The following is a 288358-nucleotide window of genomic DNA, read 5'->3' on the forward strand; positions in this document are numbered from 1 at the left end:
TGATTCCAAAATATACCATAGAAAAGAATTCTAAATGTCAAGTATGTGTGTCTGCTAAACAGATAAGGAAACCTTTTCATAACGTTGTTAGGGATTCAGACTTGTTAGATTTAGTACACACTGATATTTGTGAATTTGGTGGTGTGTTGACCAAGGACCAGTTTAGATACTTCATTACTTTTATAGATGATAGTAGTAGATACTGTTATGTTTATTTACTTAGACATAAGGATGAAGCACTTAGTAAATTCATTATATATAAAACTGAAGTAGAAAAACAAACTAGTAAGTTACTTAAAAGATTGAGATCTGATAGAGGTGGTGAGTATACGAGTAATGCTTTTAATGAATTTTGTGCAAACAATGGTATAGTTCATGAAGTTACTCCACCATACACACCTGAGTCTAATGGGGTTGCTGAGCGAAAGAACAGAACATTTAAAGATATGATTAATAGTATGCTTATTAACTCTGGGTTGCCTAAATACATGTGGGGAGAGGCTCTAAATACGGCTTGCCATATTTTGAATAGAGTCCCTCTGAAACACATGGATAAAACACCCTTGGAGTTATGGAAAGGCAGGATGACTAGTCTTAAGTATCTTCGTGTGTGGGGGTGCCTTGCTAAGGTGCTTGTTCCTGAACACAAGAGAAAGAAACTAGGTCCAAAGACTGTTGACTGTATCTTTCTGGGCTATCTTGAAACCACTACAGCTATGAGATTTTTAGTGTTAAAATCTGACATAGATGGTATAGTGGCAAACACGATAGTTGAATTTCGAGATGCGACATTCTTTGAGGATGTCTACCCTATGAAGACTGGAATACCTGAAACGACTTCTGAGGAAGATCCTACTCACACATCAAGTTCTATTCCTGATCATGTGGAAAAGATGACAAATGTGGGGGCGGAACCTAGTAGTAGCTCTATTCCTAAGGAATTAGAGGAACCAAGGAGAAGTAAGCGTGCAAAAATAGTCAAGGATTTTGGAGGTGATTTCATCACTTACAATATCGAGGACGAACCTTTAACTTTCCGGCAAGCTATGGATTCTTCTGAGTCAAGGCACTGGAAGGGCGCTGTCAAGAGTGAAATTGACTCTATTGTTTCCAATGGAACATGGGAGTTGGTTGATCTCCCTCCTGGGTGTTCTACTATTGGGTGCAAATGGGTCTTTAAAAGGAAGTTGAACCCTGACGGCTCAATAGATAAGTACAAAGCTAGACTGGTAGCTAAGGGTTTTAAGCAAAAGGAAGGAATTGATTATTTTGATACATACTCTCCGGTTGCAAGAATGGTAACAATCCGAATGCTTATAGCATTGGCTTCAGTCCATGGTCTTATCATTCATCAGATGGATGTAAAGACGGCTTTTCTTCATGGTGAACTTGAGGAAGAGATTTATATGGATCAGCCTGATGGATTTGTTGCATCAGGCAATGAAAGGAAAGTATGTAAGTTGATCAAGTCCATCTATGGCTTGAAAAAAGCTCCCAGAGATTGGCATAAAAAGTTTGATGAAACTATATTGCCTTTCAGTTATAAGATTAATGAAAGTGATAAGTGTGTCTACACTAAAGTTAAAGGTAATGAGTGTGTTATCTTGTGCATATATGTGGATGATATTTTATTGTTTGGAACCAATATTGAGATTATTAACGAGACTAAAGAATTCTTGAAAAGGCATTTTGAAATGAAGGATATGGGTGAGGCAAGTGTGATTCTTGGAATCAAATTGATTCAGTCCACTGAAGGAATAACCTTGACTCAATCTCATTATATAGAGAAATCTATACTTGAGAAATATGGTTATTCACAGTGTAGAATCGCTAGTACACCTTATGATTCGGAAGTTGCCCTTGTCAAGAATACTTCAGGAGTGCCTGTGTCTCAGTTAAGGTATTCTCAGATTATTGGGAGCTTGCAGTATCTTGCTAACTGTACTAGACCAGATATTTCATATTCTATGTCTAAATTGGCGAGATATACAAGCTGTCCAAACAGAACTCATTGGGATGCTCTTGATAGAGTACTTAGATATCTAAAAGGCACAATGTACCTTAGTTTACACTACAGGAGATTTCCTGGTGTGCTTGAAGGGTACAGTGATGCAAGTTGGATAGCTAAGAAGTCTGGTTCCAATGGAGTGATTGGATACGTGTTCACCTTGGATGGTGGAGCAATATCCTGGAAGTCAAGCAGACAGACTATTGTTACTCGGTCTACTTTTGAGGCTGAGTTGTGTGCACTTGATGCCACAGGGACGGAGGCTGAATGGTTACACGGACTTATGTCTGCAATACCTGTAGTAAGCAGACCGCTCCCTGCTATTGCTATTCACTGTGATAGTCGAACAACTATCGACAAGATTAGCAGTAAAAAGCATAATGCTAAAACTAAGAGACACATCCAAGTTAGACTCAAGTCTATAAGGGGTTTAGTGACTGATAGGATCATAGCTATAGAGTTCATAGGAACTCAGAATAATATAGCTGATCCTCTTACTAAAGGACTGGAACCTGCAGTGGTCCTTAAGTCAAGGTTGGGGATGGGATTGTCAACCCATCATAATTCATCAACAGTGGGAACCCAATACACATGAGAGGAGATCCCTCGAAGTGTATTCAATGGGTAATAACAAGCTGTAAGGATGAGTTGGTAGTACCTTTGCTACATAGATGATACTATAGTATCTGAGTCTATCCCCTGTAAACCTAGAAGGTACTGACACTGCCAGAAAAGCAAGAGTGTTAAAACTCTGAATGGGATCAAGTCATTTGACGAGATAGAGGCAGTATATCTCTGGAGATGCCCAGCTAAGCGAATGTAATTGTGTGGTCGCAATTAGAGGATAGGGTTAATCCTTGAAGCATTCGACGAACAGGATCGAGACATGACCATTAATGTCTCAAAGCCGTAGATTGGCACCATAACCTTTGACTTGTCGTCGTCTATGGAATATGGTTATACTAAACGGATTAAGATTCAAGGTGAAACATTCCATCAGAGTCCGATAGCCATTGAAGTAGAGGAATTAGGAGGGTTCAAACCCGGAAGGGTACCGACTCTGAAAAACAAGTCATGATGGGAAATTGATCACATTTCTGTATGGATTTGTGGGGGATTGTTAGAAAATTAGGATTTTAGAGCTTAATTTAATTATGTTCTTGATGTTAATCCTAAAATCTAATGATTGGAAATTGTTCAATGATATTTGAACTTAAATTTTCATGTATGGTTTTAAGAATTTTCTTAATGAAATCCATATGAAATGAGAGTTGAAAGTAGCTTGGAAAAGCTTGGAAAATTTGAGAATGTTTGTCCCACATTGAAATAAATAAAGGGGGTTGTGTGCTTTATATGGTATTACCCACATGAGTAGTATACAACTACTAAGGTGTGTGATGGTCCATTGTGTTGTTGTGTGCTTCACGCGCGCGCACACACACACACACGCGCCCGCCCCGCCACGCACCGCACCGGACCGGGTCGGGTCGAAGGGCGAATGTCTCGGCGTCTCGCGTACGCGAGGCGACCTGGGCGAGGATTTTATTTATTTGAGAATTATTTTAATTCGAATTTATTTATCGGTGATTGGATTATTGGGCTGGGTTCTGAAGTAGTCTAAATATATTGAACCTGCAAATAATCTGATCTGTAACAAGTTCTGATATTAGAATCAGAACTTAAGAACTGATGAATAAAATCTGAACTTAACAAGTTCTGATATCAGAATCAGAACTTAAGTACTGATGAGTCGAATCAGAACTTAAGTACTGATGAGTTAAATCAGAACTTAACTTAAGTTCTGATAATAATGTGGGTGTTAATGTGAAAAGCTGTTACAAATAATTTAAATTCAAAAGCTGATCAGTTTTGATTTTTTCATTAATGAATTCAAAATCTGATCAGTTTTTTATTTTTTATTAATGAAGCAGTTTAATTCAGACATTAAGTGTGTTGACAGTTTCATTTTTCCTCTCCTATAAATAGAGGCTAAACTGAATGAATAAAAAAGAAACAACACACTACATTCTCATCTCTTCTCTTCAACCTCTCTGCATTTCTCTCCCACAAGAACTGAAGTGCTGATATTTTCCGGCGACTGAGGTGCTGGTCGAAGTGGAGGTTTTGTTGCTGCTGTTAACATAAACTCCGAGCTGTTTTATCCTGGTGGAGATATTGCGCACATCCCAAACGCAGTAGGTAGGGGGCAATAATCTCTTCAAGAGCAGCCAGGACTTCGAGCAAGGCCTGGTGACTCAGCTGTAATCATTTTCTTGGCGTTTTGTATCTGTAAACCTTTATTTCAGTCACCGTTGAAAGCTATGTTTTCGGGTACAACTTTCTTTCTCTCTACGTTATTTCAGTTACTGATTTTGTTTACCTGCATATTTTGTTTTGTTAACTGTGGTCTTGGCCTAAACTTGTTAAATTCTTTATACACTTGCCTCTATGTTGCTATACTTGTTAGTGAGTTTCTCAACAAAAGGTTCTTGTAGTTAAATTTATTTATTATTCTTATGTAAAGTATGTCGATTGGGTAGTCTGCTTCAAGCAAAGAAACTACACGTGTTGGTATATTATTTGTTAAATTGTTTATTGTTGGTTTGAGATTGTATTTGTGTCCTTACAAGTATAATTGCAAACAGTTTGTCGTTTTTTGTTTTACGATTTAAAATCATTTGATCTGTTATCATTAATGCTATTTTTTCATAAATATATGCTTGTGAAGCACACAAAATTTAACTAATTTCCAAAACTACAACATTATTCATTTCAAAAGTCATTTGACATTGTTTGCATTGAAGAGGTATTGACTATTGATATATAACATGATGGACATACATAGTCAGTATGTCATATTTTTCTCTTAGTAGCTTAAGGTTTTGTAATAGTTGGACTGTTTTTTCCTTTTCCTTGACTGAGAAAGGTTGTGGTACAGTTGGATTGTGTTCTGCTGATTGTGTCATATCCATTGTCTTCCTCAAAATGCTTAATTGAAATCAAGCTTCTACATTTTTATACTGGTAACATGATCATCCAAAATATACCTTTGTACTTGGATATATGATATTATTAGTTGCAGTGAACAGCAAAGCTAAGATCAGTAATTATATAAGACCTCATTTCTTGTTTTGAACCATGTTTATTACGCTCAATTGTGTGTCTCCCTCTTCCCTTTTTAATTGTGTTGCCTAGCCTGAAGTGTTTGATCTATTTATTTGACTTGGTGATTTAGGTGAATCTGACTTCTGGAGTTGTAGTTAGGCCATTGGTCTAAACCTGTGTAGTCTTTGTTCTTTATACAACTTATTTTCCCCTTTGTAGAGAAAGAACCAACCAAATCTGGAGGAACAATAATGGACTCAAACCAGAGGGCTGGCATGAAACAAGCCACCGACATGATTGCCCGTAGCAATTTATACAAGCACCGACTTTTTGAAGACAAGGAAAAGCCTTTACATGCTGCTGCCATTTTTTCAGAAAAAGAGCTAACGAGACGCCAATCTTCGGAAGAAGCAGGAGCATCAAAATGGAGAGACTACATAGGTAAAGAAGACGGTGATAACCATTTTGCAGCTAAAGCACCATCAAAACTTGGGCAAAAGGCGGGTGCAAGTTCTAAATGGACCGACTACATTACAGAAGAAGATGACGATAATGCTGACTTGATGGTCCTATCTCAGAAGATTCATCCAGGTCAATGGAGTGATGTTGCATTTTGCACCACCTTGCATGATCGGACAGCTGAAGATGATATCCATCCGGATTTTAATTGAATTTTGGCACCAATGGATGTAAGATTTTTTTTAGTAAAAAACCAAACTTAGAAAGAAAATAAGAGGAGAAGCTTTTGCAATATCGAATTGTCCTTTTAATGGGGTTGCTATGTACATCTGGGGCTGAAATTGGAATGCGTAATCATTTTACCTTGCGTTTTCTATTCGTGTTATCAGATCTGGCAGAGGCAAAATGCCATATGGAAAAAAATTAGGCTCTGTCCAATTATAGCATAATATTAGTTATTCACTACTGTTTTTTCTTTTCTCAAATTTTTTTAACTCAGAACTTATGTTTAACATGAAGAAAAGTTATAAATTAAGGGATATGATAATTTTTATTGGTACTTTATTTATGAGTCCAGAGACTTCTGAACTTATATTTGTATGATATATTTGTATGATATATTAGGTAATAATCAAATTATTTAAAGCTTTTGATATGTCATAAAATGCTGAGGAAATGTTCCACCCAATTGTAGTTTTACATTTATGTCAGGTTACAATGCTTGAATTTGACTGTTTAGGTTCTTATTTTAAAAAACATGTTATGATCAAATTGGTAAGGTTTATTGATTGATTGAAGTATTCTAAAAAACAAATGAAGACACAGTGATCTAATTTACTTGATTCGTTTATTAATAGTGGGTTAATTCAATTGCGCGTGTACTACATAAAAACGGATTGCGTTTCAATATATCATCAATAACTCTAGAGTAATGCTGGAGGCACAAAAAATTATTACAAAATAACGTGTCATGGCTGATGTGGCCGTATAGAATGATTTTATTGGTGTTTTTGATGTAAATACAGGGGGTCCATTTTCATATAGCCAATAAAACCCTTACACGTGGCATTTTGTAACTTTTTTGGGAACTAATTTGGTAAGTATATACTAATATTGCAAAGAAGCCAGCTAAGGAAGATTAGTGCGAAAAAGCCAAACACCAGAACCTCTGGAGTATGGACTGACCCGATAAACGAGCCCCACGAAAATGGCCTTTGCCATCCTAGTAAAGCAATTAACAACTGAAAAGTTTACAACCAACTCACTAGATTAACCAAAGGAAGCACTACTACTATGGATATAATTTTAGTCAAAAAAAGGTTATACCTGTACCTGTTCTTCCTGTTGAGAGAAAGAATGCATATGAATTGCATATGGAACTGCCACTGCTTCTCCACATGCTCTTTTGCACACACAGCAATCCTTCACTCTCCTTAGAGTAGGTCATTCCAATCTCCCAATGCATAGACTTAAACATGCAAGTTCACTGATGGTCTCAACATTATCCCGCACAATAAGGTGACCTTCTGGCCTTAGAATCTGATCAACCTCTGCAACAAATGCCTCATGGTTACATCTGCAATACCCATGACAGGATTAGTATGGTTATGAGCTTGAAGGACTACTGGTGAAAGCTTTTGAACAAGTATCATCTTTTTTGCAAAAAGATGCTCACTTCTTCTCCTTTTATAGTGGAGAAGATATGATCTGCATGGAGAAGATCGTATGTTCTTGGGTAAGTGCTAAATGATTCACACCAGTCATGGTATATTCCAAATAGCCCTCGTTCACATATAATTGGTAGTGTATCAGCAGTGTCAATGTTAACTACATTCATGACCCAGACATTCATGTCTTTCAGGGCAGCAGCACAATCACATTTATCCACATTAGGTAACATGAATTTTAATGAAACAAATCTTTTCAAATTCAGACATGGAAACATGGTGAACAAAATCAACCAACAATGTAAAATCATGTCCGGTGTCGCATTACATATTAAACATACTGACAATACTTTGATACGGCAACACAGGGAAGAAAAAATTGCAATTAGGATTCCTTGAGATCTCATGCATATCATCGTATAACAGATAGGAATTCAGATTGGACTCAAACCAATGATTTGCATAATAAATTAATAATACAAAGTTCTTATTCCTTAACTTGTTATGAGGGGTCTTGATCACAAAAATCCCGCAACTACAAATTCATGCTGCTTTGTGCATATTCTGCATAAAATAATTATATACTTTTAAAGGAAGAACATGGGAGCATGAAAGCATTTTGCTCACCCTCCGTATATGGCTCTCATATCCATGACATTTCTTACAGTAGACCGGTTTATCCCCATCCCACCTACATATATGATTTTGTTACTACGTGTTTCCAGTGTTCATAGTTTGCAGTAAAATCCTCAGGTGCAGTTTTTCCATAAACTCCAACCTGTGAACTTAATAACCAGTACGGTGGCTTCTCTGCCCTTGCAGGCCACTGTTCTGGCCATTGTGACCCTCTCTCTGATGCCCCAATAGGTATTTTATGTATGCATGCTTGCAACGGCACATTCCTGGAAAAATAGATGTATTTGAAAAACCCCGACAAAGTTTTGATGTTCAGGATTGTAATTAGGTAGAGAGATAATACCAGGCTGCATTGGGATCATCGGATTCTTTGCATTGTTGTGGCTCCATCTCTGATCTCTTCTCACAACACTCATTAGAACTAGGCTTTTGATAGATAGCAACACCTACCTTATTTACTCTATCCTTAATGACAGACAGACAGACAGACATAAGGTCCCAGCACAATGCCTTTGTAAGTTTCTTCATTTCTGCCAAAAATTGGGACAAGAAGCGCAAAATATGAAGAGTTATAGCATACATATGGAAATAATGGATTAGATGAGAAGCCTCTTACCTTGAGTGTGCCATGGAACCCTACAACGTGCACAATGAACAATATAAAAAACTCTCCCAGGGAAAGGAAGCCTCTTCGTGGCCATCACAGCAGATAAAGCAGGAATTCCTGTCTCAAGTGCAAACTGAACCTGGGCTTCATGTTCATCTTTTGGGGCAAATGACATGGTCAGCACATCTCTATCAAAAAGAAAACCTCCAAAACTAGCAACCCCACATCCAACATCCAATACTACAAGTGATACATCATATATCCATGTGAAAAACAATTTATTGTGATTAGATGGCAAACAATTCCTCTTTATGAAAGCTAGTAGCTCGTCACTCAGAAAAACCAAAACACTCCGATCTTTTAAAAGCACTAGCTATATAGAGTTGTAGCTAATGATGTTAAACCTTTCTTACTTCACTGATATTTGTACATGTCTTTATATACACAGAGCCAAGGGTATGTTCCTTGAAGCACTCCACTGAGGATCTTGTATCAAACAGAATATTACATAATTATAAAGAATATATGTACAAGTCCTAATGCAATTACAATCCATGATTATGGGGATTGGACTGATCTCGGCTGATTTGCATATGCTAGCTGTTACGCCCCCGCAAGATGGAGGATCCGTCGGAGACTCCAATCTTGTGCCGTAGGAACAAAAATCGTTGCGAAGAGAGAGGTTTAGTCATGGCATCAGCGAGCTGGTCTTTTGTGGATATGTAGCAGACCTTGAGTTTGCCGGCTTGTACCTGTTGCCGAACAAAATGATAATCCAAGGCAAGGTGTTTCATCCTCGAATGGAAAACGGGATTAGCACTAAGGTAAGTGGCACCAATATTGTCACAGTGGATAGTAGGAGGCTGTGGAAAAGAGACGCCAAGTTCGTGAAGTAAATTTTGAATCCACTGAATTTCAGCAGAAGCATGAGCAAGAGCACGATACTCAGCCTCCGTAGATGAGCGAGCAACTGTACGTTGTTTAGATGATTTCCAAGAGACAAGGTTGGAACCCAAATAAATCACATAAGCAGTAGTTGAAGATAAATCATCTTTATTACCACCCCAATCTGCATCGCTAAATCCGGTCAATGTTAAAGGCACATTTCTATTGAGTAGTAATCCATGGAATAGAGTGCCTTTAAGATAACGAACCACCCTTTTTAAAGCTTGCCAATGTAACTGTGATGGTTTATGCATGAACTGAGACAACTTATTGACAGCAAAGGCGACATCCGGCCTCGTGATTGATAAGTATTGAAGAGCACCTACCAACTGACGGAAAAGTGTAGGATCGGAATCTGCACTACCATCATTCAATTGTAGTGATGAAGACGGGAATATGGGAGTAGCAACTTCTTTGGCGCCATCGAGTTTGAATCGTTGTAGAAGATCCCGGATATATTTTTGTTGGGACAAAAAACAGCCATGTGACAAATGAATTACTTCCACCCCTAGAAAATAATTTAGAGATCCAAGGTCCTTGAGAGAGAAACGAGCAGAGAACCTACGAAATAAATCTGCTAAAAAGTTGTTATTATTGCCCGTAATCACAATATCATCAACATATACGAGAATATATGTAGTAACATTGTCTCGATTGTAGATGAATAATGAGGCATCGGAGATGGAGTTAGTGAACTTATTTGCCAACAAGAACGAACTTAATTCCTTGTACCAATCTCGAGGAGCTTGTCTCAGGCCATATATTGGCTTCTTAAGCTTGCAGATGTGATTTGGAAAAGATTTATGAATGAATCTTGGGGGTTGTATCATATAGACTTCATCATTGAGGGTCCCTTGTAAGAAAGCATTGTTCACATCTAATTGTTGAAATGACCAACCTTTGGAAAGAGCAAGAGAAAGCACAATTCTGATTGTTGTTGGTTTCACAACTGGACTGAATGTTTCTGTGAAATCAATTCCTGGCCGTTGATGAAAACCTTTGGCCACGAGTCGAGCTTTATACCTCTCAATGGTGCCATTTGGTTTTCGTTTAATTCGGAACACCCATTTACATCCGACCAAATTTTTGCTGCCATCATTCAGAATGAGATCCCATGTTCCATTTTGTAATAGTGCATTAAATTCTGTGTTCATAGCATCTCTCCAGTTACTATCTTGCATTGCTTGACTAACACAGGTGGGTTCCAAAGAGGTTGGTGTAGGATGTTTTGATGGGATAAATGATTGGCCATGTTTGATAACCGTGTTGTTGACAAAATTTGGATTAAAGTACTTGGGATTATTCTTTCGCACACGAGTGACACGGTTGTCAAGTTCATTAGTGGAATTAGGTGTTGATGTGTAAGTAGGTGAGTTTTCAGAAGATGAAGACTGTGACGATGAGGATGGAGGTGAACTTGTCGTTGATGATGGTTCATTATGGGTAACTGTGTCTGGGGTTGGTTGGTCATTTTGGGTGGCATATGGTGGTGTAATAGTCTGGGCAGGTTCTTGTATATGTAAGGTGGGGTGAAGTGGAAGGTTAGGTGTTTGAGTGTGATGTGCGTTGTGTTTGTTCCTGAAAGAAAAATCGGTTAGAATCAACTCTGTAGCTGGGAGAGAACCATTCGATGTACCTGCCAAAGGAAGAATATGTTCAACAAACTTGACATGCCTAGAATGAAACAATCGGTTAGAAGATGCATCAAGACATTTATAGGCAGATTTCGATGATGAATAACCTAGAAAAATACAGGGTCTAGATTTGGGTTGAATTTTTGATTGATTGTATGGTTTCAACCAAGGATAGCACAAGCAACCAAATATTTTTAACCTGTGAAATGATGGCATGTTATGAAATAGTAGTTCATATGATGTCTTGAAGTTTAATATTTTGGAAGGCATTCGGTTAATCAGATAAACTGCAGTTTGAAATGCATGAGACCAAAAAGTCAATGGCATTGAAGCATGATGAAGTAGAGTAAGACCCGTTTCAACAACATGACGATGTCTTCGTTCAGCCTGACCATTATGTTCTGGTGTATGCGGTGGTGTGGTAAAGTGAGAGATGCCAAATGAGCTTAAGATGGGAGTAAGTGCCTGATACTCACCACCATTATCACTGTATAAGGAAATAATCGGTAATTGAAAGAATTTTTCCACTATCAACTTAAATTGTTGAAATATGGACTTGACATCAGATTTCTATTTAATGGGATATAACCATATATATTTGGTATAATGATCAACAAAGATGATATAATATTTGAAACCATCAACAGAAGATATAGTTGGTCCCCAAACATCTGTGTAGATTAATTGCAAAGGCTGAGTACTTGTAAGAGAAGAAGTTCCAAATGGAAGTTTATGACTTTTATTACAAGCGCATGCATTACAATGTAATTTGTAATCAACAGGAACACTAGACATGAGTTTATTGTCAAGCAAAAAGGAACGAAGAATTGAAAATGAGGGATGGCCTAAACGATGATGCCACTCCTCAATCTGAGACTTTAAGGTGATATTTAAAGTTGGTGAACTTGTAGATGTGGCATAATAAACATCATTTTGGTTCTCCCCTCGCATAAGAGTCGCCCCCGTGCTGAGATCCTTTACCAAGAACTGTAGGGGAAGAAATTCAACAGAAACCTTATTAGTGGCACAAAACAGAGATCAAGTTCTTATTGATGGTTGGAACACAGAGAACATTTTTTAGATCAAAAGAACAGGTGCCAGAATTTAATATAGATGTGCCAGTATGAGTTATCGGCAAACCTGAACCATTACCAACATGAACTTCATCTGGTCCACCATAGTCAGAATATTGATGGAGATTACCCATATCAGGAGTCACGTGGTGTGACGCTCCTGTATCAAAAAGCCATTGTTGTGATGCTTGTGGTGTGACACGAGTGGCATGTGCAACCGGATTAATCACTGCGATATCATTTTCCTTGAGGAAGCGAGATAGCTTTCTGCATTCTTTAGTGCCGTGTGTATACAAATCACAAAAAGAGCAGTAGGTTGATGATTTTGGACCTGATTGTGGCCGAGATGTCCAGTTTGTGCGTGCATTAGAGTTATTTTGAAAACGAGCATTACCTTGAAAATTATTGCGTTGACCATAATTGTTGGGCTTGTAAAATTGCCGACCTTTTGCATTATGGCTGTATGATGATCGACCATTTTCATTGCGTTGCACATAGTTAGCTATAACGATCGTAGGTTCTGTTGTAGTTTTCTTCAAGCTTCTTTCATGATCAATAATTTTTTCATGGATTTCCGCGAAAGACATAGGCGACTCTCGTACCTTAATTGCAGCAGCAAGTTCCTTATAGTCATCTCCCAGACCTGCTAGTGTGTGAAGGACAAGGTCATCATCGGATATTGACTGACCAACAAGGGATAATTCATCAACAGTGGTCTTAATATCTTGGAGGTATTCTTCAACTGGGCGGGATCCACACGTGTTGTGTATAAGATGACTTTTGAGTGATATAATTCTGGACCGAGAATTATTGGCATAAAGTGTAACCAATCATTCCCACATCTCATCAGCAGTTGCAGCAGTGGATATGAGAGGTTGAATTGTTTCATGACAGCTTCCTAGCATAGCGTTGAGGATAATCTGATCTTGACGGTTCCATGTGGTGTAAAGAGGATTTGGCTTACCATCTAGAAATTGGGCTGGAATTTTGATTGATTTCTCGATATACTCAATAATTCCTAGACCTATGAGGGCTGACCTGACTTGTGTACGCCATACATTAAAATTGGTGGTGGTTAACTTTGTGGGCATGTGAGTGGGAGCATTGACCTGAATCACAGTTGTTGCAGGAGTGATTTCAATAGAACGAGTCATGTTTGGAATGACAATTGGGTTGACAGATTGTGGTTCGAGGAGAAAAAAGAAAGAAAGGATCAATAGATGCGTTTAAGCGTATGGCTCTGATACCATAATGATGTTAAACCTTTCTTACTTCACTGATATTTGTACATGTCTTTATATACACAGAGCCAAGGGTATGTTCCTTGAAGCACTCCACTGATTGTGGATCTTGTATCAAACAGAATATTACATAATTATAAAGAATATATGTACAAGTTCTAATGCAATTACAATCCATGATTATGGGGATTGGACTGATCTCGGCTGATTTGCATATGCTAGCTGTTAGTAGCCTCCAATACTATCTTCATAACTCTAAATAACCTTAAACATTTGCTTGGAACTATCAAGTGCAATATCTGAAAATGTTTTTTCAAGACAAACTTATATTTTGGTGCATCCATCCTTGAATAAAGTAAATCCACATACTTAATGAAAGTTAATATTCACTTAATAATCATTCATCAAATTATGGTCACAAAATAATAATAATAATAATAATAATAAAATTTTCCTGGACAAAGTTTCTACTGATTTCAGTCCCTATAATAAAAATTCAATAGTCTATAATTTCAAACAGGGTTCCATGACCCAAAGAAGTGAGCACTTTAAATATTTTTTTCAAAGCTTATTCCAATTTGTGCACATGCCGTTTCTTTAACTTAGGCTACCAGTTATGATAATTGGGTAGCATAGAGTAGAGCTATATATAGTGTTTGTACAATGGTATGTTCTGAAAAAACTGTGTTTTTAAATTATTTCAGAGTTATTCATTGAATACTTGTAGAAAAATGTACGAGAGCTGTTCATTAAAAATACTTGTAGACAAGAATACTGTTGCAGTCATTTAATAGCCACAGTACACCCTATCCTATTCCTATGATGAAATTGAAACAATTAAAACTTTGGACAATGAAACTGAATGACAAACTCCAAGTCTGACCAATATAGAAAAGTCAACATCAAGTCATCAAGCATGGCATCAGTTATTCAAAACCAAGTGCAACCTCAGGAATCTACAAATGTACAAACTTGTGATTTTTTACGGCTCTTAAGATAAAAAGAATTCCTGTTTTAATAAAGGAAAGTTGATTAGCTTGGAGAGAAACAACAAGGGTTGCACAATCTTATGATTGTTACAAGTAGAAGATCTATTAAGTGGCTTCTTTAACACCTTAAGTTTTTGGTAGAGTTGCACTTTCACATGGTGTTATCAAAGTGCAGTTTAAATAGAGGTCTCAAGTTTGAACTCTCCCTACCCCTTCTGTTTGTATGTTATATTTTGGGTAAGGTTATGAATCTAACGAATTGTTATAGAGGTCTACTCTTGCGAGTAAGGGGAAGTATAAAAAGCATAACATCCCTTATCCTTGAGGAAGAGAGACAAGGCAGGCTGGACGGGTCATCCGGACAAAACCTGTCCCTGTGTTGATAGTGCTTAGTAGATTTAAGCCGCCTGAGAGCATTTAAATTATCAAGGCACCGCACGGGGATGTAATCTATCTGGCCCAGCAGACACATTGCAAAGTTGGCAGCTGTAGCCAGTATTCTGGTCAGGGTTCTGAAGATGTAAGCTCTGATTGAGCCCCCCAAGGAAGAATCTCCTTTTTTGATTCCTCTGATTTATCTTCCCTTAAACCGTCATCTAAGTCCTGTTTCCCACCCTGAATTCTCAGTTGTTTCAGATTGAGTATCAACTACAGCATTATCCCTTTTGGTGGGCTTCCTCCTGTAAATCCTCCGGGATTATCCTTAAACTTTTTCAATTCATTTTCATTCTCAATGCTCGTGTCTTCCTTGTTTCTCTCACTAAACAAATGATATAGGAGAAGAAGTTATACTTGATCAATTTAGTCTAGTGTTAAAACACAGTCAATGAATAGTCAAAATAATCAAACAAATAGTTAAACTTTGGCATTTTGGCGCCAAAATTAATTACATTCTCATTTGATGGGTTTATATATCAGTAGAGAATCTAACATGTAAAATTCATTCTGTTATGAAATGAATCATCTCTGAGTTTCTATTTTCAATTCTTGTTGGTGCTCTTTCCTTCTTGTCCGTAAATTCAATTTAATATCATTCAATGTGCTGTTATCTTGTATCAATTTAGTGCATCCTTATTAAATAAATAGGAAAGCTGTTTCAATGGTATCAGAGCTCTATGATCCTCAACTTCTGTGATCTTGTTATAAAATTTCATACACAGTAGGTTAATCTGGCGCCACAAACCAGAAAATCATAGGCAGTAGCTTTAACCATGGATGATCAAGTCAAAGAACAGTTCCGAGCAATTGATAAATGCTTTGACGAAAAATCAAAACGATATGAAGGCAAATTTGATGAGATTATTCTGATGATGCGTGAAATGAAAGAATTGACTGAAAACTGTTCGACAGAAGTTCCGAGAGATCAACTAATGGCACTCAGACTAATGGAGGAGGTAATCTTGTTCCTAAACCCTTCAATTTCACTCCTAAACTTGAGTTTCCTAAGTTTGATGGATCTGGTGCTAGAACTTGGGTTAAGAAATGTGTTAAGTATTTTACCTTGTGTTAAATTCCTAATAATCAGAAAGTAGATCTTGTTTCCCTGTATATGAGTGATAAAGCTGAAGTTTGGGTATCAAACTACTTGTCTTTGAGAAGGAATGTTGATTGGAGTGAATTTGTGATTGACTTGAGTGCTAGGTTTAAGGATGACAATTTAATAGACTGTATCAACTAGGAACTATTGAAGACTATATTGATGATTTTGATGATCTGAGATCATTAATGAAACATCATAATAATATATTACCAGATGCATATTTTCTTGAAAATTTTATTGGAGGATTAAAACCTGCGGGGAAACCTTTTGCCTTTAAACCAGTATATGTTACTGGTTTGCAAGATTAAAAGAAGAATCCATTCAAGAATAACAAATTTGGTAGTGTTCCTTATACATCAAAGTATTCACCATCGGTTTTTAATCCAAAATACCAATAAACCTCCTTTGTTGCTTACACCTTCATCAAAACCTAGTCAAACTACTCAATCAGGAGGTGTGAGACCTGTTAACAAACCATTTCAGTTCATTCCAACTGAGGTTAGGGCTGAGAAATTGGCAAAAGGTCTATGTTATTACTATGACCAGAAATATGGAAGAGGTCATAAGTATCATTTTAAGAAATCACAATTATTCACAGTTGAGATTTCTAGTTGTGATGGAAGGGAACACTTTGATGATGATAATGGGGATGATGGAGAAGAAAATACAATTAATTTGCAAGATCACTGTATATCAGTTAATGCATTAAGTGGTAATCAATCTTTTACTACTATGAGGGTGAAATGATGGTTATAGAATAGGCCTCTACATATTCTGATTGATTATGGGACTACACATAACTTCGTAGATATTAGTGTAGCTAAAACTTTAAATTGTTAAATGGTAGATATTCCAGGTCAAGAAGTTACTGTGGCTGATGGAAATCATCTAGTGTGTAAGAATATAGTCAAAGATTTAGTATGGAAAGTGGGAGGAAATACTTTTACCACTGATGTCATGCTGATTGATTTAGGTAGTTGTGACATGGTATTGGAAATTGAATGGTTGAGTACACTAGGGACAATGAAATGGATTTTAAACAATTGTTGATGGAATTTGAAGTAAAGAATCAGAAGGTGAAACTCAAGGCTATAGCTCCTCAGAAGATGAAAGTGCTGAAAGGTGCATAAGAAGCTTTTACTCAGTTGAAGGCTGCTTTGGTGTCTACTCCAGTTCTGGCATTGCAAGATTTTAACAAATTATTCATTGTAGAGGCTTGTTAAGTGGCATTTATGACAGTTATTTATACTCTAATAAGTTTTGAGTTGATGTATTTGTACTCAAGTTATTTGTGTTTTAACATGTTTTCAAGTGTTTTTGCATTTCAGGCATTACTTTGAGAATCAGGTGAATTAGCATTGTTTCGATGCTAATATGGTGTTTAGGATGTGTTGGAATAAAAGCTTGAAAGATTGGCTCGAAGCTGCAAGGAATAAAGAAGAAAAAAATAAAGTTTTTTGGCAGAAGGTCGGCGCGCCCGCGCTGATATTGTGCGCGGCCGCGCCAGGGAACAGAAAGTCAGTGCGCCCGCGCTAATGAAGCTCGCGGCCGCGCTGGGTCGGGATAGAAGAAATCCTGATTCTTGTGCAATTTGAATTTTGGACTCCTGGGGTGCATGGACTGCCATATAAACATAACTTAGGTCATTTATTAAGATATAATTCATAATTCAGAGTTTTGAAGACATCATGGAGGGAGAAGACAGCAAGAGATCTTTTTGGCATAATTCAACAAAGGCGAAGACGATCTAGTTTATTCTTGTGAATCTTTGTTTTGAGTTGTAATTTGGATGCTTGTTTCTTGTTTGTTTGAACCTATATTCTTGTGTGTATTTTGGTTTTATTTGTTCGTATAAAGACTACATTTTCTATATCATGTTTTCATTGGAACCCACGTTGGCGATGAGTTCTGTTATGGGCTAATCGTGATCGTGGGGTTCTAGCGGATTTATTTATGGATTTCTTTAGTTAATTTATTTGATGCCTTAGTGTGTGGTGATTGTATGATATCCTAGTTATGGTTGTGCTTATTCGTCTTATGAGCGTCGCGAACTTATAAGATAGTGTGTTAATTCTTAATGAAGCGAAAATGAATTTAAGGATTCAGAACTTGCCATGCTAGCATAGGTTCATGTATTGTTATGCATGATTCGTAGGTAATTTTAACCATCTTACTTGCCCTATGTAATCAAGATAGATAACTTGTGCTTAAACCGTTATGTTGTCAAATTCTATAGACATATAGGGTCTCAATATAATTGGTGCCTATTCAGCTTTTATCTCTTTTGTGGATGTCTGGTAGAATGGTACTCGTGCAACGAAAGTTGGCGTTTATCAGTTTCGTGTTGTCTGATTAGTGTCATCACAATTGCATGCTAAGGTTGAGAATAATAAGGCTATTGAATGAAGTACTTAATGAAATTAGAATCCCATGTTTGTCATATATATTAATTCAGTCTATTTTATTCTCGTAGTTATAATAGTTAGCGTAATTCATAGTTATAATTAACCTCACTTTGTTATCGTCTTAACATTGAATAATAACCATACATTGTTGCTTAGGTGCGTAATTTAGATAGTTAACCAATACAGTCTATGTGGGATCGAATCTGATTTATATCTTATACTACTTGCGAACTCATATACTTGCGTGTAATATTAGCGCGTGTTTAGCAACTAACAAGTTTTTGGCGCCACTGCCAGGGACTGCAGTGTTAATTACTAGTTTATGTGCTTTCCATTAGTGGTCGTTAATGTTCATTGACTCGGACATCGTTACTTATTTGTTTCCTTGTTTTATTTCAGGTGATCTAGCGAGGGTGTATGCATACGCGTTCGCGTACTCGTAAGAGAACACTGGATAAAGCCGAGGAAGAACTTGTGGTAATTCGTAGGGAAGTTTTTGAGGAAGAAAAGAAGGTAGAAGAAGAAGAGAAAGTTGAAGAGCCAATTGTAGTAGCTGTAACACCCCCAGATCCGGGGTCGGGGATCCGGGTTGTCACGAGTTCCATTTCCCTTAGTAACACCCAACCTTAATAATTAATCAACTACTCTGTACTGTGACCCCACAATAAACACACACACTACACGTTATAGTCTCAGAGATGAACATCCAAAAGTAATCACAAGTCATTTTATTCCACAATTATCTGCCCATACACCTTAAAAGGTTTTCTGAATAAATTTACAGTTCTTTGCCATTATTACAATTCATAAATATACATAAATCTGGTACATCAAAAGTTGAAAGCCTAGCCTATTGGTAGTTCCTACCTCAGCTACAGCGACATCAACGCCTATAGGAAACTGCGGAATGTTTCCTATCCGCTCGCGAATTGGGAGCTTGGTCCTGTTCATCTTGTCTATCTGATGTTGTGTGATGAAAGAAGAAAGCAAGGGTGAGCAGCAAGCCCACCAAAATAATATGTATAATGATTAATAGTATATGAGCCTTCTCTTAGTACTCATGAAAGTCTTGGTCAAAAGAAATGAACCAAGTTGATATCTTAATGCGATGAAGTCGCAAAATATTCAGTATATATATATATACATATATACTTTTCAAAATATTGGAAGTCCTCTTCCATGCATAATATACACAAAGTCCCAGTGTATAACTGTATAAAAAAAATATCGTTGCAAGGTGATCTCATATATCTAACCTTGTCTCAACGTTTTTCTGAAAATCTTTGTCATACATAAGACAATTATTAATTAGATATAAGCTTAAAAGATGAAGTTACCAAATACTACAATATACTTATATCTTTTCCAAATACTACTTGAACTACCACCGTTCAAGTTATAATTAATTTCAAAAGTTCATCACATAGATGAGACTATAAGACAAGATTTGAATAGATTAAATCTTTAAAATATTATCAAAATAAAATGAAGTTACGAGATACTTCATTTGATGTAAACATCATTTTGAAAACTTGACCCTGCCAACACCCAACAATCGCCCAACCGTAGCCTTTCTATCGAAGTGCTCTGGGTAGTGTTGCAGAAATTATCCAATTGGATGATGAACTCATTACGGGAGTTTGCCGCGCCAGGAAGACCACTTACGATGATCAGTCGTAGTAGTACAACCCCACCATTTTCTACATGTAGAGGAGAACCTGTCGGATTTACTTGTCAACCGAACACTGAACTCCTAAGGAATGGACCGCCTTAGCGGAACTTCCAGGCCATTTGGGCCAATATAATAAGGCTGGGCCGGCGCTACTCGGCCACTTACGCCACTCCTAGTTCAGATGAAATCCATGACTCTGAAACGTAAAGCTCGTCCCCACTTTCCCCAAGTAGAAACTTGTTGATACGGCTCCACCAAGAAGTCGTATCCATTTGGAAAGGAGAACTCACCGATATTTCCCAGGCGATGCCTGTTAATGGATTAACTTGTTCCAAGAATTTTACTTCCCGAGTGTTGGGTAAGTAATCAATTCATTTATCAAAACAGCAACCTTGTTGCGAATATAAAACACACCACAGAGCCGGATCCCTCAGGTTTTGAGCGAGTATTTAAATCCCCTTAAAAAGGAAGATCTTAAATATAAAAATGAGTTTTGGGATCCGCTCTAACTTTTAAAAATCATTTTGAAGACTCGAAAACACTTTATAGAATAATCTTTATAAAAATAATTGAAGTAGAAGTATTAAAACTTATACTTGAAATGGATATCAAATAACCAAAGATATACTTATATGAAAGTACTATCTTTATTTAAATAATCGAAAATAAGTTTGATTATTGACACCTTATTCTTTAATAAAATAAAGAATATATCTCAGCAAATAATCGGAGTCATAGATCCTCAAATGAATATTCAAATAATATTCATTAAATAATATAAACTGAGTCATAAGCCCTCGAATGAATATTCAAATAATATTCAGATAATAAAATAAAAGGAGTCATAAGTCCTCGAATGAATATTCAAAATAATATTTATTTAATATAAAGGAGTCATACGCCTTCGAATAATATTCGAAATAATATTCAATAATAAAATAAAGCTAAAGTTATCGAATAAACCTTATTCGATTAATAGTTTTGAAAACTATGACCATATATATATATAAGTATATATATATATTTATATCCATATATACAAAACCTACTCGGGATCCTCGACTCCCGGTTTTAGAAAATATTTTCACCTTTGGGTCCCTATACTAAGGGTATATGCAAATTACCGCTATCCTCTAGCATAGGTATTATCAACTGAATCAATTGAATCAACAGATATATATCAAGATTACGAAACAGACATGCATATATACCATATCAGCATGCTCCAATATATCGCAAAATTTGCTAATAACAATCATGCACTTATCACAAGATAATGCATATACATATATTTACATCACAACAACAGTATAACGGGTAGAAAACTTTCCTGAGCGACTGGGGGTTATGAATGGCTCGGGACGAGTCTGGTAACCTATAAACAACAAGTAAGTTGGAATTAAACCAAAGTCACTTGTAAATCTATACTTTAACTAACTTAGACTCTAACGCTTGTTTTGCGCTTACTGATTCTCTTAAGTCACTCGAGTACCCTCGGCTCCACCATTTTTAATAATTTAACCTTTACGAGTTTTAAGGCGATTCCTTCGCGAGTGTCTTACCAACTGCCTAACACACTTATCATAAATGTTTCATACATTAATTAACCCTTTTTGGTCTTTAACCTATGTTTCAAAGTAAGGCGAGGGGAAAAGTTTCGTTCGCGAAACGCCGTTACTTGAAACGGTCGTTTCTCCTAAACCGTGCATCGGAATCGAACGAACTACATATCAAAATGAAGCTCGTAACATGAGCTATCTAGACATGGCAATGGTCATAATCTAGCAGGGGGTTCTCGGGTCCTAATGCTATGCACAAAAACAGTCTAAAGAAAATCGGACGTTACGACGGCTATGTTTACGCGATTACCCAATTTTAAACAACTCCAAATCATCTCACAATCAACCCACAATCACAACCCAATTCAACCTCAAATCCAACATACAACCAACATCCATCCTTATCACATCATAACAACCCCAACCAATTCAATTTTAACATTCATACTTATGCCTAAGCTTAACTTTAACCATTCTTAAGTTCTTTTAATCAAAACAACAACATTTACCATTCCAATTCAATACCATTTCAAATCCCAAACTCTAAATCACAACATCAAGCTACAATATCACCCTACTAATCAAAATCATCTTATAATACATAGGAATCTAGGGTTTGGAAATAATATACCTTCCTTGAAGTGGTGGGAGGAGCTAGGAAGCCTTAAGAAGCTTTGAGAAGTCTTAGGAATGCTTGGATCTTCAAGGAAAACAAGAAAATTTTCAAGTTAAAAACTTGAAAACACTATTCATAGTCTTCTTCTTTGATTAAATGAAGAAGATGGAGAAGGAATTGATGGCTTAAACTCATGATATAGCCCTAACTAAGCATGAAGATGATTAGGGAATTAACTCACCAATTTAGGAAGCTTGGATCTTTGATTTTTGAATTTCCTTGCCTTTTGAATAGTAAAAAGCCGAGAGCAAAGATGAACCATGCCTTGGTTGCTTTTTGATTTTGATGAAAAATGATTTTGCTTGGCTTGGTTGGCTTGTTTTTGTGTTTGATTTAGTTAATTACCTTGTTGCCCTTGAATTTGTGTGGTTCTCATTCAACCACACCTCCTTCCTTCCCATGTCATGCCTATGTCATGTTGTGATGTCATCTTTCCCTCTTTGTCCTCCTCTCATTGGTTGGGTGACATCACTCCCTCTAATCCCTTTGTTTAACTTCCTAATCGTCTGCCTAATGACCGCTGATCTGTTATACGGTTCGCTTAACTTTCGTTTTTGTTTATCGTTTGAGGGATCATACCCGGGATCTTATTACTTAGGTTCCCTTAACCTTTCTCAATACATTATATTCCTTTTTATGATCCTCTATTATAATCCTTTAATTTAAATACTTTTATCCTGTTACCTTATACTCAATTCTTTCCGTATCTATTGGATTTCCGGGAAAATCAAAGTGTTCGGATTTGGATTCTGACGATCTTTACATACACTTATATCCCATATAAAGTACTAATAAAATCTCAGAATATCCATATCAGAACCCCTACATAGTGTGGCATGAAAAGTTTTCTCATTCAGCAAAAACACTATTCATAAGGGTTTCAAAATTTCCCAAAAATTGGGGTTACTACAGTAGCTATGGGTGATCAATCAGAGAATCTGAAGGCTTTGATGGACTATTCTAAGTGTTGAGAATATGTTGTGAACTTGATGATTACATTAACAAAATACCTTGGTAGATTCAACTTAGTGAAAAATGTAGCACTCGATGGATGATCAAATATAGTCCCGACGGATGACTTAATATAGTCCCGACGGATGATGATTTGACATACATCGAGTGAGTAGCTTATGTAACAATAAGTCATGTAGCACATTTCTGCAGACACCTTTGTATAGATTCTGTAGTAGCATATAAGTCATGTTGACTTTAACTAGATATGCAAAATAGGTTGATTAATTGTAAATATAAGATGTCTTGTAATTCTGCATAAATGAAATGAAGTCAAGTGTCAAATAGCTACCCGACGGATGATCAACAAAGCTACCCGACGGATGATCAACAAGGCAACCCGACTGATGATAATCATGTACCCGACGGATGATTAATTCAAACACCTGGTGACAGTGACAACATAGTCACATGCATCGAGTGTTTTCCTGGGTTTTTGAGAACAAAGAAGCATTACCATTTCCATGCTATTATGAAGATATTCAAAGATGCTGGAATAGAGTAGTGAAGCAGCATGGTATTAGACTTGATAGGTTTTGTTTTATTATCTTGTCTTATTACTATGTAATCTTGGTGATATATAAAACAAGAGTAGCAAGTAGAACAACAACAAGACTTAGCAAATACATTCTCAGAGAAACAATTGTAAGCTATATCCTGTAGCATTTCTCTGTAAGTTTAGTTATTCATATTTGTAAGCAGTTGTGAGCTATTCAAGCTTCACAGGGTTCTCTTGATATATATATATATATATATCTGGTGGATACATTCAAATCCACCAGAAATTTTTTAAAGACTTGTGTTTTATTGCTTGTGTTTTGATTTATCTAACTCTTCATTCCGCACTTTGCAAATCAAACACTTATATATTATTAAGTTGGAACCATTTGTCATTAATATCAAAAAGTAGCTAGAATTACATTCAACCCCCCCCCCCTTCTGTAATTCTTGTTGTATTATTAGGGACTAACAATTGGTATCAGAGCGAGCTCTTGAAGCACAAAGAGTTTAAAGATCGCAACAAACAGCAAGATGAACAAGAAGGATGTTGGAGTCAAGATTCCTTTTCTGGACAAAGATAATTACCATCACTGGAAGGTAAAGATGCATCTTCCTTTACTTTCTCAAGATGAGGCCTATGTGGATTGCATAGAGAGAGGTCCTCATGTACCAATGAGAGCTGCAACTGGAAATGAGCCATCAGTTCCCAAGCCAAGGCATGAATGGTCAGATCCTGATATTGAGCAAGTCAGGAAAGACAAGAAGGCCATGAATATTTTATTCAATGGAGTTGATGGTGACATGTTTGACAACATCATCAATTAAAAGACAACCAAGGAGGTTTGGGACACCATTCAAATAATTTGTGATGGCACTGAACAAGTTAGAGAAAATAAGATGCAGCTACTAATTCAGCAATATGAGCATTTTCACTGTGAAGAAGGTGAAACTCTCACTGATATCTTTAGTAGATTTCAAAATCTATTAAATGCTCTGAAGCTGCATGGAAGAGTCTACCAAACCAAAGATTCTAACCTCTAATTCCTGAGATCCCTTACAAAAGAATGGAAACCAATGACAGTCTCTTTGAGAAATTCACAATAATACAAGGAGTTTACCCTAGAGAGACTGTATGGCATTCTAAAGACTTATGAGCTTGAAATAGAGCAAGATGAAAGAATGGAGAAAGGGAGAAAGAAAGGAGGGTCCATTGCATTGGTTGCTGAGTTAGAAAAAGAGAAGGAGATGAAGATAGAAGCTGTTGAGTCTACTTCAAAGGTCTGTGAAAACAAGGGCAAAAGACTGGTAGCAGAAAATGAAGATTTTTTGAGCCAAGATGATATGGATGATATTGATGAACATCTTACATTTCTTTCCAGAAAATTTGCCAAGCTCAAGTTCAAGAAGAACTTTGGAGCAGCTAAGCCAAATAGAAACATGGTGGATAAATCAAAATTCAAGTGTTTCAAATGTGGCTTGGCAGGGCACTTTGCCAGTGAGTGTAGAAAGTCAGATTCCGGCGAGAAGAAGTTTGAGCCTGTGGATTATAAACAGAAGTATTTTAAGTTGCTCAAACAAAAGGAAAGAGCTTTTATTACACAAGAAAATGACTGGGCAGCCAATGGTTTGGATAAGGATGCAGATGTCAGCTATGTCAATCTACCCTAATGGCCAAGTCTGATGAAACAAAGACAAGTTCTTCAAGTATTCAGGTAATCACCACTAACCTTGCACATTTATCTAAAGCCGAGTGTAATGATGCAATAAATGACATGTCTACAGAATTATATCACTTGCGTGTTACACTTAAGTCCCTCACTAAGGAAAATGCTAAAATCAAAGAAAACAATTTGTTTAAGTAAGAGGAATAATGTGCTAGAGTCTCAGTTTATTGAATTTGAAAAATTGAGAATAGAATTTAAGATTGCTAAGGAGGAATTAACTGAGTCCTTGAAGAAAGAAGAAATTTTGAAGAAGCAGCTTGATCGTGAACAAGAGGTGATTAAGGCATGGAAATCATCTAGAGATGTCCATGCTCAAATCACCAAAGTTCAAGGTATTGAGTCCTTCTGTGATGCAGCCTAGAAAAATAGTAAAGAGAAGCTGAAATCCAATTTGGTTGAAGGATTTCTAACAGATGTAGACTCGACGGATGATGAGAGTCATCCATCGGATAATCAAAAAGGTTATCCGTCGAGTGACATAAATCCTCATCCGTCGGCTGTGAGTAAACCTGTGAGTAAAACCAAACTTTTCAAGTTAAATGAAAAATATGGATTAGTTTCCAAAAAATTTATTTCAGGAGAATCTAGTCAAGTGAAGAAGGAGAAGAAAGTGAATGTTGATCATCTGTCCATCAAGCAATTGAATGACATACTAGAAAAGATTGAGGTTAAAACATAGACTAAAAATAAAAACAATAGAAATGGGAAAGTAGGGATTAACAAAGATAACAACTACACACCTGATAAGTATGCTCCCAGAAAAATCTGTGTTAAGTGTGGTAGTGTTAATCATCTGTCTGTTAATTGCAAACTTGCCATGCATACTTCCATGACTGTACCACCTTATTTTCCCAACATGAGTGCTATGCCTTCTATGCCTTTGAATGCTATGTCTACACATAATGTGAATGCACAATTTGCTAATATGCCATTTGCAACTAATCCTTATTATGCTGCATTTAGTATGCCTCAAATGCCATTTAGCATGTCCTACTGGAATAACATGTTTGCAAATAGCATGCCATTTCCTGTTAATCAAAATGTGCATGATAATTCTGTTTTAATGAATGGTTTCAAAGGTCCAACTCAGATGACTAAGGATGAATCTGATATCCCCAAGTCAAATGAGATCAAAGCTAAGAAACATAAGAAGAAAGTTAACAAGGATGGACCCAAGGAAACTTGGGTACCAAAATCAACTTGATTTGGTTTTAATGTGTGCAGGGAAACAGAAAGAATCTGTGGTACTTGGATAGTGGTTGTTCAAGACACATGACTGGAGATTCTATCCTGCTCACAGAATTCAAGGAGAGAGTTGGCCCAAATATTACTTTTGGAGATGACAGCAAGGGTTATACTGTGGGATATGGCTTGATTTTAAAAGACAATGTCATTATTGAGGAGGTTGCCTTATTGGATGGTCTCAAGCACAATTTGTTGAGTATCAGCCAGCTTTGTGATAAAGGCAATTCAGTAACCTTCAATACAAAAGCCTGTGTTGTGACAAACAAGAGGAGTAACAAAGTGGTTCTTAATAGAGTGAAAAAAGGAAATGTGTACTTAGCTGACTTCAACTCATCAAATACAGAATCTGTTACTTGTCTTCTCAGTAAAGCAAGTCAAGATGAAAGTTGGCTATGGCACAAGAAGCTATCCCATCTGAACTTCAAGACTATGAATGAGCTTGTAAAGAAAGAACCGGTTAGAGGTATTTCTCATGTGGAGTTTTCTAAGGATGGACTGTGTGATGCTTGCCAAAAGGGTAAACAAATCAAAGCATCATTCAGAAAGAAGCTTGATTCAACAATTGAAGAACCTTTACAATTGCTACACATGGATTTGTTTGGACCAGTCAATGTGTTGTCCATCTCAAGGAAAAGATTTTTCCTAGTAATTGTAGATGATTTCTCAAAGTTCTCTTGGACATATTTCCTTAAGTCTAAAGATGAGGCTAGTAAAATAATCATCAATCACATAAGGCAAGTCAATAATCATCCTGATTTCAAAGTTAGAAGAATCAGGAGTGACAATGGAACTGAGTTCAAGAATTCTGTTATGAGAGTATTCTGTGAAGAGAATGGGATTATGCATGAGTTTTCAGCAGCAAGAACTCCACAACAAAATGGAGTAGTAGAAAGAAAGAACATATCACTTATTGAAGCTGCAAGGACAATGCTTGAAGAATCAAAGTTGCCAACATACTTCTGGGCTTAAGCTATAAATACTGCATGCTACACTCAGAATATTTCTCTGGTTAATCAAGCACAATACATGACTCCCTACCAATTGTTCAAGAACAAGAAACCAATTCTAAATTTTCTTCATGTCTTTGGCTGCAAATGTTATATCTTGAGAAATCAAACTGATCAAAATGGGAAGTTTGATGCTAAAGCAGATGAAGGAATTTTTGTTGGATATGCTGTTGGTAAAGCATACAGAGTCTAAAATCTGAGAACCAACATTGTTATGGAATTAATACATGTTGTGTTTGAAGATAAAAAGATTGAAGGACTGCAAGATGGAGATTACCATGAGAGCCTCAAATTTAAAAATATGGAGATGGTTAGTGATGACAGTGATGATGAAAGTGATCAAGAAATTACTAATAAGGATAGTGCAGAAAAATCTATAATCAATGAAGCTAATAACTCAACATCCATCAAGTTACAGAATGCTTCATCCGTCGACAGACAATCTGCATCATTCATCAGGAGACAATCAACTTCATCCGTCGGAACTCAAAATACACCATCCGTCGGGTCATCAAAAGAAGCTGAAAGTCAGAATAGATCACTTACAGAAAATTCCCCTTTCTCAAAACATAGATTCACAAACTTAGGGGGAGTTTTTAATAATCAAAACTCAATCTCACATCAAGACAACAATGAGGCCTCTTCATCTAGAGCTAATCTACCTCAACAAAGAAAATGGACAAAGGATCACCCCTTTGAGCTCATCATTGGTGATGTATCTTCTAGAGTTCAAACAAGGAGAGCAACTCAAGAAGAATGTATATAGCAGTTTCCTATCTAAGGAAGAACCAAAGAAGGTAGAAGAAATTTTGTTGGAACTCTATTGGATTTTAGCTATGCCGGAGGAGCTAAATTAATTTGAAAGGAACAATGTTTGGAAGCTGGTACCCAAGCTTAAAGGAAAGAATCCAATAGACACCAAATGGGTATTCAGAAATAAGATGGATGAAAATGGCATAATAGTAAGGAACAAAGCTAGATTGGTTGCTAAGGGCTATTGTCAACAAGAAGGAATAGATTTTGATGAAACCTTTGCTCCTGTTGCAAGACTTGAAGCCATCAGAATCTTCTTAGCCTATGCAGCCCATGCCAATTTCAAGGTCTATTAAATGGATGTCAAGGGTGCCTTTCTAAATGGAAATTTGGAGGAGGAAGTCTATGTCAGTCAACCTCCTGGTTTTGAAGATCCAAATCTACCTTATCATGTATACTATCTTTTGAAAGCACTCTATGGATTGAAGCAAGCACCTAGAGCCTGGTATAACACTTTGTCAAAGTTTCTTTTAAAGAATCACTTCACTAAAGGCACTGTAGAAAAAACTTTATTCTTTAGAAATGTTAATGGCTCTAGCATACTTGTTCAAATTTATGTTGATGACATTATTTTTGGTTCTACAGAAGAAAAACTTTGCAAAACGTTTGCCAAATTGATGCAAAGTAAGTATGAAATGAGCATGATGGGATAACTAACTTACTTTCTTAGTTTGCAAGTTAAGCAAGTTAGTGATGGAATGTTCATTAGTCAAACTAAATACATTTATGATCTTTTAAAGAAGTTTGAACTAATGGATTGCACATCTGCAAAGACTCCCATGGCCACTGCAACTAAACTTGAATTAAACACTACTGAAAATTCTGTGGATATTTTAGGTTATAGAGGCATGGTTGGCTCACTTCTATACTTAACAGCTAGTAGGCCAGATATAATGTTTGCTACATGTCTTTGTGCTAGATTTCAGGCTGATCCTAGAGAATCTCATTTAATTACTATTAAGAGAATTTTCAGATATCTCAAAGGTACACCAAAACTTGGCATTTGGTACCCTAGAGATTCTGGTTTTGATATAACTGATTATTCAGATGCAGATTATGCAGGTTGTGGAATTGATAGAAAAAGTACAACAAGAACCTGTCAATTTCTAGGAAACAAGCTTGTGTCTTGGTTCAGTAAAAAGCAAAATCCAGTTTCTACTTCTACAGCTGAAGCTGAATATATTGCTGCTGGCAGTTGCTGTGCACAAATTTTGTGGATGAAAAACCATTTGCTAGACTATGGTCTGCAAGTGGAAAGAATTCCTATTTTTTGTGATAACACAAGTGCAATTGCCATCACTGAGAATCCAGTACAGCATTCAAGACCAAAGCACATAGACATCAAGTACCACTTCATAAGGGAACATGTAATGAATGGTACTGTGGAACTACATTTTGTTTCAAGTGAAAAATAGCTTGCAGATATATTTACCAAGCCACTGGATGAATCTACCTTTTTAAAGTTGGTAATTGAGTTAGGTATGCTTAATTACTCTTGAATCTTTTCAGATATTTTGCAAGTTGTAATGCAACCATAAATTTAATTGATTTTTCAGTGTTGGATGAAATTTTGGCTAAGTCAAAATTTACATCCCGACGGATGATCATTATCCATCGAGTTTGATCATCCGTCGGAATACAATTTGTTAATAAAATCAATTATTTTTCTGGAATTTTTATAACTCGGATAACTGATTTATCCTCATCCGTCGAATTATCTCATTCCTAGCCGTTGATTTTCTGAACATTATCCATCGAGTATACTTACAGTTTGTAAGCATAACACGACGGATAAGTGATGGAATTTTTACAGTTTACTTTTAAACGACTATTTTGGGCAATTTTTTTTGGTCACTTCATTTTACTTTATTATTTTTGACAGTTATTTTTGAGATAGTATAAAAGCAAAATTCATTTTCATTTCTTTTCTTTTATCATTCTCAATTCATCTGCTCTAACTTCTTTCTTTCTCAAAAGCAATTACCCTCTCTCTCTGCAATTTTTACTCTTTAACAATGGCACCAGTCGTCAAAATCACATCTCAAACTGGCTTTATCTATGAGAAGAACAATTTCACGGCTCTAGTGAACAATGGGATTCAGCAGTCTGGCGACTACCACAAAATGATGGATTTTGTGCAAGGCTGTAAGCTCAAATATGCCATACTGGAGTCTCCCACTATCTACTGTGAGGTTATGGAGGAAATATTGACGAATGCAGTGTACAACTCAACTGACAAGACCATCACTTTCACTATTAAAGGTAAGGAATTCTGTGTTAATAGTGATATTGTTAAAGCATGCTTTAAGATTCCTGATAATACTGTTTCTACTCCACACACAGACACTGATATTGTTAACATGTTAAACTCCATGGCTTATGCACTCTCCACCTCTAAATTAAGTAAAATTAGGAGATTGGGTATTAGGAAAGAATGGAGTTTTCTGTGTGATGTAGTTACTAAAGTATTTTCTGGAAAAATTAGCAACTTTGATTCTGTTAATATCTGCATGCTCAACATGCTTTACATGCTAGTAACTGATAAATACTTCAATTTTAGTGATCTAGTCTTGTTTGAGTTGGGGTTTAAGTTAGGGGAGCTTAATAAGAGGGGTAAGAATGTTTATTATGCTAGAATTTTCATGATGCTTGCTAACCACCTCTCTGAGGATATTGTGCTTGAGAACCTAACCAACAAGTTAGATTATTGGGTTCAAGAAAGGAGAATTATTGCAGATCTCAATAGAGCAGATCACCACAAAGAGGTACCACTCTTCTACTTTCCAATAATGGAGGCACCTCAGGTAAGTGAGGTAATTTCAACTGTCTCTACTCTTCCAACCTCAACCATTTCTTTGGCTTCTAGTGTAGCAGTGGCATCTGTGTCAATGACCAGACAGATGCCTACCCAAGCTACCAAAACCAAAGTTTCAAAACCAAAGACAAAGAAAGCCCCTCTGGTGTCTCTCAAAAGATGCCAGTTGTAAAATCCACTAAACACAAAGAGGGGAGTGTGAAGGTGGGAAAGTCAGGTGATGGATAGTGTAATAACCCCAAATTTTGAACTTTTTGTAACCCTTATGAATAGTGTTTTTGCTGAACAAGAAAACTTTTTATGCCACACTATGTAGGGGTTTTATATGGATATTCTGAGATTTTATTAGTACTCTATATTGTATATAAGTGTATGTAAAGATCGCCAGAATCCAATTCCGAACACTTTGATTTTTCCCAGAAATCCACTAGATACGGAAAGAATTGAGTATAAGGTAACAGGATAAAAAGGATTTAAATTAAAGGATTTTAAGAGAGGATCATAAAAGGATTATAATGTATTGAGAAAGGTTAAGGAAACCCAAGTAATAAGATCCCGGGTATGATCCCTCAAACGAGAAACGAGAACGAAAGTTAAGCGAACCGTATAACAGATCAGCGGTCATTAGGAAAACAATTAGAGAGTTAATCAAGGAGGTTAGGGATGATGAGGTCATCCAACCAATAAGAAGAGGGCAAGTAAGGGATGATGACATCATAAGCATGACATAAGCATGACATAAGGGGAAGGAGATGTGGTTGATTTAAAACCACACAAAGTCAAGGTTAGAAAGACAATTAACCAAAAAACAAAACAAAAACAACCAAGCTAAGCTAAACAAATCAAAAACACAAAATCATTTCATTTCTCCCACATTGCTCTCGGCTTTTTCCATTTCAAGAAGAGAAATTTTCAAAAATTCAAGTTCCAAGCTTCCTTAATTGGTAAGTTAAATATCTAGTACTCCTTATGCATAGATATGGCTATCCTATGAGTTTAAGCCTCCAATTCATTCTCAATCTTCTCCAAGAAATCAATGAAGAAGACAATGAATAGTGATTTCAAGGTTTTTAACTTGATTTTTCTTGTTTTTCCTTTAAGATCCAAGCATCTCTAAGACATCTCAAGGCTTCTTAAGGCTTCCTAGCTACTCCAACCACTTCAAGGAAGGTATAACATCTCCAAACCCTAGCTTTACTTTGTATATTAGGATGATTTTGATAGTTATGGTAAAGATTAGCTTGATGCTTGTTGGTTTAGAGTTTGGGTTGGAATGGTAGTGAATTGAATGTTGAAATCTTATGGTTTGGTTAAAGGACTTAAGTATAGTTTAAATTCAAGTTTAAGAATAAGTATAAATTGTTAATGTTGACTTGATTGGGGCTTTTATAATGTAGTGAGGATGGATTTTGGTTGTATGGATGGATTTGGATTGATTGGTGGTTGAATTGGAATGGTATAAAATTGGGAAATCGCGTAAACATAGCCGTCGTAATGTCCGATTTACTTTAGACTGCTTTTGTTCATAACATTAGGACCCGAGAACTCCCGGCTAGGTTTTGAACATTGCCATGTTTATATAGTTCATGTTACGAGCTTCGTTTTGATATGTGGTTCGTTTGATTCCGATGTACGGTTTAGGAGAAACGGCCGTTTTAAGTAACGACGTTTCGCGAACGAATCATTACCCCTCGCCTTACTTTGAAACATAGGTTAAAGACCTTAAAGGACTAATTGAAGTATGAAACATTTATGTAAGGTGTAATAGGCAGTTGGTAAGACACTTGCGAAAGAATTGCCTTAAAACTCGTAATGGTTAATTTATTAAAAATGGTGGAGCCAAGGGTACTCGAGCGACTTAAATGAATCGTTAAGCGCGAAAGCGAACATTAGGACTCTAAATGGTTAAAGTCTAGTTTCTTAAGCGACCGGGGTCTAATTCCGACTTATGTTGTTATTCATAGGTTATCGGACCAACTCTAAGCTTAAGTCTATCCGGGAGCACTCAGGCAAGTTTTCTACTCGTTATACTGTTGTTGTGATGTATATGTGTATATGCATGATCTTGTGATAAATGCATATTTGTTATTAGCAAATTCTTGCGATATATTGTAGCATGTGATATGGTATATATGCATGCCTGTTCCGTATTCTTGATTTATATATCTGTTGGTTCAAATGCTTATTAGTTGCATAATACCTATGCTAGAGATAAGCAGTAGTTGTGTACACCCTTAGTATAGGGGACCCAAAGGTGAACATTTTCTAAAACTGGGAGTCGATGTTCCCGAGTATATTATATATATCTATATATATTTAAATATATATATATATATATATATATTTCAAAACTATTAATCGAATAAGGTTTATTCGATAACTTTTATTTAATTTAATGAATATTATTACGAATATTCATTCGAGGGCTTATGACTCCTTTTATTTTATTAAAGGAATATTATTTCGAATATTCATTCGAGGGCTTATGACTCCTTTTATTTTATTAAATGAATATTATTTTGAATATTCATTCGAGGGCTTATGACTCAGTTTATATTATTTAATGGATATTATTTGAATTTTAATTTGAGGATCTATGACTCCGATTAATTGCTGAGATATATCCTTTATTTTATTAAAGAATAAGGTGTCAATAATCAAACTTATTTTTGATTATTCAAATAAAGATAGTACTTTCGTATAAGTATATCTTTGGTTATTTAATACTCATTTCAAGTATAAGTTTTACAACTTCTACCTCAATTATTTGTATAAAGATTATTCTTTATGGGAATATTATTTAAATAATAATATTCAGATATTTTCTAAATATATTGAGACTGATTTATTTTAATTAATCAGCATTACTCCAAACATTCTTAAAAATGTTTTCGAGTCTTCAAAATTATTTTTAAAAGTTAGAGCGGATCCCAAAACTCATTTTATATTTAAGATCTTCCTTTTAAAGGGGATTTAAATACTCGCTCAAAACCTGAGGGATCCGGCTCTGTGGTGTATTTTATATTCGCAACGAGGTTGCTGTTTTGGTAAATGAATTGATTACTTACCCAACATTCGGGAAGTAAGTCCATCTATCGAGTCGGCATAAGCAACATGGGCTCAGTGGGCGTCCATGATAGTGTAAGTGGCTCAGTGGGAGTCCATCAAATGCATAAGTGGCTGAGTGGCAGTCCAGCATAAGGTCCTATTGCGACCAGGGTGATGACCAGTGGGGAATTCGTCCATCTACTAGTAGAAAAGGTTACTTATTGGTATCTTTGCCTGATCAGCAAGATATCGGGTTTATGCCATAATTCTTTTTCCTTCCAAAAATATATTGGATGTTACAAACTCTGTCCATACTTTTCATGAAAGAGGTTTTCAGGAAATGTATAAAGAAGATGTATATGTGGATATATATATATATATCGGAACTTAATGAAGTATATCATAACTTCATTTCCTTCAATAATACTTCAAAGATTAATCTATTCAAATCTTGTCTTGTAGTCTCATCTATGTGATGAACTGTTGAAAGCTCATTATAACTTGAACGGTGGTAGTTCAAGTAGTATTCGGAAAAGATATAAGCATATTGGAGTATCTTGTAACTTCATCTTTTAAACTTATATCTAGTTAATGATTGCCTTATGAATGACAAAGATTTTCAGAAAAACGTTGAGACAAGGTTAGATATATGAGATCACCTTGCAATGATAGTTGTATACAGTTATAAACTGGAACTCTGTGTATATTATGCATGGAAGAGGACTTCCAAGATTTTGAAAAGTATATATGTATATATACTGAATATTTTGCGACTTCATCGCATTAAGATATTAAACTTGGTTCATTTCTTTTGACCAAGACTTTCATGAGTACTATGAGAAGGCTCATATATTGTTAATAATTATACATATTATTTTGGTGGGCTTGCTGCTCACCCTTGCTTTCTTCTTTCATCACACAACAACAGATAGAAACCCTTGCTTTCTTCTTTCATCACACAACAACAGATAGAAAAGCTGAACAGGACCAAGCTCCCGATTCGCAAGCGTTGCGCAGTTTCCTATAGGCGTTGATGTCGCTGTAGCTGAGGTAGGAACTACCAATAGGCTAGGCTTTCAACTTTTGATGTACCAGACTTATGTATCTTTATCAATTGTAATAATGGAAAAGAAATGTAAATTTATTCAGAAACCCTTTTAAGGTGTATTGGCATATAATTGTGGAATAAAACGACTTGTGATTATTTTTGGATATTCATCTCTGAGACTATAACTTGTGGTGTGTGTGTTTATTGTGGGGTCACAGTACTGAGTAGTTGATTATTTATTAAGATTGGGTGTTATTAAGGGAAATGGAACTCGTGACAACCCGGATCCCCGACCCCGAATTTGGGGGTGTTACAGAAATGGTATTAGAGCCAAGCGTTATAAACCTCAGAGATGATGTGACGTTAAGATAATAAGTTCACTAAGATAATAAGAACTCTTGCCAAGTTCATAGTTGGGCTACCTAACGTAGTACTGACAGTTAAAACCCTTACGGGAACCCTTATAAATATCGTGATAGTAACATGGTTCATTCTCGTATAGGGCAGCGGGGCACCGAACCCTGAGGTTCAGGAGCATCAGCATGAGGATGTTTTATTACAAGTTGGAGATCAAATTGTGAATCCGATAGAGTACCCTAATGAGGGACCGGATGAGATTCATATTGAGAATATTGCGGTTGAGGATGTTATTCCGGAAAGGATTGTGGCTGAGGAGGATCTCATGGAGGATCCTGATGAGAATGAAGAGAGGACCGCTGAGGAATTGATGACCGTAGTCAGGGCGACTACCAGAGCAAGAATGGCCGCGAGGGTGGCACTAGAGGATGAAGAGTTACCAAGGGCACAAAGGTTAATGAGGGCAGAAGGAGTAGGGCCTTCCACGATATCAATTATACCAGTATCAGACCCTCTTCCAGAGGTTCCTGTAGACATCCATGAGGTTCCACCAATTCCTGTTCCATCCCCGGTACAGAGCCCAACACCTACTGAGGAAATGCCACCTTTATCTCCTGCACCATTGTCACCTGATACCGTGCTTGGTTATCCGTTTGGATCTCCTGGGTCTGCGCCACCTGCAGCCCATGGACTGCTAGATGCTACCACTCAGGCTTCTCTTATCACCAATTATCATATGACGTTGGGTGGCCTGTCCGAGGCCCGTAATGTTAGAAGTGATCTATTGGATCGACTTACTGCACCAAAAATTGAGGGCGGGGTACTTCCGGCAGGATTAGCTCATAGCATGGACAGGATTGAGGATACCACCCGTGTTACAGCTAGAGGCCATCTTGAGGGTCAGATTGATCCAGCTCTACTTGCAACTATCTTAGACCTCATCACCGCTTTAATGGAGCAGGTTAGGGATGTTGTGCGTGCCCGCATTTCTTGATCCATGATAGTGTGCAGAGTCTGAGCAATCTGACAAGAATTTCATGCAGCACCGCTTTTGGAGGATTAACCTAAGTTATGGATGATTAGTTTTAATGACTAGATGATTATCTATGGTAGTACTTTTAGGATAGAAGCGATCAGATCAAATGATGTAATTCTCTTTAATGTGTTCAGTTGTTGTACCCTCGAACAAATGGTTATGTATATATTCGTTAATTTCAGTTCAGATCAGTTTGTTTGTGATAAGATCACATTTTTAATTGCTCTATTAACACTTAAGAGAGTGTCATGAAGTTTATCGAACTTGAGAATTCATAATTTGCAATCGTGTAAGGACTGAACGAGGGAAAGACTTAAGCAAAGTAAGTAAGACAAATATCCAGAGATTCTCAAAATTTTTCCAACTAATATGCCCCCACAAGGAATAAGATTAGGGGCAAACCTTGAATGTGATAATCAGGGAGGTCGCAATTAAGATATAAGGAACCCAGAATATAATAAAGTGGAAAATGAGGAGTTTAAATTAAAAGATGACCCCAATTATGGGGAGTAGGAAGAAATATTTAGACTGAGAAAATAGAAGTCGAGCGAGATAAGGAGACCCGAGACGATACTCCTATACGAAAATTCATGGACCTGTCTAAACAGAACTTATACTTTATTCCCAACCACCACCTTGAGGAAACAATGTAGTGGGAAATTCTTTCAGGACCTTTAAGTCGCTAAGCTCTCAGAGTTCCAAGGAACAAGCTGACCCAGCCGAGGCAAGAGCCCGGCTAAAGGAAATAGAGGAATCATTTGAGATTCTGAATAATTGACGAATCACAAAAGACTGTTTTTGTCACTTACCCTCCTAAGAGAGAGACCACCCGCTGGGAAAGGCCAAGAAAGGCATGGAGCCAAAGGTTATAATAAACCGATTAAAGTTCAGACAATTGTTTTCGGGAAAGTACTTCCCAAGGTTATGGAAATAGTGTAGAAGCTTTAGAGCCGAAACAAAGGCGGACGAGTATGATAAATTATGAATCTAAGATTGTAAAAGTTGTCAAGATTTGTTCTGAGGACTAGAATCCCAGAACGACGTGATGTTTGAAGTCAATGATTAGTGGATTCATGAAATGATTGTAAGAGAAAGGAAAATAAAAAGAAACTGAAGTGGAAAGGAATATAAAGGCAATAGAGTTTGAGGAATGATAAGGGAGTTGGGTATGAGGAAACCCTAAAGACTCATAGTAGTAGAAATAGAAAGATATGTAATCATCAGGAGGAGGGTGATTTACCATGGGTTAAAGTTGATGGTTGAAGGCATAAGAGATATATATATATTTTTTATCCCCTTTAAGTTGGGAGGATTCGAGGAAACCTTAAGATAGTCCGAAGGATAAACAAGGAGACACGGATAGACTGAGGAGACAAGAAAGTAAGAAATTAGGAAAATTGGATGAAGGATGTGACCTTCAAGAATGTGAAGTGTAAGACCGGTGGCTTGATACCCAGGAAGGGAGACGCCATGTATGAGAGATATCCCAACATTGAGATGACTGTTCAGATAAACAACAAAAGTAAATACGGAATTATTAAGAAGAAGTTCACGTTGAACACGACCGATATCTTCCAGAACATCCTTGTTATCGTTACCAAATTAGGCAAGAAAAGCGGATAACCATTTTTATCTTTTGGAGGCCATATTGATTGACCTCATTTTGAATACAGATGTTATTGTGAAATTAAGCATATACTATCGAGGTGGGAAGGAATGAATAAGACACCCTTATCAGGGATATATGACTTGATTTATCCATGAAAGGATGCATGTACCCTTTTTAAGGTGGAATTAAGGATAGAACATCGGTAACTTAAAATGAATCCTAGGGGAATGCATAAAGGTTGGCATTTCACCCTTAATAGGGATAGTATGAGTTTTGACAGTATGAATTGGAAAGGATTAAGGTAATAACAACCTTTAAGGATCAGTGGAGAAATTTTTCAGAAGTATATAGACAATGATTCTGGTATTAATAAATGGTATCTTGATATGCCCTGTGCCTAGGGTGTACCTGATGAAGGATTTAAGGATAACCTTAGAGGTTTTACAAGGAGAAAGGTAATATTCAAAGTTCTCAAGAATAGAAATTTTGATGAAGGAGATATGGCGTAATTATAATAATGCCAGGTGGGCACGTGTTAAACCACGAGAAAGTATGGATCGAACCAGAAAATATCGAAATTGTTCAGGGCAATTAGGGCCTAAGATAAAAGATGTTCTAAGTACGATTGAGAGTCAGTCGTGACAGTGATTAACCTCTAAAGACTGAGGCAATAACTTATGGAAAAATGGTGATAATTTTTTTTTTATTTTCACTCATCAGATTTTAAGGAAAACATCTTCACACAAGCAGTGATGGGAAATGAGGTAGAAAATTAGTGAAAGTGGTTAAGATGACATTGATTGTAAGGAAATATTACTATCAAGAAAGGCCAAAGAGGTGGCCGACACTTTAAGTATAAGAGGACAATTACAGGCGCTCGTGCCAGAGGAATACAGTGATAATGGTTGAAGCCGTAAAGGTTGCATTATGGTTTGAAAGATTGACATTCCTTCTGATGACTGTGCAATACCCAACCGTAATAGTAGTTTGGTAAAGGTTTAATTTATGTAATCGCCATGAGCGGGCTATCTATCTTAGAAGGTACTATCTTGAGAATGAGCCTGGACCATGTTTCAAAAGGAATAAATGAACCTTTGAGTTAAGTCTTCTATCGAAGGCATATGATTGAGAATGGTATTAACCTGTTATCGTTGCTTTGATTGAAACTCTTCTGCAATTTTATCTGCTTCATGTCATGTATGTATGTCAGGATCAGGAGTGTTCTTCATGAATCATGAATGGTGATTATGTTACCTCCTTAGAAGGATTTGATACAACATGTATGGACTCCGTATGGTTAGATATTAAGATTTCATGGAACATGAATGACGACAGTAGGTCGGTAGTGGACCATAGTAATGCAGCAATGATTCTGCGAGTAATGAGCTGATTACAACCGTGAGAGTTGTATTGGAATAAATGATGAGATTGAGTACCACTAATCGAGTCGTGTTGACGTATAAGTTATCTTTGATAGAAAAACTAGGTCGATTATTTACCTATTGAATATTTATTCCTTCTTATCAATAGAGAGTCGTATTACTATACGAGGAAGGTTGCGATACAAGCATAGAATTCTAGTAACGATGATGTCTAGAATGAGATCCCAGATTCGATTTTCGATATCGAGGGAGTTTCAAAGATGATTGTGTATAAGCTCGAGGAAGAGCATGGGTCCATAGAATGATGGACGGAATAGCAAAAATATTTAAGCATGCGAAATGCGATGCGATAATACTTGATGTTGATATATATACACATATGTTTTGTTCTCCTATGCCAAACCTCTATAATTCAGAGGTAGGTTCCAAGCCAGATATTTTGTGGCAGTATATTTTTTAATATATACAATTCTCTTCAATTCGTTCTTTTCTCTTCTTTTCATTTCATATAAGCTGAGAAGAACAACCCTTCCAGAAGGGGAGGTATTGTCGAATGACTATCTATCTGTGTGATAGAAGCCTAGTAGGATACCACATGTTGTTTAATTGCTTTTCAAGTACTAAAGGCTGGCCACCTTCTGTACTAACTATGCAATAGAACAAGTGTTCATGATCATAGTGATCTCTCAACAAATTCCTTTACTTCTATATGATGGATCAAGCTTTCGAAGATGGAAGTAGCTAAAGGAAGTAGTATCAGTACGGTGGTTTTCCGATTCTAACGCGTTCGTGATACTAAGGTTGACGTGGTTATTAAAAGGTTATAGAACGCTAACGAGCAAAAGTATAACCAGTATAATATTAGGAACGGAAGGTAGTAGCGATTACGAACTGGAAAAGAATGGGTATTGAGAAGCAAAAGCTCTAATGCTAAAAGCTATAATGAGAGTCTGTGCAATAGACTTGAAAGAATTTGGAATGATCACTTAACGCGGATTGAGTTTTCTCACGATAATAGATCGTATGTCAGGTATCGAGATGTCGTCTTATGAGATCTTTGAGGGAAGAAAATGTTGATCTCCCTTATGTTAGGATGAAGTTGTAGAGCGCAAGATGCTCGGACCAGCAGTGGTCCAAAGGACTAAGGATATGATAGATCTAATCAGAGGATGGATGGTAGTAGCCTAAGATGGGAACACGAAGTATGTTGATTTGACACGAAAGGACAAGGAATAGTAAGTAGGGGACCTAGTGTTGTTATAGGTATTCCCTTGGAAAGGAAGGATGAGGTTTGGAAAGAAAGGAAAGCTAAGTCCACAAATTGTTGGACCCTTGGATATATTAAGACGTATTGGGAAGTTAGCATATGAGCTAGCCCTACCCCCGAACATGTAGCAAGTTCATAACATGTTCCACGTATCAATGTTAAGGAAGTGTAATTCGGATGCCGGACAAATAGGGGCATATGAGCGCATAGACATGCAACCAGACGTAACCTACATGGAGCAACCAGGAAGGGTTATAGATCAAAAATGGACAAATGCTTAGGAGAAGAGTTATCAAACTAGTCAGAGTTTGATGGTAGAACCACAATGTGGGAAAATTACGTAAAAGTTAGAAAGTACAATGCTAAGAAAGTATCCCTACTCATTTTCTATCTGATTACGGGACGGAATCCTTTTAAGGAGGGGAGACTGTAATAACCCCAAATTTTGAACTTTTTGTAACCCTTATGAATAGTGTTTTTGCTGAACAAGAAAACTTTTCATGTCACACTATGTAGGGGTTTTTATATGGATATTCTGAGATTTTATTAGTACTTTATATGGTATATAAGTGTATGTAAAGATTGTCAGAATCCAATTCCGAACACTTTGATTTTTCCCAGAAATCCACTAGATACGGAAAGAATTGAGTATAAGGTAATAGGATAAAAAGGATTTAAATTAAAGGATTTTAAGAGAGGATCATAAAAGGATTATAATGTATTGAGAAAGGTTAAGGAAACCCAAGTAATAAGATCCCGGGTACGATCCCTCAAACGAGAAACGAGAACGAAAGTTAAGCGAACCGTATAACAGATCAGTGGTCATTAGGCAAACAATTAGGAAGTTAATCAAGGAGGTTAGGGATGATGAGGTCATCCAACCAATAAGAAGAGGGCAAGTAAGGGATGATGACATCATAAGCATGACATAAGGGGAAGGAGATGTGGTTGATTTAAAACCACACAAAGTCAAGGTTAGAAAGGTAATTAACCAAAAAACAAAACAAAAACAACCAAGCTAAGCTAAACAATTCAAAAACATAAAATCATTTCATTTCTCCCACATTGCGCTCGGCTTTTTCCATTTCAAGAAGAGAAATTTTCAAAAATTCAAGTTCCAAGCTTCCTTAATTGGTAAGTTAATTATCTAGTACTCCTTATGCATAGATATGGCTATCCTATGAGTTTAAGCCTCCAATTCATTCTCAATCTTCTCCAAGAAATCAATGAAGAAGACAATGAATAGTGAATTCAAGGTTTTTAACTTGATTTTTCTTGTTTTTCCTTTAAGATCCAAGCATCTCTAAGACATCTCAAGGCTTCTTAAGGCTTCCTAGCTACTCCAACCACTTCAAGGAAGGTATAACATCTCCAAACCCTAGATTTACTTTGTATATTAGGATGATTTTGATAGTTATGGTAAAGAGTAGCTTGATGCTTGTTGGTTTAGAGTTTGGGTTGGAATGGTAGTGAATTGAATGTTGAAATCTTATGGTTTGGTTAAAGGACTTAAGTATAGTTTAAATTCAAGTTTAAGAATAAGTATAAATTGTTAATGTTGAGTTGATTGGGGCTTTTATAATTTAGTGAGGATGGATTTTGGTTGTATGGATGGATTTGGATTGATTGGTGGTTGAATTGGAATGGTATAAAATTGGAAAATCGCGTAAACATAGCCGTCGTAATGTCCGATTTACTTTAGACTGCTTTTGTTCATAACATTAGGACCCGAGAACTCCCTGATAGGTTTTGACCATTGCCATGTTTAGATAGTTCATGTTACGAGCTTCGTTTTGATATGTGGTTCGTTTGATTCCGATGTACGGTTTAGGAGAAACGGCCGTTTTAAGTAACGACGTTTCGCGAACGAATCATTACCCCTCGCCTTACTTTGAAACATAGGTTAAAGACCTTAAAGGACTAATTGAAGTATGAAACATTTATGTAAGGTGTAATAGGCAGTTGGTAAGATACTTGCGAAAGAATCGCCTTAAAACTCGTAATGATTAATTTATTAAAAATGGTGGAGCCAAGGGTACTCGAGTGACTTAAATGAATCGTTAAGCGCGAAAGCGAACATTAGGACTCTAAATGGTTAAAGTCTAGTTTCTTAAGCGACCGGGGTCAAATTCCGACTTATGTTGTTATTCATAGGTTATCGGACCCACTCTAAGCTTAAGTCTATCCGGGAGCACTCAGGCAAGTTTTCTACCCGTTATACTGTTGTTGTGATGTATATGTGTATATGCATGATCTTGTGATAAATGCATATTTGTTATTAGAAAATTCTTGCGATATATTGTAGCATGTGATATGGTATATATGCATGCCTGTTCCGTATTCTTGATTTATATATCTGTTGGTTCAAATGCTTATTAGTTGCATAATACCTATGCTAGAGATAAGCAGTAGTTGTGTACACCCTTAGTATAGGGGACCCAAAGGTGAACATTTTCTAAAACCGGGAGTCGATGTTCCCGAGTATATTATATATATATATTTAAATATATTTATATATATTTATATATTTCAAAACTATTAATCGAATAAGGTTTATTCGATAACTTTTATTTTATTTAATGAATGTTATTACGAATATTCATTCGAGGGCTTATGACTCCTTTTATTTTATTAAATGAATATTATTTCGAATATTCATTCGAGGGCTTATGACTCCTTTTATTTTATTAAATGAATATTATTTTGAATATTCATTCGAGGGCTTATGACTCAGTTTATATTATTTAATGGATATTATTTGAATATTCATTTGAGGATCTATGACTCCGATTAATTGCTGAGATATATCCTTTATTTTATTAAAGAATAAGGTGTCGATAATTAAACTTATTTTTGATTATTCAAATAAAGATAGTACTTTCGTATAAGTATATCTTTGGTTATTTAATACTCATTTCAAGTATAAGTTTTACAACTTCTACCTCAATTATTTGTATAAAGATTATTCTTTATGGGAATATTATTTAAATAATAATATTAAGATATTTTCTAAATATATTGGGACTGATTTATTTTATTAAATCAGCATTACTCCAAACATTCTTAAAAATGTTTTCGAGTCTTCAAAATGATTTTTAAAAGTTAGAGCGGATCCCAAAACTCATTTTTATATTTAAGATCTTCCTTTTAAAGGGGATTTAAATACTCGCTCAAAACCTGAGGGATCCGGCTCTGTGGTGTATTTTATATTCGCAACGAGGTTGCTGTTTTGGTAAATGAATTGATTACTTACCCAACATTCAGGAAGTAAGTCCATCTATCGAGTCGGCATAAGCAACATGGGCTCAGTGGGCGTCCATGATAGTGTAAGTGGCTCAGTGGGAGTCCATCAAATGCATAAGTGGCTGAGTGGCAGTCCAGCATAAGGTCCTATTGTGACCAGGGTGATGATCAGTGGGGAATTCGTCCATCTACTAGTAGAAAAGGTTACTTATTGGTATCTTTGCCTGATCAGCAAGATATCGGGTTTATGCCACAATTCTTTTTTCTTCCAAAAATTTATTGGATGTTACAAACTCTGTCCATACTTTTCATGAAAGAGGTTTTCAGGAAATGTATAAAGAAGATGTATATGTGGATATATATATATATATATATCAGAACTTAATGAAGTATATCATAACTTCATTTCCTTCAATAATACTTCAAAGATTAATCTATTCAAATCTTGTCTTGTAGTCTCATCTATGTGATGAACTGTTGAAAGCTCATTATAACTTAAACGGTGGTAGTTCAAGTAGTATTCGGAAAATATATAAGCATATTGGAGTATCTTGTAACTTCATCTTTTAAACTTATATCTAGTTAATGATTGTCTTATGAATGACAAAGATTTTCAGAAAAACGTTGAGACAAGGTTAGATATATGAGATCACCTTGCAACGATAGTTGTATACAGTTATAAACTGGAACTCTGTGTATATTATGCATGGAAGAGGACTTCCAAGATTTTGAAAAGTATATATGTATATACTGAATATTTTGTGACTTCATCGCATTAAGATATTAAACTTGGTTCATTTCTTTTGACCAAGACTTTCATGAGTACTATGAGAAGGCTCATATATTGTTAATCATTATACATATTATTTTGGTGGGCTTGCTGCTCACCCTTGCTTTCTTCTTTCATCACACAACAACAGATAGAAAAGATGAATAGGACCAAGCTCCCGATTCGCAAGCGATTAGGAAACGTTGCGCAGTTTCCTATAGGCGTTGATGTCGCTGTAGCTGAGGTAGGAATTACCAATAGGCTAGGCTTTCAACTTTTGATGTACCAGACTTATGTATCTTTATCAATTGTAATAATGGCAAAGAAATATAAATTTATTCAGAAACCCTTTTAAGGTGTATTGGCATATAATTGTGGAATAAAACGACTTGTGATTATTTTTGGATATTCATCTCTGAGACTATAACTTGTGGTGTGTGTGTTTATTGTGGGGTCACAGTACAGAGTAGTTGATTATCTATTAAGATTGGGTGTTATTAAGGGAAATGGAACTCGTGACAACCCGGATCCCCGACCCCGGATTTGGGGGTGTTACAGATAGAGTGAAAATCAAAGAAGCCCTAAGGATAAGGATGGTGAGCATAGTTTACACAAACCAAGCCACACCACAGTTTCCCAACAAATTGTGGTTGTTAATAAGGATAAAAGCTCAATTCTAGTTTCATCCTCCCAAAAGGATGTAACTATTGAAACAAGCTCTCAACCAGGAGCAAAAAATAAAAGGGGTAGGGACACAAGTTCACCACAAACCTATATAAGAAAGAAGAAATCTAAAACCCTTGGGGATGCACAGGGTACACACACAGTGCAAACTGAAGCTAAAAACCCATTCACTGCACCTTCTCAAAGTCAAATTTATGTGGCTCCAACAAATATGGAGTCACAGCCAAAATCTGTACAAATTGAAACACCTCAAACACCAAATTCTCCCACACACTCTTTGGATGTTGACATGATTCAAACATCACAACCATATTCTCCATCTTTAACTCTGTTGGAGAAGCCAAAAATCCATGCAAGTGAGCATCATCTTCTAGATGATTTGTTGGCTCACTTGCCATTTCTTTCTGAGGCTGTTGAGACATCTGTGCCAAAATTTTCATCAATCTGCACAGAGTTCACAATAGTCTCCACTCCAAACTCATTCATTTCTACTCACTCGATGGACATTATTCATTCGTCGAGTAGTGATTGTATCCCGACGGATGTGCCTAACAGCAGTCATCCATCGGATAGTCAAGTTACTAAACCGATGGATATTTCTCATCCGTCGGGTGCTCTGCACAACTCCAAAGTTCAACTATAGTTACTAGTGCAGATAACTTAGTAATTGTGCAATCACGATTAGGATTGAGGGAAAGTAGTGACTTGAGTGAGAGTCTGGGTTGCTCCCAGGAAAAAGGAGAGAAAAAGAGTGATCCAATACAGTCCATTTCTCCAGGACTGGCAAAAGTGAGTGGGAGGAGTCCCACCTTAGATGGTGAAGGTGAGGGTGTGAGGGTGGGGAGCCAAGGTGAAACCTTGATACAAGAAAAGAGAGATAATGAGAGAAATGCAGGTACTGGAGATATAAGTGTGAGTGTCATTGTAAGTGAGTTAATGAATGTCCAGGATGCTAACAGGGAGGAACTATTTTAGCAAAGTCAAGATGTTGTAGATTCCACCTCCTTGGATGCTGAGGCATTTACTCACCCTGTTCCAGCATATCAACTTCTAGCTGGACAGGGCAATGATAATGCAGAAAGGATGCTAAACTTAGTGCACACCACAAAGTCCATGCAAAGAGCTAAGGATGCCATCACAACTTTGCCTTCAACAGCTGGTGATGTTAATTTTGAGACTGGTGGTTCAGAAGAATTCTTTGGAGGTGAGGGTGGAGATATTGAAAAAGAGCCATTGGACATAGGGGGAGAAGTAGGCCCTAGTTCAAGATCAGGCATGCCATCTTGGGCATTTTCAAAGCAGTGTGATGAACACTATTTCAAGACCACTCTCATCCAACTTATCAGCCAAACACAGTCTGCACTTCAATCAGCCACAAATGCTACCACCAAGAAGCTTCTTCAAGCACACCTTGCTTCTCTGTAATTACAACAAATCTTAGGCTACCAACAAAGTCAAAATGTCTCCCTCATCAAAAATAAAGTTGATCAACTCAAGAAAGACATGTCTGACAAGTTGGAAACTAGACTTCTAGAGACAACAATGATAGACATCAAGAGACAGCTGAGGAAAAACTCTGATCTTGCAACCAAGGTGGATTCCTTGGACAAAAGAATGATTGCTATGGAAGCTTCTCTTACAACAATCCATCTACACCAAGCTCAATAAATAGACTTGCTTCAGAAACTGGTGGCTGCACAGACCTCCTCCTCTACTCAGCTTGATGATAACAAAAAGGGGGAGAAAGAGAGTTCTAGGAGTGAGGGGGAGCAAAAAGTGCTCAACATTCAAGTGAGTAAAGCAATTGTGCCAACAATTGCTTTCACAAAGCCACCAGCTAAAGATAGCATTGATCTAATTAATGAAGTAGTAGCCACTTTGAGAGCAGCTGAGAAGAAGCAGTTTAGCCCAATAAACTGGGAGAAAATTGATGAGGATATTCAAAAGAAGTTTGGTCTAGCAAAGAAGCCAGGAAAATAAGCCATTCATCACTCTCAAGTCAGGAAAATTTCTGTGAATGATATGAGCATGAACTATCTGGAAAGAGGCCAGACATCCTGCATCAAATCTCCAAAGGCATATCTAATCATGAAGCCAAAGGTGAATTACCCAAAATCTTCACTAAAGAATCCTTTGGACACAGTGTATGAGATACCAAAGCCTGATGAGAAGAAGCTGTTGGCCAGGTCAATAGCATTCTACAAGGATCCTGCAGATTCAGTTCTAAAAAGGAGAATTGCCAAGATTTTCAAAAATGGTAAGGAAATTTGTGTGGTGGTTGGACACCCTCATTTTGTTGAAGCAAAAAGAGAAGAAAAGGCAAGATTGAAGCAAGAAAAGAAGCAAGTTGCTCTAGATACTAAAAAGCTCAAACAAAAGAAGGAGCAAGATGCTATCTTGGCCAAGTTGCAAGCTGTAAAACCCACACAACAAATTTCTGCATAACCATCTGTAATTGCTGAATCTCAAGATCAAGTAGTGCAAGATGAACCTCCACAGACAAAGAAGCCAAGGTACAAGCAAAGAATCAAGAGAAAATTGGATTTCAGTGATGAGGAGATGGAAGGATACTTTCCCAAAGAGTCTATTTCTACAACAACTCAAACATCAATGCCTTATGTGGCACATGAAGAATTCAAGATAGATCCATCCAAGAATTTCCATGGTGAACCTATCATTCCAAAGTATGAGCAAATAGACTGGGATAGTCTACCAATTCCTGAACTCAATCTACCTCATTTCATGAAGCCAAAGAAGACAAAGACCAGATCAGTCAAGAAAGTGAAGCCCTCAACTCTCAGATCCAAGTCCCTAACCAAAGCTCAAACCAAGGTCAACAAGGGAGATATCATGTGCATTTGTGACATCAAGGAATTCTCTGATCTAAACCTCTATCTAGATGAACTTGAAGAAGTTAGAGGGATTGATGCTTACAGGAATCTACCTGAAAGGTTAGTATTCAAGTACAAGGGAGGAAAAGAGATACCATGGCCACTTCACAGGATTCATCAAGAGAGCCAATCTGTACTGATAAAAGTTTATTCATCCTTCAAAAAGAACTTTGGATTCAATGTGACAGCTAGAAGATTAGTTCTAAAGAAGATTGAAGAACTGAGGAGTATTAGAGCCAAAGATGCAGTCCCAAAGACCTTAATTATCCCTTACAAAGGAAGTAGAGTGCATCTAAGGCCCTACTGGCTGATGGAATTCATGGATGATAAGGGAGTTAGAAGATTCTTCAGATTAGAGGACCAGTTGATCATCTCTAGCAATAAGACTCTTCTGGAAATGCAAGGAATGCTAGATCTTTCAGAATCTGATGAACTTGAATTCCACAAACAGCTCCAAAATCAGATAGAAGAAAACAACAGGAGGCTTGGGAAGAAATCCAGATAATCAAGGAAATAGATCAATCTGCTCAGACTAGAGGTGCACCTTGAAAATGATTGTGAGCAAATCTTTGTACACTTTATCTTGTAAATTTTTCAGTAAATCTTGCAACACTTCTTAGTTTTATCCAGTACTTTTTAAATCTGTATTTTTTAGAGTGTTTTGTTATCATCAAGTTTCTCTTAATTTATGGCTACAATTCTAGTAGACATAAAATGGGGGAGATTGTTGGAAATATGTTGTGAACTTGATGATTACATTAACAAAAGACCTTAGTAGATTCAACTTAGTAAAAAATGTAGCACTCGACGGATGATCAAATATAGTCCCGATGGATGACTCAATATAGTCCCGACGGATGATGATTTGACATCCATTGAGTGAGTAGCTTATGTAACAATAAGTCATATAGCACATTTCTGCAAACACCTTTGTATAGATTCCGTAATAGCATATAAATCATGTTGACTTTAATTAGATATGCAGAATAGGTTGATTAATTGTAAATATAAGATGTCTTGTAATTCTGTATAAATGAAATGAAGTCATCAACAAAGCTACCCGAAGGATGATCAACAAGGCAACCTGACGGATGATAATCATGTACCCGACGGATGATCAATTCAAACATCTGTCGACAGTGACAACACAGTCACATACGTCGAGTGTTTGCAAAAGGAATGTGGCATCCTATTTAGCTGGGTTTTTGAGAACAAAGAAGCATTACCATTTCCATGTTATTATGAAGATATTCAAAGATGCTGAAATAGAGTAGTGAAGCAGCATGGTATTAGACTTGATAGGTTTTGTTTTATTATCTTGTCTTATTACTATGTAATCTTGGTGATATATAAACCAAAAGTAGCAAGTAGAACAACAACAAGACTAAGCAAATACATTCTCAGAGAAACAATTGTAAGTTGTATCCTGTAGCATTTCTCTGTAAGTTTAGTTGTTCATATTTGTAAGCAGCTGTGAGCTATTCAAGCTTCACAGGGGTTCTCTTGATATATATATATATATATATATATATATATATATATATGGTGGATACATTCAAATCCACCAGAAATTTTTTAAAGACTTGTGTTTTTATTGCTTGTATTTTGATTTATCTAACTCTTCATTCCGCACTTTGCAAATCAAACACTTATATAATATTAAGTTAAGACCATTTGTCATTAATCTCTAAAAGTAGCCAGAATTACATTCAACCCCCCCTTCTGTAATTCTTGTTGTATTGTTAGGGACTAACACTAAGCCTAGAATTAATGACATTCAGTCTAGCATCATTAGACCAGCCATTGCGGCTAACACTTTTGAGATAAAGTCAAGCACGATCCAGATGATACAGAACTCAATTCAATTTGGGGGTTCTCCTATCGAAGACCCCAACATACATATCAGGGATTTCATCAAGATCTGCGATACTTTCAAGTTCAATGGTGTGACTGAAGATGCTATCAAGCTGTGACTCTTTCCATTCTTTTTGAGGGACAAAGCTAAGTGCTGGTTACACTCTCTACCGGCAGGGTCCATCACAACTTGGGAAGATCTTGCTCAAAAGTTTCTCACTAAATTTTTTCCCATGGCGAAGACTGTAGCAATCAGGAATGCTCTTACCCAGTTCGCGCAGCAAACTGGAGAATCTCTGTGTGAGGCTTGGGATCGATATAAGGAGATGCTAAGGAATTGTCCACACCATGGCATGCCTGATTTGATGATTATCAACTGTTTCTACAATGGATTGGGTCCTACTTCTAGGCCCATGCTTAATGTAGCATCAGGAGGAGCCTTGTGGGCTAAGAGCTACTATGAAGCTTATAAAATTATTGAGCTGATGGCTGCTAATGAGTACCAGAATCCTACCCAGAGGTTGACTCAGGAAAAAGTTGCAGGAATTTTGGAGTTGGACGCAGCAACTGCTATAGCTGCCCAACTTAAGGCTTTGACAATGAAGGTCGACACTTTGGCTAATTATGGAGTTAATCAAATCACTAGTGTCTGTGAGCTTTGTGCGGGTGCCCATGAGACTGATCAGTGCGCAATTTCGAATGAATCGGCTCAGTTCGTGAGCAACTTCCAGTGATCACAGCAACCTGTGCCAGCCACCTATCATCCAAATAACTGCAATCATCCTACTTTTAGTTGGAGCAATGCTCAGAATGCGGTTCAACAGCCCTATCAGCAGTATCCAGCTAAGCACTATAACCCCCTGGTTTTCAACAACCGCATTATGCACCAAAATAACAACTCCGGCTGCAACAAGCTAATGAAAAATCTGAATTAGAGGAGTTGAAGCTTATGTGCAAGAGCCAAGTTGTTTCTATCAAGACCTTGGAAAATTAAATTGGGCAAATTACCAATGCCTTGCTAAATCGGCAGCCTGGTACACTACCTAGTGACACTGAAGTGCCAGGGAAGAAGGAAGCTAAAGAGCAGGTAAAGGCAATCACCTTGAGGTCTTGAAGGGTTGCTAATCCCGAACAAACTCAAGAGTTGACTGAAAAAGCTAGAGCTGAGAAAGAAGTAGAGCAGCAGGATGAAGAAGTGGAACCAAGGAAGACTACTGTTGAGCACAATTTTCCTGAGGGTAATACAGGGGAGAAACAGATCTATCCTTCACCGCCTTTTCCTAAGAGGCTGCAAAAGAAAAAGCTGGACAAGCAATTCGAGAAGTTTCTGGAGGTGTTCAAGAAACTTCATATCAACATACCTTTTGCTGAGGCTCTCGAGCAGATGCCTAGTTATGCAAAGTTTATGAAAGGTATTCTCTCTCGAAAAGTGAAGCTAGATGATTTAGAGACTGTCGCTCTCACGGAGGAATGCAGTGCTGTGCTACTCAGTGTTGTGCTGCAGCAGAAGTTGCCTCCGAAGCTTAAGGATCCATGAAGCAATACAATTTCATGTACTATTGGGAAAGTGTCTTTTGACAGATGCTTATGTGACTTGGGAGCTAGCATCAATCTGATGCCTTTGTCAATCTTCAAGCAATTGGACTTACCTGATCCCAAACCCACTTACATGACCTTGCAATTGGTCGACCGTTATATTACATATCTGAGAGGTATTGTGGAGCATGTCTTGGTCAAGGTGGATAAACTCATCTTCCCTTCTGATTTCTTCATTCTTGGTTTCGAGGAAGATAAGAAGACTTGTTAGGAATATGTATATTAGTTTGATGATAAGTTAAACTAAACACTTAAGTAGAAATCTAGTGTTAGTAGCCTCAACGGATAAGCCATTTTGGCTATCCGTTGAAGGAGTAGCTTTACTTAGAAATAAGTTTAGTATAGTAGCACATTTCATTCTCTGTATTTAAGTAGTAATTCTTAGATGTTGTGGGAAACTATCAGTCATGTTGACTACTAGTGGATATGCAAATAGGAGGGCTAATTGTAAATATTTCATGCCTTGTAATTTTGTATAAGTGAAGTAGTATCAACTGATATTAAAGGCCTTCAACGGATGAGAAACAAAGCTTCAACAGATGTCTCTAAAGCTTCAACGGATAACATCCATCAACGGATGTGTGCTTCAACGGATAAAGCTTCAACTGCTAATGCATCAACGGATAAAGCTTCAACGGATAAAGTCATCAATGGATGAAAGCTTCAACAGATGCTTAGTTCAATAGCAGTTGATAGTGACAATTCATAAGCTGACAGAGGCACATGGGTTGACAGAGACAAACTGGAATGTGGCAGCCTCTAGGAGGAATCAAGAAAATGCAGCATTTCCATTCTGGTGCAAACAAGAAAGTATTCAAAGATTCACAGCTAAACCTAAATTGCATTAGATAGAGAAATGAAGAAGAAACATGTGAAGAATCTTTTAATTATATTTTACAGTTTTGTCTTCATTTGTAAACTTGGTGATATATAAACCAAGTAGCAGCTAGTAATTAGATGGTGAATTTTCCAGAGCTGTTTAGAAAAATCCAGAGAGAAAATCATCTTGTTTGTACTAGGACGCAGCTATGATTTAATTCTTTGAATCACAGATTTTCTGAAATAACACATCTCTGGTGGAACAACAAATCCACCAAAAAAGTTTTTAAGTTCTTTGTGTTCTTTACATTTGTGTTTGAATATATATCTGTCTGTATTAACTTCAAGCAATTCACACATATTTGCTCACTAAAACACTTAGCCTTAGAAACTGCTCAAAACTTGAAAAAGTTTTGAGATTTACATTCAACCGCCCTTCTGTAAATCTCATTCTTAGTCCACTGGGAATAACAATTTGTATCAGAGCAAGCTCTTAACATACAAAGAGTTTAAAGATCTATTCTGCTAACATCATGAGTAAGAAGGATATTGGTGTAAAGATTCCAATCCTGGAAAGAGATAACTATCATCACTGGAAAGTGAAGATGCATTTACATCTTCTCTCTCAAGATGAAAGCTACATAAACTGCATTGAAAATGGTCCTCACATCCCTCACAAGGTAGCCACAGCTGCTACTGCAACAGTTGCTATTGGACAGTCTATTCCCAAGCCAAAAGCAGAATGGACTGTTGAAGATATTGAAGAGGTTCACAAGGACAAGAAAGCCATGAACATTCTGTTTAATGGACTAGATCAAGATATGTTTGACAATGTCATTAACAGCCAAACTACTAAGGAAATTTGGGATACTGTGCAACTTATCTGTGAAGGTACTGAGCAAGTTAGAGAAAACAAAATGCAGCTTCTCATTCAATAGTATGAATATTTTCATTTTGAAGAAGGAGAATCATTGAATGATACCTTCAACAGATTTCAGAAATTGTTGAATGGATTGAAGCTGTATGGCAGAGTGTACCAAGTCAAGGACTCCAATTTAAAATTTCTGAGGTCTCTACCAAAGGAATGGAAGCCTATGACTGTTTCTCTAAGAAATTCTCAAGATTATAAGGACTTCACACTTGAAAGATTATATGGAATTTTGAAGACCTATGAACTTGAGATGGATCAAGATGAGCTGTTGGAAAAGGGAAAGAGAAAAGGAGGATCAGTTGCACTTGTAGCTGACAATGAGAAGATTGAAGCCAGGAATGAGGAAAAGATAATGCCAACTCTCAAAATTGGCACAAGCAAATCAGAATCAAGCAAGGGAAAGGAGCAAGTAGCTGAGGATGAAGACAATTCTAGTCAAGATGACTCTGATGATGTTGATGAACATCTGGCTTTTCTGTCCAGGAGGTTTGCAAAGATGAAATTCAGGAAAAATACAAAATTCACTAAGTCAAACAAAAACATGGTGGACAAATCTAAGTTCAAATGTTATAACTGTGGCATTAGTGGACACTTTGCAAATAAGTACAGGAAGCCAACCTCTGATAAGAAGAAATTTGAGCAAGTTGATTACAAAAAGAAGTATTTTGATTTGCTCAAACAAAAGGAAAGAGCTTTTCTCACTCAAGATGATTGGACAGCAGATGGAACCAATGAAGATGATGATATGGAATATGTCAACCTAGCCCTGATGGCTAATTCTGATGAAAATGAAACCAGTTCATCAAGCAACCAAGTAATTACTACTGACCTCTTCCAGAACTCTTATTTGGCTTTCCCAACAGACCCAGCTTTCTAAAATTGAATGTAATGAAGCCATAAATGATATGTGCAATGAATTATATCATTTGCGTGTTTCCCTTAAATCACTAGCTAAAAAAAACACAAGAATCAAAGAGAATAATGTGTTTTTAAGTGATAGGAATGTTATGTTAGAGGATCAGGTAATTGAGCTTGAAAAGATTAAAATTAAATGCTTGACTGTTGAGAGTGAACTAGAAGAAGTTGTTAAGAAAGTAGAAATTCTTTCTAAACAGTTAGAAAGTGAGCAAGAGGTAATCAAGGCCTGGAAAACATCTTGGGATGTTAGTGCTCAGATTGTCAAGGTTCAGGGAATTGAATCATTCTGTGAGAATGCCTGGAAGAAAAACAAAAAGGAGTTAGAATTAATTGATGGATTGTCAACGGATGTGGAATCAACGGATGATGAAAGTTATCCGTTGAAGGAAGAAAAAGAGCATCCGTTGAAGGCTCATCAATTAAAACAGGCAAGTGATTCTAAAAAGAAAAATCTCAATAAGAAGGTTGGTTCAACTTTCAAGAACTTTGTCAAAGAAGGAGCTATTACATCCAAAGATGCCAGTAAGGTGAATATAGGACACATGACTTTAGATCAGTTGAAAAATAAGCTTAAGTTGGTTGAGGATAAAAAGCAAACTAAAAGGAAATCTAATCGAAATGGGAAGGTAGGGGTTAACAAACACAACAATTACACACCTGATAAGTATGCTCCTAGAAAAAGCTGTGTGCATTGTAAAAGTGTTAATCATCTATCTGATAACTGCAAATCTGTTAAGAATGCTCCCATGCCTTTAACTCCCTCCATGTCTAACATGTCTATGTCACCTCTGCATGCTATGCCTGTTATGTCTCATCAGAATCCTCATGCATATTTTGCAAACATGCCATATGTTAATAATCCTTATTTTACTGCATTTAGTATGCCTCAGATGCCATACAACATGCCTATATGGAATAATATGTTTGCACAATCCATGCCTTATCAAATTCAACCAAATGTGCTAAATGATTCTGTGACTAACCCTACACTTCAACCAACTACATCTGAGACCAAGGTTGACCCAAAGTTACCTAAATCAAAAGATGCAGGAGGAATGAAGTCTAGGAAAAAGACTAACAAGGCTGGACCCAAGGAAACTTGGGTACCAAAATCAAGTTGATAGATTTTGTTGTGTGCAGGGAAAAAGAAGGAATCTATGGTACTTGGATAGTGGTTGTTCAAGACACATGACAGGAGATTTCACCCTGCTCACAGAGTTCAAGGAGAGAGCTGGCCCTAGCATAACCTTTAGAGATGACAGTAAAGGGTTCACTATGGGATATGGCTTAATTTCAAAAGAAAATGTCATCATTGATGAAGTTGCATTAGTTGATGGTCTCAAACACAATCTATTGAGCATCAGTCAACTATGTGACAGAGGGAATACTGTTTCCTTCAATTCTGAAGCCTGTGTTGTCACAAGTAAGAAGGACAACAAAGTAGTTCTAACTGGAGTTAGAAAAGGGAATGTGTACTTAGCTGACTTCAACTCTATAGATTCAGAATCAATTACTTTTCTTCTCAGCAAAGCAAGTCCAGATGAAAGTTGGCTATGGCACAAGAAGCTGTCCCATTTGAATTTCAAGACAATGAATGATCTAGTCAAAAAGGACTTAGTTAGAGGAATCCCTCTAGTGGAATTCACAAGGGATGGACTGTGTGATGCTTGTCAGAAAGGAAAGCAAATAAAACATCATTCAGTAAGAAGCTTGAATCAGCAATTGATGAACCATTACAACTGCTACACATGGATCTTTTTGGACCAGTCAATGTATTGTCAATTTCAAGGAAAAGATATTGCCTAGTGATTGTAGATGATTTCTCAAAGTTCTCATGGGCTTATTTCCTTGGATCAAAGGATGAATCTAGTGAAATCATTATCAATCATATCAAGCAAGTCAACAATCATCCAGATTTCAAAGTAAGGAATATCAGGAGTGGCAATGGAACTGAGTTCAAGAATACAACCATGAAGTTTTTCTGTGAAGAAAATGGGATCATGCATGAGTTCTCAGCTCCAAAGACTCCACAATAAAATGGTGTGGTGGAAAGGAAGAACAGATCACTAATTGAAGCTGCAAGAACAATGCTTGAAGAGTCAAAACTCCCAACATACTTTTGGGCTGAGGCTGTTAACTGTGCATGTTACACTCAGAATATTTCTCTAATTAATCAGGCAAAAGGCATGACTCCCTATCAATTGTTCAAGAGAAGAAAACCAACTTAAAACTTTCTGCATGTCTTTGGTTGCAAATGCTACATTCTAAGGAATCAACCTGATCACAAAGGGAAGTTTGATGCAAAGGATGATGAAGGAATATTTGTTGGTTATTCTGCTGGAAAATCATATAGAGTCTACAATCTAAGAACCAGCATTGTCATGGAATCTGTGCATGTTGTGTTTGATGATAAAAAGATTGATGGACTAACAAATGAGGGACATCATGAATGACTCAAATTTGACAACATTGAAATATATTGTGATGATAGTGAAGATGAGAATGATGGAGAAGGCACCTCGAAAAGAATTCAAAATCTGCCTTTGGATAATGCACAGAATGCTGCATCCGTTGAAAGTCATAATTCAGCTTCCGTTGATAGAAGCAATGCAGCATCCAGTTGAAAGACAAAGTGCATCATCCGTTGAAGTTCATAATGAAGCATCCGTTGATCACATTCTGTCAACGGATACTCATTTCACTTCATCAGTTGATAGAACTCCCAATTCCTTTCAAAGGATCAGCAACTCAGGGGGAGTTTCAACCAATCAACATTCTATCTCACATCATGACAATACCGAGGCAACCTCATCTAGAGCTAATCTACCACCTCAAAGGAAATGGACCAAGAATCACCCTTTTGAACTGATCATTGGTGATGCTACATCTAAAGTGCAAACTAGAAGGGCTACTCAAGATGAATGTCTGTATAGTAGCTTTCTATCACAGGAGGAACCTAAGAGAATGGAAGAAGCTCTATTGGATCCATATTGGATTTTAGCAATGCAAGAGGAGCTAAACCAATTTGAAAGGAATAAAGTATGGAAGCTGGTACCCAAGCCAAAGAACAAGAGTTCTATTGACACAAAATGGGTATTCAGAAACAAGTTGGATGAAAATGGCATTGTCATAAGGAATAAAGCCAGATTAGTTGCTAAAGGTTATTCTCAACAAGAGGGAATAGATTTGGATGAGACATTTGCTCCAGTTGCCAGACTTGAAGCCATCAGAATCTTTCTAGCCTATGCAGCCCATACCAATTTCAAGGTCTATCAAATGGATGTCAAGAGTGCATTTCTGAATGGGGAATTGGAGGAAGAAGTTTATGTAAGCCAACCTCCAGGATTTGAAGATCCAAATTTTCTACACTATGTGTATTATCTGTTGAAAGCACTCTATAGACTAAAGCAAGCACCTAGAGCCTGGTATGAGACTTTGTCAAAATTTCTTCTAGATAATCACTTCACAAGAGGTACTGTTGACAAAACCCTTTTCTTTAGAAATGTTAATGGCTCTACAATACTTGTTCAAATTTATGTAGATGATATTATATTTGGTTCTACAGATGATAAGCTTTGTAAAAAGTTTGCTAAATTAATGCAAAGTAAATATGAAATGAGCATGATGGGAGAGCTAACTTATTTTCTTGGTTTACAAGTTAAACAAGTTAGTGGTGGAATTTTCATTAGTCAAACTAAATATATTTATGAACTTTTAAAAAAATTTGACCTAATGGATTGTTCATCTGCAAAAACACCCATGGCCACTGCCACCAAGCTTGAATTAAACAAGGCTGAAAAGTATGAGACATTTCAAGTTATAGAGGCATGGTTGGCTCACTTTTATATTTAACTGCTAGTAGACCTGATATAATGTTTTCTACATGTCTCTGTGCTAGATTTCAAGCTGACCCTAAAGAGTCTCACTTAGTGGCTATTAAAAGGATTTTCAGATATCTCAAAGGGACTCCAAATCTAGGAATTTGGTACCCTAGAGAGTCTGATTTTGATCTAATTGGCTACTCAGATGCAGATTATGCAGGTTGCAAAATAGACAGGAAAAGCACAACTGGCACCTGTCAATTTCTAGGGAATAAGCTTGTGTCATGGTTCAGCAAGAAACAAAATTTTGTTTCAACATCAACAGCTGAAGTTGAGTACATTTTTGCTGGTAGTTGCTGTGCACAGATACTGTGGATGAGGAATCAACTATTTGACTATGGACTAACTGTTGACAAAATTCCTATATTCTGTGACAACACAAGTGCCATTGCCATTACTGAAATTCCAGTGCAGCACTCAAGAACCAAGCACATTGACATCAAGTACCACTTCATAAGGGAACATGTGATGAAAGGTACTGTGGAACTTCATTTTGTTCCAAGTGAAAATCAGATTGCAGAAATATTTACCAAGCCACTTGATGAATCAACATTCACAAGATTAGTAAGTGAGCTAGGTATGCTTAATTATTCATAAATTCATGTTTTCATTATAATCTGCTTTGAAGCCTGAAATGAATTTGTGGCAAGAACAAAGTTGGCTTTAAGTAAAGTTTATTCTATCAATGGATATTCCCTATCCGTTGAAAGCCAAAATTGTTCTATCAATGGATGTTCATTATCCTTTGAAAGATAAATACAATTCTGGTAATTCTATCCTTCAACGGATAAAAACAGTGTTAATCTTCAACGGATAACTATTTACCTCATCCGTTGAAGTGTCACATCAGTTACTTTAAGTGAGTCACAGCCGTTGATTCGTTTACTTAACCGTTGATACATATATACACAGTTGTATATATTTATATTAAAGGCAGTTTTCTAAATTTCTACAGTTTTCTTTATTCTCAAACGGTTGTAATTTACTTAAAAGTATTATTTAATCATTCTATTTATGTTTTAATTCGAGAAAGTATAAAAGCCCATTGAATTCTTATTTTCACTTTACGCTTTCTTGCAATTTTTACTCTCTTTCTCTCCCAAAACTCTCAATCTTTTCTCTGCAACCTCTACTCACAACAATGGCACCAGTAGTCAAGATTATGTCTCAGTCTGGCTTTGTTTATGAAAATAACAATTTCGTAGCTTTGGTGGAAAAGAATGAAGCCCACTCAGATTATCACAAGATGATGGACTTCATCAAGAACTGCAAACTAAGCTATGCAATGCTGGAAGCCCCAACTATCTATTGTGAGGTAATTGAGGAGATTTTGACAACTGCAAAGTTCAATTCCACATATATGACCATTGCTTTCTCTCTCAAAGGTAAGGATTACTGTATTAACTATGATGATATACAGTCTTGCTTTAAGCTACCTGAGAATAATGCCATGACACCACACACTGATAATGATGTATCTGCTATGTTAGATTCCATAGGCTATTCTTTTGATTCTGCTAGTTTAGGGAGCATTAGAAGGAAGGGCCTTAAGAAAGAATGGAGTTTTCGTGGAGATGCCTTTATCAAGGTTTTCTCTGGGAAAATTAGCAATTTTGATGCCATAACTTCATCTCTTGTTAATATGCTCTATATGCTAGTTTCTGATAAGTACTTTAATTTTAGCAACTATGTCATGCTAGAATTAGGTTCCAGGTTAGGTAACAAAGCTAATAGACCTCATAACATCTACTATGCTAGATTCTTTATGTTATTGGCTAACCATGTTGCTGAAGGTTTGGTCATAACTAATGAGAGCAATAAACTCAAATGTTGGGCACAAGAGAAAAGGGTCCTTGCAGACCTTTTGAGAATTAACCTCAACAGCCATGTGCCATTGGTATATTTACAAATAATGAATGCACCTCAGGTAAGTGAGGTAAATACTTCTGCAACTCCTATCTCTTCCAACCCCATTATTTCTTTGCCTTCTAGTGTGGCAATGGAATCTGTGTCTTTGTCCCAACAGATTCCTACCAAAGCCACCAAACCTAAAATTCCAAAACACAAGTCAAAGAAAACCACCTCTATTGTTTCTCAAAAGACAACAGTTGTAACAACTACCATAAACCCTGAAGGGAGTGAACAGGGTGTGAGTGGCGAGGGGAGGGGTGAACATCAAGAAACCCCCCAAGGTAAGGTGGGAGAGGTGAGTGGTACCCTAGCCATCCAAGCCATATTTTCTCAAAAGACTGTGGTGGTTCAAAAGGAGTCAAACACATCCCTAGTTGCATCCTCCCAAAAGGATGCAGCTATTGAAAATAGTCCCCAACCAGGGACACAGAACAAAAGAGGGAGGGACACTGAAGCCACACATTCACCTATCAAAGCCTTTTCAAGAAGAAAGAAGGCTAAAACCCTAGTTTCAACACAGGGGGCGCACACTGCACAGATACATCCACCTGTATCTTTGCCTTCTCAAATTCAGCTTGATGTGGCTCCAGCAAATGTGGAGTCACAACCCCATTCTCTCATAATAGACACACATCAATCACCTAATTCTCCATCACCATCTCTGGATGTGGATATGATATTCACATCAATTCCTGATTCTCCCTCTTTAAAACTCAGGGAGGAGCCCCACTCAAATCCTGGTGATCATCATCTTTTAGATGATTTGTTGGATCATCAGCCAATTCTTTCAAACTTAGTTGAAGAATCTGTGCCACCTCACTTAAAATCAATTCACACAGATTCAACAATTATGTCACTTTCAAAATCTACATCTTTTCCTTCTTCGACGGATATCTCTCATCCGTTGACAAGTGGTTGTTCTTCGACGGATAAGCTTAACAGCAGTTATCCGTTGATATCATCAGTTTCCACTTCAACGGATACTCCCTATCCATTGATGGTCTCTACACATATAACTGAATCAATTCCAAGTGTAGAAGACATGGTTACTGTACAATCACTTCTAGGATTGAGGGAAGGGAGTGATAATTTGAGTGAGAGGTTGGGTTGCTCCCAGGCAAAAAGAGAGGTTGAGAGTCAAAATATGCATGCTATTTCTTCCAGCATGGCAAAAGTGAGTGAGGGGAGTGCCACCTTAGTAGGTGAGGGTGAGGGTGTGAGGGTGTGTGTGAGCCAGGGGGAGCCCATGATGCAAAAATATAGAGAAAATGAGAGAAAAGCAGGTACAGAAGCTATAAGGGTGGATCCAGCCATTGCTAGTGAGTCAATGATTGTGGATGATGCTGAAAAGGGAAGACAATTTCAGCAACATTACAAAGCTGAAATTGGTAACATTTCCTTGGATGCTGACACTTTTACTCATCCTATTTTAGCCTATCAACTGTTGGCTGCTCAGGGCAATGTGGAGGCAGAGCAGACTTTGAACATATTGCACACTTCAAAATCTCTTCAAAGAGATAAAGCTGCTGTTAATAGGATGCCTTCTCAAGCTGGTGAGTTATCTGAAGAATTTGAAGTAAATTCTAATGATGATGACTCTATTTCTTTGGATGGAAGCATGAACTTAGGAGGAGATGCAGGCCCAAGTTCTGTTCCAGATTTACCTGAATGGGCATGGACAAAGAAATCTACACCAGGACAGTTTGGTGTAGCTTTGGTCAAGCAGGTTATGGCTATTCAAAAGGCCCTTCAGGACACTTCAGATGCTGGTACCAAGGCTATTCTTCAAGCTCATCTAGACTCTCTGCATCTCTTGCAGTTGCAGCACATCAGACAATCTTAGACAAGTTGCTGATCTGATGCTAACAAAAAGGATATTGCTGATCTGAAATCCTACAATTCTGAGAAGTTGGATTCAGTCATGCCTTATGGTACAATGCAAGATTTGTTGCTGAGATTGAGGAGAGAATCTGATGCTGACAAGAGGCTGGCCAAGTTGGAAAACAGAGTTCAAGTCATTGAAGACTCTGTGGTCACCATTCTTCAAAATCAACAATCTCAGACAAGTCTACTATTGCAGCTGGCAAAAGCACAAGGCTTGACTCCTATCCTTGATGATAACAAAAAGGGGGAGAATAAAGGGGAAGGGGAAGGAGAGCCATCAACAAAAGTTCAAATATCTAAAGTGCTAGTTCCTGCCATCACCACTTTTCCAACACTTCAAATCAAAGGAAAGCTTGATGGAATTGATCTAATCCAGATAGCAGCAGTTGAGATGAAAGTCAAAGAACAAAGGAGGATAATTGATGAAATGATGCAACAAATTTTTGGTTCTACAACTTCAAAATCACAATCTGTGAAGCATAGCACAAAGGTGGATCCAATCATTATGGAGCTCAAGCCAGTAAGGAGGAATAAGGTTGGAGAGATTTCTTCCAAGAATCTGAAATCTATGGTTCTCAAGCCCAACAACAGATCCAATAAGGACTCTACAAAGAACCCTCTAAGCCTTGCTCAGTTGAAAGGAGTGGATTTTCCTCTTCCAAAGCCTGATGAAGACAAGGTTTTGGGTGGTAATATCATGAAGCACAAGGAGACCAAGGATGTGGTTGAAAGAATGAACATGAATATTATCTTTAGAGAGGGAAAGAGTATCTGTGTGATACAAGGACATCCCAAATTCTCAATAGCCAAGAGGGAAGAAGCCAGAAGGTTGAAGGAAGAAGCTAAAAAGCTAAAGGCTGACAAAAGAGCATAAGCAAAGCTTGAAAAACAGCTAAAGTCAAGTCAAGCTGAAGAAAAGAAAGAAATTGAAGACAAGGGTGAAGATGTAGGTATGGGGGACATGCTTAGTGATGATGTGGAAGAAAGAAGTAAGGCAATAAAGGAATGGCAGAAAGGGAACAGAAAGAAGGCCAGTGCAAAAAGGAAGACTGTAGATAAAACTGAAGAAACCCAATCAAAATCCAAACCACTACCTTCTATTCCTGAACCCATTGTGCCTGACCCCTTCATAAACATCCATGGCAAAACAATCACTCCTAAGGAGGAACCAATTGATTGGGACACCATCAAATTGCCCACTTTCTTAACCACTTCTCCACCATCAAAGAAACAGAAAAGAAAAATCAAATCAACACCTCCTCTAACCTCAATCAAATTCACTCAGAAGCCTAAGCCTAAGCCACAAGCCTCAAAGGATGATTATGTTCACATTTGTGACATAAATGAATTTACAGATATTGAACTCTATCTGGATGAGCTGGAGGAAGTAAGGGGAATAGATGCCTACAGACAGCTTCCAGAAAGACTAGTGTTCAAATATAAAGGAAGTGTGGAAATGACTTGGCCTCTTTACAGAATTCTGAATGAAGGCTATTCTACCTTGGTTAGAGTCTACTCAGCTATAAAAAGGGATTCTGGCTTTACCAGGACTGCCAAAACTGAGATTCTCAACAAGATTGCCAGCATAAGGAAAACTTGGTGGGAGCCCAATGCCTTCCCTAGAACATTACTCATCCTAGAGAGAGGAATTACAGTTCATAAATCACCTTATTGGTTGATGAAGTTCAGAGACAATAAAGGAGTCAGAAGATTTTTCAGACTTGAAGGTCAGCTCAAGATTGCCAGTAATGAAACTCTCAAGGATATGCAATCTAAATTGGAAATCAATGAAGAAGATGAGGCTGAATTCTACAGACAACTCCAACTCCAAATAGAGGAGAATGACATGAGGCTAGGGAAGAAAACAAGGGATCAAAGGAAAAGAAATTAATCTACTCAGGCTAAAGGAGCACCCTTGGAAACAATGTAATTCTTTAATTCTATCTCAGTATGCACACTTTTGCAGCACTTTTGAATTTTTACTTTATTTCAGTTCATATGTTTGATAAGTGTTTTGTTATCATCAAGTTAAACCCAAATTTATGCCTACAGTTCTAGTAGACATAAATAGGGGGAGATTGTTAGGAATATGTGTATTAGTTTGATGATAAGTTAAACAAAACACTTAAGTAGAAATCTAGTGTTAGTAGCCTCAACGGATAAGACCATTTTGGCTATCCGTTGAAGGAGTAGCTTTACTTAGAAATAAGTTTAGTATAGTAGCACATTTCATTCTCTGTATTTAAGTTGTAATTCTTAGATGTTATAGGAAACTATCAGTCATGTTGACTACTAGTGGATATGCAAATAGGAGGGATAATTGTAAATATTTTATGCCTTGTAATTTTGTATAAGTGAAGTAGTATCAACTGATATTAAAGGCCTTCAACGGATGAGAAATAAAGCTTCAACGGATGTCTCTAAAGCTTCAATGGATAACATCCATCAACGGATGAGTGCTTCAACGGATAAAGCTTCAACTGCTAATGCATCAACGGATAAAGCTTCAACGGATAAAGTCATCAACGGATGAAAGCTTCAACGGATGCTTATTTCAATAGCAGTTGATAGTGACAATTCATAAGCTGACAGAGGCACATGGGTTGACAGAGACAAACTGGAATGTGGCAGCCTCTAGGAGGAATCAAGAAAAATGCAGCATTTCCATTCTGGTGTAAGCAAGGAAGTATTCAAAGATTCACAGCTAAACCTAAATTGCATTGGATAGAGAAATGAAGAAGAAACATGTGAAGAATCTTTTAATTGTATTTTACAGTTTTGTCTTCATTTGTAAATTTGGTGATATATAAACCAAGTAGCAACTAGTAATTAGATGGTGAATTTTCCAGAGCTGTTTAGAAAAATCCAGAGAGAAAATCATCTAGTTTGTACTAGGACACAACTGTGATTTAATTCTTTGAATCATAGATTTTCTGAAATAACACATCTCTGGTGGAACAACAAATCCACCAGAAAAGTTTTTAAGTTCTTTGTGTTCTTTACATTTGTATTTGAATATATATCTGTCTGTATTAGCTTCAAGCAATTCACAAACATTTGCTCACTAAAGCAGTTAGCCTTAGAAACTACTCAAAACTTGAAAAAGTTTTAAGATTTACATTCAACCCCCCTTCTGTAAATCTCATTGTTAGTCCACTAGGAATAACAAGACTCCCAAAATCTTGGGAAGGCCTTTCTTGGAAACTGGCTGAACCTTGATTGATGTGCAGAAGGGTGAGCTTACAATGCGTGTGTTGGATCAAGATGTGACGTTCAATGTGTTCAATCCTATGAAATTTCCTACTGATAATGAGGAGTGCTTAAAAGTCGAGTTGGTCGATTCAGTGGTCACATCAGAACTTGATCAATTGCTAAGGTCTGATGCCTTAACAAAAGTCTTATTGGGAAATTCGGATAGTGAAGATGACGAAGGTGATGAGCAATTGCAATATTTGAATGCTTCTCCATGGAAAAGGAAGATTGATATGCCTTTTGAATCTCTTAAAATGGAGGAATTGAATAAAGCTCCTAAACGCCTCAAGCCTTCTATTGAGGACGCTCCTACTCTTGAGCTTAAGCCTTTACCTGAACATTTGAGGTATGCTTTTTTTAGGTGATGCATCTACTCTGCCTGTTATTATTGCATCTGACCTTTCAGGTAGTGATGAGGAAAAGCTTTGAGAATTCTAAGAGAGTTCAAATCGGCAATTGGATGGACTATAGAAGATATTAAGGGAATCAGCCCTTCTTACTGCATGTATAAAATTCTGCTAGAAGAAGGTAGCGAACCTACAGTCGAGCAGCAAAGAAGACTTAATCCAATAATGAAGGAAGTAGTGAAGAAGGAAATTCTAAAGTGGCTAGATGCAGGGATCATCTACCCTATCTCTGACAGTTCATAGGTAAGCCCAATTCAATGTATGCCAAAGAAATGTGGTATCACTGTGGTAGCAAATCAGAAGAATGAGCTTATCCCTACACGAACAGTCACGGGGTGGAGAGTTTGTATGGACTACACGAAGCTGAACAAGGCCACTACGAAGGACCATTTTCCATTGCCCTTCATTGATCAGATGCTTGATAGGTTGGCTGGTCATGAATATTACTATCTTCTGGACGACTATTCGGGTTATAATCAGATTTGTATCACTCCAGAAGATCAGGAGAAGACTACCTTCACTTGTCCATTTGGTACTTTCGCCTTCAGACGAATTTCTTTTGGTCTGTGTGGTGCACCAGCCACTTTTCAGAGATGTATGATGGCCATCTTTTCTGAAATGATTGGCCAGAATGTGGAAGTGTTCATGGATGATTTCTCGGTCTTTGGAGATTCTTTTGATGAATGCTTGCAGAACCTTGGACACGTTGAGACCAATCTGGTTCTCAATTGGGGGAAATGTCACTTCATGGTGCGTCAGGGCATCATTCTTGGGCACAAAGTTTCTAGTAAGGGTCTTGAGGTGGATAAGCCAAAGTAGGGGTTATTGAGAATCTTCCCCCACCTATTTCTGTCAAGGGAATTCGCAGGTTTCTTGGTCACACGGGTTTCTATAGGCGTTTCATCAAAGACTTCTCGAAAATTTCAAAGCCATTGTGCAGTTTATCAGAGAAAGATGTTCCTTTTAAATTTGATGTCGAGTGCCTTGCAGCATTTGAGACATTAAAGAAGAGTCTAATCTCGGCACCAGTCATAATTTCACCTGATTGGAATGAACCTTTTGAGATGATGTGTGATGCAAGTGATTATGCAGTTGGAGCAGTTCTTGGGCAGAGGAAGAACAACATTTTTCATGTGGTCTACTATGCTAGTAAGACTCTCAATGGTGTTCAACTGAATTACACTAATACGGAGAAAGAGCTTTCAAGCTATTGTCTATGGTTTTGAGAAATTTCGATCTTATCTACTTGGGACTAAGGTGATAGTGTTCACGGATCATGCTGCAATTCGATATCTTGTCTCGTAGAAGGACTCTAAGCCTAGATTAATTCGATGGGTTCTTTTGCTCCAAGAATTTGAACTAGAGATCAAGGACAGAAAAGGAACTGAAAATCAAGTTGTTGATCATCTCTCGCGATTAGAGAATCCTAATGCTACTTCATTGGATAAGACATTGATAAATGAGTCTTTTCCCGACGAGCAGCTGTTTGGAGTGTAAGAAGAAGAGCCGTGGTTTGCAGACATTTTGAACTACCTTGTGAGTAACATCATGCCTCCCGACCTATCTTATGCTCAAAGGAAGAAGTTTCTACATGAAGTGAAGTGGTATATATGTGGGATGAGCCATTTCTTTTTAGACAAGGAGCTGACCAAATCATCAGGAGATGTATTCCTTACAACGAAATGGGGGGGGGGGATCTTGCGAGATTACAACTCAACGGCTTATGGAGGATATTATGGTGGAGAAAAGACAACAGCTCGGGTTCTTCAAGCAGGTTTCTTTTGGCCAACATTGTTTAAAGATGCTCATCAGTTCATTTTGAAATGTGATCGATGTCAACGAGTGGGTAATATGTCTAAGGAGGATGAGATGCCTCTTAATGTGCTTCTCGAGGTTGAGGTCTTCGATGTTTGGGGAATTGACTTCATGGGGCCATTTTTCTCATCTTGCAACAATCAGTATATCCTGTTGGCGGTTAATTATGTGTCAAAATGGGTTAAAGTTAAGGTGTTGCCAACGAAGATGCGAAAGTGGTGCTTAATTTTCTTCACAAGCAGATATTCACAAGGTTTGGAACTCCAAGAGTCATAATCAGTGATGAGGGGTCGCATTTTTGCAATCGCAAATTTACTGCTATGATGAAAAGGTATAATGTAAATCATCACATTACTACGGCTTATCATCCTCAGATAAATGGTCAAGCTGAGATATCTAATAGAGAAATCAAGCACATTTTAGAGAAAGTAGTGTGTCCATCAAGGAAGGATTGGTCTTTGAAGCTTGATGAAGTTGTTTGGGCGTATAGAACAACATATAAGACTCCATTGGGAATGTCGCCGTTTCAGTTGGTTTATGGTAAGGGGTGTCATTTTCCGGTGGAGCTCGAGCATAAAGCTTATTGGGCTTTGAAGAAATTGAATCTGGACTTGGATGCAGCTGGAAAGAAAAGGATGCTTCAATTGAACGAACTTGACGAATTTTGACTTCAAGCTTATGAGAACAACAAAATGTACAAGGAGAAAGTCAAAAGGTGACACGATCGGGGTCTAGTGCTAAAGAAATTTGTGCCGGGGCAACAAGTGCTTTTATTTAACTCCCGTCTCCGTCGTTTTCCTGGAAAGTTGAAGTCAAGATGGTCAGGTCCTTTTATTGTCAAAACTGTATTTCCACATGGAGCGGTGGAAATTTTTGAGAATGATCCGGGCCAAGCATTCAAGGTAAATGGTCAACGGTTGAAGCATTATTATGGTGATACGGTAAAGCGTGAGGTGGTTAGTGTCGTTTTATTATCCACTTGATCTCGAGATTTTACGTCGAGCTAGCGATGTAAAAGAAGCGCTTCTTGGGAGGCAACCCAAGTATGTTGTACATTAGTATGTAGAGAAAGCAAGAAGAAAGAAAAACATAAAAAAAAATCAGAAACAGAAAAATTTCAGGGCCAACTACAGAAGCTGGGCACGCCCGCGCTGACCAAGCGCGCAGCCGCACCGTTTTTCTAGTAGCCACGCGCGCTCGCTCTCTTCTAGCGCGCGCCCGTGCCGGTTTTCCAGAAGTTAAGCGCGGCCGCGCCGTCTCAGCGCGCGGTCGCGTCGGCCCCTGTTTGGAAAAAAATAAATACATCAGTTTTATTAGAGAAAATTGGTATTTTAATTCCAAAATCAATTTTAACCCGATTTTTACTCTGCCACATCCCATAATTCCCTCTCCCAATCAATTCCCTTATTCCCATGATTCCCATAATCAATCCCACTTCTATTCCTTATCAAATTCACACCCCTCCACCTATAAATACATACACTTACATACATATTCTCCACCAATTCAAAAACTCTCAAACACATATTCTCTCTAAATACTTAAGATTTTATTCACTTTTATTCAATCCCGATGACACTCAAAAGACAGAGAACTCAAGTTGGAAGCAGCGCCACCGATTCTTCTACTGTGAGTGGTGTGAGGTCCAGGTTTTCTAATCCTGAGGCTGAGGAGGAGTACACGAGGCTTCTCGCGAAGCCTATTGCTAAGGAGAGAGGATTTTTGCCATCCGGGATGGATGGTATGTTGTTGGAGATGACTCTCGAGATGGGCTGGGTACCTTTTTGTAAGGCTCCCGCTGCTGTGCCCATGAGTGTTATGCGGGAGTTCTACACTAACGCCAAGGAGGAGAAGAATGGTTTTACGATGGTTAGGGGGATGAAGGTGGAGTATAGTGTTGGAGCGATAAGGAGGGTAATTAATCAGCCAGCGAAAAAGGTCAGTCAAGCTATTTGGAATGATAAGACTATGGAGGATTTTGACTTGGATTTGATTGTTGCTACTCTTTGTGTGCCTAAGCCTCAGTGGAAATTTAAGCAGGGTACAACTGATTATGCCACATTCCCTGCTTCTTGTATGAACAGATTTGCCCGTGCTTGGAATGCTTTTATTTGTGCCAATATTCTGCCAACGTCTCATATGCATGAGGTTAACGTAGAGCAAGTGCATTTATTGTGGGGTATTCTGAAGGGGGATTATGTGGACATTAGTAGGATTATTCACCATGGTATTCTACGATTTTTGAGAGGGAGCCCTACAGGTTCTATACCTTACATATCCATAGTGACGAGGCTGTGTGTGGCAGCTCGTGTTCGTTAGGCCAAACATAAACAACTTCAGCTCCCTAGTGCTGCCATTGATAGTTTGATTATATTGCATATGGTGGGGTGGTATGAGGGTAAGCCCGATCCTAAGGGGTTGGGTTATTCATTTGATATGCTTCCAGGTAAGCGGCCCTATGATCAGTATTATGCTGGTGGTTCCAAGTTTTCCCGTGAATCGGGTTGGAGAGCTCAATTGGGTGAGGAGATAGAGTCGTCACAGTTGAAGGAGTCATCGAAGAAGAGCTCGACGCAATATAGGCGTCTTGCATGGAGGATGGATGCGATGCACGACATCCACAGTCAGTTTGCACGCGATCTCACCCAGACACTTGGGATTGCATTTAGAGCTACGGGAGTTGACATCCAGTGGCCAGTTTTTGGTGAGTATTCTGTGTATCCACCTCCGGACACACATGATACTCCACCCTTGAGGGTGATGATTCTGATTCTGAGTAGGTATGCCTGATTCCTTACTATTACCTTCACTGAGGACAGGAATATGGTTGTGTGAGTCTCATATAGTTTGCATGTTCATGATAGTTTAATTCATATAGTAGCATATATTTTGTCATGTAGTTTTTTTATTTTGGTAGTTTTTATGATAATTTGTTCATGTAGTTTCATGCATTTGCATTATATCATGATTCCCTTTGTTAGGTCCCGAATTATCATAGAAGGGGGGGGGGTTGAATACGATAATCACTAAATTAAAAATTCTTTCAAATCTTTAGCGGATAAAATATATAGTGCTCGGTTAGTGGTTTCGTATTCTTAAGAGGAATAGTGTTCGGAACAATAAAAACGAGGAACACAAGATATTTGGAGAAATATATATTCGTATATAAATCCTCGAGGGTGTTACTACACTCCGGTAAATAAATTAACCGGCTAGAATCTAAGAACAACAAAGTTCCTAGCTACTACGAAGATTTACAAATCAAATCCTATACAATAATCTAGTTTTTGTTTGTACTAGGATTGAATTACCGGGTAACGATTATAATGCCCCTAAGAATATACAAGAGTTAAATCGGGCATTATAACGTTACTCCGGTGAGAAGTTAAACGGATATACAAATAGCTTGAGCTTTTTTGTAAATCAATATTGCCATTTTCATTACTCTCTTGGGAGAGAAGATGAACAGAAAATTATTCAGAATGAATGGCTCTTCTCTTCTGCTGCAATTGTGTAGACTTTATCCAATAAATTGTGTGGCTGAGGTTGAGAGCTTCTGTGGCGACAACTTAATTAAAACCTCTGTGGCGACAGGAGTACAGGAGGGAGTAACTGATTTATGTGGCGACAGCTACTAGTACATGCAAAATTGATTATTAATAAACTAACTCCCCTGTGGCCACACAGGGGGTTACTAGTTGATTGACTGTGGCGACTAACTTAATTAAGTACATATATTTGTACTTAAATGAAAACAACAAAAATAAAACAACAAACTTGTACGCTTTTGTCATTTCTTTTATTTTTCTATTTTCTATTTTTTTTGTTTTCTTTTTCTATTTCTTTTTTTTTGTTTTCTTTTTCTATTTTCTTTTTCTTTTTCTCTTTTCCTTTTTTTTGTTTCTTTTTCTTTTTCCTTTTTTTCTTCTTTTCTTTTTGTTTTTCCTTTTTAAGTTAAAATTGAAACTAAAATAATTTATAAAATTAACTTAAATATAACTTAAATAAATAAACTAATTTAGATTTATAAAATAAACTTATTTAAAGTTTATAAGATAAATCATTTTAAGTTTATTAAATAAATTATATTAAAGTCCATTAAATAAATTTATTTAATTCAACAATTAAACTTTGAGCTTCACCAGTCCCCTGAGCTGTTTAGCTCTATACCCCGCGCACCTCTTGTCGTACTTTAACATATAAAGATTCAATCCAAGTACGTTCCTCAACTTAACAATCCTTCTATAAATAATACCCAGATTCCCAGATTCCTTTCACGGGCTATTGACGCCTGGTGCAACTGGTCTGGTTCACAGATGACTAACCCCGATTCATGTCTTCGTATTATAGCCTTGATTACATTGTTAAGTTTGCCTCAACTTTATTACTTCAGACATTGACTGTCAATAAACAAAATGTACTTTCACTGGAATCCTTTCTGGTACTTTAGACAACGTCTTCATTAACCTCTGTCTATACCATGTCTTCAATTCTTCAGATTCCTATGCTTCGAACACTGTCTATCTTCAATCAATGCCAATACACTGAAATCTTCCGGTAGCACTTGTATACTGAATCTTCAACATTTCTGAAACCCTGAAAGTCTTTAACCTTTGTTCTTCACTGAGGCATGATCATATTAATGAACTTCTTTCAGTGACCAGTAGACAGACTTCAGGCTTTCTTCTAATCTTTTGATTCTTTATATTTGCCTTGTCTTCATTCTTCTTGATTTCTTGTGTAGACGTAGTATTATTAACCTGTCATGTTCTAGTGTTGTTATCATGTTGAGTTATCACGTAACTGTTCATACAGCTACGCAGTCTCACCAACAATCTCCCCCTATTTGATTGTTAAACTTAACAAACAAATTAAATAGAGAGGATAACTCAACTAACAACTAGAAAAAGTAAAGTACCAGGACTTGTAAATAATACTACTGATTTTCTGGATCAAATACTGCATTTCCAGATTTCTTGATTAACTGAAATGAAAGATGCTTGTTCCTCTAGTACTGAACTAATCTTCAAGTAGTTCCATCTTCATTTCCCTGGTTCTTCAACTCTCTGCCAGATAATACTTCTCAGTCTTGAAGTAATCATCAACAGCTTCTTCTGTACAACCACATTTCCCGTTAAGAAGCGCATATCTCTCTTGCTTCTCCCCCTATGAGAATCAACTGCTTAAAGGAGATCACCTTCGTCTACCACCTCTCCCGTACAATAGGATCCGAAGATAATAACTAATGGTATTCCCCTTTTGGAAAACAGCTTCTTCCCTTATGAAGAATAGTGATGAACCAAACTACTTCTTCTGATGTTGTGTGATGTACATGTGCTTTACCTTTTTCCTCCTCCCTGCTATTTCTCCCCTTAGTTGAGGAATCCTCCAAACTATTATATAAGCTTTTATTTTCCCTTAGAGAAGGAATGTATGCCGTTGTCTGAAGGAGTTCTCATATTTTACTTGGTTGGAAAAGAAATAACAAGTTATAGTCTGATCAACCATGTCCCTTTAAATGCTGCAAGTATGACTTCACTGTTGATCATCCTTTTAACCAATCTTCCCAAATCCTTATACCTCCCAAATGTGAGATCACCAAGTGTTACCAATTGTGAGCTCCCAAAGGTCCCGAAGTATTCTAATCCAATCTGTAAATGTTAGGTTCCTAAGAGTTAAGTTCCAATCATAAACAGAATCGAAACCCGAAGTATCAAGAACCATGTTTAGGGATAGGGAATGGGATATGGTGTTTCTGTCTTTTTTCCTCACTATGAGTGTGTGATTTTGTTTCGTGTACCTCATAAGTGTTTCACTCTTCTCTCCACTCGTGTTTACACTCCTTCTCATAAGTGTATCACTCCTCTCATAGCTCCAAAATCTAGTTATACATGCAAGGAAAATCACTTTAGCCATCCTTAAGGAGGTCATAGGTGGTGCAATGAGAGTTCGCAAATCCCCATCCTTGTTAGACTCGTCAGATGAATCTGAGTCATAATCTACAAGTTGCTAGTTTCCCTTTTAGGGTTCCAGATTTGAACTCTGAAAAGGTAGACAATGATCCAAAGAATTTAGCATAAAGATCAAAGTTTCCTTCTAATATTCGTGAAGACATTTCCTTGTGACTCATCAGGTAATATCTGAATCATTGTCGAAAAGTTGCCGATCTGCACCTATGTCAGATCCACTATCCGCAGATGCATCCAGGTTTATTAGTCCTGGGGAGGTAGACATTGACCACTGACATATGGCTATTGGATTAGTATCATCTCCTAACACCTGTAAAGGCAATTGGTCCATTAAAGAACCTTGAACAATCAAATCTGACCTTAAAATGGTCAAAACTCTTATTTCCGTCAACTCATCCTTTGTGTGTGTAACCTTTCCTTGTGCATCAAGAATTGTTTATGTTTGAGGTGGTGACACTACATCGGATACCCTGGCCGACAGGAGAATTTCAATAGACGCACCCTGTTGAGAAGATGAATCTAATAACTGTTTTTGTGTCTTTTCAGCCATTACATCTTTTTGAGAAGATGTATGGGAGCTAGCAGTTGTCTTGTTTTAAATAATACTCATCTTTGTAGGAGACAAAGCTGCTGGGTTGACGTCAGAACCTTCCTTTTGTGGTGCACTAAGGCACTTTCTCCCTCATGCTCATTCATACTTCATATTAATGGTAAGAGAGTGTTGGTTGATTTTGTTTCTGTGTTTGTCTTTACAGTCTAGGATAGAAGTTGTGGGTTTTCAACCTCATGACTATCAATGAAAGAATGCCATTGGAGGCTGAACCTGTATCACAGAGCATATGGCAATATAGAGATAAAATGCACTTAAGATCTATAATGAATGAAAATTATGCATTTAATCTTTTGAGAGAAATGATGTACAATAGTGATTTCAAAAGATTTTAATGAAATAAGTAATCACCAATGTAGAAAGAAGTTTGATTTTTCTCTTAAAACTGTTTGAGTGCACAAGTCTGTTTTTATGCCTAAAAAGATAAAATGATTTGATAAGACACAGACTGATGACCTAGCAGTATTAAGAAGAGAAAAAAATATTTTTCTTTCAATATGAATGAGTTTTTGTAAAAGCATTGATCATTTAGGGTAAAGTCTAAGCAATTCTCATTCACGTCAAAAGCTCCATAATCTATCTTTATAAGATTATAATCAACAAAATTTTTTATTGATAAATAACCTTAATAAGACTGATTAAGCTGCTGATTTCAAATAGTAGTGAATCTGTTAGATGTAGCAACTCATATAAATCCACTAGAACTTAAGATCTCACAATTATCTGCAACAAAATATTAACAATATATCATTGTCTGATACTTGTCAAGTACTTTTGATACCAATAATTATGTTGCATCCTATTTCAAATATTAAAATAAGATATCAATAAATTAAATACCAATTATCTATCAAAAAGACATCAGCATTCAATTTCATATATCATACAGTTGTTAACTTCTAACAACTATAATATCTCAAACAATATTGGTTCGATAAATAAAGCAACATTAACCAACATTGACTTGTTTGCAATCTTAGAAATATTCTAAGTCCCATATACTTTGATCCATTGAGTATTGCATCTATTATCAAAGTGTTTAGGAATTTGCAAATTAGCATAAAAATTATTCTACGTGGACAACATATGGTTATTTATAATAAAGCATCAAACATTATAACCATAGTTGTACTTAAGAAAGATTTTTACACATTTTATATTAGTGTAAGTGACTGAAGATAAGCATTGATTACTTAGAGGAGTTCTAAGTAGTGTCACAAATACTAATACTTCACAATTAGTTCATAGTTAAACTCTTAACTAAATATCATTAACTGATATAAGTCAAGAAATTACACACAACTAATCATGCTACAATCATATTCTGATTTCAGTGAATTCTTGAGATATAAGCATTGTTAAATTCACTAAAACCAAAATCTCATAATTAACTTATAACACAAAAGTTACAATCAATATACTAGATATCAGTTGTTGACAGATTTAGTTATAATCAATCATGCTACTTATTTATTTTAAGTTAGTTTGAATTATGGAGCAAATAAAATTATTGAATTGCTTCAATTTCCATAATCCAAACTACCCAAAAAAATATTAAATAAATAAATACTAAATATCTATGAGTTATATACTAGCACTTAAATACTTATAATTATCCTTGAATAATCACCAAAAGGATATATGACTTATATACATGGCAATCACCCTCTGGATAATTAGTAACTTTAGAAATACTTTCTAAGCATATAAAATATTAAGAGTTTTATACACATAACTTAGAAAATACTTCAACTTTTAATATCAGTGATTTTAGAAATAAGCATTGATTACTTAGAACAAAAATTCTAAATAATATCACTAATACTAAAAGTACCACAATTATTCGTACATGATACAAATAACTATGTTGCATATTGTTTTAATATAATTCAAATTATAAGACTGATATGGAATGGAATTGTCTACAGTCATAATTTAAATCAATTAAAATAATATTCAAACTTAATGCTAAAATACTTAACTACCACAAATATATATGACATTATAATCATGATAATCAAGATAGTAGCACTAAGTACGAGGTACTGGATTACTGATAAATTCACAAGTCCTTTAAATATTGAAGATTTAATACTTGTGAACTTATATTAAGAATTCCTTATAGATGGGATTTCCAACTAATATGCAATGAATGATATCCCACACTTACAAACCAGTCTTGAAAAATTAACTTTAACAAGTGATTTAGTAAATGTTTCTGCAAATAATTATTTGACTAAAAGACATGCTCTCAAAATAAATGATACCTGGGGTGAAGGTGCCTTGTCATAGAGTGTTCACAGAGTTGTTGGATTTGAGGTTGTTTTTTATCATAACAAGAAATCAATCTTCATCCACGAAGTTGACAGCTTCCTGAGATGCTTCTTCTGTCACTTAAGTTGACAGCTTCAGAGATGCTTCTCCTGTCTTTCTTACAACCTGCATAATATGTTTCCATATAGCCAAACATGTTAAGCATAATATCTTTAGGGTACTTTACTCCAAGAGTTGGTAGTCCCTTAAGATATCTAATAATCTTGTTAATAGCTATAAGATTGGATTCTCTAGGATCCACTTGGAACCTTGCACATTGGCATCTTGAGAACATTACATGTTGTCTATGAGCATTTGAGTAAAAGAGTGAGCTTGTCATACCTCTATAGCTTGTCATTATACCTGAGTTGCACTGATCAAGCTTTAGTGGTTTATGTTGGTAAGTAGTCTTGGCATGCTCAGAATCTTCTAAATTTTACATCTTCAGAAGATCCTTATACTTACTTGTATTTCCATCATCCTTTTGGTTTACTCGTGCTCCTAAAAGAATTGTTCTTTTGGCTTGCTTGAGCTCCTAAAAGAATTATCCTAATGGCTTGCTTGAAGTAATTCCAAAAAGAATTGTAACCTTTCCAACATGCTCCTCTATACCTACTCTGCAATTACTTAGCAAATAATCTTGCACAAGTTTTTATTAGTAGACCAACATATAACATTATCATTATATCAGAGCACATATATAACATTATGTTTGTGCCTAGTGATAAGAGAGTTATTAATATGACGACTCTACTAGTTCATATTAAACTGTAACTTCAGTTAGAGTGCCATACCATGTCCTTGACGATTGTTTGAGTAGTATACTAGTTCATACCAACCTGAAGTGAGATTGTGAAGAAGAGATATACGTAGTCTAATAGATCTGCAACTGCAAAGTGCATGAACTGTTATGCATTGACTTCATCTTTTGACTCACCAACCAGGAGTGCACTTGTACATATCTACTAGAGTCCAATTCCAAGTGTAATGCGCATCATGTGCCTGATATGTCATAATATCCTCAATTCTCGTCACTGGTGCTTTCTGTTAGATAATGCTTCCTGATAATAACCTTGCATCCAGTTTGCCCTTGTTCCTCGTAACAATGCCATTGGCATCCAGTTTGACTTCTGGTTATCCTTGTACCAATTACAATATTGTCATTTGGTTTGGATACCAGCTTCCCTACAATCTGCTTGCTGACTGATTGAGCTCATTGTAATAACCCCAATTTTTGAGAAATTTTGAAACCCTTATGAATAGTGTTTTTGCTGAACGAGAAAACTTTTCATGCCACACTATGTAGGGGTCCTGATATGGATATTCTGAGATTTTATTAGTACTTTATATGGGATATAAGTGTATGTAAAGATCGTCAGAATCCAAATCCGAACACTTTGATTTTCCCGGAAATCCACTAGATACGGAAAGAATTGAGAAAAATGTAACATGATAAAAAGGATTTAAATTAAAGGATTATAAGAGAGGATCATAGAAGGAATACAATATATTGAGAAAGGTTAAGGGAACCTAAGTAATAAGATCCCGGGTATGATCCCTCAAACGATAAACGAGAACGAAAGTTAAGCGAACCGTATAACAGATCAGCGGTCATTAGGCAAACAATTAAAAGCTAATCAAAGGGATTAGTGGGGATGATGTCATCCAACCAATAGAAAGAGGACAAAGGAGGGGTGATGACATCACAAAGTGATGTAGGCATGACATGGGAAGGAAGGAGGTGTGGTTGAATGAGAACCACACAAATTCAAGGGCAACAAGGTAATTGACTAAATCAAACAACAAAAACCAACCAACCAAAAGCAAAACAAGGCAAAACACAAAAATCTCTCTTCTTCTTCTTCATGCTCTCGGCCCATTCCTTAAAAAATGAAGATCCAAGCTCCACCACTTACTATTTAGCAAGGTAATTATCTAAGCTTCCCCATGGATAGTTACATACTTCCTATAAGTTTAAGCTTCTAATGCCAAGCCAATCTTTTTCTATAAATCATGGAAGAAGATGGTGAATAGTGTTTTCAAGTTTTTAACTTGAAGTTTTTCTTGTTTTCCTTGAAGATCCAAGCATTCCTAAGACTTCTCAAAGCTTCTTAAGGCTTCCTAGCTCCTCCCACCACTTCAAGGAAGGTATACCATCTCCAAACCCTAGATTCCTATGTATTATAAGATGATTTTGATTAGTAGAATGATATTGTAGCTTGTTGTTGTGATTAGAGTTTGGGAATTGAAATGGTAGTGAAATGGAATGGTAAATGTTGTGGTTTTGATTAAAAGAACTTAAGTATGGTTAAAGTTAAGCTTAGGCATAAGTATGAATGTTAAAATTGAATTGGTTGGGGTTGTTATGATGTGATAAGGATGGATGTTGGTTGTATGTTGGATTTGAGGTTGATTTGGGATGGTTTTGAATGGTTTAAAATATTGGAAATCGCGTAAACATAGCCGTCGTAACGTCCGATTTTCTTTAGACTGTTTTTGTGCATAATATTAGGACCCGAGAACCCCCTACTAGATTATGACCATTGCCATGTCTAGATAGCTCATGTTACGAGCTTCGTTTTGATATGTAGTTCGTTCGATTCCGATGCACGGTTTAGGAGAAACGACCGTTTCAAGTAACGGCGTTTCGCGAACGAAACTTTTCCCCTCGCCTTACTTTGAAACATAGGTTAAAGACCAATAAGGGTTAATTAATGTATGAAACATTTATGGTAAGTGTGTTAGGCAGTTGGTAAGACACTCGCGAAGGAATCGCCTTAAAACTCGTAAAGGATTAAATTATTAAAAATGGTGGAGCCGAGGGTACCCGGGTGACTTAAGCAAATCAGTAAGCGCAAAACAAGCGTTAGAGTCTAAGTTAGTTAAAGTATAGATTTACAAGTGACTTTGGTTTAATTCCAACTTACTTGTTGTTTATAGGTTACCAGACTCGTCCCGAGCCTTTTATCACCCCAAGTCGCTCAGGCAAGTTTTCTACCCGTATAACTGTTGTTGTGATGTATATATGTATATGCATTATCTTGTGATAGATGCATGTTGGTTAATTAGCAAATTTTGTGATATATTGAAGCATGCTGATATGGTATATATATGCATGCCTATTTCGTATTCTTGCCATATATATCTGTTGGTTCAGTTGATAATACCTATGCTAGAGAATAGCGGTAATTTGCATATACCCTTAGTATAGGGACCCAAAGGTGAAAACATTTTCTAAAACCGGGAGTCGAGGATCCCGAGTAGATTTTATATATATATATATTTATATATATATATGGTTATAGTTTTCAAAACTATTAATCGAATAAGGTTTATTCGATAACTTTATTTTATTAATGAATATTATCTTGAATATTCATTCGAGGGCTTATGACTCCTTTTATTTTATTAATTGAATATTATTTGAATATTCATTTGAGGATGTATGACTCCTTTATTTTATTTAATGAATATTATTTATAATATTCATTCGAGGTATTATGACTCCGCTTATTACTGAAATATATTCTTTATTTTATTAAAGAATAAGGTGTTAATAATCAAACTTATTTTCGATTATTCAAATAAAGATAATACTTTCATATAAGTGTATCTTTGGTTATTTAATACTCGTTTCAAGTATAAGTTTTAAAACTTCTACTTCAATTATTTTTATAAAGATTATTCTTTATGGGAATATTATTTAAATAATAATATTCAGATATTTTCTAATATATCGGGACTGATTTATTTCATTAAATCAGCTTTACTCCAAACATTCTTAAAAATGTTTTCGAGTCTTCAAAATGATTTTAAAAGTTAGAGCGGATCCCAAAACTCGTTTTCCGATTTAAGATCTTCCTTTCGAAGGAGACTTGAATATTCGCTCAAAATCTTGGGGATCCGGCTCTGTGGTGTATTTTATATTCGCAACATGGTTGCTGTTTTGAGAAAACAATTTGATTACTTGCCCAATGTTCGGGAAGTAAGTCCATCTGATTGAGTCGGCATAAGCGACAGGCCGGGGTACGGTCTATGAATGTGTAAGTGGCTGGGTGGCAGTCCATCAACGCGTGAGTGGCCGGGTAACGGTCTAGCGCGAGGTCCTAATGCGGCCAGGGTGATGACCGGCGAGGAATTCATCCATCTACAATTGAAAAGGTTACTTATTGGTATCTTTGCCTGATCAGGAAGATATCTGGTTTATGCCAAAATTCTTTTCCTTTCCAAAATTCATTGGATATTATAACTCTGTTCATACTTTACATGACAGAGATTTTCAGGAAATGTATGAGAGATATATATATATATATGGATATATATATCAGGACTTAATGAAGTATCTCGTAACTTCATTATTTATAATGATATTTCAAAGATTGAATCTATTCAAGTCTTATCTTGTAGTCTCATCTGGGTGATGAACTTTGAAACTGATTATAACTTGAACGGTGGTAGTTCAAGTAGTATTTGGATATAAAGTATATTGGAAGTATCTTGTAACTTCATTTTTTTAAACTTATATCTAGTAAATGATTATCTTATGCATGACAAAGATTTTCAGAAAAACGTTGAGACAAGGTTAGATATATGAGATCACCTTATAACGGTATTTTTATACAGTTATACAATGGAACTCTGTGTGTATTATGCATGGAAGAGGACTTCCAAGATTTTAAAAAGAATATATGTATATATACTGAATATTTTGCGACTTCATCGTATTAAGATATCAACTTGGTTCATTTCTTTTGACCAAGACTTTCATGAGTGCTATGAGAAGGCTCATATATTGTTAATCATTATACATATTATTTTGGTGGGCTTGCTGCTCACCCTTGCTTTATTTCTTCATCACACAACAACAGTTATGAAAGATGGCCAGACTCCAGCAGACCCAGCGCAAGCGCGTGGGAAGCGTCCTGCGTCTTCCCGTTGATGTTGTAGCTGCTATAGCTGCAGAGGTAGATCTATTGTAGATCAGACCATCTACTTTTGAGAATCAATTATGTATAATTATAACTTGTGGCAGATAATGGCAATTAACTGTAAATTTATCAAGTAATCATTTTGGGTTGTAATAACTTTTAAATTGTGGATTCAAAGACTTGTACTTATTTAAATTTCATCTCTGAGACTATAACGGGTTGTGGTGTGTGTTAGTGTGGGGTCACAGCATAAGGTTATTATTATTAATTAAGTGAAGTGATATTGTGGAAAGAAAGACCGTGACGACCCGGATCCCCGACCCCGGATCTGGGGGTGTTACAGAAATGGTATCAGAGCTAAGCGTTATAAACCTCAGAGATGATGTGACGTTAAGATAATAAGTTCACTAAGATAATAAGAACTCTTGCCAAGTTCATAGTCGGGCTACCTAATGTAGTACTGACAGTTAAAACCCTTATGGGAACCCTTATAAATATCGTGATAGGAGCGTAGTTCGTTACCGTATATGGTAGCGGAACTCCGAACCCTGAGGTTGAGGAGCAACAACGCGATGATGTTTTATTAGTAATTGGAGATCGGATTGTGGATCCGATAGAGTGTCCTAATGCAGGACCGGATGATGTTGATATTGAGGATGTAGCGGTTGAGGATGTTGTCCTAGAAGGGATAGTTGCTGAGGAGGATCCCATGGAGGATCCTGACAAGAATGAATAAAAGGACCACTGATGAATTGATGACCATGGTTAGGTCGACTACCAGAGGTAGGATTGGTCGGTCACTACCGGAGGTTCGTTCAAGTTGTAAAGATAGTAGCCCTTTAACGCGGCTTACTCATAAGACTGAGAAGTTAGAATAGACAGAGAAATGCGAGAACAGCTTTCAAGAACTGAAGCAGAGGTTGGTGATGGCCCCTATGCTGGCGTTGCCGGATGGAAAAGGAGATTTTGTGAAGTGTAGTGACGCTTCACACAAGGGCTTAGGGTGCGTGCTTATGCAGCACGGTAAGGTAATCGCGTACATGTCAAGACAATTAAGGTAATATGAAATTCGATATCCCTGCTCATGAGCTTAGGCTCGTGGCAATAGTTTTACCCTAAAGATTGGAGGCACTACTTGTATGGAGAGAAGTGCGAGAATTACCTAAGCCATAAGTGCTCTAGTACATTTTCACGTAGAAAGAGCTCAATATATGCCAGAGGAGGCAGTTAGAGCTAATCAAGAATAATGATTGGGAGATTCTTTATCATTCGGGGAAAGCCAATATGGTGGCTGATGCCCTTAGTAAAAAGGAGAGACTCAAGATGATAATGTCTTTTGGAGAGTTTATAAGAGATTTTGAGAAAATGGAAATAGAAGTGAAGGTAACCGGAGCCGGTACCGAAAAGCTGTTTGAGATTGCAATACAGCCCGAATTATTGGAAAAGATCATATTGTGTCAGAAAAAGTTATGAATGAAGGAAGAGAGCCAACAATTAGATAAAAGATTAATATCGAGAAAGATGATAAGGGAATAATGAGGTATTCCTATAGAATTTGGGTTCCGAAAGTTCAAGAGCGTAAGGATGAGAACTTAGATGAGAGCCATAGTTTGAGGAATAAGATTTAGAGCAAACCCTGAACGTGATAGTCAGGGAGGTCGCCATCAAGATAGAAGGAACCCATGACATAATGGAGTGGAAAATGAGGATTTTAAATTAAAAGATGACCCCAATTATGGGGAGTAGGATGAAACATTTCATACTAAGGAAACAGAAAGTCGAGTAAGGAAAGGAGACCCGAGACGGTACTCCTATACGGCAATTCATGGACCTGTCTAAAAAGAACTTAGACTATTATCCCCAACCACCACCCTGAGGAGACAGTGCGGTGAGAAATTCTTTCAGGACCTTTAAGTCGCTAAGCTCTCAGAGTTCCATGGGACAAGCTGACCCAGCCGAGGCAAGAGCCTGGCTAAAGGAAATATAGGAATCATTTGAGATTCTAAATGATTGACGAATCTCAAAAGGACTGTTTTTGTCACTTACCCTCCTAAGAGAGAGACCACCCGCTGGTGAAAGACCAAGAAAGGCACGGAGCCAGAGGTTATGATAAACTGATTAAAGTTCAGCCAATTATTTTCGGGAAAGTAATTCCCAAGGTTATGGAGAGAGTGTAAAAGCTTTAGAGCCAGAACAAAGGCAGACGAGTATGATGAATTGTGAATTTAAGTTGTAAAAGTTGTCAAGATTCGTTCTAAGGGCACGAATCCAGAATGACGGGATGTTGAAATCAATGCTTATGTTGTGTTGGTTCATGAAATAATGATAAGAGAAAGGAAAATAAAAAAAAAGAAATTGAAGTGGAAAGGAATATAACGGCAATAGAGTTTGAGGTATGATAAGGGAGTTGGGTATGAGGAAACCCTAACGACTCGTAGCAATAGAAATAGAAAAGTATGCATTCGTCAGGATGAGGGTGATTCACCGTAAGTTAAAATTGATGGTTGAGGGCATAAGAGATACATATAGTTTATCCCCTGTAAGTTGGGAGGATTCAAGGAAACCTTGAGATAATTCGAAGGATAAATAATGAGACGCGGATAGACTAAGGGGATAAGGAAGTAAGAAATTAGGAAAAATTGGATGAAGGAAGTGACCTCCAAGAAGGTGAAATGTAAGACCGGTGGCTTGATACCTAGAAAGGGAGACGCCAGGTATGAAAGATATCCCAACATTGAGGTGACTGTTGAGATAAACAACAAAAGTAAATAAGGAATTATTAAGAAGAAGTTCACGTTGAACACGACCAATATCTTCCAGAACATCCTTGTTATCATTACCAAATTAGGCAAGACAAGCGGATAACCGTTGTTATCTTTTGGAGGCCATATGGATTGACCTCAATTTGAATAAGGATGCTATTATGAAGTTAGGTATAGACTATCGAGGTGGGAATGATGAATATGATAATCTATCAAGGATATATGACTTGATTTATTCGTGGAAGGATGCAGGTACCTTTTAAAGGTGGAATTAAGGATAGAACATCGGTAACTTAAAACGAATCCTAGGGGAATGCATAAAGGTTGTCATTTCACCCTTAATAGGGATAGTATGAGTTTTGACAGTATGAATTGGAAAGGATTAAGGTAATAATAACCTTTAAGGATCAGTGGAGAAATTTTTCAGAAGTATATAGACAATGGTTCTAGTATTAGTAAATGGTATTTTGATATGCCCTGTATATAGGGAATACAGGAGGAACGATTCAAGGATAACCTTAGAGGTTTTACAAGGAGAAAGGTAGAAAATTTATTTGGAGGTGGTTAAAATGACATTGACTATAAGGAAATTTTAATATCAGGAAAGGCCAAAGAGGTGACCGACACTTTAAAGGTAAGTGGATAATTATAGGCGCGTGTGCCAAAAGAATACAGTGATGATGGTTAAAAATGTGAAGGTTGAATTATGGTTTGGAAGATTGACATTCCTTCTGATGACTGTGCAATACCCAACCGTAATAGTAGTTGGTAAAGGTTTAATTCGTGTAATCGCCATGAACGGGCTATCTATCTTAGAAGGTCCTATCTTGAGATAAGCCAGGACCATGTTTCAAAAAGGACTAGATGAACCCTTGAGTTAATTCTTCTATTTAGGGCGTATGATTAAGAATGGTATTAACCTGCTATCGTTGCTTTGATTGAAACTCTTCTGCACTTTTATCTGCTTCATGTCATGTATGTATGTCAGGATCAGGAGTGTTCTTCATGAATCAGGAATGGTGATTATGTTACCTCCTTAGAAGGATTTGATACGAGATGTATGGACTCTGTATGGTTAGCTATTAAGACTTCAGGGAAAATGAATGACTACAGTGGGTCAGTGGTGGACCATAGTAAGGCAGCAATGATTCTGCGAGTAGTGAGCTGATTACAACCGTGAGAGTTGTATTGGAATGGGTGTTGAGATTGAGTACCACTAATCGGGTCGTGGTAGTGTATAAGTTATCATTGATAGACTAATTAAGTAGAGTATCTACCTAGTGAATAATTATTCTTTCTTATCAATAGAGAGTCGTATTATTATACGAGGAAGGTTGCGGTGCGAGCATAGAATCCTAGTAACGGTGATATATAGAATGAGATCCCAAATTCGATTTTCGATGTCGAGGGCGTTTCAAAGGTGATTGTGTATAAGCTCGAGGAAGAGCATGGGTCCATAGAATGATGGACGGGATAGCGAAAATATTTAGGCACGTGAAATGCGATGCTATAATACTTGATGTTGATATAAATACATATATGTTTTGTTCTTCTATGACAAACCTCTATAGTTCAGAGGTAGATTCCAAGCCAGATATTTTATGGCAATAAATTTTTTTATGAATATACAATTCTCTTCAGTTCGTTCTTTTCTCTTCTTTTCATTTCATGTAAGCTGAGAAGAACAACCCTTCCAGAAGGGGAGGTATTGCCGAATGACTATCTATCTGTGTGATAGAAGCTGAGTAGGATACCAGCTATTGTTTAATTGCTTGTCAAGTACTAAAGGCTGGCCACCTTCTGTACTAACTATGCGATATAACAAGTGTTCATGATCATAGTGATCTCTCAACAAATTCCTTTACTTCTATTTGATTGATCAAATTTTGGAAAATAGAAACAACTGAAAAAGGAGTAATAAAGTGGTGGTAGTATGCGGAATGGGAACACATTCGTGATACTAAGGTTGACGTGGTTATTAAAAGGTTATAGAACGCTAACGAGCAAAAGTATAACCAGTATAATATTAGGAACGGAAGGTAGTAGCGATTATGAACTGGAAAAGAATGGGTATTGAGAAGCAAAAGCTCTAATGCTAAAAGCTATAATGAGAGTCTGTGCAATAGACTTGAAAGAAATTGGAATGATCACTTAACACGGATTGAGTTTTCTTACGACAATAGATCATTTGTCATTATCGAGATGTCGCCTTATGAGATCCTTGAGGGAAGACAATATCGATCTCCCTTATGTTAGGATGAAGTTGTAGAGCGCAAGATGCTCGGACCAGCAGTGGTCTAAAGGACCAAGGATATGATAGATCTAATCAGAGGACGGCTGGTAGTAGCCCAAGATGGACATGATAAGTATGTTGATTTGACACGAAAGAATAAAGAGTACGAAATAGGGGACCTAGTAATGTTATAGGTATCCCTTGGAAAGGATTGATGAGGTTCGGAAAGAAAGGAAAGCTAAGTCTACAATTTGTTGGACCCTCGGATATATTAAGATGTTTGGGAAGTTAGCACATGAGCTAGCCTTACCCCAGAACATGTAGCAAGTCATAGCGTGTTTCACGTATCAATGTTAAGAAAGTGTAATTCGGATGCTAGACAAATAGGGGCATATGAGCGCATAGACATGCAACCAGACGTAACCTATATGGAGCAACCATGAAGGGTATAGATTAAGAAGGAACGAGTGCTTAGGAGAAGGGTTATCAAACTAGTAAGAGTTTGATGGTAGAACCACAATGTGGGAAAATTGACTTGAGAGTTAGAAAGTGCAATATTAAGAAGGTATCCCTATTCATTTCTATCTGATTCCGGGACGGAATCCTTTTAAGGAGGGGAGACTGTAATAACCCCAATTTTTGAGAAATTTTGAAACCCTTATGAATAGTGTTTTTGCTGAACGAGAAAACTTTTCATGCCACACTATGTAGGGGTCCTGATATGGATATTCTGAGATTTTATTAGTACTTTATATGGGATATAAGTGTATGTAAAGATCGTCAGAATCCAAATCCGAACACTTTGATTTTCCCGGAAATCCACTAGATACGGAAAGAATTGAGAAAAAGGTAATATGATAAAAAGGATTTAAATTAAAGGATTATAAAAGAGGATCATAGAAGGAATACAATATATTGAGAAAGGTTAAGGGAACCTAAGTAATAAGATCCCGGGTATGATCCCTCAAACGATAAACGAGAACGAAAGTTAAGCGAACCGTATAACAGATCAGCGGTCATTAGGTAAACAATTAAAAGCTAATCAAAGGGATTAGTGGGGATGATGTCATCCAACCAATAGAAAGAGGACAAAGGAGGGGTGATGACATCACAAAGTGATGTAGGCATGACATGGGAAGGAAGGAGGTGTGGTTGAATGAGAACCACACAAATTCAAGGGCAACAAGGTAATTGACTAAATCAAACAACAAAAGCCAACCAACCAAAAGCAAAACAAGGCAAAACACAAAAATCTCTCTTCTTCTTCTTCATGCTCTCGGCCCATTCCTTAAAAAATGAAGATCCAAGCTCCACCACTTACTATTTAGCAAGGTAATTATCTAAGCTTCCCCATGGATAGTTACATACTTCCTATAAGTTTAAGCTTCTAATGCCAAGCCAATCTTTTTCTATAAATCATGGAAGAAGATGGTGAATAGTGTTTTCAAGTTTTTAACTTGAAGTTTTTCTTGTTTTCCTTGAAGATCCAAGCATTCCTAAGACTTCTCAAAGCTTCTTAAGGCTTCCTAGCTCCTCCCACCACTTCAAGGAAGGTATACCATCTCCAAACCCTAGATTCCTATGTATTATAAGATGATTTTGATTAGTAGAATGATATTGTAGCTTGTTGTTGTGATTAGAGTTTGGGAATTGAAATGGTAGTGAAATGGAATGGTAAATGTTGTGGTTTTGATTAAAAGAACTTAAGTATGGTTAAAGTTAAGCTTAGGCATAAGTATGAATGTTAAAATTGAATTGGTTGGGGTTGTTATGATGTGATAAGGATGGATGTTGGTTGTATGTTGGATTTGAGGTTGATTTGGGATGGTTTTGAATGGTTTAAAATATTGGAAATCGCGTAAACATAGCCGTCGTAACGTCCGATTTTCTTTAGACTGTTTTTGTGCATAACATTAGGCCCCGAGAACCCCCTGCTAGATTATGACCATTGCCATGTCTAGATAGCTCATGTTACGAGCTTCGTTTTGATATGTAGTTCGTTCGATTCCGATGCACGGTTTAGGAGAAACGACCGTTTCAAGTAACGGCGTTTCGCGAACGAAACTTTTCCCCTCGCCTTACTTTGAAACATAGGTTAAAGACCAATAAGGGTTAATTAATGTATGAAACATTTATGGTAAGTGTGTTAGGCAGTTGGTAAGACACTCGCGAAGGAATCGCCTTAAAACTCGTAAAGGATTAAATTATTAAAAATGGTGGAGCCGAGGGTACCCGGGTGACTTAAGCAAATCAGTAAGCGCAAAACAAGCGTTAGAGTCTAAGTTAGTTAAAGTATAGATTTACAAGTGACTTTGGTTTAATTCCAACTTACTTGTTGTTTATAGGTTACCAGACTCGTCCCGAGCCTTTTATCACCCCAAGTCGCTCAGGCAAGTTTTCTACCCGTATAACTGTTGTTGTGATGTATATATGTATATGCATTATCTTGTGATAGATGCATGTTGGTTAATTAGCAAATTTTGTGATATATTGAAGCATGCTGATATGGTATATATATGCATGCCTATTTCGTATTCTTGCCATATATATCTGTTGGTTCAGTTGATAATACCTATGCTAGAGAATAGCGGTAATTTGCATATACCCTTAGTATAGGGACCCAAAGGTGAAAACATTTTCTAAAACCGGGAGTCGAGGATCCCGAGTAGATTTTATATATATATATATTTATATATATATATGGTTATAGTTTTCAAAACTATTAATCGAATAAGGTTTATTCGATAACTTTATTTTATTAATGAATATTATCTTGAATATTCATTCGAGGGCTTATGACTCCTTTTATTTTATTAATTGAATATTATTTGAATATTCATTTGAGGATGTATGACTCCTTTATTTTATTTAATGAATATTATTTATAATATTCATTCGAGGTATTATGACTCCGCTTATTACTGAAATATATTCTTTATTTTATTAAATAATAAGGTGTTAATAATCAAACTTATTTTCGATTATTCAAATAAAGATAATACTTTCATATAAGTGTATCTTTGGTTATTTAATACTCGTTTCAAGTATAAGTTTTAAAACTTCTACTTCAATTATTTTTATAAAGATTATTCTTTATGGGAATATTATTTAAATAATAATATTCAGATATTTTCTAATATATCGGGACTGATTTATTTCATTAAATCAGCTTTACTCCAAACATTCTTAAAAATGTTTTCGAGTCTTCAAAATGATTTTAAAAGTTAGAGCGGATCCCAAAACTCGTTTTCCGATTTAAGATCTTCCTTTCGAAGGAGACTTGAATATTCGCTCAAAATCTTGGGGATCCGGCTCTGTGGTGTATTTTATATTCGCAACATGGTTGCTGTTTTGAGAAAACAATTTGATTACTTGCCCAATGTTCGGGAAGTAAGTCCATCTGATTGAGTCGGCATAAGCGACAGGCCGGGGTACGGTCTATGAATGTGTAAGTGGCTGGGTGGCAGTCCATCAACGCGTGAGTGGCCGGGTAACGGTCTAGCGCGAGGTCCTAATGCGGCCAGGGTGATGACCGGCGAGGAATTCATCCATCTACAGTAGAAAAGGTTACTTATTGGTATCTTTGCCTGATCAGCAAGATATCTGGTTTATGCCAAAATTCTTTTCCTTTCCAAAATTCATTGGATATTATAACTCTGTTCATACTTTACATGATAGAGATTTTCAGGAAATGTATGAGATATATATATATAGATATAGATATATATATCAGGACTTAATGAAGTATCTCGTAACTTCATTATTTATAATGATATTTCAAAGATTGAATCTATTCACGTCTTATCTTGTAGTCTCATCTGGGTGATGAACTTTGAAACTGATTATAACTTGAACGGTGGTAGTTCAAGTAGTATTTGGATATAAAGTATATTGGAAGTATCTTGTAACTTAATTTTTTTAAACTTATATCTAGTAAATGATTATCTTATGCATGACAAAGATTTTCAGAAAAACGTTGAGACAAGGTTAGATATATGAGATCACCTTGCAACGGTATTTTTATACAGTTATACACTGGAACTCTGTGTGTATTATGCATGGAAGAGGACTTCCAAGATTTTGAAAAGTATATATGTATATATACTGAATATTTTGCGACTTCATCGCATTAAGATATCAACTTGGTTCATTTCTTTTGACCAAGACTTTCATGAGTGCTATGAGAAGGCTCATATATTGTTAATCATTATACATATTATTTTGGTGGGCTTGCTGCTCACCCTTGCTTTATTTCTTCATCACACAACAACAGTTAGGAAAGATGGCCAGACTCCAGAAGACCCAGCGCAAGCGCGTGGGAAGCGTCCCGCGTCTTCCCGTTGATGTTGTAGCTGCTATAGCTGCAGAGGTAGATCTATTGTAGATCAGACCATCTACTTTTGAGAATCAATTATGTATAATTATAACTTGTGGCAGATAATGGCAATTAACTGTAAATTTATCAAGTAATCATTTTGGGTTGTAATAACTTTTAAATTGTGGATTCAAAGACTTGTACTTATTTAAATTTCATCTCTGAGACTATAACGGGTTGTGGTGTGTGTTAGTGTGGGGTCACAGCATAAGGTTATTATTATTAATTAAGTGAAGTGATATTGTGGAAAGAAAGACCGTGACGACCCGGATCCCCGACCCCGGATCTGGGGGTGTTACACTCATCTTGTTTCGCAATCACCCAATCAATCTGGATCTATCAGAGCTTCCGTAACTTTCTTGGTTTCTTCTTCAAATAGAAAACTAGAGAAATAATCATTCACACTCAGTAGCCATGTTAATCATTACTCCACCATCTGGATCACTTAAGAACTAGACTATGAGAATAATATTGACATCAAACCCTTTGTCTCAGCATATATGTTCTTTAGTGTCCTCTAATATTCAATATGGTGTTGTGTCTGACTAGTTGATCCTTCTTTTGCTCCCCCTAAGTTGTTGCTGGGATTTCCTGAAAATCCTTGCCCTTGCTGACTGGCTTCATTGAAATAATGAGTTGTATTATACATTGACATTTCACTGCTTGGATATGAATCATCAATACCATTAATTTCTCCTGTAACGGCTTGGAGCAAAGAGTTGTTGAATTGTGCACTTAGACTGTCAATCATCTTCTGTTGATCAACCACAAATGCCCTGTCGGTTGTAGAATCCACTGAGTAGCCATGGAAAATATCCTAACTGTAGAGCATTCTCTCCAAACACTTTAAGGTTATCCAATATTTGCTTCTGCTGGCCATTAACTCATTAGTGGTCTTCATGTATACATCCAGATCAAGGCTTGATCTTACTTGTTGCAAACTGTTTTGACTGCTCTAGCCCTTTGGTATTTAGAAAGTCTTGATTAGCTTGATATTTCCCTTGTAGCTTTAATCAAGTTCTAGTTCTTCCCTTGTACCACTCCATTCTGACACGGAGTTCCTAATTCTGAATTTGTCTCAAAATGTTCTTGATGTTATAGATATTAATCAGAACTGTTTCTTGAATTCAGTCCCATTATCTGACCATAAGATCATTTCTTTTACAGTTGCTTCCAGCTTGATCTCTAGATATGATCAGTCACCATCTGTGATGTCTTGTCTTGAGAACGCACGAACAATAACTTTGTTTCATAAGAGTAGTCAACCACCATCACTAAGGTATATCTTTACTTTGATGTGATGTTGTCTTCGACTCCTCTTTCTGACATGCCTCACATTTATCATCCTTCTGAATTTCAGATGAGGCGGTCCTCTCACTAACCCTTTTTCACAGAAGAGTTCCTTGAGATGATGTTCAAGGTTGAGAGCTTCCAATGCCATAGCTAAACTTTTGTCTGATGAAGCTTTACAGTAGAAACTATTGAATTCACCTTTCCTGAGATTCCAATCTAGCCATGAGCATTCTCTTTCCCTACTCTAAGAAGAGCAAGCTTCTCAATCTTCTTGCTTCAGATGAGACACTAATCCTTCATTGAATTGACATTTTGTCCTTTAATGCAGAACTGTCTGATAAGAGGATTTGTGCCTTGATTCTCCAGCAAGGAAGTTGCTTCAAATGTTATCAGTGACTCCAATGATTAATTGTTATCAGTGATATCAATTGTTGAATCCATGATGACATCCCTTTTTCTGTATAGCTTATCCTGTAATAAAAACCTTTGTTATCATCTCCAAAGATTACTGACGAAATAGCTTTTGTCAATCACATTTGATTGTGAGGCTCTTTCTTTGATCATATACCTTGAGTATGAATTACCAAGCATACATATGAATCAATTGACCTGTTATGTCCTGCACTCATAAATGGATTAACAGTTCTTGGTACCCAACTTATCAGTTTGGGTCCAATTGGATTAGAGGTTATATTATAAACAGATATAACAACAGCTGCTACCTTATCATGCTGATTCGTATCCTTGACTGACCATTTTCTCCATTTTAATACCCTTGACATATTGTCTCTAGGCTAGGGGAAAATTGGTTCCAACCTTACATAAGGAGGACTAGCAGTCTTTGCTCTATAGTAATCCTAAACATGCTTTTTCTACAATTAATGCAAGTACTAAGAGATGCATTCATTGAATAAATATAAGCAAGCATTGTATTAAGAATACATGGCATTCATTCAGAAACATTACATATAAGAATTAAGCAAGATAGGCATGATATGGAACAAACAAAATTAACAAATAAATCTCTAATTCTATCTAGTCCAATCCTGTTGATGTATCTCATCTAGCTATCTCAATCCAATTGCAAACTAATACATCTTAACAAACAATTCAGATTAAATGCACAAATCAGATTGTAACAAGATACTGAAGATAAGCATAGACAAAGGTCTTATATGCTGGAAAAACATATACCTCACTAAAGCAATTAATCATGTTCAGCAAATATTCAAACACATATTTAAGATCATCTAAAGTAACATGCACAAGTTAAACATCAATCATAGTTTCCAGAAAGATAATCTAGTGAACTAGTTCAGCATTATCTATGTGTGATGCTATCATGCTTGTGCGAGTGTTAAACATTTAAACACTATGATCTTATCATGCATTGAATATTGAAAACAAAATATTGCAGTGGTTCAAGAATTTGAAACCTGAGATATGTGAGTTGGACCATCTTCAGAGATTGCTATGAAAGCAAGATATTCATGATTCTCGTCATCTGATACATCCCAACTCTTTCCCGTGCACTATAAGTTTTGACTGGCTGCTTCCCTAAGAAAATATTCCACCTTTGTCACAACTCTTCAACTGAATCCCTACTCAACCTTGTTTGTCAAGCTTCTTGTTCTATTGTAGCAAAACCCCTGATAGTTACTTGACACATATTGCTTGTCTAACCTGTAGCTATCAAATCTTGTATATGTCCCATTCTCAGTCTTGTAATCACCCCTTGAACTGAATCTGTAAGAATCACTGCTTCGGAATAGATAGGCTTGATCCTTGGATGTAGCTTATGTACTCCTTGTGAATCTGATGCGACTAAACTTCCCTGACAAGTGAAACACTGCCCTGACGTCCAGTCCCTCAAGTACTTCTACCTTAGCTTATTCTGATTCAGCTATCAGTAACTCTTACATTCTGTCCCGAGGTTCCAACCTTAATGCATGTAACTGAGATGTTTGTTTGTCCCCGCTATTCTCTCTGACCTCCACAGTTCCTGTCTGTATGATCTTATTAATTCCCGGATAAATATAGCATTGGTACAAACCATTGTGTGACTGTATAATCTGGAATAATAGAGTTGTCTTAAAATCTCCGAGAAATATTATACCCGTAGAAATTTCATTCAATCCCTGCGTCTGAAAACCTAGTGGTATCCTATGGAGTAAGCCTTTGAGGAAGTTCCATAATTTTCGTCTGTAGGTCTTGAAATCAATTCCATTGGAGTAAGAAAACCATTATCTATAATTTCCGTCTGAATAGCACATGGTCTTCGTTTTCTTTAAAAGATTAAAATCCACTTTAAAAGCCCGGAGGAATTCTGAGTCTACAAATACCTTGAGTACACTTAATTTAATATTTAAGAACAATTTAAATTTTCTATATTTTTAACTTTCTTAGAAAATAAATTAATCAAAAATAAATATTTACGTAAAATCTAAGTTTCAAGAATTTCAAATTTTCTTAAAAATTAAATAAAATGTAAATAATTATTTAAGAAAAAATTAAATTTAAGAAATTTAAATTATTTAATTTTCTTAGAAAATAAATTAATCAAAATAAAATATTTACATGAAATCTAATTTTCAAGAATTTCGAGTTTTCTTAAAAATTAAATAAAATGTAAATTATTATTTAAGAAATTTAAATTTATTTAATTTTCTTAGAAAATAAATTAATCAAAAATAAATATTTACATAAAATCTAATTTTCAAGAATATCGAGTTTTCTTAAAAATTAAATAAAATTTAAATTATTATTTAAGAAAAATTTAAGAAATTTAAATTTCACAGAAAAATAAATAAATAAGAAATATAAATTTATGGGAAGAAAAATAAATTAACAAGTGGTGACTCAGGAAGCTCCTATCGCGATCAGATACAGCTGAGGTTGCAATAAAATTAACTGCGCCATTTTCGGCTGTGGCGACAAAGCAGGTCGCAATGGACTTGTATTGCGACTAGAGTGTGCACTGCTAAATACATAGACATGAGGATTCGCGCGTGGCCTTTTCTCTAGCGACTGAGTATTTGTGGCGACAGAGGGTGCTGATTTTGGAAACTGTCCCTGTTCACGCATGTAGTACTCAGTTCGGGCGCGTGCAACCAAACCCGCGCATGGTTTGCACTTGCGCGTGGCTGCACTACCGCAATACAAGAAAAGCTGCCAATTCAGTGTTTTTTCTCTTTCTTTATTTCTACGCTCCAACACTTATATTAATAAAGCAAAGTAAACCTGAAGTAACCACTGAACCATAAATGGCAGTCTAAATTTTCCGAGAAAATTAATCTGGCAGCTAAATAATTCGAGAATAAATTTAAATTAATCTAAATTAAAAATTCGTATTTACTATAATTTAAATTATAAATTAATTTAAATTAAATTTATAAAATAAATTTATTTAAATTAAGTTTAAAACATAAACTTATTCAAGTTTAAATAATAAACTCATTTAAAATAAATTTATAAAATAAATTTCCTAAATTAAATTTATAAAATAAATTAATGTAAATTCAAATTAATAAAATAAATTTATTTAAGGATCCTGATTTGTGTATCAATCAGTCAGCTCTGATATCAATTGTTAGGTCCCGAATTATCGTAGAAGGGGGGGTTGAATACGATAATCACTAAATTAAAAATTCTTTCGAATCTTTAGCGGATAAAATATTTAGTGCTCGGTTAGTGGTTTCGTGTTCTTGAGAGGAATAGTGTTTGGAACGATAAAAATGAGGAACACAAGATATTCGGGGAAATATATATATTCGTATATAAATCCTCGAGGGTGTTGCTACACTCCGGTAAATAAATTAACCGGCTACAATCTAAGAACAACAAAGTTCATAGCTACTACAAAGATTAACAAATCAAATCATATACAATAATCTAGTTTTTAATTGTACTTGGATTTAATTACCGGGTAACGATTATAATGCCCATAAGAATATACAAGAGTTAAATCGGCCATTATAACGTTACTCTGGTGAGAAGTTAAACGGATATACAAATAGCTTGAGTTTCTCTGTAAATTAATACTGTCATTTTCATTACTCTCTTGGGAGAGAAGATGAACAGAAAATTATTCAGAATGAATGGCTCTTCTCTTCTGCTGCAATTGTGTAGACTTTATCCAATAAATTGTGTGGTTGAGATTGAGAGCTTCTGTGGCGACAACTCAATTAAAACCTCTGTGGCGACAGGAGTATAGGAGGGAGTAATTGATTTATGTGGCGACAGCTACTAGTACATGCAAAATTGATTATTAATAAACTAACTCCCCTGTGGCGACACAGGGGGTTACTAGTTGATGCCTGTGGCGACTAACTTAATCAAGTACATATATTTGTACTTAACTGAAAACAACAAAAACAAAACAACAAACGTGTACGCTTTTGTCATTCCTTTTATTTTTCTATTTTCTTTTTTTTTGTTTTCTTTTTCTTTTTCTTTTTCTTTTTTTTTGTTTTTGTTTTTGTTTTCTTTTTCTATTTTCTTTTTCTCTTTTCCTTTTTTTGTTTCTTTTTCCTTTTTTTTCTTTTTGTTTTCTTTTTGTTTTCTTTTTGTTTTTCCTTTTTAAGTTAATTGAAACTAAATTAAATTATAAAATTAACTTAAATATAACTTAAATAAATAAACTAATTTAGATTTATAAAATAAACTTATTTAAAGTTTATAAGATAAATCATTTTAAGTTTATTAAATAAATTATATTAAAGTCCATTAAATAAATTTATTTAATTCAACAATTAAACTTTGAGCTTCGCCAGTCCCCTGAGCTATTTAGCTCTATACCCCGCGCACCTCTTGTCGTACTTTAACATATAAAGATTCAATCCAAGTACGTTCCTCAACTTAACAATCCTTCTATAAATAATACCCATATTCCTTTCACGGGCTGTTGACGCCTGGTGCAACTGGTCTGGTTCACAGACGACTAACCCCGATTCAGGTCTTTGTATTATAGCCTTGATTACATTGTTAAGCTTGCCTCAACTTTAGTGCTTCAGACAATGACTGTCAATAAACAACTGTACTTTCACTGGAATCCTTTCTGGTACTTTAGACAACGTTTTCATTAACCTGTGTCTATACCCTATCTTCAATTCTTCAGATTCCTATGCTTCGAACACTGTCTATCTTCAATCAATGCCAATACAGTGAAATCTTCCGGTAGCACTTCTATACTGAATCTTCAATATTTCTGAAGCCCTGAAAGTCTTTAACCTTTGTTCTTCACTGAGGCATGATCATTGATGGATTTTAATCGCAGCGAAGGCATGGTAAAACACTTTCACACATATAAACAACAAATAAAAGCATATAAATCGTGATTAAAACATATGAAACGATTACTAACCTTTAATAGCGATCCAAAAGCAACGATCGGAGATCCTTAGCAGCTGCTCCTCAAACGTGAAGCACTCCACCGGTATCCACCAAGAAAACGACGTTAAGGAGGAGGAGGAGGTGGAGAGAATTAGGTTTTCTCAAAATTTTTGGGTTCGGGTTAGAATAAAAATAGGGTTTATAATAGTATATTTATAGGCAAAATTTTCAGCTGAAATTTTCCCATAAAATATTATTATTATTAACCCATTTATTATTCTTATTAATAATTAAAACACCTTTTAATTATTAATCCTTTTTCTAAACACTTTAGAAATAATTCTCTCTCTTGATTTAATTTCCAAAAATTAAATTCTTAATTAATAATATTAAGAACTTTTCTTAATTAATTTATAGTCAATTAAATCTCATTTAATCAATTATTAAATTTTCCAATTAATTATTTATTTCATAAATAAATAATTATCAGCCATTATTAATTAATTACTCCACCATTAAATCATTCTCTTTTTATGGTGTGACCCTGTAGGTTCAATATTAAGCCGGTAGTAGAAATAAATAATAATAAAACTATTTTATCATTATTTATATAAATTCTCTAATTTATTAAATATGATTAATTAATTAATCATATTTATTCTACATCGTGAGGGATACTTCTCAGCATATCGCGACTATCCGGATAATACGAATTCACTGCTTAGAATACCAAGAACCTATTCAGTGAATAGTTATCGTACAATAAACTCCTTCTATCCTACAATGTCCTGATTAAATACAAGGCATGGATCTTGTGTCAAGCCTATCTAATTTAATCATTTGCTTTCCCATTTATTATGCTCAGTTCTATGTAAATTAGAAACTCCTTTCTAATTTCATTCACTCTGGCCAGAGATTCCTGAACTAGCATAAGTGGATCAGCCTTGAACATTCTCTTCCTTCACTGGAAGGGTAGATCCTTTATTGATCATACACTATCTTCGTGTACAAATTCCTATACCCAGTAGATCCCTAATAATTGTCCCTGGAGACTAAGAACTAAACCAAAGCATAGTTCAGTGTACACAAGATGACTATGATGACCTCAAGTCTAAGGATACTTGTACAACTATCACTATGTGAACAACTGCTGACACGTGAGTGAACTCCATCAGTTGTTCAGCTGTGCGAGTCATGTTCAGTGAACTTATTCTATAATAAGCACCTACATACTAGCTATAGTGTCACCACATAAATGTCTATGAGAACAGACATCCTTCATAATGAAGCAAGCATAGTATGTACCGATCTTTGCGGATTATTAATTACCATTTAGTAATCCTATGATCAGGAACTATTTAAGTTTAGAGTTATCATCTTTTAGGTCTCACTATTATGATCTCATCATAATCCATAAAAAGCTTTACTCTAAACTATGGTATATCTTATTTAAACACTTAAATAGATAGAGCCTGTAATAAAAACAAAACAAGTCTTTGATTAATATCAATGAAATCAAAACAGATTACATAAAAGTTATTCCTAAATCCTAATACATGATTGGACTTAGGACATATTCCTTTCAATCTCCCACTTGTACTAAAGCCAATCACTCTGGTATCTAATACCCATCTTGTCTTTATGACGATCAAAGTGACTTTCAGAAAGTAGCTTTGTGAGTGGGTCTGCTATGTTGTTATGTGTGTCAACTCTATTTCAATACAACACAAGAAATGTTATCGCGCTCCCACTAACCCTTTTGTAGACACATGGTTCATCTACATTTTTCATAAAACCAAGCTCTTTGATTGTCTCATCAAAACGGATGTTCCATCTACGAGAAGCTTGCTTTAAACCACATATGGTTCGCAGCAGCTTACACACTAGGTTTTCATTTCTCTTGGAAAGAAAACCATCTGGCTATTTGCCAGATCTCATAGTCGTATTAAGCAGCAATCGCAAGCAAAATCCGAACAGATTTTAAGAGGGCTACAGGTAAAAGGTTTCATCAAAGTCAATCCATTGCCTTTGTTTGAATCCTTTTGCCAAAAGCCTGGCCTTAAAGGTCTCCACCTGGCCATCTGCTCTAATCATTCTTTTGTATCCCTTATACATAGATTTCATTCCGGATTTTATGGCACTATGCCATTTCGCTGAGTCAACACTACTCATAGCCTTATTATAGGTCACAGGGTCGTCATCATCAATGATCGACAACTCATTGTCATTCTCAATGACAAGGCCATATTACCTCTCAGGTTGGCGAGTCACTATCCCTGACCTATGAATGGGCTGTTCCACAGAAGGTTGTTCAGTCAGAACAGGTGTTTCCACTTGATCCGTAGTAGTTTGTGCTTCTTGAACTTCATCAAGTTCAATTTTGCTCCCACTGTTTCCTTCAAGGATAAACTCCTTTTCCAAGAAGGTAGCATGTCTGGAGACAAACACCCGATGATCGGTGTAAAAGTAATACCCTAAAGTCTCTTTAGGATATCCCACAAAACTACATTTTACGGATCGATATTCCAGCTTATCTGGGTCAACTTACTTGACATAAGCTGGACATCCCCAAATCTTAACGTGTTTAAGATTCGGTTTCCTTTCTTTCCATATCTCATACGGAGTTTGAGGAACAAATTTGGAAGGCACCTTATTCAGTAAATATGCTGAGGTTTCCAATGCATAACCCCATAGGAATACTGGAAGATTTGCATAGCTCATCATGGACCGAACTATGTCTAACAAAGTTCGATTTCTCCTTTCAGATACCAATCTGGAGGCGTCCACTGGGAGACTATACCATTTACTTTGAGATAATCCAGAAACTCTCCATTCAAGTATTCACCACCTCGATCTAATCGAAGAATTATAATACTATGTTTGGTTTGTTTCTCCACTTCATACTTATACTCTTTGAACTTTTCAAAGGCTTCAGACTTGTGTTTCATCAAACACATATCCGAATCTAGATCTATCATCTATGGAAGTAATGAAGTACGAAAAATCCACTTATGGCTTGCGTAGACATTGGTCCACATACATCTGTGTGTACCATTCCTAGCAAATTTGCAGCCCTCTCTCCATGTCTACTAAATGGAGACTGTAGTGCCACAATGAAGTGAGAGTTTCATCATCCCTTTTCTTTTATTAGTTTGTTCAATTTGAAGTAAATTATGTCACATTTATACAGACCATTATTTAAAGTACCACGTCCATAAAGAATATTATCTCTAAGAATAGAACATTCATTATTCTCAATAATAAATGAAAATCCAGCCAAGTCTAACATGGGAATAGAAATAATATTCCTCACAATCGAGGGAACAAAATAACAATTTTTTAAAACAATAGTCTTGCCCGTAGGCATATGTAAATGAAATGATTCTACATCTTCAGCAGCAACTCTTGCTCCATTTCCCATCTGTAGAATCACCTCCTCTTCCTCAAGAGTCCTACTTCTCCTTAGTCCCTACAACAAATTGCAGATATGGGAACCACAGGCGGTATCTAATACCCAAGTAGAAATTTGATTTAATGACATATTCACTTCTATCATGAACATACCTGAATCAGAAGCGGTAGTCTCACTACCCTTCTTCTTCTTCAATTCTGCAAGGTAAACCTTGCAGTTCCTCTTCCAGTGCCCCACCTTGTTAAAGTGAAAGCAAACAACTTTGCTCTTGGGGTCTTCAGCTTTTGGTGGAACCGGCATTTTCTCACCTACTTTCTTCTTCTTGGAAGGGTTCCTCTTCCTTTTCTTAGGATTGGAACCTTCACCAATTAGAAGAACAGAACTCTTCTTAGGGGGGAAATTCGATTCCGCAGTCTTCAACATGTTGTGGAGTTCAGGCAGGCTAACATCCAACTTATTCATGTGAAAGTTCACAACAAACTGCGAGAACGAACTCAGAAGCGATTTCAAGACCAAGTCTTGGCTCAGCTCCCCATCCATGGCAAAACCAAGTTGTCCAAGACATTCAATCAAATTGATCATCTTAAGTACATGGTCATTCACAGATGATCCCTCAGACATCCTACAACCGAACAGCTCCTTCGATATCTCATATCGAGCTGTCCTCCCCGCCACATCATACAACTCTTGTAGATGCATTAGGATAGTGTGAGCATCCATATGCTCATGTTGCTTCTGTAGCTCAATGTTCATGGAAGCTAGCATGATGTATTGAGCAACATTTGCATCATCTATCCACTTACGATACACAACATGTTCATCATTATAGTGCATCACTAGCAGGTTCAGTAGGCTTAGGTGAGTCAATCACGTATTCCAGCTTCTCAATCCTGAGAACAATTCTCAAGTTTCGAAGCCAGTCAGCATAATTAGGACCAGTCAACTTGTGGGCATCCAGTATGCTCCTGAGTGATAGTGCAGAAGATATAATGTATATTGTAAATCTGTAAATGATAAACACATAACAACACTTAGCAAATATTCGATTTCATTTTAAAACACTATATGAATCGGGTCTTTATTCATAAGTGGCTCCCACTAGTTTATCTAATTTATTCAACCCCCTACGTGAAAAATTAAGCATTCATAATGCTAGTGGGAATAGGGATCCTACATTCCATTACACAACCCCGGCTGTAGCATGAACCGCTATGTAATGTTCAATAGGCAGACAACTCTTGTCAATTACATCTTATGTTATTCCCTAATCAAACTTTAGCCTCTTGAATAATTGAGTCACGGCTGTGGCACGACAAACTCAATATTCTAAGTCAAGTCTAACCCAACATTCCGTACAATTGAATCAGTCTCCAACGGCCCACGGCTGTGGCACGTACCGACCTTTAGATTCTAATTCAATGTACACATCTCTATGTAATAGACAAGTATTTCTTATTTCGAAATCAAAGCCCTCGGCTGTAGCACGAACCGACAATGATTTAAAAATAAGAACTACTTTCTATCATGTTGGAAGGCTATGACCGACACAAGCCCGTTGTATCATTGGCCAATTACTACTTGATATTATTTAATTTTAGAGGGATTATATTATGTTACAATCATAACCATATTATAAAGAAATTCTTCCTTTTAAATTAAATATTTCAAATTAATAATCAATAATCAGATGATTCCCACATCGGGTGGAGCATTGTCAAGAGGCGTCACTTAATAACCCTTTCTTACATATAGAAATCTGTTGTTGACAGAATCATCCTTTCTCTCATATCGAAAATTCATATTCAGTTACGTGTTTCATAAACACAAGAATCTCATGATTGTATTCATAATATTATTATTAAGGTTATGAAACAATTTCACTACACTAGATTGTCTAACAAGCGCCTTATGTTCATTTAAGTTCACCTAAATCTATCATCGCATGATAAACTAAGCATATATCACATATATCAACATGAATAAACATCAAGGTAGGAATGTTACATCATCTAGCATATTGGTCTAAGCATTATACATCTCTATGTATCACATGAAGCATTTAAAAGCAATTAAAACAGTTAAAAACAACTTTAAAACACTTCATGGAATATAATCAGTTCAAAACTCATATATAAACTAAAATTTGATCACTCCATTAGATCCGTCTCGGAAAAACGAATCCAACGATATATTGCACGCCTAAAACGGAGTTACGAAACTTCCAGAAATCAAATTTAAAAATAACAGATGGGCTGTAACGCATTACAGGAACGCGTTACAAGCGTTGTAACGCATTTCGGTAATGCGTTACAACCCTTTTAAGCCATTAAAAGGTGTAACGCATTCCGTGAATGCGCCACAGGGTGTAATGCATTCCCGGAATGCGCGACAACCCCCCGCGCACGCGTGCGCCACACGCGCCTGCAGCTGCCGCCGCCTGACAGCTTCTCGAACTCCGTGCAGCCGTACCTGACTTCTGTGTCTACTCTTCACACAGCAGCACATATCATGTGCTTTTCTTTTTCAACATCAGCAAACAAACAGCAGCAGATGCATAATATATATATATACTTACAATATATATATATATATATGATTATTTAATTACGAATTTAATTGCAAGATCTTCAAAAATTCATAATAAAAAATCTATACATCAAAAAATTATGAAAAAAATACCCAGACGATCTACAACACTTGTAGAACCCAGATCAACATTCAAAATTATTCTGAGAAACGATTTCTCATCAGACATAATTAATCCATAATATAACTTGTAAAAATCATAATTAATTCATACAAGCACATAAAATTCTGAAATTTTTACCACAGATCTATATGCATACAACCTATGCTCTCATACCATTGATGGATTTTAATCGCAGCGGAGGCATGGTAAAACACTTTCACACATATAAACAACAAATAAAAGCATATAAATTGTGATTAAAACATATGAAACGATTACTAACCTTTAATAGCGATCCAAAAGCAACGATCGGAGATCCTTAGCAGCTGCTCCTCAAACGTGAAGCACTCCACCGGTATCCACCAAGAAAACGACGTTAAGGAGGAGGAGGAGGTGGAGAGAATTAGGTTTTCTCAAAATTTTTGGGTTCGGGTTAGAATAAAAATAGGGTTTATAATAGTATATTTATAAGCAAAATTTTATCTGAAATTTTCCCATAAAATATTATTATTATTAACCCATTTATTATTCTCATTAATAATTAAAATACCTTTTAATTATTAATCCTTTTTCTAAACACTTTAGAAATAATTCTCTCTCTTGATTTAATTTCCAAAAATTAAATTATTAATTAATAATATTAAGAACTTTTCTTAATTAATTTATAATCAATTAAATCTCATTTAATCAATTATTAAATTTTCCAATTAATTATTTATTTCATAAATAAATACTTATCAGCCATTATTAATTAATCCCTCCACCATTAAATCATTCTCTTTTTATGGTGTGACCCTGTAGGTTCAATATTAAGCCGGCAGTAGAAATAAATAATAATAAAACTATTTTATCATTATTTATATAAATTCTCTAATTTATTAAATATGATTAATTAATTAATCATATTTATTCTACATCGTGAGGGATACTTCTCAGCATATCGCGACTATCCGGATAATACGAATTCACTGCTTAGAATACCAAGAACCTATTCAGTGAATAGTTACCGTACAATAAACTCCTTCTACCCTACAATGTCCTGATTAAATACAAGGCATGGATCTTGTGTCAAGCCTATCTAATTTAATCATTTGCTTTCCCATTTACTATGCTCAGTTCTATGTAAATTAGAAACTCCTTTCTAATTTCATTCACTCTGGCCAGAGATTCCTGAACTAGCATAAGTGGATCAGCCTTGAACATTCTCTTCCTTCACTGGAAGGGGTAGATCCTTTATTGATCATACACTATCTTCGTGTACAAATTCCTATACCCAGTAGAGCCCTAATAATTGTCCCTGGAGACTAAGAACTAAACCAAAGCATAGTTCAGTGTACACAAGATGACTATGATGACCTCAAGTCTAAGGATACTTGTACAACTATCACTATGTGAACAACTGCTGACACGTGAGTGAACTCCATCAGTTGTTCAGCTGTGCGAGTCATGTTCAGTGAACTTAGTCTATAATAAGCACCTACATACTAGCTATAGTGTCACCACACAAATGTCTATGAGAACAGACATCCTTCATAATGAAGCAAGCATAGTATGTATCGATCTTTGCGGATTATTAATTACCAGTTAGTAATCCTATGATCAGGAACTATTTAAGTTTAGAGTTATCATCTTTTAGGTCTCACTATTATGATCTCATCATAATCCATAAAAAGCTTTACTCTAAACTATGGTATATCTTATTTAAACACTTAAATAGATAGAGCCCGTAATAAAAACAAAACAAGTCTTTTATTAATATCAATGAAATCAAAACAGATTACATAAAAGTTATTCCTAAATCCTAATACATGATTGGACTTAGGACATATTCCTTTCAATCTCCCACTTGTACTAAAGCCAATCACTCTGGTATCTAATACCCATCTTGTCTTTATGACGATCAAAGTGACTTTCAGAAAGTAGCTTTGTGAGTGGGTTTGCTATGTTATTATGTGTGTCAATTCTATTTCAATACAACACAAGAAATGTTATCGCACTCCCACTAACCATTTTGTAGACACATGGTTCATCTACATTTTTCATAAAACCAAACTCTTTGATTGTCTCATCAAAACGGATGTTCCATCTACGAGAACCTTGCTTTAAACCACATATGGTTCGCAGCAGCTTACACACTAGGTTTTCATTTCTCCTGGAAAGAAAACCATCTGGCTATTTTCCAGATCTCATAGTCGTATTAAGCAGCAATCACAAGCAAAATCCGAACTGATTTTAACAGGGCTACAGGTAAAAGGTTTCATCAAAGTCAATCAATTGCCTTTGTTTGAATCTTTTTGCCAAAAGCCTGGCCTTAAATGTAACACCCCCAAATCCGGGGTCGGGGATCCGGGTTGTCACGAGTTCCATTTCCCTTAATAACACCCAATCTTAATAATTAATCAACTATTCTGTACTGTGACCCCACAATAAACACACACACCACACGTTATAGTCTCAGAGATGAACATCCAAAAATAATCACAAGTCATTTTAATCCCCAATTATCTGCCAATACACCTTAAAAGGTCATCTGAATAAATTTACATTTTCTTTGCCATTATTACAATTCATAAATATACATAATCTGATACATCAAAAGTTGAAAGCCTAGCCTATTGGTAGTTCCCACCTCAGCTACAGCGACATCAACGCCTATAGGAAACTGCGGAACGTTTCCTATCCGCTCGCGAATTGGGAGCTTGGTCCTGTTCATCTTGCCTATCTGATGTTGTGTGATGAAAGAAGAAAGCAAGGGTGAGCAGCAAGCCCACCAAAATAATATTTATAATAACTTACAATATATGAGCATTCTCATAGTACTCAAGAAAGTCTTGGTTAAGAAGAAATGAACTAAGTTGATATCTTAATGCGATGAAGTCGCAAAATATTCAGTATATATATATATATATATACTTTTCAAAATATTGGAAGTCCTCTTCCATGCATAATACACACAGAGTTCCAGTGTATAACTGTATGAAAATACCGTTGCAAGGTGATCTCATATATCTAACCTTGTCTCAACGTTTTTCTGAAAATCTTTGTCATGCATAAGATAATCATTTACTAGATATAAGTTTAAAAGATGAAGTTACAAGATACTCCAATATACTTACATCTTTTCCAAATACTACTTGAACTACCACCGTTCAAGTTATAATTAGTTCAAAAGTTCATCACATAGATGAGACTACAAGATAATACTTGAATAGATTCAATCTTTGAAATATTATTGAATGAAATGAAGTTATGAGATACTTCATTAAGTCCCGATATATATATACACATATATATATATCTCTCATACATTTCCTGAAAACCTCTGTCATGTAAAGTATGAACAGAGTTGCAATATCCAATGAATTTGGAAAGAAAAGAAATTTTGGCATAAACCTGATATCTTGCTGATCAGGAAAAGATACCAATAAGTAACCTTTTCTACTAGTAGATGGATGAATCCCCCACCTGTCATCACCTTGGCCACATAAGGACCTTGTGCTGGACCGCCACCCGGCCTCTTACACGTTGATGGACTGCCACCCAGCCACTTACACTTTGATAGACCGTACCCCGGCCTGTCGCTTATGCCGACTCAATTAGATGGGCTTACTTCCCGAACGTTGGGTAAGTAATCAATTCATTTGTTTTCTCAAAACAGCAACCACGTTGCGAATGTAAAATACACCACAGAGTTGGATCCCCCAGGTTTTGAGCGAGTATTTAAATCCCCTTTGAAAGGAAGATCTTAAATATAAAAAAAATGAGTTTTGGGGTCCACTCTAACTTTAAAAAAAATTATTTTGAAGACTCGAAAACATTTTTTTAAGAATGTTTGGAGTACTGCTGATTTATTAAAATAAATCAGTCCCGATATATTAGAAAATATCTGAATATTATTATTTAAATAATATTCTCATAAAGATAATCCTTATAAAAATAATTGAAGTAGAAGTTTTAAAACTTATACTTGAAATGGATATTAAATAACCAAAGATATACTTATATGAAAGTACTATCTTTATTTGAATAATCGAAAATAAGTTTGATTATCGAAACATTATTCTTTAATAAAATAAAGAATATATCTCAGAAAATAATCGGAGTCATAGATCCTCAAATGAATATTCAAATAATATTCAATAAATAAAATAAGCTGAGTCATAAGCCCTCGAATGAATATTCGAAATAATATTCAATAATAAAATAAAGGAGTCATAAGTCCTCGGATGAATATTCGAAATAATATTCAATAATAAAATAAAGTTATCAAATAAACCTTATTTGATTAATAGTTTTGAAAACTATAACCATATATATATATAAATATATATATATATATATAATCTACTCGGGATCCTCGACTCCCGGTTTTAGAAAATGTTTTCACCTTTGGGTCCCTATACTAAGGGTATATGCAAATTACTGCTATCCTCTAGCATAGGTATTATCAACTGAACCAACAGATATATATCGCAAGAATACGAAACAGGCATGCATATGTACCATATCACATGCTACAATATATCGCAAGAATTTGCTAATAACAAATATGCATTTATCGCAAGATCATGCATATACACATATACATCACAACAACAGTTATAACGGGTAAAAAACTTGTCTGAGCGACTGGGGGTTACGAATGGCTCGGGACGAGTCTGGTAACCTATAAGCAACAAGTAAGTTGGAATTAAACCAAAGTCACTTGTAAATCTATACTCTAACCAACTCAGACTCTAACGCTCGTTATGCGCTTACTGATTCTCTTAAGTCACTCGAGTCCCCTCGGCTCCACCATTTTTAATAATTTAACCATTACGAGTTTTAAGGCGATTCCTTCGCGAGTGTCTTACCAACTGCCTATTACACCCTACATAAATGTTTTATACTTCAATTAGTCATTTAAGGTCTTTAACCTATGTTTCAAAGTAAGGCGAGGGGTAAGGGTTCGTTCGCGAAACGTCGTTAATTAAAACGGTCGTTTCTCCTAAACCGTTCATCGGAATCCAACGAACCACATATCAAAACGAAGCTCGTAACATGAACTATCTATTCATGGCAATGGTCAAAACCTAGCAGTGAGTTCAAGGGTTCTGATGTTAAGAACAAAAACAGTCTACGGTAAATCGGGCATTACGACGGCTATGTTTACGCGATTTCCCAAATTTAAATCATTCCAAAACAACCACCAATTAACCCCAAATCAATCATACAACCAACATCCATCCAAAACACACTCCAACAGCCCCCAACAACTCAATATTATCAACTTTATACTACCCTCAAACATGAACTAAAAGCTATACTTAAGTTCATTAACCAATAATCAAGATTTACAACTTCAAACTCATTACAAATCCAACCACACTCTAAGTATACCAGGATCATGTTCCTCATGAACTATAACAATCAAAACCATTCCTAATACTCAAAAGTAAAGCTAGGGTTTGAAGTTTTATACCTTCTTGAAGCTTTTAATCAATGAAAGATCCTTGGAATGCCCATGGAGGCCTTGATCTATGCTTAAGCTACCTTGTCCTTACAAATAAAATCAAGAATCAAAAATTTGTTCTTGAAAGTTACTATTCACCCTAAACTTTTAGGAATTGATTAACTAGGTAAACCTTGGATTCTTGGATCCAAACTTATAGCATAACTAAGTTATGAATTATGGAAGCTAAAGAAACAAACCTTATAATTTTTGAAGGTATGTAGCTTGAGTTTTTGAAAAACTCCTCCTTGTTTTTCTTTCAAAAGCCGAGAGCAAGATGAAGAAGATGAAAAAAATTTTGTGTTTTGCTTTGATTTGTTTTGGTTGGTTGTTTTTAGCTTGCTTTTGGTTAATTACCTTTTTAACCATCAACTTTGTGTGGTTCTAAATCAACCACACCTCCTTCCCCTCATGTCATGCTTATGTCACATTTGTTATGTCATCATCCCTTACTTGCCCTCTTCTCATTGGTTGGGTGACATCATCCCCTCTAATCTCTTTGATTAGCTTCCTAATTGTTTGCCTAATTACCGCTGATCTGTTATACGGTTCGCTTAACTTTTGTTCTCGTTTCTCGTTTGAGGGATCATACCCGGGATCTTATTACTTGGGTTCCCTTAACCTTTCTCAATACATTATATTCCTTTTATGATCCTCTCTTATAATCCTTGAATTTAAATCCTTTTAATCATGTTACCTTATACTCAATTCTTTCCGTATCTAGTGGATTTCCGGGAAAAATCAAAGTATTCGGAATTGGATTATGACGATCTTTACATACACTTATATACCATATAGAGTGCCAATAAAATCTCAGAGTATCCATAAAAGAACCCCTACCTAGTGTGGCATGAAAAGTTTTCTCATTCAGCAAAAACACTATTCATAAGGGTTTCAAAAATTTTCCAAAAATTGGGTTATTACATTAAAGGTCTCCACCTGGCCATCTGCTCTAATCATTCTTTTGTATCCCGTATACATAGATTTCATTCCGGATTTTATGGCACTATGCCATTTCTCTGAGTCTACACTACTCATAGCCTTATTATAGGTCACAGGGTCGTCATCATCAATGATCGACAACTTATTGTCATTCTCAATGACAAGGCCATATTACCTCTCAGGTTGGCGAGACACTCTTCCTGACCTACGAATGGGCTGTTCCACAGAAGGTTGTTCAGTCAGAACAGGTGTTTCCACTTGATCCGTAGTAGTTTGTGCTTCTTGAACTTCATCAAGTTCAATTTTGCTCCCACTGTTTCCTTTAAGGATAAACTCCTTTTCCAAGAAGGTAGCATGTCTGGAGACAAACACCCGATGATCGGTGTAAAAGTAATACCCTAAAGTCTCTTTAGGATATCCCACAAAACTACATTTTACGGATCGATATTCCAGCTTATCTGGGTCAACTTACTTGACATAAGCTGGATATCCCCAAATCTTAACGCACTCATTCAGAAATTGAGTAGTCTAGGGTTGAATAAGATGAAACGCAACGCACTCATTCAGAAATTGAGAAAAATTGAAAAAAGAAAAAAAAGAAAAAAAAAGAAGAATAAGTTATGTATAATTGATCATGAGTGTGCTCTTTAGTATTCGAGTTATTAAGTTCTTAGGGGACTTTGTGCCTAGTGACCTAAGGCTTCTATAGTCTGGGATCCGCTAAACTAACGCTCGCTACATGTGTGCTATTGTATAAGTCTTTTGTGGACCTCACTCATTGCACGTGTTAGATATATTTGAGATGTCATGTCTAATATGATTCATGTTTAGTTTTCAGATCTAAACAAACAGGACATATCAGGACTTACTGAAATCAGGACTTACTGGAAGTCAGAACTTAATATCAGAACTTAAGGTCATATCAGAACTTAAGTGCGGGAAGACTTACAGATAAGGAAGGAAGTTGATTTACAGTAGAAGATCGAGACTAAAACAAATGAAGATATGCATGGAAAGAGTTAGAAGACTAGAAGACTTGTAGAAGATATCCGATTGATATATTGTAGGAGACAAAATTGTATTCCATATCAATTAGAAGTTATCTTGTAACTGTGTACTATATAAATACAGACTTAGGGTTTTCACTATAAGTGTTATCATTATCGAGAAGATTATACATTGTAACCTAGCAGCTCTTATCATTATCGAGAAGATTATACATTGTAACCTAGCAGCTCTTAGTGATATTTGTTCATCACTGAGAGAGAACAACAGTTCTTATTATAACAGAGTTTATTCAATATACTTGATCTTTGTTACATACTTGTGTTAAATCGATTTGATTGTATTAACACTGTATTCAACCCCCTTCTACAGTGTTGTGTGACCTAACAATTGGTATCAGAGCTTTTCTGTTAACACACATACAATAAAGATCCAAACAATCATGTCTGAAGAAGCACAAACTCCAATCAAGCCCACCAAAACTGAAGAAACTCAAAAAACTCAAAACCACAGTAGATATGAGACTATTAGGGTTCCTATAATGAGACCTTTTGAGTATCCCATATGGAAAGTGAAGATGGCTATGTTTCTGGAAGCTACAGATCCAGAATACCTTGATAGAATTAATGAAGGATCATATAAGCCTACCAAGCTCTCTGTTGTAGTTGCTGATCAACCAGCAAAGACCATACCAAAGGAGAAAGGCGAGTACACAGCTGAAGACATCTCATTTATTGCCAAGGATGCAAGGGTAAGGCATTTGCTGCATAGTGCCATTGATAATGTCATGTCAAACAGGGTAATTAATTGCAAAACTGCAAAGGAGATATGGGATGCTTTGGAGACAAGATGTCAGGGAACTGATGCAATCAAGAAGAATAGGAGGACTATACTCACTCAAGAGTATGAGCACTTTGACTCAAAAGATAATGAGTCATTAACTGACTTATATGACAGGTTTGTCAAACTCTTGAATGATCTGTCACTAGTGGACAAGGAATATGATCTTGAAGATTCAAATCTAAAATTCCTTTTAGCTCTTCCTGAAAATTGGGATTTGAAGTCTACTACCATAAGAGACAACTATGACCTTACTGAAACTACTCTTGATGAAATTTATGGTATGATCAAGACTTATGAACTTAAGATGGATCAAAGGAGCAAGAGGCATGGAAGAAAGTCAAGGAAAGTTGCTCTTAAGGATGAGGAGGAATCTCCTAAAATGGCTGCCTCAAAAAGGGGTAAAGGAAAGACTCTCATCATAAAGTCTGATTCAGAGTCATCATATTCTGATGATGATGATTCAGAAACTGAAAGTTTACCTGAAATAGATGTTGAGGAAGAGATGATAAAATTGTGTGCTCTTATGGTGAAGGGTATCACAAAGATAGCCTACAGGAAATTCAGAAAAGGCAAGAAGTTTTCCAGGAAAAGTGGAAGTTCTGATAAGAAAGGGTTCATAAAGTCTGAAGGCAAGGGAGGAAAGTCCGACAGAGGAGACAACTCAAATGTCAAATGCTACAACTGTGATGAAAGAGGCCACATATCTCCTGACTACAAGAAAGGAAAAAGTGACAAAGGCAAGGCACTTGTCATAAAGAAGAAAAGCCGGACAGACACTTCAGATTCTGAACATGAGGTAAACTCTGCCCTGATGACAAATGCTGATAGTAGTCCTGAAACTGCTGAATTGAAGGTACCTCAAACAACTTATGCCTTTCATACTGATGATATTACTGAGTTGAGATTATATCTTAAAACCATGTTCATTAGTTATAGAGATCAGACTTTAACATGTAAAAGATTAACATCTGAAAATCTTGCTTATAAAAAGAGAAATGATTATTTAGAAAAGGAGTTAGTTTTTTTTCATCAAACTAAGAAAGAAAAAGATGATGCTTTATATGTTAGAGATGAAGTGTTAAAATTGAATGAATCTCTAAAAGCTGACTTAGAAAAGGAAAGAGAGATTATCATAACTTGGACTAACTCTGGAAAAATAACTCAGAATTTATTAAGTAGTGGAAACTGGAAAGAGGGCTTAGGTTATGGAGATGATAAAAGTGAGAAAGGAACTGAAAAAATTGAGCCAATTGTTGTTAAACAGACTGCTAAGCCAAAGGTAAATCCTGTTAAGTTTGTAGAAAAAACTGTAAAGTCTGATTCTGAAAAGATGAAAGAGTCTGTGACAGAAGTCAAAGATAAGTCAACTTCTGACAAATTAAAACAGGATAAACCAGCTGAAGTCAACATAGACTTAATGATAAAGAAGCAGCTTAAGCATAAGCTAAAAGAGATTAGGAATGTCAACAAGGTAAAGGAAGCTAGGAAAAATAGGAATGGAAAGGAAGGTGTGAACAAAAGCAATAATTATATGCCTGTTCCTAATGCTCCTAGAAAGAAATGTTATAATTGTGGAAACTCTAACCATCTTGCTTCTTTTTGCAGGAAAAATAAAGATATAAACATTTTACTTCCTAATTCAGGAGTTAAGAGTCGGTATGTTAGGTTTAAACCACAAAATCCTTATTTTCATTGTGGTAGTTTATGGCATTCCATTTATACTTGTAAGGAATATCATAGTCTGTACTATGATTATTATCAAATAAAACCTTCTTTAAAGAAAGTTAGTATTATTCCTTCTAGTGTAAAGTCTGATGCAAAGTCTAATATAAGTTCTGATAAACAGCATGTTAGCATAAACTCTGAAATTAAATCTGCTGCAAATGCTAACAAACTTAAAAAGGTCAAAGGATCCAAACAAGTCTGGGTCCTTAAAACTAACCAATAATGGTCTTTGTGGTTACAGGGCAACATGAAAAATATCCTAGTGCTGGACAGTGGATGTTCAGGATATATGACTGGAAATAAAGCCCTGCGATCAGACTTTGTGGAGAAAGCTGGCCCAGGTGTTTCTTATGGAGATGGCAACATGGGAAAAACTCTAGGATATGGCAATATAAATATTGGGAATGTCATCATTGAAATAGTAGCTCTTGTCTCAGGACTTAAACACAATCTGCTAAGTGTGAGTCAAATCTGTGATAGAGGTTATCATGTGGATTTCTTTAAAGAACACTGTGAAGTTGTAAGCAATTCTACAGGTAAAGTGGTTCTGAAAGGTTACAGTCATGGTAACATTTATGAAGCCAGTCTTTCAACAAGTTCTGATGGTTCTGCAATCTGTCTGTTGAGTAGAGCATCAATTGAAGAAAGCTGGAATTAGCACAAAAGACTCTCTTATTTAAAATTTTAACAACATAAATGAACTTGTAAAGAAAGATCTTGTGAGAGGACTTCCAAAATCAGTATTTGCTCCTGATGGCCTTTGTGATTCATGTCAAAAGGCAAAACAAAGAAAATCTTCTTTCAAGAGCAAAACTGAATCTTCAATTCTTGAGCCTTATCACCTATGGCATGTTGATCGATTTGGTCCAGTCAATGTCATGTCTATTACAAAGAAGAAATATGTTATGGTTATAGTGGATGAGTTCACAAGGTACACTTGGGTGTATTTCCTGCACAAGAAGAATGAAACTACATCTACTCCAACTGATCATGTCAAATAGCTGGATAAATTGGTCAAAGGTTCTGTCAAAATTATAAGAAGTGATAATGGCACTGAGTTAAAGAATTCAATCATGGAAGAATTCTGCAAAGAGCATGGAATCAAACAGGAATTTTCTGCACCTGGAACTCCACATCAAAATGGAGTTGTAGAAAGAAAGAACAGGACCCTCATTGAAGCTGCATGAACTATGCTTGATGAAGCAAAGCTACCAACCTACTTTTGGGCTGAGCTATGCAGACTGCTTGTTTTACACAGAATGCTACACTCATAAACAAGCATGGAAAAACACCATATGAGATGGTGAAGAAAAAGAAGCCAAATCTGAAATACTTTCATGTACTTGGATGTAAGTGTTTTGTTCCTAAGACTCATCCTGAACAGCTGTCAAAATTTGATCTAAAAGCTGATGAAGAAATTTTTGTTGGATATCCACTTTCCACAAAAGCCTTCAGAGTGTACAATTTAAGAACAAGGGCTGTCATGGAATCTATCAATGTATCTTTTGATGATAAGAAGATTACTCGACTTGAAGATTTCAATGATCATGATCAACTGAGATTTGAAAATGAAGATTTAAATTCTGATTCTGTTAATTCTGATGACTTAAACTTTGATCCTGTAAGTTCTGACGGGTTAAGTTCTGATGTCATTGAAACAGTAGTAACAACTCCAAAGGAAAATGCACTTGTTCAGGGGGAGCAAGCTGAAGATCCTACCACAACTCAAGACTCTCAAGAAGCATCAGAACCTGTCACTGGCTCCTCAAGTTATGATTCATCAAGTTCTGATGAGACAAATTCTGATAATTCTGGAAACTCTGATTCTTCAAATCTTGAAGGATCTAACTCAAATTCTGAAGTCTCAGAGAGCATAACTACAGGGGGAGCATCAGAAAATGTTGATGGAGATAACATGGATCATGGGGGAGGATCCAATTCTAGAAATCAACTTCCATCTACAAGGAAGTGGACCAAATCACATACACCTGACTTAATAATTGGAGATCCTGAAGCAGGTGTCAAAACTAGAACTACAACATCAAATGAATGTCTCTATCATTCTTTTCTATCTCAGATTGAACCAAAGAAAGTGGAAGAAGCTCTTCAAGATGCTGATTGGGTACAAGCAATGCAGGAAGAGTTAAATGAATTTGAAAGAAATAAAGTCTGGACCCTAGTGCCAAGACCAAAGAACAGATCAGTTGTTGGCACAAAGTCGGTGTTTAGAAACAAAACTGACAGTGATGGCATAATTACAAGGAACAAAGCAAGGCTGGTTACTAAAGGCTACTCTCAATAGGAGGGTATTGATTATGATGAAACATTTGTACCAGTTGCTAGATTGGAAGCCATAAGAATATTTTTGGCTTATGCTGCTCACAAAAAGTTTAAAGTCTTTCAAATGGATGTGAAAAGTGCTTTTCTCAATGGAGAATTGGAAGAAGAGGTTTATGTGGAACAATCTCCAGGCTTTGTAGATTCAAAATTTCCAAATCATGTCTATAGGCTTGACAAAGCACTTTATGGCCTTAAACAAGCTCCTAGAGCATGGTATGAGATTTAGCTCAATTCCTTCTAGAAAGTGGATTTCACAGAGGTACAGTTGATAAAACACTGTTCTACTTCTACCATGAAAAGGACTTACTTTTGGTACAGATATATGTTGATGATATCATATTTGGTTCTACAAATGCCAAACTCTGTGAAAGGTTTGCAAGGCTAATGCAGTGAAGATATCAAATAAGTATGATGGGAGAACTTAGTTATTTTCTGGGACTTCAAGTCAAGCAAAATGAAGAAGGTACTTTTATCTATCAATCCAAGTACACCAGAATTTTACTCAAGAAATTTGGAATGCAAGACAGTACAACTGCATCCACTCCCATGGCCACTGCAACGAAGTTAGATAAAGATACTGGTTCATCAGTAGATATTACTAACTATAGAGGTATGATTGGCTCTTTATTCTATTTAACTGCAAGTAGACCTGATATCATGTATGCTACCTGTCTTTGTGCAAGATTTCTGGTTGATCCAAGAGAACCTCATCTAATAGCTGTAAAAAGAATTTTCAAGTACCTCAAGGGTATAGCTGATCTAGGATTGTGGTACCTAGAGAATCAGATTTTAAGCTAATAGGTTACTCAGATGCAGATTTTGCAGGATACAAAATAGACAGAAAAAGCACAAGTGGAAGCTACCAATTTCTTGGAGGTGGATTGGTTTCTTGGTTTAGCAAGAAACAGAAATCAATTTCCACATCAACTATATAAGCAGAATATATTGCTGCAGGAAGCTGTTGTGCACAGATTCTTTGGATGAAGAATCAGTTACTGGATTATGGGTTAGAATTTTCTAAAATACCTATTTACTGTGATAATCAAAGTGCTATTGCTATGACAGGTAATCCAGTTCAACACTCAATGACAAAGCACATCAGCATTAGGTACCATTTCATAAGGGAACATGTGATGGAAGGTATAATGGAATTGCATTTTGTTCCAACAGATCAACAACTAGTAGTTATCTTCACAAAACCATTATGTGAAGCTACTTTTACAAGACTGGTAAATGAACTTGGAATGGTTTCAGTTTCTTTCTCTAAATCTACTTAGTTTTTGTTCTCATGCATCAGACTTTATGATCAGTGTTTACAGATTATCTTATCTTCATGTAATCTGTTCTTAAATTGAAATACATTAAATGCTGATTGTTATCTGATATGGATCTATATACTTTGATAGTGATTTAAATGTTATGTGACTATTCAATCCAATGAGGATTATTATGCTAGATGCTGACCTAGTAGTCTTTAACATACTAGAAATTCCATGTTTGAATTAGTTGTTTATGTGGAAACTCATAAACACAAGCAACTTCTGATTTTGAGCTTAGTCAAATTCACTTTGTGTATCTTATTACTATCACAAACTAGATTCTTGCTTCTTATCTATCAAATTCTGATGTCAATAAATCTTGAGGATGAACCACATGCTTGATAAGCCTCACTTATCTGAAAAAAATTGAAGTCAGGTACTCCTTTGAGATCTAGAGTAAATATGTGGAAGGGAAGACCCAAGTGCATTGCTTGTATTAAGTAATATGCATTAGAAAAGCAAATAAATTTTTCTTGGTGACTTTTCACATTCTCTGATTATTGGAGAAATACTCTGATAATAGCATAAATTCTGATAGCAGTTATGACTCACTTACACTGAGAAGCCACTGTAAAAAGGAATTTCAAAAGATGCATAACATGAGCATAAACAGTTGAGGTGGACTTTTCCATAAATTCATTCTATAGTAGACTTCATTATTAATGACAGATTTTAAGCATTTTTCTTAGTTATGCCTTATTTTTAAGATGTACTGAAGTTTATCAGACTTTAATCTTTATATGATATTTTGCTAATGCACACACTATCACTCCATATGAATGATGATGAAAATTACTGTGGTGATCAAGTTGTTTCAGATAAACAGTTAAGTGTCATATGCATAAATTCTGAGGACAAGTTCTGATGATTAAACTCTGAAGAAACAAGTCAGTATTTGTATGAAGAATCCCAGAAATAAACATTCACTTTTTGAGTACAGAAGCCATGAATAGATGACTGTTAAAATCTGATTATAGTCAAGTTTTGATATTAAATCCTGATGGAAACTCTGATGCTTACGTGGCATTATTTATTTACTTAACTTATTTGTGTCAAATACTGTAACGGTCATATTTAATCAGAATATAATTAGGTGAGATAAAAACAGCCATAATCATTTGGGTTAGTGGTAAACGTACTTGTCTTGAAAAACTGCATGTGCACAGTAATTATTACTTAGTTCCCGTGCCCACTAAGTCCTGCTTTAACTATTGACTGTTCACATATTGCCAGGTGTAAACTGCCTTCCATACTTCATGTGGGTTGTATAAATAAGAAAGTTAAAAGATTTTACAATCTTTTACTTACTTCTCTCATTCTCTTATCTCTCTTATTTTCTCTCACCCGCTAATATTCTCTGAAGCTCTTTTTCATATAGGCATTTTATCAAACACCTTGCAAACACTCTTTTTCTCACTTGATTTTTAACAGAAATGGCACCAAAAAATATTATTTTCAATGGAGCTAAGTTTGTTCATAACAATTACTTAGCTATTTTGAGCAAGGATGAAGCCCCAACAGATCTTCATTTCATACAGGATTTCCTTGCTAACAGTGAGATTGGGTATGCTTTAACCCAACCTCAATCTCTCTCAGGAACTCAAGTGCTGGAGTTTTGGAGAAGTGGTATGTATGATAATGGTGCAGAAAATGGGTCCCCTAGTCTGATTTTCACAACTGGGGATGATGAACATGTGGTGACCTTGGCCACAGTTCGACAAGCACTCCATCTTCCAGAAAACTGCACATATTCAACAGTTAAAAAGCCAGCTCTTCAATAGCTAATGGCCAATCTGGGCTATGAGAAAACTCTGGCAAAGTTGGGATAGTTGAAGAGACCCAATATAAGGAGGGAATGAATTTTCTTCTTTGACTGCATCACCAGGACTTTTACAAACAAATGCTCTAATTTTGATGCACATCCCAATTCTCAGTCAACAAGTCGGGTATGCTCTCATTAATCAAACTCATTTTGATTATGCAAGTGCTATTTTAGGCTTTATTGGGGATAGGATGACAGAAGATAGAAATATTGTTTACTTTGCTAGATTCTGTCAACTTATTTATAGTTTTTGTTGCTCTGATGTACCCCAATTAGCAAGTGAGTTAATTGAACCGTTTAAGCTTGCTAAGAGAGCCTTTACTGACTTATTATCTACTGATAATAAGAAAACTGGTTTTGAGACCCCTCCAAATTCCTACTTCTGTCAAACAGTTTTGGTAAATTCTGATCCAGTCACCTACACTGCATTACATCCTGATGTCCAACCAACCCAACATCCATCAACACTGTTAGATATATATGATAATGTCATGGCTAATATGATTTATGTTTAGTTTTTAGATCTTACTTAAACAGGATAAATCAGTACTTACTGGAAGTCAGTTGTTAAGGATATCAGTACTTATATTATCAGGAGATAATCATCAGAAGATGGATATCAGAACTTAAGTACTGAAGGACGTTCAGATAAGGACAGCAGCTGATTAAAGGAAAGAAGATCGAGACAAACATAAGAAGAGATATGCATGAAGAAGGAATTCTATGAAGAATAGAATACTTGGAAGAAAAGATATCTGATTGATATATTTTAGGAAGAAGAATTATATTCCATATCAATTAGCAATTATCTTGTAACTGTGTAGTATATAAACACAGACATAGGGTTTACATTATAAGTGTTATCATTATCGAAAATATTATTCGTAGTAACCCTAGCAGCTCTCGTGATTTTTGTTCATCACTGAGAGGTAACAGTTCCATACTGTAACAGAGTTTATTATTTCAATAAAGTTTGTTTTCTGTTACTTGAGTTATTAAAGTTCGATTTGATTGTACTTTACACTGTATTCACCCCCTCTACAGTGTGTGTGTGTGTGACCTAACAAGTGGTATCAGAGCCAATCTGTTAGCGTACAAACAGTTTAAGATCAAAACACAATCATGTCTGAAACAGAAACTCCAACTAAGCCCACCAAAACTGAAGAACCTCCAAAGACACAAATTCAAAGCCGATATGAGACCATCAGAGTTCCCATATTGAGACCATCTGAATATCCCATATGGAAGGTGAGGATGACCATGTTTCTGGAAGTGACAGATCTAGAATATCTTGATAGAATCAAGGAAGGGCCTCACAAACCAACCAAGCTCGCTGTTGCAGTTGCAGGTGAAGCAGCAAAGACTGTACCAAAGGAGAAGAGTGATTACACTGCTGAAGATATCGCATCAATTGCTAAGGATGCTAAGGTACGACACTTACTGCATAGTGCCATTGATAATGTAATTTCAAACAGGGTAATAAACTGCAAGACTGCAAAGGAGATATGGGATGCCCTGGAAATAAGGTGTCAGGGAACTGATATGATTAAGAAGAACAGGAAGACAATACTCACTCAAGAGTATGAACACTTTGACTCAAAGGCTAATGAGTCATTGACTAATTTATATGTTAGATTTGTCAAACTCTTGAATGATCTGTCACTGGTTGATAAGGAGTATGATCTTGAAGATTCAAACCTTAAATTCCTGTTAGCTCTTCCTGAATGCTGGGATTTAAAGGCAACAACAATAAGAGAAAACTACAATCTTGATGAAATAACTCTTGATGAAATCTATGGAATGCTCAAGAGTCATGAACTTGAGATGGAACAAAGAAGCAAGAGTAAAGGAGGAAAGTCAAGAACAGTTGCTCTTAAAGCTGAAGAAGAATCCCCCAAAGCACCTACCTCAAGGAAAGACAAGGGTAAAGCTCTTTTCACAAAGTCTGATACTGAGTCATCAAGTTTTGAAAGTGATGATGACTCGGAATCTGAAAGCCTGCCTGAGACGGATGCTGATGAAGAGATGATGAAGCTATGTGCTCTTATGGTGAAAGGGATCACAAAGATTGCATACAGGAAGTTCAGGAAGGGAAAGAAGTTTTCCAGGAAAGGCACAAGTTCTGATAAGAAGAATTTCAGAAGATCTGAGGGCAGAGGAGGAAAGTCTGACAGAGGAGATTATACCAATGTCAAATGCTATAACTGTGGTGAGAAAGGCCACATATCTCCTGATTGTAAGAAAGTGAAGAGTGACAAAGGCAAGGCTCTTGTCACAAAGAAGAAAAGCTGTACAGACATCTCAGATTCTGAAAGTGAGGAGAATTATGCCTTGATGGCAAATACTGATAAGGCAAGTGCTGAAAGCAGTTCTGAAGCTGCTGAATCAAAGGTACCTCAAACTACTTATGCTTTTCATACTGATGATATTAATGAGTTGAGAAGATATCTTAAAACCATGTTTGTTAGTTATAGAGATCAAACCTTAACATGTGAAAGATTAACTTATGAAAATCTTGCTTTTAAGAAAAGAAATGATTTCTTAGAAAAAGAGTTAATTATGTTCCATCAAACTCAGAAAGATAGAGATGATGCCTTTTATGTTAGGGATGAAGTGCTAAAAATGAATGAATCTCTAAAAACTGAGTTAGAAAAGGAAAGAGAGGTTATCAGGACTTGGACTAACTCTGGCAGAACAACTCAGAATTTGTTAAGTAGTGAAAACTGAAAAGAGGGCTTAGGTTATGGAGAGGATAAGAATGATAAAGGAACTATAGAAATTAAGCCTGTTATTGTTAAGCAAAAGCCAAAGTTAAAACCTGTTAAGTTTGTAGCTGTAAAGTCTGATAATGAGAAATCAGAAGTTAAAAAGGGATTAACTTCTGACAAACTAAAACAGGAAAAGACAACTGAAGTAAACATAGGCTTAATGACAAAGAAGCAGCTTAAGCATAAGCTGAAATATGTTAAGAATGCAAACAAGGTAAAATCACCTAGGAAAAATAGGAATGGAAAGGAAGGTGTGAATAAAAGCAATGATTATAAACCTGTTCCTAAAGCTCCTAGTAAAACGTGTCATAACTGTGGAAGTTCTAACCATCTGGCTTCTTTTTGCAGGAAGAATAAGAACATAAACTCCTTACCTTCAAAGTCAGGAGTTAAGAGTCAGTCTGTTAGATATAAGCCACAAAATCCTTGTTTTCATTGTGGTAGTTTATGGAATTCCATTTATACTTGTAAGGAATATCATAGTTTGTACTATGATTATTATCAAATAAAACCTTCTTTAAAGAAAGTTTCCATTGTTCCTTCTAGTGTAAATTCTGATTCAAAGTCTGATAGTGTAAATTCTAATAAGAAAAATGTTAACATAAACTCTGATGCTAAATCCGCTGCAAATGTTAACAAACTTGATAAGGCCAAAGGATCCAAGCAATTCTGGGTCCTTAAAACTAATCATTAGTGGTCTTTGTGATTGCAGGGCAACAGGAAAAACATCCTAGTTCTGGACAGTGGATGTTCAGGACATATAACTGGAAATAAAGCCCTGCTATCAGACTTTGTGGAGAAAGCTGGCCCAAGTGTTTCTTATGGAGATGGCAACATTGGAAAAACATTGGGATATGGCAATATCAATCTTGGGAATGTCATCATTAATGAAGTAGCTCTGGTCTCAGGACTTAAACACAATCTGCTGAGTATAAGTCAAATATGTGACAGAGGTTATCATGTTGATTTCTTTGAAGAACACTGTGAAGTTGTGAGTAAATCTACAGGCAAAGTTGTTCTGAAAGGATACAGGCGTGGTAACATTTATGAAGCCAAGCTTTCAACAAGTACTGATGGTTCTGCAATCTGCCTGATGAGTAGAGCATCAATTGAAGAAAGATGGAATTGGCACAAGAAACTCTCTCATTTAAATTTCAACAATATAAATGAGTTGGTCAAGAAAGATCTTGTGAGAGGACTGCCAAAGTCAGTATTTGCTCCTGATGACCTTTGTGATTCTTGTCAGAAGGCTAAACAAAGAAAATCCTCATTCAAGAGCAAGACTGAATCATCAATACTTGAGCTTTATCACCTACTACATGTTGATCTATTTGGTCCAGTGAATGTCATGTCTATTGCAAAGAAGAAATATGCCTTGGTCATAGTAGATGAGTTCACCAGATACACATGGGTGTATTTCTTGCACACAAAAAGTGAAACTGCATCTATCTTGATTGATCATGTCAGGCAACTGGATAAATTGGTCAAAGATTCTGTGAAAATTATAAGGAGTGATAATGGTACTGAGTTCAAGAATCTGATAATGGAAGAGTTCTGCAAAAACCATGGAATCAAGCAGGAATTCTCTACTCCTGGAACTCCACAGTAAAATGAAGTTGTTGAAAGGAAGAATAGAACTCTCATTGAAGCTGCACGTACAATGCTTGAAGAAGTAAAGCTTCCAACCTATTTCTGGGCTGAAGCTGTGCAGACTGCTTATTTTACTCAAAATACAACACTCATTACCAAGCAAGGAAAAACACCATATGAGATGGTGAAGAACAAGAAGCCAAATCTGAAGTATTTTCATGTATTTGGATGCAAGTGTTTTGTTCTTAAGACTCATCCTGAACAGCTATCTAAATTTGATCTAAAAGCTGATGAAGGAATCTTTGTTGGATATCCACTTTCCACAAAAGCCTTCAGAGTCTATAACTTGAGAACAAGAGTGGTCATGAAATCTATCAATGTCTCTTTTGATGATAAGAAGATTACTGGACTTGAAGATTTTATTGATCATGATCAGCTGAGATTTAAAAATGAAGACTCAAATTCTGATACTGAAAATCCTGACGATACAAATCCTGATACTGCAAACTCTGATGGATTAAACTCTGATGTTATTGAAACTGTGGTGACTACGCCAAAGGAAGATGCACCTATGCAGGGGGAGCATACACAAGATATTACCACATCTCAAGAAGCATTAGAACATACATCTGGCTCTTCAAGTTCTGATTCGTCAAGTTCTGATAAGCCAAGTTCTGATAGTACTAAAAATCTAAATTCTGAAGAATCCAACTCAGAGAGCATAGTTTCAGGAGGAGCATCAGAAAATGAAAATGAAGACAGCATGTATCATCGGGGAGCATCCAGTTCTAGAGAAAACCTTCCATCTGCAAGGAATTGGACTAAATCACATACACCTGATTTGATAATTGGAAATCCTGATGCAGGTATCAGAACTAGAACAGGTACTTCAAACGAATGTCTTTACAATTCTTTTATTTCTCAAACTGAGCCAAAGAAAGTGGAAGAAGCTCTTCAAGATGCTGATTGGGTGCAAGCAATGCATGAAGAGTTAAATGAATTTAAAAGAAACAAAGTCTGGACCCTAGTGCCAAGACCAAAGAACAGATCTGTTGTTGGTACAAAATGGGTATTCAGAAACAAAACTGATAGTGATGGCATAATTACAAGGAATAAGGCAAGGCTGGTTGCAAAAGGATATTCTCAACAGGAGGGAATTAATTATGATGAAACATTTGCACCAGTTGCTAGATTGGAAGCCATAAGGATATTTTTGTCTTATGCTGCTCACAAAAAGTTTACTGTCTTTCAAATGGATGTGAAAAGTGCTTTTCTCAATGGAGAATTGGAAGAAGAGGTTTATGTGGAATAATCTCCAGGCTTTGTAGATTCAAAATTTCCAAATCATGTCTATAGGCTTGACAAAGCACTTTATGGCCTTAAACAAGCTCCTAGAGCATGGTATGAGATTTAGCTCAATTCCTTCTAGAAAGTGGATTTCACAGAGGTACAGTTGATAAAACACTGTTCTACCTCTACCATAAAAAGGACTTACTTTTGGTACAGATATATGTTGATGATATCATATTTGGTTATGGGTTAACATATTTAAAAATCCCTATTTACTGTGATAATCAAAGTGCTATTGCTATGACAGGTAATCCAGTTCAACACTCAATGACAAAGCACATCAGTATCAGGTACCACTTCATAAGGGAACATGTGGATGAAGGTACAGTGGAATTGCACTTTGTTCCAACAGATCAACAACTAGCAGATATCTTCACAAAACCACTGTGTGAAGCTACTTTTACAAGATTGGTAAATGAACTTGGAATGATTTCAAGTTCTTTCTCTAAATCTGCTTAGTTTTGTTCTGATGCATCAGACTTTATGATCAGTATTTACAGAAATTACTCTCTTTGTGTATTCTGTGCTTAATTGAAAACTTGCTTAAGTACTGACTATTGTCTGATGTAACTTTCTAAACTCTGATAGTGATATGTCTGTTTATGTAACTATTCAATCCTATGAGTATACCTGTGCTAGATGCTGACCTAGTAGTCTTTAATAAACTAGGGATCCCATGTTAGAAGTAATTATTTCTGTGGAAATCTATTGACACAAGCAAATTCTGATATTGAGTAGTTGAGTTTACTTTGTCTATCTTATTACTAAGTCACAAACTAGAATAATGCTTCTCATCTGTTAAGTTCTGATGCTAATAAATCTGTTGAATGTCCTAAGTGCTGATAAACCTCTCTTATCAAAAGAAAAAGAAAAGAATCAAGGATTAAAATCAGGTACTCCTTTGAGATCTAGAGTAAAAATGTGGAAGGAACGACCCAAGTGCATTGCTGGTATTAAGTAAATATGCATCAGAAAAGCAAAATATTTTCTTGGTGACTTTTCACACTCTATGGTTACTGGAGAAATACTCTGATAATAGCATAAATTCTGATAAGCAGTCGTGACTCACTTACACTGAGAAGCCACTGTAAAATGGAATTTAAAAAGATGCACAAAATTAGCATAAAATAGTTGAGGTGGACTCAAGCATGAACTCATTCAATAGTAGGTTTCAGAATAATGACAGATTTTTAGTAAAGTTTTAGTTATGCCTTATTTCTAAGATGTACTGAAGTGAATCAGACTTTACTCTTTGTCTGATATTTAGCTTAATGCACACACTAAACACTCCATATGAATGATGAAAATTACTGTGGTGATCTATGTTATTTTAGATGAATAGTTTCTGTGTCACATTGCACAAATTCTGAGGACAAGTTCTGATTGCACGTTCTGATGATTAAGTTTTGAAGAATCTATATCAGAATTTGTGTGAGGACTTACTAAGATAGGCATTCATTTTTCGAGTTAAGAAATCATGTTCTGATAACTATTAAGTTCTGATATAAGTCTAAGTTCTGATATTAAAATCTAATCCTTTACTTGACTTATTTGTGGATAAAATCTAAAAACAGTCTCATTTTAAATCAGAATATGTTTGGGTAGAATATTAACAGTCCATATCATTAGGGATAGTGGTTCATATACATGTACAGTAATGTTTAGTTGTTACTTGTGTGCATTAAACCCTGACTTACACTTCCAATGACTGTTTTTCGTCTTCCCAGTCTAGGGAGACGAGGTAGAATTAACTCTACCTGTTAGCATTAAATTTCCTTGCGTCTCCTGGCATTCTTTTGCCTATATAAACAACCACTTCACATCAGCCTTCACATCAACTCTTTTATCACAAACTCACCTTCATTCTCTTTATATCAAAAACACCATGGTCAATTATAACATGTTTTTGAACTATTAAACATTCAACATGGAGCTAAGCTGTGAAGCCTGGCAGCAGGAATGGCACGTCACTGCCATTCCTGATGAGATATGGGACTCAGTTCCCCAGGAGGTACTCACCCACCTCCTGTTCTTCTACATGGATTACCATCGCCATCTGGAGCGATTGGAGGAGGAAAGGCTGGAAGCTCTCCACCAGCAAGAGCGAATCATCAGACTCGCTATTCTGTTTGTCGAGAGTAGGAAGAAGAAATGATTTATTTTCTTCTTCCTGTTTTTCTTCATCGTCAGTCTTGCCCTGCTTCTTGAGCTAGGACAAAGGCTGTTGACGTTAGGTTTAGCAGCTTAGGACAATCTTGTAAAAGTTCTGATGTAATTTAAATTTCATGACTGTATTCTCTTAATATATTAATGAAATTTCTTTTTTTTGTAAGTTCTTGTCTCTGAGATGTTCTGTAATGCATTGATAAATTCTGATAAATATTCATATTCTGATGACCATTTCATATTTTGATTTAAATTAAGTTCTGATTTTACATTATCAGTACTTGTTTACTTGATTTATTTTAGTCATTCTCACTCGAATTTTTTCAGAATATTGGTGTTGCAGTGAAAAATAATTGAATAAGTGGAAACAGTTTCAATTTTGAATTAAAACTGAGTTACCTTGATTAATGGAATTACTGGGTAAGTGGAATGGTTTTTCCTTGAAAAACTGCAAGTGGGTAAGTAATGATTATTGTTTTCCTGTGCCCATTAACTATTCATTATTACTGCATGTCTGACAGGTGTCCAACGGTTACATTTTTTTTTCAAAGTATAAGTAAGACAGAGAGAGGATTTTCTAATCTTTTATTCACTTTTATACTTTATCTCTCTATTTGCTTTTACTCTCTTTCTTCTCCTGACGTTGGTTTTTCATATAGACATTTTATCAAACACCTAACAGGCACTCTTAAATCTCGATTATTTTCATGGCACCTAAGGATTTGATCATTGAGGGAGCTAAATTTGTTCCAAATAACTATGCTGCAATTCTTGATAATGCTGAAGCTCCGTCTGAGTTGCATTTTGTGCAAGATCTTCTTGCACACAGTGAAATTGGGTATGCATTGACCCAACCTTAACCTTTTCGAGCCAACAAGTTCTGACATTTTAGAGGACTGGAAACTTTGATAATGGTGGTCCAAATGGTACTCCTAGTATTGTTTTCGAAGTGGATGATTCTACATATGGGGTAACTCCTGGTATAATTCGCAAAACCCTACATCTACCAGAAGGATGTACTTTTTCAACCCCGGAGGAATCAGCTCTTAAAGAGTTCATGGCTAGTTTGGGGTATGAGCAGAGTTTGGCAAAGCTTGGGCAGTTGAAACGGACTCATATCAGAAAGGAATGGAGCTTCTTCTTTGACTGCATCACTAAATCTTTTGGGAATAAGTGTTCAAACTTTGATGCTATCCCTATAATGAGTCAGCACATCGGGTATGCTATCATTAACCAAACTCATTTTGATTTTGCAAATGCTGTGATAGATTTTATTGGGGATAGGATCACAGAAGATAGGAATATTGTCTACTTTGCTAGATTTTGTCAGCTTATTTATAACTATTGTTGTGCTGATGAACCCCAACCTACCACTGACTTAACTCCGTCTTTCAAAATTACAAAACGAGCCTTTAATGATTTGGTAAATGCTGATGTTAAGAAAAAGGTGGTTAGACCTTTACAGATTCCTCAATCTGTAAATCAGATCTTAGTAAATGCTGATCCTGACACCTACAGGTCTGTTTATCCTGATGTCCAACCAACCACCACATCTCAAACACCACAACAACCATCAGAACATACCACTCATACTACTCAACCTACCCTCAGGTCATATCTCAAATTATATCTCTCTACTTCACAGACAGCTCAACCTTCATCCTCAACACCTACTGTGAAGCCTTCATCTTCCAAGCCTAAGAGGACAAAGACTGTTCCTCAAACACCTCAGAAGAGAAGGAGGATTGTTTTGAGAGATGAATCTGATAGTGAGGAACAAGTTCCTACTTCAGAACCTGTTGATAAAGAAGCTGAGAAAGTTCCTTCTCAGAAGGATTCTGCAATTGGGGGATCTAAGCTTCTCAAAAGGCTTAGAAGAATGATTGTTGATGAAACTCCCAAGGAATCCATACCTTCAAAGAGATACAAGAAACAGAGGGCAAAAAGGCCAGTTTCAGATGATGAGGAAGCAGCAGCTAAGGAAGGCGATCAGGAATCTCTGATCTCACAAGACCAAGAATCTGCTAAAGCCACTGCTTCTCCATTAACTCCAACTAAGGAAGCTGCTACTGAAAAGGCCAACACACCATCTGTGTCTCCTAAGAGTGTATCTCCTGTTGATTCAGGCACAAGTGCTGATATTAATATCCAGAACTTGGTTGTGCCTGAAGTACTTTACTTAGAAGCTCCAACAGCAACTAATCCATCAACAACACATGTTACTGATGCTGCTCAAACTCCAGAACTATCTACTACACCTTCTCTGTATCTAGATGATGATGATCAAACTAAAGGTGAGCATCAGGATATAGCTGTTGATCAGAACTTGGAACCAGATCAGCAATTAGAGGATGATCCTGAAGCCTCCATTGCTACTCATACTGTTGTTTTATCAGAAGATACTGATTCTGTAAGTTCTGATGCTGCAAATGCTGGAGATACTGGTGATGCTGCTCCAAATGCATATGCTGATGAAGCAGGTCCTTCAGGACATGCCTCTCAACAAACTGTTCTTAAATCTGAATTAGTTAAGAAGTTTGTTACCAGAGAAGCACCAGTGCCTTGGAGTGAAACTCCTGCAGGACAGGAGTGGACTAAGGAATGGAACTCAGTTACCTGTGCTCCAACTGCACAGCATCTAGCTGAGCACTTGACAAAAGCTGATGAAATGTTAAATACTGATGATTTCAAAACACAGCTTAGAGTCACTGCATTGAGTACTAAACATCTACAAGGTCTCCATTCAACTACTCATGCAGACTTACATCACTTATGGGAAGAATTAATGAAGCAAGAACAAGTTCAGAAGATTGACAAGAAAAAATTCTTCCAACCTACCTTTGACATAGGTGCTTATATTGAGAAGACTCAAGAGTCACAACAAGCTCAGATTGATGATATTCTGAAAAATCAAGCTTCTCAGCAATCTCAACTTAATAAAATCCAAGCCTCAGTGGAATTGCTTGTCTCTCTTCTCTTACCTGCTGATGCCAAAAAGGGGGAGAAAGTAATTAAGTCCAAATGCAAAACTGATAAGACACTGAAGGGGAAGGATGATGAAAAGGATGATCAAGGAAACCCTGGAATGGGTAGAGGTCATAGTCAAGGTAGAGGTCTCTCATCAAGAAAAGCTGAAATCACAAGTCACAGGACAAGTTCTGATACTGGAAAAAGAATTAGTTCTGCTACTGGTAAAAGGATAAGTTCTGATGAACTTTTAGATCTTGATGAAGAAATGTCAAGACAGTTATTTTTTCAGGATAATCCAGGAATGGACTTGGAGAGTTTAATGGAAGAAGAAGCCAGACTTAAATCAGAAAAAGTCAAGTCTAAATCTGAAGCTTCTGGTAAAAAGACACTTCCAAAACTCAAAGGCATTGTGATAAAAGAAAGGACAAATACTGAAGCAACAATGGCTAAATCACAACCGCAGATAGATCCAAGGGTAAAGACAAAGCTGGTGAACCTATCAAGGTTTATGTGTCTCCTGTGAATGAAGAAATTACAGATGAAAAGGATGATCTTGCTCTGACTTTAAGAAAAATTTTTAAGACAACCTCTGACATGGCTCAAGTTGTTCAGAGTCAAGAGACAGTAAGTTCTGATATTTTGAAGAAGCAAGTAACCTCTGACATAGCTCAAGTTAACTTGATATCAGAAGATAAATCAAAGAAACTCCTACCAGGATTCACTAAAGCAAAATAAACTCAACCTTTGAAGACTGCTGCAAGTGGTTTTGAAGCAAGAGTGGTTACTGGAAAGGAAGCAAGAGATAAAACTGGATTGGGAAGTGCTGATGAAAGAAGATTACAGAACACTACCAATGATCCAACTTCCTTGAGTGAACCAGGTATTGGAGCAACTCCTGAGAGATTGAATCAACTGGAATTTGTACAAATGGTTTACCATACCTACTTGAAAGAACATATCTTGTTTTACTTCATGACAGATGGTAGGGTTTATCATATAAGGCAAAATGCCATTCCATTGAAGTATTTTGAAGAACTGGAGCATGTACTATTCTTACTTCAAGTGAATGACAGATTAACAAAAAGTGCTGCAAACTATTTGAAGGATCAGATTCAGAGACAGAAAAGGCTTTATTCTGTTAAGTCTGACAGTACATATCTTCCAAAGTACAGAGATCACAAGGGTGATATAGTTGAAATGAAGCCCAACACTGCTAAGATTATAACTACCTTTCTGGGTTACAGGGCTGTGGAATTCAATCTTGAGTCTGATAAGGCATATTTGATCAGACTGGATCAGGATATAAGAAAAGCTAAGATTAATTATCTCAGGGCTGCAATCTTTCAAATTGGTGAAGATACTGCAGAACTTAAAGATGCTAAAAGGAGGATGATTATTGAACTCAGATATGCTGAGAGATTTTTGTTGAAGAACTATCTCAGAACAACTCCTGACATCAGAGAGATCAGAAGATGAAGCCAAGTCAAGATCTACAACTGCTTAAATTCTGATATTTGTACAGACTGAAGTTGTTATCAGAAGTTAAAGATTGGTAAAGCTTTAAGGACTGTAAGTTATAGTTATCTAGTCTAATTCTCATACATTTGTACTTAATGTTTTTGACATCATCAAAAATTTGTTAAACTTGTATATTATGCTAATTTACAAGTTGGGGGAGATTAGATATATTTGATAATGTCATGGCTAATATGATTTATGTTTAGTTTTCAGATCTTACTTAAACAGGATAAATCAGTACTTACTGGAAGTCAGGACTTAAGGATATCAGTACTTATATTATCAGGAGATAATCATCAGAAGATGGATATCAGAACTTAAGTACTGAAGGACGTTTAGATAAGGACAGCAGCCGATTAAAGGAAAGAAGATAAGGACAGCAGCCGATTAAAGGAAAGAAGATCGAGACAAACATAAGAAGAGATATGCATGAAGAAGAAATTCTATAAAGAATAGAATACTTGGAAGAAAAGATATCTGATTGATATATTTTAGGAAGCAGAATTATATTCCATATCAATTAGCAATTATCTTGTAACTGTGTAGTATATAAACACATACATAGGGTTTACACTATAAGTGTTATCATTATCGAAAATATTATTCGTAGTAACCCTAGCAGCTCTCGTGATTTTTGTTCATCACTGAGAGGTAACAGTTTCATACTGTAACAGAGTTTATTGTATCAATAAATTTTGTTTTCTGTTACTTGAGTTATTAAAGTTCTATTTGATTGTACTTTATACTGTATTCACCCCCTCTACAGTGTGTGTGTGACCTAACAAGCACCTACCACCACTACACAAACACCTCAAACTTCTCAACCTCAACCAACTCAACCCACCATCAGGACATATTTCAAATCAACACAATCATCTCAACCTCAACCATCAGCATATACCATCAAACATTCATCTTCCAGGCAAAAAAGGGCTCAATCTGTTCCTAAATCTCCAATAAAGAGAAGAAGGATGCTTCTAAGGGATCAGTCTGATGATGAGGAGGAAGCACAGGTTCATGCATCAGAACCTGTGACAGTTGAAACTGAAACTGTGGATTCTCAGAAAGCAATTGCAGCTGAAAGTTCTGATACCTTGAAGAGGAAAAGAACTTTAAACTCTGATGATAAAGCAACTCCTTCATTGGCAAGGAGATTGAAGAAAATGAGGGCTAAGAGGCATTTGGCTAAGCCTCCATCAGAAAATACTGAAAAAGCTGAGGAAGGAGATCAGGAATCTCTGATCTCAAAAGAGCCAATTATCATTGAATATCTGCCACCTCCAGCTAAAGACAAATACACTGTTCAAGATACAGTGGTTACACCTCCATTCTCTCCATTCAGAGAAATAACAGTTGAAGATTCAGGATTAAGTCCTGAAATTGACCTTCAAAGGCTGATTATACCAACTGTTCTTTTTCCGGAAGCTCCTACAGCAGCTCAGACATCTCCAACTAATTTTCCAATCTTAAATGCTGATGCTGAGATACCAACAACACCAATTCTGGAGATAAATTCTGATGCTCAGAATTTAGAAGAATTTGTTCCTTAATCTTTAGTTGTTTCACACACTCTAGTGTTTTCAGAACATACTGTGTCTTCTTCAAGTTCTGAAGACAGTATTTCTGTACATACACCAGCTCCTGTACTTGGAAAGGAAGCATTGGTCAAAAAGTTTGTTGAGCAAGCTGCACCTGTACCTTGGGATGAAACTCATAGAGGAGTAGAGTGGACCAAGAAGTGGAATGGTCCTGATTTTATTCCAAGCTCTAAAGTTCTGACAGAGCGTATTGCTAAAGCTGATGAGCTGGTGAGGTCTGATATCAAGACACAGCTCAAGATCACTGCTCTCTCTACCAAGCACCTTCAAGGTCTACAATCTGAAACTCAAGAAAAGGTTGATAAACTCCAAGAATCAGCTAATAAGCTAGAGATGCAGATCAAGCTTGACAAAACAAGGATTATCAGACCTACACTTGAGAAAGTAGAAGCAATTGAGAAAGCTCAAGAGAAGCAATAGGCCCAAATCTCTGAGGTCCTGGCTAATCATGCTTCTCAACAGGCTCAATTGAATGATATTCAATCTTCAGTGGAACTTCTTCTCTCACTCCTACTGTCAGATGCTGCCAAAAAGGGGAGAAGATAGTTAAGTCCAAATGCTCTAATGATCAAATACTGAAGAAGAAAGATGATGAAGCTGATGACCAGGGAAACCCTAGCAAGGGTAGAGGTCAAGTTCAAAGTAAAGGGCAGAGCAACAAGGTTTCTTCAAGGAAACTAATTACTGAAGCAAGCAAATCTTCTACTCAAAAGAAGACAAGTTCTGAAGTTGCTCAAACTCAAAATCTGATAGCAAGTACTGATACTCAAAATCTAATATCAAGTTCTGATGAGCAAAGTCTGATGACAAAACCTGATGTTCTGATACAAGGTGGAAGTCAAGATTCTCAAAAGTTCATGCAAACTCTGAAGCTCAATGGAAAGCAGACTACTATCTACTATAAGGATCCAAAGATTCAGACACTTGATGAGGAAATTGCTAGAAGATTATTTCTGAAGCATAATCCAGGAATGGATTTAGAAAATCTCAAGGAGGAAAAAGCTAGATTTAAATCTGAAAAGACAAATCTAAAGCCAAAAGCTTCTTTTGTAAAGAAACCTCCAAGGCCTAAAGTAAAAGGCATTGTGATCAAGGAGAAGTCACAAACTGAGGCATCAAAGCCCAAAATAAGATCACAATCTGAGATTGATCCCAAAGACAAAGGGAAGGGAAAAGTTGATGAACCAACCAAGACACTGGAGATGAAAATTCCTCAAATCCTGATGAAACCAGTGTGCAAAATGGTTCAAGTTACTGATAATAATCTTGTTGAAGATAAAGATGTTCAAACTCTGAAAAGAAGGAAGATTTCTGAAGAATCAAAGACAACCTCTGACAAGGCTCAAGTTGTTCAGAGTGAAGAACAACAAGCTATAACAGAAACAACAAGTTCTGATAAAGTCATCAAGACATCAACCTCTGACAGTGCTCAAGTTGATTTAGACAAGATGGAAGTAGCTGACAAAAAGAAACTTCTATGGAAAAATGTCAAACCATCAGATCCAAAGAAAAGCCAATTATTATCTGATTTCATGACTGTTGGATTGAAATCCAGAGAAGCAAGAGATAGAGCATGGCTAGGTTCTGATAAAGCTAAGATAAAAACAGGAGTTGAAGTGCTTACTAGAGATCCATTTCTATTGATTGACAGACCTCTTGAAGATGTTACACAGAAACACCTTGATAAGGTTGTTAGTTCCTTAACAATATGACAAGAATTACACAAGGGGGGATGAATGGAATTCTTGAAACTTTTTCTTGAAATAAAATGTTCTAACTCAAATATAAATATAAGTGTATTGATTAGCACAATGCGGAATAAAACTTAAGTGAATTAAAACACAAGTAATTAAAAACAAGAGTCTTTAAAAACTTTCTGGTGGATTTGAATGATTCCACCAGATATATATATATATATATATATTATATCGAGAGAACCCTGTGTGCAAAAATGCTCACAGCTGCTTACAAATATTGAACTGCTGAGAATACAGAGAAATGCTAAGAAGTCTGCTTATAAATATTTCTCTTGTTGTTTCTCAAATCCATATTTCTATTTGCTACTTCTTGGTTTATATATCACCAAGATTATAAAGTAATAAGACAAGATAATAAAACAAAAACTATCTAATATATTACAATGCTACTTCATTACTTTATTCCAACATCTTTGAATATCTTCATAATAGCATGGAAATGGTAATGCTTCTTTGTTCTCGAAAACCCAGTTGAATAGGCTACCACATTCCATTTGCATCCACTCGACGCATGTGACTGTGTTGTCACTGTCAACTGATATTTGAATTCTTTATCCGTCGGGTTCATGATCATCCGTCGAGATATTGATCATCCGTCGGGTTGTCTATTTGATCATCCGTCGACTTCATTGTAGGTTATCCGTCGGGTAGCAAACTGGCACTTGAATTTATTTCACTTATGCAGAATTACAAGACATCATCTATGTACAATTAATCAACCTATTCTGCATATCTAGTTAAAGTCAACATGACTTAAATACTACTTACAGAATCTACACAATGGTGAATACAGAAATGTGCTACAGACTCATTATTACATAAGCTACTCACTCGATGGATAAATAAGTCATCATCCATCGTGACTATATTGAGTTATCCGTCGGGACTATAATTCTTATCCTTCGAATGCTACATTATTTCACTAAGTAAAATCTACTAAGGTGTTTTGTTCATGAAATCATCAAGTACACAACATATGAACAACAATCTCCCCTAATTTATGTCTACTAGAATTGTAGCCATAAATTAAGAGATACTTGATGATAACAAAACACCCTAAACATACAACTTTAAAAGAAAGTAGATAATACTGAAAAGTGCTTCAAATAACAAAATGTACAAAGTTTTGCTCACAGTCATTTTCAAGATGCTCCTCTAGCCTGAGCAGATTTATCTAGTTTCTTGAAGGTCTAGATCTTCTTCCAAGCTTTCTGTTGTTTTTATCAATCTGATTTTGGAGCTGTCTGTGGAATTCCAGTTCATCAGATTCTAAGAGATTTAGCTTTCCTTGCATTTCCAAAAGAGTCTCATTGCTAGAAATGCTCAATTGGTCTTATAATCTGAAGAATCTTCTCACACCTTTGTCATCTATGAACTCCATCAGCCAGTAGGGCCTTAGATGCACTCTTCTCCCTGTGTATGGGATGATTAGAGTCTTTGGGAGTGCATCTTTAGCTCTAACACTCCTTAGTTTTTCAATCTTCTTCAATACTAGTCTTCTTGCAGTGACATTGAACCCAAAGTTCTTCTTGAAGGATGAATAAACTTTTATCAGTACAGCTTGGCTCTCTTGAAGAATCCTGTGAAGTGGCCACTGAATCTCCCTTCCTCCTTTGTACTTGAACACTAACCTTTCAGGTAGGTTTCTGTATGCATCAATACCTCTTACTTCATCTAGTTCATCCTGATAGAGATTTAGATCAGAAAATTCTTTGATGTCACTTAAGTACAGATAGTCTCCCCTATTGACTTTGGGCTGAACTTTGACTATAGATTTGGATTTGAGAGGTGACAGCTTCACTTTCTTGACTGCTCTTGACTTTGTCCTTTTTGGCTTGCTAAGGATTGGTAGATTGAAGTCTAGAATTGGCATGTTCTCCCATTCTATTGTCTCATCCTTGGGCACAATAGGTTCACCATGAATATTCCTATAGGGATCCACCACCCTTATGTCTTCAAATACCACAGAGGGCTTTGTTGCTTGAGTTGTAGCTGGTGTGGATTCCTTAGGAAATTGATCTTCCAATTCCTTGTCAATAATATCCAGTCTCCTTTTAGTTCTTTTAGCCAATTCTTTCTTTCTTGGAGATTTATTCTATTCTTCAACTTGCTTCTTTGATTCAGTAGCTTCAGATGGTTGAGAGGGAATTTGTTGTGATGAATTTACAGCATGTAGCTTGGCCAAGATATCAATCTGCTCTTTCTTCTGTTTAGCCTTTTTAGCATCTAGAGCAGCCTGCTTCTTTTCCTGCTTCAATATAGCTTTTTCTTCTCTCTTTGCTTGAGCAAATTGAGGGTGTCCAGCCACCACACAAATTTCTTTCCCATTTCTGAAAATCTTAGCAATCCTCCTTTTAGAAGCTGAATCAGCTGGATCTTTATAGAAGGCAATTGATCTTGATAGAAGCTTCTTCTCATCAAGCTTGGGTGTCTCATACACAGTGTTCAAGGGGTTCTTCAAAGATGATTTTGAGTAGTTTGCCCTTGGTTTAAGAATCATTTCAGCCTTTGAAGACTTGATGCAGGAAGATTGTCCTCTTTCCAGATAGTTCATGCTCATCTCATTCACACTAATTTGCTTGACTTGAGAGTGATGGATGGCTGACTTAACAGGCTCCTTGATAAGTTCAAACTTCTTCTGTATCTCCTCATCAATCTTCTCCCAGTTGACCAAACTCAACTTTTCCTTCTCAGCAACTTTCAAGTTGGTTGCTGCTGCTTGAATCAGATCTATACCATCTGTGACTGGTGGCTTTGAGATAGTAATTGAAGGCACCATTACTTTACTGATTTATATTTGAAGCTTCTCCCCCTCACTTGGTCCTTTCTCCCCCCTTTTTGTTATCATCAAGTTGAGTTGTGGAGGGGGTTTGAGCTGCCACCAGTTTTTGAAGTAGATCAGTCGGTTGGGCTTGATGGAGATGAATGGCAGTCAAAGATGCTTCCATAGCTGACACTCTTGTATCCAAGGCTTCTATCTTGGTTGCAAGATCATAATTTTTCCTTAATTACCTCTTGATGTCAATCATTGCAGTGTCTGGAAGTTTAGAGTCTATTTTATCTGAAATGGCCTTCCTCATCTCCTCAATATCACCCTTCATGGTGTTCACATCTCTAGCATGTTGGAAGCCCTGGATTTGCTGAAGTTGCAGGGAGGCTAGATTGAAAGTGTTTGTCCTAAATTCAATCATGTATGATGAGTTAGGAAGAACTTTCTTGTATTCCTATTTGATTTCATTTTGAATTAATAAAAGACTTGTTATATTTTTATGGGCTTTATCTATTTAAAGTGTATTAAATAAGATGTTCCATAGTTTAGAGTAAAGCTTCTAGAATTATAATGAGATTATAATTAATGAGATCTAGAAGATGACAACTCTGGACTTAAACAGTTCCTGATCATAGGATAACTAATCGGATGTTAGTGGATCCGCAAAGATTGGTACATACTATGCTTGCTCCCTTCAGGAGGATGTCTGTTCTCATAGGCATTTGTGTGGTGACACTATAGCTGGTATGTAGGTGCTTATTAGGGAATAAGTTTACTGAACATGACTCAATAAGTTGAACAACTAATGGAGATTACTCACGTGTCAATAGTTATTCACTGAGTGATAGTTGTACAAGTGTCCTTAGACTTGAGATCGTTAAAGGTATCTTATATATAATGAACTGTGCTTTGGTTTAGTCCTTAGTCTTAAGGACATCCATTAGGTCTATTCTGGGCATAGGGATTTGTGTATAGAGATAGTTAACGTCAATAGAGGATCTACCCCTTCCAGTATAGGAAGAGAATATCCTATATTATTCTTAGTATGCGAGTTCTGGAATCTCTGGCCAGAGTGTATGAAATTAGAAAGGAGTTTCTAATTTGCATTAATATGAACTTTGCATTATGAATAAGAAATCATATGATTAAATTTGATAGGCTTGACACAAGATCCATGCCTTGTATTTAATCGGGATATTATAAGGGTAGAAGGAATTCATTGTACGGTAACTATTCACTGACAGGTTCTTGGTATTCTAAGCAGTGAATTCATATTATCCGGATAGTCGCGATATGTTGAGAAGCATCACTCACGATGTAGAATAAATATAATTAATCAGTTAATTATATTTAGTGAATTTTAATATTCATATAAATAATTAATAAAAGTTTATTATTATTTATTTCTACTACCGGCATAATATTGAACCTACAGGGTCACACCATAAAAGAATATTTTCTTTGATGAAATAATGAGAGAGAGAATTATTTTCTAAATAGTTAAGAAAAGAAATAATGATTAAAATAGTTTTAATTATTATTAAAGCATTTTATGAAGATAAAATGTGGGGGTTAATATATATAAAGATATATTATAAAACCCTAGGAGAGCCCTATAAATAGAATGAGATGGATGGCTCATTCATCTTAACACACACACAATTTTGGTTTTGTGAAAACCCTAGCCTCCATCTTCTTCTTCTCTCTCTCTCCCAAAACTCCATTTTTATAATAGCTTAGTTTTATAAAAAGGATCATCGAAGAGGATCGTTCTTGGTAAATACCGGTAGAGTGCTTCACACACTGAGGAGCAACTGCTAGCACTCCAATTTTATAAAGCTTCGATTCACGAGGTATGGTTTCGATTCCCCAGTTTTTCCCTTTTATACATTTTTCTATATGTGCGGTATATGGTTTTTACGGAATAAATGTTATTTCACGCTTCTGCTCATCCGTAAATTCCTTCATTGGCATCAAAGCTAGGTTCTGCATATAGAGATTCATATAAAAAAATTCAGATTTTTTATGCATGTATGGATTTATTATGATTTTTGCAAGTTTATTTGGATTTAATTATGAATTAATTCGAAATAATTTTTGCATGAGATTTTGACTACTGATCTGGGTTCTACAAGTGTTGTAGATTGTCTAGGTATTTTTTTCATAATTTTGTGTTGTGTAGATTATTTGTTATGAATTTTTAAAAATTGTTTTAATTAAAATTCATGAAATAATTATGCATTTGAATAATTATGATTAAAATTTGCACAAGGACCCATGGCTGATTTGATAATTTTCTGCTACTGCCTGATTTAAGAAATCATATTATTTTGATTTTTTATTAATGTATTAATTAAATGTTAATTAATTTATTAATAATAAAATTAAAATAATAAATTAATAAAGAGTTATTAAGGAAGGGAGTAAAAGAAAAGGGGGTTACTTTTGTTTGTAACAGCAGAAAGACAAACAGGCAACGGCAGGGAAGAAACAGAAAAATAAATAAATAAATAAATAACACATGTTGCGATTGTGCCAGGCGCGTGCGCTGCACGCGGGGAAGGGGTGTGTTGCGCATTCCGTGAATGCGTTACACACTGTTGCGCATTTACGGAATGCGTTACACGCGTAAATGGCTCAACAGTGTTGTAACGCATTACGTACATGCGTTACAGCCCGTATGTCCACATTAAATTTTATTTTTTGTGAGTTTCGTAACTTCGTTTTGGGCGTGCAATATATCGTTGGATTCATTTTTCCGAGACGGATCTAATGGAGTGGTCAAATATTTTTTATATAAAAGTTTTGAACTGTTTATATTCCCGAAAGTGTTTTAAAGCATGTTTTAATTATTTTAATTGCTTTTAAATGCTATAATAAATCCATACATCATTATATCAATGTGTGACATGATATTACTTGCATGCTTACTTGTTTATTTATTTTTATATATGAGATATATGCCTGTGTTTACCATGCGATGATAGATTAAGGTGAACTTAAATCAATATAAGGCGTGATCTAGAAAATCTAGAATAGGAATCGTTTCTTGCCTTGACAATAATATTATGAATACAATCATGAGATTCTTGTGTTTATGAAACGCGTAATTAAATATGAATTTTCAATTTTGAGAGAAAGGATGATTCTGTCAACAACAGATTTCTGTCTGTAAGAAAGGGTTATTAAGTGACGCCTCTTGACAATGCTCCACCCGATCTGGGAATCATCTGATTATCGATCATTGATTTGAAATATTTAATTTAAAAGGAAGAATCTCTTTATAATATGATTATGATTGTAACGTAATATAATCCCTCTAAAATTAAATAATATCAAGTAGTAATTGGCCAATGACACAACGGGCTTGTGTCGGTCATAGCCTTCCAACATGATAGAAAGTGGTTCTTATTTTTAAATCATTGTCGCTTCGTGCTACAGCCGAGGGGTTTGATTTCGAAATAAGAAATACTTGTCTATTACATAGAGATGTGTACATTGAATTAGAATCTTAAGGTCGTTACGTGCTACAGCCGTGGGCCGTTAGAGACTGATTCAATTGTACGAAATGTTGGGTTAGACTTGACTTAGAATATTGAGTTTGTCGTGCTACAGCCGTGACTCAATTATTCAAGAGGCTAAAATTATATTAGGGAATAACATAAGATGTAATTGACAAGAGTTGTCTGCCTATTGAACATCACATGACATTTCGTGCTACAGCCGAGGTTGTGTAGTGGAATGTAGGATCCCTATTTCCACTAGCATTATGAATGCCTAATTTTCACTTAGGGGGTGTATAAATTAGATAAACTAGTGGGAGCCACTTATGAATAAAGACCCAATTCATATAGTGTTTTGAAATAAAATTGAATATTTGCTAAGTGTTGTTATGTGTTTATCATTTACAGATTTACTATATTCGTTATGTCTTCTGCACTATCACTCCGGAGTATACTAGATGCTCACAAGTTGACTGGTCCTAATTTTGCTGACTGGCTTCGAAACTTGAGAATTGTTCTCAGGGTGGAGAAGCTGGAATATGTGCTTGACTCACCTAAGCCTACTGAACCTGCTAACGATGCACATAATGATGAACATGTTGTGTATCGTAAGTGGATAGATGATGCAAATGTTGCTCAATGCATCATGCTAGCTTCCATGAACATTGAGCTACAGAAGCAGCATGAGCATATGGATGCTCACACTATCCTTATGCATCTACAAGAGTTGTATGATGTGGCAGGAAGGACAGCTCGATATGAGATATCGAAGGAGCTGTTCGGTTGTAGGATGTCTGAGGGATCATCTGTGAATAACCATGTACTTAAGATGATCAATTTGATTGAACGTCTTGGAAAACTTGGTTTTTCCATGGATGGGGAGTTGAGCCAAGACTTGGTCTTGCAATCACTTCCGGGTTCATTTTCGCAGTTTGTTGTGAACTTTCACATGAATAAGCTGGATGTCAGCCAGGCTGAACTCCACAACATGTTGAAGAATGCGGAATCGAATTTTCCCCCTAAGAAGAGCTCTGTTCTTCTAATTGGTGAAGGTTCCAATCCTAAGAAAAGGAAGAAGAACCCTTCCAAGAAGAAGAAAGTAGGTGAAAAAAAGCCTGTTCCACCAAAAGCTGAAGACCCCAAGAGCAAAGCTGTTTGCTTTCACTATAACAAGGTGGGGCACTGGAAGAGGAACTGCAAGGTTTACCTTGCAGAATTGAAGAAGAAGAAGAAGAAGAAGAAGAAGAAGGGTAGTGAGACTACCACTTCTGCTTCAGGTATGTTCATGATTGAAGTGAATATGTCATTAAATCAAATTTCTACTTGGGTATTAGATACCGCCTGTGGTTCTCATATTTGTAATTCATTGCAGGGACTAAGGAGAAGTAGGACTCTTGAGGAAGAGGATGTGATTCTACGGATGGGAAATGGAGCAAGAGTTGTTGCTGAAGCTGTAGGATCATTTCATTTACATATGCCTACGGGCAAGACTATTGTTTTAAATAATTGTTATTTTGTTCCTTCGATTGTGAGGAATATTATTTCTATTCCCATATTAGACTTGGATGGATTTTCGTTTGTTATTCAGAATAATAAATGTTCAATTCTTAGAGATAACGTTCTTTATGGAAGTGGTATTTTAAATAATGGTTTGTATGTATGTGACGTAGAGCATGATTTACTACAAATTGAACATACTAATAAAAGAAAAAGGGATGATGAAAATATCACTTTTTTGTGGCACTGCAGACTTGGTCATATTAGTGAAAATAGACTGCGGATATTGCATAAGGAAGGGTTACTTGACCCTTTTGATTTTGAATCATATCCTACATGCGAGTCTTGTCTATTGGGTAAAATGACCAAATCTCCATTTAGTGGACATGGAGAGAGGGCTGCAGATTTGCTAGGATTGGTACACACAGATGTATGTGGACCAATGTCTACGCAAGCCATGGGTGGATTTTCATACTTCATTACTTTCATAGATGATCAATCTAGATTCGGATATGTGTATTTGATTAAACACAAGTCTGAAGCCTTTGAAAAGTTCAAAGAATATAAGCATGAAGTGGAGAAATAAACCAAACATAGTATTATAACTCTTCGATCAGATCGAGGTGGTGAATACTTGAATGGTGAGTTTCTAGATTATCTCAAAGAAAATGGTATAGTCTCCCAGTGGACTCCTTCATATACTCCACAGTTAAATGGGGTATCTGAAAGGAGAAATCGAACTTTGTTAGACATGGTTCGGTCCATGATGAGCTATGCAAATCTTCCAGTATTCCTGTGGGGTTATGGATTGGAAACCTCAGCATATTTACTGAATAAGGTGCCTTCCAAATCTATCCCTAAAACTCCATATGAGATATGGAAAGAAAGGAAACCGAGTCTTAAACATGTTAAGATTTGGGGATGTCCAGCTTATGTCAAGAAAGTTGACCCAGATAAGCTGGAATCTCGATCCGTAAAATGTAGTTTTGTGGGATATCCTAAAGAGACTTTAGGGTATTACTTTTACACAGATCATAGGGTGTTTGTCTCCAGACATGCTACCTTCTTGGAAAAGCAGTTTATCCTTGAAGGAAATAATGGGAGCAAAATTGAACTTGATGAAGTTCAAGAAGCACAAACTACTATGAATCAAGTCGAAACACCTGTTCAGACTGAACAACCTTCTGTGGAACAGCCCATTCGTAGGTCAGAGAGAGTATCTCGCCAACCTGAGAGGTATTATGGCCTTGTCATTGAGAATAACAATGAGTTGTCAATCATTGATGATGACGACCCTATGACCTATAATGAGGCTATGAGTAGTGTTGACTCAGAGAAATGGCAAAGTGTAATGAAATCCGAAATGGAATCTATGTATACCAACCAAGTATGGACTTTGGTTGAAGCACCTGAGGGTGTGAAGCCTATTGAGTGCAAATGGGTATACAAAAGAAAGATTGGAGCAGATGGCCTGGTAGAGACCTATAAGGCCAGGCTCGTGGCAAAAGGATTCAGGCAAAGACAAGGGATTGATTTTTGATGAACTTTTTCGCCTGTAGCCCTGTTAAAATCAATTCGGATTTTGCTTGCGATTGCTGCTTACTACGACTATGAGATCTGGCAAATGGACGTAAAAACGGCCTTCCTCAATGGGAAACTTGAAGAGGAAGTGTATATGACACAGCCAGAGGGTTTTCTTTCTAAGGGAAATGAACACCTAGTGTGTAAGTTGCTGCGAACCATATATGGTTTAAAGCAAGCTCTCGTAGATGGAACATCCGTTTTGATGAGACAATCAAAGAGTTTGGTTTTATCAAAAACATAGATGAACCATGTGTCTACAAGAAGGTTAGTGGGAGCGCGGTAACATTTCTTGTATTGTATGTGGATGACATACTTCTTATAGGAAATGATATACCGATGCTGCAATTAGTAAAAGTGTGGCTATCGAAGAACTTCACTATGAAGGACTTGGGAGAAGCATCCTACATTCTCGGTATGAAGATCTATAGAGATAGATCTAGAAGAATGATAGGTCTTACCCAGGGTACATACATCCAGAAAGTGCTTAAAAGGTTTAGCATGGAAAACTCCAAAAGAGGTCTCATACCGATGAGCCATGGAGTGTCCCTTTCCGAAAAGATGTCTCCTAAGACACCTGAGGAAATAAAGCATATGAGTAAGATTCCTTATGCTTCAGCAATAGGATCTATCATGTACGCGATGTTATGTACTAGGCCCGATGTTGCTTATTCAATCAGTGTGACGAGCAGATATCAGTCCAATCCAGGTGAAGACCACTGGAAAGCAGTGAAGAACATCCTTAAGTACTTGCGAAGGACTAAGGATATTTTTCTTGTTTTTGGTGGCGGATCTGAGTTGAAAATAGAGGGTTATACTGACTCTAGTTTTCAATCAGAAAGTGATGATAGCAAATCCATGTCAGGGTACGTGTTTACTCTGAACGGTGGTACGATTAGTTGGAAGAGTTCCAAACAGTCTACAACGGCTGACTCCACAGCGGAAGCAGAATATATAGCTGCAAGTGAGGCTGCAAAAGAAGCCGTTTGGATGAGGAAATTTGTTTCTGAGTTGGGAGTTATTCCTAGCATTGAGGAGCCTATTATGTTGTATTGTGATAACAACGCAGCAATAGCATAAGCCAAGGAACCTAGGTCTCATAAAAATTCCAAACATGTTTTACGACGCTTTCATTTCATTAGGGAAATCATTGAAAGAGGAGATGTCAAGATTGAGAGAGTTGACACACATAACAATGTAGCAGACCCACTCACAAAGTCATTGTCTCAGATTCACTTTGATCGTCATAAAGAGAAGATGGGTATTAGATACCAGGGTGATTGGCTTTAGTTCAAGTGGGAGATTGAAAGTGTTTGTCCTAAATCCAATCATGTATGATGAGTTAGGAAGAACTTTCTTGTATTCCTATTTGATTTCATTTTGAATTAATAAAAGACTTGTTATATTTTTATGGGCTTTATCTATTTAAAGTGTATTAAATAAGATGTTCCATAGTTTAGAGTAAAGCTTCTAGAATTATAATGAGATTATAATAATGAGATCTAGAAGATGACAACTCTGGACTTAAACAGTTCCTGATCATAGGATAACTAATCAGATGTTAGTGGATCCACAAAGATTGGTACATACTATGCTTGCTCCCTTCAGGAGGATGTCTGTTCTCATAGGCATTTGTGTGGTGACACTATAGCTGGTATGTAGGTGCTTATTAGGGAATAAGTTCACTGAACATGACTCGATAAGTTGAACAACTAATGGAGATTACTCACGTGTCAATAGTTATTCACTGAGTGATAGTTGTACAAGTGTCCTAAGACTTGAGATCGTTAAAGGTATCTTATATATAATGAAATGTGCTTTGGTTTAGTCCTTAGTCTCAAGGACATCCATTAGGTTTATTCTGGGTATAGGGATTTGTGTATAGAGAAAGTTAACGTCAATAGAGGATCTACCCCTTCCAGTATAGGAAGAGAATATCCTATGTTATTCTTAGTATGCGAGTTCTGGAATCTCTGGCCAGAGTGTATGAAATTATAAAGGAGTTTCTAATTTGCATTAATATGAACTTTGCATTATGAATAAGAAATCATATGATTAAATTTGATAGGCTTGACACAAGATCCATACCTTGTATTTAATCGGGATATTATAAGGGTAGAAGGAATTCATTGTACGATAATTATTCACTGACAGGTTCTTGGTATTCTAAGCAGTGAATTCATATTATCCGGATAGTCGCGATATGTTGAGAAGCATCACTCACGATGTAGAATAAATATAATTAATCAGTTAATTATATTTATGAATTTTAATATTCATATATATAATTAATAAAAGTTTATTATTATCCATTTCTACTACCGGCATAATATTGAACCTACAGGGTCACACCATAAAAGAATATTTTCTTTGATGAAATAATGAGAGAGAGAATTATTTTCTAAATAGTTAAGAAAAGAAATAATGATTAAAATATTTTTAATTATTATTAAAGCATTTTATGAAGATAAAATGTGGGGGTTAATATATATAAAGATATATTATAAAACCCTAGGAGAGCCCTATAAATAGAATGAGATGGATGGCTCATTCATCTTAACACACACAATTTTGGTTTTGTGAAAACCCTAGCCTCCATCTTCTTCTTCTCTCTCTCTCTCCCAAAACTCCATTTTTATAAAAGCTTAGTTTTATAAAAAGGATCATCGAAGAGGATCGTTCTTGGTGGATACCGGTAGAGTGCTTCACACACTGAGGAGCAACTACTAGCACTCAAATTTTATAAAGCTTCGATTCACGAGGTATGGTTTTGATTCCTCAGTTTTTCCCTTTTATACGTTTTTCTATATGTGCGGTATATGGTTTTTACGGAATAAATGTTATTCCGCGCTCCCGCTCATCCGTAAATTCCTTCATAGATGTGCCTGAAGGAGCTTCTTGGTGCTAGAATTGGTAGTGGTTTGAAGAGCAGTGTGAGTTTGATTAATTAATTGGATCGGGGTTGTCTTGAAGTAATGCTCATCACAGTGCTTTGAGAATGCCCATGATGGCATACCTGACCTTGAGCTTGAGCCTACTTCTCCCCCTATGTCCATTGCTTCATCTTCACTATCCCCACTCCCATCTCCAAAGAAATCAGCTAAACCCCCAGTCTCATAGTCCACATCACCAGCTGTAGAAGGCAAAGCTGTGATGGCATCATTAGCCCTTTGCATAGACTGGGTGATATGCACCAGATTGAGCATCCTTTCTGCATTGTCATTACCCTGTTCAGCTAGAATTTGATAAGCTGGAACAGGGTGAGTAAATGTCGCAGCATCAAGAGAAGTAGAATCTATAACAGCTTTAGGATGCTGAGATAGTCCTTCCCTGTCTGCATCCTGGGCATTCATTGACTCACTAGCAATGACATCCATCCTTATTGCTCCAGTACCTGCATTTCTCTCATTTTCTCCCTTTTGTTGCATCAGGGTCTCACCCTGGCTCCCCACCCTCACACCCTCACCTTCACCTACTAAGGTGGGACTCCTCTCACTCCCTTTTGCCAATCCTGAAGAAATGGATTGCAGATTTTCACTCATTTCCTCTCCTTTTTCCTAGGAGCAACCCACACTCTCACTCAAAACACTCTTCTCTCTCAATCCTAAGAGTGACTGTACAACCACTAAATCTTCTGCACTTGAAAGAATTGAAGTTTGAAGCTGTGCAGAGATACTCGACGGATGAGTGATATCCATCGAGTGAGTGGTTTTTGTAATAACCCCAAAATTTTTCAACTTTTTGTAACCCTTGTGAATAGTGTTTTAGCTGAATGAGAAAACTTTTCACGCCACACTATGTAGGGGTTCTGTTATGGATATTCTGGGATATTATTAGTACTCTATGAAGTATATAAGTGTATGTAAAGATCGTCAGAATCCAATTCCGAACACTTTGGTTTTCCCGGAAATCCACAAGATACGGAGAGAATTGAGTATAAGGTAACAGGATAAAAAGGATTTAAATTAAAGGATTATAATAGAGGATCATAAAAAGGAATATAATGTATTGAGAAAGGTTAAGGGAACCTAAGTAATAAGATCCCGGGTATGATCCTTCAAACGATAAACGAGAACGAAAGTTAAGCGAACCGTATAACAGATCAGCGGTCATTAGGCAAACGATTAGGAAGTTAATCAAAGGGATTAGTGGGAAGGATGTCATCCAACCAATAGAAAGAGGACAAGGAAGGGAGGATGACATCATGAAGATGACATAAGCATGACATGGGAAGGAAGGAGGTGTGGTAGCTTTGTAACCACACAATTTCAAGGGCAAGAAAGTAATTGACTAAATCAAATACAAAACAAGTCAACCAAGCCAAGTAAAAATCATTCTCATCAAAAAAATCAAAAGCAACCAAGGCTTGTTCTTGAGAGCTCTCGGCTTTTTAACATTTTCAAAGGCAAGAATTTCAAAATCAAAGATCCAAGCTTCCTAAATTGGTAAGATAATTCCCTAATCATCTTTATGCTTAGTTAGGACTATATCATGAGTTTAAGCCATTAATTCTTTCTCAATCTTTTTCATTTAATCAAAGAAGAAGACAATGAATAGTGTTTTCAAGTTTTTTTAACTTGAACTTTTCTTGGTTTTCTTGAAGATCCAAGCATTCTTAAGACTTCTCCAAGCTTCTTAAGGCTTCCTAGCTCCACCCACCACTTCAAGGAAGGTATACCATCTCCAAACCCTAGATTCCTATATATTATAAGATGATTTTGATTAGTGGGTTGATATTGTAGCTTGTTGTTATGATTTAGAGTTTGGGATTTGGAATGGTAGTGAAATGGAATGGTAATTGTTGTGGTTTTGATTTAAAGGAACTTAAGTATGATTAAAGTTAAGTTTTAAGCATAAGTATGAATGATTAAATTGAATTGGTTGGGGTTGTTATGATGTGATAAGGATGGATGTTGGTTGTATGTTGGATTTGAGGTTGGTTTGTGGTTGGTTTTGTATGGTTTAAAATTTGGAAATCGCGTAAACATAGCCGTCGTAACGTTCGATTTTCTTTGGACTGTTTTTGTGCATAGCATTAGGACCCGAGAACCCCCTGCTAGATTATGACCACTGCCATGATTAGATAGCTCATGTTACGAGCTTCATTTTGATATGTAGTTCGTTCGATTCCGATGCACGGTTTAGGAGAAACGACCGTTTCAAGTAACGGCATTTCGCGAACGAAACTTTTTCCCTCGCCTTACTTTGAAACATAGGTTAAAGACCAAAAAGGGTTAATTAATGTATGAAACATTTATGGTAAGTGTGTTAGGCAGTTGGTAAGACATTCGCGAAGGAATCGCTTTAAAACTCGTAAAGGTTAAATTATTAAAAATGGTGGAGCCGAGGGTACCCGAGTGACTTAAGCGAATCGGTGAGCGTAAAACGAGCGTTAGAGTCTAAGTTAGTTAAAGTATAGGTTTACAAGTGATTTTGGTTTAATTCCAACTTACTTGTTGTTTATAGGTTATCAGACTCGTCCCGAGCCTTTCTCACCCCCAAGTCGCTCAGGCAAGTATTCTATCCGTTATACTGTTGTTGTGATGAATATATGTATTTGCATTATCTTGCGATAGATGCATGTTGGATAATTAGCAAATGATGCGATATATTGTAGCATGTGATATGGTATATATGCATGCCTGTTTCATATTCTTGGAATATATATCTGTTGGTTCAGTTGATAATACCTATGCTAGAGGATAGCGGTAACTTGCATATACCCTTAGTATAGGGACCCAAAGGTGAAAATATTTTCTAAAACCGGGAGTCGAGGATCCCGAGTAGATTTTGTATATATATGGATATGGATATATATATATTTATTTATATATATATATGGTTATAGTTTTTCCAAACTATTAATCGAATAAGGTTTATTCGATAACTTTAACTTTATTTTATTATTGAATATTATTTCGAATATTATTCGAAGGCGTATGACTCCTTTATATTATTTAATGAATATTATTTCGAATATTCATTCGAGGGCTTATGACTCAGCTTATTTATTTTTTGAATATTATTTGAATATTCATTTGAGGATCTATGACTCCGGTTATTTGCTGAAATATATTCTTTATTTTATTAAAGAATAAGGTGTAAATAATCAAACTTATTTTCGGTTATTCAAATAAAGATAATACTTTTATATAAGTATATCTTTGGTTATTTAATACTCGTTTCAAGTATAAATTTCAATACTTCTACTTCAATTATTTTTATAAAGATTATTCTTTATGGGAATATTATTTAATTAATAATATTCAGTCATTTTCTAAATATTCTGGGGACTGATTTACTTCATTAAATCAGCTTTACTCCAAACACTCTATAAAGTGTTTTCGAGTCTTCAAAATGATTTTTAAAAGATAGAGCGGATCCCAAAACTCATTTTTATATTTAAGATCTTCCTTTTAAAGGGTATTTAAATACTCGTTCAAAACTTGAGGGATCCGGCTCAGTGGTGTATTTTACATTCGCAACGAGGTTGCTGTTTTGAGAAAACATCTTGATTACTTGCCCATCGTTCGGGAAGTAAGTCCATCTATTGAGTCGGCATAAGCAACATGGGCTCAGTGGGCGTCCATGATAGTGTAAGTGGCTCAGTGGGAGTCCATCAAATGCATAAGTGGCTGAGTGGCAGTCCAGCATAGGTCCTAATGCGGCCAGGGTGATGACCAGTGGGGAATTCGTCCATCTACTAGTAGAAAAGGTTACTTATGGGTATCTTTGCCTGATCAGCAAGATATCTGGTTTATGCCAAAGGTTTTCTTTTCCTTCCAAATTCATTGGATATTGCAACTCTGTTCATACTTTACATAACAGAGGTTCCAGGAAATGTTTTAGAGATATATATATGTGGATATATATATCGGGACTAAATAAAGTATCTCATAACTTTTTCATTCAATAATATTTTAAAGATTGAATCTATTCAAGTCTTAACTTGTGGTCTCATCTATGGGATGTTTTTCTTAAAACTTATAATACTTTGAACGGTGGTAGTTCAAGTAGCTTTATAAATGATATAAGTGTGGTGAAGTATTGGTAACTTCATTCCTTGTTTTTACATTATATCTAGTAAGTAATTATCTTACACTCGATAAAGATTCTAGTGAGTATCCATTTAGATACTTATATTATTGTTATCACTATGTATTATCTTGCGAGCTGTAAGGCTCACTCTTGCTTTATTTCTTCATCACACAACAACAGTTAGGAGAGATGGCCAGACTCCAGCAGACCCAGCGCAAGCGCGTGGGAAGCGCCCCGCGTCTTCCCGATGATGTTGTGGCTGCTATAGCTGCAGAGGTAGATCCATTGTAGTTCAGACCATCTACTTTTGAGAATCAAATTATGTATAATTATAACTTGTGGCAGATAATGGCAATTAACTGTAAATTATCAAGTAATCACTTTGGGTTGTAATAATTTTAAATTGTGGATTCAAAGACTTGTACTTATTTCAATTTCATCTCTGAGACTATAACGGGTTGTGGTGTGTGTTAGTATGGGGTCACAGCATGAGGTTATTTATTATTAATTAAGTGAAGTGATATTGTGGAAAGAAAGACCGTGACAACCCGGATCCCCGACCCCGGATCTGGGGGTGTTACAGAAATGGTATCAGAGCTAAGCGTTATAAACCTCAGAGATGATGCGACGATATAATAACAAACTCACAAAGATAATAAGAACTCTTGCCAAGTTCATGGTCGGACTACTTAAAGTAGTGCTGACAGTTAAAACCCTTATGGGAACCCTTATAAGTATCATGATAGTAACTTAGCTCGTTTATTGCGTAGGCGCCTGAGATAGAGGACCCTGAGATGTTCGAGCGTGAGCATGATGAGGCATTGCTAGATGTTGAGGATCAGGAGGAGCCTGAGATGGAGGAGGATGAGGAGGACCCCCCAGAGGAGCCTGAGACGGAGGTCATTGCTGTTTCAGATGAGGAGGACCCCTCAGAGGAGTCAGAGACAGAGGTTATTGCTATTCCAGATGAGGAGGACCCGGATGAGGTCCCAGTAGCTGAGGAGCGTGTTGGATCTATGGTAGTGTATGCTGGTATCCCTTTACCCACACTTCCGGTGGTCAGAGCCCCTACCCCTCCACCACTATCTTGGATTCCTGATGATGACAGCTCAGAGACCCATACTTTCGAGCCTAGGCAGACCGAGGAGGCACCCTCAGCGGCTCCGGATTCACCACCTCTTGACCCTGCCCACAGGCAGTCTTCGTTAGCTCATGGATATGTTCAGGATGTATTGAGGACCCGAGTGGCTGTTGCCGAGGGCCGACTAGATGAGGCCAGGAGGGAGTTGGATGCAGAGAGGGCGGGTAGGCGTACCCGAGCTTATGAGACCAGGGCTTCTATACCCCGATCCTTGAGGAGGGAGCTTACGGGGATAGAGCTCACGTCCCGAGCGAGACTCAGATCTCTCCAGGGGGACAGGCATGGTAGGATCTCCAGGCGGCAGGCCGACTATATCTTCCGTCGTGCGATGGAAAGGGTTTGGGAGCTGACCCGCTCCGGTGTGTGATTCAGGATTGATGATGGAATAGTCTAGTTGTCTAGTTAGCCGAGGCCTTAGTAAGAGCCAATTTTCCGGGATAGTTGACTTGTATATAGCATCCCTTTTTCTGACTAGACAGATAGACTCTTGTGTATCACTTTTGGGATAGATGACTGTAGCACTGTTGTACTTTTGACCAGATCAAACTATGTATTTCTCGCATTATGTATATATTTGTTTCCTTTCGGTTCAGTTCCATAGTGACGTGATCACTGTTTTATCATTATTATTACTGCACTTCGTATTAGAACTTTCTTAAAATAATAGGATTGCGATATACGTTCTCCCCATTATAAGAGCTGTGCAAGGCACAATGTTGTATATGACTGTGACCTAGCGTTGAATTTTCCCAATAATTGTTTTTATTATTATCAGAATCATGCCGCCAAGAAAGATTGGAACTAGGACGAACCCTGGATCTGAGGACCAGGGAAGCCATAATCAGGACAATAGAAACCAAGAACACAGTGAAGAGGAAGATGAGGATTATGTGGAACAGGATGACTCCCTGTATGAAAAGGAAGAGGAAACATATGATGTTGAGGGATTTGAGATAGAGGCTGAAGAAGGGGAAACCGAGGTTGAGCAACCAGTACCAAACCCAGGCATGGATCCCATGAGCCAGTTCATGCAACTCCTAAGGCAGAATTTGGAACGTCAACCCAACCCACCCCCTCAAGGAAGTAACAATGCTGTGGCAAACTCTTTCAGGGCTTTTAAGTCCCTTAAGCCCCCTGAGTTCCACGGATCAGCCGACCCAGTTGAGGCAAGGGCATGGTTAAAGGAAATGGAGAAATCTTTTGAGATTTTGAGTACCGAGGAGGCACAGAAGACTGTATTTGCTACCTACCTTCTGAAAGGAGAAGCTAACTACTGGTGGGAGGCCAAGAAAAACATGGAGACAGATGCTATTATAACCTGGGAGAGATTTAGTCAGTTGTTTCTGGGAAAGTATTTCCCGAGGTTTATGGAAAGCCAGATGGAGCTCAAGTTCTTGGAGCTAAAGCAGAATAACTTGTCTGTAGCAGAGTACGAGGCGAAATTTACTGAGTTATCAAGGTTTGTGTCGGAGTTTGTGAGCACCGAGGAAAAGAAAGCTAGGAGGTTTCAGCAGGGACTGAAACCGTGGATTCAGAATAGGGTGGCAATCCTTGAGCTTACGGACTATGCCACTCTGGTGCAAAAGGCAACGATTGTAGAAGTTGGAAGTGAACAGATGCAGAAGGAAAGAGAGGAGAAAGGAATAAAGAGGAAAAGTATGAGCATGGGTGGGGGTTCCGCAGGAAGGAGCTTCCCAACTAGATTTAATCGAGGAGCAGTGTCCCTACCAGGAAGGAACACTGGGTTTAAGCGGCCAATGAGTGTGAGTGTGAGCCAGGGCGGCCAGAAGTCAAGAATGTCCTATTCCAACCAGTCTCGACCCCCATTGCCAGCTTGTAACATATGTGGAAGGAATCACACTGGGGAGTGTAAAGGAAGGCCAGTAACCTGTTTTAAGTGCGGTCGGGAAGGCCACTATTCAACTAAGTGCCCATCATCAATCCCTGCCGTCGTTCCAACCACCAATTGTCATCGGTGTGGACGCCCGGGTCATTGGAAGAAGGAATGCCCAATGAACAAACCAGCAGCTTCGGGAGCAAGCAGGGCTGCTTCTAATAAGCCACCTACTGCGAGGACTTTCAACATGACAGTCCAGGATGCTATGAAAGATTCAGATGTGATAGCAGGTACCCTTTCTCTAAATTCAGTCAGTGCAAATGTTTTATTTGATTCGGGAGCAACTAAATCTTTTATATCAAAGGACCTTGCGCGTAAGTTAAGACTTAAGGCTGAACCCTTGATAGAACCCTTACAAGTAGAAATAGCCAATCATGAAATTATTCCTGTTAACCAGATTCACCCCGCCTGTGAGATAGGCATAGGGGAGCAATCTTTCAGTGTTGATCTGATTCCTTTTAAATTTGGGGAGTTTGATGTGATTTTGGGAATGGACTGGCTATCTAGCAACGATGCTCAGATAGACTGTAAAGGGAAGAAAGTTAAGTTAAATATCCCCGGGAAGAAAGAAGTTATATTTAGAGGAAAGAGGCAGACGCAGAAATTTTTGACTATGGCCCAGGCCAAAAGGATGCTACGAAAAGGAAGTGAGGCTTACCTAGCCTATGTGGTGGACACGCAGAAGGAGGTGCCCAACTTACAAGATATTCCAGTAGTCAACGAATTTGAAGATGTATTCCCACAAGACCTTCCGGGATTACCACCCGATAGAGTGATTGAATTCGCTATTGAGTTGGCCCCAGGGACGGCGCCAGTTTCAAAAGCACCTTACCGGTTAGCCCCGTTAGAAATGAAGGAATTAGCTATCCAATTGCAGGAACTCTTGGATAAGGGTATGATAAGACCCGGTGTGTCTCCGTGGGGAGCACCAGTTTTATTTGTTAAGAAGAAAGATGGGAGCATGAGGTTGTGCATAGACTATCGAGAGTTGAACAAGCTAACCATAAAGAACAGGTACCCATTGCCTAGAATAGACGATCTGTTCGACCAGCTAAAGGATGTTGTTTATTTTTCCAAGATTGACCTGAGAACTGGATATCACCAACTAAAGATTAAACCCGAAGATATTTCCAAGACAGCGTTCTGTACCAGGTATGGGCATTATGAGTTCTTGGTAATGTCCTTTGGATTAACCAACGCCCCAGCGGCTTTCATGGATTTAATGAATAGAGTATTTAAGAAGTACTTGGACAAGTGTGTGATAGTTTTTATCGATGATATTTTGATCTACTCAAGGACTGAGGCAGAACATGCAGAGCATTTGAGGATAGCTCTAGGAATACTCAGAGAGGAGCAGTTATATGCCAAATTCTCGAAGTGTGAATTCTGGCGGAATGAAGTACAGTTTTTAGGACATGTGATCAATAAAGAAGGAGTATTGGTCGACCCCTCCAAGATAGAGGCGGTCTCAAATTGGGAAAGGCCAACCACACCCACAGAGGTAAGGAGTTTCATAAGATTGGCCGGCTACTATCGTAGATTTGTACAGGACTTTGCGAAGATCGCAGCCCCTTTGACACGACTTACTCGTAAGACAGAGAAGTTTGAATGGACGGAGAAATGCGAGAACAGTTTTCAGGAATTAAAGAAAAGGTTGATAACGGCTCCGGTATTGGCATTGCCGGACGGAAAAGGAGATTTTGTGATATATAGTGACGCGTCGCACCAAGGATTAGGATGTGTGCTTATGCAGCACGGTAGAGTTATTGCGTATGCGTCGAGACAATTGAAGGAATACGAGGTTAGATATCCTACTCATGACCTTGAGCTCGCGGCAATAGTATTTGCTTTAAAAATTTGGAGGCACTACTTGTATGGAGAGAAGTGCGAGATTTTCACAGACCATAAGAGCCTCAAGTACATATTTACGCAGAAAGAGCTCAACATGCGCCAGAGGAGATGGTTAGAACTAATCAAGGACTATGATTGTGAGATTCTCTATCATCCAGGGAAAGCCAATGTGGTGGCTGATGCCCTTAGTAGAAAGGAAAGACTCAGAATGATAACGACTTCGGAAGAGTTGATAAGGGATTTTGAGAGAATGGAAATAGAAGTAAAGGTAACCGGAACCGGAACTGAAAAGCTTTTTGAGATCTCAATGCAGCCAGAGTTATTGGAAAAAATCAGATTGTGCCAGGAGAAAATAATGAATGAAGGCAGAGAGTCAATGACTGGAGAGGAGATCCATACTGAAAAAGACGATAAGGGGATAATGAGGTACTCCTACCGAATTTGGGTTCCGAATGTTCAAGAACTTAAAGATGAGATTTTGGATGAAAGCCATAGTTCAAGGTATTCCATTCACCCAGGAAGTACCAAGATGTATAGGGATTTGAAGGAATATTATTGGTGGCCCAACATGAAGAGGGACGTAGCAGAATGGGTAAACAAGTGTTTGACTTGCCAAAGAGTAAAGGCAGAGCACCAGAGACCCAGTGGACTTTTGCGACCCCTGGAGATTCCCGAATGGAAATGGGAACAGATAGCAATGGATTTTGTTGTAGGCTTGCCAAGGACGAAAGCCAATCACGACGCCATTTGGGTAATTATAGACCGACTGACAAAGTCAGCTCATTTCATTCCTATCAATGAGAGATACACAGTCGATAGACTGGTGGACATTTACCTTAAGGAAATAGTGACACGACATGGAGTCCCAGCGTCCATTGTCTCAGACCGAGACCCTAGGTTCAACTCCAGATTTTGGAGGAGCTTTCAGGAGTGTGCGGGGACCAAGTTAAATATGAGTACCGCGTACCATCCCCAAACGGATGGACAGAGTGAAAGGACCATCCAGACACTAGAGGATATGTTGAGAGTCTGTGCAATAGACCTTAAAGGAAGTTGGGATGATCACTTGCCGTTGATCAAGTTTTCTTATAACAATAGCTTTCATGCTAGCATCGGAATGCCGCCTTATGAGGCCCTGTACGGAAGAAGGTGTCGATCTCCCTTATACTGGGATGAAGTAGGAGAGCGGAAGATGCTCGGACCCGAAGTGGTCCAAAGGACCAAAGATATAGTGGATCTTATCAGAGGGCGACTTGTAGCAGCCCAAGACAGACAAAAGAAATATGCAGACCTAGCCCGAAAGGACAAGGAATATGAAGTAGGGGACTTAGTACTGCTGAAAGTATCCCCTTGGAAGGGATTAATGAGGTTCGGAAAGAAGGGAAAACTAAGCCCAAGATACATTGGACCTTTTGAGATATTAAGACGGATTGGAAAGTTAGCTTACGAGCTAGCCCTACCCCCTAATTTGCAACAAGTTCATAATGTGTTCCATGTGTCAATGCTAAGGAGGTATCATCGGGATGCCAGGCACATAGTGGAGTACGAGCAGGTGGATATGCAGCCAAATCTAACTTACGTGGAGAAGCCAGTAAGGATTATGGATAAGAAGGAGCAGGTGCTTCGGAACAAAGTGATCAAGCTAGTCAGAGTACTATGGCAGAATCATAGTGTGGAAGAATCAACTTGGGAACTAGAGAGCACAATGCTAGAAAAGTACCCCCATTTGTTTTCTGTTTGATTCCGGGACGGAATCCTTTTAAGGAGGGGAGACTGTAATAACCCCAAAATTTTTCAACTTTTTGTAACCCTTGTGAATAGTGTTTTAGCTGAATGAGAAAACTTTTCACGCCACACTATGTAGGGGTTCTGTTATGGATATTCTGGGATATTATTAGTACTCTATGAAGTATATAAGTGTATGTAAAGATCGTCAGAATCCAATTCCGAACACTTTGGTTTTCCCGGAAATCCACAAGATACGGAGAGAATTGAGTATAAGGTAACAGGATAAAAAGGATTTAAATTAAAGGATTATAATAGAGGATCATAAAAAGGAATATAATGTATTGAGAAAGGTTAAGGGAACCTAAGTAATAAGATCCCGGGTATGATCCTTCAAACGATAAACGAGAACGAAAGTTAAGCGAACCGTATAACAGATCAGCGGTCATTAGGCAAACGATTAGGAAGTTAATCAAAGGGATTAGTGGGAAGGATGTCATCCAACCAATAGAAAGAGGACAAGGAAGGGAGGATGACATCATGAAGATGACATAAGCATGACATGGGAAGGAAGGAGGTGTGGTAGCTTTGTAACCACACAATTTCAAGGGCAAGAAAGTAATTGACTAAATCAAATACAAAACAAGTCAACCAAGCCAAGTAAAAATCATTCTCATCAAAAAAATCAAAAGCAACCAAGGCTTGTTCTTGAGAGCTCTCGGCTTTTTAACATTTTCAAAGGCAAGAATTTCAAAATCAAAGATCCAAGCTTCCTAAATTGGTAAGATAATTCCCTAATCATCTTTATGCTTAGTTAGGACTATATCATGAGTTTAAGCCATTAATTCTTTCTCAATCTTCTTCATTTAATCAAAGAAGAAGACAATGAATAGTGTTTTCAAGTTTTTTTAACTTGAACTTTTCTTGGTTTTCTTGAAGATCCAAGCATTCTTAAGACTTCTCCAAGCTTCTTAAGGCTTCCTAGCTCCACCCACCACTTCAAGGAAGGTATACCATCTCCAAACCCTAGATTCCTATATATTATAAGATGATTTTGATTAGTGGGTTGATATTGTAGCTTGTTGTTATGATTTAGAGTTTGGGATTTGGAATGGTAGTGAAATGGAATGGTAATTGTTGTTGTTTTGATTTAAAGGAACTTAAGTATGATTAAAGTTAAGTTTTAAGCATAAGTATGAATGATTAAATTGAATTGGTTGGGGTTGTTATGATGTGATAAGGATGGATGTTGGTTGTATGTTGGATTTGAGGTTGGTTTGTGGTTGGTTTTGTATGGTTTAAAATTTGGAAATCGCGTAAACATAGCCGTCGTAACGTCCGATTTTCTTTGGACTGTTTTTGTGCATAGCATTAGGACCCGAGAACCCCCTGCTAGATTATGACCACTGCCATGATTAGATAGCTCATGTTACGAGCTTCGTTTTGATATGTAGTTCGTTCGATTCCGATGCACGGTTTAGGAGAAACGACCGTTTCAAGTAACGGCGTTTCGCGAACGAAACTTTTTCCCTCGCCTTACTTTGAAACATAGGTTAAAGACCAAAAAGGGTTAATTAATGTATGAAACATTTATGGTAAGTGTGTTAGGCAGTTGGTAAGACATTCGCGAAGGAATCGCTTTAAAACTCGTAAAGGTTAAATTATTAAAAATGGTGGAGCCGAGGGTACCCGAGTGACTTAAGCGAATCGGTGAGCGTAAAACGAGCGTTAGAGTCTAAGTTAGTTAAAGTATAGGTTTACAAGTGATTTTGGTTTAATTCCAACTTACTTGTTGTTTATAGGTTATCAGACTCGTCCCGAGCCTTTCTCACCCCCAAGTCGCTCAGGCAAGTATTCTATCCGTTATACTGTTGTTGTGATGAATATATGTATTTGCATTATCTTGCGATAGATGCATGTTGGATAATTAGCAAATGATGCGATATATTGTAGCATGTGATATGGTATATATGCATGCCTGTTTCATATTCTTGGAATATATATCTGTTGGTTCAGTTGATAATACCTATGCTAGAGGATAGCGGTAACTTGCATATATCCTTAGTATAGGGACCCAAAGGTGAAAATATTTTCTAAAACCGGGAGTCGAGGATCCCGAGTAGATTTTGTATATATATGGATATGGATATATATATATATATATATATATTTATATATATATATGGTTATAGTTTTTCCAAACTATTAATCGAATAAGGTTTATTCGATAACTTTAACTTTATTTTATTATTGAATATTATTTCGAATATTATTCGAAGGCGTATGACTCCTTTATATTATTTAATGAATATTATTTCGAATATTCATTCGAGGGCTTATGACTCAGCTTATTTATTTTTTGAATATTATTTGAATATTCATTTGAGGATCTATGACTCCGATTATTTGCTGAAATATATTCTTTATTTTATTAAAGAATAAGGTGTAAATAATCAAACTTATTTTCGGTTATTCAAATAAAGATAATACTTTTATATAAGTATATCTTTGGTTATTTAATACTCGTTTCAAGTATAAATTTCAATACTTCTACTTCAATTATTTTTATAAAGATTATTCTTTATGGGAATATTATTTAATTAATAATATTCAGTCATTTTCTAAATATTCTGGGGACTGATTTACTTCATTAAATCAGCTTTACTCCAAACACTCTATAAAGTGTTTTCGAGTCTTCAAAATGATTTTTAAAAGATAGAGCGGATCCCAAAACTCATTTTTATATTTAAGATCTTCCTTTTAAAGGGGATTTAAATACTCATTCAAAACTTGAGGGATCCGGCTCAGTGGTGTATTTTACATTCGCAACGAGGTTGCTGTTTTGAGAAAACATCTTGATTACTTGCCCATCGTTCGGGAAGTAAGTCCATCTATTGAGTCGGCATAAGCAACATGGGCTCAGTGGGCGTCCATGATAGTGTAAGTGGCTCAGTGGGAGTCCATCAAATGCATAAGTGGCTGAGTGGCAGTCCAGCATAGGTCCTAATGCGGCCAGGGTGATGACCAGTGGGGAATTCGTCCATCTACTAGTAGAAAAGGTTACTTATGGGTATCTTTGCCTGATCAGCAAGATATCTGGTTTATGCCAAAGGTTTTCTTTTCCTTCCAAATTCATTGGATATTGCAACTCTGTTCATACTTTACATAACAGAGGTTCCAGGAAATGTTTTAGAGATATATATATGTGGATATATATATCGGGACTAAATAAAGTATCTCATAACTTTTTCATTCAATAATATTTCAAAGATTGAATCTATTCAAGTCTTAACTTGTGGTCTCATCTATGGGATGTTTTTCTTAAAACTTATAATACTTTGAACGGTGGTAGTTCAAGTAGCTTTATAAATGATATAAGTGTGGTGAAGTATTGGTAACTTCATTCCTTGTTTTTATATTATATCTAGTAAGTAATTATCTTACACTCGATAAAGATTCTAGTGAGTATCCATTTAGATACTTATATTATTGTTATCACTATGTATTATCTTGCGAGCTGTAAGGCTCACTCTTGCTTTATTTCTTCATCACACAACAACAGTTAGGAGAGATGGCCAGACTCCAGCAGACCCAGCGCAAGCGCGTGGGAAGCGCCCCGCGTCTTCCCGATGATGTTGTGGCTGCTATAGCTGCAGAGGTAGATCCATTGTAGTTCAGACCATCTACTTTTGAGAATTAAATTATGTATAATTATAACTTGTGGTAGATAATGGCAATTAACTGTAAATTATCAAGTAATCACTTTGGGTTGTAATAATTTTAAATTGTGGATTCAAAGACTTGTACTTATTTCAATTTCATCTCTGAGACTATAACGGGTTATGGTGTGTGTTAGTATGGGGTCACAGCATGAGGTTATTTATTATTAATTAAGTGAAGTGATATTGTGGAAAGAAAGACCGTGACAACCCGGATCCCCGACCCCAGATCTGGGGGTGTTACAGTTTTGCTATCCGACGGATAACTGCTGTTAGGCTTATCCGTCGGGATACAATCACTACTCGACGGATGAGCAATATCCGTCGAGAGAGTAGAAATGAATGAGCTAGGAATAGAAACTATTGTTGACTCTGTGCTGATTGAAGATATTTTAGGCACAGATGACACAACAGTTCCTGAAAGAATTGGCAAGTGAGCCGACAAATCATCTAAAAAATTATGCTCATTTGCACTAGATTTTGGCTTCCCCAACAGAGTTAAAGAAGGGGAATCAGGAATTGATGTGTTTATCATATCCACATCCAGAGAATTTGTTGGTGAGTATGGTGTTTGAGGTGCTTTTATAACTAGAGATTTTGGCTGTGACTCCACATTTATTGGAGCCACATCAAGCTGAATTTGTGAAGCTGCAGTGAATGTGTCTTTAGCACCAGTTTGCACAGTGTGTGTACCCTGTGCATCCCCAAAGGTTTTTTATTTCTTCTTTCTGGTATAAGTTTGGGGTGAGTTTGTGTCCCTAAACCTCTTGGCCTGTGCTCTTGGTTGAGAGCTTTGTTCAATAGCTACATCCTTTTGGGAGGATGCAGCTAGAAATGAGCTTTTGTCCTTTTTAAACACTGCAGTTTGTTGGGAAACTGCAGTGTGGCTAGGCTGGGATTCACTCAACTCTCCAACCTTATTCTTGGGGTTTCTTTTATGTTCACCCCTTCCCTCACCTAACTTACCCTCATTCACACTCCCCTCTTTGGATTTAATGGATTTTTCAACTGGCATCTTTTGGGAGATACCAGAGGGGGCTTTCTTTGATTTGGATTTTGAAATAATAGTAGGTTTGGCAGCTTTGGTAGGCAACTATTTGGTCATTGGCACAGTTGCCATAACTACTCTTGAACTCAAAGAAATTGTGGAGGTTGGAATAGTTGTAGGGATGGATGATTTTACCTCACTCACCTGAGGTGCTTATATTACAGGAAAGTAGAACATTGGCACATCCTTGTGATAATTGGCCCTGTTCAAATCTGCAATGAGCCTTCTCTCTTGAACCCAACAATCCGGTTTGTTGTTAGGGTTCTAAAGCACAATCTCTTCACAGAGGTGGTTAGCTAATAACATAAAAAATCTAACATAATACACATTTTTACCTCTTTTATTTAACTCCCCTAATTTAAAGCCTAACTCAAACAAGACAAGATCACTGAAATTATAAAATTTATCTGTAACTAACATGTATAGGATGTTAAGCATGGAAATATTCACTGAATCAAAATTGCTGACCTTTCCTGAGAAAACCTTTGTAACTACATCACACAAGAAACTCCACTCTTTCCTAAGACCTATTCTCCTAATATCACTCAGTTTAGAAGTAGGAAGTGCATAGTGCATGGAATTGAGCATATTGACTATATCAGTGTCAGTGTATGGTGAAGTCACATTGTTATCAGGAATTTTGAAACATGCTTTTATCACATCACTATTTATACAGAATTCTTTACCTTTAATGGTTAGAATGATGGTCTTATCTGTAGAGTTGTAGGTAGCAGTGGTCCACATCTCTTCAACAACTTCACAGAAGATTGTGGGTGATTCCAGCATGGCATAATTGAGCTTGCAATTCTTCACAAAGTCCATCATCTTGTGATAGTCATCCGATTGTTGAATACCCTTGTTCACTAATGCAGTGAAATTGTTCTTCTCATAAATGAACCCAGTTTGAGACATAATCTTTACAACAGGTGCCATTGTTAGAGAATAAGAGCTTAAAGTGAAAGAGAGTAAGTGCTTTGAGAGAGAATGAAATTAGAGCAGTTATATTGAGAATGATAAAAGAAAAGCAATTGCAATGAAATAAGCTTTTATACTATCTCAAAAATAACTGATAAAAATAATAAAGTAAAATAAAGTAACCAATAGAAATTGCCTAAAATAGCCGTTTAAAAATAAACTGTAAAAATTCCACTCATTATCCGTCGTGTTATGCTTACAAACTGTAAGTATACTCGATGAATAATGTACAGGGAATTAACGGCTGAGATTAAGACAATTCGACGGATGAGGATAAACTGTTATCCGTCGAGACATAAAATATTCCAGAAAAGTAATTGATTTTTATTAGCAAATTGTATTTCGACGGATGACCAAATTCGATGGATAAGGGTCATCCGTCGAGACGTAAATTTTGACTTAGCCAAAATTTCATCCAAGACTGAAAAATCAATTAAATTTTTGGCTGCATTTCAACTTGCAAATTAACTCAGATAGATTTAAGAATAATTAAGCATACCTAACTCACTTACCCACCTTGAAAAGGTAGATTCATCCAGTGGCTTTGTAAAGATATCTGCAAGCTGCTTCTCACTGGGAAGAAAATGTAATTCCACAGTACCATTCATTACATGTTCCCTTATGAAATGGTACTTGATATCTATGTGCTTTGTCCTTGAATGTTGTACTGGATTTTCAGTGATGGCAATTACACTTGTGTTATCACTGAAAATAGGAATCCTCTCAACTTGCAAACCATAGTCTAGCAATTGATTTCTCATCCATAAAATCTGTGCACAGCAACTGCCAGCAGCAATATATTCAGCTTCAGCTGTAGAAGTAGAAACTGAATTTTGCTTTTTACTGAACCAGGACACAAGCTTGTTTCCTAGAAATTGACAGGTTCCTGTTGTACTCTTTCTATCAATTCTACAACCTGCATAATCTGCATCTGAATAACCAGTTAGATCAAAACCAGAATCTCTAGGGTACCAAATGCCAAGGTTTGGTGATCCCTTGAGATATCTAAAAATTCTCTTGATAGCTATTAAGTGAGATTCTCTAGGATCAACCTGAAATCTAGCACATAAACATGTAGCAAACATTATATCTGGCCTACTAGCTGTTAAGTACAGAAGTGAGCCAACCATGCCTCTATAACTTGAAATATCCACAGACTTTTCAGTAGTGTTTAATTCAAGCTTAGTTGTAGTGGCCATGGGAGTTTTTGCAGATGTGCAATCCATTAGATCAAACTTCTTTAAAAGATAAAAAATATATTTAGTTTGACTAATGAATATTCCATCACTAACTTGCTTAACTTGTAAACTAAGAAAGTAAGTTAGTTCTCACATCATACTCATTTCATACTTACTTTGCATCAATTTGGAAAACTTTTTGCAAAGTTTATCATCTGTAGAGCCAAAAATAATATCATCTACATAAATTTGAACAAGTATACTAGAGCCATTAACATTTCTGAAAAATAAAGTTACATCTAAAGTACCTCTTGTGAAGTGATTTTCCAAAAGGAACTTTGATAAAGTGTCATACCAGGCTCTAGGTGATTGCTTCAGTCCATAAAGTGCTTTCAAAAGATAATAGACATGTTCTGGAAAATTTGGATCTTCAAAACCAGGAGGTTGACTGACATAAACTTCTTCCTCCAAATCTCCATTCAGAAAGGCACTTTTGACATCCATTTGATAGACTTTGAAATTGGCATGGGCTGCATAGGCTAAGAAGATTCTGATGGCTTCAAGTCTTGCAACAGGAGCAGATGTTTCATCAAAATATATTCCTTCTTGCTGACAATAGCCCTTAGCAACCAATCTAGCTTTTTTCCTGACAACTATGCCATTTTCATCCATCTTGTTTCTGAATACCCATTTGGTGTCTATTGGATTCTTTCCTTTAGGCTTGAGCACCAGCTTCCATACATTATTCCTTTCAAATTGGTTTATCTCCTCCTGCATAGCTAAAATCCAATCAGGATCCAACAAAGCTTCTTCTACCTTATTTGGTTCTTCCTTGGAAAGAAAGCTGCTGTATAGACATTCTTCCTGAGTTGCTCTTCTTGTTTGAACTCTAGAAGAAACATCACCAATAATAAGCTCAAAGGGGTGATCTTTTGTCCATTTCCTTTGTTGAGGTAGATTAGCTCTAGATGAAGAAACCTCATTGTTGTCTTGATGTGTGATTGAGTTTTGATTGTTAGAAACTCCCCCTGAGTTTGTGGATCTTCGATTTGAGAAAGGGAAACTTTCTATAGGTGATCTATCTTGACTTCCTGCTCTTTTTGATAACCACACGGATGGTGAATTTTGAGTACCGACGGATGAAGCTGGTTGTCTCCCGACGGATAACACAGATTGCCTTCCGACGGATGAAGCATTATGCAACTCGACATATGTTGAGTTTTGTGCTTCATTGGTGGTAGATTTATCTGCATTATCCATAGATACATTCTCTTGATCACTTTCATCATCACTGTCATCACTAACCATCTCCACATTGTCAAATTTGAGGCTCTCATGGTAATCTCCATCTTTCAGTCCTTCAATCTTTTTATAATCAAACACAACATGTATTGATTCCACAACAATGTTGGTTCTTAGATTGTAGACTCTATATGCTTTACCAACAACATATCCAACAAAAATTGCTTCATCTGCTTTAGCATCAAACTTCCCATTTTGATCAGTTTGATTTCTCAGAATATAGCATTTACAGCCAAAGACATGAAGAAAGTTAAGAGTTGGCTTCTTGTTCTTGAACAATTGATAGGGAGTCATGCATCTTGCTTGATTAACCAGAGAAATATTCTGAGTGTAACATGCAGTATTTACAGCTTCAGCCCAGAAATATGTTGGTAACTTTGATTCTTCAAGTATTGTCCTTGCAGCTTCAATAAGTGATCTGTTCTTCCTTTCCACTACTCCATTCTGTTGTGGAGTCCTTGCTGCTGAAAACTCATGCAGAATCCCATTTTCCTCATAAAATGCTCTCATGACAGAATTCTTGAACTCAGTTCCATTGTCACTCCTGATTCTTCTAACCTTGAAATCAGGATGATTATTGACTTGCCTTATGTGATTGATGATGATTTCACTAGCCTCATCTTTAGACTTTAGGAAATATGTCCAAGAGAACTTTGAGAAATCATCTACAATTACTCGGCAAAATATTTTTCTTGAGATTGACAATACATTGACTGGTCCAAACAAATCCATGTGAAGCAGTTGCAAAGGCTCTTCAATTGTTGAATCAAGTTTCTTCCTGAATGATGCTTTAATCTGCTTCCCCTTTTGGCAGGCATCACACAGTCCATCCTTAGAAAACTCCACTAGAAGAATGCCTCTGACCAGTTCTTTCTTTACTAGCTCATTCATGGTCTTAAAGTTTAAATGGGATAGCTTCTCGTGCCATAGCCAACTTTCATCCTGACTTGCTTTACTGAGAAGACAAGTTACAGATTCTGCATTAGATGAGTTGAAATCAGCTAGGTACACATTTCCTTTTCTCACACCAGTGAGAACCACTTTGTTGCTTCTTTTATTAGTCACAACACAGGCTTCTGAGTTGAAGGTTACTGAATTGCCTTTATCACAAAGCTGGCTGATACTCAACAGATTGTGTTTGAGACCATCCACTAAAGCAACCTCCTCAATGATGACATTATCCTTTGAAATCAAGCCATATCCCACAGTATAACCCTTCCTATCATCTCCAAAAGTAATACTTGGGCCAGCTCTCTCCTTAAACTCTGTGAGCAGGGTAGAATCACCAGTCATGTGTCTTGAAAAACCACTATCCAACCAAAGATTCTTTCTGTTTCCCTGTACACATCAAAATCAAATCAAGTTGATTTTGGTACCCAAGTTTCCTTGGGTCCTGCCTTGTTAGCTTTCTTTTTATGTTTCTTAGGCTTTATCTCATTTGGATTAGGAATTTCAGATTCATCCTTAGTCATTTGAGTTGGGCCTTTGAAACCATTCATTGCAACAGAATTATCATGCATATTATGACTAACAGGAAATGACATGCTGTGTGTAAACATGTTATTCCAGTAAGGCATGCTAAATGGCATTTGTGGCATACTATATGCAGCATAATAAGGATTAGGTGCAAATGGCATATTAGCAAACTGTGCATTCATGTTCTATGTAGACATAACATTAACAGGCATGGGAGGCATGGTATTCATGTTAGGAAATTGAGGTTGCACAAATATGGAAGTAGGCATGGCAGATTTGCAATTAACAGACAGATGATTTACACTACCATACTTGACACAGATTTTTCTAGGAGCATATTTATCAGGTGTGTAGTTATTGTGTTTGTTAATCCCTACTTTACCATTCCTATTATTTTTCCTTTTAGTCTCTATTTTTACCTCAATCTTTTCAAGTCTGTCACTTAACTGTTTGACAGTCATGTGACCGACATTAGCCTTTTTCCCATTCTTAACTTGACTCGACTCTCCTGAAACAAAGTTCTTGGAAACATACCCATACTTCTCATTCAGCTTAACTAGTTTGGCTTTACTGACGGGCTTGCTCACAGCCGACGGATGATGATTTTCATCATTCGATGGATAACACTTTTTGTTATCCGATGGATGATCCTCATCATCCATCGAGTCTACATCTGTTAGCAGTCCATCTACCAAATTAGGTTCTAGTTTCTCTTTGTTCTTTTTCCAGACTTCATCACAGAAGGACTCGATTCCTTGAACTTTGGTGATTTGAGCATGGACATCCCTTGATGTTTTCCATGCCTTAATCACCTCTTGTTCACGCTCGAGCTGCTTCTTCAAAATTTCTTCCTTTTTTAAGGACTCAGTTAATTCCTCCTTGGCAATCTTACACTCAATTTTTAATTTCTCAAAATCAATAAACTGAGACTCAAGCACATTATTCCTCTCACTCAAAAACAAATTATTTTCTTTGATTTTAGCATTTTCTTTAGTAAGAGACTTAAGTGTAACACACAAATGGTATAACTCTGTAGACATGTCATTTATGACATCATTACACTCAGCTTTAGATAAATGTGAAAGGTTTGTAGTAATTACCTAATTGCTTGAGGAACTTGTTTCTGTCTCATCAGACTTGGCCATTAGGGCTAGATTGACATAGCTGACATCTTCATCTTCATCCAGACCATCTGCTGCCCAGTTATTTTCTTGTGTAATAAAAGCCCTTTCCTTTAGATCAAAGTATTTCTGCTTATAATCCATAGACTCAAATGTTTTCTTACTGGAATCTGACTTCCTACACTCACTGGCAAAATGCCCTGCCAAGCCACATTTGAAACATTTGAATTTTGATTTATCCACCATGTTTCTATTTGGCTTGGCTGCTCCAAAGTTCTTCTTGAACTTGAGCTTGGCAAATCTCCTGGAAAGAAAAGCTAGGTGCTCATCAATGTCCTCCATATCATCTTGGCTCAATGAATCTTCACTTTCTACTGCAAGCCCATTGCCCTTGTTCTCACAGACCCTTGAAGTTGATTCAACAGCTTCCATCTTCACTTCCTTCTCCTTTTCCAACTCAGCAACTAGTGTAATGGATCCTCCTTTCTTCCTTCCTCTCTCCATCCTTTCATCCTGCTCTATTTCAAGCTCATAGGTTTTCAGGATGCCATACAGTCTCTCCAAAGTAAACTCCTTATAGTCTTGTGAGTTTCTTAATGAGACTATCATTGGTTTCCATTCCTTTGAAAGAGATCTAAGGAATTTCAGATTGGAATCTTTAGTTTGATAGACCCTTTCATGCAACTTTAGAGCATTTAGTAGTTTCTAAAACCTACTAAAGATGTCAGTGAGAGACTCACTTTCTTCATTATGGAAATGCTCATATTGCTGAATCAGGAGCTGCATCTTGTTTTCTCTAACTTGCTCAGTGCCATCACAGATGATCTGTATTGTATCCCAAACTTCCTTGGAAGTTTTGCAGTTGATAATGTTGTCAAACATATCTCCATCAACTCCATTAAACAGGATATTCATGGCCTTTTTATCCTTCTTGACTTATTCAATGTCAGGATCAGACCATTCATGCCTTGGCTTGGGGACTGATGGCTCGTTTCCTGTTGTAGCTCTCATTGGAACATGAGGGCCTCTTTCTATGCAGTCCACATAGGCCTCATCTTGAGAAAGTATATGAAGATGCATCTTTACCTTCCAATGATGGTAATTATCTTTATCCAGAAAAGAAATCTTGACTCCAACATCCTTCTTGTTCATCTTGCTATATTGTTTTGATCTTTAAACTCTTTGTAAGTTAAGAGCTTGCTCTGATACCAATTGTTAGTCCCTTAACAATATGACAAGAATTACAGAAGGGGGGTTGAATGGAATTCTTGAAACTTTTTCTTGAAATAAAATGTTTTAACTCAAATATAAATATAAGTGTATTGATTAGCACAATGCGGAATAAAACTTAAGTGAATCAAAATACAAGTAATTAAAAACAAGAGTCTTTAAAAACTTTCTGGTGGATTTGAATGATTCCACCAGAGATATATATATTATATATCGAGAGAACCCTGTGTGCAAAAATGCTCACAGCTGCTTACAAATATTGAACTGCTGAGAATACAGAGAAATGCTAAGAATTCTGCTTACAAATATTTCTCTTGTTGTTTCTCAGATCCATATTTCTATTTGCTACTTCTTGGTTTATATATCACCAAGATTACAAAGTAATAAGACAAGATAATAAAACAAAAACTATCTAATCTATTACAATGCTACTTCATTACTCTATTCCAACATATTTGCATATCTTCATAATAGCATGAAAATGGTAATGTTTCTTTGTTCTTGAAAACCCAGTTGAATAAGCTACCACATTCCATTTGCATCCACTCGACGCATGTGATTGTGTTATCACTGTCAACTTATATTTGAATTCTTTATCCATCGGGTTCATGATCATCCGTCGAGATATTGATCATCCGTCGGGTTGTCTATTTGATCATCCGTCGACTTCATTGTAGGTTATCCGTCGGGTAGCAAACTAGCACTTGACTTCATTTCACTTATGTTCATCTATGTACAATTAATCAACCTATTCTGCATATCTAGTTAAAGTCAACATGACTTGAATACTACTTATAGAATCTACACAATGGTGAATGCTGAAATGTGCTACAGACTCATTATTACATAAGCTACTCACTCGATGGATAAATAAGTCATCATTAGTCGTGACTATATTGAGTTATCCGTCGGGACTATAATTCTTATCCGTCGAGTGCTACATTATCTACTTAGGTGTTTTGTTCATGAAATCATCAAGTACACAACATATGCACAACAAAGGTTATCTCTGTTCAAGTGGTACTGGATGTTCATAACAAGCACAATGTCAAGGAAAACCTGATTCTATTTCTTGAAGATAGAAGGACATATCAGATGTCAGAATCAGATGTACTAAACAAATCACTGAAAGAACTTCAATTCTTTCATTACCTTTTAGAGGTAAAGTCTGATATTACCAGGAGATGGTCAAAGTTCATATTGAAGACTATCAGAGATAAAGCAAGAATTTCTGGTTCAAGGATTACAGAATTCATTCATAATATTGTTGAAGATGATGGAAGTTAAATTCCAATGAAGAAGGATTCTGCTAAGCTTGAAGTGTTACTAAATGAGAAATGTCTGTGCTACAATGAAGATTCTTCTTATCCTAGGGTAATAAGACATAATGATGGTTTAGAAAGAAATCATATCTCTGCTTTAAGGACTGCAATCTATCAGATTGGAAGTCAGAATGAAGAGATGAAGCAAGTCAAGACTACACTCTCTCAAGTCCTGAGAATAAAGAAGAAAAGCTAATATCACACTTTGTCAAGAATCATTTTGGATTCAGATTAACTCAGTGAGATTGGTAAAAGCTTCAAGGACTTTAAGTTGTAGTTAGTTATCTAGTTAAACTTTTATTTGCATTTGTACTTAAATGTTTTTGACATCATCAAATCTATTAACTTGTATATTTTGCATAATTTACAAGTTGGGGGAGATTGTTAGATATATTTGAGATGTCATGTCTAATATGATTCATGTTTAGTTTTCAGATCTTAACAAACAGGACATTTCAAGGCTTATTGAAATCAGGACTTACTGGAAGTCAGAACTTAATATCAGAACTTAAGGTTATATCAGAACTTAAGTGCGGGAAGACTTACAGATAAGGAAGGAAGCTGATTTACAGTAGAAGATCGAGACTAAAACAAATGAAGATATGCATGAAAAGAGTTAGAGGACTAGAAGACTTGTAGAAGATATCTGATTGATATATTTTAGGAGACAGAATTGTATTCCATATCAATTAAAAGTTATCTTGTAACTGTGTACTATATAAACACAGACTTAGGGTTTACACTATAAGTGTTATCATTATCGAGAAGATTATACATTATAACCTAGCAGCTCTTAGTGATATTTGTTCACCACTGAGAGAGAACAACAGTTCTTATTGTAATAAAGTTTATTCAATATACTTGATCTTTGTTACATACTTGTGTTAAATCGATTTGATTGTATTAACACTGTATTCAACCCCCTTCTACAGTGTTGTGTGACCTAACAACACGATCAAATAAGCATATGTGTTTTGTCTTGTTTGAATAAAGCATAAATCCATGATTAACTCCGATATAAGAATTGAAGTGTTATAAGTTATTTTGAGTCTAGCTTTTATTCTGTTTATAAACCTGCGATTGTCTTGATGAGTAGTGAGTCATGGTTGCCGATCTAGTTGCAATAGTATATCTATAAGCATTTGCACACACGCACGTCTCTGGTGTATAGATTGATTTATGAGATTTGATGGATCTTTATGCAAATAATTGCATTTGCTGAGGTGTTGCTAGTTTATTGGTTTAGTTATTCTTTGGGGATCGTTGCATTCATATTAGTTGCATTCATGCATTATTTTTTATTTCTTGTTCTTTGAGTCTGTTTATGCTTGAGGACAAGCATCGATTCAAGTTTGGGGGTGTGTTAGGTGGCATTTATGACACTTATTTATGCTCTAATAAGATTTGAGTTGGTGTATTTGTACTCAAGTTATTTGTGTTTTAACGTGTTTTCAAGTATTTTTGCATTTCAGGCATTACTTTGAGAATCAGGTGAATTAGCATTATTTCGATGCTAATATGGTGTTTATGATGTGTTGGAATAAAAGCTTGAAAGATTGGCTCGAAGCTGCAAGGAATAAAGAAAGAAAAAATAAAGATTTTTGGCAGAAGGTCGGCGCGCCCGCGCGCTGATGTTACGCACGGCCGCGCCAGGGAAGAGAAAGTCAGCGCGCCCACGCTGGTGAAGCACGCGGTCGCGCTGGGTCGGGATAGAAGAAATCCTGATTCTTGTGCAATTCGAATTTTGGACTCCTAAGGTGCATGGACTGCTATATAAACATAACTTAGGTCGTTTATTAAGATATAATTCATAATTCAGAGTTTTGAAGACATCAAGGAGGGAGAAGACGACAAGAGATTTTTTTGGCACAATTCAACAAAGGCGAAGACGATCTAGTTTATTCTTGTGAATCTTTGTTTTGAGTTGTAATTTGGATGCTTGTTTCTTGTTTGTTTGAACCTATATTCTTGTGTGTACTTTGGTTTTATATATTCGTATAAAGACTACGTTTTCTATATCATGTTTTCATTGGAACCCACGTTGGCGATGAGTTCTATTATGGGCTAATTGTTATCGTGGGGTTCTAGCGGATTTATTTATGGATTTCTTTAGTTAATTTATTTGATGCCTTAGTGTGTGGTGATTGTGTGATATCCTAGTTATGGTTGTGTTTATTCATCTTATGAGCGTCGCGAACTTATAAGATAGTGTGTTAATTCTTAATGAAGCGAAAGTGAATTTAAGGATTTAGACTTGCCATGCTAGCATAGGTTCATGTATTGTTATGCATGATTCGTAGGTAATTTTAACCATCTTACTTGCCCTATGTAATCAAGATAGATAACTTGTGCTTAAACCGTTATGTTGTCAAATTCTATAGACATATAGGGTCTCAATATAATTGGTGTATATTCAGCTTCTATCTCTTTTGTGGATGTCTGATAGAATCGTACTCGTGCAACGAAAGTTGGCGTTTATCAGTTTCGTGTTGTCTGATTAGTGTCATCACCATTGCATGCTAAGGTTGAGAATAATAAGGCTATTGAATGAAGTACTTAATGAAGTTAGAATCCCATGTTTGTCATATATATTAATTCAGTCTATTTTATTCTCATAGTTATAATAGTTAGCGTAATTCATTGTTATAATCAACCTCACTTTGTTATCGTCTTAGCATTGAATAATAACCATACATTGTTGCTTAGGTGCGTAGTTTAGATAGTTAGCCAATACACTCTCTGTGGGATCGAATCTGATTTGTATCTTATACTACTTGCGAACTCGTATACTTGCGTATAATATTAGCGCGTGTTTAGCGACTAACAAGGCTGATTCTTCTAAAGAGGATATTGTTGTTGTTTTGATGCAATACAATCATCCTTTGTCCTTCATTAGCAAAGTGTTGCGACCTAGATGGCAAATGTTGTCTGTCTATAAAAAAACTTTTAGCAATTGTCTGTGTTGCTCAAAAATAAGAAAAATACCTTGGTGGGAATCATTTTTTGATCAAAACTGATCATAAAAGTCTTAAATGGTTGCTGCAACAAAGGATATCAACTCCTTTTCAAAAGTTTTGGTTGTAAAAACTTATGGATTTAGACTAAGAAATACAATATAAGGGGGAAAGGAAAATGTAGTAGCTGATGTCTTGTCTAGAGTGAAAGGGTCTGAAATTTTATGCTTAGCCATCATTGTCGTTCAATTTGATTTAGAGAAGCAAATTAAAGAGAGCTATGCTTTGGATGATAAACTGGTTGATATTTTTAATCAGTGACAAAATAATCAGGTCCATCACAAGTATACTTTGCTGAATGGATTTCTTAAAAGAAAGGGTAAGATTTGTAAAGGGTAGCATTAAAGCTTAAATTGATTAGTTGTGTAATATCTGGGATATATCGTGTAATTATTTTTATCAATAAATAACTATTTGGTGATTATTATGTGGATTTTTGGTGAATTATCTGTTAAGTGGTATTTGTGTTTGGATATTTAAATATAAAAAAATTTGAATATTTTAATTTTATATGTCCAAAATAAAGTATAGATAATTCTGGTATTTTTCTATAAATTTTTATGTTGTTATATGATTTTATAAATGATTTATGGATTTAATAAATTATTTTTTCGAGTAATAATAAACTGTTTTGTATAATCGGGAACCAACCGACTTCAACCGTTTATACATTTTTACAACACGGAAGTCTCGGGAAAACTCATTCTTAACCTAATTGTAATATTCCAAGCATTATCTATGTTTTGACTTTTTCGATCCGGAGTACGGTTTTCCCTGTGCGGTCCCGGCGCAAAATTTTCGATATAATATTCGTTTCGGTAAATTGATAAAACTCGTACTTTTGAGAAACGGGATATTTTGATTAAACTATTATATTATCTTCTCATATTTCGTGTAACCAAAGCGCCGAGACCAAGTATGTATTTACAAAGTGCTTAGTTTTGGATAAATATCCTAAAACCAGTACCAATTTGGATCTATTTTATCAAATAAACATTATATTTTACTAGCCGAAAACCCGTGCGATGCACAGATCACACATTTTTTTTAATATTATAAATGTTTTTTTTTAAAATGAGTTAAATTCTTAAATTTGTTCATTTTAAATTTTAAATTATACGACTTCATGATAATTATATTAATACATACATATATTCATAATTTTTAAAATATTTAAACCTATAGAAAGTAATAGTTTCGATATCCAGAAAAAATGTTATTTTTATTATTTTATTCAAAATAAAAATACTATGTCTCCTAGGACCTTAAAAGAAATTATTTTAGCAAGTTATTACTTAATCGATTGACTATAAGAGCTATTTTAAAAAGACAATATTACTAATTGAACGATACAGTTTCATTAATAATTCTATGTGACTATGTGTGTTTTAAAAAATAGTAATTATATTTTAATTAAAAGTTAATCTTTAATTCAGATCTATATGATAAAAATCTATATTATTATATTATAATAGACAAAAAATTAAAAGTTTGATATTCGGTCGGTCGGTACTTGGTGAAATTACTTAATTACCCTTACTTAATTATTTCAATTCTAATTATTGGGTCTATCATTCTAATTCTAATTGATATTGAAGTCAACTTCCTCTATTGCTTTACCAATTTCATTTCTATTTTATATCAAACTCTATATCATTACAATTTATATTAAATTCAACTTCTTCTACCAATTTATATTTTAATTCATATCGAGTTCTATATTATTATAATTTGTTAATTCGAGCTAAATTAATAAGCAAATAAATATAATTATTAAGATTTAGTTGATATGTCATGTGAATCGGGCTAAGACGAAATACTAATACTATCAGTCCTCCTAAAAAAATTATACAAATGAATTTGGATAAACAAAATAATATATTTTATTTATCGAAGATAAAAAAATATATTATACAATTGATTCAGACTAACACAAAACTAAAATAAAAATACAATTCGACCAACAAAAATAAAGTAATATACAGTAATTATTCAATCTAAAACAAAATTATCTTATTGATCCATAATTAAAAAAAATTATAATTAAACTAAAAATAATTATTTTTATTTGGTCGATAAAATTAAAAATTGAATTCAATATTTTAAAAAAAATTATATATTATTAAAAAAAATATGTGTGATCCGTGCATCGCACGGGTTTTAAGCTAGTTATGCTTAGTTTGACATTAATTTGATTTATCGTGAATCAGTGATTTATATTATTTTATTTTAGCCCGAGACCCATTGTACCGACAAAATCCAACTTATTATTTTTAATTTAATTTTAATTTTAATTTTTTTAAGTCCAGATCTTTAAGATAATTTTGTTTTAGTTCGCATAATTATTATATATTATTTTATTTTTAATTAGTAAATTATATTTTAATTTTTAATTTTGTTTGTGTTTTGATCAATTGTATAACATATTTTTCCTGGAAGAATAATATATATTATTTTGTTTATCATAGTTCAATAGTATAATTTTATAGTCGGATCAGTAGTATTTATTATTTCGACTTAACCCGAGACCCATTTAATCAACCAAAGCCAATTCATTATATTTAGTTTGCTTAAATTTATTTTAGACAATATATATCAATTAGAATAATATAGAACTAAATATAATATAATTTAACTTGGTAGAAGAAATTAATTTAAATTGGTTGAAGAAGTTGACTTTAATATTAATTATAGTGATACAGAGTTCAATATAAAATAGAATTTAAATTGATGAAGGAAGTTAACTTTAATATCAATTATAATTAGAATTGATTGATCAACACCAATTAGAATTAAAATAAATAGGTAAGGGTAAAAAAGTAATTTCAGCAAGTTCCGATCGACCGACTACCAAAATTTTAATATTTCGTTTATTATAATATAGTATAGATATCTGATATGATCCCATGGGGTACCAATATTCCGTAAATATAAATAGCCTTTACCGTATTTTATTTTGTATAGAAAATCATTTGCAGTCGGTTAAATATATAATTTTCAGAGAAAATCAATATATTCATAATAGTTCTTGAGAATCAAACCTAGATTTGGAGGTGTTATCGATATCGAATTTTGGAGTTCAAGTAACCAAATCAAAGGTCTTGAAGAGTACTTTCAGAATCTGTAATCCATATACCTGCAGAATCAATAGGTATTTTTCTATAATTTTTATTAAATTCGAATTATTTTGGATTAAATTATGAATTTTTGATTTTGATGTTGTTTGTGTGATTTGATGCTTGCATGTTGTAGATAATTTGATCTGATCATTTTGGTATGTCATAATAGTCATTTGGAGTTCTATAACATGTTCAAATCTGTATTTTAATTTTGAATTATGAAATTAGGGTTTATAACTCGTATGAATATTTTCAATTGAAATTAGGGCTTTTTGATCTTAGGGTTATTAGATTGATTGTTTGGTATGGATGTGTAGAGTTTGAAAAGAGGAATCGATTGGTGGTGGTCTCGTCTACAGATGATACCGGAATCGAGTTGGCCGGAGAAAAGAGAGACTCGCCATACAACGAGTTTTCTTCGAGTTATTCCGACCAACTCAGGGGTTATTTGTTAAAAATAATTGCATGGTTGAATTCCTGGTGATTTGTAGATCAAATATGGAGGAGATGGTGGTGTGAGGATTCCGGGAACATCTTCTCATGCAAGACAGGACGTTTTCCGGCGCCCAGGTGCAAAAATTGCACTTTAGTCCACGAAGTTTTGAGAACGAAACAGTTAGGTCCCTGTAGTTTCAAAAACTTGCAAATTTTGGAATCCTGTTTTAAAAATTTATAAAAATCATATTTCTATTTATTTTAATTTCAAAAATTTGATTTAATTATTAAAACTTCCAAAAATTATTGATGGCTTTGAAAAAGGATGGATGCATCACTCTCTCTCCACCAGCCCATTAATAAAGCCCCTGAATCAACTAAAATGGGAGTGCAGTGCATATGCTCTAAACGTGTTTACCTAAAATCAGCCTTGGGCCGGATTTATGGTCCATAGAGGGATTAGATGGATTGACATAATGGATTAGACTTTCTGGACGACAAAGTAATGATTATGGACTTAAGTGGGATGGTATGATAGGGGTATTGAGATAATGGTTAGGGCCTGTTATAAGGGTTATCATTATAGGGCAGTAAAAGGTCTCTTACAGATTAGTCAATATCCTAGCCTTCTTATAATATGCCAAGACCCATGGGTAGTCATGAATCATGACAGGCCGGGATACTTCTAATATGGCGAGTGGCCTACACGGGCTTATCCTGATTATGCTGAGAAGCCTACAGAGACAGTGTTCTACTAGGACACAAATCCTGGCCAGCAAGGTATAGAGAGTTGGACTCCTAACAGGTTACTACAACTTGGAAAACGTGGATATACATGATATATGTATGGAATATACATATATCTCATGGATTATTATGGTAATTACATGGATAAATAAGGATTCTAGTGGCATACTAGGAGAAGGAATCTTGCTGGCTAGCCTAAATATAGTTGGATAAGGCTTGGAAGCTATTATGGTCTTAGTAAAAATATGACCAGCCCTATTTGGAGGAGTCCTAAGGCTATAGAACTATATATATGAACTTGACTCCTATAAATATAGGATATGTAGGCCATTTACAAAGGTTAGACACTCATTTTCTCTACCAAAAATACACGGTGGAGCTCATGTGAGATGTTTCCGGGAACCCCCATGGCTATAGGAAATACTCTGTCACCAAGCTCGGAATCCTTGCAAATTTAGTTAAAACGCAGCCACAAACACCTCCCGATTCCTGCTGTTCAGGAATATTAAACTTTTCACAAAACGTCCGATTTTCGGCCTAAATCTCTGCAATTCTTCCATTATTCCATCAATTACCTCCCCCGAATGTTGTACCAAATTCCTCTCATAATATTTTTGGTGCTAGAAGAAAGGGCTTGGTGATCTTTTGAGGGGAAAGATGATTACAAGCTCCGCCACGAACGTACGTCGAAGAACAATGAAAGAAGCCTTGATATCGAGCCCAAAGAGGCCATTAATGGAGATATTATGGATGATACCACATGAATATGCAGGATAATCGATATTCCATGAAAATAAATTCGAAAAAATGAAGAAACAATGGTTAAAAGCATGGTTTATCGGAGAATAGATGAAAGGAGAATAACCTCAACCGCATATTCTATGGCTCTGGTAGGCAAGTGTTTTGTCCTTGACTGAAAATATCCTCCACATTATGGCCGGAATATGGTCATCAGGTGTTGATTCCATTCGAAGATGGTTGGAAATGCGGCCCAACCGGTGGCCGACAGGGAAAAAAGGAAAATTGGTTTTAGCCTACTCAATTATGGATATGTGGAAGGAAGGGCAAGAGAGAGTCTTTCAGGAAATTTGCTTGATGATGTTAACCGGGAAAATGAAGAATAGAAGGTTCCTATGCAAAAAAACATACATGGTTTTTACTGCTTGAGGGGAAATTCGGAATAAATGAAAAAATTAAAGGCCATATGGAGAGGCTATAGTCAAATGGGTCTATGAGATAAATGGTGAAAACCCGGTTAGGGATTTACCCTCTATACGAGAACCTTGATCTACTGCAGTTCTCAAGTTAAATGTTGGTAAACAAAGCTTTTGGGTGGACCATGATCCAGTTTACCCCATATTTGATGGTTGGGACCCCAAAATTGGCAAGGATAAGAACCTTATCCAAGAGACAGGTATATGCCGGGATATTTTGTCCAAGTGGAAGGCCAATGGAATCATCATGATGGATCATAATGGGGAATATATAGATACCATGGACAGGGAAAACCTCGAACGGGTCTCACATATGTGGTGAAACCTCAAAATAAATATTTGTTGGAAAATGACTTTGGAAAATATCAACGAGGGGTATTTTTTATATAAGAAGCCGAATAACCTCATGAAAGGAAATTTAGAGGAAGCCTAGAATATGATAGAAATATGGGTGAAGTTGTGGCTGGTATGGATCACTATTTTTCCCTTTCCAGGGTTATAAAGGAATTCCATCTCCCCTTTCTCTAGGGTTATAAAGGAATTCCATCTCCCATTTCTCCAGGGTTATAAAGGAATCCCATCTCCCCCTTCTCGGGGGTTATAAATGAGTCGAAATTTCCCAACTTCTACAAAATAGGCGTTAACTCCAAATATGATGGTATATTGGTATTAGTGGTTTAAACAGCTTCTTATGGAGTCTATATAGTCATGGGAGTATACAGAAAATTGTGGAAAGCCTCAACCGCATATTCAATTGATCCGGTGTTATCTCCTTTTGAAGAGGGTTGATACAAGGATCCAAGATTCTAGGACTTCCCACATCAGAAGCCCTAATATATTTGACATAGCAGGTGGGAAGCGAAACACTTACCTGCTAATTGAGGTGAAAACCATTTGGTGGGGTTTTAGTTGAGGGGTTCATCAAAGGTGTATACCCCAAATATTATATTTGTGCATTTTGTAAAGAGGCTCTTATAGTGAAAAATGGGGAATCTCAATCTGAAGGTTATATCTCTTAGGGATTAAGGGCTATCAAAGTTCCCTTCACCCGAATAAGGGGTTCAACCGAATAAGGGTTTAACCACGCAGCGGTTAAGGCCTATAAAATTCCCTTTCAATTAGCCCGGGGTTTCTATGGGAATAGGCGTTTACATGGGCTAGGCGTTCAACTGGATTTGGCATTCAACTATACTAGGGGTTCAACAAGTCAAGGGTTATTGTGAAAACTGGAAAGCCCGAATTTACCCCGTACTTCAGCCTATAATGGGGATAATTATGTGAGCCTGAACAACAAAAGGGATGCGAACTCATGATTTATGAGAAGTAGAAAAATTCCAATACAAAAGAGGTTGCAAACCCTTGATTGATGGCCAGTTTTGGGATATTAATAAGCATGAAAACTTGGATTCTACGAAAAGTGGTTTACCTATACGAGGAACCCAAACAGAGGTCCCATGATGGAATGCTCCTGAAGGATAAGTTTCAGAAGTTGAAGCTTCCCATGATGGAGGGGTGCAACCAGAAAACCCCCTGGATAGAGGGTCCTGCTTCAACTGAATATGAGAAACCCCATTATGGGAGATGAAATAAAGGTCCCACACTCCTAAACCTCTTTTCCTTAAGGGGATGAACTATGGTTTTGAATATAATCAAAACCCGTGACCCAAGGGTGTAGTGAAGCTGGATTAATATGGAAATAAAGGCATATGAGGCGTATATTGAGGCTATTACATTTTCAGGTAAAGCCCAACAACTATAAAAATAGTTTCCCTTAAAGTTTATAACACCATGAGAGTTCTTATCAAAACGCTGGTCATGGAATGATTTTAAGTGTAGCCTGAGTACGCAACCCCGGTGAGCACCTTGGAAAATATAAAAGAATGGGTAACTCAAGGAATAGGTATGTGAGATAATATTTCCCAGCCAATAAAAGGATATACTCGAGGAGCCTAGTTACCAGTAACCCCAACATGGTGGAACCTCATAAAGAGATTCCATTTTTTCGGGGTAGTACCGTCGGGCATATGGATACATATGGCTGCCTCAAATGAAAAAAATTTGGAATACCTCGATAGGGGATGGAGGAAATCTGGAATACTCCGGTTGGGGATGGAAGAAATATGGAATACCCAGGTAGGGGATAGAAAAAATATGGAATACCCCGGTAGGGGATGAAGAAATCAGGAATACCCCGGTAGGGGATAGAAGAAATCCGGAATACCTCGGTGGGGGTTAGAAGAAATATATAATACCCCGGTAGAAGGCTTGTTTTAGGATATTAGGGAAAGCTGTCTACCCTGGTTAATGGACTTATTGAGGTTGCCATGAGTCATGTGATGGCTAATTTCATGGATGTTTATTCAAGCTTCTCCACCAAAAGAATGAGAAGCCTTATAAGGTTCAACTTTCGGCCATAAAAAAATTATCTCAAAGAGTCGTGGGGTAGTGGATACCACGCTACTTGGGCATAGTCCGATTTCACAAAACCCCGGTGGCAGGCCCAAAATCTTCTATTGGGAAAATTTTATGAAGGTATATTTTAATTGGTAAAACCATGGAGGCCTACATAGATGAGGACACGGGGTTCAACATAACTAGTTTTCCCCTCAGTAAGAGGCCTCCTAGATTTCTAACATTTGACCCCCAAAGGAGATACAACAATATTTATGGAATCATCAAGGAAATATTATATGGTTTTTATGGGAAGGTGTATTAGATGTAGTAGATGTTTCTCCTATGAGACCTCTTATTTCTTACAATGAGCATGCTCATGTAAGCTTAGGGGTTCGAGGTAAAAGCTAGTCGAGTCCGTTTTTGAAAAATATAAGGTTCCTCTTGCATTCAAATTGTTACAAGGAACCGAGGGTAGTGGATGGTTTGATGCCCAGGATGGTGTCTTGAAAGTGATAAATTTTCAAGTAAATTGGATGACTGGATTAGGGTAATGGGATTTTCGTAAAACCCCTAATGGGGGCTGATTGCATGGGGGTGGGAACCCCTAATGAAAGTTGAATTTCAAGGAATTTTCAGAAATCTTGGTTAGGGAATATGTACGTATTGGATTAGCTTTCATGATTTCTTGGATAGGCTATCATGAATTTCTTGGATAGGCTTTCGTGGAGTGAATTTGGTTTTCTTGAATTGGCTTACACGCCACGGATTGGATTTGGCTTTTAAGGATTGACTTTCATGCCATGGATTCAAACATATATGGTTTGTATATAAAATGAATGGATTATATTGGAATGGATTTTGAAAGCCCTAGGGATACTAGAGCTGGGGTATACATAAGGTTTGAGAAAGTCAAAAATGTGTGAAACCCGAGATGAAGTAGATTTACTTTAATCCTCCAAACCGGGAGCCCCCAAAATATTTAGTGGAAAACCTAAGAGTATATGGTTATTTCAAGACCCTAGGGAAACTAGATATATGGATAACCCATGCCGGGAATAATTGTGGATTACACTTAAAATGGATATGGAGCATGAATGGACTATACATGAGGATGTACACAAAGAATTGCGTACCTGGATATGTAATCATAATGGGATGTATGTGAGGTGTACGTGAGAGCGTACATCATTGATGGTATGGTGTACGGATAGTACGTCGAGCATGTATGGATTATACATGAATTTGGGAGGATCTCAATTATTTAACCTACGTGATTCCCTTTGGGTGGTAAGATTTAACTTATGCAAGAAAATTATATTTAATGGATGAGTACTTTATATGGATACCTAACTCCTTGTTTAGGTTCATATAGGTATGTGAACCTCATTAGATAGATTCATATGAAAATACAAATCTCTGGATAGGGTAGGAACCCTTTCCACAGGTGCATGTCGATCTCAAAGAAACTGAGCTAGTGTAGATCCTGTAAAGTCTTGCATAAATATGGTTGGAATTGGAGTGCAAGGACCTTTCACAGGGAACATAAACTTGTAAGGATGTTGTAAGTTCAGGTTCCGGTGAGAACCTTAGAATAGGAACTTGCAAGGATGTAAGTTCGGGTTCCGGTGTGAATCTTGGAGTTGAAACTGGATACATGATCAAGAAGATAGTCAACAATGTTATAAAAGACATGCTTCTACTTTAACAAGACTAAGACTTTTTGTCAACCCTAAGTAAGTTGTACTGTTATCTTAATTTGTATTTTGTACTTGTAACACTTAAAGTCTGTAAAAATGTAAAGGAGCAGACTGAAGTCTTTTTCCTGAAACGGTATCAAGCCTAAGGATTCTATCTGGAAGAAGATCAAGAAGATCATGTCTCGGAAGAATTTTGAAGAAGCTTGGAGTTGAATAAATCTGTTTGGAGAAAAATACTCTAAGTCAAGATCTCTACAAGTCACATATTTAATGTTATAGAGAAGTCATTCGAGAACTCCAGAATTGCTTATCGAGAAGTGAGGATAGCTACCAGAGAACTCAGGAAGATATCGATAAGACAAATTGAAGAACTGGAGATTGGAGATATCGACAAGTCATTCCTTCACTAGAGAACTCAGAGTTATCGACAAGTCTACATTTACTAGAGAACTCTGAGTTATCGATAAGTCAAGTTCCACTAGAGAACTCAGAGATATCGATAAGTCAAAATTCACTAGAGAACTCTGAGATAACGACAAGGTAAATTTGACTAAAGAACTCTGAGATATCGACACGTCAAGAAACCACCAGAGAACTAAGAGTAATCGATAAGTCAAAGTAAAGATGTGAAGACTAGAGATCTCGATAAGCCTAAAATCTCTTAAAGAGAACTGAAGACCTCTACAAGCCAAACTAAACATAGAATACTGGAGAGCTCGATAAGTCAATATACTTATCAAGATGTCAAGTGTTTTATAAACCTAAACTAGAGATCTCGAGGTACAATCTCAAAGTACAAAATTGTAGATCAATTGAATATCCAAGATAAACAATCAACAAACAATCCAATAACTGAATTGACAAGTCTAGAAATAGCAGCTTGAAGAATATGCAAGATCAATGGCAAAGATTAACTGACAGAAGAAGATTAAAGTGAACACGGGATGCTAAAGATATGCTAAGCCAGAAATGGAAGATCTGCTTTTTTATAAATAGAAAAGACAAGTGACAGTTTAGAAAAACTAATAGCTTGTTTTATTATCCACTGTGTAAACTAGCAGTTAACTAAGTTATAAAGTTAACACTAGTCCTTTAGTCAGTTGTAACAATTTAGATCAGATTTCTTGTAACACTTTCAAGTAGAAGCTAAGCTCTTTATCAACAAAGAGCCTAGAAATTTTGTAGCAAAACAGTCTTAATTTTAATATAAAATTAAGTGAGTTTTGAAGATTTGTGTTCTTTATTTTTCTGCAAGTTTAAATTCTGCATGAACACATTTCACTAAGATCTTGGAAGAATGAATACACAGAAAATCAGTAGCATCAAAATTCCTACCTTTGACAAAGTTAACTATACTCTTTGGAAACAGAAAATGATGCTGTTCATCAGGATGACCAATCCACTCTACATTCAGATCCTCAAGAATGGACCCTTCATTCATATGGTTAGAGTTGAGGAATCTACAGACGGAGACATGGTTATCCCAGCTTATTTTGCTCCAAAAGATCTTTCTGAGTATTCTGACCCTGAAAAGGAGAAAGTCTCCCTGGATAGTAGCTTGTAATTAATATTGATTGAGTCACTTGACAATGTGATGTACAACAACATTGTCAACTAAGACACTGCCAAGAAAATATGGGAAAAGATTGAGATACTTTGTGAAGGAACTGAAGAAGTTAGGTCAAACCAAAGAAGAATACTGATTTCACAGTATGAGGGTTTTATGACAAAGCCAAAGGAAAGTATTACTGATGTGTTTGAAAGATTTAACAAGCTGATAAATGACTTGCAGCTTCATGACAAATATTATGAAGCTGAAGAAGTGAACCTGAAGTTCTTGCTTACTCTCCCTAATCATTTGGAACAAAAAATCTCAATCAGGGAAGGGAGAAACTTGAGCAGAATAACTCTGGAAGTTCTATATGGAATTCTCAAAACATATGAACTAGAGATGATTCAAAGGCAATCATTGAGATCTGGTCAGGGACATGTTGTAGATGGTTCAAGTGCCTTAATTATAAATGAAAGCCAAACATCTAATGATGAACCAAGATCTCAAACTCCAATTGCCTCAACAAGTGAGCAAAGAACAAATCTTTCACAGGAGCAAGTCATTCTGGAATCGGAAAAGGATGAGTTCTATACTCTTGAAGAACTGGATGAGCTAGATCAGTCAATGGCCTATTTAGCTAGGAAATTCTCTAATATTAAAGTAAAGAAGCCAAGATACTTCAAGAATAAAGGACAGTCCTTTAACAAAGACATCAGCTGGAAGGAAAAAGGGAAGTACAATTCTGACAACAAGAATGGCTACAAAACTGGATCTGTTGATAGATCTAATGTAAGATGCTTCAATTGTGATGAACAAGGCCACTTTGCTACAGAATACAGGAAACCCAAGAAAGCAAAGAAAGACAATGCTTACTTTGAACTTGAAGCAAAGTATGAAGCTCTTCTAAGGAAACAACAAAGTAAAGCTTATATTACAGAGGGTAAAAGTTGGGATGACTCTGAAAATGATAAAGATAAAGAATTTGAAAATTATGCACTCATGGCCCTGGAGCAAGGAGAATCATCCTCATCTAAATCACAGACACCAACTCTTATCACTATTGATTTAAATATGAATCAATACAAGGAAACTGTTGAAAAGATGAGTACAGAAATGTTTCACATTCACACAAGCATGGTTGCTGCTAATGAAGAAGTTAGCAGATTACAAAGATAAATGAGAAGCTTGAAAGTGAGAAGCAAGAAACTGAATTATTGTTGGTGGAGCTTGAAGCTTTAAAATAAGAAAATGCTTATCTAAAGAACAAGCTCAAGTGTGCAAATGAAATTGAAGTAGTGCTCAGGGAGAAGCTGGAAAAGAATGAAGTGAAGATGAAATCTTTCAGAAATGCATCTGAACTGGTCGGAAAGTATCATGAGAAGAATAAGCCATGTGCAAACATTGTTATTGGGCTTGACTATGATGCCATGAATGACAAAAAGAAGACAGTAAGTGACAAAGGGAAAGCAAAGAAAACTGGGAATGCTCCAACCTTTTTGAAAGAGGTTAATGCACCTATATTCAAAGCATGTGAAGTCAACTTCAGTGAAGAAGAATTGATTATCAAGCAAGAAATTGCTGATGAAGATAAAGAGAAGAAAACTAAAGAATTACTTCAGTCTTCCAATACTGAAGAGAAGCTCATGAACAAACAAAGTCCCAAGACTCCTGTTAAAGAAACCAAAACTGAAGATGCAAGAAAGAAAAGGAGAAATAGAAATAAGAAAATAGGGATAAACAAAAGCAATAATTTTTCTTATGTTGCAAATGCACCCAGAAAGAAGTGTGAAAAATGTGGTTCTACAAATCATTTAACTCACCTGTGTAAAAAGGTTGTTAGCAAGCCAACTGAAAGAACTTGCAAATACAATGAAGCAAATTCAAATGATCCCTATTCATTCTGTGACAAGTTTGATTGCATTCCTTGCAACTTGAAAGTAATGAAGAGTTGCCACAAACTGAGAGTGGACCTTAAAGAAATAAGAAATGAGTCCACATCAGAAGGAAAATGTGCACAACAGTCACTGAATTCTATCTCGTCTAAAATAACTCATTCAACTTATGTTGAACAAGTTACTAAGAAGAAACAACCCAACACTGCTTGGGTTTCCAAACACACTTAAAACTCATTGTGTGCAGGGCATAGTGTAGAGAGTCATCTGGATCATAGACAGTAGATGTTGCAGGTATATGACAGGTGATAAGGCCCTGCTATCACAGTTTGAGGAGAAAGTTGGCCCTTTGGTGACCTTTGGAGACAACAGCAAAGGATTCACAATGAGATATGTCAAGATTGTTTCTGAAAATGTTGTCCTTAATGACGTAGCACTGGTAGCTGGTCTTGAAGTAGATCTTCTCAGAGTTAGCAAATTTGCAGACAAAGGCTTTAAGTCTTACTCAACAAAGAAGAATGCACTGATTATCAGCAGGAAAACTGGTGAAGTTTCTTTGAAAGGAGCAAGGAAATGAAGCTTATTTGTTGAAGATTTTGACTCAATAAATAAGAATGGTATTTGTTGCCTCTACACCAAGGTATCAGAAAAAATAAACAAGCTCTGACATAAAAATCTGTCTCACTTAATTTTCATGGAAATTAACACCTTTTCAAAAAGGAGTTGGTAAGAGACATGCCTAAGATGGAGCTTGCTTAAGTTGAAGTTTGTGAAGTCTGTCAGAATAAGAAAATGAAGAAACTACTCAACAAGAGAATCATGAAAATGGTAGCTCATGTCATACACCTGAGTTTGATTGCACAACCTCGGGGGGAGAAAGAGAATCATCAGAATACCAGTGGAAGCTGTAAATTTTTCTTATCTTGATATAACTAGAGCTCATTTTCGTACCAACAGAAAAATAATTAGCTGACATTTTTACTAAATCTTTGGATGAAGCAACCTTCACTAGACTTGTAGGTGAAATTGGAATGCTTAATTCTTCATCCTAAGGCAAGAACTCAGCTAATGTTTTGCAGCAGATTAATCTTAGTAAATCAATAGTAATTTGATTTTATTGGAAGTTAATTGAAATATGAATTATAAATATTTCAGAAATCTCTGCATATTTGTATGTCAAATTCAAATTCAACTTGGAATTTTTCAAATCCTAAGTAAACTGCTCAGTTGTTAATTTACATTCTTAATATGTAAAATTAACACAAGGCATAATTACATAAACTAAAAGTATATAGAGAACTGAGTTCTCGAAAAGTATAAATTGACTTCTCGACAAGTCATTTTAGGACCTCTTGAGTGAGTCCTCGATAAGTCAATTTACTGACTTCTCGAGTGACTTCTCAATAGGCTTAAAAATGACTTATCGATAAGTCCTTGTAGAGTTCTCGAGTAGTGTTTATTCACAGAGTTCTCTACAAGTACAATTTTTGACTTATCAATAACTTAGAACTGAGATAATTTAAATTAATAAATTATTTCGGTAAAATACTTTTGAAAATTTATTCTAATTTTATTTTGAATTTATTCAAATAAAAGTTAGAATTAATTCAGTCCACCTTTTTGGACAAATTGGGTATTTATTTGACATCTCGATAAGTCAATTTTGAGTTCTTTAACAGAGTAATTTAAAATGACTTCTCGATATGTACTTATTTTCGTAAAATGACTTCTCGATAGACAAACTCCAAACGTCTATTTTGAGTTCTCGACAAGTCATTTACTTTTACTATAAATATCCAGACTTCTCGATACATACACATACTTACAACTTCGAGATCTAAATTGACCTAGCCTTTCTAGCAAAAAACCATTTCTCTCTCGTTTTGCTCCTTTCTCAAAAATTCTTCTTACCCATTCTCTCTTACTAAACTACAATGGCTCAAAGCACTGTTAGAGCAACTATCCCAGAGAAAGGAATAAACTTCTTGGCTTTTACTGATGCTAACCAAGCCCTGACAGTTTCAAGGGGTTTGTAAAATTTCTGTCTGAATCGTACATTGCAGGAGCCTTGACTGTTAATCCAGTGTTGTACCTGGATGTGTTACATGCCTTTTGGACTATAGTTGTGGTGAGGACTGTGATGCATGATGATGTTGTATCCTTGGTAGTGACTTGATCAGTTGGAGGTCAACAAATTAAGTTTAATGAGCAGGATGTGAACCAAGCTTTGGGACTGCCTACTGCAAATCTGGTGGAAGTGCCAACTCCTAATGAGCTGATTGAGTTTTTGGACTTCATCAACTATGGTAGAAGAACCAATTTATCAAGCCTAAATAGAACTAATCAAAGGAATGAGTGGTCATTCATCTTTGACTCAGTAGTGAGAGCTTTTACATATAAGAAGACAGAATATGACAACATTTCAAGTGTGGTGCAAAAGCTGGTGTATTCAATTGCCCATAATAAACACTTGAATGTTGGTCTGCTGATCCTAGAAGAACTTGCAACAGGCTAACCATGCCCCTGTCAGCTAGAGGTAAGGAAATTTTCTTCCCTAGATTCATTATGTCCACTTTAAATAATAAAGTAGCAGACATACACCTACTGAATGGTATAGATAGTACTAAATTAGGCAATTGTAAGCAAGTGTCCAAAATAATATTTGGCTCACTTACTACAAAGAATAAGGTCAGTGTAAGTCTGAAAATCACTCCATTTATGTTGGAGAGGTTTAGGACTTATCCTTATCCTATGCTTGACATGAGATCTAATGCACAATATAGCACATCTATGATTCCTAAACCTATGGAAGTATAAACACAAGATCACCAACAGGGATCTTCCCAAGCTGCAACCATTCTTTCACAACCTTTGGAAGCTAGGGAACCAACTACCTCATCTTCTCAAAAAGGCGAGGTTAGTAAAAAGAAGGGAAATGGGATAAATCTAGTTGTGATAATTGAGAGTGGTGAGGAGATAGCTGAAAGAGAAACACCTCTGGTCAAAAGATCCAAAAGAAGTAAACAAACTGAGCTGACTACTCAACCCTCCTATACATCCTTCCAACATGATGCAGTTATAAAAACAACCAAGAGTGAGTCTGCACAGCCAGCACAAGAAGCAATTCAAGTGTATGGTAGGAGAAACAAGGAAGGCACACACTGTGAGAACACATCACTTGAAGCTCCCTCATCTATTCAGGGGGAGCTGCCAACACTCACAGCTGAGCAACAAATTCTTATAACTAAAATTTCTTCTATTCCAACTTCACTTGAATCTACTTCTCAAGTGCAACAACAATCAAGTGACTTAGCTCAGGAAGCTTTGCTCACCACCTAGACACTCCATCTAGATGGTGAGAGGCTACATGTTGGGGTAGACCTTGATGACACCATCACAAATATGGGGGATTCAACAGTATTTACTGAAGACCCCATGGATACCTCTAATGCACCTTCATGTGCAAAATAGTCTTCACAGACTGAAAGGTTTGAGGGTAGTACTCCTGAGGGGGAGCTATCTAAATCCTCTCCAATTCAATTGGAGGTTCCTCATGTAGGGACAAATCCCCTCACAACCCTAGCAGATATTGTCTTGGCAGTTGAAGCTAGGAGTACAATTGCCCATAATCCTGTCATAGGAAAGGCAAGCAGAGCACAATCAAGTGCCAGTGTGTTGCAAGACACACAAGGGTTTGAGACTGGTGTACATGATAGTAACCCAGTCAAATCCCCTCCAATTCACTTGGAGGTTCCCACTACAAGTGGAGGACAACACACTGTCAAAACCACAGAGAAATCTGTGAGTCAAACTGTGACCCCAGTCACAGGTGTTCCTGATGAACCATCCACCTCTCAACCTCAACAACCTCACATACTCTCACAGTGGCTACAAGAATCTGCTTCTCAATCGACCTCTGTAGATGATCTACTAGTAGAGCATATATCTGGACTGGCCAACATCTCACAGCATCTCCTGACTTCAAATATGAGCAACCAGGAATATCAAGCTATCATGCTTGCTTATAATGAAGAGGTTGAGGAGCAAAAGGAGAAAATTGTCAATGATGCTGAGCAAGATGGAAATGTGGATGCATGGTTGTTTGATGATTTTGTCTTGGAGATGAATCAAGTCCTGGCCAGATTCAGAGAAGAGTATGTTACTATTCTGGGAAATAATACAAAAGACTTGAGTCCAGAAGCTGTCTATGATGCCATTACAGATGTATACAAAGCTCATCTCAAAGCATTTCATCTGTTTGGTAAAGCTCTTAAAATCAAGCTTACTGGCCATGAAGACAGAATAAGAAAATTGGTGAATAAGAAGATGGACAAAAATATACCATCTCAAGAGCAGATCCCTTCTAAATTCAAGCATTTTACTGAGTAAGTCTAGGATGGATCTTGCCTCCATTGAGAAGGAAGTCAAAAACCTCAAACAATATTTTTCCAATCTCCATGAAGAGATCCAGAAACAAATTACTCACTCAAATGAGACCAAGGTCCGGCTGGATCAACTTCACCAGAGCAAATTTAAGCCTTCAGCTTTGCTAATGGAAGGGATCATAGAGGTTGTAGAAGAACACTTTGGCACATCTAGCAGCTCTTATCAGCATGTATCCACTTCAACAAATCTGTAAATTCAGTCTCAACAGGGTCAAGTCACGGCATTGCAAGACTCCAACTCTTCTCTCACTACACAAGTTCAGGCGTTGACATCTCTTGTCAAGAGTTAACAAACAGATATCCAAACCCTGGTGGACTCCCATAAGCATCTTCAAATGCATAATTCTATAGCTTTAGGAGCCATCATGGCAAACTCAACATACTACTACCTTCTCTACCTGAACAAGTCAGACTTGAAATTCCTACTCCCCTTATAATGCCTGTCAACAAGAATAAGGGGGAGATAGAGGCTAGGTTGTCACGATCTAGGTCATCTCAACAGTAAATCCAGGGGGCTGTAACAAAATCTAAAGAAGTTGATCTTGACATGGAGAGACTTATTAGGTCTGCTGAAGGACCTAGTCTGAGCAGAGAGTTTGAAGAACTACTTAAAGCCTTAAAAGCTTCTCTCAACAACAATTACTTCACATATAAAAAGGCCCTGGACAAGACAATTAATTTCATAAGAGTTATCAAGGTCAATAAGGACAATTTTCTGGAAGAGAGCATAGTGGTTAATGCAAATGACTCAGGGACAGACAGATGTATGCAGGTGTCCCTCAATTGCCTTGTCTCAAGGAGGGCATCTAAGTTAGACATCTTTATCAGCAAAGTTAGAGCTATAACTCGTGAAGATACCATGTTATAAAATACACTGAGAGATGCTCAAGTAGCTGCCTTTCCTGAAGTATATCTACAACCTAGCAAGGGTATAACATACATCTGTCCAACCACCAGACAATTCAGACATTTCAATATCCCCAAACAATGTATCATGAGCAACAAGAATCTTATCATGATCCTAGGAACTAGCTTAAAAGCTAAGAAAAAAGAGAACAATGATGATATGGAAATGATAAAGCTACTGAGGAGATATCTGGAAAATGCAGAAGCCAACTTGCCCAAAACACAGTTCAACAAGGATGACTTGGATGATGATGAGCAGAAGAAGAATAATCAAAATCCTTCTGGCTCAAATCCTAGTCAGTCCAGTAAGCCATCTAGGAGCAAGGGTGGAGAGAAGAAGAAGGAGGACGACAAGAAAGATGAAGAAAAAAAGAGAAGAGGTGAGAGGAAAAGTAGAAAGCCTCATGGTGAATCAGAAACCCAAACAACCCTAAAAATCTGAACACAACCAACTCAAACCTCATCCCAACCTACAACATCAACTATCTCAAACATTAAACCTTCCCAACCATCTAAGCCAAAATTTCTGTATAAACAAACAGCAAATTCTTTCCTAAAAAATCCAATCACCTCAAGCCAAACTAATCTCAAGAAAATGACAACCCTACCTTTAGCCAAACCTTCACTAAAATTCAAGAACAAATCTGTTAAGAGAAAGCCTAAGAAAGTCAAGCCTGCAAAGAAAGTTGAAGTCACTGAAAGGGCCATCTGGAAGTGTTTTGAAGAATCTGACTTTCTACCTCTAAATTGGTGCATCCCAGATGAAGACCATTTCCAACATCTAGCTGAGGAAATTGTTAGAGTCTAGATTGTATCCTTGAGAGAAGTTAGAGTTTATTTTAAGGATGGTACATTCACTCTTCTAGACAAAAAGCTAATGGACTCTTTGGATCCCACATAAATCAAGAGAGTGATGAGTTTGTTAAAAGGCAAGGATACTATTACAAGGGGATGGAGATCATCTCTGTAGGATTTTATCTATCACGGAAGCATGGTAAAACAATTTTACACATATAAAATCCAAATAAAAGCATATAAATCGTGATTAAAATCGAGGGATCGATTTATAACCTTTAAAAGCGATCCAAGAACCACGAGCGGAGATCCTTAGCAGCTGCTCCTCAAGTGTGAAGCACTCCACCGGTATCCACCAAGAAAACGATGTAATAAAATAGGAGGAGGTGGAGAGAATTAGGGTTTTGTAAATCTTTTTGGGTTGAGGCAAAAATAGGGTTTATAATGGTATATTTATAGGCAAAATTTTCAGCTGAAAATTTCCCATAAAATATTATTATTAACCCTTTATTATTCTCATTAATAATTAAAACACCTTTTAATTATTAATTCTTTTTCTAAACACTTTAGAAATAATTCTCTCTCTTGATTTAATTTCCAAAAATTAAATTCTTAATTAATAATATTAAGAACTTTTCTTAATTAATTTATAATCAATTAAATCTCATTTAATCAATTATTAAATTTGCCAATTAATTATTTATTTCATAAATAAATAATTATCAGCCATTATTAATTAATTCTTCCACCATTAAATCATTCTCTTTTATGGTGTGACCCTGTAGGTTCAATATTAAGCCGGTAGTAGAAATAAATAATAATAATAAAACTATTTTATCATTATTTATATAAATTCTCTAATTCATTAAATATGATTAATTAATTAATCATATTTATTCTACATCGTGAGGGATACTTCTCAGTATATCGCGACTATCCGGATAATACGAATTCACTGCTTAGAATACCAAGAACCTATTCAGTGAATAGTTACCGTACAATCAATTCCTTCTACCCTGCAATGTCACGATTAAATACAAGTCATGGAACTTGTGTCAAGCCTATCTTATTTAATCACTTGCTTTCCCATTTATTATGCTTAGTTCTATTTAATGTAAATTAGAAACTCCTTTCTAATTTCATTCACTCTGGCCAGAGATTCCTGAACTAGCATAAGTGGATCAGCATTGAACATTCTCTTCCTTCACTAGAAGGGGTAGATCCTCTATTGATCATACACTATCTTCGTGTACAAATTCTTATACCCAGTAGAGCCCTTATAATTGTTCCTGGAGACTAAGAACTAAACCAAAGCATAGTTCAGTGTACACAAGATGACTATGATGACCTCAAGTCTAAGGATACTTGTACAACTATCACTATATGAACAACTGCTGACACGTGAGTGAACTCCATCAGTTGTTCAGCTGTGTGAGTCATGTTCAGTGAACTTATTCTATAATAAGCACCTACATACTAGCTATAGTGTCACCACACAAATGTCTATGAGAACAGACATCCTTCATAATGAAGCAAGCATAGTATGTACCGATCTTTGCGGATTATTAATTACCAGTTAGTAATCCTACGTCCAGGAACTATTTAAGTTTAGAGTTATCATCTTTTAGGTCTCATTATTATGATCTCATCACAATCCATAAAAAGCTTTACTCTAAACTGTGGTATATCTTATTAAACACTTAAAATAGATAGAGCCCGCAATAAAAAACAAAACAAGTCTTTTATTAATATCAATGAAATCAAAACAGATTACATAAAAGTTATTCCTAAATCCTCATACATGATTGGACTTAGGACATATCTCTTTCAATCTTTAGCTGAATGGTTGATTGAAAGGGAGGAAACAAAGAAAAGAGATAAGGTTGAAGCTGAAGAAAGAAGAAGGAGGCATGATGAAGAGATAGACATGTACATAAAAAGATCAGAAAAGTTGAAAGCAAAAGGAAAGAGCAGAATTTTTAAAGATGGGAGATTTCTAAACATCAAAGCTGGTGGATTCTCAAGATTCTGCATAGAGGTTCTGGACGAAGGTTATTCTAAGACAGCAAGACAAAAACTTGTATAAGCTCTAAGTGGAATACCTATCATAGAAGAACTTGAAATTCTTGACAAATTGAAGGATCAACTTAGAAAAGAAGTAAATGTGAAAACTGTCTTTACTTGAGTCTTGTAATCATTGAACCTTGTAAATTTTGTGTTATATAAGTTGTAATTCTACCTAGTTCTATGTATTAATTTTACTCTCTATCATTTCAAACTTGGGGTTAGTCTTGTTAACAGGCATAGATTTGTGCTAAGCAATCTTCTCACAAATTGGGGGAGATTGTTGTAAAAGACACGTCTGTACTTTAACAAGACTAAGACATTTTGTCAACCCTAAGTAAGTTGTATTGTTATCTTAATTTATATTTTATACTTGTAACACTTAAAGTTTGTAAAAATGCAAAGGAGCAGACTGGAGTCTTTTTCCTGAAAACAATATCAAGCCTAATGATTCTATCTAGAAGAAGATCAAGAAGATCATGCCTCAGAAGAATTTTGAAGAAGCTTGGAGTTGAATAAATCTGTTTGGAGAAAAATACTCTAAGTCAAGATCTCTACAAGTCATAGATTTAATGTTATAGAGAAGTCATTCGAGAACTCAGAATGGCTTATCGAGAAGTTAGGATAGCTACTAGAGAACTCGGGAAGATATCGGCAAGCCAAATTGAAGAACTGAAGATTGGAGATATCGACAAGTCATTCCTTCACTAGAGAACTCAGAGTATCGACAAGTCTACATTCAGTAGAGAACTCTGAGTTATCGATAAGTCAAGTTCCACTAGAGAACTCAGAGATATCGATAAGTCAAAATTCACTAGAGAACTCTGAGATATCGACAAGGTGAATTTGACTAAAGAACTCTGAGATATCGACAAGTCAAGAAGCCACCAGAGAACTAAGAGTTATCGATAAGTCAAAGTGAAGATGTGAAGACTAGAGATCTTGACAAGTCTAAAATATGTTATAGAGAACTGAAGACCTCTATAATACAAACTAAACATAGAATACTGGAGAGCTCGATAAGTCAATATACTTATCGAGATGTCAAGTGTTTTATAAACCTAAACTGGAGATCTCGAGGTACAATCTCAAAGTACAAAATTGCAGATCAGTTGAATATCCAAGATAAACAATCAACAAATAATCCAACAGCTGGATTGATAAGTCTACAAAAAGCAGCTTGAAGAATATGCAATATCAATGGCAAAGATTAACTAACAGGGGAAGATTAAAGTGAACATGGGATGCTAAAGATATGCTAAGCCAGCAATGGAAGATCTGTTTTTCTATAAATAGAAATGACAAGTGACGGTTTAGAAAAGCTAATAGCATATTTTATTATCCACTGTGTAAACCAGCAGTTAACTAAGTTATAAAGTTAACACTGGTCATTTAGTTAGTTGTAACAATTTAGATCAGATTTCTTGTAACACTTTCAAGTAGAAGCTAAGCTCTTTATCAACAAAGAGTCTAGAAATTTTGTAGCAAAACAGTCTTAATTTTAATATAAAATTAAGTGAGTTTTGAAGATTTGTGCTCTTTATTTTTCTACAAGTTTAAATTTCGCATGAACACATTTCACTGCAAGAATCAATTTACTTTATTCAACCATAAACATTCAAGAAAAGCTCAAAAACAGTCAAACACATTCACCCCCTTTGTGTGTTATTCATTTCCTAATAAACGAGTATAGAGGTAACCCTATCACTTTTACATTTCACATCAGCCTTCAACTATTTCACCCTTGCAGCTACAACTTAGAGAAATAGACCTTGTTGTGCCTAAAATCAGCCTTGGACCGGATTTATGGCCCATAGAGTGATTAGATGGATTGACAAAATGGATTAGGCTTTCTGGATGACAAACTATCGATTATGGACCTAAGTGGGATGGTATGTTAGGGGTATTGAGATAATGCTTATCATAATAGGGCAATAAGAGAGGCCTCTTACATATTAGCCAATACCCTAGACTTCTTATAATATGCCAAGACCAATGGGTAGTCAGGAATCATGATAGGCCGAACTATTTCTAATATGGCGAAAGGCCTACACGGGCTTATATATCTTGAATATGGTGAGAAGCCTGCAGAAGCAGTGTTCTACAAGGACACAACTCATGTTCAACAAGGAATAGAGAGTTGGAAAACTTGGAAAACGTGAATATACATGATATATCTATGAAATATACATATTACTCATGGATTATTATGGTAATTACATGTATAAATAGGGATTCTACATATTAGGAGAAGGACTCTTGGTGGCGTATTCAGCTTTTCACAATACGCCCGATTTTCGGTCTAAACCTCTGCAATTCTTCCATTATTCCAGCAACAACCTCCCCCAATATTGTACCAAATTCCTCTCACAACAAAACACATAAATCTTCACTCTCTACCCGTTATTGTACAAATTCTGCTAACTTAAGACTACTAAAAATGTTCGTAAATGTTAGATATAAAATGCATGAATCTTGACTTGAAAAAACTCTGGTCGTTCCTATACAAATTTTGCTACCTTATCATACAACAGTGTGATTATTAAATTCTTACACCACAAGGCCATATGAGATGATACACTAAAATGCCAAAACAATTTAACTAAAATTCCGTAAAATCGAAGTTGAAAATAACAAAAAGGATACAGTCATATTTTATGGTAATAGAATAATATACATGACGAAAAAACAAATAAAATATGGAATATATATTTGAGTGTGTGCGCAAGCGTGAGAATATATATTGGAGTTGGGTGATAGTATATACACAGAGGCAGGGCTGTAGGATTAGTATATGTGTTCGGAAGGGGTGAATACACACACAATTGTAGCTGTAGCTGTAGCTGTGCGTGAATATAATTTACGTGCATGTGTGTTGTATTTGTACGAGAGAGAGTATATAATCATGTGTATTATGGAACTTATGGGGTTTGTTGATTTACGTACACACGGAGAAGACAAGTGCAGACTCACTTTCTTGAAATAAAATCATATCATCATTGCCTGTCATTCCCGAGTTTTTTAAGAGCATCTCCAATGCTCCAAGACCACTTTCCTCTTTTAATGGGCTCCATATATGCCACATCACTGAGAAATGGGTAATGGCTAAGTACATACTATGCAGGAGACCATTTAGTATATATAAAATATTAAAACTAAACAGGAAAGTACGTTAGTGGGGGAGAAAATCAATTAAACTATATTAAAATATTAGTAGGAAACTAAATGGGCAGTAGCCACAGAACTAGGCTTGCCCAATTTTGTCAGATATCATCCAATGCTATTTTTGTTGAAAACAGGTGGCCAAGTCACTTTGGCAGTCCCAAGGCAGTGAAATGGGCTCCCACTGGAGCTGCTCTAAGGGCAGCCAATGCAGCTCACAAATTAATAAGCTCACTTGTTCCGCGATTTGATGATTCACATATCAAATTAATTTTCATTATCAAGTTGAAAGAAAGTATATAAATTAAGTAATAAATTATAACTAACTTTTTTTATCTAAAAGGTTAGAAGTTGAATATTAAGGTATTATTTGATATACAATATTTTTTTAGTTCAACATAATTTTTTTTTCTCTCACTCTTGAAATGAAAGTTTCATAAAAAACACTCACAATAGCTCCGCTAGCCGTTTATAATTATAAAACGTTATGCTAACGGGGTGTAAAATTACTTGAAGTGCAACAAAGAGAGTTCTGGAAAAATTCTTTCTAAATCTCGGAATAATAAGGAGTGGGCATTAAATTCATATAATGTATAAAATATGGCTCGATATTTGACAAAATTTCAAATTTTGGAATTTTCAATTTTTTAGATGAATTTTCGAATTATCCGAAATATTCAAATTATTCAAATTATATTTATATAACTGTTATATCAAATCAATGTGTCGTCCACAGAGATAATCACCAAAATACCATGTTTTTAAAGGAGATGGCCTTCACCTACCCACCAGATACTGAATTTCGTGCGGCTTATCATTTTTTTAAAAAATTTGGGCTGTTGCGCCGTTTCGGATAACGTATCAGAGGTGATACACAATTTTTAAATACGTATCATTGTCTAATACGCAATTTGTAGATGCGTATCAGGACCGATGCGGCAGACGAAACTGCGTATCGCCCAGGCAATTTTACATATTCATCTGATATTTTGGGTCAATTTTTTGAAATGTGGTAGGTAAGGACATGAAAATTGAAAAAGTGGTATTTTGGCTCATCCATACTAGTCATTTAAATTATTTAAATTTCAATAACTACTATTTTGTTACATAATCAATACATATTTAGTAATCAATTTTTATAAAATTATGTTTATTAATAAATTTTAAATATCATGTTTACTTATATTGGTATTCAAAATTTTGTATAATAAATCTATAAGTAAGTAAAGTCGATATGTTTACTTATATTGGTATTCAAAATTTTGTATAATAAATCTATAAGTAAGTAAAGTCGATATTGAAAATGATAAATAAGTAAAAGTATAAATGATGAAATGGTTACAAATTAGTATAAGGGAAAAAGATGGAAACGATATGCAAGTCTACGTGATTCTATACAATTTAATTTAATTGTTATATTTTTGACTTATTTTGTAATGTTTAATGTTTATTGCAAGTTTAGATATGCTGGTAAATATTTAATTGATCATGTTCATGATTATTTCAATTTTTAAGAAAAAACTACAAAATGCTTGAGCTATTTTTATAGAAATAAATTATGTGGTTTACAAATTTACTTATGATTGAATATGTTATTAGAATGTTTAGTTTAGACGTGTTAGTATAGTAATTATATAATGATTAGTTAATTTTGGCTAATTAAACTGTTGTAAAATATGGTTCGGTAATTAATCAAAATTAATTCGACTTGTAATTATAAATGAAATTTTTTTATTTAAACATTGGGATATTTAAAATAATTTCGATTTGGACTCCAGATCTGAATACTCACCCCTTACTAATAAACATATATATATATATAAGTTTATTATTAATAAATTTTTATGATAATCACTTACTCACAGGGCCTCAGCTAATTCTGTAAAGAGTTTAAGAATTACTACTTAATAATAATAACAATGTCAACCACACTTATAAGATAACTACTCTGTTTTTTTTATGGTAGGAATCACTTGAAGTGAACTAATAAGATGACTACTCTCTTTTAGTAGAAAGGTATCGGTAAAATTCGATTATTCGGATAATTGTATATTATAATTAATTATATATTTTATATTTAAAATATTAAAAATAGTAAAATTAATCAAATGAGTTTAATAACTTTTGATGTGATATAATTAAAAAAGGTTTTTTTTCGTAAATATCCAAATTTTACGATTTTTTTGTAAAAATCATATATAATTAAACTTAAAAATTTGGACTTTGTTAATTAAACTTTAAAATTTAAAAAGAGGGACGAGGAAGTAATGTCTATCTTTTGCGAGGACAAGGCCAACGGGCCTTAGACACAGACAACACACTCTACTTGCTACTTTCCATTTCAGTTCAACAACAAGAAGCACCTGAACAGCCAGGTACACATACTTGCACACATAGTATCTATGATTTTGGTCTAAAAAATGTTGTATATCTTATTTTTATCATGCGTAAGTTGTTTAAGTTAATGGTTTTTCTAAGTCAATAAATTTTATAAGTTTAGCTTTTAATTGACTACTATTTTAGGGCACACATTATTCCTTAAATTTTATAAGTTTAAAAGTTATTTTGATCTATTAGGTTAAGAAAACTACACCTAATCTAATTTGACAAATAGTAAGTTAATCATTAATAATTTTCTTTTTACCTTTTTTGCATTTTCTACTCCCTCATTTTTGGTATGGTTAAATTTACCGGTTTAGTTTAATTTACAGACTAGTACATAACTATCAATTAGCTAAAGTACTGATCATGTTTTTGATTTTTTTGTTTATAAATATCAGCTGCAATGGGAAAACTAGATGATTTTGAGGCGATCATTGGTGAAGCTAAGACTGAGGGACTGGCCTCGCCTTTGCTGCCACACATTATGTACGTGGATGCTCCAGAAAGTTGTAAGCTTCGGATTGTGGTTACTGATTTCAAGTCTAGTACTTGGATGACTGTTAAGTCTGTTATTCAGCTCGAGGATATGGTGTGTTTCTTGCTTTCTTGTAGTTTCTCATCTTCGCTTTTGAGAAATTTTAGGAAAGTTGGATATATATAAATTCTTTTAATGTTTGGTTGCTGTTTATTTGTGGATATTAATTATTAAGTATAAAGATCACCTACTGAAAATGTAGAGAAAAAAGTTGAAATTTCCCAAAACTTATTTGGGTGTGTGTGTCGCCATTGTGCACATTTAGGATTATTGTAAGCAACTTGATTTTTGTGTCTGGTAAAGTCAATCCGATAGGTGATGCAGGAGTCACTGCATTAATGACTGTTAAGTCCAGTGATGAAGCACTTAACTGGAGCAGATTTGAGAACTTGAGTTCCCTAGCTTTGTACCCATTGTAGATGACATTAAAGATGTTTTAGAATTGAATATTTTTTTTAAAAAATTAAATGGAAATGTAAATAATCAACTGAGAAAATTGACAGGCTTTTCAAAAGATTAAAATAAAATTTCATTTAAGTTAAATGAACTCGGTCATAAAACTTTACTTGATTTCTGATGTTTTATACTCTGCCCTTGTTATTTAGTCCTAATTTCATGTCATTTAAATTTCATCAATTTTTTGAAATTTTGTTTGTGTCAGCTCAAACCTATATGCTTGAGAATTATTTAAATGTCAACTACTACTCTCATCAGGATGTCTTTAATATATACAGAGTGGAGATTTGGGTTTCCGTTGAATTATTTGCTTTTAAATTTTTTAAGAAGTTCAATATATAAATGCTTTTAATGTTTGGTTGCTTTTAATATACATACTTGTAATGTCTGGATGTTTAAAAAAATTGGAGAAGAGAGGGAACATGGAATGGAGAGGCAATTTAAGCAAGGAGCATCTTAGAACTTTTAAGGAGTGACAATAACATTGAACTTTGTATTTAGCAAAAAAAGAAAATAACTTAAAAGCAAAAAGAACTTTCTTAAACATGTTTTTACGAGTAAGCTACAAATTTATGATTGAATTTATGGGTCTGCTATTTAGCGGGAAAAAATAAAGAATTTATGGGTCTGCTACATGTCTAGTTCGACTTGCTTGTACCAATGGAGCTTATTAATTATGAAAAATCGATTCTGACTTCTGTTTTAGAGGCCTATTATGTAAACTTTACCGTCTTCTTCCAGGGATGATAAAAGACTAATTACAATAGGTAGAAAGATAAAGGATGAGAGAACATTACCAAATTTGAATAGTTTCTGTTATTCACATCGCACTTGGAAACTATCTAGATACCTATTTATGCATTTTTTTCTTGTTTGCAGAGGGATGACATTGGAATTGGGGGACCATGGTCTGAGTTTTTAGAATATGTCAGTACTTCAATTAACTCAAGAGATACGAAGATTGTTTTTGAAGGGCAATCAATAGCAGATGGTGACTTCTCTTGCTCTTTTATCAGCCTGATTAATCCTAGATCTTTTCAATTACTTTAGTTACTTGGAAGCATATATATTCCAATGCCTGTGCTTGGCATGATAGTCATCATATTGACAATATTTTTTTGGAGTGCTATACTGCTATGTGGTTGCTCCTATCAAGGTTCAGAGAAGAACTTGTAATACTTTCTTCTGGATACGGCTTCTAATATGGAAATTAGGAGTCTATGCAGATAAGATTGATTTCGGCCTTTTAAGTTAAGATGCTCAGGATTGGTTGAGTTTTGATCTATATTTATGACACTTGGGATGGATTCTCATTTGATTCCCTTTCTGAAAAGTGGGACAGGTTTCCTTTTGTCAAAAATTAAGTTTTGCTTGCCTCTTTTTGGTTTAACACAAACTTTTCGTTCACTCACTATATTATTGTTTATAATTTAGAATCTCAACACTTTAGCTTACTGCTCGATTTTTCTAGCTGTTGTTCTTAACCCTCTTTAGAAAGATTGTTTATGGTTGTCTTAAATGTTCAATACTGGTGCATCCAGAGGTTTCCAACATTTTTATAGATGTTGATTTGTTACTTTCATTTCTTCCATCCCCATGGATATGAAGCTGAAAAAAGGACTGGCAATAAATAGACATAGTTCTCATATTTTCAGATTGATATTAAATGTAGTACTCTATGTTCCATTTTGAGAGATGCTTATAGAAGAAGTGCAGATAAGAAATAAAGTATTTATCACTATTTGAAAATACAATAACTTACTTCTGTAGATTTTCTCTATTTCGCAAGCAGATAAGACTATAGACTAAAAACAGATTGAAGTTGAGGGTAATGTAGATAAAGCAGCAATAATTTTATTTAAGAATTGTGAGAACTTGTATAAAGAAGTTATCTGAAACTAAGAATATAGACCAAAAGAAGTAGATCGGTTTATGGCTAATAGTTATCGTATAGTTCCCATGTACTGTAACTGAATGGTATGAAAGTTGTAACTATTTTTACACAAATCCATTCAACTGAAGGCTAATTTGGCCATAAAAGAAGTTCTCTGAAACTCAAAGTATAGACCAAAAGAAGTAGATTGGTTTATGGCTAATAGTTATTATATAGTTCCCATGTACTGTACCTGCTGTCCCTGTGTTTGAACCCCTTCTCTTTTCTTAGGTCCTGCAAATGCAAAACTAGTTGCTGAAAAGTCTAAAGGAATGCCTCTAGTTTGTTTTCACCTTAATAAACTTGTGGGAGGTGCTGTTGTTGAGGCTACTGGAAATGTCTCACAGGAACTTTTTAAAGCATATGAAGTTATCTGAAACTAAGAATATAGACCAAAAGAAGTAGATTGGTTTATGGCTAATAGTTATTGTATAGTTCCCATGTACTGTAACTGAATGGTATGCAAGTTGTAACTATTTTTACACAAATCCATTCAACTGAAGGCTAATTTGGCCATAAAATAAGTTATCTGAAACTAAAAATATAGACCAAAAGAAGTAGATTGGTTTATGGCTAATAGTTGTTATATAGTTCCCATGTACTGTACCTGCTGTCCCTTTGTTTGAACCCTTTCTCTCTTCTTAGGTCCTGCATATGCAAAACTAGTTGCTCAAAAGTCTAAAGGAATGCCTCTAGTTTGTTTTCACCTTAATAAACTTGTGGGAGGTGCTGCTGTTGAGGCTACAGGAAATGTCTCACAGGAACTTTTCAAAGCATATAAAAGCCAACATGAATTACTTGTAAAAGGTTTTGCTTATCATCTCTCTTCGTATTAAGTTATGTTTACTTTGCATCAAAAGGATTATTTGTATTATTTAATTTCTATACAAGGTTTATGTTCCTAATAGTTATAATTTGCAGGCATGCATTTTAATTTGTGGTGTTTTAGTACTTCAAAACTGTTTCACCTCGTATTATTGAATCAATTTACTCATTTGTATGCTGTTCAGGAAGTTTATTAGTTATTTATATAATTAATAGACTTAAATATTATTTATTTTAAGAATTTAGCTCAACTTCCAATATTTTTAACTGAAGACCATAACTGACACTAAGTAGCATCGCTTTAATGTATCTGTACTTGTCAGTGAAAATTCTTCTCCCACCCCCTCCCTGAAAGTGTTCCATTAATTAGAACTCACCAAGGGTAGATTGCAACTTTGTACTTGATGTCTATTAGATTTTTTGACTGAATTTCACTTGCTTGCTAACTTATATTACTTCATGTTCTTTTGGGAAAGTTCCTAACCTGGATGTCTTCTCAAATTTTTGTTTGATATAGCTCTTATATGCGAACTATAGTTATTCATGTTCTTTTCACATTGTAGTGTTCTTATAACTGATTTCACATGACATAATATTGAAACCCTTCTGCATGATAAGCTTTTGTGGTGAGGTATGTCACAACATAGCAAGGAGATTGGTGCTATTGGTCCTATGAAACCTTATGAGGTTTTTACTCAACCTATTAATCAACACTCAGCAAGAAAACAGTGATTACCCTGTACGTTAGTGATTTTATTGTAGGTTTCTATAATGATCTTTACTTCAGAAATCAAAAAAATAGAAAGTGATCTTTTGGGCAAATTAGTGACGTGCCCAAATCATAGCTTGTTAGTCCATCCACCTCCTTCATAAAACAGCTGAAATTTATATTCGTCTTGTCTGCAGAGCAAGAGGGCCGATACCAGTTGACAGAAATGGTTGCAGCTGAACAGGTTATTATTGTTATTGTAATTTAATTTAATATTCACTTTATGTATGCGATTTCTTAAGTCTGCATGAGTGCTTCTATGTTATATAGTTATCGATTTCTGTGACCATCTATCTAATATGGAGACGTCATGCTAAACGATGGTGGGGATTTCTACTCTCCTTGATCTGGTTACATGTCATATTACATATGAAAGATACTCTACTAGTGTACTTTACAAGGAAAAATAAAGGTGAACTAATATTGTCACAAATTTACAACTTTCTAGTTTTGTATTTCTATTTTCCCAGGGACCCCGTTCACCTTGTGTCTTTTAGTCATCTGTCCACAGGCTCAGGACTCAATTGGTATAATTGTAAAGTGGAAAGAAAATTAATAAATACGATCCTTAGGAAATCGCTACTCGCAACAAAAATTTAAAAAGACAGCTCTCAGGGTGAAAGTTTTTACTCCCGATCTCCTATGTCTTCCTGATAATTGGATAATAAGTTATAAGGGATCTAGGAGCTGTTGACACTTGACAGTAGGTTTTTCATGCGCACAATACTTATGGATAAGTGTATGGTGACTGGTTCTCATGTGGCAGATAAACTGTTTATTAGAAAATTAATGCGTTGTATCAGGGTTAAATAAGCACAGCGGTATATAGAATAGACCAAGTATAAACGTAGCAGTAGATAGAATAGACCATGTAACGCTGTCTGCTATAGAACATTACCAGATTCAGAATTTCATGTGTCACATCTTTAGCTATTCTTAAAATTTAGAATTCATTTTATATTTTGCAAGGCTTCTGTATATTGGCTTCCATATTCATTTGAAGTATATTGCCAACATATCTTTGTATACCTCATGTACAAAGTTTCAAATTGGCGGAATGCATATACATGCCCCTCAACTTTTCCTTAAAAAGCTCTTATAACCCTCACCTTTGACTTTGAGCAAGATCTATCACAACCTTTTAAGTTACTTCACTAAAGACTATGGTTAATAAATGGTTGCTTTCGTGGCCCGTTTTGCACATAACTTGAAAACAATCATGCAAGTAAACCACCAATATGGAGTATCTTAATATGTAAAACTAAAGCAAATTACCTCCTTTATTATTTTCTCTGACCTGTATATTTATATTTGTGTACAATATATTTATATTTACTCAAATCCAGAAAGAATATGCTATTAATTATCAATACAGATGAAGTATTAAACCTTTGTCCTGTACTATTCAGGACAATTTAACACTTACAGCTATGACGAGTAATAATTACTAAGAACCTGAAGCATGAAATATACGAGTAATTTGCATGATCAAGTTTACATGTTGATAGTCACAACGATGTCTCTTTGAATATATTTTTGAATATTTTCTTATGTGCCAGACATTTTAGCACACTATATATATGTTTATATGTGTGTTTCAGCTTAGTCTCATGAATTAACTGAAGTTGTTTCCTGTAAACATCTTGAAGCAATTTAAATTGCATATCCAAACCATATGGCCCGTCTTGTAAAGCACAGTTACAAACCAAATAAGTTTAAAGAATCTTTATTTTGGTTGCCAAATTCTAATATTAATTATATTTCCCGTGTGCCAATATAGGCGGCGGATTATATCATCCCACAAGTTCAATGATATCATCACCATCAAACCTTCAATTATATATATATATGTTTTCTTAACTTTCTATATACTATTACTTGATTTATTCTCATGTAATCTGAATGCCTTGTTGACATTTTTAGGCAAAAAGTGAAATTCTTCAGAGGGACCTTAATTTAATTTGGTCTTCTAAAAGGCACAAGTCAAAACATTTGAATGAAAGATCAACCTCACACTCTCTTTCAGTGTCCACATTGCAACAAACTGAAGGTGCACCATCTAATTTGTGAATTTAAATTTTATAGAACTTAATTGCTAGTAAACATGTTCAAAATTGTTACATCATGCAGGGTAAGCTTTTGACAACTTGTTTTTATTATTATAATTATATCTAAATAACTAGCTTTTGTCAGAATGATTTATAAATTCCTTTTAGAGTAAACTGCACTTTGTGTACTCGCATTTTGCTCAGGACACCACTTGCATTATTGTAGTTCAAAATCAAGCATTTGACAACGTTCGTTTTCTATTAAACTTTGTTGCATTTCAGTCAATTTGGGATAACTCCGTTAGAAAGTGCATTTTGTGTACTTATTTTAGATGAGACACCACTTGAAATACGTTGTTTAAGTGAAGTCTTTTAAACTTATTTCAGGTGGTGTCTTGTCCAAAGTGTAGTAGGAATACAATATGCACTTTACTCATGCACTTTGCTAACGAAGTAAATCCAAACTGACGGAATGCAACAAAGTGTAATGAATAATAAATTAATGAATTAATGAATAGTAAATATTGCTATTTCAAGTGCTTGATTTTGAACTACAGTAGTGCAAGTTGATAATACGAGACACTGAATGAACTGACTTGATAACTTTGTTACATCAGAGCTCCTGTATTTATACCTACAACAGAGCTAATTTACAGCTTGCATATCCCTGATCTACAGCCTACATATCACTTGATCTCAGCCTATCATGTCACCTGATCTCAGCCTATCGTATCCCCTGATATCAGCTGATATTATTTGATACAATCTCCTAATTACAACACATAATCCCCATATTTACATCCTAGATTTACATTAAAGGTTATATTGTTTGTACTCCCCTCAAACTTATGGTTGTTGAACCATTAGTTTGCTGATGAAAAAATTGTGTCGGCTCTTCGTTTGGGATTTTGTAAAGAAATCAGCAAGTTGTTCTTTGGAGGAAACACGAGGTAGACTGATATCACCATTTTCAAATTTTTCCCGAACAAAATGGCAATCAACTTCAATGTGTTTTGTTCATTCATGAAAAACAGGATTACTTGCAATTTTTACTGCACTTTCGTTGTCGCAGAATAACGGTGTGGGAGAATGAAGCTGAATATTAAAGTCTTTTAACAGTCGTCTTAGCCAAACAACTTCACTGCACGTGGATGACATAGCTCGATATTCAGCTTCAGTCGATGATTTGGATACTGTGGATTGTTTCTTTGATTTCCACGAAAGAAGTGAACTCCCCAAAAATATACAGTAGCCAATAGTAGATCTGCGTGTGTCTGGGCAGCCGGCATAGCTAGCATCAGAAAAGGCATGCAAATCTAAAGGACTAGTATTTGAAAAGAACAAGCCACGAGCCGGAGTTGAACGAAGATAACGTATAATGCGATGAACTGCCGTTAAGTGTAGTCTGCGAGGATCCGAAACAAACTGACTCACAAGTTGAACGGCATGGGCAATATCTGGACGTGTCACGGTGAGGTAGACCGAACTCCCAACGATGCTTTGATAAAGGGTTGGATGAGAGATTGGCATTTGTTTTACTGTATGTAAGCGGAGTATCCACAACTTTATCATCAGTAAGACCTGCCATTTCAATGTCACGAGTATATTTTTGTTGACTAACAAAATAGCCATTAGCATTTCTAGAGATTTCTAAGCCAAGAAAGTAAGATGCAAGACCTAGGTCTTTCATTTGAAAAGAGTTCTACAAGATATTCTTTAGATTCTGTACACCTTTGTGATCGTTACCCGTGATTAAGATATCATCAACATAGATGAGTGCGAAGGTAGTTCCTGCTGATGTAGAAGATATAAATAAAGAGTGATCATTGTGACTTTGACGATATCCAACTTTTTGTAACACCCCTTTTAACTTAAAAAACCAGGCTCGAGGGGATTGTTTTAATCCATATATTGCCTTTTTCAAATTTACAAACCATGTTTGGTGGAACTGATAATCCAGGAGGATGACGCATGTATACTGTTTCAGAAAGATCATCATTTAGGAAGGCATTCTTAACGTCCATTTGGTAGATATCCCAATTGCGAATTGCTGAAACAGCTATCAAAGTACGCACGGGGGTCATTTTGGCAACTGGAGCGAACGTTTCAGCATAATCGATGCCATATTTTTGTTTATAGCCTTGAGCCACGAGGCGTGCCTTATATCGTTTTAAAGAACCATCAGACCTTAATTTTAATGAGTAAACCCATCTGCATCCTGTAACCGGATGATGTAGAGGCTAGGAAGAAGCTCCCATGTCTGATTTTGGTGTAAGGCCTTTAATTCATCCTGCATAGCATTGCTCCACTCAACACTATCTGCATCTCGTTTGTATGAATTAGGAATAACATAGGAATCAAGTGCTGATAAAAATGAAAACCGATCAGGTGGTTTTGTGTTACGAGAAGAGCGCCTTGTTGATAGAAATGAAAACCGATCAGGTGATTTTGTGTTACGAGAGGAGTGCCTTGGAGGCGGTGGTGGTGGTGATGGAGGGGGTGGAGAAGGTGTACTAGGAGATGAGTTGTAACCTATATCCAGAGTTCGTGATTGAGGAGCCATTGGAGGGGGAAATCTTGTTCGACGTTGATATGTAATGATACCCTGCACATTAGGTGGGAACGTTGATAGAGGAACATCATGTTCAATATTTGGTGTAGAGTTAGGAATGGAAGAGTTAAAATATGTCATATTTTCAAAAAATATAACATTCCTTGAATACTCGGATTTGGGAAGGACATAACACGTACAACCAAAAATACGAAGCTTTTCGTAATCAGGTGGATAACCAAATAACTTCTCTAGTGGAGATATGTTACCAAGCACATGAGTTGGTAAACAATTGATCAAGTACGTAGATGTTGCCACACTTTCTGCCCATAACGTGTTTGGTAAGCTAGCATGGATGCGAAGAGCGCGCGATGTCTCAATTAGGTGTCTATGTTTTCTCTCGGAGACACCGTTTTGCTGGGGTTGATGAGGACAACTTTTCTGATGAATAATTCCTTCAGTAGCTAAAAAGTGTTCAAACTCCTTTGAAATATATTCACCACCAGAATCTGTACGAAGAATCTTGATTTTCCGGTCAAACTGTGTTTGCACCATAGCATGAACATATTTAAATACTTGCGAGACTTCAGATTTGTGGCGTAAAAAATATGTCCAAGTGTAACGTGACCAATCATCAATAAATACAACATAATAATATTTTCCACTTAATGAGCCTACACGAGATGGTCCCCAAACATCAGAGTGAACAATATCAAAAACTGAGACATCATGATTTATTTTCTTAGGAAATGGTAAAGTATGTGCTTTAGAGAGTGCACATTCCTCGCATGTTTTATCAATTTCAGAATTATGATCAATCTTATCTGTCAAAGCATTAGAGGAAAATATGGAATTTTAAACAAAAGCATGAGGATGGCCAAGACGATTATGCCAAAGTCTCCACAATTGATTAGATTTATTTACTTCAACAGTAGGAGCAAGAAAACAATTCGGTGAGCTAGATGTAGGTGTGCTTGAAGGTACGTTGAAATTCAGGACAAAGAGTTCCCCATGCTTATGGCCGCTCCCAATCACTTTCCCGGTTCTCAGGTCCTGGATAAGTAATCAGAAGAAGAAAATGAAACTATGCAATTTTGTTGTACTAACTGACTGACTGAGATCAAATTAGCAGATAATTTTGGCATATATAAAGCATTCTCGAGATTTAAAGAGCCAATTTTTAATGACCCAACACGTGCAGCAAGAAGGGTGTCTCTATTAGCAAAAACAATTTTTGTCCTTCTATCATACGGACTGCTAGAATTAAAATTATCTAAATTACCAGTCATGTGATGGGAAGCACCAGAATCTATTATCCACGAGTTTTGAGTATTTGTCTTACCAACATTGGAGGCTTGAAGGGCATGAATGATATTAGAATCCTGAAGTGCTTGAATAACTTGCTGAATAAAGTCAGGTGAAGGAGAGTTTGACTGAGAAACATGATGAACCAATTGGTTCACCGTGGAGGCCTGATCTTGCAATTTTCAATCAGATGTCCTTCAGCCTTACAATATCGACAAAAGTGAGAAACATTTGTGGTCCCCTTCCTTTGGGGCAGTGAATAGCAATATGGCCAGTCTCATGAAAGATAAAACACTCACTTTTGCTCATATTTCGAGCCTTCGCTTTCTGGACAGCCGCACTCAATGCAGCATCATAAACATTTGCTTGGGAAGGGAGCGATTTCAATCGTGTTTCCTCTGCAAGTAGGTCTGGTAGAATTGTATCTACACTAGAACTTCCTCCTCGATTCAGAATAGTAGCACGAATAGGTTCAAAATCTTGCCTAAGTTTCATCAAAAATTGCCGAGCTTGAGTTTGCAGCCTGAGTTTTAGAACTGTTTCTAAGGCAGCCTCTGGAATCTTTTCTTCAATCATATCCATTTCATTCCAAAGCAACATAATTGCAGAGTAAAATTCTTGAATACTTAATGATTCTTGGGATAAAGAATTTACCTCCTGTTCAAGTTGATACATCCTCGCATCATTGCTTTGCCTATAGATGCGTTTTAGATACTCTCACATGAGATGTGCTGTACTTAATGGACTGAGATTTACAGCAATAGAATTCTCCACCGATCCCATGATCCATGTTTTGATCTTAGCATTGTTTATCACCCATTTAGACTGGTCCGCCTTCTCAGTTGGTTTGAGATTAGTACCGTCAACATAGTTCCATAGATCCTGACCTTCTAGAAAGTTCTTGGAGTAAGAAGCCCATAGAAAATAATTTTTTTCATCTAGTCTTATCGCCAACCTGTGGTGCTGGGAATGCATTATACTCACGATAAAAGAAAGAGAAGTGCCAGGGAAATAGAAAACTGAAGGAAAACAGACGAAACTGTTTAGAAATATGAATCAAAAAGGATGCAGATGGGACTGCTGGGAAAGAAAAATCAGAAAGGATGCAGACGGGACTGCTAGAAAAAACTAAGACTGTGTTTAGGCTCTGATGCCATGATAATATGAGAGACTGAATTAACTGACTTGATAACTTTGTTACATCAGAGTATTTATACCTACAACGGAGCTAATTTAGAGCTAATTTAGAGCTTGCATATCCCTGATCTACAGCCTACATATCACGTGATCTCAGCCTATCATGTCACCTGATCTCAGCCTATCGTATCCCCTGATATCAGCTGATATTATTTGTTATAATCTCCTAATTACAACACATAATCCCCATATTTACATCCTAGATTTACATTAAAGGTTATATTGTTTATACAAGTGATGTTCGGAATAAAATGCGAGCACACAAAGTGCACTTCACTCTTAGAAAATAATTATCAATATTCTTTAACTAGTTAGCTCTTTCTTTTATCTTTTTCTTTATTAATCTCCATTGCGTAATGCTATATGTAATTAAATTTATTTTAATTCCATATGTGACTTGCAATAAGTGCTGGTTTTGTTATTGAAAGAAGGTTGTATTCTAATTAGTTTGTTATTATCATTTTCCCCTCTAGAATATATTATAGCAAGTTGCTGTTTTTTCATACATTTGTAAAGAATTTTTAGTATCTGTACAGAACGTAGAAAACAATTTCAAAGATGACATGATGAAAATTTTGTCAAATGATCAGAGTAGTTATGAAAATGGTCTATATGTTTAAAGTAATTAGTACTTGCATAGGTTTATTTAGCTCAACTTAGTTGGTGAGATATGGAGAACTAGAAACTTTATCAGCCTATGTATTTCTAAAAGTTGGAAACCAAATGATGAAAGCTTCTGTGAATTCTTTAAAGATGTTAATGGTAATAACATTGATACTTTCCAATAATATGGTCTGAAGTAGATAATAATCTGTTATGTCAACTTGGTATTTTCGATTTTTTCTTAGTGTCTCAAATACGAAATAGTTTGTCACAGTTCTATAAAATCAGCAACTGGAACAGTGTGGTGTGGTGTTTTAAAGCTTGATTTGAATGGTTTAAAAAGAAAAAAATGTAGGGGTTGTCAGTGAGAAACTATGCAACTGCCATCAGTCTCTCTTAATATATAGATATAATAGTTGGCAGGGGTTAGTGGTGTCGGAAGACACTTGCTCCATAAGCAAGTGCTGTATGGTGCAATTCTTTTTCCGAAACCTACAACATGAACGTACAATCATTTGTGTATTTTACATGGTGCAGTTTATGTGGTTTATAATAAAATCTTAGTTTTGAAATCCTTTTAATCTTTTTGTTACCTTAAGAATCAGTATTTGGTTTATATGTCCAGCTGTTGGCAAGGAAGCAGATGTATCCAAGGAATCAACAAAAGTCGTTAACAGAGTTGTACCAGCATACCACAGGTTGTTGGGAATCTCCTAAACTGTTAGAAGTAGCATTTATACTTTTTTTTTGGGATCCCTTTTAACAGTCAATGATCTTAGGCAGGGCAAAAGTCCGAGGAGTTCTTCTGCATGATAAAGATGATGATGCTGATATTTAGAACTTGCTACGAAATTACAAGGTTAAGTGTAGGTTGACTCTAATATATATTTAACAAAATATTAGAACTTCAGAAAGGGAAGTAACAGGGATGGGCTAAAAGGTTTAGCAAAATTAGAACTTTTAACAAGCCTGACAGGTATGTTTGATCAATTATATAAAATATAACTGGTTTACATATAATTTAACCGTTTCATTTACCATCAATTGAGAAGTCAGCAACTGTAAACAGATTGTTTTGACCATGTTATAGAGAATCTTTTGTTGGAACTTCATGTTATTTTACCAGTTGAGTTCTGTACTTTATCATTTGTATTAGAGTGAATATGCCCTGGCTATTGAAAATTGCTGGCCTGAAGTTGAAACTCCATGCAGCATACTTTCATGCATTACCTTATTTGAAAGCTTCGGGCTAAATTTCACGAAAAGATTTTGTTAGTTTGCTGGAACTTTGTTAGAATTGTGTCCCAGCGTAGTGAAGACATCTTAGTAGCACTATATGAAATACAAGTTAGTTACTATTCTTAGAACTAACTTATTCATAAGTACCCGGAACTAAATTTATGTTCTTCAGAACAAATTTCTTAATCAAGAATTACAAAATATTGTATTTTACTATTAGATATTTGTTGCATGATTGTTTTGCTGTAAGAATAGTGCAGAATGGCCGTGCAATTAAATTATACAGAATAATGCACAAGACAAGTGAAGATATCCTAATCGCATTGCATAAAATACAATTCAATCACAAGATCCACGTCACAAAATGTGACATGAAAGAAAGTGTGGGGCCGTTGATCTTGGTAGAAATTGTCGCCTAGTAGAAATGCTCGATACACCATTAAGAGTTGTGTTCAGCAAATGCTCCATATGTGTCTTCTTGATTTGCTTAAATGCTCAGATGTCAAGTAAACCGGTGTAATGCAGCTATCTCCATTCCTGCTTTGACAAAGGAAGTGGGTGAATCTGTTATCCTAAGGACATTTTATAGAGCATTGATGCATAGATTTTTCTGGTGTGTGAACGCTGCAATGTTTTTTTTCCCTCTTATATGCATATGTGGTATTCTCATTGATATTATACTTGGGCACTTGCTATAGTTTACAATAGGTCATAACTCCCGTGAACATACCTGTTGTGGATGCTTCCACTACTGCGGCTGCTGCTATTACTGTTACAATTGTTGATCTTCCTTCTTGATACAAGAAACATTACACTCCACCACTCCTTATCCGTTGGCTTCTCAGGTCCATCAAACGGTGGTCCGTGAGAAGCCCTAGAGCAATGTCCTGATGGTGATTTCTTTTTCGCACTTAGACATGCTGGGAGAAACATCTTTAATAGAAAAACCCCGTTATCCATGCTTTGACTGCGTACCATTCTACTCCTCCCCACACACTTCTTTTTCTCAATCTTATTCTCACTTGCTTGCATGTTTGCCCGATCATCTACTATATCCCTTAAAGAGAGTTCAAACGACGACTCAGGCATGTTCTGGACCATGTTTGTTAGCACTCTTCGATCATCTACCATAACCTGTAGTCGAGAAGTTGGGGATCGAACAGTGTATTGAGAACTGTGTTGCAACAATTTGGAGGCCTCGTGTCTAGTACTAGTAGCCCAGAATGTTGGAGAGTAAACATCACATTCACTCGTTTTAGTTTGAAACTCTAGATCAGAACCCTCCGAATTAGCACGTTTATCTTCCTTGTCGATTCTCTTATCGTCCCAGAAGTTGAATTCTTTTGATTGAGAGCCAATCTTGGCATCTCTTTGAATGTGAAGCATGATGAAAAGGGCGTAGAGAGGAGAAAATTGAAATGTGTGAAGAGTGAAAGATGCAGGTGTAGATGCCTTACATTACATGTATATAGAAAACATGTAGAAAGCGAAACCGAGTCAAAAAAGGAAGTGCATAGAGAAAGTTAAACCGAGTCAAAAGAGTCATTTTCCAGTTGTTATTCAAAAGGACTACTAAGAAGTTATTGCCGTCTAAAGATTAAGAGAGGACAAAATGTAAAACATGATTTATCCTTCGTTTTCTTCCACTTGTGTTATTACAAGTTTTATGCTAATCACTTGTGTGGGTTGTATTGTATACTTTTTGTCTTCACTTATTTGGTAAGTGACCAGAATTGATGTCGCACTTAAATAAATATATAGATTTACATAGGTGCATGGCAACATAATCTAACTAGTTAAATACTTTCTTTAACGTTTATCTTTCAGTTCTCGAAATTCGATTTACAGATAAATACAGAGGAAGGGTTTGCAGAAAAAAGTTGAGGTGCTGTGGAGTGTGATTCAATTTCGTTTCGAAATGTAAAATTGTACGGCATTACTCGTCTAAATTCTACAAAGAAAACTATAGAAGATTCTTAGGAGTTGAAAAGAGGGGAAGGGAATGGAATTGTTAGTGTAGAAAAACCCAAATACAAACAGGGCTTCTGCTGGTCTTCTCTAAAGACTGACCCCATGGCAGAAATTAGCAGATTCAGCCTTCTAGATAATATTTACTTTTGTGTAATAATTATCGATAAATATTCATAAAAAAACAAATTTAAAATATATATTAAAAATTGTTTTTTTTTAAATGACGTTAAACTGTTATTTACAGTTTCCATATTAAATTATTTTATTTAAGAATCATGAAAGATATTTTGATGATAAACTATATATCAATATTAAGAAGAGCCCGGCAAAAAAGTTAAGAAGAGAAATTAACAAAACGAGCCATTTTTTATAAACTTAGAGGCGGATATATTAATACATTAAATATTTATGAAAATACATATGTAACAAAATACAATATTATACATATATTTCACAATTTTTATACATCTGCGATAATTTTTCTTTTAATTTTTTTTTAAAAAAATAAGACTGAGATAAAATAGTTGTGGATTTGGTTGCATTTAACCTTGATCTTAGTTCATATCATTGTATTTCTATAAATTTCGAGATATATATTTATCATTCCTGGGTGAGAAGTAATTGGGTCCTTTCTCTAAGTGTTGTGGGCCGAACACAAGGGACAAATTATCAACTTAAAAAAAAAAAAATATAACTAGACTTCTGAGCCCTTTTGATTGTTTGAAACTGGACCCATAGTACATATATACTCCCTCCGCTTTTCTGATACAGGTTTTCTACTTTTCTTGTATTGTGTTCGTTAAAAGCCTGTTATCTAATTTTTTTTACCATCAACTTTTGGTTTATATCTTACAATTTTTTTTGTATGTCTTTTAATTTTATTTTATTTACATCATTTATTGTATTATCATTTTATTAAATTTGATTTTATTTTTATTATCTTTGTACTTCTGCATGTTATATGATTCTATTAATTTTAGTTTTATTTTATTTTCTTATACTTCTATCTATTTAGTTTTATTTTTATTTCACCATTTTGACTTTAATTTTTATGTTCTTAATTCATTTATGTATTCCTAATTCAATATATTATAAGTGTTTAGTTTTATCAATGATTTTACCCTTTTTAAATTTCATTATAACTCCAAATATATAATTTTTATTATTCTTTTATATCTATATGACTTATAATATTAAATGTATTATTTTACCCGTTTTTTAATTACAATTTTTATATTAATTTTAACTCAGTAATCTTATTTCTCATATGACTTAATATTATATTTTAATGAAATAATAAAAATTTTGAAATTGTATAATAATTATAATCTTTTTATTAGAATTATAATACAAATATCATACTCAATCGTTTGGGTTGTATTTTCTGAGTAAAAATTAAAATTTTTGACATAATATTTATTTTATAATAATTTTAAAAAATTATTTAAATAAATCATCCGACTGATGCTTCACAGGTTATCACTAACTTTTATATAAACCATAAACACAAATCATATTGTTACGAGTTGTTGGTTAAAAAATATTTACCCCGTTTCATTAACCCATTATAGATTTTGCTGAGTGAGAAAGTTTGTGTTGGGGTGGGGGCACTATAGTTAATTCTAGATTAAGTAATATTCGATAAAGTAATAATCTCGTTTAAATAATAAATTTTGTTGATATCAATTTGGGCCAATATTATAAAATAATATTTTCGCTAAAAATATGAGATAATAAAATTTTAAAATATCATTAATGACTCAAATAATATGTAAAATAATAATTTCGTAACTATATACATACATATATATATATATATACAAACTTTAATTCTTTTTAAAATAAGAATATATAATAGCTTATTTTTTTATTTCCACCGAAACCAAAATTAACCTCATCCTTGATTTTATGTTAAACGTAAATAACTCTTAATATGTTTTGCTCGTGTTATAACAAATAATTGTTCAAAGTGTTTGTTGTGCAAGACATGCTTGTATAATAACAAAACTAAGTCAAATTGACAACTCTAAGTAAGTTATTGTTATCTTAGTTTGCATTTTGTATTGTAACATTTAAAGTCTGTAAAAATGGCAAAGAGCAGACTGAAGTCTTTTTTGTAAACAATATCAAGCCTAAGAATTTTATCTGGAAGAAGATCAAGAAGATCATGCTTCAGAAAAATTATGAAGAAGTTTGGAGTTGAATAAATCTGTTTTGAGAAAAATGTTTTAAGTCAAGATCTATACAAGTCACAAATTTAGTGTTATTGAGAACTCATTCGAGAACTGCAGAATGACTTATAGAGAAGTCAGGAAAGCTACTAGAGAACTCAAAGATATCGACAAGCCAAATTGAAGACATGAAGATTGGAGATATCGACAAGTCATTTCTTCACTAGAGAACTCAGAATTATCGACAAATCAAATTTCACTAGAGAACTCAGAGATATCGACAAGTCAAAATTCACTAGAGAACTCTGAGTTATCGACAAGTCAAATTTCACTTGAGAACTCTGAGTTATCAACAAGTCAACAAGTCACTAGAGAACTCTGAGATATCGATAAGCCAAATTGAAGATATGAAGATGAGAGATCTCGACAAGCTAAATTCTCTTATAGAGAACTCAGAGACCTCTACAAGTCAAATCAACTATGGAGAATTAGAGATCTCGATAAGTCAATATACTTATCGAGATGTCAAGATCTCTATATGCCTAACTGGAGATCTCGAGTTAAAATTTCAAAGTACAAATTTCAGACCAGTTCAATATCCAAGATTAACAATCAACAAACAATCCAACCAGTTGGATTGACAATTCTACAAAAACAGCTTGAAGAGTGTGCAAGATCAAGGGTGAAGATTAGCTGACAAAGGAAGATCAAAGTTAACACAGTATGCAAAGATATGCTAAGCCAGAAATGGAAGATACACTTTTCCTAAAATGGAATGATTAGTGACAGTTTACTAAAGTGAATAGCATCTCTTATTATACACTGTATAAACCAGTAGTTAACTATCATATAAAGTTAACACTGGTCCTTTGTTAGTGATAACAATTAAGATCAGGAAATTCTTGTATTCTCTCAAGATTGAAGCTAAGCTCTTTATCAACAAAGAGCCTAGAAATTTTATAGCAAAACATTCTTAATTTTAATATAAAATTAAGTGAGTTTTGAAAGATCTGTGTCATTCATTGTTGCATGTTTAATTTCAGTCTTAACACATCTTACTACAAGATTTGATTTACTTTGTTCACAACCAAAAATATTTCAAGAAAAGCAGAAAAATATAAAAACACATTCACCCCCGTGTGTGTAATTCATTACCTAACAAGTGGTATCAGAGCAAAATCTGAAAGCAAACAGAATCAAGATCTTGGAAGAATGAATACACAGAAAATCAGTAGCATCAAAATCCCTACTTTTGACAAAGCTAACTACACTTTTGGAAAAAGAAAATATTGTTGTTTATCAGGATGACCAATCCATTATACATTCAGATTCTAAAAAATGGGCCCTTCACTCCTATGGTTAGAGTTAAGAAATTTACAGATGGAGACATGGTCATCCCATCTCATTATGCTCCTAAAGACCCTTCTGAGTACACTGTGCTAGAGAAAGAGAAAGTTTCCCTGAATAGTGGCTTACAACTGATATTGATAGAGTCACTTGACAATGTAATGTACAACACCATTGTCAACTGTGACACTGCTAAGAAGATCTAGGAAAAGATAGAAATACTATGTGAAGGAACTGAGGAAGTTAGATCTAATCAAAGAATGATACTGATTTCACAGTATAAGGGTTTCATGGCTAAGCCAAAAGAAAGTATCACTGATGTGTTTAAAAGGTTTAACAAGCTGATAAATGACTTGCAGCTCCATGACAAATACTATGAAGCTGAAGAAGTAAACTTGAAATTTTTGCTTACACTCCCTGATCATTTAGAACATAAAATTTCAGCAATCAGAAAAGGGAGAGACTTGAGTAGAATAACTCTGGAAGTTCTGTATGGAATCTTAAAAACATATGAATTAGAAATGATTTAAATAAAATCATTAAGAGCTGGTCAAGGGCATGTTGTAGATGGTTCAAGTGCTCTAATTGTCAATGAAAGCCAGACCTCTAATGATGAGCCAAGATCCCATACTCCAGTTGCCTCAACAAGTGAGCAAAGAACCAATGATTCACAAGAACAAGTCATTTTGGAATTGGAAGAAGATGAGTTCTACACCCTGGATGAACTTGATGAGCTTGATCAGTCAATGACCTAGCTGACAAGAAAGTTCTCTAATATTAGAGTAAAGAAGCCAAGATTCTTCAAGCGTAAAGGATAATCATTCAACAAAGACAGCAGCCGGAAAGGAAAAAGGAAGTACACATCTGATAGCAAAAATGGTTACAAAACTGAATATGTTGACAGATCAAAGATAAGGTGCTTCAATTGTGATGAATGTTAGGGCGAAAACACGCACTAATATTCACGCAAGTATACGCGTTCGCAAGTAATATAGAATACTTTCTAGTTCGTTCCCTCAGAGACTCAGACTAAATTATTGTCTAATTAAACTCACTCACCAATGTATGATTACTTCTCAATGTTAAGATAATAACACTTAAAATTGTTGATTAAATATTAAATATAATTAACTACTCAATTAACCACTTAACTAACACTTCAATTTATCAATAATAAAACACTCATGAGATCACAACTTCATTATTACTTCCTTCTATAGCCATTGTTATTACCTTTAGCATGTGACAGTGATGATATTAATCGAATAACACGAAACTGATAAAAGCCAACTTTCATTGTACTAATACCATTCTACCAAGCATCCACAATTAAGATAGAAGTTGAATAGTCATCAATTATGTTGAGTTCCTATATGTCTACAGAAATTGATAACACAACGATTTAAGCACAAGTTATCCCTTTTGATTACATAGGGCAAATAAAACTGTTAGAGTTACCCACTAATCATGCTCAACGTACATGAACCTATGCTAGCATGGCAAGTTCTAAATCTCAAGATCCACCGTCGCTTCACAAGAGATTAACACCCTATCTTATATGTTCGCGACGCACATAAGATGAATACGCACAACCAATACTAGATATCATGTAATCATCACACACTAAAGTATTAAACAATTAACTAAAGAATTCCATAATAAATCCGTTGCAACCCCATGATCACGATTAGCCCATAATAGAACTTATCGCCATCATGGATTCATATGAAATCATGACAAACAAACACAAGAAAATAATAACTAAACTAATTATATTAAAACAGAGTACGTCACAAGAGTAAATAAGTCAAAGCAAGAAAACTAGCATCCAACATTACAACGAAACAAGAATCACAAGAAAATATGCTTCCTCTTCGTTGCGGTGTGCTAAATCGGTCTTCTTCCTTATCTCCTTCGCTTCTTGCGTAAAACACAATCTAAAACATAATCCCCTTAATACTCTCTGTGAAAACGTCTCAAATCTACCTATATAATAGTCCCATAAAACTCAGATTACATAGAAGTTGGAAGCCAAACAGAAGTAGAAGTCTAAAATAATTTATCTTTTCCCCCGACCCTGCGCGGCCGCTCAGCATAGCTGCGCGGGCGCGCAGGTTGCTGCGCGGCCGCTCAGCATTGCTGCGCGGGCGCGCAGGCCTCTACTGGAAAAAATCCAGGTTTGTTCCGTTTCTTCGCCGTAATCTGCCCATTCCTTTCCTCTCGCAATGGTGAACACATGCCAAGGCTTATTCTTGATGATTCCTCCCCCGAAATGCAACTAATACCCTGAAATGCATAAACACTAGAAAAACGCATCAAATACACAAAATACTTGATTTCAAGACACCAATTTAAGCCATTTTAAGACGTTCTAAGTGGTATAAAATGCCACTTATCACACCCCCAAACTTAAATCGATGCTTGTCCTCAAGCGTCACAGACTCAAAAACAAATAAAAATATGCATGAATGCAATTTATATGAAAATGCAACGATCCCCCTTACTACAATTAACCAACCAAATTGTCACATCTCAACGAATGCAGTTAGACAACTAAAGATCAATAAACTCATGCAACCGGACATACAGCCAGAAACGTGGTGTGTGCAAATGCTTAACAGATATGCTTCAGAACTAGACCAATTACTATGACTAGACTATCCTCAAGGCAATCCTACGATTATACAAAGAATAAAAATTCTAGGCACAAAGTGATATACAACACTACAAGAACTCTGGAGCTTACTACGGAATCGTGCTTTTTATTTACAACTCAAATGCTTATTTGACCGTGCAATGAGTGAGGTCCACAAAAGACTTATACAATGGTATCCATGTAACGAGCGTTAGGTTAGCGGATCCCAGACTCTAAAAGCCTTAGGTCACTAGGCACAAAGTCCCCTAAGAACTTAATAACTCGAATACCAAAGAGCCCACTCTTGATCAATTATGCAAAAAATATTTTTTTTTTTTATAACTTCTGAGCAAGTGCGTTTCGCTCCATCTTGCTCAACCCTAGACTACTCGCAACATATGCGAGCCGGCTACTAGCCATTTGACGCCTAGCCACAACTAGCAACAACTTCCATACTTTTTTCTCCAATTTTTTTTCTTTTTTCATGTCTTTATCACTAAGAACCTATAATCGAATTCTAAGCATAATAAGTAGATTGACCTTGAAAACAACCAAATCATAACAATAATCTAGCCCTTACGCACTCTTTAAGACTTAGTGGACTTACAATTGTTTCTAGCATGCATATCAACCTACACAACTTAATATCACTTTAATGCTATCACTACACTTGCATCAATATCACAATTCAGTCGATAACTTATTGCAAAAGGGATCATGGTAAATGCATGAGCTACATGACATTCATAAAAAAAACTAAATGGCATAAATTATGCAATCATAACAACAATCTAGCCCTTACACACTCTTTAAGACTTAGTGGACTTACAATTGTTTCTAGCATGCATATCAACCTACACAACTTAATATCACTTTAATGCTATCACTACACTTGCATCAATATCACAATTCAGTCGATAATTTATTGCAAAAGGGATCATGGTAAATGCATGAGCTACATGACATTCATAAAAAAAACTAAATGGCATAAATTATGCAACTATATGAACTAAACTATCATGAATATGCAACTAAATGACACACACACAATATTCCTTAACTACCACCCCCAAACTAAAAATCTTCACTGTCCTCAGTGAAAGTAGTAGAAAGGAACACAGGGTATACCTACTCGGAGTCATCATCATCATCACCCTCAGTGGGTGGAGTATCAGGCGGTGGGTATGCAGAGTCCTCACCAAAAACTGGCCACTGGATATCAGCTCCAAGGCCTCGAAAAGCAGTCCCTAACGCAAGGGTGAGCTCCTGAGCAAACCTGCTCTGCGTCTCATACATGGCATCCATCCGCCGTGAAAGCCTCCTATACTGGGCATCACCCATCCCAGCACCCTCCTGAGCTCTCGACGAACCAGCCTCACCATGCCCTGGCCTAGCCATAGTAGCACCTCGTGCTGGACGCCCTCCTGGAAGACGATAACCCAGCCCATGCTCCTCAGGCTCACCACCGGTCCACTCCTGCATCCCATTCAGAGTGCCAGAATCTATCGGAGCTGCTGGCAACTGCAACTGCTCATGAGCCGGCCAGTTCACTCCCACTGCTCGGCATAGCTTCGTAACCGTGGATGCATAAGGGATGTTCATATGCTTTGCTCCCCTCAAAAACTTCAAAATTCCTTGGTAGATAAACTCACCAAGGTCCACATAGTATTCCTCATTCAGAATTCCCCACAACAGCTGTGCTCTCTCAACTATGACCTCGTGTGCATGTGAAGAAGGCAAAATATTAGCACATATAAATGCATTCCATGCACGGGCATACCTGTTCATGGCGATCGCCGGAAAGTGACGATACTCATTATTGGCTGGACTGCGGTTCCAAACTGTGCCCGGTCGACAGAGAGTCGCACAAATCAAATCCAAGTTAAAATCCTCAGCAGTCTTTTCATTCCAGTTCTCCTCCTCGGGCTTCCTCTCTCGCTGTCCAATCACACGGCGAATCGCCGCAGGATGATAATCAACCGTCAGCCCACGGACTACAGAAAACCCATTCTTTTCAGCCTTCGCGTTCGCGTAGAACTCGCGAACAACGCTTATCGGTACTGCTTCGGGTGACTCACAAAAAGCTATCCACCCCTTCTCTGCAATCATGGGCAACAACTCACCATCCCTCCCTGATGGTAAAAACCCCCTCTCCTTCAGAATCGGCTTCCCCAACAGCCTAGTGTACTCCTCCTCCGCAGCTCTGTCAGTTAACCGAGGCCTTGCAGCAGTACCCCTCGATGAATCAGCAGTAGGAACTGTGCTGCTGCTATCAATAGTGCGTGCTCTCTTGGGTGCCATTGATTCGTGAATAAAAGTGTGTAAGAACTGATTTTTGATGTTTGTGAGAGGGTTTAAGTGTAGGAAGTTTTGTGGGAGATATGTAGGATAGGTGTATGTATATATAGGGTGTGGATTAGATTAGGGTTTGGGAATTAAGGGATAAAATGGTGGGGTAGTGGGAACAATTTGTGGGTTTATGGGCTAAAACTGTTTTTGTGTTTTTTGTTTGTTTTTTTTTTCTGAACTGTAAAAAAATTTTCTGGAACTCGACCCCTGCGCGGCCGCTCAGCATTTCTGCGCGGGCGCGCAGCAAGCTGCGCGGCCGCTCAGCATAGCTGCGCGGGCGCGCAGAGGGTCTCTGGAATTTTTTTTTTCAGCCCCTATTTTCTGATTTTTTTGTGTTTTTGGATAGGTTATTAACTTCTAAGGGTTCCTGTAACAACAATTCATGGGTTACCTCCCACGCAGCGCTTCTTTTTCATTATTAGCTTGACGTTCCGTACCTTTCTCAAGTAGTCAACAAAATGGCACTAACCACCTCTCGATTTGCCATATCCCCATAGTAGTGCTTCAACCGCTGACCGTTAACCTTGAATGCTTGGTCCGAATCATTCTCAAAAATTTCCACCGCTCCATGTGGAAACACAGTTTTGACAATAAAAGGTCCAGACCACCTTGATTTCAACTTCCCAGGAAAAAGTCGGAGCCGAGAGTTGAATAAAAGAACTTGTTGCCCTGGCACAAATAACTTAGGATGTAGCTTCCTATCGTGCCACCTCTTCACCTTTTCCTTATACATTTTGTTATTCTCGTACGCTTGAAGTCGAAATTCATCAAGTTCATTAAGCTGAAGCATTCTTTTCTTACCAGCTGCATCTAAATCCAGGTTCAATTTCTTCAATGCCCAGTAGGCCTTATGCTCAAGCTCCGCCGGTAGATGACATCCCTTACCGTACACCAACTGAAACGGTGACATCCCAAGTGGAGTTTTGTATGCTGTTCTGTAAGCCCAAACAGCTTCATCGAGCTTTAAAGACCAATCCTTCCTTGACGGACAAACAACCTTCTCTAGAATGCGCTTTATCTCTCTGTTAGACACTTCCGCTTGACCATTTGTTTGCGGATGATAGGCAGTAGCTAGCAGATTATTCAAACATTCATCATATGAGTGTCCAAAGACGGAGAAGTCATCCATGAACACTTCGACGTTATTTCCAATCATGTCAGAGAATATAGCCATCATACATCTCTGAAAAGTGGCTGGGGCGCCACATAACCCAAGCGAAACTCTGCGAAAAGCAAATGTGCCAAATGGACAAGTGAAGGTAGTCTTTTCCTGATCCTCTGGTGCAATACAAATCTGATTATACCCGGAATAAGCATCCAGAAGACAAAAATACTCATGACCCACTAATCTGTCAAGCATTTGATCAATAAATGGAAGGGGGAAGTGATCCTTCCTTGTGGCTTTGTTCAATTTTCTATAATCCATGCATACTCTCCATCCTGTAACTGTTCGAGTAGGGATGAGCTCATTCTTTTTATTTGCGACCACAGTGATACCTCCCTTCTTAGGTACACATTGTACGGGGCTCACCCACGAGCTGTCAGAAATAGGATAAATGATGCCTGCATCTAGCCATTTCAGAATTTCTTTCTTCACCACCTCCTTCATGATGGGGTTCAGTCTTCGCTGCTGTTCCACAGTTGGCTTACTACCTTCCTCTAGCAGAATCTTATGCATACAATATGAAGGACTTATCCCCTTGATGTCTGCTATGGTCCATCCTATAGCCGATTTGAATTCTCTCAAAATTCTTAAGAGCTTGTCTTCCTCACTACCTGAAAGGTCAGATGAAATAATAACAGGTAACGTAGATGAATCACCTAAAAAAGCATACCTCAAGTGTTCAGGTAATGGCTTGAGCTCCAAGGTATGTGCTTCCTCTATTGATGGTTTGAGCTTCCCTTCAGCATTCTTAAGGTCAGAAGTACCAAGAGATTCAAATGGTATGTCCAGCTTTCGCTTCCATGGAGAAGCGTTCAGATATTGTAATTGCTCGTTGCTATCTTCATCATCGCTGTCAAAATCCCCCACTAAGGCCTTTTCCAATGCATCAGACATTAGCATGTGATCGAGTTCCGAAGTAACCGATGTATCAATCACATCCACTTTTAAGCACTCCTCATCTTCTGTAGGGAATTTCATTGCCTTGAATACATTGAAGGTCACATCCTGATCTTGGACCCGCATAGTAAGTTCACCTTTTTGCACATCTATCAAGGTACGGCCAGTAGCCAAGAAAGGCCTTCCCAAGATTATGGGAATCTTCTTATCTTCCTCAAAATCCAGAATAACAAAATCTGCTGGAAAGAAGAGCTTATCCATCTTGACGAGCACATCCTCAACTATGCCCCTTGGGTAAGTAATGGAACGGTCCGCCAATTGTAGCGACATGTATGTGGGTTTTGGATCAGGCAGATCCAGCTTTTTAAAGATCGACAACGGCATCAGATTAATGCTTGCTCCCAAATCACAAAGGCACTTGTCAAAAGTTAGATTGCCAATGGTATAAGGAATGGTGAAGCTTCCTGGATCTTTCAGTTTTGGTGGTAACTTTTGCTGCAGAACAGCGCTGCATTCTTCCGTGAGAGCAACGGTTTCAAGGTCATCCAGTTTCACCTTCCTTGAAAGAATAGTCTTCATAAATTTCACATAACTAGGCATTTGTTCCAGAGCCTCAGCGAAAGGTATATTGATGTGAAGTTTCTTGAACACCTCCAGAAACTTCCCGAACTGTCTATCCAGCTTTTGTTGCTGCAATCTCTTAGGAAAAGGTGGTGGAGGATAGAGCTGTTTCTCCCCTGTATTAGCCTCAGGCAGAGTGTGTTCAACAGTAGTCTTCCTTGGTTCCGCCGCTTTCTCCTTTTGCTTAGATTCTTCTTCTCTAATTTCAGCTTCTACTTCTTTTGCCTTTTCAGCCTCAGCTACTTTTCCAGACCTTAAGGTAATAGCCTTGACTTGCTCTTTAGCTTCCTTCCTGCCTGGTACTTCCGTGTCACTGGGAAGAGTGCCAGGTTGACGATTGAGCACTGCATTGGCTAATTGACCGATTTAATTTTCCAAGGTCTTGATAGAAACCGCCTGACTCTTGCACAACAGCTTAAGTTCCTCAAAATCAGCACTAGTAGGTGCAGCTGCACTTCCCTGTTGAGGATATGATTGCCTTGTAGCATACTGCTGTGGTTGCTGGAATCCAGGTGGGTTAAACTGTTTACTCACTCCTTGCTGATATGGTGGCTGAATAGCATTCTGATTATTCCTCCAGCTGAAATTTGGATGATTTCTGTTATTAGGATGATAGGTCGCTGGCACAGGCTGCTGTTGTCGCTGATAATTATTCACATACTGAACAGATTCGTTGACAAGAGAACACTAATCCGTAGCATGAGAACCTGCACAAAGCTCACAAACCATAGCTATTTGATTAACTCCATACGTAGCCAGAGAATCAACCTTCATTGATAGCGCTTGGAGCTGGGCTGCAATAGCGGTGGCTGCATCAACTTCCAGAATACCTGCGACCTTGCCTGACGTCATCCTCTGAGTTGGGTTTTGATGTTCATTTGCAGCCATCGTCTCTATAAGATTATACGCCTCAGTATAGCTTTTAGCCCATAAGGCTCCTCCAGCTGCTGCATCGAGCATGGGCCGAGATTGGGCCCCCAAACCATTATAAAAACCAGTGATCACCATCCAATCCGGCATTCCATGATGTGGACATTTTCTCAACATTTCCTTGTAGCGTTCCCAAGCCTCGCACATAGATTCTGTAGGTTGCTGCGCAAACTGAATAAGAGCACTCCTCATAGCAGCGGTCTTTGCCATTGGATAAAACTTCACCAGAAACTTTTGCGCAAGATCTTGCCACGTAGTGATGGACCCAGCTGGTTCAGAATGTAACCAGTCTTTAGCCTTATCCCTCAGTGAGAATGGGAAAAGCCTCAACTTGATAGCCTCATCAGTCACGCCATTATACTTAAAAGTGCTGCAGATCTCGACAAAATTCCTTATGTGCATGTTGGGGTCTTCAGTTGCCGCTCCTCCAAAAGAAACATAATTCTGCACCATCTGAATAGTGCCCGGCTTGATTTCAAAGGTGTTAGCTTGAATAGCCGGATGAAGGATGCTTGACTGAATGTCATCGATTTTAGGCCGAGAAAAATCCATAAGAGCTGGATCAGCTTGAACAATACGATCTCCCATGTTTACTGGTTCTTTCTGCTCAGTTCCTGAATCCGAATCCTCAAAATCTAACTTCTCCGGAATATCAAGAACTTCGTCTGTCTCCTCAGCTGTATCTAAAGTCCTCTTGCGAGCACGAGAACGAGGTTGCATAAACGCTTTCTAAAGTACCTGAAACACAACCGAAAAGAGTAAGTAACTACTACGTCCTAATCACTGAGTCCTAATGACCAATGATGGTAAGTACATAAACTAAATAAATACGCCGAGTCCCCGGCAGCGGCGCCAAAAACTTGTTAGGGCGAAAACACGTACTAATATTCACGCAAGTATACGCGTTCGCAAGTAATATAGAATACTTTCTAGTTCGTTCCCTCAGAGACTCAGACTAAATTATTGTCTAATTAAACTCACTCACCAATGTATGATTACTTCTCAATGTTAAGATAATAACACTTAAAATTGTTGATTAAATATTAAATATAATTAACTACTCAATTAACCACTTAACTAACACTTCAATTTATCAATAATAAAACACTCATGAGATCACAACTTCATTATTACTTCCTTCTATAGCCATTGTTATTACCTTTAGCATGTGACAGTGATGATATTAATCGAATAACACGAAACTGATAAAAGCCAACTTTCATTGTACTAATACCATTCTACCAAGCATCCATAATTAAGATAGAAGTTGAATAGTCATCAATTATGTTGAGTTCCTATATGTCTACAGAAATTGACAACACAACGATTTAAGCATAAGTTATCCCTTTTGATTACATAGGGCAAATAAAACTGTTAGAGTTACCCACTAATCATGCTCAACGTACATGAACCTATGCTAGCATGGCAAGTTCTAAATCTCAAGATCCACCGTCGCTTCACAAGTGATTAACACCCTATCTTATATGTTCGCGACGCACATAAGACGAATACGCACAACCAATACTAGATATCATGCAATCATCACACACTAAAGTATTAAACAATTAACTAAAGAATTCCATAATAAATCCGTTGCAACCCCATGATCACGATTAGCCCATAATAGAACTTATCGCCATCATGGGTTCATATGAAATCATGACAAACAAACACAAGAAAATAATAACTAAACTAATTATATTAAAACAGAGTACGTCACAAGAGTAAATAAGTCAAAGCAAGAAAACTAGCATCCAACGTTACAACGAAACAAGAATCACAAGAAAATATGCTTCCTCTTCGTTGCGGTGTGCTAAATCGGTCTTCTTCCTTATCTCCTTCGCTTCTTGCGTAAAACACAATCTAAAACATAATCCCCTTAATACTCTCTGTGAAAACGTCTCAAATCTACCTATATAATAGTCCCATAAAACTCAGATTACATAGAAGTTGGAAGCCAAACAGAAGTAGAAGTCTAAAATAATTTATCTTTTCCCCCGACCCTGCGCGGCCGCTCAGCATAGCTGCGCGGGCGCGCAGGTTGCTGCGCGGCCGCTCAGCATTATTGCGCGGGCGCGCAGGCCTCTACTGGAAAAAATCCAGGTTTGCTCCATTTCTTCGCCGTAATCTGCCCATTCCTTTCCTCTCGCAATGGTGAACACATGCCAAGGCTTATTCTTGATGATTCCTCCCCCGAAATGCAACTAATACCCTGAAATGCATAAACACTAGAAAAACACATCAAATACACAAAATACTTGATTTCAAGACACCAATTTAAGCCATTTTAAGACGTTCTAAGTGGTATAAAATGCCACTTATCAATGAACTAGGCCATTCTGCTACAGAATGCAGGAAACCCAAGAAAGCAAAGAAAGACAAAGCTTATTTTGAACTGGAAGTAAAGTATGAAGCTCTTCTGAAGAAACAACAAAGCAAAGCTTATATTGCAGAGGGAAAGAGTTGGGATGACTCTGATAATGATGAAGATGAGGAAGTTGGAAATTATGCACTAATGGCCTTGGAGCAAGGAGAATCATCCTCATCAAAATCACAGGTACCAACTCTCTCTACCATTGATTTAAATGTGAGTCAATATAAGGAAACTGTAGAGAAGATGAGCAAGAAGTTAGAAGACTGACAAATATAAATGAGAAGCTTGAAAATGAGAAACAAGACGCTGAATTGTTGTTCGTAGAGCTTGAAGCTGTGAGACAAGAGAATGCATATCTCAAGAACAAGCTCAAATGTGCAAATGAGATTGAAGCAGTGTTAAGGGAGAAGCTGGAAAAGAATTAAGTAAAGTTGAAGTCCTTCAAGAATGTATCTGAGTTAGTTGGACAATACCATGAGAAAAATAATCCATATGCAAATATTGCTATTGGTCTTGATTATGATGCCTTGAACAACAAGAAGAAAAATATAGATGACAAGGAAAAGGCAACATAAAATGAAAATATTCCAGCAATGCTGAAAAAGGTTGGTTCACCTATGTTCAAAGCATGTGAAGTTAACTTCAGTAAAGAAGAGTTGATTATCAAGCAAGAAATTGCTGATGAAGACAATGAGAAGAAAAATGTAGAAGCAACTCAATAATCTAAAGCTGAAGAGAAGCTCATGGACAACCAAGGTTCCAAGATACCTGTCAAAGAAATCGAAACTGAAGATGTAAGAAAGAAGAAGAAAAATAGAAATGGGAAAATTGGGATGAACAAAAGAAATAATTTTGCGTATGTTGCAGATGCTCCAAGAAAGAAATGTGAGAAATGTGGCTCTGTGAATCATCTAACTCACCTTTGTAAAAAGGCTGTTAGCAAGCCAGTTGAAGGAGCCTACAAATACAATGAAGCACATGCAAATGTCCCCACTCTTTCTGTGACAAGTTTGATTGCATCCCTTGCAACTTGAAATTAATGAAAAGTTACCACAAGCTGAAAGTAGACCTTAAAGAAACAAAAATTGGGTCTATAGCAGATAGGGAAAATGCATAACAGTCAATGAATTCTATTTTATCTGAAACTGTTAGGCCTCAATGATACTATAGAAGGGGGTTGAATATAGTATCTACAATCAATTCGATTATAAAAACAAGTATGTAACAGAAAACAAGTTTATTCAATATATCAAACTTTGTTACAGTAGGTTTAATCTACTCTCTCACGTGATGTATGATATCACTAAGAGCTGCTAGGGTTACAATGAATAATATTCTCGTGAATGATAACACATATAGTGTAAACCCCAATCTGTGCTTATATACTACACAGTTACAAGATATCTCCTAATTGATATGATAATGATTCTGTTTCCTAGAATACATCAATCAGAGATTATCTACTGCAGTCCTATAGTTGTTTAATTCTTCATGCATATCTTTACTTGTTTAATCCAGATCCTCTCCTGTAAATCAGCTGCTTTCCTTATCTAAAGTGTACCCGCACATAAGTCCCGATATAAGTTCTGACGCCTTAAGTTCTGATAACTTCCTGTCTTCAGTAAGTTCTGATTTCCAGTTAAGTTCTGATACTAAGTTCTGAAACTAAACAAATCAGATTAGACATGACATCACAAATATATCTAACAATCTCCCCCAACTTGTAAATTATGAAAAATATACAAGTTAACAGATTTGATGATGTCAAAAACATTTAAGTACAAATGCAATGAGATATTATTTTAAACAGCTAAATATAACTTACGGTACATGTAGCTTTACCAATATCACTGGATCAATCTGAATCCATAGTGATTCCTTGTAAAGTCTGTTACCAGCTTGTCCTCAGCATTTCTCAAAACTTCAACTAACTGTACTTTGACTTGCATCAGTTCTTCATCTTCATTATCACCAATCTGATAATTGGCTGCTCTGAGTGCAAGAATTGATGTTCTTTCAAGCCCATCTCCAAGTCTGATAACTCTGGGATGTGAAGAGTCTTCATTGTAGCATAAACACTTTCCCTTCAGAATTACTTCAATCTTGGCAGACTTCTTCTTCATAGAAACTTCTCTTCCATCATCTTCAGTGATTTTTGGAATGTATTCAGAAGCTTTTGCAATAGAAATTCTGAGAAGATCTCTTATAGCCTTCAAAATGTAATCTAGCCATCTTCTTGTAACATCAGATTTTACTTCCAGAAGGTAGTGAATATGTTGAAACTCTTTGACAGACTTCTTTAGCATATCAGAATCTGCTAGTCTATAAGTTCTGCCATTATTGAGAAACAGGATCAATTGTTCCTTAACTTCTGATTTATCATGAGTATCCATGACAATTTGAGCAGACAACACTTTGTCAAGGTGCTTTTGTTTGATTTCTTTATATGGTTTGTCTGTCAAAATGAAAGGATCTCTGAGAGTAACTTCTACTCCTGTTTGTCTCTTTTCTTTGTCAGAACCTAACCCAGACTTGTCTTTAGCTTGTTTAGGTCTAAACCCAAAAGATACAAGCTGATTCAGCATTAGATTGGTCTTAGGTTCCACTGGAGTAGCTTTGTTCCATAGCAGCTTCTTTTTCTGATCAAGTGTTAAGCTGTCTATGTAAACTTGAGCAGTGTCAGAGGTTGATGTCTTGATGAATTGGTCAGGATTTGCAGTTTCATCTGTAGCTTGTTGTTCTGAAATATCTTCACTCTGAACAACTTGAGCTATGTCAGAGGTTGTCTTAGATTATTCTATCATCCTCTTTCTCTTCAGAGTTTCAACTGTTTCATCTTCAGCAGTAGTATCATCAAAGACTTGAACCATCTTGCTCACAGGATCCATCAGAATTTGAAGAATCTTCATCTTTTATTTCTTGACTGTCTCCCCCAACTTTTCCTTTTCCCTTGTCTTTGGGATCAATAGTAGTTTGAGATCTAGTCCTTGATCTGGGAATCTCTGTGGCAGATCTTTCTCTTAACACAATCCCCTTTTCTTTTGGCCTTGGTGGCTTTTTAACATCAAAAGCTTTTAACTTGAGTTTGCTCTTCTCAACAGAAAATTTAGCTTCTTCTTCTCTTAATTCCCTAAATCTACTCCTGGATTATCCTGAAGGAATAGTCCCTTGGCAAGTTCCTCATCTAAGGCTTGAATCTTAGGATCCTTGTAAAAGAAGGTTGCCTTCTTTCCCCTGAACTTTAAGGTTTGCATGAATTTCTTCAAGTCTTGACTTCCACCTTGAATGAGAACATCAGACTTTGTCATCAGAATTTGATTATCAGAACTTGATGTCAGAACTTGATCTTCAATTTCAGAACTTGTGAGCAACAAAGTTTGATCTGTAGCTGAAGTCTTCTTTCCTTCCTTATCACTCCTCTGAATAGTAGATTTATTAGAAATTTTACTATCAGGTACTCTCAGAACTTGCTTTCCTTGACTTTGACCTTTGCCCTTACTAGGGTTTCCCTGGTCATCTTTAGAATCATCCTTTTTCTTCAGTGCCTTGCCAATTGAGCATTTGGACTTAACTACCTTCTCCCCCCTTTGACACCATCTGTTAGGAGTAGAGAAAGAAGGAGTTCCACTGAAGATTGGATTTCATTTAACTGAGTCTGTTGAGCAGCTTGATTTTGTAAGACCTCATCCAGTTGAGCCTGCTGTTGGGATTGAACCTGCTCAATAACATCCACTTTTTTTTTGAATTGGTCTGATAAACCTCTTCTTGTCTAGTTTGTACATCATGTCTAGCTTATCAGCTGTTTTTAGAAGTTTATCAACCTTTGCATGAGTTTTGGAGTGTTGACCTTGTAGAGTTCTTATACTGAGAGCAGTAATCTTTAGTTGATGCAACTGGAGCAGCCTCTTCCTCAAACTGGAATAATGGTTCTTCCTCAAACTGGAATAATGGCTCTTTTCCTGTAGGCACTGGATTATTTACTGGAGCTGACTCTCCAGAAATTGCTAGAATCTCCTCATCTTCAGATAACACCAAGGTGTGTGTGGCTGTAGGAGACTCTATATCAGCTTTGTCTAAATTCTGATCTTCAGGTTCCAAATCCAGAATTGGTGTAGTATGAATTTCAGCATTTAGTATTGGAGAAACAGGTGGAGTTGACTCTTTTGTTGGTGGTGCTTCCAGATATAAAACAGTTGGAATATTCAACCTGTGAATGTCAATTTCAGGACTTAACTCTGAATCTTCAACTGAGGCAGTTTCTTTGGTTGGAGAGTGAGGTGGAGAAATCACAAATTCTTGTACAGGTTATGATCTGCGGACTTCAGGAATTTCAGATTCCTAAATCAGAACTTCTTCAGGTACTGGCAGGGCTTCAATCACAATAGGTTCTGATGATATCAGAGATTCATGATCCCCTTCCTCAGCATCTTCAGCATCCTTAAATTCAATTTGTGCAAGATGCACACATGCTCTTGTCTTCCTTTATTTTGATTTTCTAGATAGAGGGGTTACATGATCTGTATCATAACTTGAAGGTCTTTTCCTTTTCAAAATCCCAGAACCCTTAGCTTTATTCTGTTTCTGAGGAGTTACCTCTTCAGCTTCTAATGTCACAGGTTCTGATGCAGGAACCTGGACTTGTTCATCCTCATCAGATTCATCTCTCAGAATCAACTTTCTTCTTCTCCTTGGTGGAGATTTAGGAACAGTTTGCACTCTTGAGGATTTAGGTGTGGAAACCTTGGTAGTTGGTTTAGGTTTTGGGTTGGAAGTGCTGACAACTGGTATGTGCTGAGAGACACCAGAAGTGGATTGTGGTGTGTTAGTCCCTTAACAATGTAACAAGAATTACAGAAGGGGGGATGAATGGAGTTCTTGAAACTTTTTCTTGAATAAAAATGTTCTAACTCAAATATATATATAAGTGTGAATTGATTAGCAGAATGCGGAATAGTTACTTGAAATGAATCAAAACACAAGTAACTAAAAATAAGAGTCTTTAAAAACTTTCTGGTGGATTTGAATTATTCCACCAGAGATATATAATATATATCGAGAGAACCTTGTATGCAAAAAGCTCACAACTGCTTTCAAAAATAATAACAACTAAGAATGAGAGAAATGCTAAGAATGCAGCTTACAAATGTTTCTCTCTTGGTTGCTTAGTTCCTTAGTTACTATTTTATTTGCTGCTTCTTGGTTTATATATCACCAAGATTACAAAGCAATAAGACAAGATAATAAAACAAAAACTATCAAGTCTAATACAATGCTACTTCATTACTCTATTCCAGCATCTTTGAATATCTTCTTTGTTCTCGAAAACCCAGTTGAATAGGCTACCACATTCCATTTGCATACACTCGACGCATGTGACTGTGTTGTCACTGTCAATAGATATTTGAATTATTTATCCGTTGGGTTTATGATCATCCGTCGAGTTAATGATCATCCGTCGGGTTTTTGATCATCCGTCGAGTTCATTTTTGTTTATATGTCAGGTAGCAATCAGGCACTTGACTTCATTTCATTTATGCAGAATTATAAGACATCATCTATGTACAATTAATCAACATATTCTGCATATCTAGTTAAAGTCAACATGACTTAAGTACTACTACAGATTCTAAATAATGTGTATGCAGAAACGTGCTACAGACTTATTGTTACATAAGCTACTCACTCGATGGATAATAAATCATCATCCGTCGGGACTATATTGAGTCATCCATCGGGACTATAATCCTTATCCGTCGAGTGCTACAAATTCACTAAGTAAAATCTACCAAGGTGTTTTGTTCATGAAATCATCAAGTACACAACATATACACAACAATCTCCCCCAATTTATGTCTACTGGAATTGTAGCCATAAATTAAGAGATACTTGATGATAACAAAACACCCTAAAAATACAACTTTAAAAGAAAGTATATAATACCGAAAAGTGCTTCAATTAACAAAATGTACAAAGTTTTACTCACATTCATTTTCAAGATGCTCCTCTAGCCTGAGCAGATTTATCTAGTTCCTTGAAGGTCTGGATCTCTTTCCAAGCTTTCTGTTGTTTTCTTCAATCTGATTTTGAAGCTGTCTGTGGAATTCCAGTTCATCAGATTCTAAGAGATTTAGCTTTTCTTGCATTTCCAAGAGAGTCTCATTGCTAGAGATGCTCAATTGGTCTTCTAATCTGAAAAATCTTCTCACTCCTTTGTCATCCATGAACATCATCAGCCAGTAGGGCCTTAGATGTACTCTTCTCCCTGTGTAAGGGATAATTAGAGTCTTTGGAAGTGCATCTTTAGCTCTAACACTCCTTAGTTCTTCAATCTTCTTCAGAACCAATCTTCTTGCAGTAACATTGAACCCAAAGTTCTTCTTGAAAGATGAATAAACCTTAATCAGTACAACTTGGCTTTCTTGAAGGATCCTGTGAAGTGGCCACTGAATCTCCTTTCCTCCCTTGTACTTGAACACTAACCTTTCAGGTAGGTTTCTGTATGCATCAATTCCTCTCACTTCATCTAGTTCATCTAGATTGAGGTTTAGATCAGAAAACTCCTTGATGTCACACAAGTACATATAATCTCCTTTGTTGACTTTAGATTGAGTTTTGACTAGAGATTTGGATTTGAGATGTGACAACTTCACTTTCTTGACTGCTCTTGACTTTGTTCTTTTTGGCTTGCTGAGGATTGGTAAATTGAAGTCAGGAATTGGCATGTTCTCCCATTCTATTGGCTCATCCTTAGGCACAATAGGTTCACCATGAATGTTCCTCTAAGGATCCACCACCTTGATATCTTCAAATACCACAGAGAGTTTTGATGCTTGAGTTGTAGTTGGAGTGAATTCCTTGGGAAACTGATTCTCCAATTCCTTATCAACAATGTCCAGTTTCCTTTTGGTTCTTTTAGCCAATTCCTTGATTCTTGGAGACTTCTTCTATTGTTCAACTTGCTTCTTTGGATCTTGAGATTCAATGATTTCAGATGGCTGAGCAGGAATTTGTTGTGATGAATTTACAGCATGTAGCTTGGCCAAGATAACAATTTGCTCTTTCTTTTATTTAGCCTTTTTAGCATCTAGAGCAGCTTGCTTCTTTTTCTGCTTCAATCTGGCATTTTCTTCTCTCTTTGCTTCAGCAAATTGAGGGTGTCCAGCCACTACACAAATTTCTTTCCCATTCCTGAAAACTTTGGCAATTCTCTTTTTCAAAGCTAAATCAGCTGGATCTTTGTAGAAAGCAATTGACCTTGACAGAAGCTTCTTTTCATCAGGCTTAGGTGTCTCATACACGGTATCCAAAGGGTTCTTCAATGATGATTTTGGATAGTTCACCCTTGGTTTCAGAATTATTTTAGCCTTTGGAGATTTGATGCAGGATGACTGTCCCTTTCCAGATAGTTCATGCTCATCTCATTCATAGAAATTTGCTTGACTTGAGAGTGATGGATGGCTGACTTTACTAGCTCTTTGACTAGTTCAAACTTCTTTTGTATATCCTCATCAATCTTCTCCCAGTTGATTGGACTCAACTTCTTCTTTTCAGCTGCTCTAAAGTTGGCTGCTGCTGCACTTATCAGATCTATATTGTTTGTAACTGGTGGCTTTGAGATAGTAATTGAATGCACAATTACTTTACTGATTTGGATTTGAAGCCTCTCCCCCTCACTTGGTCCTTTCTCCCCCTTTTTGTTATCATCAAGTTGAGTAGAGGAGGGAGTTTGAGCAGCCACCAGTTTTTGAAGTAAATCTGTCTGTTGGGCTTGATGAATATGAATGGCTGTTAAAGATACTTCCATGGCTGACATTCTTGTATCCAAGGCATCTATCTTGGTTACAAGATCAGAATTTTTCCTTAATTGCCTCTTGATGTCAAGCATTGTAGCTTCTGGAAGCTTATAATCCATATTGTCTGAAATGGCCTTCTTCATCTCCTCAATATCACCCTTGATGGTATTTACATCCCTAGCATGTTGGAAGCCTTGAATTTGTTGAAGTTGCAGAGAGGCTAGATGTGCCTGAAGGAGCTTCTTGGTGCTGGCATTTGTAGTGGTTTGAAGAGCAGTATTTGTCTGATTGATTAGTTGGATCAGGGTTGTCTTGAAGTAGTGCTCATCACAGTGCTTTGAAAATGCCCATTATGGCATACCTGATCTTGAACTGGAACCTACTTCTCCCCCTATGTCCATTGCTTCATCTTCACTATCCCCACTTTCATGACCAAATAAATCAGCCGAGCCACCAGTCTCATAATCCACATCACCAGCTGTAGAGGGCAAAGTTGTGATGGCATCCTTAGCTCTTATCATAGGCTGTGTGGTATGCACCAGTTTGAGCATCCTTTCTGCATTATCATTGCCCTGTTCAGCTAGAAGTTGATAAGCTGGAACTGGGTGAGTAAATGCCTCAGCATCAAGGGAGGTGGAATCTATAATAGCTTTAGGTTGCTGAGATAGTCCCTCCTTGTCTGCATCCTGGACATTCATTGTCCCACTAGCAATGACATCTGTAATATTCGGGATATATCGTATAATTATTTTTGCTATTAAATAATTATTATGTGTGTTCAGTATCTATTCTGTGAGTTAATTGTTAAGCGTTATCTGTACTTGGATATTCAAAAGTATTATTAATTGAGTATTTTAATTTTTATATGTCCAAAATAAAACATAGATAATTGTCATATCTTCCTAATTATTTTTATGTTGATTTATGGATTTATAAGGATCATATGAAATTTATAAAATCTTTTTCCGAGTATTTAAAATCTATTTTATAAAAACGGGAACCAACCGACGTCAACCATTGTTACGTTTTTGGAACCCGAAACTCTTCCGAGAATTCCTTCCTAACCTAATTGTAATATTCCGAGCATATTCCATGTTTCGACTTTTTCGATCCGGCGTACGGTTTGTCCTGCGCGGGTCCCGGTGTAACATTTTCGATATAATATTCATTTCGGTAAATCGATAAAACCCGTATTTTCGATAAACGGGAGCTTTTTATTAAACTATCCCAATTATCACTTCGTAGTACGTGTAACCAGGCGCTGAGACCAAGACCGCAGTACAAATTGTACTGATTTGGATAATTATCCTGAAAACCGATACCGTTTGGATCAGTTTTTACAAATAAACGTACCGTTTTATATCCGGAATGATCCAACGGGATACTAATTTTCCGTAAATATAAATAGCCTTTTACCGTATTTTATTTCGTATCAAAATCATTTGCAGACAGATAAATATATAATTTTACAGAGAAAAATCATATATTCATAAACTGTTTCAAGAATCAAACCAACTTTTGAAGGTGTTATTGATCTTTGTTTGAAAAGCTCGAGTACTGGATTTGAAGGTCTTGAGAAGCTCTATCAGAATCTGTAATCCATACACCTGCATAATTAAAGGTTTAATTTCTAAAAATTTATTTATTTTCGAATTATTTTTATGAAAAATATGAATTTTTGTTCGGATGATTGTTTGTATGATTTGATGATTGCATGTTGTAGAGCTTGTTTTCCTGATGATTTTGGTATATTATACGTCTGATTTGGAGTTCAATAACATGTTCAAATTTGAGTTTGATTTTCGAATTTCAAAATTAGGGTTTATAACCCGTATGAATGTTCTTAATTGAAATTTGGGGGTTTCTTATTCTGGAATAGATTGATGTTGTGGTATAGTGGATTGTATTCTCTGTGAAATTTGCAATCTAGTTGTATAAGTTTCATGAATCACCGAGGTCTGTAGAGAAGGGAGTTGTATTTTGAATATTTCCGAAGTTCGCCGGAAACTGGTAAACTTCACGGCCAAATTCCGGCCAACTCAGGGATGATTAGAACAATTTGTTGGCTTGGTTGTGTTCCTGGTAAAGTAAAGATGTGATCTGGAGGTGCTGGTGGGGTGAGGACGCCGGGAACGTGTTCTCCGGCCACCCCTGTGTTTTCCGGCGACGGGGTGTAAAATTTGCAGTTTGGTCCCTGGACTTTTGGGGACGATACAGTTAGGTCCCTGAAGTTTCCAGACTTTGCAAATTTAGGATTCCTGTTTTAAAAATGTTTAAAAATCATATTTCCTATTTATTTTTATTATAAAAATTCATTTTTAATTTCTGAAAATTCTAAAAATTATTATTTTAATTCCGAAAATTATTTTTAATTCAAAATAAATCTAAATTAATTAGTTAATTAATTTCAGTTAATTTTAATTGATTAATTGGTCAATTAATTCGAAAATTAATTGATTTAATTAATTATTAATTGATTTTAATTAATTATTTAATTAGATTTAATTATTTAAAAGTGATTTAAAAATTCTGAAAAATAGTTTCGAGCTTTAAAATATTATTCTAAATTATTTCCAAGGCTCGATAATTATTCTAAAATTATTTCGGAGCCAGAATTGGCCAACCGAACCCTGTTTATTAATCCCAAATTGATCCAACGACCCGTTTTAATTCCGAAATATGTTTTAAAAATCATTTTAAATACTAGAAAGCCTAGTTATGACCCGAGACTTCTTTATAAATGATATATCATTGATTACGTGATGTATTATGTGCTATACGTGACTTATTGATTGACTATCGGTCTATATATTCGGTGTTTACTTGATTATTGCATAACTTTCAATCCGTTAATCGGATTTGGGTGAAACGAAGGGTAGATAGAAGTATGTGTTGAATAGAATTCTATGAGTCAATTATTGATAGATGCTTATGATATGTGAGCAGAAGAGGCAAGACGTAGGCAAGGGAAACAGATAGTTGAGGAGTAAGACGGTTGTGATTGGAAGCAAGTGCAGTGTAGTAAGCTAATACCAGGCAAGTGTTCAGAACTTTCTCGAGATATTGTAGTACTTGATAGTCTGGTTGATATTGCAAATGCTTTGAAGCACTGAAACCCAAACCCTGATTTCAGTTATTGTTCTTAAGCCATGAACCTTATTATTTCTACACCATTGATTGTTGTATACCCAGACACGAACCTCAAGTATACGATACTACTCTATAAATACATGCAAACAGAATCCCAAACACTGAACTAAATTACTTGTATACTCAACCATTGCATCCTAAGCTTTGAAAGCCCAAATCTTTGAAACCCTGAAATGTTGATTCCTTTGTTATCCAATTCTTTCATTACCCAGCATCCAAGCTTTTAAATTGCCTTATTGATCCTTACAAGGATTAAAACCCTTTCATTGTTAAACACTTATTGTTGTTATTGATTCTGGTTATTGTTTATTATTGTATATTCTGTTGTTATGTTAGAATTGGATTGTTTTTATAAAATTATGGACCAGATTCATGGTCAGACCATACAATGGTCAAGTTAGGCCAATGTGCGCCTTGGATCCAGTAGTTAGAGCAATGTTGTGTGCCTTGCTCGGGGTTAGTGCGTGACTGATCAGCAGCCTAACCTTGGTTTTTAAATTAAAAATATAATATCCAATTCTAAATCATAATCCATTGTTCACTTGATATCATAATCATGTTCACCTGATGATCATTATTCTCAGTTTTGTCATTGTGACTTGCTGAGCTAGTTAGCTCATTTTTGCGATGTTGTTTATGTTCTATCCAGTTAAAAAGGAACCAGTTGGTAAAGAGGATCCCCAGTCCAGCACGAGAGCTAGGGGTTCAGGTTGAGGAAGCTGAGCTAGTAGGCTTCTTTTGGAATAATTTAAGTCTGTAAAAGGTTGTAATAATATTTAATACTCAGTTTGAGTTTGGAATAGTTGGGTTTTGAACGGGTTGTAATATATTAGTGTGTTTGGCTTGTGTGCATACTTTAACCTGTTGCGATCCGTGGTAGTTGGTAAATAGGGTCATTGCATATTATTATTATCTTTAATATTATTATAAGCAGGTTATAAATAAGGTGTGTGTGGACCCCAAACTTCTGACCCGGGTTTGGAGGGCGCGACAGGTTTGGTATCAGAGCTACAGGTTATAAGTCACTGACATAAGCCTAGGTTGACAGGAATGGGTAGAGGGTTAGGATTAGAAGTAAGAAATGGAAAGATAGAACGTCGAGAGGTTGAGTGCTTCGGTATATCAGGTATTAGTGTAATTCGCATTGTGGTTCAAGATTCTTATATTGCGATATGATTTCAGATAGTAAAGATGGCCGACTCTTTTATTCCCGTATCAGTTGATCACTTAGAGCCTTCAATTGGAGTGTCATCTTCGGATCCACGTCCTGTTATTCCACCAGCATTGGCTATTCTACCTCCACCGGTGTTGCAGCCCGTACCACTGCAGGCTATTCCACCCCCAGGCATGAGGCCACCTATCAGAGGACCCCCACCAGCTGATTCAGATTCCACTGGGAATTCAGTTGCGAGTGCCCCATTCCAGTCTACATTGCCCCCAGTTCCTTATTACCGGTATGAGGCTCTTCTATTGGAGCGTGATTCCTTGTTGGCTCAAATCAGAGAACTACAGCATATCATCAGGACTACAGATGTTGATCGTGGTGTGAGGGAGCTTCGAGAGGAGATTCATGTGACACGGAGGGTTCTTGAGGCTAGGCTACATGGAGCTACATTACCTGACAGAGGCCTTGATGCACTGATGGGCTGGGCTACTGAGGTGATGGAGGACTTTGAGAGGCTGGCAGGACCAGAGTTTCCTTGGAGTTGAGACAGAGACTCAGAGATGGAGATGCTAAGCAGTGTTGTTATGGTTGTATAGTATGTACAATAGTGTGTAGTGTGTATCAGTAGACTTTTGAGTTGTATTTATAGACTAGCGATGCTGACGAGTGAGTAGGTTGTTGTACCCTTTTGTTTTTACTTTCGAAGCGTCTTTACGCTTGTACTACCTAAAACTTTTGATCTATATATATCAGTACCTTTTTCCTTTCCAGCACTGTCATTTACTCTATTGCACCTGTTTTACCTTACCTTATTTATTGCACCAGTTATACCCTGTGATATCATGTACCCTGTTTTCCATAACTATTTATATTCTGCAAAGAAGCATGCAATTTACTTAGTTACAACTGTTTTCAAAAAGAGATATTCCTGTTTTACAAAACTTTTCCTTTATGCAAAGATTTGATTCAAAAGCTAAATAAATTGATTGATTCTTTACAGAAAATGCCTCCCAGAAGAAATACCCGCACCAACACCCAAAATGAAGAAACCAACAATAACAACCAAGATGATACAAACCCGAATGTGAACCCAGGACCCATGGACCCAGTAATAGCCCAGATTCTTCAAATTTTGGCCCAACAAACAGTTCACCTGGCACAACAACAACAAAGACAGACCAATCCCCAGGTAACTTTCAAAACTTTTCAGGCAGTAAACCCACCAGAATTCAAGGGTTCCTTAGAGCCAATTGAAGCAAATGTGTGGTTAAAGGAAATAGAGAAGGCATTTGCCTTGGTAAAAGTGAAAGAGGAGCAGAAGGTTGAGTTTGCAAGTTACTATTTGAAGAATGAGGCCACCTACTGGTGGGAGATGGTGAAGACATTGGAAGGTATAGATGTTATTACTTGGGAGAGGTTTAAGGAATTATTTCTAGAAAAGTATTTTCCTTAGTTTGTTCAAGATCAGATGGAACTGAAGTTTTTAGAGTTAAAGCAAGGAACTATGTCGGTGGCAGATTATGAGAGTAAATTTGAAGAATTGTCAAGGTATGTACCGTCGTATGTTGATACTGATAGAAAGAAGGCTAAAAGATTCCAGCAAGGCTTGAAGCCATGGATCAGAGGGAAGGTAGCTATTTTTGAGTTGGAGACCTATGCAAGGGTTGTACAGAAGGCTATGATCGCAGAGACAGAGAGTGAGATGTTCCAGAAGGAAAAGGAAAGCAAGAAAAGGAAAATTGAGGGAAGTGAGGGTCAGTCACAACCAGGGAAGTTTCCAAACTTTAAGAAGGGCAAGTTCCAGCCAAGGAAAAATTTTAATTTCAAGAGACAAAATGCAGGAGACGGAGGCCAGGGCAACCGTCCAGCTAATGTGAATCAGCCGAATCAGTTGAGATTAACTTTTTTAGATTGTCAAGTTTGTGGAAAGAAGCATGAAGGAATTTGTAACAAGTTGAATGTGGTATATTTCAAATGCAATCAGAAAGGGCACTATTCGAGGGAGTGCCGAAATCAGCCAGCAAGAGAGCCAGCAAATAAGGATCAGCCTATCCGAAATCCAGCAGTGAAGGTTCCAACCATTGGATTTACGTGCTTCAAATGTAGAAAGCCATGACATATGGCCATGGATTGCAAGACAGCAGCCCCAGTCAGTAATGCATTGAGGATTATGGGATCTACCCCAACAGTGAATGAGACTCCAAGGGCTAGAGTTTTTGATATGTCTGTGAAGGATGCTATTCAGGATACGGATGTCGTGGCAGGTACGCTTAATGTGAATTCTTTATGTGCCAAAGTGTTAATAGATTCGGGAGCAACTCGATCGTTTGTTTCACAAGATTTTGTTAGTAAGTTAAATTGTCCAGTTGAATGTTTAAATGAAATAATGACTGTGGAATTAGCAAATCAAGAACGTGTAACTGTGAATAAAGTTTGTGGAAATTGTGAGGTTGAGATTTCTGGTAGTAAGTTTTGTGTAGATTTGATACCATTTAAGTTAGGAGAATTTGAAGTTATATTAGGGATGGATTGGCTATCTAAGCATGATGCCCAGATAGATTGTCGAAATAAGAAGGTAATGGTGAAAACGCCAGACGAAAGAATAGTAACGTTTAAAGGTCAGAAACAAGTAAAGAAGTTATTAACGATGATTCAAGCCAATAAGTTACTAAGACAAGGATGTGAGCATTTCATGGCATATGTGATCGACAGAAGTCAGGAACCAGCAAAATTTAAAGATATTCCAGTAGTGAATGAATTTCCAGACGTGTTTCCCGATGAATTGCCAGGACTTCCTCCAGATAGAGAAATTGAATTTGCAATCGACTTAGCACCTGGAACAGAACCAGTATCCAAGGCCCCGTACAGAATGGCGCCTATTGAGATGAAAGAGCTAGCGAAGCAGTTGCAGGAGTTGTTAGAGAAAGGAGTAATCAGACCCAGTGTATCCCCGTGGGGAGCACCGGTATTATTTGTTAAGAAGAAAGATGGAAGCATGAGACTGTGCATCGACTATAGGGAGCTCAACAAGCTGACAATCAAGAAAAAATATCCATTACCCAGAATCGATGATCTGTTTGACCAGTTGAAGGGAGCCAAGTACTTCTCCAAAATTGATTTAAGATCGGGATATCATCAACTGAAGATCAAGCCAGAAGATATACCAAAGACAGCTTTCAGAACAAGGTATGGACATTACGAGTTTTTAGTGATGTCTTTTGGATTGACCAACGCCCCGGCAGCATTTATGGACCTGATGAACAGAATTTTCAAGAAATATTTGGACAAGTTCGTTATTGTATTTATAGACGATATTTTGATCTATTCAAAGACAGAAGAGGATCATGCGGAACATGTGAGAACGGCTTTGGAGATTTTAAGGAAAAAGAAGTTATATGCTAAATTCTTGAAGTGTGAGTTTTGGCTACAGGAAGTTCAATTCTTAGGACACATAGTCAGTAACGAAGGGATCAAAGTGGACCCGGCAAAGATCGAAGCAATTACGAATTGGGAGAGACCGAGAACACCTACTGAGGTAAGAAGTTTCTTGGGATTGGCAGGATATTATCGACGATTCGTTAAGAATTTCTCAAGGATTGCAACACCATTGACAAAGCTTACACGAAAGAATGAAAAGTTTATATGGAACGACAAGTGCGAAGAAAGTTTTCAAGAGTTGAAGCGGAGATTAATCACGACACCTGTTTTGTCACTTCCAGACGATCAAGGGAATTTCGTAATTTATAGCGATGCTTCTCACAAAGGACTAGGATGTGTTTTAATGTAGCACGAAAAGGTGATTGCGTATGCGTCAAGGCAATTGAAACCACACGAACAAAAGTATCCTACTCATGACTTGGAGCTAGCAGCTATAGTTTTCGCTTTGAAGATTTGGAGACATTATTTGTATGGAGAAAAGTGTGAGATTTTCACGGATCACAAAAGCTTAAAGTACATATTTACCTGGAAGGAACTTAATATGAGGCAAAGGAGATGGTTAGAATTGATCAAGGATTATTATTGCTCGATTAATTATCATCCTGGTAAGGCGAACGTTGGAGCAGACGCGTTAAGTCGAAAGGAAAGGTTAAATGTGTGATCCGTACCTGAAGAAATATATAAAGAATTTTAGAAATTGGAATTGGAGATTAGAATTTGCAAGCCTGAGGAAGCAAAAGTGTACAGTATGATTTTCCAACCGGAGTTATTGGAGAAAATAAAGAAATGCCAGAAAGAGGTAATGGATCAAGGTATAAATCGTTTGGTAGGTGAGGAATTATGCACGCAACAAGATAACCAAGGTATTCTGAGGTTTTCATCTTGAATCTGGATTCCACCGGTGACGGAGTTAAAAAATGAAATTCTACAGGAGGCACATAATTCAAGGTATTCCATCCATCCAGGGAGTACCAAAATGTACAGAGATTTAAAGAAGAATTATTGGTGGCCAGACATAAAAAGGGAAATTGTGGAATGGGTTAGCAAATGTTATACCTGTCAGAGGGTTAAAGCAGAACATCAGAGGCCAAGCGGATTGCTACAACCATTGGAGATTCCAGAATGGAAGTGGGAACATATTGCCATGGATTTTATAGTTGGATTGCCAAGGACAAGGGCTAATCATGATGCCATTTGGGTTATAGTGGATAGACTTACCAAGTCAGCTCATTTTCTGCCTATAAATGAAAGATTTTCGCTAGACAAGTTGGTCCATATGTACCTAAAAGAAATTGTAGTTCGTCATGGAGTTCCAGTGTCTATCGTATCTGATCGAGATCCAAGGTTTAATTCAAGATTCTGGAAGAGTTTTCAAGAATGTTTGGGAACAAGATTGAATATGAGTACGGCCTATCACCCGCAGACGGACGGCCAAAGTGAAAGAACGATCCAGACAATCGAGGACATGCTACGTGTTTGTGCTATTGATTTCAAAGGAAGTTGGGATGAACATTTACCTCTGGTAGAGTTTGCTTATAACAACAGTTATCACGCCAGCATTGGGATGCCACCTTATGAAGCCCTTTATGGACGCAAATATAGATCTCCAGTATATTGGGATGAAGTAGGAGAACGTAAAATACTCGGACCTGAATTGTTGCAGCAGACAAAGGAAGTTATTAAAATTATCTAGAAAAGATTAATAGCCGCACAAAATCGTCAGAGAAAGTATGCAGACCAGTCAAGGAAGGACAAGGAATTTGAAGAAGGAAGCTTGGTATTATTGAAAGTATCACCATGGAAAGGACTAACGAGGTTTGGGAAGAAAGGGAAGCTAAGCCCAAGATATGTCAGACCTTTTGAGATTTTAAAGCGCATTGGCAAAGTAGCTTATGAATTGGCATTACCACTGGACATGGAGTACATTCACAATGTTTTTCACGTATCAATGCTTAAGAAGTATAATCCAGACTCCAGGCATGTAATAGAATATGAGCCAATAGAGCTTCAGGCAGATTTGTCATATGTAGAGAGTCCGATAGAGATTCTAGAGGAAAGAGTGAAAGTATTGAGAAATAAAGCAGTAAAGTTAGTAAGAGTATTGTGGAGAAACCCAAAGGTTGAAGAGTCAACCTGGGAGTTAGAAAGTGATATGAGAGAAAAGTACCCTCATTTGTTTTCTTAGGAGATTCTGAGGACAGAATCCTTTTAAGGGGGAAGGATGTAATATCCGGGATATATCGTGTAATTATTTTTGCTATTAAATAATTATTATGTGTGTTCAGTATCTATTATGTGAGTTAATTGTTAAGCGTTATCTGTACTTGGATATTCAAAAGTAGTAGTAATTGAGTATTTTAATTTTTATATGTCCAAAATAAAACATAGATAATTGTCATATCTTCCTAATTATTTTTATGTTGATTTATGGATTTATAAGGATCATATGAAATTTATAAAATCTTTTTCCGAGTATTTAAAATCTATTTTATAAAAACGGGAACCAACCGACGTCAACCGTTGTTACGTTTTTGGAACCCGAAACTCTTCCGAGAATTCCTTCCTAACCTAATTGTAATATTCCGAGCATATTCCATGTTTCGACTTTTTCGATCCGGCATACAGTTTGTCCTGGCGGGTCCCGGCGCAACATTTTCGATACAATATTCGTTTCGGTAAATCGATAAAACCCTTATTTTCGATAAACGGGAGCTTTTTATTAAACTATCCCAATTATCACTTCGTAGTACGTGTAACCAGGCGCTGAGACCAAGACCGCAGTACAAATTGTACTGATTTGGATAATTATCCTGAAAACCGATACCGTTTGGATCAGTTTTTACAAATAAACGTACCGTTTTATATCCGGAATGATCCAACGGGATACTAATTTTCCGTAAATATAAATAGCCTTTTACCGTATTTTATTTCGTATCAAAATCATTTGCAGACAGATAAATATATAATTTTACAGAGAAAAATCCTATATTCATAAACTGTTTCAAGAATCAAACCAACTTTTGAAGGTGTTATTGATCTTTGTTTGAAAAACTCGAGTACTGGATTTGAAGGTCTTGAGAAGCTCTATCAGAATCTGTAATCCATACACCTGCAGAATTAAAGGTTTAATTTCTAAAAATTTATTTATTTTCGAATTATTTTTATGAAAAATATGAATTTTTGTTCGGATGATTGTTTGTATGATTTGATGATTGCATGTTGTAGAGCTTGTTTTCCTGATGATTTTGGTATATTATACGTCTGATTTGGAGTTCAATAACATGTTCAAATTTGAGTTTGATTTTCGAATTTCAAAATTAGGGTTTATAACCCGTATGAATGTTCTTAATTGAAATTTGGGGGTTTCTTATTCTGGAATAGATTGATGTTGTGGTATAGTGGATTGTATTCTCTGTGAAATTTGCAATCTAGTCATATAAGTTTCATGAATCACCGAGGTCTTTAGAGAAGGGAGTTGTATTTTGAATATTTCCGAAGTTCGCCGGAAACTGGCAAACTTCACGGCCAAATTCCGGCCAACTCAGGGATAATTAGAACGATTTGTTGGCTTGGTTGTGTTCCTGGTAAAGTAAAGATGTGATCTGGAGGTGTTGGTGGGGTGAGGACGCCGGGAACGTGTTCTCCGGCCACCCCTGTGTTTTCCGGCGACGGGGTGTAAAATTTGCAGTTTGGTCCCTGAACTTTTGGGGACGATACAGTTAGGTCCCTGAAGTTTCCAGACTTTGCAAATTTAGGATTCCTGTTTTAAAAATGTTTAAAAATCATATTTCCTATTTATTTTTATTATAAAAATTCATTTTTAATTTCTGAAAATTCTAAAAATTATTATTTTAATTCCGAAAATTATTTTTAATTCAAAAATAAATCTAAATTAATTAGTTAATTAATTTCAGTTAATTTTAATTGATTAATTGGTCAATTAATTCAAAAATTAATTGATTAATTGATTTAATTAATTATTAATTGATTTTAATTAATTATTTAATTAGATTTAATTATTTAAAAGTGATTTAAAAATTCTGAAAAATAGTTTCGAGCTTTAAAATATTATTCTAAATTATTTCCAAGGCTCGATAATTATTTTAAAATTATTTCGGAGCCAGAATTGGCCAACCGAACCCTGTTTATTAATCCGAAATTGATCCAACGACCCGTTTTAATTCCGAAAAATGTTTTAAAAATCATTTTAAATACCAGAAAGCCTAGTTATGACTCGAGACTTCTTTATAAATGATATATCATTGATTACGTGATGTATTATGTGCTATACGTGACTTATTGATTGACTGTCGATATATTCAGTGTTTACTTGATTATTGTATAACTTTCAATCCGTTAGTCGGATTTGGGTGAAACGAAGGGTAGATAGAAGTATGTGTTGAATAGAATTCTATGAGTCAATTATTGATAGATGCTTATGATATGTGAGCAGAAGAGGCAAGACGTAGGAAAGGGAAACAGATAGTTGAGGAGTAAGACGGTTGTGATTGGAAGCAAGTGCAGTGTAGTAAGCTAATACCAGGCAAGTGTTCTGAACTTTCTCGAGATATTGTAGTACTTGATAGTCTGGTTGATATTGCAAGTGCTTTGAAGCACTGAAACCCAAACCCTGATTTCAGTTATTGTTCTTAAGCCATGAACCTTATTCTTTCTAGACCATTGATTGTTGTATACCCAGACACGAACCTCAAGTATACGATACTACTCTACAAATACATGCAAACAGAATCCCAAACACTGAACTAAATTACTTGTATACTCAACCATTGCATCCTAAGCTTTGAAAGCCCAAATATTTGAAACCCTGAAATGTTGATTCCTTTGTTATCCAATTCTTTCATTACCCAGCATCTAAGCTTTTAAATTACCTTATTGATCCTTACAAGGATTAAAACCCTTTCATTGTTAAATACTTATTGTTGTTATTGATTCTGGTTATTGTTTATTATTGTATATTCTGTTGTTATGTTAGAATTGGATTGTTTTTATAAAATTATTGACCAGATTCATGGTCAGACCATACAATGGTCAAGTTAGGCCAATGTGTGCCTTGGATCCAGTAGTTAGAGCAATGCTGTGTGCCTTGCTCGGGGTTAGTGCGTGACTGATCAGCAGCCTAACCTTGGTTTTTAAATTAAAAGTATAATATCCAATTCTAAATCATAATCCATTGTTCACTTGATATCATAATCATGTTCACCTGATGATCATTATTCTCAGTTTTGTCATTGTGATTTGCTGAGCTAGTTAGCTCATTTATGCGATGTTGTTTATATTCTTTCCAGTTAAAAAGGAACCAGTTGGTAAAGAGGATCCCCAGTCCAGCACGAGAGCTAGGGGTTCAGGTTGAGGAAGCTGAGCTAGTAGGCTTCTTTTGGAATAATTTAAGTCTGTAAAAGGTTGTAATAATGTTTAATACTCAGTTTGAGTTTGGAATAGTTGGGTTTTGAACGGTTTGTAATATATTAGTGTGCTTGGCTTGTGTGCATACTTTAACCTGTTGCGATCCGTGGTAGTTGGTAAATAGGGTCATTGCATATTATTATTATCTTTAATATTGTTATAAGCAGGTTATAAATAAGGTGTGTGTTGACCCCAAACTTCTGACCCGGGTTTGGAGGGCGCGACAACATCCTTCCCTATAGCTCCAGTACCTGCATTTCTCTTGTTTTCTCTCTTTTGTTGCATCAGGGTCTCACCCTGGCTCCCCACCCTCACACCCTCACCTTCACCATCTAAGGTGGGACTCCTCTCACTTTCTTTTGCCAATCCTGAAGAAATGGATTGCATAATTTCACTTATTTCCTCTCCTTTTTCCAGGGAGCAACCCAGACTCTCACTCATAACACTCTTCTCTCTCAATCCTAATAGTGACTGTACAACCACTAATTCTTCTGCACTTGAAATAAATGAAGTTTGAAGTTGTGCAGAGATACTCGAAGGATGAGTGATATCCATCGGGTGAGTGGTTTTGCTATCCGACGGATAACTATTGTTAAGCTTATCCGTCAGGATACAATCACTACTCGACGGATGAGCAATATCCATCGAGAGAGTAAAAATGAATGAACTAGGAATGGAAACTATTGTGGACTCTGTGCTGATTGAAGATATTTTGGGCACAAATGATTCAACAGTTCCTGAAAGAATGTGCAAGTGAGCCAACAAATCATCTAAAAGATGATCCTCACTTACACTAGATTTTGGCTTCCCCAATAAAGTTAAAGAAGGGGAATCAGGAATTGATATGTTTATCATATCCACATCCAGTGAGTTTGTGGGTGAGTTTGGTGTTTGAGGTGCTTCTATTACCAGAGATTTGGCTGTGACTCCACATTTATTGGAGTCACATCAAACTGAATTTGTAAAGGTCTGGTGACTGTGTCTTTAGCACCAGTTTGCACAGTGTGTGTACCCTGTGCATCCCCAAGGGTTTTAGATTTCTTCTTTCTGTCATAAGTTTGGGGTGAGCTTGTGTCCCTAACCCTCTTGGCATGTGCTCTTGGTTGAGAGCTTTGTTCAATAACTACATCCTTTTGGAATGATGCAGCTAGAAATGAGCTTTTATCCTTTTTAAGCACTGCAGTTTGTTGAGAAACTACAGTGTGGCTAGGCTGGGAACCACTCAACTCTCCATTCTTATCCTTAGGGTTTCTTTCATGTTCACCCCTTCCCTCACCTACCTTGCCCACCTTCACACTCCCCTATTTAGTTTTGGTGGATTTTGCAACTGGCATCTTTTGAGAGATACCAGAGGGGGCTTCCTTTGATTTGAATTTAGAGATTTTTGCTGGTTTGGTAGCTTGGGTAGGCAACTGTTGGGTCATTGACACAGTTACCATAGCTACACTGGAACTCAAAGAAACTTGTGAGGTTGGAATAGTAGGGATAGATGAACTTACCTCACTTACCTGAGGTGCTTCCATTGCAGGAAAATAGAACAGTGGCACCTCCTTGTGATGATTGGCCCTGTTCAAATTTGCAATGATCCTTCTCTCTTGAACCCAATAATCTAATTTGTTGTTAGGGTTCTCAAGCACAATTCCCTCAGAGAGGTGGTTAGCTAACATCATAAAGAATCTAGCATAATACACATTCTTACCTCTCTTATTTAACTCTCCTAGTTTGAATCCCAACTCAAATAAAACAAGGTCACTAAAATTATAGAACCTATCTGTAACTAGCATGTAGAGCATGTTAAGCATGGAGATATTGACTGAATCAAAATTACTGACTTTACCTAAAAATACCTTTGTCACTACATCACACATAAAACTCCATTCCTTCCTAAGACCCAATCTCCTAATGTCACTTAACTTAGAAGTAGAAAGAGCATAGTTCATGAAATTAAGCATATTGATTATATCAGTGTCAGTGTGTGGTGAGGTCACAGTGTTATCAGGAATCTTGAAACATGCTTTTATAACATCACTATTGATACATAATTCTTTACCTTTAATGGTTAGAGTAATGGTCTTATCTGTTGAGTTGTATGTAGCAGTGGTCCACATCTCTTCAACAATTTCACAAAAGATTGTGGGAGATTCCAGCATGGCATAGCTAAGCTTGCAGTTCTTCACAAAGTCCATCATCTTGTGATAGTCACCAGATTGCTGAATACCCTTCTTTACTAGTGCAGTGAAATTGTTCTTCTCATAGATAAACCCAGTATGAGACATAATCTTGACAATGGGCTCTATTGTTAGAGAATAAGAGCTTGAAGAGAGAGAGTAAGTGCTTTGAAAGAGAAAGAAATTGAAGGAGTTGATTTGAGAATGATAAAAGAAAAGCAATAGAAATGAAATAAGATTTTATACTATCTCAAAAATAACTGCTAAAAATAATAAAGTAAAATAAAGTAACCAATTAAAATTTCCTAAAATAGCCGTTTAAAAATAAACTGTAAAAATTCCACTCATTATCCGTCGTGTTATGCTTACAAACTGTAAGTATACTTGATGGATAATGTTCAGGGAATTAACGGCTAAGATTAAGACAATTCGACGGATGAGGATAAACTGTTATCCGTCGAGTCATAAAGTATTCCAGAAAAATAATTGATTTTTATTTGCAAATAGTATATCGACGGATGATCAAACTCGATGGATAAGGATCATCCGTCGAGATGTAAATTTTGACTTAGCCAAAATTTCATCCAAGACCGAAAAATCAATTAAATTTCTGGTTGCATTACAACTTGCAAATTATCTCATAAAGATTTAAGAATAATTAAGCATACCTAACTCACTTACCAACCTTGAAAAGGTGGATTCATCCAGTGGCTTGGTAAAAATATCTGCAAGCTGCTTCTCACTTGGAACAAAATGCAGTTCCACAGTACCATTCATTACATGTTCCCTTATGAAGTGGTACTTGATATCTATGTGCTTTATCCTTGAATGTTGTACCGGATTTTCAGTGATGGAAATTGCATTGTGTTATCACAGAAAATAGGAATCCTTTCAACTTGCAAACCATAGTCTAGCAATTGATTTTTCATCCATAAAATCTGTTCACAGCAACTGCGAGCAACAATATATTCAGCTTCAGCTATAGAAGTAGAAACTGAATTTTGCTTTTTACTGAACCAGGACACAAGCTTGTTTCCTAGAAATTGACAGGTTCCTATTGTACTTTTTCTATCAATTCTACAATCTGCATAATCTGCATCTGAATAACCAGTTAGATCAAAACCAGAATCTCTAGGGTACCAAATGCCAAGTTTTGGTGTTCCCTTGAGATATCTAAAAATTCTCTTAATAGCTATTAAGTGAGATTCTCTAGGATGAGCCTGAAATCTAGCACATAAACATGTAACAAACATTATATCTGGCCTACTAGCTGTTAAGTACAAAAGTGAGCCAACCATGCCCCTATAACTTGAAATATCCACAGACTTTTCAGTACTGTTTAATTCAAGCTTAGTTGCAGTAGCCATGAGAGCTTTTACAGATCTGCAATCCATTAGATCAAACTTCTTTAAAAGATCAAAAAAATATTTAGTTTGACTAAATGAATATTCCATCACTAACTTGCTTAACTTGCAAACCAAGAAAGTAAGTTAGTTCTCCCATCATACTCATTTCATACTTACTTTGCATCAATTTGGCAAACGTTTTGCAAATTTTCTCATCTGTAGAGCCAAAAATAATATCATCTACATAAATTTGAACAAGTATACTAGAGCCATTAACATTTCTAAAGAATAAAGTTTTATCTATAGTACCTCTTGTGAAATGATTTTCTGAAAGGAACTTTGATAAAGTGTCATACCAGGCTCTAGGTGCTTGCTTCAATCCATAAAGTGCTTTCAAAAGATAATAGACATGTTCTGGAAAATTTGGGTCTTCAAAACCAGGAGGTTGACTGAGATAGACTTCCTCCTCAAATCTCCATTCAGAAAGGCACTTTTGACATCCATTTGCTAGACCTTGAAATTGGCATGGGCTGCATAGGCTAAGAAGATTCTGATGGCTTCAAGTCTTGCAACAGGAGCAAATGTTTTATCAAAATCTATTCCTTCTTGTTGACAATAGCCCTTAGCAACCAATATAGCTTTGTTCCTGACTACTATGCCATTTTCATCCATCTTGTTTCTGAATACCCATTTGGTGTCTATTGGATTCTTTCCTTTAGGCTTGGGCACCAGCTTCCATACATTATTCCTCTCAAATTGGTTTAGCTCCTCCTGCATAGCTAAAATCCAATCAGGATCGAACAAAGCTTCTTCTACCTTCTTTGGTTCTTCCTTGGAAAGAAAGCTGCTGTATAGACATTCTTCTTAAGTTGCTACTCTAGAAGAAACATCACCAATTATGAGTTTAAAGGGGTGATCTTTTGTCCATTTTCTTTGTTGAGGTAGATTAGCTCTACATGAAGAGGCATCATTGTTGTCTTGATGAGTGATTGAGTTGTGATTGTTAGAAACTCCCCCTAAGTTTGTGGATCTTTGATTTGAGAAAGGGGAACTTTTTATAGGTAATCTATCTTGACTTTCTGCTCCTTTTGATAACCCGACGGATGGTGAATTTTGAGTACCGACGGATGAAGCTGGTTGTCTCCCGACGGATAACGCAGATTGTCTCCCGACGGTTGAAGCATTTTGTAATTTGACAGATGTTGAATTTTATGCTTCATTGGTAGTATATTTTTCTACATTATCCTTTGATACTGTTTCTTGATCACTTTCATCATCACTATCATCACTAACCATCTCCACATTGTCGAATTTGAGGCTCTAATGGTAATCTCCATCTTGAAGTCCTTTAATCTTTTTATTATCAAACACAACATGTATTGATTCCACAACAATGTTGGTTCTTAGATTGTAGACTCTATATGCTTTACCAACAGCATATCCAACAAAAATTCCTTCATCTGCTTTAGCATCAAACTTCCCATTTTGATCAGTTTGATTTCTCAGAATATAGCATTTGCAGCCAAAGACATGAAGAAAATTTAGAGTTGGCTTCTTGTTCCTGAACAATTGATAGGGAGTCATGCATCTTGCTTGATTAACTAGGAAAATATTCTGAGTGTAGCATGCAGTATTTACAGCTTCAGCCCAGAAATATGTTGGCAGTTTAGATTCTTCAAGCATTGTCCTGGCAGCCTCAATAAGTGATCTATTCTTCCTTTCTACTACTCCATTCTGTTGTGGAGTTCTTGCTGTTGAAAACTCATGCAGAATCCCATTTTCCTTATAAAATGCTCTCATGACAGAATTCTTGAACTCAGTTCCATTGTCACTCCTGATTCTTCTAACTTTGAAATCAGGATGATTATTGACTTGCCTTATGTGATTGATGATGATTTCACTAGCCTCATCTTTTGACTTTAGGAAATATGTCCAAGAGAACTTTGATAAATCATCTACAATTACTAAGCAAAATCTTTTCCTTGAGATGGACAACACATTGACTGGTCCAAACAAATCCACGTGTAGCAGTTGCAAAGGTTCTTCAATTGTTGAATCAAGTTTCTTCCTGAATGATGCTTTAATATGCTTCCCTTTTTGACAGGCATCACACAGTCCATCCTTAGAAAACTCCACTAGAGGAATGCCTCTAACCAGTTCTTTCTTTACTAGCTCATTCATGGTCTTGAAGTTTAAATGGGATAGCTTCTTGTGCCATAGCCAACTTTCATCCTGACTTGCTTTACTGAGAAGACAAGTAACAGATTATGCATTAGATAAGTTGAAATCAGCTAGGTACATATTTCCTTTTCTCACATCAGTGAGAACCACTTTATTGATTCTTTTGTTAGTCACAACACAGGCTTCTGAGTTAAAGGTTACTGAGTTGCCTTTATCACAAAGCTGGATGATACTCAAAAAGTTGTATTTGAGACCATCCACTAAGGCAACTTCCTCAATGATGACATTGTCCTTTGAAATCAAGCCATATCCCACAGTATAACCCTTATTGTCATCTCCAAAAGTAATACTTGGGCCAACTCTCTCCTTGAACTCTGTGAGCAGGGTAGAATCACCAGTCATGTATCTTGAACAACCACTATCCAAGTACCAAAGATTCTTTCTGTTTCCCTGCACAAATCAAAATCAAATCAAGTTGATTTTGGTACCCAAGTTTCCTTGGGTCCTGCCTTGTTAGATTTCTTTTTCTGTTTCTTAGGCTTTATCTCATTTGACTTGGGGATATCAGATTCATCCTTAGTCATTTGAGTTGGGCCTTTGAAACCATTCATTGCAACAGAATTATCATGCATATTATAATCAACAGGGAATGGCATGCTATTAGTGAACATGTTAATCCAGTAAGGCATGCTAAATGGCATTTGTGGCATACTAAATGCAGCATAATAAGAATGGCAGATTAGCAAATTGTGCGTTCATATTCTGTGTAGCATTTATAGGCATGGGAGGTATGGCATTCATGTTGGGAAAGTGAGGTGGCACAAACATGGAAGTAGGCATGACAGATTTGCAATTAACAGACAAATGATTTACACTACCACACTTGACACAGATTTTTCTAGGAGCATATTTATCAGGTGTGTAGTTATTGTGTTTGTTAATCCCTACTTTACCATTTCTATTATTTTTCCTTTTAGCCTCTGTTTTCACCTCAATCTTTTCAAGTCCGTCAATTAACTATTTGACAGTCATGTGACCAATATTAGCCTTTTTCCCTTTCTTAACTTGACTCGATTCTCCTGGAACAAATTTCTTGGAAACAAATCCATACTTTTCATTCAACTTGACAAGTTTGGCTTTACTGATAGGCTTGCTTACAGCCGACGGATGAGGATTTTCATCAGTCGACGAATAACCCTTTTTGTTATCCAACGGATGACCCTCATCATCCGTCGAGTTTGCATCTGTTAGCACTCCATCCACCAAATTTGGTTATAGTTTCTCCTTGTTCTTTTTCCAGGCTACATCACAGAAGGACTCGATTCCTTAAACTTTGGTGATTTGAGCATGGACATCCCTAGATGTTTTCCATGCCTTAATCACCTCCTGTTCACGCTTGAGCTGCTTCTTCAAAATTTCTTCTTTCTTCAAGGACTCAGTTACCTCCTTGGCAATCTTACACTCAATTCTTAATTTTTCAAAATCAATGAGCTGAGACTCTAGCACATTATTTCTCTCACTCAAAAACAAGTTATTTTCTTTGATTTTAGCATTTTCTTTAGTAAGAGACTTAAGTGTAACACGTAAATGATATAACTCTGTAGACATATCATTTATAGCATCATTACACTCAACTTTAGATAAATGTGCAAGGTTTGTAGTAATTACCTGATTACTTGAAGAACTTGTTTCTGTTTTATCAGACTTAGCCATTAGGGCTAGATTGACATAGCTGACATCTTCATCTTCATCCAGACCATCTGCTTCCCAGTCATTTTTTTGTGTAATGAAAGCCCTTTCCTTTTGTTTGAGCAACTCAAAGTATTTTTGCTTATAATCCACAGGCTCAAACTTTTTCTTGCTGGAATCTGACTTTCTACACTTACTGGCAAAGTGCCCTGCCAAGCCACATTTGAAACATTTGAATTTTGATTTATCTACCATGTTTCTATTTGACTTGGCTGCTCCAAAGTTCTTTTTGAACTTGAGCTTGGTAAATCTTCTAGAAAGGAATGCTAAATGCTCATCAATATCATCTTGTCATCTTGTCTCAAAGAATCTTCATTTTCAGCTTCCATCTTCATCTCCTTCTCCTTTTCTAACTCAGCAACTAGTGCAATGGACCCTCCTTTATTCTTTCCTCTCTCCATCCTCTCATCTTGCTCTATTTCAAGCTCATATGTTTTCAGGATGCCATACAGTCTTTCCAAAGTAAACTCGTTATAATTTTGTGAGTTTCTTAATGAGACTGTCATTGGTTTCCATTCCTTTGGAAGAGATCTAAGGAATTTCAGATTGGAGTTTTTTGCCTAATAGACCCTTCCATGCAACTTTAGAGCATTTAGAAGTTTTTGAAACCTACTAAAAATGTCAATGAGTGACTCACTTTCTTCATTATGAAAATGCTCATATTGCTGAATCAGTAGCTGCATCTTGTTTTCTCTAACTTGCTCAGTGCCATCACAGATGATCTGTATTGTATCCCAAACATCCTTGGCAGTTTTGCAGTTGATAATGTTGTCAAACATATCACCATCAACTCCATTAAACAGGATATTCATGGCCTTTTTATCCTTCCTGACTTGTTCAATATCAGGATCAGACCATTCATGCTTTGGCTTGGGGACAGATGGCTCATTTTCAGTTGCAGCTCTCATTGGAACATGAGGGCCTCTTTCTATGCAGTCCACATAGGCCTCATCTTGAGAAAGCAAATGAAGATGCATATTTACCTTCCAATGATGGTAATTATCTTTATCCAGAAAAGGAATCTTGACTCCAACATCCTTCTTGTTCATCTTGCTGTATTGTTTTGATCTTTAAACTCTTTGTTCTTCAAGAGCTTGCTCTGATACCAATTGTTAGTCCCTTAACAATGTAACAAGAATTACAGAAGGGGGTTGAATGGATTTCTTGAAACTTTTTCTTGAATAAAAATGTTCTAACTCAAATATATATATAAGTGTGAATTGATTAGCAGAATGCAGAATAGTTACTTGAAATGAATCAAAACACAAGTAATTAAAAACAAGAGTCTTTAAAAACTTTTTGGTGGATTTGAATGATTCCACCAGAGATATATAATATATATCGAGAGAACTATGTGTGCAAAAAGCCCACAGCTGCTTACAAAAATAATAACAACTAAGAATGAGAGAAATGCTAAGAATGCAGCTTACAAATATTTCTCTCTTGGTTGCTTAGTTCCTTAGTTACTATTCTATTTGCTGCTTCTTGTTTATATATCACCAAGATTACAAAGCAATAAGATAAGATAATAAAACAAAAACTATCAAGTCTAATACAATGCTACTTTATTACTCTATTCCAGCATCTTTGAATATCTTCATAATAGCATGGAAATGGCAATGCTTCTTTGTTCTCAAAAACCCAGTTGAATAGGCTACCACATTCCATTTGCATACACTCGACGCATGTGACTGTGTTGTCACTGTCAACATATATTTGAATTCTTTATTCATCGGGTTTATGATCATCTGTCAAGTTAATGATCATCCGTCGGGTTGTTGATCATCCGTCGAGTTCATTGTTGTTTATCCGTCGGGTAGCAATCAGGCACTTGACTTCATTTCATTTATGCAAAATTACAAGACATCATCTATGTACAATTAATCAACCTATTCTGCATATCTAGTTAAAGTCAACATGACTTAAGTACTACTACAGATTCTAAACAATGTGTATGCAGAAACGTGCTACAGACTTATTGTTACATAAGCTACTCATTCGATGGATAATAAATCATCATCCGTCGGGACTATATTGAGTCATCCGTCGGGACTATAATCCTTATCCGTCGAGTGCTACAAATTCACTAAGTAAAATCTACCAAGGTGTTTTGTTCATGAAATCATCAAGTACACAACATATACACAACATGGTGGTTGAGAGGGTGCAACATCAGGAAATTTGGCTGTGTATGTGTTGGGGTCAGAGTTTACTAAGAATTGTTTTATAGATTGAGGAATTTGAAGAGGTCTTAGTATGTCTTTCTTATTATCAGTAGATAACAAGTCTGTGAAGGCCCTTTTATGAAGTTTAAAAGGTTGAATCAAGTCACTAGAGACTTGGGGCTTATCAAAACAACAAAAACTGTAAATAAGCTGATAGAACTAGCAAAGTAAACAGTATTTGGGTCCTCTTTCATCCTATCCCCAATAAACCCAAAATAGCAGTAGCATAATCAAAATGAGTTTGATTAAGAAGTCCATACCCTATTTGCTGACTCAGAATTGGAATAGCATCAAAATTGGAGCATTTGTTGGCAAAGGCTCTAGTGATGCAATCGAAAAAGAAGCTCCACTCCCTTCAGATGTAGGGCCTCTTCAGTTGTCCTAGCTTGGACAGACTTTTCTCATAGCCAAGATTGGCCATCATGCTCTGTAGAAGTGGATCCCCAATCTGAGCATTGAAAGTACAATATTCTGGCAAATGCAGAGCTTGTCGAACAGTAAATAGGTTAATCAGGTGCTCATCTTCCTCAGTTGTGAAAATGATGCTTGGAGACCCATCTTCTCAACCATTATCATAGACTCCAGACCTCCAAAACTCCAGTATTTGTGTTCCTAAGAGTGCTTGTGGTTGGGTCAAAGCATACCCAATCTCACTGCGAGCAAGAAAATCTTGAATGAAGTGAAGATCTGAAGGAGCATCATCCTTGCTGAGAATAGCCATATAGTTGTTGGGAACGAACTTGGCTCCATTAAAGATAACGTCCTTTGGTGCCATTTCTGTGAGAAATTAAGTAAAATAATGTGTGTGTAGAAAGTGTTTGATAAAATGCCTGTAAGAAAGTCTGTCAGAAAATAGAGAGAAAAAGAGAGAGAGAGTAAAAGAAATATGAGATAAAGTAAGAGAGAAGGTAAAAGATTTGTATAATCTTTTATCTCTAATATTTATACTCTTTCCACTCAACGGCTCTTTTTGGAAGTAAAACCGGCATAGTTACACCTGTCACGCTGTAAATAGTCAAGGCAGTAATTAGTGGGCACGGGAAATGTGCAGTAATTATTGCATACATGCAAATGTAAAAACTAACACGCAACCCATTAGTCAAATGATTATTACTGTTTTTATCTCACTTACTTATTTTCTGAAAAAATGATCGTTACAGTAAAAATTAATAATAAGTCAACCAATTAAAATGTGACACATAAGCATCAGAGTTTGCATCAGAACTTGGCTATTATCAGAATTTAACGGTCATCAGAACATGGCTTATGTACTCAATAAAATGAATGACTGTGTCTGTGTTTCTTCACACAAATACTGACTGGTTTCTTCAGAGTTTAATCATCAGAACTTGTCCTCTGAATTTATGCAAATAATACTTAACTGTTTGTCAGAAACAACTTAATCACCACAATAATTTTCATCATTCATATGGAGTGATAGTGTGTGTATGTGCAAATGATCAGATAAAGATTAAAATCTGATAAACTTCAGTATATTTTAGAAATAAGGCATAACTAAGAAAAATGCTTAAAATTTGTCTTAAATTGTGAAGTCTACTATAGAATAAATTTATACAATAATCCACCTCAACTGTTTGTGCTTATTTTATGCATCTTTTGAAATTCTTTTGACAAAGGCTTCTCAGTGTAAATGAGTTACAACTGCCATCAGAATTTATGTTGTTATTAGAATATTTCTCCAGTAATCAGAGAATGTGAAAAGTCACCAAGAAAAATGAATTTGCTTTTACAATGCATATAACTTAATACCAGCAATGCACTTGGATCTTTCCTTTCACATATTTATTCTGGATCTCAAAGGAGTACCTGATTTCAATTTTTTTTCTTGTATTTTCTACAGATAAGTGAGGCTTATCAAGCATGTAATTCATTCTTAAGATCATAATTTGACAGATAAGAAACAATAATCTAGTTTGTGACTTAGTAGTAAGATATATGAAGTAAATTTGACTAAGATTAAAATCAGAATTTGCTTGTGTTATTGATTTCCACATAAATAACTAATTCAAACATGGGTTACATAGTTTGTTAAAGACTATTAAGTCAGAATCTAACAAGATAATCCTCATTGGATTGAATAGTCACAGAACATTCAAAATACTTTCAGAGTTTATAGAATCACATCAGATAATATGCAGTGTTTAATATGTTACAATTTAAGCACATATTATATTGAGATAAGAAAATCTGTAAAAACTGATCATAAAGTCTGATGTATGAGAATAAAAACTAAACAGATTTTGAGAAAGAACCTGAAACCATTCCAAGTTCATTTACCAGTCTTGTAAAAGTAGCTTCACATAGTGGTTTTGTGAAGATATCTGCTAGTTGTTGATCTGTTGGAACAAAATGCAATTCCACTGTACCTTCCATTACATGTTCCCTTATAAAATGGTACCTAATGCCGATGTGCTTTGTCATTGAGTGTTGAACTGGATTTCCTGTTATAGCAATAGCACTTTGATTATCACAGTAAATGGGTATTTTAGAAAATTTTAACCCATAGTCCAGTAACTGATTCTTCATCCAAAAAATATGTGCACAACAGCTTCCTACAGCAATATATTCTGCTTCTGCAGTTGATGTGGAAATTGATTTATGTTTCTTACTAAACCAAGAAACCAATCTGCCTCCAAGAAATTGGTAGCTTCCACTAGTGTTTTTCCTGTCTATTTTGTATCCTGCAAAATCTGCATATGAGTAACCTATTAGCTTAAAATCTTATTCCCTAGGATACCACAATCCTAGATCAGCTGTACCCTTTAGGTACTTGAAAATTCTTTTTACAGCTATTAGATGAGGTTCTCTTGGATCAGCCTGAAATCTTGCACAAAGACAGGTAGCATACATGATATCTGGTCTACTTGCAGTTAAATAGAATAAAGAGCCAATCATACCTCTGTAGTTAGTAATATCTATTGATGCTCCAGTATCTTTATCTAACTTGGTGGCAGTGGCCATGGGAGTGGATGTAGTTGAACTGTCTTGCATTCCAAATTTCTTGAGTAAATTTCTGGTGTACTTGGATTAATTTATGAAAGTACCTTCTTCAGTTTGCTTGACTTAAAGTCCCAGAAAATAGCTAAGTTCTCCCATTATACTAATTTGATATCTTGTCTGCATTAGCTTTGAAAACTTTTCACAGAGTTTGGCATTTGTAGAACCAAAAATGATATCATCAACATAAATTTGGACTAAAAGTAAGTCCTTGCCATGGTTGATATAGAACAGAGTTTTATCAATTGTTCCTCTGATAAATCCACCTTCCAGAAGAAATTGTGCCAGAATTTCATAACATGCTCGTGGAGCTTGCTTTAGGCCATAGAGTGCTTTATCAAGTCTGTAGACATGATTAGGAAATTTTGAATCTACAAATCCTTGAGGTTGTTCAACATATACATCTTCCTCTAATTCTCCATTGAGAAATGCACTCTTTACATCCATTTGAAAGACTTTAAACTTCTTGTGAACAGCATAAGCCAAAAAGATTCTTATGGCTTCCAATCTAGCAACTGGAGCATATATCTCATCATAATCAATACTCTCCTGTTGAGAGTAACCTTTAGCAACCAGTCTTGATTTGTTTCTTGTAATTATTCCATCACTGTCAGTTTTGTTTCTGAACACCCATTTTGTGCCAACAATGGATCTATTTTTTGGTCTTGACACTAGGGTCCAGATTTTATTTCTTTCAAATTCATTTAACTCTTCCTGCATTGCTTGCACCCAATCAGCATCTTAAAGAGCTTCTTCCACTTTCTTTGGTTCAGTTTGAGATAGAAAGGAATGATAGAGACATTTATTTGTTGTTGTTATTCTAGTTCTGACACCTGCTTCAGGTTCTCCAATTATTAAGTCAGGTGTATGTTATTTAGTCCACTTCCTTGCAGATGGAAGTTGATCTCTAGAACTGGATCCTCCCCCATGATCCATGCTGTCTCCATCAGCATTTTCTGATGCTCCCCCTGAAGTTATACTCTCTGAGATTCCAGAATTTGAGTTGGATCCTTCAGGAATTGAAAAATTAGAGTTTCCAGAATTGTCAGAATTTGGCTCATCAGAACTTGATAAATCAGAACTTGAAGAGCCAGTGACTGGTTCTGATGCTTCTTGAGAGTCTTGAGATGTGGTATGATCATCAGCTTGCTCCCCTAAACAGGTGCATTTTCATTTGGAGCAGTTACCACAGTTTCAATGAGATCAAAATTTAACCCGTCAGAACTTACAGGATCAGGATTTAAGTCATCAGAATTTACAGAATTAGAATTTACATCTTCATTTTCAAATATCAGCTGATCATGATCATTGAAATCTTCAAGTCCAATAATCTTTTTATCATCAAAAGATACATTGATAGATTCCATGATGACCCTTGTTCTTAAATTGTAGACTTTGAAGGCTTTTGTGGAAAGTGGATATTCAACAAAAATTCCTTCATCAGCTTTTAGATCAAATTTTGACAGCTGTTCAGGATGAGTCTTAAGAACAAAATACTTGTATCCAAATACATGAAAGTATTTCAGATTCGGCTTCTTTTTCTTCACCATCTCATATGGTGTTTTTCCATGCTTGCTTATGAGTGTAGCATTCTGTGTAAAATAAGCAGTCCGCATAGCTTCAGCCCAAAAATAGGTTGGTAGCTTTGCTTCATCAAGCATAGTTCATGCAGCTTCAATACGAGTACTGTTCTTTCTTTCTACAACTCCATTTTGATGTAGAGTTCCAGGTGCAGAAAATTCATGTTTTATTCCTTGCTCTTTGCAGAACTCTTCCATGATTGAATTCTTGAACTCAATGCCAAGATCACTTCTTATTATTTTAACAGAATCTTTGACTGAATTATCCAGCTGTCTGACATGATCAGTTAGAGTAGATGCAGTTTCATTCTTCTTGTGCAAGAAGAAATACACCCAAGTGTATCTTGTGAACTCATCCACTATAACCATAGCATATTTCTTCTTTGCAATAGACATGACATTGACTGGACCAAATAGATCAACATGTAATAAGTGATAAGGCTCAAGAATTGAGGATTCAGTTTTGCTCTTGAATGAAGATTTTCTTTATTTTGCCTTTTGATATGAGTCACAAAGACCATCAGGAGCAAATTTTGATTTTGGCGGTCCTCTCACAAGGCCTTTCTTTACTAACTCATTTATGTTGTTGAAATTTAAATGAGAGAGTCTCTTGTGCCAATTCCAGCTTTCTTCAATTGATGTTAACTTCACAGTGTTCTTCAAAGAAATCCACATGATAACCTCTGTCACAGATTTGACTCACACTTAGCAGATTGTGTTTAAGTCCTGAGACAAGAGCTACTGTTTCAATTATGAGATTCCCAATATTGATATTGTCATATCCCATAGTCTTTCCCATGTTGCCATCTCCATAAGAAACTCCCGGGCCAGCTTTCTCCATAAAGTCTGATAGCAGGGCTTTATTTCCAGTCATAGGTCCTGAACATCCACTGTCCAGAACCAGGATGTTTTTCCTATTGCCCTGTAATCACAAAGACCACTATTGATTAGTTTTAAGGACCCAGACTTGCTTGGATCATTTGGCCTTGTTAAGTTTGTTAACATTTGGAGCGGATTTAGTTTCAGAGTTTATGCTAACATGCTTTTTATCAGACTTTATATCAGACTTTACATCAAAATTTACACTAGAAGGAATTACACTAACTTTCTTCAAAGAAGGTTTTATTTCATAATAATCATAGCACAAACTATGATAATCCTTACAAGTATAAATAGAATGACATAAACTACCACAATGAAAATAAGGATTTTGTAGTTTAAACCTAACAGACTGATTCTTAACTCCTGATCTAGGAGGTAAAGAGTTTATATCTTTATTTTTCCTACAAAAAGAAGCAAGATGGTTAGAGTTTCCACAATTATAGCATTTCTTTCTAGGAGCATTAGGAACAGGCATATAATTATTACTTTGATTCACACCTTCCTTTCCATTCCTAGTTTTCCTAGCTTCCTTTACCTTGTTCACATTTTTAATCTCTTTCAGCTTATACTTAAGCTGCTTCTTTGTCATTAAGCCAATGTTTACCAAAGCTGGTTTATCCTGTTTTAATTTGTCAGAAGTTGACTTGTCTTTAACTTCTGTTTTAGAGTCTTTCATCTCTTCAGAATCAGGCACAACAGTTTTTGCAACAAATTTAACAGGATTTACCTTTGGCTTTTCAGTCTGTTTGATAGCAATTGGCTTAATTGGCAAAGTCCCTTTCTCACTTTTACCATCTTTATAACCTAATCCCTCTTTCCAGTTTCCACTACTTAAAATATTCTGAGTTGTTTTTTCTGAGTTAGTCCAAGTCCTGATGATTTCTCTTTCTTTTTCTAATTCAGTTTTTATGTAACGCCCTCCAGACCCGGGGTATAAGTCTGGGGGTTACTAGCTAATCACCAAACCTGTACAATCTGATTAACAATTAATAAAGAAATGAAATTAAACCCCTTTAACACTAACCATGATCTTTTTAGGTTGAAGTATAAAAACAAGAACCACTAACTACTTTTATTACAAACCAACATTCAAAGTCTCACAAACTCTCTTTATTACAAACCATTGTCTAATTCATTTTAGACTAAGTTCAACTTTTATTCAAACACACACACACTATCTATCAACACTCCACCTGCTCGGGCAACTCAAAGCTTCTTCCTGGATTGGGATCAACACCTTGGGTATGAGAGGATCCTGAGGCTTGACCCGCTTCTTTACCACTCGAGTCATGATTGGTTTCATATTCCTTCTTAACTGAAAATAATAAGGTGAATAACAACAAAAGGGGTGAGCCAAAAATTGCTCAACAAGTCCACAAAATATAAACAGTGTTAAAGCATTTTAAATGAATTCGTCATCCCAGGTATATCTGCAAAGATATAACCTCACGAGAATTGAAAGAAGGCCATTATTGGCGAGTACAAATGAACTAAACTGGACACAAGTTCGCATCTATATTCTGCTGATCAGTCAGAATATAATGCAGATCCATATCTCAATATATAGATCCAGTCGGGTACCCAGGCACTACGGCCCACGTCGAGGCACCAGTCATCCCGGTCCTCAGGATTAAGACACACTCAATCCCAAAAATATCATTATCCAGTCCATCGCTTAGCAACCGGAATAATCGGTATACTTTGATATATCCCAAATACCAGAATATATCAATCTCAATGCATTATCAATGGAATATGAATCAAGAATTCAAAGAAACGGAGAAATCAAGAATCGAAATGAAATATGAACAAAGGAATAACAAGTGTATATCAGTGATCAAGAACAATAATCAAGAGAATGCAAATGTGATAAGCATTTGAATCAGTATCACTATTCTGAAAGTAGAATAGGGGAAAAACTTGCCTTCTGCGCGACTCACTATAATTGAATCACTTATGTCTATCACCTTGGACCATTACCGACTCAACTTGCCTGGCTGGCTTAGCTTCTGTTGGCAAAACAGACTGGTTAAGTCACGTCGTACTTCATTTGAATCGATTTCAAACCGTTCATAAGATCTACCCATGCGCTTATGACTGACTCATGTATTACATATAAGCAAGTAAGACTCAATTAACCACGTAATACACATAAGCAAATAAGCACATAATCATTTTTATGGTTAAAATAATTTTTAAAACCAAAATCGACTCGCTGATCGCTCAACTGATCGTTATCTGATTCATTTCCCATTTTTTCGGAATTTTTTTTGGACTCGTCTCGGCACGTAACTCGACTGATAATCAAACAAGTCACAAAATCAACTAATGTTTAGAAGAAATTAAGCTTTGATATTATTTTTAATGAAAATGATTCATTTTTCTGAGTTAACAGGCTTTCGTTTCACGCAAAACGGACTAACGGTTGAATTATTATCAATTAAATACTGATAATTCCATTTATTAATCATTATAATTAATTATTACTAATTTTTAAATCTCAAAAATAATTTTTAAATCATTATTTAAGAAAAATCAGAATTAAAAATAAATTTTCTATAATTTTTGGAATTAAAATAAATTTATTATGATTTATTGAAAATTATTTGATTAATTATCAAAATAATTAATCATTTTTTTAAATAATTAATAAATAATAAATAAATAATAAATAATTAAGAAAATAATTAAATCTGATTTTTAGAAAATATTTCAGAATTATTTATAATATAAATCAATTAATTAAATAATTAATTAATCAATTTATAAAATGAATAAATCTGATTTTTAAAATTAATAAAAATTAAAATTAAAATTAAAATCCAAAAACAGATGTCAAAAATCCATTTCTGACAAAATCAGATCAAACCCGGGTTGCAAATCGGGTTGCAACCGGGTCACCAAGAATTTTTCGGGTCGGGGATGAACTCACCGGAAAATCCCCAGATTCCGGTGGGTTTCCCGGACTCCGGCGTCCCAATTCCTGGCCAAACGGACACCGTTTGGTTCCGTTTTTGATCCCAAAACATCCCAAATTACTTCCCCAATCTGTTTCAGGCCAAAATCGACCAGAAACATCCCTGCAACAATTTCTCCGATCAAAACCATCAAGAACTCCGGCCAAAAATCCATCTTTCGATTCTGTAAACCAAACTTAACGTTCTATAGTGCAAATTAAAGCTAAGAACATATACAATCAAAGCCCTATCATTACAAGAATCAAATATTCACAGAAATCATCGAGTTGTATTTTGAAAATTCGACATAAACCCTAGAAATCGTACTTTGTTATCTAGGTATCGTTTAATCAATTAAACACCATGAATCAACTGTAAATCACATAACCAAGCTATTTCAATCATCAAAACATCAAAATAACCCTGGAATCAAAAAGCCCTAATTCGAACATAAACCCTAGAAATTGAAAATAAAAAACGATGCAATAAAACGTGAAATTGATGCAAGAAACAGAAAGAACAGATCAAAACCTTCAATTTGGATACTCGAATCACTTGTTTTGGTGCTGTAATCAGATCAAAATCACGACTTGAATTCCTGACCCGAACCTGTTCTTCCCGACCCGATTTCAGAGAATTTTCTGATTTTTAATTGTTAATTATGATTAATTAAATAAAAATTAGGCTATTTATAGTAGTAAAATAATACTCCTAATTAAAATTAAGGCCCTAATTCTACACTTTTTAAAATTAATAGGCCCCTAATTTTATAATTTTTGAGTATTAAAATTTAATTTATAAATATTTTATATATACAATATATATGCCAAAAATTCTCAAAAATTGTGAATAATGTAAAAATGCAAAGAAATAATATAAATGAAAGTCCTATAATTTTATAAAAATAAAAATGTGATTTTTGTGGGGTTTTTGACACCCAATGGGGCCCGGAAAAGCCATTTTTCGCAAAACGAGAAAATTTATAAAATATCTAGATGTTCAGAATAATGCGATTGTAAAAGCCATTTGATGAAAAATAAGGCCCATTATTTTATTTGAAATACTGGCTTTAAAACCATTATTTGGGTCGTAAAACATTTGAAATAAAACCTATGAATGCATAATAAAATATCTGAAAAAATACCTTAAAATACAGAAATGACATGGAATACACGTAACACATAACAGTTAGGGTTTATCAGATAATCACACATAAATGACATAGTAATACACATATTTTATTATAATTATGATATAAAATAAATGTAAATTTCCCAGTCGTTACATTTTAGATAATCATTCTGTTTAAGCAATTCATTCTTAACATACACAACATTATCTCTCTATGTCTGAATAGTGTTCATCTTGACTAACTCTTCTTCAAGATAGCTATTTCTGTTTTTGTACTTTAGATTTTTAGATTTTAATCTTTCATTCTCTAAAGTCTGATATCTATAGCTAATATAAATGTTTTTCAAAAATAATCTCAACTCAGTAATATCTTCTGTATCAAAAGCAAGAGTTGATAGAGGTACCTCTAGTTTAGCAGCATCAGAACTGCTATCAGCATTTGCCATTAAGGCATAGTTCACCTTTTCTTCAGATTCTGAAGTGTCTGCCCAGTTTTTCTTCTTTGTGATAAGTGCTTGGCCTTTATCACCTTTTCCTTTCTTGTAATCAGGAGAGATATGGCCTCTTTCACCATAATTGTAGCATTTGACATTTGAGTTGTCTCCTCTGTCAGGCTTTCCTCCTTTGCCTTCAGTCTTTCTGAACCCTTTCTTGTCAGAACTTCCACCTTTCCTGGAAAATTTCTTACCCTTTCTGAATTTCTTGTAGGCTATCTTTGTGATACCCTTCACCATAAGAGCACATAGTTGCATCATCTCTGCATCAACATCCACTTCAGATAAATTTTCAGGTTCAGAATCATCATCATCATAATCTGATGACTCTGAATCAGACTGTATAATGAGAGCCTTTCCTTTTGTCTTCCTAAAGACAAATGGCTTTTCTTCAACCTTTAAAGCAACCGTCTTAGACTTCCCTCCATGCCTCTTCTTTCTTTGCTTCATCTCAAGTTCATGAGTCTTGAGCATCCCATAGATTTTATCAAGAGACATATCAGCAAGTTCATAGTTGTCTCTTATTGTAGTAGCTTTCAAATCCCACTTTTCAGGAAGAGCTAGTAGGAATTTCAGATTTGAATCTTCTGGATCATATTCCTTATCTACTAGTGACAGATCATTCAATAGCTTTGTTAATCTGTCATATATATCAGTTAGTGACTCATCAGATTTTGAGTCAAAGTGCTCATACTCCTGTGTGAGTATTGTCTTCCTGTTCTTTTTGATGGCATTGGTTCCTTAACATCTCACTTCCAATGCATCCCAGATTTCTTTTGCAGTCTTGCATCTAATTACCCTATTTGACATGACATTGTCAAGTGCACTATGAAGCAAGTTTCTTACTTTTGCATCCTTGCCTAGTGAAGAGATGTCTTCAGTGGTGAATTCTCTCTTTTCTTTGGGAATCATCCTCTGTGGCTCATTCCCAACTGCAACAGAAAGCTTTGTGGGCTTGTGTGGACCATCATAAATTCTGTCTAAATATTCTGGATCTATAGCTTCCAGAAACATGGCCATCTTCACACTCCATACATGGTACTCAGACTCCCTGAGCATAGGGACCCTGATGGTTTCATATCTACTGGTGTGTTGAATGGGTTGAACCTTTACAGGTTCTTGAGGGTCTGATATTTTTGCTTGATTAGACATGATTGATTGTTTGTTTGGATCTTAACTGTTTGTAAGCTTAACAGATTGGCTCTGATACCACTTATTAGGCCTCAATGATACTATAAAAGGGGATTGAATATAGTATCTATATTCAATTCGATTATAAACACAAGTATGTAACAGAAACAAGTTTATTCAATATATCAAACTCTGTTACAGTAGGTTTAAACTACTCTCTCAGTGATGTATGATATCACTAAGAGCTGCTAGGGTTACAATGAATAATATTCTCGTGAATGATAACACATATAGTGTAAACCCCAATCTGTGCTTATATACTATACAGTTACAAGATATCTCCTAATTGATATGATAATGATTTTGTTTCCTAGAATACATCAATCAGAGATTATCAACTGCAGTCATATAGCTATCTAATTCTTCATGCATATCTTTACTTGTTTAATCCAGATCCTCTCCTGTAAATCAGTTACTTTCCTTATCTGAAGTGTACCCGCACTTAAGTCCTGATATAAGTTCTGACGCCTTAAGTTCTGATAACTTCCTGTCTTCAGTAAGTTCTGATTTCCAGTTAAGTTCTGATACTAAGTTCTGAAACTAAAAAAATCAGATTAGACATGACATCACAAATATATCTAACAGAAATAACTCATTTTACTTTTGCCAAATCAGTCAACAAGAAGAAAGTTCCCAACAATGCTTGGGTTGCTAAACACACTTAAAACTTATTGTGTGCGGGGCAAAATGAAGAAGGTCATATGGATCATAGACAGTGGATGTTCCAGTCATTTGATAGGTGATAAGGCCCTGCTATCACAGTTTGAGGAGAAGGTTGACCCTTTGATGACCTTTGGAGACAACAACAAAGGATTCACAATGGGATATGGCAAGATTATTTCTGTAAATGTTGTCATTGATGATGTAGCACTGGTAGCTGGTCTTGAAGTGAATCTTCTCAATGTTATCCAATTTATAGATAAAGGTTTTGAAGTTTTATTCAACAAAGAAGAATGCACTTTTATCAGCAAGAAAACTTGTGAAGTTGCTATGAAAGAAGCAAGAAAAGGAAGCTTATTTGTTGCAGACTTGGACTCAGCAAATAAGGATGGGACCTGTTGCTTCTACACCAAGGCATCAGAAGAACAAAGCAAGCTTTGGCCTCAAAAGTTATCTCACTTGAATTTCAAGGCAATTAACACATTGGTCGAAAAGGAGTTAGTAAGAGACATGACTGATCTGGAGTTTGCTCAAGTTGAAGTTTGTGAAGCCTGTCAGAAAGGAAGAATGAAAAGATCAAGTCACAAGTCAAAAACTGTGAATTCTATAAGTGCACCATTGCAACTTATTCACATGGACTTGTTTGGGCCAGTAAACGTCTTATCAATTTCAAGGAACAAATATACACTTGTGATGGGTGGATGATTTCTCAAGAACACTTGGGTAGAGTTCATGCACCCTAAAGATGAGACTCCATACATCATAATTGAGCACATCAAGAAGATAGAAAAATAGGCTGAAGATCATAATTATGTAAAGAGATTGAGAAGTGATAATGGAACAGAATTCAGGAATGCAACATTGAGTGAATTCTGTAAAAGAAAAGGCATTGTTCAAGAATTCTCAGCTGCTAGAACACCTCAACAAAATGGAGTAGTTGAAACAAAGAACAGAACATTAGTTGAAGCTGCTAGAACAATGTTGCAAGATGCCAAGTTGCCAACACGTTTCTGGGAGGAAGCTGTTAATACTGCATGCTATACTCAAAATAGATATCTTATTAACAAGGCCCATGGAAAATCATCTTACTCAATCATGTCTAATAGAAATCCTACTGTAAAGCATATTCATGTGTTTGGAAGCAAGTGTTACATATTAAAAGACAAATCTGAATATGTGGGAAAATTTCACTCAAAGGTTTTTGAAGCAATTTTTCTGGGATATTCATTAGAGAGAACTGCCTACAATATCTATGTGATTGATCAAAAGAAGATTATGGAAAGCACATATGTGACTTTTGATGATAAAAAGTGTCAAGGATTGGAATGCCTTGATGATCATGAAGCTGAAGCCCTTGCATTTGAAAACCTCAACATTGATAGTGATTCTGATGGAGAAGATGAAGTTAATGCACAACAGATGATGAATGAAGAGACTACTGAATAGGAAAATCATGGGAATGAAAGATCATCTCAAATACCTGAATTTGACAGCACAAACTCAGGGGGAGAAAGAGAAGAAGGATCTACAAGTCATACCAATGATGAAGAAAATGATGAAGGCACAAGTCAACAAACTCATACAAGGAAGTAGGATAGAAGTCACACTAGAGAAGAAATTATTGGTGATCCTACTACTGGTATGAGAACTAGAAGTGCAACTGTTAATGAATGCCTACATGCATGCTTTCTGTCTCAAGTAGAGCCTAAGAAAACTGAAGAAGCTCTAATGGATCCTGATTGGATATTTGCCGTGCAGGAAGAGTTGAATCAGTTTGAAAGGACCAAAGTTTGGGAGTTAGTTCCTGCACCAAAGCACATAAGTATAATTGAAACAAAATAAATGTTCAGGAAAAAGATGGATGAAAATGGTATAGTTACCAGAAACAAGGCAAGGTTGGTTGCTAAAGGCTACTCACAGGAAGAAGGAATTGATTATGATGAAACTTTTTCTCCAGTTGCAAGACTTGAAGCAATAAGGATTTTTCTAGCATTTGCTGCACATTCAAATTTTAAAGTATATCAAATGGATGTCAAAAGTGCCTTCCTAAATGGTGAGCTAGAAGAAGAGGTTTATGTGCAATAGCCACCTGGCTTTGAAGATCCAGAATTTCCAGAGTTTGTGTACAAGCTACTCAAGGCTCTATATGGACTAAAACAGACACTTAAAGCTTGGTATGATACATTGTCAGAATTCCTACTTAAGCATGGTTTTACTAGAGGGGATATAAACAAAACTCTCTTTTACAAGAAATATGGTGATGATATGATCCTAGTTCAAATTTATGTGGATGATATCATCTTTGGCTCTACAAATTAAAAGCTTTGCCAAAGATTCTCTAGGCTTATGCAGAGTGAAAATGAAATGAGTATGATGGGGGAATTAAGTTACTTTCTTGGACTACAAGTCAGTCAAAAAAGTGATGGAATCTTCATCATCCAAACTAAGTATGTCAATGATTTATTGAAGAAGTTTGGAATGGTTGATTGTTCACCTGCATCTACACCCATATCTACAACAACAAAGTCGGATGAAGATAAAAAGGGAAAAAGTGTAGATATTTCAAGCTATAGAGGGATGATTGGATCATTGATTTACTTAACTGCAAGTAGACCAGATATCATGTTTGCTACATGTCTGTGTTCAAGATTTCAAGCCAATACAAAAGAATCACATTTGATGGCTGTAAATAGGATTTTCAGATACTTGAACGGGACTCCAAACTTGGGATTGTGGTATCCTAAGAGAACTGGTTTTGAAGCTGTTGGCTACACAGATGCAGATTTTGCTGGATGCAGGGTTGACAGAAAGAGCACTAGTGGAAGCTGTCAGTTTCTTGGACAAAGACTTTTATCCTGGTAAAGCAAGAAACAACAATCCGTGTCAACTTGTACATCAGAGGCTGAATAAATAACTGCAGGAATTTGTTGTGCCCAAGTGCTTTGGATTAGAAATCAGCTAATGGACTATGGCCTAGTGTTATACAAAATTCCAATTATGTATGACAATACTAGTGCTATATCTATAGTGGCTAATCCAGTTACTCATTCTAGAACAAAGCACATTGATTTAAGGTACCATTTTATTAGAGAACATGATACAAATGGTACTATTGAGCTCATTTTTGTTCCAACTGAAAAACAATTAGCTGACATTTTTACTAAACCTTTGGTTGAAGCAACTTTCACTAGACTTGTAGGTGAAATTAGAATGTTTAATTTTTTATCTCAAGGCAAGAACTCAGCTAATGTGTTGCAACAGATTAATTTCTAGTAAATCAAAATTAATTTGATTTAATTGGAAATTAACTGAAATATGAATTATAAATATTTCAGAAATCTCTGCATATTTATTTTTCAAAAACAAATTCAACTTGGAATTTTTCAAATTCTAAGTAAACTGTCTAAATGTTAATTTACATCTTCAATATGTAAAATTAACACAAAGTAGAATCAAATTGATCAAAAGTATATAGAAAACTGAGTTCTCGATAAGTCTAACTGACTTATCGACAAGTCATTTTAAGACTTCTCGAGTGACTTCTCGATAAGTCAATTTACTGACTTCTCAAGTGACTTCTCGATATGCATTATTATGACTTATCGATAAGTCATTGTAGAGTTCTCTATAAGTGTCTATAAGTGTAAACTTACAGAGTTCTCTACAAGTATCCTTTTAGACTTATAGATAACTCAGAACTAAAATAATTTAATCCAATAAATTATCTTGGTAAAATACTTTTGGCAATATTATTCTGATTTATTCAAATAAAAATTGGAATCAAATTCAGTCCATTTCTGGACAAACTGGGTATTTATTTGACATCTCGATAAATTAATTTTTAGTTCTCTAAAAGAGTAATTTAAAATGACTTCTCAATATGTAATTCTTTATCAAACTGACTTCTCGATAAGTATAACCTAAACGTCTATTTTTGACTTCTCGATAAGTCATTTGCTTTTACCATAAATACCCAGACATCTCGGTACATATACATACTTACATCTTTTGAGAACTCAAGTGACTTAGCTTTTCAATCCAAAACCGATTTCTCTCTTGTTTTCACTTCTTTCTCACTAATTTTTCTTACCCGCTAAACTTCATAGTCATAGCAATGGCAGCCGGCAATATTGTTCCCTTCATCCCCAAGGAGACTAATTTCTTGCATTCTTAGATGCAAACCAAGCACCTGAAATCTTCCAATGTTTTGTCAAGTTCCTGTATGAAACCTACTTTGTAGGGGCTCTCACTGCTAATCCTGTGTTGTACTTGGATGTGTTAGGGGACTTTTGGAACATAGCTACAACAAGGACAATTGTGCATGAGAACCAAGCTGCAACAATTGTGATAAACTGTACAATCAAGGGACAACAGGTGGAGATCTTTGAAAATGATGTCAATCTGGCATTGGGCATTCCTGCTGACAAGCTGGTGGAGGCTTTAACTCAGGATGAACTGTATGAATTCATGGACTTCATCAATTATTCTGAGAAGATCAACCTGGCCACAATGAACAAGAAACAACTAAGGAGGAAATAGTCCTTTCTTTTTGACTCAGTGATAAGGGCCTTCACCTGCAGAAAGTCAGGATTCGATAACATATCAAGTGTTATCCAGAAGCTGGTCTACTCAATGGCCCACAACAAACAGATCAATGTAGGACACTATATACTGGAGGAATTGAGCACCAGGCTAATAATGTCATTGAAGTCAAGAGGTAAGGAATTTTTTCTATCTATATTCATTGTGTCAGTTTTAAACTATAAAGTTAATAACATACATATGCTTGAAGGAGTAAATAGGTCACTAATTGGAAACTGTAAGCAAGTATCCAAAATTCTATTTGGATCACTTCTTACTAAGAATAAGGTTCCAGTGAGTCTTAAGTTAACACATTTCATGATTAAAAGATTTAAGACCTACCATTATTCTATGCTAGACATGAGAACCAGTGCATGTCAACCTAATGCAACAATGGTTCCTGAGCCTGTGGAAGCGCAAACACAGGCACACCCACATGAACCTACCCATGTTGAGCCTATTTCTTCTCTACCAATAGTATCTAGGAAACCAACCACTTCATCCTCTCAAAAGGGTGAAGTGAGTAAAAAGAAGAGAAAGGAGATAACCTTGAATGTTATGCATGAGAGTGGTGAGGAACAAACAGAAGCTGAGTCACCCTTGGTCAAGAGGACAAAGAAGAGTAAAAAATCTGAGGTGACCACTCAAACCACCTATGTATCTTCCCAAAAGGATGCAGTTGTAAAACAGGGGACTAAACAGACTCTAGATACATCCTCTCAACAAGATGTGGTTATTGAAAAAAGCATTCACCCCAATGCACCCCGTATAGAGTCTGCACAGCCAACACCTGAAGAAATTCAAGTGTATGGTAGGAGAAATAAGGATGGAAAACATTATGAGAGAACATCCATTGAAGCTCCCTCATCCATTCAGGGCTAGCTGTCAACACTCAATTCTGAGCAACAAATCTTAATCTCACAAATTTCTTCCTCTCCTACAGTACTTGAATCTATTTCTCAAGTGCAAGCTAAATCAAGTGACTTGGTTGAAGAAACCTTGCTCACCAGGCTGGTGTACATGACAGTAACCCAGTAAAATCCCCTCCAATTCAACGGGAGGTTCCCATTACAAGTGGAGGAAAACACACTGTCATAAACACAGAGCAATCTGTGAGTAAAACTATGACTTCAATCACATGTGGTTCTGATCCCTTACACCAACCTTCAACCTCACAACCTCAACAACAACACCTTCTCTCTTAATGGCTGCAAATATCTGACTCTCAACCAACATCTATGGATGATCTTCTTATTGAGCAGATTTCTGGATTAGCAAACATCTCACATTATCTACTCACTTCAGACATGAGAAATTAAGACTATAAAGCTATTATGCTAACATACAATGAAGATGTTGAAAAATAGAAGGAGAAAATTGTGAATGATGCAGAATAAGATGGGAATGTAGATGCATGGCTATCTCAAGACTTTGTATTGGAGATGGATCAAGTCTTGGCTAGGTTCAGGGATGAATATGTCACTATTCTTGGAAGCAATGCCAAGGTCTTGACTCCACAGGATGTCTATGATGCAGTCACTGAGGTCTACAAAGCTCAACTCAAGGCTTTTCACCTATTTGGTAAAGCTCTAGAACTCAAGCTGACTGGTCATGAAGCCAAGATAAGGAAGCTGGTGAAGGAGAAAATGGATGAGATCATACCATCTCAAGTCCAGATCACTTCCAAGTTCAAGCATATTGATGATCAAATGACAATGATGGATTTGACTACCATTGAAAAAGAGGTAAAAAATCTAAAACAATCCTTCATTGCTCTTCATGAAGTGGTCCAAAAGCAAATCACCAATACAAATGACTCAAAGATCAAACTGGAACAGTTTTACCAGAGCAGATATGAGCCTTCTTCCTTGCTTATGGATGACATTAAACAGGCTGTGGAAGCAACTTTTGGCTCCTCATCATCTACAAGCTCTCATCAGCCTGGCTCAACCTCTATAAATCTTCAAATTCAGTCTCTTCAAGGTCAAGTCTCCACCTTGCAAGCTTCAAATGACCAACTCACAGTTCAAGTGCATGCTCTCACTATACTGGTAAAGAGTCAACAGGCAGGCATTCAAGCCTTGGTGGACTCCCACAAGCACCTACAAATGCAAAATTCAGTTACTTTGGGAGTTATCATCGGTAAACTTAATATACCATTGCATGCACTTCCTGAAGTTGTGAGGCCTGAAATTCCTACTCCCCTTCTCATGTCTTCCAACAAGACTAAGGGGGAGATAGAGGCTAGGCTATCAAGATCAAGATCATCTACTTAAAATGTCCAAGTTGTTGAAAAGAGCTTAATTCAAGAAGTAGATATTGGTATGGAGAGGCTAATTAGGGCTGCTAAAGGACCAAGTCTGAGCAGGGAGTTTGATGAATTGCTCAAGGCTCTAAGGACTTCTCTTAACAATAACTTCTTCACCTACAAAAAGGCCTTGGACAAGACAATAAATTCCTTAAGGGTAATCTTGGTGACTAAGGACAATTTTTAGGAGAAGAGGATAGTGGTCAATAAAAATGACTCTGGGGTAGACAGGTGTATACATGTATCCCTCAATTATCTTATCTCTAGGAGGGCATCTGAGTTGGATATTCTGATAAGAAAAGTTAGAGTGGTGATCCATGAAGACACTGTATTGCTAACTGAACTGAAAAATGCTCAAGTGGCTACTTTTCCTGAAGCGTACCTACAGCCAAGTAAGGGAGTGGCATACATTTGTCCTACCACCAAATACTTCAAACACTTTTAAATCCCTAAACAATGTGTCATGGACAATAAGAAACTTATCATGACTCTGGAAACTGAGTTAAAAGTAAAGAAGAATAAGACTAATGAAGATGAAGAGATGATTAAACTGTTGGGGAGATATATAAGGAATGTTGAAGCCAACTTGCCCAAAACTCAAATCAACAAGGATAATTTGGATGATGATGAGCAGAAGAAAAATGATCAAAAACCTTCTGGATCAAATTCAAGTCAATCCTCCAATGAAACTGACATCAAGGATAAGAAACAAGAAGAGAAGAAGGATAAGGATAAGAAGAAAGGAAGTGAGAGGAGAAGCAAGCAAAAGCATGATGACTCAGAACCACGTCAACCAACCCTAAAAATCTAAACAACTCAAGCTCAATCTTTAAATCCAAAAATCTTAAACATCAAACCACCTCTAACCTCTAAGCCAAATTTTATGTACAAATAAACTGCAAACACCTTTCTAAAAATACCAATCACCTCAAACCAAACTTCTCTCAAGAAAATCACAAACTTACCTGTAGACAAGCCTTCACTCAAAATTCACTGCAAAACTATTGGGAGGAAACCTAAGAAGGCTAAGGATGCTGAAAAAGTACAAGTTACTGAAAGGGCCATCTGGAACTGTTTCAAGCAAAGTGACTTTCTACCTTTAAATTGGTGCATCTCAGATAAAGATTATTTTCAACAAATAGATGAGAAAATAGTTCAAGTCTGGGTTGTATCTCTAAGGGGAGTTCAAATTTACTATGAAGATGGGTCCTTCGCATTCTTTGGCTGTGCTTTAATGGACTCTCTCTCTCCCACGGAAATTAAGAGAGTGATAAGCTTGCTAAAAGATAAGGATACTGCTACAAGAGCATGGAGATCGATTTTGGCTGAGTGGTTGATTATAAGGGAGGAAAAAAGAAAAAGAAATGAAGCTGAATATGAGGAGAGGGTAAGGAAATATGATGAATAGATTGAGATGTTCATTAGAAGATCAGAAGAACTCAAGGCAAAGGGAATGAACAGAATCTCTAAGGATGGAAAGTTCTTAAACATTAAAGCTGACAAATTTTTAAGATTTAGGATTGATTTACTAGACAGTGGTTATCCAAAGGAAGACAGAATCAAACTTACAGAAGCTCTAAGTGGGACACCTATTATAGAAGAACTTAAAATTCTTGATTACTTAAAGGATCTTATTAGAAAAGAAGCTGAAGCAAATACAGTCTTTACCTGATACTTGTAACTATTTGAACTCTGTAAATCTCCTAATGTATAAAAGTTATAATTTTGTCAATTTTTTTATGTATTAATTTTATTTTCCATTATAGCTTGAGGTTATTCTTGTTAACAGGCATGAAATTGTGTTAAGCAATCTTCTCACAAATTGGGGAGATTATTGTGCAAGACATGCCTGTATAATATCAAGACTAAGTCAAATTGACAACCCTAAGTAAGTTGTATTGTTATCTTAGTTTGCATTTTGTATTGTAACATTTAAAGTCTGTAAAAATTTCAAAGAGCGGACTGGAGTCTTTTTCTGTAAACAGTATCAAGCCTAAGAATTCTATCTGGAAGAAGATCAAGAAGATCATGCTTAAAAAGAATAATCAAGAAGCTTGGAGTTGAATAAATCTGTTTTGAGAAAAATGTTTCAAGTCAAGACCTCTACAAGTCACAGATTTAGTATTATAAAGAAGTCATTCGAGAACTCCAGAATGACTTATAGAGAACTCAGGAAAGCTACTAGAGAACTCAAAGATATCAACAAGCTAAATTGAAGACATGAAGATTGAAGATATCGATAAGTCATTTCTTCACTAGAGAACTCAGAGTTATCGAAAAGTAAAAATTCACTAGAGAACTCTGAGTTATCGACAAGTCAAATTTCACTAGAGAACTCAGAGATATCAACAAGTCAAAATTCACTAGAGAACTTTGAGTTATCGACAAATCAAATTTCACTAGAGAACTCTGAGTTATCGGCAAGTAAATAAGTCACTAGAGAACTTTGAGATATCGATAAGCTAAAGTGAAGATATGAAGATAAGAGATCTCGACAAGCTAAATTCTCTTATAGAGAACTCAGAGACCTCTATAAGTCAAATCAATTATGAAGAATTAGACATCTCGATAAGTCAAACTCAGAGACCTCTACAAGTCAAATCAATTATGAAGAATTAGAGATCTCGATAAGTCAATATACTTATCGAGATGTCAAGATCTCTATATGCCTAACTGGAGATCTCGAGTTAAAATCTCTAAGTACAAATTGCAGACTAGTTCAATATCCAAGATTAACAATCAACAAATAATCCAACCAGTTGGATTGACAAGTCTACAAAAAGCAGCTTGAAGAATGTGCAAGATCAAAGGTGAAGATTAACTGACAAAGGAAGATCAAAGTTAACACAATATACAAAGATATGCTAAGCCAGAAATGGAAGATACAATTTTCCTAAAATGGAATGATTAATGACAGTTTACTAAAGTGAATAGCATCTCTTATTATACACTGTATAAACCAGTAGTTAACTATCATATAAAGTTAACATTGGTATTCTCTCAAGATTGAAGGTAAGCTCTTTATCAATAAAGAGCCTAGAAATTTTGTAGCAAAACATTCTTAATTTTAATATAAAATTAAGTGAGTTTTGAAAGATCTGTATCATTCATTGTTGCATGTTTAATTTCAGTCTTAACACATCTTACTACAAGATTTGATTTACTTTGTTCACAACCAAAAATATTTCAAGAAAAGCAGAAAAACATAAAAACACATTTGCCCTCCCTTTGCGTGTAATTCATTGTAACGCCCCCAAATCCGGGGTCAGAGGATTTGGTCGTCACTATAAAACTTCAATCCAAATTAACCTGTTAAATCAATAAATAAATGCCAGCGAAAGATATTTAGTATAAATGACCCCAACTAATCCAAGATCTTTTAAGGTTACAGTTCTAGAAACAAGATATCCAAATTTCACAATAAATTTTTCTGTTTCTTTTAAAACTCTTTTCAATAAATTCCAACTCAAAACTAAACCCACTAGTATAACTTCGAAATGAAGTATACTAGGCCCAAATAAAATACAAAACTCTAATATAATATAATATAATATAAACAACTTTACACAATAAAACTTACACTAGCCCGCAAACCCTGGACTAACCACCTTCCAAGAGCTTTTCTTTGCTTCCTCGAATTTCGCAGCTAAACAGCGCAAGCTAATCCTCGCTGGAGGTTAAATTTAAAAACAGGCAAGTATGAGCGAAAGAATTGCTCAACAAGTATCATTAAAGTAAAAGCAATTTCTGAAATATTTTGAAAAGTGAAACACGAAATCATTTAGAGGATATACTTCAACAACTTAAACATCAATTTGATTTGCATTACTATAAATCACATAGGAAATAATGACATTTTTGTAAGAGCTTCAGTATTGCGTGTTTTCAAAATAGCTTCTGGTAACACTTTCATAACTAAGCAACGAATGCATCAACTATCCATAAAACAACGTTTAAGAAATTCCTAACTATTCAGTATCCATCATTATCGACTAAGTTTCCATAGACTTAGCCTGCTAAACCAGCCTGATAAGGACGGGTTGAATAATTAAGAAGATCCCAATTTATTCAAGATTCTAATTATCACTGAGCAACTAATGCTGCAGCAACAATCTGAACTTCGAATTCATTTATAAACACTATAATTTCCCGAAACTTAATGCTAAGAAAGAATAGCATTAATCCATAATCATAAAATTTTCGAGAGAGAATGCCGTTAATGGCAATCAACAATAAAATAGACTGGACACTAGTTCGCATCTATATTCTGCTGATCAGTCAGAATATAATGCAGATCTATATCTCAATATATAGATCTAGTCGGGTCCCCAGGCACTACGGCCCATTTCGAGGCACCAGTCATCCCGGTCCTCAGGATTAAGTAAAACTCAATCCCCAAAATATCACTATCCAGCCCGTAGAGTGTTTTGATGTCAAACCATTTTGAATTCAAAACATCCCAATTCAGGATATGGCACTTAGAAATAGCCCTCCGATGGACCGTCCGTCCCGGTCACTTACGCAATTATGATACAATCTTAAAACCTTTTATTCAAATGGGGTCATAATAATTGACACCCGAAATAATTTTATTCCCCCAATTCTTGGGTAGGAATATTCGCAACCAAATCACTTTTCTCAAAATCCAAAACATTTATAAATACGATAATTGGATAAGTAAAATCACTTGACTATTCTTAACATAGAACAGCAGACGAGCATTTACATAAACAAAATTATTTAATTCAGCGATATGTAAAACATTTATCTATTACGAACTGAGAATAGGGAAAACAATACTTGCATGATAAGATTCAAAATAAATATCACTTGAATAATAAGTGATGATAGGGATACTTGCATAATATTATTTGAAATAAACATCACTTGAACGATAAGTGAAGTCAGGGGTACTTGCCTTTGGGTTTTTAGCAGTTAGTCACACTCGCAAAACCGCATATATTCTGACATTATGTCTCAAAATATCACCGTCTTTATTTTCAACATTTTACTGATATGCTGCTCCTGCGATTGCTAGAAGCCAGATACCCAATACCATTCCATCTCATTCTTTATCCAATGTCTTGTCCTGATCAACTCGAAAGATCCGCATCTATAATTAAAATATAGAACTTTAATTGTCTAAACGATAATCACTCGACGAACTGCGCGTCAAAATCCTATTGTCTACCCATACGATAGCCCACACATAAAGGAAACAGTCAAACACAAGACTCTTGACCCACGTACGCACATAATTCACATAGCACTTAAGCACATAACTCATGTATTACATAATTTATAACACACATCCCTCGATTCGTCAAAAGGTTCGACTCGATACGTTTAAAACTGAAATCGAGTCAAAAAATATGATTTATCGATCAATAATCGACTTGGAATGATTCGTAAAACAAACGACCTTTCGAAACAAAAGGATTTGGGTCTCGAAAGTATTTTTAATGAAAGCGGAATATTTTTCTGAGTCTGTACGCGTTCGTTTCGTATTAAACGGACGAACGGTTTATTTATTATGAATTTTTGAACATTTTTCGGAATTAAAACGGGTCTCCGAATCATTTATAACTAAATAATAGTGCTCGAACACTCAAAATAATTTTATAAGAATTATTGAGCCTGGAAAATAATTTAAAATAATATTCTCTTGGAAATCGGACAGCACCTCCTCTATTTCTCGGACTGCCAGTCGATATCATATCGACACAACCAACAACAATCAACACAATAATTTATATTTACGCATATAAACACTCCAGAAATGAATAACACGGCCACCTGAACCAAAACTCGGACCAAAAGTGACTTCTCTAACAATTTTTAAAAATTATGAAATAAATATATAAACACGAACATGCTATAATATACAAAAGTACGAAGGTGGAATTTCGGAATCGTTACCCAAAATAAATTATGATCACCCCGAAAAGAAAATCTGATGTCCGGAAAATATCTCCAGAAAAATCCGAAATTAATAGCGGTAGATATATACACGCTGAGATGCCATGTGGAGTAATCAACGCCTTCAAACTCCTTTTCTATGTCCCGAAAATAAATTAAAACGGAAATATGCCCCGCAAATTTTCTTCTCAAAACCTTGCAATATATATACCTATGCGTAGGTATCGAAGCGCTGATCGTTTATATATATACCAATTGAAATTTGGATATACGGTGTGCAAGATATGAATTTTTGAAAATTAAAAGTATATAAACAGGGAGAGAGACAGAGAGACAGAAGAGGAGGCTGGGTAAAGAAATTAGGGGGGGTGGTTGACACGCGGATAGGGGGGTGGGGGTACGTGGGTAGCCAGGGGTTGAGGTTTTGACACGTTTTTTTTTCTTTTCTTTTAACAGAGCACGTCAACATATCCTTATTTATACCTGAAAATTTTGTTTTGCCCCGCATTTCTCAACTTATCAAATAAACGCGCCGGTAAATAAAATCAGAAAAATTACCAAACAAATTTTAAAATTCTCAGAATAATTAGAAAACTAATAAAATAAAATTTTCATAATTTTTAAAGCGTTTTTGACTCGCTCACTATATCCGCATTACACAATTTAACGAACCGAGCTGCACTTGAAACAAATTCAGAAAATCACGAAAATAGTCTTAAAATATTATAAATATCCCGAAGTTTATAAAAACATAAATTTCAAAATTTTAAAATAATTTTTGAAATGCAATTTATACCCGCTTTTATCAATTAAACGATTCAACGCGCGGGTAAAATTAATCCTAAAAATTCCCAAAATAATTTTAAAATTCTCAGAATATTCCAAACTTAGATAAATATGAGTTTCATAATTTTTGAAGAATTTTGGATTTAAATACGGATTTTACAAATAAATGCAATCAGAAAATCATACAGGGCTAAATAATTGATGAAATATTGATTTCTAAATTTTATAAAATCCCAAAAATAATTATTGTAATTATAAAGTCATAAAAATATTTTTTTAAGATAATTTAAATATTTATGAAATTAGATTTTCAATAAAATCACTTTTAAAGACGAAAACAAAATGATACAACTCAGTAATTAATAATACAAATAATCCTCAATCACAACTGAGTCCCACACAATTAATATTACATATAACACATAGCAGACAAAATATCCATTCAATCCCTAATATTACTAAACGAACTCAATTTACCGATATCAATAAAATCGGCTTTCAAATAACTTTTGAAAATAATACATTTAAGCAAATATTTTTAGAAATTAACAAGGATCGATATAACACTCAACAATTAGCACATTACCATTTAATAACACAAACTCGTCAAATAGGAATAAAATATCCACCATTTTATTCTTTCGAAATCAGAAAATCACATAAACATATTCAAATATTACTAATAATAATTCTGAAAATACGGGATATTACAATCTACCCTCCTTATAAGGATTCCGTCCTCGGAATCAGCAGAAGAAAGCACTAATTATTCTTCTAGCCAACTTTCCATTTCCAAATAACCTCAATTTTCCATAATCTCAAACAAATCTTGTATTCCTTGCATAATAAAACTTTTACAGGAACTTTACTGTGTACCACTGTTCCGTCTACATTCTTTGAGCAATTCCTCAATAGAATCACTTTTACTGATCGCGAGAAAGAAGAATAGAAAGAAAGATAGAGAGAAGAAAATAAAGAAAGATAGAGAGAGAAATAAAGAAAGGATTGACTTCGCTATACGCCACTAATATTATAACCGCATCGCA

The 288358-nt window shown here is 36.2% G+C and overlaps 3 protein-coding genes, 1 long non-coding RNA gene and 2 other non-coding genes across 7 annotated transcripts in view; 4 read left to right on the forward strand and 2 right to left on the reverse strand.

Annotated features, from left to right (window-relative positions):
- The window catches only part of LOC141710897 (uncharacterized), a 10194-nt gene extending 4248 nt beyond the window's left edge, over positions 1 to 5946 (forward strand). For both annotated transcript variants that reach the window (XM_074513393.1, XM_074513392.1), the window contains exon 4: positions 5333 to 5946. In XM_074513393.1, coding sequence (XP_074369494.1) covers positions 5333 to 5784 — 452 coding nt within the window. In that variant the 3' untranslated portion in view covers positions 5785 to 5946. The remainder of the gene's footprint in view (positions 1 to 5332) is intronic.
- A 9381-nt stretch (positions 5947 to 15327) lies between these two features.
- Positions 15328 to 17774, forward strand: LOC141710898 (uncharacterized). Its single transcript, XR_012571123.1, has 2 exons — positions 15328 to 15758; positions 17233 to 17774. It is a non-coding gene; the product is annotated as an uncharacterized LOC141710898 (long non-coding RNA).
- Positions 17775 to 50768: 32994 nt separating this feature from the next.
- On the reverse strand, positions 50769 to 50875 carry LOC141716343 (small nucleolar RNA R71). Its single transcript, XR_012573055.1, has one exon. It is a non-coding gene; the product is annotated as a small nucleolar RNA R71 (small nucleolar RNA).
- Positions 50876 to 70313: 19438 nt separating this feature from the next.
- LOC141714632 (uncharacterized) lies at positions 70314 to 214574 on the forward strand. The gene is made up of 10 exons (XM_074518140.1): positions 70314 to 70631; positions 199781 to 199826; positions 201116 to 201238; positions 201644 to 201834; positions 203116 to 203227; positions 204815 to 204976; positions 205901 to 205947; positions 207687 to 207813; positions 214093 to 214165; positions 214251 to 214574. The coding sequence occupies exons 1-10, from the start codon at positions 70314 to 70316 to the stop codon at positions 214303 to 214305; spliced, it is 1254 nt and encodes a 417-aa protein (XP_074374241.1). The 3' UTR covers positions 214306 to 214574.
- Positions 214575 to 214847: 273 nt separating this feature from the next.
- LOC141712835 (uncharacterized) lies at positions 214848 to 216154 on the reverse strand. The gene is made up of 2 exons (XM_074515924.1): positions 215437 to 216154; positions 214848 to 215243 (listed from the first exon to the last, which is right to left on the reverse strand). The coding sequence occupies exons 1-2, from the start codon at positions 216090 to 216092 to the stop codon at positions 215159 to 215161; spliced, it is 741 nt and encodes a 246-aa protein (XP_074372025.1). The 5' UTR covers positions 216093 to 216154; the 3' UTR covers positions 214848 to 215158.
- Positions 216155 to 228880: 12726 nt separating this feature from the next.
- LOC141716034 (small nucleolar RNA R71) lies at positions 228881 to 228987 on the forward strand. The gene has a single exon (XR_012572768.1). It is a non-coding gene; the product is annotated as a small nucleolar RNA R71 (small nucleolar RNA).
- Positions 228988 to 288358: the final 59371 nt, after the last annotated feature.

This window comes from Apium graveolens, chromosome 3, assembly GCF_009905375.1.
Source record: "Apium graveolens cultivar Ventura chromosome 3, ASM990537v1, whole genome shotgun sequence".
Classification (NCBI taxonomy): Eukaryota; Viridiplantae; Streptophyta; class Magnoliopsida; order Apiales; family Apiaceae; genus Apium; species Apium graveolens.

Bases quoted from the DNA above. Each gene is read 5' to 3' on its own strand.
- LOC141714632 (XM_074518140.1), top strand. From the start codon at position 70,314: ATGGTGGGGTGGTATGAGGGTAAGCCCGATCCTAAGGGGTTGGGTTAT. The intron at 199,827-201,115 runs GCAATTTTACAT...AAATTTAAAAAG, and splicing joins CGAAACTGCGTATCGCCCAG to AGGGACGAGGAAGTAATGTC. The intron at 205,948-207,686 runs GTTATTATTGTT...TGACATTTTTAG, and splicing joins AAATGGTTGCAGCTGAACAG to GCAAAAAGTGAAATTCTTCA.
- LOC141712835 (XM_074515924.1), bottom strand. From the start codon at position 216,092: ATGCTTCACATTCAAAGAGATGCCAAGATTGGCTCTCAATCAAAAGAA. The intron at 215,244-215,436 runs GTATGTTCACGG...TTGTCAAAGCAG, and splicing joins AGTGGAAGCATCCACAACAG to GAATGGAGATAGCTGCATTA.